A 287,461-nucleotide genomic window follows, 5' to 3' on the forward strand; every position below is an offset into this window, starting at 1 on the left:
CTCTCCAATCCTAGTTTTCCCAGGTTTGCCTAGCTTGCCTCTGATCAGAGGGATGTGCCTTTCCTCCTCCACTTTGGCTGCTGAAGGTAAAAACAAGATCTGCAGTTCTCCTTAAGGCTGCTACTCAGCTGGAGGGCTTGTGGCAGATCCTTGAGGAGCGACAAAGCACTGTGTACCCCACCACACAGCGCTTCTGGGCTGAAATCCTTAAAAACCTGGCAGTAAACCTACATCCAAATACCATATATATTCCATCTGTTCTCACTTCCCAAAGGATCTAATGGCTATTTTCAGACAGCCTGGTGAGATTGTGGAGATCCAGAGTTTACAGCTGTGTATTAATGAAGAATGGAATCAGCCCTGGTTTTTTGTTACTGCACCAGGCTATGAAGAGCAGAAGAGACTCAGGAGCAGCTACACTTGCGTGGGAAGGACATAACTGCTGATCCATTTAGGTCACTCTGAACGTGAGTGGGAGTCCCAAGGCTCCCGCACTGGGGGACATGGCAGCCACCAGTGTCACCACCCCTGCAGCTCAGCCAGTGCCCAGAAGGTTCTCATTAGACACTGGATGTCAGATCCTCCTCCAGATGTGCCCTTGAACTCACCACATTATTGTGGTTCTGAACACATGTGCCCAGGCCCCCTCTCAGGGCATGGCAGGCTACAGCCCACTCTGGAGTGCCCAGCAGTGTCAGTGCAGGCAGCAAGGGAACACTTTGCACACCCTTCCTGCACACTCAGACTGGGAACACTTTCTGGAGAGCCCAGAAAGGATGGCTTTTCAGACAGACTTTCTGGAGGCAGCCAGCATCAGCCTCCAGCTTAACCTTGCTCTTGTCCTAGAAGTGCCTCGAAACCTCTGCCCAAGCTGGAGTTCTATTCTGCTGGCACAGATGTGGCTGTCCCAGCCCCAAAGTACCACCTGCTGGGGATACACCTCCTGAAGGATCTGCACTCCCTCAGTGGTGCTGGTCTGGACCAGAGAGCATTTGCCTCACAAGATGTGGTGAGGGTACAGCAAACAATATATGAGCAACCCCAGGCTCCAAATAAATACTGAGCTTGAGAAAAACAGATCAAATGCTGAAGCGATCCCAGCTGAGGAACACCTAGGCACATGTTCCTGAATTGAGGGAGCTCATCCTCAGACGAAGGCTGAGGGTCCCCTCCAGCATTTCAGATGCTGTCATTCTCTTCTTCATCGTGCCAGTGACCACACTAACAGCCAAATAAAGTGACCTCGTTTCTCTCCCTTATTGCACACCACTTCCTGCAATTTAGTGTTTGCCAAGTGAGGAGAAATGTAAGAAATAAGTAAACACAAGAAAGGAGCAACCTAAAGCACTTTTAAGGTCAAGTGCTTTGAAAAAAGCAGGGCTGTATAACTCTTCAGGGATTTTAAATCTCTTTTTAATGCATATCCTCATACTGATGACCCTACACAAGCAAGCCTGACATCAAAACAATCCTATTAAATTAATATATAGATAATACATCATTACTAACATTATATATACTCTAATTAAAGAGATAAGGAACATATAATTTCTGTTAGATGTGAATGACACTCCTTGTGAGCTAATTGCTCTAGGTAAGCCTCCTTTAGAAGCGAGTGGTGCTGAAAAAACTGCCAACACCCAGCTGATGCAAAGCCCACTAAAGTTAGTTGAAAGCCTCACGTGTCACAGACAGCCTTGCACTGGCCACTAATTTCTCCCACTAGAGGTGAATGGAAACCTCCACAAACTTGAGAAAACTATTATTAATCCCAGATGTTAATATCATTAAATAAACTTTAAAAGCTCACTGAATTGATTTTTAATGAGAGAGAATTTCAGTTGATAGAATTTGGCATGTCTTATGTGCCTTCTGGTTCTGAAGCTTTTCTGATTTTTTCATGACATTTTTCTGATTTTAACAAACACAACAACTCAAAGCATCATCCCAAGAGAAATTTACGGTATTAATTTGCCTGCTTCCAACCAGTGAGACTTCTGATAAAACTGGGAGCAGGCACTCATAAATCTGAAGGCAAGCTGCTCCTGTGAGCATCCAAAAAGGACTTCAGTGGAGCAGGACAGGTTTGGGAACAGACAAGAGGCTGGGGTCAGCCCAGCACCTCATGGGATTGCTCTTCAGCCAGGCTTGTACTTTACAGTCTTTAAAAACCCTTTAAATAGAGTATATGGTCATCATTAGGGATGTATACTCATTGCAAAATGTTCCATAACTGAATCAGAGCAGTTTGGACCATACCAGCTGTACTCTGCAAGAGAAGCTGCTAAAATGTCTGGTGCACGTCCAACCCCTTTTCTGAACTTGCTGGCAGAGCCATGGCTGTGATTACAGCCCATCCCTTGCATCTTCCACTTGTGAATCACCACCTATTTGAGCTGTTCCCAGAGGGGTGGCTGCCCTAGCTGCACTCCTGGCTTGGCAGAGCCATCTCCTCCATGCAGCCCCTTGCCTTCCTGGAAGAAGTAGGCATCGAACTGGGAAGTAAGACTGGGAATCCAACATGTAGCTGCCTTCCAAGTGGGGGCCTGGCTCCCACACAGCTCCCAGCACCCCAGCATGCTTATCACCTTCACTGAGAAATTGCTTTAAATTTAGTAATCTCCAGCCTGGCTGCAAGGGGCAGACAGGAGCCTGGCACTTGTATACCTTTTCCCATTGCCAAGGGCCTGATCCTCAGCTTGGCATGGGAGCTCCTCCACATGCACAGAGACCCAACTCATTCTGCAGTCATTCTGCCTAACTCCATGAATCAGGCCCCAGTGTCTCATTTCTCCTCTCAATATTTGTGCCTTCCCCATGTTGCCTTTCCTGCTTCTATCTCCATCATTACCTGCACCTCCTCATCTGCACGTTCCTATTCAAAATGAACATGCTAAGTTTCCTTGCAGCTTCACAAAGCACAGGGGTGAGGACTGCACAGAAAGGAAAAATGATGGCTTTTCCTTCTTGTGTAAAGGAACACTTTCAGCCACATTTTCCCCTTTGGGCTTTCATTCAGAATATTCTCTAAACAGATTTCTTGTCTCGTTTACTCACTCTGGGACTCCACTGATCCAGACAAGCTGGGTAACTGGCAAAGTGAATCATGCTGGTAACTGCACACTGCCTTACCACAGCATGTAATCCTCCAAGGACATGAGGACAGATCACCAGAAACCACTTGTAGGTCAGGCAATCCAAGCCTGACTGTTAACAGAGGTCCTGAAGAATATCCCAGGGTGTAATGACCAGAGGATGAACCACAAGTTTGGAGTGATGATTCTCTACAGTTTTCATTGTGACACTAAAATAACACATGTGCGTTATTTGGGGGCCATGCTTTTCTGCAAAAATCTATTTGCTTTTACTCTCTATATCCACCCCTTAACAGGAGTGCCTGGGCCCCACAGCTCAGGAGTGTGCTGGGCAGAGCAGCACAGACACATCTGCCAAGAGTTGCTCCCAAGCACCTCGAGCCCTCACCAGCAGAGCATCTGTGTGTGCCCCAGGGTGCCTGCCCACTCCCAGCACTGCCAGGTTCCACTGGGAGTTGGCCCTTTCCAGGCTGCTGAGCTCAGCAGTGGAAATGGTTGGTGTTTTCCAATGCAAATCACAACAGCTCATTTTCTATTTTCAGTGATTGCTAAGAATATGATAAATTTTCTCTCTTATTCCTACAAATCCAGCAACCACATAGTCTTTCACTACCATAAACAGTAAAAAAAAAAATCCAGTCCAGGATTTAAATTAGATCCAGGAAACCTCTGATGTCTTTTCCTGTATAAGAGAGGGGTTTAAAATAAAAAGCAGTTTGAATGTGGCTTTACAGTCCCAAACTGCAGCCCTAGATCTGTCATTATGAGAAGTGTCAAATTTCACAGAGGTTTTTTTAAAAGGGAAATTACTGAAGTTATCTGTATTTTTAGTAATATACTTACATGGAGCCAGGGTTTCTCCAGATGGGTGGGAGTGGGAGAGTTGCAGTGAGCAGGATGGCTGTGGGCTGCAGGCAGAGCTCTGAGGGACCAGCAGGGAGAACCAACCTCAGCAGCAGCAAGACTTGAAAACCACTTGTGGGCACAGCCCTGTGTGGTGTCCAGTCGTGTCATCTGGGAAGGAGATGGCTGTGGGGCACCAAGTCAGTTCTGCTGGCTGGCTGCTACTACATCAACCTCCTTTTTGTATTTAATTTTTTTCCTTGGTGATGTACAAATATTTTTCTCAGATGAAATCAGGATATGGTCAGCAAGCTGGGGAACCTTCAAGACTTCTCTCTCCCAGTACACTGGCAAACTCCTTCACAGTTCACTTGGCAAAAAAAAAACCTGCTTTGCCTAAATAGTTGATACTTCAGCTTCAAAAACCGTGAACTTCTGCAAACTTACCCTTGCTAAACCTGAGCCTGAAATAACACTGTAGCGTGTTCTGCCTGCTTTTGTGTTCCTGCAAACAATTTAATGTTTTGCCAACACAGCAAATCAGAAAACCTTCCTATTGTGCATGTTCATCCAAACTGGTGCTCACCTGACAGCAGCACTTGTTCTCATTCTTAGACCTTTGCAAACCAATGATTTGCTTGTAACATTTTTCCAATACACTCTTAGGTATTTTAATTACTTTATTTGATACTAAATCTGTTTTACAAGCGATTGGGAAAGAAGAATTAAGCAACAGTATCTAAAATCCATATTAAAATTGCAAACTCCCTTGTAATCTCTAAAGCACTTGGAGACAACCGAAGGTTTTCAGAGTCTGCATAGCAGCATGTGCTTGTTCCTACATGGAATTTCCCTAATTCCTCAATCAATTACCTGGAAAAAGCAGCCATTTTAATCAAAACCCTAAGGGTAGATGAAATCATGAGAAAACACGAGCTTTATTGCAATGGATATTGACTGTAACTCATTAAGATGTTAAAGTATTGACATCCCGTTTGATGAGAAAAATGTCTGATAGCGAGTGTACATAACTGTGTTACAGAGAATGCCAGCATCAACACATCATAATGAGTAACTAATGATGTCTGTGGCCTAACGAGGTGATTAAAGCAGTATCCTTTGATCTATGTCACTGACTTGATTTAATGCCGTGCCGAGATTGAATCTCCGTGCACCACTGGGGAGATTCAAGTAATTTGAGTAATTCACTCACCTTGTCCCCGCATCACCAGGGATATTTGTGATGAACACAGTTGCTTCTACGGCTAAGTCACCCCAGGCAGCACACATTGTCAGGGGAGAGGCCACTGCTCCCTGCCTGCTGGTGGCCCCTTGCAGGACTCTCTCGCTGCTGCAGAGCAGGGGCCTCACACAGCCTCCTGTCATGGCCACACACCCTCCTTTTGCCTCACAGTGCCCTCACTGTGAGGGCAAATATTGGAAGAAAATTTGCACCACTGGCAAATTTAGGAAGCATCCTTCACCAAGAGAAGCTCATAGTAAGATGCTCAGTTACCTTTCACCCAACCCTGTTGTGCCAAGCACAACAGGGGAGAGTCACACTACACAGAAACACAGGGCTTTGTGCCTGCCACGTGCTAAGCATCCTCTTCAAACCACTGTGCTTGTCCAGCAGGAGAAAAGCTTAAGCATCAGTTCTTTGGGACAACAACCAGAGTGCCAGGACCCCAAACCTGCAGGTGACACCAGGGGTGTAAAAGCTCTGAGCATGTTCACAAAGTGACGTAGCCTGGCCACCAGGACCAGCTTAAAGCCTGCTTCCACTTTCAAACAGTGGAAAATCTTCACGCCCTTGTTGGGGAAAGGAGGGGAAAGGACTTGTTAACCCTGTCATTTGCACCACAACAGCCCTTTCAAGCAGCCCTGCCTACCTGTGCAGACAGACTTTGGCTGAGCAGTGTTGTCTTGGGGAGACAGTTGCTGAGTCTGGGGTTGTATTTTCCTCATGAGGCTACCAAAACAAAAGTGTGGCCACCCTCAGTCAGATCAGAAGTGTGTTTGTGTGACAGAGGGGACAACTGGGTACCCAGGGCAGAGCACACAGGCTGGGTGGGCTTGTGGCTACAGCACTACGTGGTGCTCTTCCCACTGCCAACCATTTTCAGAGATGTTCTGAGCTCTGCATGGTTTATGTATTAGAAGCCACTGTGGATTCACTTACATTAAGTGTCTATACTTTGCATTGCAGTACTTCTTCCTAATGAAGCTGATAACAAGGATTAATTTTCCCTCCCAATCGTCTCTAACCTTAAGCAATAATTAGTACCAAAAGCATAACTAAAACTCAAATTCTGGGCACCTCCCTTGGGCAGGAAATTATTTTGCTTGATGAATAGACCATTTTTAACAAAGGGCTTTTTCCTGTACATAAATAACTGTGCTGGCTGCCAGATGTGTGGGTGTGATACTGCCATCCCCCTCCAAGCAGCAATTGTCACCCAGGGAGAAAAATGGCTCCACAGCCCCAGCACAGGGGCTGGGCAGTGCACAGCTCCCTCTTCCCCCAGCTGTGCCCTAAAAGGAAGAAGATTTCTCAGGTTTCATCCAGATACTGTCCCAGATTTCAGGCAGCCCCAGCACAGCCACCCCTCCATGCTTGCTGGGGGCCTCCCTGCCCCTGCCACAGAGACATGCCCTGCTGCAGGCCCCAGCCCTACAGGCAGCACATCCTTCCAGCTCTGTCCCCTGCCTCATTACCCACCTCCCCTCCCTGACCCTGCTTTAGGCTTTTAGTGCTTATTGGTAATTTATAACGTTGACAGCAGCACTGCCCCATCCCACACAGGGCACCTGAGCCACCCCCACCTAAACACAAAACCCTAAGAAGCTCAAATCTGAGCACAAATCAGCCCATATTTACCCCCAAACATACCAGGCCCCCTTACCACATGCAGCTCCTCCTGGTTAGGAAGTAGGGCCCAGCTCAGACAGCCTTTATTGCCCTGGGACCATTACATACAAAGGGGTTGCAGCTGCTGCATCACCTGTGCTGCCAGTGCTGCCACCAAGAGTGGCCTCATGCCATGGTGGGTGAAAGCAGCCCCCAGCTGCTGTTGTTGTCTTTGTCCTTGGGAAGATCTGGGTGCAACTGAGGCAAGAGCAACTCCTCTCCCAGTTCTGGGGAGCTGGTTTCCTCTGCTTTGCTCACTGGCTGTGTTCCTTGCTTTCTGCCAGTGCTCAGGAAATAAAGTTTGTGAAGCTCATTTTGGTGTTTGGGTTGTGGGCACCTGTGGTAAGCCCAGCTGGCTTCCCTGAGTATGCTGACAGAAATGGTGTACACATCAGAGTTAAATATATCTCAAATATAAAAATAAAGTTCTGATATGATGAAGTCACTGGAAAACTGTGCACCAGGGGCACCCCAGCCGTCCCTCCCTGCAACTGGCCTGTTCCTACAGCACAGACTGGGTGGCCAGGGGTGCCCAAGGACATGGGGAAGTGAGCTGCTGTGTGGGATGGGTCATCCCAGGGGCACCCTCCCATGCCTGGAGTCAGGGAGATTAGTGACCAAAATGATTCACATGAGAAGGAAATAAGGGACAGGAGGTACAGAGAGAGGTCACAGCAAGGGGACCTGATGTGGCCGTGCCAGGCTTTGTCCTTAAGCTGCCCATCATCCTTTCCTCACCCATGGGATGAGAATCTGGGAAACAGCAGCTGCCTGATGTGCTTCAACCCCTGTGGCACGTCCTGATTATTTTTTCCAGAAAAAGCATTTTGCTGTGTCCCTTTGTCTGCCGGGTAACACAACAGAGTTTGCTGGAGCCCTCACTTTGCACTGTGGCCCTGCCCAGCACCATCCCATGGAGTTACTGACCTGAGCCAGTACTGAGTTATCCCAGGCCTGGCCAGTACGATGCTGTGGATGAGCAAATCCCAGAGGCTTTGCTCTGGGGATGGGGACATTTCAGGCTTCCCATCTCCCTTTGCCTTTGTGCTTGCCCTGGAAATTGGTTCCTGGTGATGCTTTGGCTTCTGCCATTGTCTTGGGACACCAAGCCCAAGGGGAGCCCTCCAAAGGGGTGTGCTCACTACCTCTCTCAGCTTAGCAGTAAAAAGAAATTGCACATCAGGGCACAGGCTGCAGGCACTTCCAGAGATAAAATATTGTCAGCAGAGTCCAGACTATCCATCAAAAAAAATGTAGCTGATGCCATGATTTATGGGACAAAGATGAAGGTTTAATCCTCCTCTCAGCAGTGCAACCTGATTTGCTACAAAACCCTGTTAAATTTTGTGGCACACGCTTCATCACTTCATTAGGAGATAGAGAGAAAACGGTTCAATGCATTGCTGAATCTTTTATGGCTGGGACTCTCCTCCCACCACTCCCGAGTGATGGGTAATCTCTCTGATCAGATCCCCAGGAAAAGACCCCGTGGGATTACAGAGCGCAGAGGCATTAACAACAGTGACAGGAAAGGAATACAATATCCCTTTAAACAATTAAATATTGATCCTGCCGGCCTGGGGTGGACTCCATCACACAGAAGGAAACACCTCTGCGAATTAGTTTGGTGACGTCCATACCCTTAGATGATATAAAGGAAACCAAGATTATTTGCTTCACCTATTTTCTTAATTTTTTTTTCCCCTCAATTAGAGAAATGCATCTGGTATGAACTGCGCTCACCCCTCAGACACTTGGTGCTCGTCTCCCTGGAGCTCCCCATGCCGGGAGGGGATGGACTGGGGAGCACAGGCAGATGGGGGGTGCTTGCTGAGGGCTGCGGACCTGAGCACAGGTGGAGGGAAGAAGACACAGTGCTGTGAAGCCTGAAGAGCCCTTTAGTGTTCCCCCTCCATGGACGTCCCTCCCATGACTCCACCGAACGCTGCCCGTCCCATGGGAGAGCTGGGGCTGCCCTTGTCTCAGCCCAGTGCCTGGTGGCTGCACACACAGAAACAAAAGAAGGCAAGAAATGTCTAAATTTAAAGTGCTGGAAAATCCAACCTTTTATTTACTACATTTTTGTGACTACATAAACGCTGAAACATTGTAACGCTGAAACATTGTAACACTGAAAAGCATGATGACATCATCACTTGCTTTTTTATTTTTTTTTTTCTTTTTCTCTTTTTTTTTTTTTTTTTTTTCCTTTTCGCTTAGCAAACACAGCAGATGATATTGCACGGCATAAAGTGAGAACAGTAGCAAAGCTTAAAAAAAGTAACTTAAGGAAATCTTAACGCAGTACAGGAGATACTCATACCCAACCCAGGGCAATGCCTAGCGCACTGCACTTGTCATCGCTACACACAAAAATACAGAAGAAGCGCTTGACTAAGAGAGAGAGTGAGGAAATATCAGCAATCAACTGTAATTAGGTACAATAATCACTTAGTCTGAAATGCAGATGCAACGCATAAACTACTGCTGCTTCCTAATGGGCGAACTAAAGATGGCAGCAAAGGGCTTTAGCAAAATCTTCGCTTTGTTTTCGTTGCGGGTTTTTTTTTTTTTTTTTTTTTTTTTTTCCCACCATTTTTTTTTTTTTTTTTTTTTTTTGGTTTTGTTCCGTTGCTCTGGAAGAACTCCCGCTTGCTCTGGGAAGATTTCCTACCCCTACGGAGCTGGGACCTGTGATTGTCTCTGTCGCCCCCTCTGCGGCGGGAGCCGGGGGAGGGCGGGCCGGGCAGGGGTCCGGGGGGTGCCGGGGGTCCCGGGCTGCGGGCGGGGGGTGCGCAGGCCCGAGCGAGTCAAAGACAAGGCTGTACCCTACATTCCCTGTCGTCCAGTTCAGGCTGCAAAACTAACGCGGCCCCACAGTGAGGATGCAGTAAATGCAGTAAATGCAGAACATTCCGTGAAATGCCAAACTACCGGAACAGGACAGGAAACCGCGGCTCCCTAAGCACAGTTTGTCCAGGGCTCGATGGCTCATGCTGGATTCACAGACTAATACTTTGCCTCCCCCTCCACGTGAAGCGTAACTCATTGCACAGTATTAGCTCCTGTATTAAAAGCAGACACTGAGCCAATGCACAACAACAGACCATTTAATGATCCTGCATTTCAGAGCGTCTTTATTGCCCCATTTCAATACTTGAAGTATAAAAAATGTACCTAGAAAGTGTAACTTCTGACCAAAAGCTTAGACCCTGCCCTTGTCCTTCCCTCCCTCAACCCCTTCACTATCCCCTCAAAGGAAAATGAGGTACACCTGGGGCTCACCTACTGCATGGGAAAGGAAATATTTACAGCCATCACAAACTGTGTCAGCACACAACACTCAGCTGAAACAGAACCTATTCTTTATGCAAAATAAAACACAGGCGAGTGGCATCCTATTCTCTGTGCCATGATGCCATCATCAGCTTTGCAGAATTATCATTGTCATTACCCTTTTCTTTTTGCTTTTTGACTCAAAACCGCCTTGTCGTCCCTCGAGATGTGGGGGTACCGGGGCAGGGGCTGTGCCTGGGTCCCTGGGAGGGACACAGCACAGCTCCCCCCCGTGCTCACCTGCCCCTGAGGCACCACAGTTCTGCCTGGATGAAGCTGCAGCTTCTTGGGGGACTCAGCTGTGCCCCGTGGCCCCTGTCCCGTCCCCTGCAGGCCCTGGCTGGAGAGCAGGTGACCCGGTGGTGTCCCGCGGGTGGCCCCAACCCTGGAGAGCTCTCCAAACCCGCGCCATCCCATCGCCCGCCGCAAAGGCCTTCCCGTGAGCAAGGATTCCAGAGTCAAGTCAGCTTTTCTCCCAAGGCCTGCGCCCGCCGCTTGCTTGCGCTACCCGTGCGAATGGCGAAGGAAAACAAAAACTCAGCAAAATCTCTCACAAATGCCAGTGCTTTTTAAACATTAAACGACTTTTAAATTCTTTGGATGTGTGGGTCTCACCCACAAAGCAACCTTTCTAGAAAAAAGACAAATAAATTAAAGAAAAAACACACTAATAATGTCTTTCTGCTTCCTAAGTGACAAAAGTACTACCTTGAAACACTCATTTTGGCATGTACAAGTTGGGGGGAAGGGAGGCCTGGAGGGGGTAACCTGGCAGTGTTTGTAACACAGGTGGAAGTGCATGCCAAGACAAGGCTGAAGATACACCCTGCAGTCAAGAGAAGCACTCTCCTTCAGTTCATCTCAGCATCAAGAATGAAAAGATTGTAACATAAAGCTTTGGCCATTTTTGAATCTACTATATACAATTTTTTTTAAAACTACATAGTCATAAATTAAAGCAGTGATTAAATAAGTGTATACAAAAGGTAATTAAATTAAAAGTCACAGCACATTATAGAGAAAAAATAGGAACCATTTATCACAGCAGAGAATATTTTTTTTTTTACCCTGTGAAAAGAACATCAACTAGCAAACACAAAGTATCCTAGTTGAAACAAAAGTAATCAAAGCCATGTTTCCCTTTCTTGCATTCATTGCAAACAGCGATCTTTACCCACTTTGAAACATTCCCAGGAATAAGATCTTCCTTGAGTATAACAGAGAAGTTCTGCCAAAAAAAAAAAAAGGAAAAAAGAAGAAACCCAAACCAAACAATATAAAAGGAATATACAAACAAAACAACCCCTACAAAATAAATAAGAATTATAAAGCTTTTTTTTAAGTAACCTTAACAATTATCAAACTAGTAAGTTCTGCCTTATCACATAGACTCTCTATACAACATAACCCTAAAGATTTATTACTATGAGGTATTTGGAGGAATTGGTAAAAGCGATGCACGGCCTGTCTGGGCTGAGGGACTCAAGCTGCTTTGGGGGAAAGAAGAGGGAACCTTTGGTTTGTCAGCAAGAAAGTGGAAAAAAACATTTTCCTTTGGTATCAAAGAAAGTTTCATTGCATGGTTGCACGGCAAAAAGCACCACGGTGAAGAATTATTCCTTTTTTTCATTAGTGGCCTTTCTAACAGGCTGAGGTATTCAAAGAGTATAAGGTGAGAGATAAAGAGGTCAACAGCGGTTTAACACTTTGGTTCAAGCAAGGCACTCGTCCTATGAGTTTACAAAGTTTGCAACATGTTTGCCTAGAGCTTTATTATTATTATTATTATCCTTATCATCGTCAGTAGTAGCAGTTGTAGCAAGAGAAGTATTCGTAAGGTTATTAGCATTACCACTAAGAATGAAGACAAGGTTACACACTGAGTGAGGGTGAAGAAGGGGGATGAGGGGAATGGAGGTAAGAAGGAGGATGAGTTCCCTTTCCAGACCAAGGCCGTGCATGAAAAATCTTTGGTATTCTTTGGTATCATCATGTGATTAAAATCACCAATGGAAATCGAGTGAGGTAGCGTCTTTGGTTCACACTATAAATAGTAGATCTTTACACACTTTTTTTTCTTTTTTTTCTTTTTTTTTTTTTTTTAACACGTGGAAGTAGCTATTCCTTACCTTTTGCTTCTTTGTCTTTAGCAAATAGTTACCAAATGTATTGTAAAGCTAACCACACCACAATAATAAACCAGGAGGCTAAGCAAAGTCTCAAAATTAGCCCCTGGGCCTTTGAATGCACCCAAACGCAGTGAGATAGAAAAGGGTAAGTGCTTTCTCTTTGTTTGCTAAATGCATAGTTTTCATCCCTATGTACAAAGGAGGAGGAAGAGGAGGAGGATAGGAGGAAGAGTAGTAGAAAGAAGGACTGTTTTTGGGGGTAAAAATGTCTTGTTTACAACTCAGGTGAGGAGAGGTGTCCTAAGACTCTTTGGTATAAGCTCAGCAGTGTTTCCGAGCCCTCTGGGCAGCAGCAGCCCCTGGGGCAGCGCCCACCACCACCACGTCCTTATCCTGAAATCTCAGGAGAAGAGTGGTGCCCATGGGCAGCCCTGGGGCTGGTCTCATGCCAGGGCACCCCTGGCCACTCAGCTGCTTGGGAATTTGCTCCTGGCACTGGTTGTGCAGGAGCAACTTCTCAAGCGAAAGCCCCGTTGCTGGCTGGCTCGCTCTGGTTGGGTTTGCTTTACCTGAGTAAGGAGAGGAGGCTGCGGCCCTGGGAAGCCATGCAGGGCTAACAGAGTGGTGTGAGTCGGTCTGAATGGGGAATTTTTTTGTTTGGTTTTTTTTTGTTGTTTCTGTTTTTTTATTTTCCTGGAAATCTAATATAATGCCATTTACAATGGGAATGGATGCGGACAGTTCACCTCTTGGCCAGCCTCCCCTTGTGGGTCACTGCGGTCAGTTTTGGATGCAGCCTGTGAGCTGAATGCATGTTCCTAATGCCCTCTTGCCCGTGGGGTCACCTTCGACTGAAGCCTCATCTCCTGATGCTCCCAAACTGTTTCAGGTTCTGCTCCCTCTCCTAACCCTTCCTGGCAGAGTTTTAGATGCTTTTTTGTTGCATTTGAAACTAATTTCCATTTAGTCAGGAATGAAATGAACCAAAAGATTGACAGTAATAGGACAGAGACAGGTTTCTTGTGTAATGTGAAACGCAGCATTAGAAGAAGCTCCCCTTCAAGGGCGCCCTGTCGAGTAATGGCACCAGTCAGAGCCAGGGAGCACCAGGTAACCTGTCCATGCTTCAGTCGGTGCAGCTGGGCAGTCTGCTCAGAGGTAACACAGCTTTACAGGTAGAATGAGCAGTTCCATAGTTATTTGCTTCACGTTTTGAAAGCAATCAAAGAAAAGTGTGTTCTTTGCCTATTCAGAGTATGAGGCGCATATTGCTTATGGGAAGAGTGGTTTGTTCCTAATGGCTTATAGAAAACCAAAAGGTTTATATATACTTAAACAGACATGTAAAAAACCCAAAACACTTAAAAGCTATAACTTGTGCATCAGTTTTAGTGTGTGTGGACGTGTGTGTGCACATGTATACATACATACACCCCACAAAAATGTGTGTGCATGTACATATACACAGTCCTACTTAGGGGCTTGCATGTGTGTGTATCAGAGATCCTGAAATTGCATATTGGGTGCAAATTTAATGCTGGTATGAAAGTTCTCTTTGGTTTCAGCAAGTAGTCTATAAAGACAATACAATGAAAATACTAAAAAATGCGGCAATGTACTTTGAATTTCCCTGCATTTTTAAATTCTCAAGTTTTAAATAAATAAGGCTTTCTTTTCTAAACTATAGGTACGTTACAAAGCAGCGTTTGCTGGAAAAAACTAAACCGTTAGTTATCACTGTCCTTTATTAACCTTACACTAGTGAGACTGCATTCATAAGGTACTTTATATGTGAGCTTACTAAAGATGCCATGTCAGTGTCTCAGTGGGGATGGAACACTTCAAAAGAAAGCTTGCTAAAATTTAAGGTAAGCTAGAGACTCAAAAAACTCCCAGATCAGATTCCGTTTTCCTAGACAATTGCTTTGTGAGTCTTAAAGTGGGTTTAACATACTGAAATATGGAGAAATATTGAATGCCAAAAAATCTTGGTTTTATTTTACTTTATTTTAATAAAGAGATATTTCATCTGTATTCTAAACACTTAGTGGAAATTACCTTCACTAGACCCTGTCCTCTTGGGAAGTAACTGGTGCTACAAAGTTGCTCAGCTTTGGTGTCACTGGTATTTTGAGTGGGCTTCATCCCCAAACCAGTATCTGGTACAGTTGATAGTGTTTGGATTCTAGTTTACCTTGAATTTTCCTTTTTCTTTTTTTTTTTTAATTAAAAAAAAAAAAGGTTGTAATTAAGATTACCTATTTCTAGTCCTTGCATTGGGCCTATGACTGCATATTTGGTTACTTTGGAATTTAATATACCTAGCATAATTACTACAGTAATTTGAAACACCGGTTAGAAATCTAACAGGCACATGTATGGTTTTTAAAGTCTATTTTCCCCTTACACTAAAATTTAATATGCAGATGTTGCACTCTTTTGTTTTTAATTTTATCAGAGTAGGAACGGGATGATTTTTCTCCTATGGGTCTGTTAGCAACAGAGCATATAAAGCTTTTCAGCTACAAACTTTAAACTATTTCATGCATTATCCTGACTAATAGATGAGCAAGAAAGAATGCATGGGACAAAAGCTCAGCCTGCTACACACAGATACGAAGCCACAAAACATCAGGCTGTATCTCAGTGTCATGGGAATTTTGCTCTTGAATTCAGAGGGATCACAATTTCTCCTTCCAAAAGCACTACTAGAGCTTCTCTTGGAGCTCTTCCCACCAGCATTAACTGATGTTGTACCACTGTTTTCAACAGGAAAATACCACAAGCCTTCGAAGCTATTACTATTCCTTTGCCTGGTAAAGTCAATAGGTAAAAAAAAGCTCACTAATGTCAATGAGTATTGATCAGACACTGAGCCCTGTGGTTTTGCATCTCTCAATTCGTTTCGTTTTTGCATACTGAGTGCCTCAGGTCTCCTGTTCGCAGGCTAGATGGCAGAGCTGAGCCGCATTGAAATACAGCGCACGGTTCGCGCCGGGCTTCCAGCACTGCCAGCCTGGGAGAGCGCCTGGGGATGCAGCACGGCGGCTCCCACAGCCTCACACACGGCTGGAACACGTGGCTCCTTTTTTTTCGCTCCCGTTGCAGTCAGGGACCAAAAGGCCCACTGAGTTCAACGGCAGCAGCATCCCATCCTCAGTACCTGTGCTCTGCCAGGGGCTGCGATCTCCTCGGGTGACATTCTTTCTTGCCAATCATGGAAAGAAACGATAATGTGGTTTTACTAATTGCAAATAACAGTCTTGATTACAAGTTTTATGTGTTATACAGTTAGATTAGTTTATACCTATAACTCTACATAGTATTTTGTGTAAAAATAGCTTTGGAATATTAAAATCATTGCAATAAAATACCTGCAATATAATTATTAAATGTGTTCTTTGGTAGCTAGTCGATTTTTTTTTTTTATGGATGGAATAGTTTTCCTTTTTTAAATCTGAACATTCCTTAACAAACAAAGAGAATGCACTGGTTTAGGTACCATTCAAAATTTCTTTGCCTAGTTTGAACTTGTTCCCGGGCGTTGCACCGGTTTAAGTTCAAACTGTGAAACAGCAAAAATCACACTACCGTTCAAAGGAATTCAGACGACTCCACGCTCTGTCAGCTGTGCCATGGCACAACCCTCTCTGAAGACCAGCCCTGACTAAGTCCCTAACCACCGGTGTGTACGCAGTACAGATACACTATACACCTTCATGGCAATTGCTGTGGAAATGAAGAGCTGTATCCAAAGAGATGTCTGTTCAATGACAGGAAATCACTATGCTCCAAACCACTAAACAGCCAAGTACGGTGAAGATGATAATGGGCAAAGGTGTAAGACCAGTGGTCTGTTTCTCTTCTCTTTGCATTCTGTTTTGTTCCCTCCGTTTCGCTTTCTTCTTCCTCTCTGTTTTTTCACAAGTCGTCATCCTACTAAAGTGTGTGTCTTAGAACAAAGTCATAATGCAGGTGAAATAAGTCTTTGGTTTCTTTGGACTTATAAATATTTTTTTTTCAAATAGTTCTAAGTATAAACCTGCTATTTTGAGGTCCTGGTCAGTATTTATTTATTTATTTATTTATTTTTAAAGCTTTTCCACCGAGGTTTAGTTCGTGGTTATTCCTTCATGCTTTGGTACAAGTGCTTGATGAAGAAGATGAGTTGCCTGAATTGGAGCTGCCCTCGTCTTGCCACTTATCCAGACTCCTCCTCCGTGCATTCATGAAAAAGTTGCTGACGGTGCTCAGCTCCAACCCGAGCTGCTGGGAAATGGTGATTTGTAATTCTTTGGATGGACGCTTATTTTCCTTGAATATTGCATGTAGAGTTCGACGCTGGACATCAGTGAAGACCAACCGAGGCTTTTTGGGTGTATTCCCTCTATCCTTCCCGTGCTCTTGTTCTTTCCTCTTGCACGCTGCAAGAAAGGGGAGGACAGTTAGAGAGGGCTGGCAGAGGAGCACACAGGCACACAGCACAGGACAAACTAGGGAAAAAGGACCATTCGTGTCAGCTTCCAAATTTGAAGAGGATGTGTGACACTGAATTTTCTAACTCATTACAAACTATAAAAAGTATGAGGAATAAAAGTTAGAAAATACCTTTGTTGTTGTCTGTTAAAACTCAGCAAATTCTATTACTGAGAGCTTACACTTTGATAGCACCCACTAGTGCTGGGAATTTAACTATTTAATATCTCTATGAGGAAGAGGGGAAATACACTGAACTCTGAAGTAAACCTTGCCCATATTTTTTACCTTCATTAGTTGCTTTCAATCCATTTCTGTAGCTTTTTGCTGACTAAGGAATAAAGAACTGTGAGAAACCAGGGTCCTACAGGCAGATGTATTCTGAATGAAATAAACATGTTTTGACATGAAAAACAATGGTATAGTAAATTTTCTTTATAGAATTGCACCTTATTTCATCTATCATCCCTCCTTTCCATTTCAGAATGTTATTTTGCTTTACATTATTGAAGGCTGCTTGCAATTTGAAATCTGCCTCACGGATCACCTGCCAGGCAGGATCTGAGGGGATGTGAGGAAGACTCCCAGATCCCCCTGTCAGCCTTTTACTGTCTGCCAGCTCATCTTGTTAGCATTTTGCTAGATAAAGGCTTCCTTGGGAGGACAGACTCCTCTGTCTCACTTTCATAAGTGTCTGAAGTTGTCTGTTTCCCCTTTTTTTTCTCTAACAGTGCCCTTTAATAACAATTGAGAGATGTATTTCTGAAGGTGATATGAATGTTCTGTCTCTGAGTCTGTCTAGTCCTGGTTTCTGTGGAGACCAGTGCTGATCATATGAAGAACTTTGTGCAGTATCTCCACCTATTCCATGGTTATTGGAATGAAAACAGCAAACTACTTTACAAAGGTTCTTCTTATAAATCCTATTGTTACCAAGCACCAGCCTGCACTTGATAACAAAATTGCTTGAGGGAGGTGTAAAAACACCTTTTGTACTTGAGAAATAAGAACTACACAGATCAGGATCCAGGAGCTGCAAAAGCTCCTTCTGCTGGCCCAGAGAGGCCAAGGGACCAAGACACTGGTGGCTCAGCCCCCTCTGAGGAGAAGCTTTTGAAAAGCTCTCTAACAATATATATTCCAGCTACACGTTCTTTCACAAGTAATGACACATCAATCAAATAGTCTGGGATTCCAAACTCATATCTTCAAGAGTTATTTTTATCTGAAAACCTTTGAAGAATGCTTTGAAGTTACAACCTGACCTGTAAAACTGGGGAGTTTCTGGGCTGAAAAACAGGTTTCCTCATGCACACAAGCCCCTGCTGAAATCAAACTGCTGAATTCACGGTGGGGATTGGTGCCCACTGAAATAATCTGCATCCCCACTGGAAGTTAACATTGGCAAATCAAGAGTTAAAAATATTTTTTCAAGAATAGTCTGTTATTTACTGACAAATATTAAGAATGAGGAGCAAAGAAGATACCAATAGCATCTCAGCCTTTTTTACACCTCTAATTGTTCGACAATCAGAAATTCCCAGGAAAACAGCTGCAGGAGCTTGGCTCTGTAACAGCCTCAGCCTCCAGCTTTCACTGCCCCTTCTAACAAGCCTAGTGCTTAATTTCTGCTCACCCTGGTTTACACCTTCCTTTTTCCAAGACTAAACAAATTTCATCTTCCACCTAGATACTCTGTCCAGATCATAATTTGTCACAAAATCCTAACAGCACAAATAGCATGATCCGAGTCAGCGCTGTGCAATCCTTCAGACTGAATCATCACATCCCAAATGACAGTCACAGCAGTAGGTACAAAGCTAGCTCAATTAGCCATGTGAGCCCCTGGGGCTTCAATCACAAACTAGTACATGAGTTCTCTGAAATAATACAGAATAACAAAAAACCAACCATCTGTTGTGAAACCAGTTTGCATTGTCTTCCTGAACTTGTGCTTCCTGAAATGTATTATTCCTGAACAGCTATTTCCTTAGAAAATGTCCCAAGAATTACAATATACCTTGTTTCTCAACTTCAGTTGTATCAGAGACCACATGATTACTGCTAGAGACATCACAGAAGTAAGAAAAAAGTGCTTGTTGCTGAGGAGAAAAAAATAAAACCTATCCAGTCTGTGATACAAATAAGCCCATTTCAGTATTTTGTGAATAAAACTTCATTTTTCTCAAGCCCATCAGAAAGCGAGCATTGAGGTTCCTGTGGTGCTCCCCATAAAAGCTGGGAGCCATCTCTTCACTCTGCAGACCAGAGTGAGCTTTATTTTTTTAACACACTATCATGTTGGACTGTTAGTTTCCTCAGGCTTGGTTCACAGCTGGTGGGAACAGCTGGTGATACACTCTGGCTTAGCCTATGAAATAAGCCAGTTCTTGTCCTCACATCCAAGTTGGAGCAACTCTGCTTCGGATTCAGGACTCATGATGCATTGGTTCAGAGAGAGAGATTGACTCAGTTGCAATGTGGGACTGTATCTGAGACACAGAGACTCACATGGAATGGGTTCAGTCCTTGCTGGACATGACACACCCACCCCAGTGGGTGAAGTTGGGGCTGCCAAGCAGAGACCCCCAGCTTAGCCCTGATCCTCCCGTCCCCTTGGTGCCTGCTGAGCCACATGCTGGACCTGTCCCTGCCCAGCACTGCTTGCAGAGCTCTCTTCCACCTTGGGGAGACTGGGAACAGCTTTGGTATCTGGATCATTTTTAGGTAATGCAAAACTTGTTTCTTTTTCAGCTCTACTCCCATTAGCATTTGCCAGAGGTAGATTGAGGGCAAAAACTTTCCAATGTGCTCGGTTGTTCCAAGAGCCCTTGCAGATACAGCACTGCCAGGCCTTGGGTTGTGAGCAGCAGGGGTAGATACCACCTCTCATCTTCTGTCTTGTCCAGACTCAGGAATATTAATAGCACTTAAAAATAAATAATGGCGATAATGAAAAACCGTAATAGGGTTTCCTTGCGATCGTTTTCCCTGCACTGGAGCCAATCAATTTTAATAATAAATTGTAGCTTCCAGCTTGCCAGAGAACAAATGTACACCATGGGATAAAATCTGCTCCAACGTGAGAGTGTATCCAGAGCAGGCACAGAGACCAGCCAGCTCACACTGCAAGGGTGGACAGCAGCCTGAGCCAGGTCACACTCAGGCACAGCAGCTATGCCTGCTCTGCCAGGTCCTCCCCTCATGCCAGTGAGGGTGTCTGCTGAGGGTAGGCTCCAGAGACATCAACTGAAACGCTTTTTTGGAAAAGCACCAGACCCTGTCTTCACAACAGTTCATCTCACACTTCATCTCGGTTTTACTTTATGTAGGAGAAGATATTTACAGTCATTTGCACTGATGTCCTTTTCTTCCCCTTGCCCTTGAGCACTGTTAACAGACACCCTCCCACAGCGCAGACACTGAATTCGGGTGCTTTGTGGGGTGCTGAGCTCCCTAGAGGGGTGCACCTCTCCCACAGCAATGCCTGCTCACAGGCTGCCCTCGCTCCCTGCTGCAGACAGCCCTGCTTTGTCTCTGGGTTGCCCTGCCTGAGCGATGCTCCATGTGATGCCTTCTGAAAAAGCCTGTTAGGAAAATCTCATTAGGAAAAAAGCAAAGCAGAGGATAAAGAAAGAGTCGCCCTGACTCTGGCAACACACGTGCAGATATGACATTGTAATATTATCAGTGCCAGAAGGAACCTTATAAATCCACTCCTGAACTCTGGCCTGTTCCAGTCACTTCCATCTTCCTCTGCCCTGAGCAACAGATATTTTTGACACTTGCAATTCTCCTGACACAGTCCATCAATCTATTTTTGTCTCCCTTTGTTCCTTCTAAGTCACCCAAGGGATTCGGTCAAGTAAACTTGCCAAACCTTGTAAGGTCTGTACATCTGAGGCCCAGTTGCCTGTGCCTGGTACAGATTTGTGGTCTCACCTCTGCAGCTCCAGTCTATCGATGGTCTTCTGCACCACCTGGCTGTGTGCAGCACAGTGGGATCAGTCCTGCACTGCCAGAGGTGTGAGCAGGATTGTGTCCCCTGTGAAAATGCACTAATTGCATCTTTAAGTCGAGATAGTGAAGAGGATATTTTGCCCACCTGTGATGTGAACTACACTGTTTGGTCAGTCTAAAAGTCAAGATTACAGTAAGCTCAGGTGTTAACCCTGACACTTGATCTAGCCTTTCATCCCTAGAGAGTGGATTTCTTTTTAAAATCTGAGGCAAAACCCCTGATTACCATAAATCAATTTTCAGGAGCACTTGGTGTGTGCACGTGTGCCTAGCTGTTTCTGGCAAACACAAATTTTCCTTCCTGTAAACCAGAAGCAAAGAATGGAACTGGTAATGCTCTCAATAAAACTGATATCTGCTGGTTTGGTTTGAGCATGTAATAAAGTATCACCACAAATTCTGCTGGCTGCTTTTCTTGAAAAGTGGCACTGGAGTAGGGGGAACAACAAAAGAAAATTCTACTTGGGCAAACCCTGCCCCAAGCCCTGTGGCTAGTTTTGATGGCAGAGGGCAACTCTCCCTGTGAGAGGCATTGCTCAGCTGGTGGCCCACTGTGGTGCAATCACTGAATGAGCGAACACTGAGGAAGAAGGTGGATTTGGGTGGTTTCAGACCTGGCACTGGTAGAGCTGTGCCCTTACAAGCACACCAACAGGCACTCCCAGGGTCACAGTGCTCACCAGCTGCCTGCAGCAGTTCCCACAGCTCCAGGAGAAGTGCACACAATGGCCACGGTCAGGATTTTGCCTGTACAAAGGGGCTGGAAGAGGAGTAGGGATGCAGCACAACAGGAGGGGAGTGTGCCTGCCTGAGTGCACCACATGGCATCACAGCTGCTTTTGGAAGGCAAGGGTACAGCCCCACTGGTGCCTTGGCAATGAGTCTTCTCACCCTGTGGAGGAGGAAGCCAGTTCACACAGTGGGTCTCTGCTTTCAGGGAGTCCTTTTCCCCTCTGTTTGCACACAGAGCGGGTCCAGACCAGCAAGGTCTGGACACCTGCACAACAATGTCTCCAGCCATGCTGAATTCAGAGCTTGTTGACATGGAGAGGAGATGTGTGCTGGCCACCAACAAGGGATACAGGACCTTTCACCCTGAGGTGATGGGACACATTTCCAGCTCTGGCCTAGGTCACTGCTGACCACAAGCCATTATTACTTGATGGTCATCAAGTACCCTGCATGAGATGATGCAGTGGTCTTGGTTCAGCTCCCTGTGAGCAGGTTCACACCATGCTAATTTCCACCACATTTCACACTGTTTGACACCAATTAGTGCTGGGGCTGGGAGGCTGAGCTGGACACTATGGGCAGAAGGAGCCTGTAGGAACCCATTTTGTAGCTGAAATGTTCATTTTGGGGAAAAAAGAGAATTGAGGTTCTCTCATGACTGTAGTCTCAGCTCTGTCTTGCCTGAGGATGCACTTTCTGGTTGCTTCACATCAGAAGGTAAACTCAACACTGAGCTCTGGGGTCTTCACCACCACCCTCACTTGACTGGTTTAGCTTTGAAGACTATCTCACCCTTAGTCTCCATGAGCATTATACTTGCTTCAGACAGATAGGAATAAAAAAACAACTGCTTTACCCTTTTCTCAAAGACCCCAGTGCAAGGTTCCCAGAAAACAACAGGGAGCTTACAAGCCAACAGCTTTGTTACTGCGGGTTTAGAGCAGTCGTCCTTCCTGTGAGTGGGAAAACCCCAAGAAATGGTGCAGTCTAGCTCAAAGAATTGCCAACAAAAGCTCTGCATTTCTATATGTGCCATGGGAGAAACAAGGAGGCATATTTTAGACTGACTTGAGAGAGTTCTCAGAAGTTTGTGATGATCATCTGTTCACCCTCCTCTCGCAAAGCCTAGTTTTTTAGTTATCCCAACTTCATGTGTACAGGACTGTCTTAAAGACATAAAAAGCCCTTCCAGAGGTCTCTCTATATGTGTATTTTCTAATATCTCCAGTATCAGGTTATATTTTCTAATTTCTCATGTAAAGGCTGAGATGTGACTCAGCTACGGTCTGAACTGTGTCCACACGGGAATCTCTAAATCATCTGCTTCCAGTTTTGAAACATCACACAATATCCAATAACATTTTTAGAGAGTCAAAATTCTTCACTGGTACAGACTAGAGGGTATCATGGAGGATATTCTTCTGAAAGAGTTCTACCTTCAGATGGAAAAGGCTTCAGTATTTCTGCAGGAGACTGAAACTGCTTAAGGACTTTGACTGCCAAAGATAGTCCTAATCACACTGGCTACAACAGCTCAGTGGAAACAAGTAGTCAAAAGTTTATGGTAAATTCATGGTGGCAATAATATATAATCAAGTGTGCTAAGTTCCATCCTTATCATGTGAATAACACCTCTGGAGTGTGCAGAGAGACACACAGATGACAGATCTTTCCCAATTATCAAAAACTTTACACAAGGAAATATGAAAACAAGAAAAGAGGTATATAAGACACACGCTACCTGAGGGTAGATGTCACCACATGAACTAAATCCAAGCAAATCTGTTTGACCCGAATGAATAACCGCAGCTGCTGGGTGACATTCACTCTGATACGTCATGATTTGGTGGTCCCCTGCACTGCCCCATCCTTCTTCTCACTGCCCCGGGGTCTTCAAAGATGTCTGGGAAATGGAATCCCTCTGGAAAGGTGCTGCTTGAGACAGTCTCCACATGTGGGGGCAACTTGTGGCCGTATACTCCTGCTGTAGCAGGTAGTTGACAGCTTTGATGCTTCAAAGAGCATTCCCAAAAACTTCAGCCCACCACGGGATAAGGCCTTTCCCACCTTTTTAGTGATGAAAGCCCACATGGGTGACACAGGTCATTGGTTGCTGCCCAATTGGTTGCTTTCCCCTTTCAACAATATCCAACAATATTCAACAATATTCAACAAGAGAATATTGTCTACTCTGAAATGTCTGAGCCCACATTAAATTATTTCTTTTTACCCTGGCATCATTCAGCATTTTGCACTTTTTTCTCTGGTGAGTTGTATTTATGCCTATTAAGAGTGCAGGTGTTTCCATATACTCAGAGATCTTTTGATTTGTGCCTCATTTCTCTGCCATCAAATCTAGGGAATACTCTTTTGTTGTTTCATAACATAAAGAGAGATGAACACGCGTTCCTATATGGGAAGCTCACAGAATGACATCAGCCTGCCAACACACAGATCCCAGCTGAGCCGGAATGGCAAACACCTCACTCCTGTGCACTGTATTAAAATGAGTGACCTTAATTTGCTGCCCCTGGAATAATGAAGTGAATCTGACTGAGGAGCGCTGACTCAGCATTGGGGGATAGGGGGGTTTACACAAACTTGGTGTTGATGGATCTGTAACCACTTCAGCGAGTTGACATCACCGTTATAGAATATGTTGCTAAGTGGATCAATCACGGGAAAGCACCCGATTTTCCTGCGGTATCATTTGAAGTAAATGCTAAATTTCTTTAGCTGGGTCTTTAGTTAACCATATTACTGTGACAAATATTTCTTTGTCTAACATAAGTAATTAGAATTTAATCACTTAAACTGCATCTTAATTACCTCAAATGAATTGAAAGGACATTTAATAGCAAAGATTAAATTGCCTTAATGAACGATTTTTGCGACTACATCAATATTTTAATCGCGTCAGCCGGGTCCGGCTTCCCCCCCGCAACGCCGCAGCGGCACAGGCAGCCCCCGGCCGCTGGATGGCCCTCGCTCCCCGCTCCCCGCCGCCCGCGCTGTGCGCTCTGCACCGCATCGAGCCGCTCCGCACTACACCGCATCCCATCGCACCGCTCCGTGCGCTCCGCACCTCTCAGCACCTCCCCGTCCCATGCTGGATATCCGCACCTAACCGCTCCGCATTGCACCGCACCGCTCCCATGGAGCTGGATACCCGCACCTAACCGCTCCGCATTGCACCGCACCGCTCCGCACCTCACCGCTCCACTCCGCGCCGTGGGCTGCGCACTGCACCTCATCGCACCGCGCCATGGGCTCCGCACCTCGTCTCACCGCACCGTGGGCTCCGGATCGCATCGAACCGCACCGCATTGTGTCGCATCGCACTGTGCGCTCCGCACCGCGCTGTAGGCTCCGCACCACGGGCTCCCACACCGCTCCGCACCGCGCCGTGAGGTCCGCATCGCACCGCACCGTGCACTCCGCACCGTGCGCTTTGCAGCCGCGCTGCCTCTCCGCACCGCACCACTCCACGCCGCCCCGCCGGGGAGCGCCAGCCGCTCCGCAGCACTCTGCTCCGCACACCGCAAGCTGGAACACGCTGCCCCGCCCCGCCCCGTCCGACCTGCACCTGCCCGCTCCGCTCCTCAGCCCGCTCCGTGCCGCTTCACACCGCCCCGCGCCGCCAGGGAGCGGCTGCCCCGCCCCGCCCCGCACCTCTCCTCCCCCGGGCAGCGCCAGCAGCCCCGCCCCGCCCCGCCCATCTCCCGCCCGCGCGGGTTCGCGGGACAGACCCGGGAGCGGACGCCGGCTCGTAGCCGTGGGACTGAATTCGCCCGCGGGCGGCTCGGCGTCAAGCCGGGTTATTCTGTCCCTTCCCGCGGTCCCAGCCCGCGGCTCTGCTGCAGCCGCCGAAAATGGAGTTTCTGAGCAGCTGCAAATCTGTTGCAAAACCTTCGCTGGAACACTGAGGGTTGAACATACTGAAAAACCTGGGCAGCTTCCCTAGTTCCGTTCCCAAGGACCTGACTGCCGGCTCCCGCTTCCCCAGTTTTTAAGTTCTCGGTTAATTCCAATATATTCAAAATAACGAAATATGTCTCACATGAACGAGAAATGTGTCAGTGATGACATAAAGGAGTTCCTCCATTTTGGAGGGCATCGGAGCAGCCGTATGGCAGCCTGTGCCATGGGGAGGGGATGGAAAGGGGCTGCGGGAAACCCGCCCGCATTAACTTCACCACCTGTGGGTCCCTTCTTACCGACGAGTTTGTAATGCATGCGACAACGTGTGCATTCTTCTGTATCGCCAAAATATCCAAAGTCTGAGCGCGGGCTCACTTCAGTGGCTTCTGCACCCAAGCACTAAGGAAGAGCGCCCCATGCCATCTGATTTAATACTTTTCACTAATTGAAGCAGCAGCATTTCTAGCTCCACCAGTCAGCACCCACACACGCCAGATCCTGCTCCACATCCTGCAGCAGCTCGCGGTGCTGCCGCGGATACCGGCGGAACAGCATCCATCCATCGCGCCTTAATTGCCGTTTAGGCTGTACAGAAAATGTCACCACTGAGACTTCCTATCGCCCTAAAATGGGAAAAAATGAAAACTACTGCTGAGCTAATAAATTGTTCCTATAAATTAAGCTTTCGGCATCATAAAACTGACTTCTTCTTAAGCAAAACGGCTCAAGTCAGCTGCGTTTCCAAAGACAGTCTGCAAGTATGGGTCACTTCTCAGTCCGTGTATGATTAATCCAGATAGATTTATGTTTGAAACGTGAATCAACATTTATCGATTTGACCATGACACACTGCCATGCTGGGTCCCTCTCAGTCCTCAGGAAAAACTCCCTTCGATGCCTGCAGTCTTCAGGCGAAAGTCACCAGCAAATAAGCAACAGCTCCTGCGCTTCAGCCACCTTAGGACTCCCTCGAAACCAACTTGTTCCTTGTGTGGAGCTTATGCGAACCCTTCGGCTACACAGACAGGTGAAGGCTGTCTGAGGCAAAGCAGAACCTGTCGTTTAGTGCCGGTACAGGCAAACCCAAACACAGACTCATACCTGGCCTGCGCGTTTCCGGACGATTTTGTCTCAGTCCGACCACCGAGCTCCTTTCCGGCCCTGTAAAACGCAGACCGCACACGCCAGCACCCAGCTGCAGCGCCGGCAGCGCCCGTGGTCCCCACTGGTGGCATCTGCGGCAGGCACAGTCCTTGTGCCACGCACCTCTCCTCTCCTCCTGGGGCATCCGGACCCCTCTGTCTTGCAAATTACCATGCTGGGGGGAGCTCGCTTCTCCTCTGGCCACGTACCAGTTCGAAGGAACCCATCCCCAAACAGGTCCCCTCGAGCCGCCCCCGCCGCCGCAGCGGGGCCGCTCAGCCCGGCGCGTCCCGCGGCACTAATTGCCGGCTGCCGCTGCGTACAATCGATGCGATGCTGCTCCCCATCGGGGCCGGCAGCCGCGGGGCAGCTCACCAAGCACCTGCGCCCGGGCTGCGGGCGGCCCCGTCCATGAACCGGGAGCTGGGGCTGGCCTGGCCCCGGCCCCGCGAGGCTCGCCCGGGAGCGGGGCCGCCGGGGCGGAGGCGGGGCCGGTCCGTGCCGGAGATCGCTGTCCGCGGTGCTGAAGTCAGGCCGGGCTGCGCTCCCGGGGAATCAGCGGACGGAGCCAGCAGCGGGCCCTCCACCCGCAGGGCTCCGCGGACCCTTCGCCTCTCGGCCCGGGGAGCCACCGCCGCCGCCCGGTGCAGGAGGGGTGCCCGGTCTGGCGGGGCCGCTCCCGCCCGCCGGCGGTCAGTAGATGGCGCAGAGGCCCCGGGAACAGAGGGGCGACGAGCGAGGGCTGCGAGGGACGCGGTGGCCCCGGCCGGTCGGGGCGGGCATCGCGCCCACACCCCGGCTGTGAGACCCCCGGGGCGTCCCCGGCGGTGCCCACGGGCGGGAGCGGCCCTGCCTTGAGCCTGTTTCATCCAAACGGCAGCGAGGGTGGGAGCGGGACACGGCTCCCCGGTGCCGCCCCACCACGCGGTGGGTAATTAAAACAAACAAACAAAACGAACGAACGCACGAACGAACAAACAAGCAGGAGCCGAGCTGCGCTGCGGGGGCGGGGGCTGCGTGGGGACGGGCTCGGGGCGGGCTCGGCCCAGTGTGGAGGAACGCGGCTCGCCCGGCCCCGCTCCTCCTCCTCCCGCTGGGCAAACATTAACGAAGGGCAAACGCGGCTGTAAATCAATCCCGCCGAAGGACACGGCCGGCAAACAAGTGCGTCCCAGGCTCCCCCGAATGCGCACCGGGCGCTGCGGCGGCTGGCACGACCGCGCCGGGGGCATCACGGGGACTGTTCTCCTGCCCTCCGATCCCCCCGGGACGGGGCACCTTGCCTCGGCCCAAGCACCGCGCCACTGTCACCGCTCAAGATGCGCGGGGCCAGGCTCGGGCCGTCCCCGCGGTGGCCGGGCGGTCCGCAGGGCCGGGAGGGGCAGGGTCCGTCCCCCGGGCCCCGGCCGCGCTCGGAGTGTCGCCGGTGAAGGCCCCGGTCGATGCCCTCCGCCTCCCTGATGCAAATGCGTTTATGCAAAGTCCCCGCCGGGTAAATATTAAACAGCCCCTAATGAGGCCACAGGGGCCGGGGTGGCCCCGACCTTCCCGGAGCGCACGGGGGCGGCGGCGGGCGAGAGGTGCAAACGGCGTCATTAGATTTCATATTTAATGTGGAAAACGCTCTGATTACTCCATCGATTTCTCTACAGTTAATTTGGCGAGAATTTCTCGCCGGCTTCCCAAGGTTTCAGCTTAGCCGGGATTCACATCGGGAGGGAGAAAGGATAAGAGGAGAGGAGGAAAGGAGGTGCAGCTACGAAAAATACCAGTCAGGTCGCAGGCAAAGATCGAGCAGTTTTGGAGGGACGGGCCAGCCCCTGCCTGAGCGCCGGTCCCCCACGGCCCCTTCGCCGCTAACACCAGCCCGGGGACCCACCACGGAGGGGCTCTTCGGGACCAGCTCGCTCAGAGGGCTCATCTCAGCGAAGCGGCCACCCCTTGCAGCAGATCCTAAGGAGCCCTGGGGTCTCTTATACCCCTTTCGTCCGTTCCCGAAACGTGTCTCTGCCGCGTTTCTCCCTGGTCGCTGCTCTCCCTCCCGACCTGCGGGCAGCCCGTGCGGGACTGGTGGACAGACGCGGTTCTAACAATAAATGGCTCGAAGCAGATTATTTTTCCTGAACAAGACGAGTCGGGTTTTTTTTCCTTCTTTATCCTTTCTTGTTTCCTCTCTCATACACACACACACGAAAGTAACCTGAAATAAATTCACCCTTAAATCCCAGCAGGCTGAACAAATGATGTACTTTTTCTTTTAATTATATTTATTTTTTTTGGCGCCCCTTCGCAGCCCTTCCAAATGTCAGTGAAGGCGGGGGGAGGTAGGGAAGACTAACAGAGAAACGGTCAAATAGATAAATATTCAGTGATAGAGAGGAGAGAGAGAGTGGGACAGACAAAGGAAAAGAGAACAGAGAAGAGAAGGGAGATGGGAGGAATAAGATGGAGGCTGGAAGAGGTCAGCTTTGCAATTAGCAGTTCTGCTTACATTTCAAGAGACAGCCCAGGAAGTGTCAAGACCTCAATCCTGCTTCCATGTAACTACCAATTTTTCCTCTATTTGTCGGAGCTTCTGTAATCTGGGAGGTAGGAATCCCCCAGGGATGGCTGGAAGGGGCAAATACTCAAGATAAAGTGCTAGGCGAGACCGCGAGGCCTAAAATAAGTCGGCTCCATCCCCCTCACTGCCTGCCGGTTGTTGTCTGCAGGAAATCAGAAAGGGAAGAAATGAAGGCGGCTCTGGGTATTTATCTACCTGATAATTCTCTAAACGCCCTGGAGTGAGTTATAATTTGGACAGTGAAATTTAATTTGCGCCGGCCGCAGTAATTTATGTTATTTTGAATTGATGTTCGTACATCAATATCAATCGGGGCAGATTTTTTTTTTTTTTTTTTTTTTACCACTTAGTAAGATCATCGCACATTTAAAACCTGCACGAAAAATAAAATCGATACTTTATGCATTTACATACAGCGGGTCTCCGGCAGCGCGGGGGCGCGCAGGCTGCGCGGGGAGGGGCGGGGCGGGGGGCTTCCGGCCGCCCCCATTGGCTGGGACGCAGCGTTATGCAAATGCCCACGTGCTGCCTGCGCCCGGGTGGGCAGTGCCGGGCGAGGCCGCGGAGCCCCCGGTACGCGGGGACAGCCCTGGGGGGCCCGGCTGCGAGCGTCTTTTCCCTCCCCCCCCCGGGCTGCGAGCCCCGTTTCGCCCCGGGGAAGACGTTTCTGCAAGGTGCCAGCTTTCGGGTTTCATCGGAAAGGGAAGGCGGAATAATGAGGCTTTGTCTCCCTAACGGGATTACCGGGATCCGTTTATGCTGAGGTGGTTGGAGGAAGGGGCGGTTTGGGGGCAGAAGCGAACAATGGGACCCTCCGGACCCGGCAGCTGGGCAGAGCACGGCCACCTCCCTCCTGCCCGGCCCTGCAGCAGCTGGGGCTGGCAATGCTTCCCGGCTGGCAGCGCCAGGGAAGGGATGCCAGCAGGCTCCGAAGCGAGGGGTTGTTTCCAGTATCGATCTATGCAAATGAGATTCAGGTCGACCGTATTGTCGTAAAAATACGCTCCAAATCGAAGAAAGTTCGCCTTAGCAATCGTTACGGGGATATTGGAAACACAAACTCCATCCTCCTCTCCAGGGTAGCACCAGCAAGACGAGGGTTTTCTCCTGGTGGGGTGGCTGCTGAGGAAGGGAAGGCGGAAAGGGCATTTTCTGAGAATTCAGACCTTTGAAACTGTGTCGCAGGAGTGGAAGCCAAAGAGAGCAACGTCCTCCCACTGACGGGCACCGGGGAGGATGGTCCTGCCCCGGGCCTTTCCTAGCTCTGCTTTAGGTTTCAGGAACGGGTAGGTTAGCTGAAAATAGGCATGGAGCACGCTGGTGGCCCAGCCGCTTCCTCGCACGCTCGGGAAACGGTTCCAAATTCCCACCGTCGTGGTACTCGAAAGCACAAGACCGGTTGCGCTTTTGAAAGGAGAAAGATTTGGCCCTTCCCTTATTTTTGTCTGTGAAACGGATCAGTGACCCCGGCTCCAACTCGGATTGACTGTCTCGCGTTCTCCAGGGACAAATTAATGGAGACCTATCACTTAATTAACAAACCCTCACTCACGGTATATTAAACGCGGGCTCTGCACCGGGAGCGCAGACGGGAGGGTTTGGGGCAGCGGGGCACAGGTATGGACCGGGACGGCCATGTCCGAGCAGACAATACGGGACCCGCTCGGAACTACACCGGGCAGCAAGTGCCGAGAGCGGGGTGAAGCTCTGGAGCAGCGAAGCCGCGACACGGACGGCTCGTCTCACGCAGAGACATCCACGCGAAACTCAAACTCCGCGGCCTAATGATAATTACAACCAGTAAAAAAAAATAAAAAATTAAAAAAAAAAAATTAAAAAATCTAACGATTTTAGCCAACAGCGTTTCTCAGCCACCGCTCACCCGCCGGGCTCGGCTCATTCGTGCGAAACCCCTGTTCCAGCTCATCTAACCCGAACGGGCCGCTGGCCCCGAGCCCCACCAGCCGCTGCGACCGGAGCCCGCTGCCCCCGACACAAAGCAGACACACCGAACGACTCCTCTCGGCGGGGCATTACCGGGACTTCCCCGCACCCCGCCCGTGGGCCCCGCACCCCGTCCGTGGGCTCAGCCGCCAATTCAAGCATTTCCGCCTCACCCTCCGCGCTCCGGCAGCGCTCCCGCCGGTGCGGCTTTCGGTGGCGCCCCGTTACCGGCGGCGGGCGAGCCTGGCGGGTGCGCCCCGGCCGGGGAATGGGCAGAGCCGGGACGCCGCAGTGCGCAGCCCGAGCCCCAGCTCGGCTTTGTCTGGCAGGCGGGAGCGCGGCGTGCAGGAACCGGACAGTGCCGGTGCGCGGAGCCGGGAGAGGGAGCGGGGAGAGGACAGAAACGGAGCGGCGGAAGGGGAGGTCGGGGCTGCTCTTCAGGGCCAGGCAGGGATTGGGGCGGCCTGCCCAGGCCCGGAGCCCCGCCGCCGCCGTCGCCGTGCCCCGACCACCCCGCAGTGGGCTCACCTGCAAGCCGCAGAGCAGACATCCGCTGAAACTCCGGCTCCTGGAGCCACTTCCACATCCTGCGGAAGGTCTCCCGGCCGGATTTGAGCTTGCTCCAGGGCTTGGGGTTCCTCAGCAGGTCTGAGAGCGTCCCTTGAGAGCGGCACAGCACCCTCTGGGCGAAGATAGCCTGGGGGATGCTGTACCGTTTGAGCTCGGTGGTGATCCTCTGAGCTACTTCTTTGGTATTGATTTCTTCCATTTGCCCTGAATTACTTCCACTGTTGACCTGCGAACCAGTTACAGAAGGGTTTTGCTCCCTGGCAGAGCCCAGGATCTGCCCGTGGCTCTGGGCATTCAAGTGGGCATGGGGATGGTGTGGGATCCCGTTGATAGGCACCATGCCAGCGGAGGTGGGGGTGAGGTGTTGGTCGCCATGCCTGGCTAACATGGCAGGGTGGTGGGCTTCAAATCCATTTGGGGTGAGCATTTTCTCGGCGGGCATGGTGGCACTGGGGTGAGCGTAGTGGGGCAGCCCTTGCTGGGAGTTGTGGATGCTCCCCAGGCCCGATCCAGACAACGGAGAGAGGCTCTGCCCCATGCCGGTAACATCCTTGTGGTAGGGGGTGTAGAGATTGTTCATAGACGCCAGACCCCTCTCGTCCCGCATGAGCGTGAAGCTGCCGCTCACGTTGCCCGGTATCCGCTGGTGGGGATGGTGGTGGTGGTGATGGTGGTGGTGGTGGTGAGGAAACTTGTCCGAGACCGTCGAGATGGGAGGTAGAGGCTGCAGAGGGGTTAACGTGGTGTAGGTGCTGCTCATGCTCATGCCGGGGGGTGTCTCGCAGGCCATGGTCATGGTGGGGTGCAGGGGGCCCGTCAGCGCGTGCTCGGGCGGCCGGTGGTGGTGGTGGTAGTCGCCGCCGTCGAGGATGGACGCCATGCCCATGGAGCGCGGGTGGGCCGGCAGGTGGCTGCCGCGGTGGGCCACCGCGCTCCGGTGGTGCGGGCTGCCGCTCATCAGGTCGGCGGCGGCGGGCACCGGCTCATGGCTCACCCCGTGCAGATCGCCGATGTTCTCCATCGCCAGCTGCGCGTTCATCGTCGGCCGTGCGGGCGGTGGGACCGCACATCTATCTGGTGGGCGGCGGGGCGTCCCGGAGCTCTTGGCGGCGGCCGGTTACTCCCGCGGGCAGGCGGGCAGGCGCTGCGGGCTGGTGGCGGTGCTGCTGCTGCTGCTGCTGCTGCTGTTGCCGGGCTGGCTGGCTGGCTGGCTTTCCCTTTCCCTTTTTTTAAATTTTTTTTTATTATTATTATTATTTCGTGGCAATGTATTTATTTGGTTTTTTTGGTTTTTTGGTTGTTTTTTCCCCCCCCCTCCCCCGCTGCTGGCTGGCGCCGCCGGGCCGGTCCTAGGGCCGCCGCTCCCTCAGGCCGGGCCCCGCAGCCGCGGCCGCGGCGGGTGTGTGTCCGCGTCCCTCGCCATCCCCAGCCATGGCTCTCTGTGCGCGCCGCGCTCCCGCTCCGCTCCTGCTGCTGCAGCGCCGCCGCCGCCCGCACCGCGCCTGCGCGCCGCCCGGCACCGCCCCCGTGACGTCAGCGCCCCTTTTAAGCGCGCGGGCCGCGCGCGGCGGCGCCCAGAGTTGGGGGTGTCGCTGCCCCGCGAGGGTCGGACGGGCCCCGCAACCCCCGCAGCCCCCACAGCCCCCGCCCCGGGCACAAAGGGGCCGCCCCGCCTCCCGCCGGGCTCGCGGGGAGCGGGGACACCCGCCCCGCCCCTTCGGTGACTCCGCGTTTTTCCGTGAGCGCGGAGCCTCCTAACCTCACCCGTGAGCTTCCGGCCGCCCTGCCCCGGGGCGCCCGCGGGGGCCGTGCCCGCCGTGTCCCCCCGCGCTGTCCCGGGTGTCGTTCCTCTCAGGTGCCCCGCCGGGAAACTTCCCGCTGCCCGGCCTGGGGACGGGCGGCGGGAACCCCGTGGCGCTGCGCTCCGGGTCCGATCGGGGTCACCCGTGCGGCTCAGCTCCCGCACCCCTCCGTCCCCAGGGATCCCGCGGGGTCCGGCCAGGCGATGCGATGGGGGGGACGCCCCCTTGCAGCCCCCGCTGGGGATGCCGAGCGTGCCCGGCGGTGCAAGGCGAACATATGCCCCGAGGCGCCGAGCAGCCAGACATGCCGCTGGTTTTCTTTTATTTTTTCCCCCAAAAAGAAAGAAAAGGAGGCGGAGGAGAAAGAACAAGCGAGCCCACCCGCCGGCCCCCCTCGTTAGCTAAGGTGCCTTTATGCTGGAAGAAAGGGCAGATGTGCCTATTGTTCGCCCATTAACAATAACGAACCACGCCGGGCAGAGTGCGGCGTGTGCGCGGCGCTGAGCGGCGGGAGGGACGGGCCGAGCCGAGCCGAGCCGCGGGAGAGCCGCGGGGCCGCAGCCGGGCGGCCCCGGGCCGGCGGCGCACAAAGGCCGCTGCCGCTTCCCCCCGCTCCGCCGTCGGGGCCCGCGGTTGCTCCCGGCGCCCCGCGGAGCCGCGTGCCCCCCACATCGCCCCGCCGAGGCTCTAGGACAGCAAGCGGGTCCTCGCAGCGCTGGGACTCAGGCCGGGACCTGGGTGTCTTTTCCACGGAGAGAGGGATGGGGCTTGAGCACCTGTCCTGGCAAAGCCCCGGAGCGAGGGCAAACTGCTTCGCCCCGCGGGACCAGGTCTATGACGGGGGCTGCCACCGTCCCTGCGCTCCGCCGAAAGCTCCAAGGCCCCTTCCCTGGTGAGGGGCAGGAGTTCGCTGTCAGCGGGCCACCGGCCCCACGGGGAACGCAGGCGGCAGGAAGAGGGATGGGAGTTGTCCTAGGGCAGAGTCCCCGTGGGATGGAGCTGAAATCAAACCCCAGGGTTATTTTTTCCCGGAGCTATTGCCCTAACTTTATGAGCAAGGCCTGTGGAGATTCCCCTCAGTAAGAGGAGGAGGGCACTGCTCGGAAGACCATGGGGCCTCGCCGTTCAATGGTTCCTCGAGGCAGCGAGACCCCTCGCCCCGCACTGTGAGCCCAAAGCACCGCAGCAGCGGCCGAAACGAGGGCCTCGGCACGGAGCCCCGTCGTCCGAGCCAGGCCTGGCCCCGCTTCTGCCCTGCTGCCCCTCCACAACGCTAGCGAGACGAGGTGTGTCCCCACCGCGGGGTGCGGGCATGGGGACCGTGGCGCACCACGAAACGTCCGGCCCGTCCTCCTCGCACCCCCACCTCACAGCCCAGCACGGCGAGATCCAGAGGGGCACCCTTTGCCTCCTCGCCGCTGCCTCTCGCCCATGCACCGGGTACGTATCCTCGTGGGCTGCTCACGGGGGACCGTGCCCGAGGAGCCCGGTGTGGGGGCTGCAGCCGGGACCGACCATGTGCGTGGCTGCGTGTGCACAGTCTGCGTGTGCCCGCGGTTGGTGAGCTAAAACAAAACACCAGACACCGGGCAGGCTCGCAGGAAACTTCTAAAATCACAACTATCTTCTGTTTTATGCAAGTGTGTTGCGTGGACGGCCCTAGAAGAGAGTATACTTTTTCCTTGTACAAATTTAGAATTTCCACAGTGGGTTTATATATTTCCCCCAACTAACACACACACACACACTTGTAAGAATTCAGAGTCACTGAAGCCCGTTTCCGAAATAAATCCATTGCTCAGAGCTGTTCAGGGGCTCATCTGTATTTTATTTTTCGCTAAAAAAACTCCCCACATACAGAACCCGCACAGTTCCTACCGCTCCAGGCACCCCCATCCTAAACGCTTTCACAGTTCTCTGAATTTTTGTAACGTTAACGTTAACAGTGTCTCCATTTCTGATAGCAAGGGATAGATAAGGAAAGGTGTATCTGCGAAAGAAGAAAAAATAGACCTGAAACACAGTCAATGATGTCGGAAAATGTTTAGGATAAAATAAAATAAAATTATCGAGAGCATTTCGAGACCGAAATGAACGGCTATGATTGTTTCCCAAGCCAACGCGAGTTGATGTCACGAATCTAATCGAAACGTTGTCAGCTTCTTCATTATCAATATCTGTATACAATTTACAGTTTAATTAAAAATATTTCATCTCTGCGCCTTTAGCGATTAGTTATCAAAGCAAACATCATAGCGAATGTGTTACTCCCCCGAGTTTTTAGGAAATTGCAGCATAAAATTTTTCTTCAAGGAAGGAATACAAACCCGACCCCAAACAATTTGGAGAGTTCTGTGACGCGCCGGCCCGCCGTCGGAGTTCAATCTCTAACCTTAGAAAAGGGTGGCCGTAGAAACGCACCCATCTCTCCCCAGCCCTAAATGCATCTTTTATTTTTAAAACATTTTTTCCGGTTACTCTGGGAGGACTCCACGAAGAAGCGGCCCTGGTGCGCAAAAGCCGCAAGCGCGGAGGACAGCGCAGGAGCCCGGGCCCGACGGCGCCCGGTCCCGTCTCGGCTGCAGAGAGCCCTGGGACCTCGCGATGGGCTCGCAGGGGCCCGGGGCCGGGAAGGAGAGGCCGGCACACCGCTCCGCAGCCTCAGCTCCCCGCCGTCGGGGGTGCCCGTCCGTGGGCTCCCCTCGGCGCGGACCCCGGCACGGTTCCTCCGCGGAGCCTCCCGCCCCACTGGCGGAGGGGGAGCGCCGGAGAGAGCTCATTTCGGTGCGCTAATCAATTACTGCTTGTGCAGTCAAGTACCATATATTTAACAGAATAATCGTTACCGCCCTTAAGTCTTTATTTGATCAGCAGATACTCGGAGCGGACTTAAAACGCAACTTTGCTTGTTTGAATTGCGTGGCGTGTGTGTGCTTTTTAAATCCGAGCTAATGACACCATGAAACGGCCGTAATCTCCCGCCTGACGCCAGCAAACACCGCGCGGGCACTGGGGCCCGCTCGACGGGGCGGCCCGGCCCGGGGCAGCGACCACAGTGCGCTGCACCCGACCGGACAGAGTTGGTTTTCTTTTTAATTATTTATTTTTATTATATTTTTCCATTTAATTTTTTTTTTTTTTAATGGCGTGTGAGGGGGCTGCTGCCGCCCGCGCCCTCCCGCGCCTCCTGCGCGGTGACAGCTTGCGGCACCGGGTCCCCTCGCACGGGGAGCGTGTCAAAGGTGACGCTCGAAGGCTCCCAAAGCCAACAGCTGCCGGGGGGGATTAACTTTTCCAGACTTTCCCCTGTCGAGCTTCTTGGAAACTTGCTTGGCGACAAAAACATATACATCTGTCGGGGGCAGGCAGAGAACAGAGGGCTGCGCCGGCCGGGGCAGGCGGGGGAGGGCCCGGCTTTCAGGGGAAGCTGCGGCGCGGCGGGGGCTCGCTGCGGGTGCCCGCCCGGGGGGGGTCCTGGCTTTCCCCCTCTCGCAGCCCTCGCCCCCGGACCCGGACTTCTGCCCGAGGGGAGCTGCGTGGAGCCTGGGGGTCGGCAGCGCGGTCGCTGGACTTGCTCGGTGGTGGCCCCCACCACCTGCCCAAGGGCTCTGGGCTCCCCGCTTTTTCCCTCTGGAGCCCCCCAGGGCGGGGGTCTGGCCGGCTGGGGACGCGGGGCTGGAAGCGGGCAGCGAGCGAGCCCCGCGGGCTGCAGGGCGCTGCCCGGCCGAGTCGCCGCGGTCCCTCTGCAGCCGCGTTCTCTCGCACCCCCCGGAGCAAACCGCAGCGCTTGTTAATGAAGGAACTTATGGAAGATTGCAAAACACCGTAAATAATTTAGCATTGTATTTCAGGAAAAAAAATAGCTTTCTTAAATCATCTCCTCAATATAACTTGCAGACTTACAGTATGGCCCTGGTAAGTCTAAATTTTTAAAGTAGCAATATTCAAAGAGACAGAGATGTCTGTATTAATTATTTATCCGCTGGTGCCTTCCTTCGTTTCTAACTTATTATTAATTAGGCGCCTCTAGTCTTTCGCAGAGAGCTCCACAGAGCCAGTTGCAGCTTTAAATATGAATTAAAAGCAAATCCAAGCTACTGTAATGCGAAAATTATTCCGTGTCTTCTATGGCAGAGATGAATAGCTGCGCAGATCAATACTGTGAAGCTATGCTCCAAACGACAGGGTTATTGATAGCTTATATTAATGATGTTAATGATGGAAAAAGGAAAACAAGAACCCGACCAACTTATAAACTTTTTATCTGCTGAAACCCCGCAATCAAGCGGACAGGAGCATGAATTAAGGGGGCTGGAGATAATAAGAACATTATTTATGAAACCGGATAAATGACTTCTGATAGTTTGATGCGTTTGAACTCTACACTGCCGCCTTCTCGGAGGCAGGCTGGGACCAGCCGGGCGCTGCCCCCCGCCAGGGCGGCCCTTCGGCCCCAGGGGAGTGTGCGGTCCACGCACAATCCACGCGTGACCCACGCGAAGAGGGCCGCATGGGTCTGCAACCCCAGGGTTGCTTTAGGTCCTGGGAAACCCCCAGGAAAACACTCCCGGGGTGCGAAGGACGTGCTTCTCGCGGGCACCAGCGCCATCCCAGCCCGGCCAGGGGCCCGCGGAAACCTTCCCCGCGACAGGGATGGCCTCGCTCCTCGGCCGGGCAGAGTTTGGAGTAACGGGAGGGAGGAGAAAAGGAAAGAGCCGCATTCCTCCTCCCCGGGCAGCCGCCGCCCGCGACGTGCCTCGGACACGCGGGGCCGGGCCGAGCCTTCCCGCCCGTGGAGCGTGTGTGTGCGGGCAGTACCTGCTGCCGTCGGGGACCGAGGCCCTTCCCGCGCCAGGACGCGGCTGCCCTGGCCCTCCCTCCCCGCATCGGCTCTGCCCCGGGAGGGGTGCGGGGGGCTCCTGTCCTCTCCGCTGCCCCTCGCCCACGCGGACACGCCTTGGTACCCCGAGACAGAAGCAATCCTTGAGGTCACAGCGGCTCGGGCTGTCCAAACCCACGGACGGTAACATAACAGGGATCAAAAGCGCTTTGAGGAACACTATTCATCTGGGTTATTATTTAGGGAAAGGTGCTATTAAATCCCTGCCGAGTGCCCAGAGGTGATGCTCTGCCAGCGCCCCGGGAAGGGCACCTGCCCGCGCAGGCAGCACGTGGCCCCGAGTTAGCAATTAAGGCAGGGACACGTTTTAATCAGGCAGCGCTGCTCACAGTGCCCTGGGTTCCTCGGCTGAGGTCTTTATTAGTTACATGTATGAGTGAATATACCGGTTCACCTTTTTTTTTTTTTTTTCTTTTTCCCCCTTCTGCGGACGCCAGACCGAGGGCTCTGTAAACTGTTCCTCGCTGTAATTATTCGTATTCGACATTTAGCCATGCAATGCTCTCTCTGTGCCTGTCCTAGCGCATTTTATAAAACTCTTTGTCTAGATGCCGTCTCGGATATACCTGATCAATCTCACAGATAATTTTTTTTCATACTTTAAAAACCTGCTGCTATAAGAAGTACTTTTTTAAAAAAAAAATTTGTAATTATTATTTTAAAAAACAGCTTCCGCCAGGAGAAAGTCGCACTTGTTTCCAAAAACAATTCACAGCAGATAGTGTAGATATCACTTAATTCCTACAGAAATCAATGTGAAAATTAGATTTATTGGCTACTTACATTGTTAAAAATGACAAAGTGCTCCCTTTTATTTTCATAAAACCACAGAAGACCGAAATCATTTAATAAAGAATCCACCTAGTTTAATTTCACTGTAGGTCTCTTGCATCGAAACCAATTCTTTGAGCCTTTCCCTCATAAACCTGCCTTCCATTCTAGTATTAAGGGCAAAAATAATATTTTCAAAGAGAGTTAAAGTAGTAGCATTTGTTTGGTCTCTGAAAAACCTTTCACGCCGTTAGCCGAAAGAGATCGTGTAAATGAAACAGGATCCACGGTTTTAAACCTTTCGGTGTTCTCTATTAGCCCCAATGGTTTGATGATTTCTATTTGTATTTTTTGAAAAAACCAAAACGCCCCTTTAAAAAAATATTTATTTAGTGTATTTAAAAAAAACCCAAACAAACCGGGAGAAAGAAGAAGAGAGAGAAGGACCGCCTGGCCGCCGGCGCTGCCGGGGTAGGTGGCGGCCGAGGCAGTGCGGGGCCGGCGGCGCGGCCGCTTCTCCTCCCGCTACTTGTTGGGTTTCGCTGCGAGGGAACGAAAGCGGCGGGCAGGGCCGGCGGGCAGCCCCCCACCCGCGGGCAGCCCCCCACACCTCGGCCCGGGCCCGGGCCGGTGCGCCCCGTCGGGCGCGGGGCAAACTGGGGGTGCGCTGCCTTCCCCCCAGGGCTCACTGCCCTCCGCTCGCCAGGACCAGTGCGGGGACAGCGCTGCTGGCCCCGACAGCGGGCCGGGCAGGGGCCGGGCCGGAGGGCAGGAGCCGCGGCCAGACAGGGCCCGCGGGGCCCGGGCTGTGCCTGCCCTCCCGCCCTGCCCGCTACGCGACCGCGCAGCACCGCACCTAAAGCCGCCGGGATTTAGGATCCGCGCCCCGGCCTGGGAGAGAGCGTCGATAAAATTCTGCGTATCAAATGAGCAATCATTTGTTGTGGTTACGTGTTGGGTAATGAAAGATGTTAGCAGGATCAATAAAAATGAAAACACTTTTACTTACATCTTGAATTACTGTTTTAAGGAGTGAGCTGTGGCGATGCAACAAACCAGAGAAAGATCTACAACCATCAAATGTCCTCAAATGAAATCAAAATGAACGCGTGCCACCCTGGGCTCACCCCCGGCCCCCGCCCGAAAGCTCTCCCTACTCGCGCACCCCCCGAGAGGGCTGAGGGCCCCCCCGGCCGGCCCGGGGCCGGGCCCAGCTCCGCTCGGCGGAGTCATCCCACCACGTCGGTTTATTTCTATTTCGAAAGAAAAACTCTGCTATATTCGGGGGTGTCTAAAGGTCAAATAACAGGTCGTAGCCCGGGGCAAACGGGAATTTTAGAGGGACGAGGAGCCAGCCAGCTCCACGGCATCCTAAAAGCTTTCCCTCAGCTGCCGCTAAATAATGAAATATCTACGCATTTCCATCGTTTATTCCCGCATACAGCGACCCGGCAGGCACACGCTCGGGAATCCGTGCAGCGCCCGAACCTGCGGAGGAACCCGCTCGAAATCGATCCCCCAACCCGCCATGGCCGTCGCTCCGCTGACTTATCCCAACCGAAATAAAAGCGGGGCCCTTATCAGCAGAAAATTATCGGGGAGATCTATTTCGGGGTGAATTCACGGTGAATTTAGCAAGAAACAGCCCCAAACATGGTGGCTGGCAGAGCTCCGGGGACCGCTCCCGCGGGCAGCGGCCGCATCCCCGCGCCGGGGCTGCGCGGCGGCGGAGCGGGCGCGGGGCTGGCGGGGCGGGCGGTCAGGGCGGCTCCGCGCGGCCCCTACGCGCGGCCGCGGCCGCTGCTCCGCGGGCGCGGAGGCGCCGGACGAAGTGTCTCCCTCCCGCGCCCTGCGCGCACCCCGCTCCGCGGGCGCGGGGGAGGCCGCACGGCCCCCGCTCCCCGCCACCGCCGCCGCTCCGCGCCCCGCCCCGCCCCGCCCGCCGGCCCCTCCGCCCGCGCCGTGCCCCGCTGGGCACGCTTACCCCCGCCGTCCGCCGCACGCCGCCGGGACGGGCATCCGCTGCCTCCTAGATTTGCCCCCTAGGAGGAAAAAAACTGAAAATAATAATAGTAAAAAAAAAAAAATCATCTATCTGCATAATTTCAGATGAGAACGAGAGGAAGAAAAAGAAGAAGAAGGAAAAAAAAAAAACCAAAAAACACAAAAAGGCAACAGCCGCGGCTGCCACGCCAGTCCCGTTAAAAAAAAAAATAAAGCACCAAACCCTCATAAGGTGTAGGAGAGATCTTTTATTGGACCAACTTAAACGCAAGAATTTACAGCCAGAATTACACGATCTTCATCAGCCCAACAGGCACCAGAGGCAGAGGCACAGGCAGCAATTTGTGTATTCCCTGGGTCTGCAGGAGATGAGATGGTTTTGGTGGAGGAAGGGGGTGGGAGAGAGGACAGACCCTCTTTCCCCCCAAAGACCCTCAGTTTGTGGCTCAGGTAAAAATAAAAATAGGAAAAAGGAAAAAAAAACCACAACGAAAAATCTCTTCAGTGCCCCATTTTGCTCCATCTTTAAGTCCAGTCCAGGATCAATTCTTTCCCTTACATCCCCAGTCACAAACCAACAGCTTCCAGCTAAATCTTTTAAAGGTTAAAAGGAACAAAAATAGAAATAATAATCAAGGGTTTTTTCTTCTCCTCCTGCTTGTAGGACAGCGCATTTTGGTCAGTCTAGCCTTGCATTTAGGGATGCTACTTGCATTTGAATAGCTGCCTGGCTGGTTATGGATCGGGAGGCTATGAGAGGAATCAGTATGCAAATTGTTTCAGTTACAATCGAAGGGTTCGATCTGGAGAAGGTGCCTGAGCGGAAGTCGCTGTCAGCCAGCGGTGCATTAGGCTGCCATTGCCTCTGCCGTCTGGGCCTGCTCTCCCTTTCCCTCACCCTTTTTTATGCTTGTGTACAGGTTTCTCCGGCGGTAATTAAAACATACACACAAATCAGGGGCTGCTGCATATCACGTTGGTGCCTTTTGCAGGCTGCGGGCACAGGGAGAGGGGGAGTGGAGAGAATATATCGCCATGCTGCTGGGGTTATTATTATGCAGCAAGGGTGAGGCGATCAGTGAAATAAAACATTTATAAATGGTTTCGTGCTTACAGTAGGAGAGGTGGGCCGGGGGGGCCGCCCAGGCGCTGATCACACAGTGCAGGCTGCAAATCGATAACCCTTTCCCTGTAATCCCAGTAATTGTGGGAATCACGGCTCTCTGTTAAAGGGACAGCGGACTGCAGTGGGGGGTGTGGGGGCTGCGCTTGCAAAGGCCCTGTCCCCCAAGGGCCCACCCTGGCCTCCCCAGCTCTGCCTGGAAGGCAGCTGGCAAGGGGCAGGGGCAGGCTCTGGCCCCACCGAGCACCATTTCCACAGCCCCCTTTACAGTTACAGTAAGGCCCCTTCTGTCACCTGTGGCATCCTCCACCCAGGGCAGGACATGTCCAGCACCCCTGGCTGAAGGCAAGGAGGGGAGAGAGAGCAGCCCCCGGGGGTGCTCTGTACCTGTCAGATCCCCATGAATCCAGTGATGTTTTGTTGTGTGGCAGAGAAATGAGAAGGACTGGTGAAGTCCCGGTTGGAATCAGCCTGGTGTGAGCCACCCCTGGTCCTGGGGTGCCCTCGGGACAGCACCCCAAGCCCAGCTCTGCCCGCTGCCCCGTGTCCCCCAGGTGTGTGGCTGCGGGGCCGAGGTGCCCAGCAGCCTCCAGGGCGGCCGGTGAGGGGGGTGTATGGGCAGGAACGCCGGGGGCATGGGGCCCTGCTCCTGCCCTCTCCCTGCCGCTGACCATCTGTCATTCAATTAGGGCTGGGAGGCAGCTGAGGGGCTGGGGGGAGTGGGGCTGGGGGTCAGCGACCCCGCGCACAACGGCCTGCTGCCTCGCAGACGAGAAGAAGTTCAAATGTTAAATGCTCTCCGGCCCCGGCTTATCCAGGGCACTCGCCTTTGGAGGCAGTGCAGGGGTGAAGGGCATCAGTCATTAGCACTTAGATTTCAGCTCCGAGGCTGACCCTGCCTTCTGTTGGGGGATTTTGGCCTGAAAAGCCTTAACCCTTCCAGGGCAGCCCACACTCCTCTCCGGCCCCCACGTGGGTAGCCCCAGGCTGGCGCTGCCTGGCCAGGCTGCTCCCGCAGCCTTCCCTGTAGCCTGGGGCTGCCCCCCGGCCAGGTGGGTTTGGGCGAGAGGAGGGATCCCCGCAGCCCTGCCCACAGCCGGCCTCTTCCCTGACCCCGCCGAAGGGGTGAGCCAGGGCAACAAGTCAGTGCCAGCAGGGAGCCACGCTGTGGCCCTGTGCTGGAGGAAGCACGCACGACCTGCCCACCCACGGCTGCATTTCCTGCAGGGTGCCTGACACCCCCTCTCCTTCTTACAAACAGACCAGAACAAATTGATGAATTGAGCTTCCACTATGCTAATTTGGACATTATAAATATTTAACTATCAACCCTAGCAGCCAGCCAGAGAGGGCTCCTCTCTCCTTTACATGCCACTTAATCTAAAGTAAATGTTTGTCCCAGAAGTAGCTAGGGCAATCTGGGCATCTCATTCCCTGCCCCTTCCTCCCTCAGGGGAGCCATGTGGGTCCAAAAGGGGATCTTGTCATATTTGACTCATTTCACAGAGTCTCCCTGCTGGCCTGCCTCCTTGTTTTGGGTGTGTTAAGAAGCTAACCTGAGGCAGAGCTTGAACTGAGGCACTGTTCTGACTAGGAGGATTCTGACACTGTGCCTCAAATCAGACAGGTCTCTGACCACATCACCCAACACTGGGGCTGCTCTGCCTGGAGCAGATTTCACATGTATCCAGAGGTGGAGAGACTCCTGACTTAAGATCAAGGCAAGGAAGAATGAGTTACCTTTCTCTTTCAATAGAAACTCCTCTGTGACATGCAAACCCACAACATCTATAATTTCAGTAGGATGACACCTATCAAGAGACCCTATGGCCTTCATTTTGAGGACAGATTATATACCCCTCGTGATATCAGCATTTGATATATTTGATAGATTTTCATTTTTGATATACTTACCGTTAGCTGCTGAAGGGGAGTAATTTTCTTTTTCAAGATGGGAGCACATCACAAGTGTTTGTTAATGATTTCAGAACTTTGTTTTTCTGAAAGGCTTGAGCAGCTGTTTGAAACTCTTGGCTGTAGCAGTTTTGCAAGTTATTCACCTTAGAGGCAAAAGAAAATGTCACTCAGAGTGGTGCAGGGGTCTGTGGGGCTTCAAACAGCTCAGCTGGGGCTTGGTCTGGTATTTTTAAAGCATTTGTGTGGCAGCTGTGCCACTCACATGAAGCAGCAGGTCTTGGGAAGTTGCCTTTCTGTTTCTGAGCTCTGTCAATTTGCTAATGAGAAGCTTATGATATCTGTTACTTATGCTGACTCTGTCTCTCACCTGCTGGCAAAAAGTGAAGTTCTGCTCTAAGGAAGAGTGCCCTGGTTCTTTGGTACATCGCTGGGGTGGACACCGTGTGCCACTGCACAGCCAGAGCTCACAGTCCCTCATGACAACCCCTGACTAAGCACAGAGCATGGCATGATAAAATAAAGGCTCAAACTGTGCCAGGTGTGTCAAGAAAATACGGAAATATGGGTTTTCATTACCTGAGCACGCACAGTGACATCAACCCCTACATTAAAATACACACAAAACCAGGAAACAATACCTTGCCTGTAAATTTTTGTGGCTTCCCTCACACCCTTATCCCCCAATTATTTAGAAACACAGGGAATGTTAGTGGTTTTTTGTGCTGTCTTGCTCTCCTTTGCCTGAGACAAGCTGGCAGCAGGCTGGTAGGGTCCTGGTAGAAGGGAGGGTCCAGCCCATCAGGCTGTAAAAGCAGGCTAGGTACTGCACTGGAGATGTGAAACACTAGTTACTTTGCTATAGGGTCAGATATTGGATTATCAGCAAAAGTTGATCCCAGTCACATGGCAGATCTTACATTTGCTGTCATAAAATCTATCATTATTTAATAGGCATGGAAATCAAATTCTTCTGTGGACTATGAAGGAAGAATCTTTTAAAAATGTCTGTTTACCACAACAGACAACATATTGATCATCAGTTTTGAGATCTCTCAGACAATTCAGAGATGTGTGTACACACAAGCTGGCAGCTTGCTTTGCTGTGTTCGCTGCCCCAAATCAAATCCCAATAAATGCCATACACTCAGATTTCTGATCAGGTACATTTTAAATTCTTTAAAGACCGGTGTTTTGTTAAATACTAAGGAAATTACATAGTATCAATCTGCCTCTAGTGATGCTCACAGGTACACACAGTGAGGAGATACACTCCTGTCTTTTGCCACAAGAAAAACTGCCTTCTCTGGATGAAGCTCACCTAGTATTTACCACTGTGAACAGCCTCATCTATTTTAGCAGCAGAAAGGGGCTGATCTTATCCTGACTTGAGTCAACGCAAATTTTTTTCCCTGGTATTAGGGTCACTGGGATGGTTAGAAGGTGGAGACCAGGTTGCTTTTTTCTTTGCAAAATCTACAAGCACTGTATCCATCCCTCAGTCTCCCCATTTCTGCCTTGTGGTCCCTGGATGGGAGTTGTGGGATGAAATTGAAAGGAAAAGTTGCAATGCTGGTGTGGGGCACGTAGGAGCTCCAGCAGTTTACAGCACCATCCCAGACCTGGACTCCTCCAGCTGGTGACAGAGCTGTGCCTGTCCCTCCTCTGTGCCCTGGTGAGGTAGTTCAAGTCATGACAAAGGGCTCTCCTGGGTAAGGACTAGTAACTGCAGGTGACTTATGATTTGCACCAGATTTCCTGATAGAGACAATAACCCATTTCTCATCGATTGCAATAGAGTGTTTGTAGATGTGTTTTTCCAAGTCCTTGTTTGTGGACACCCCAGGGCACTCCACGAGCTGCCACGGCTCCACGGCCCCCAGGCTGAGCCTGCTCTGTCCCTGGCAGCCAGTGGCACCTCTGTGATACCCAGCACTGAGGAGAGAGGAGGGGGAGCGAGCACCCTAAAGCCCTCTAGCTTTAGAACTAGCACAGTCTTTAATCTGTGCATATTTTAAGGTGTGGGGATCCCATAAATCCTTCCACATCTGGGATCGCTTGTAATGGCCAGTGTCAGGAGTTTACAGAAGAGCTTTCCTAAGATCTAGTGCCCAGAATCAATAGCAGCTGCAATTCCAGGCAGGGGGATAGGTCGAATCCTGATTTGATTCTCAGGTGTTTTCAATTGTATTTCCAGCAAAAAATTATTGTTGTTAAGTGATTCCTCTGGTCTGGTTGTGCCTTTTGAAGTTGCCTTTATTTCTTTGAGCTCAGATTCCTTGAGATCCTCTAGGTGCTCTGTCCTCAAACTCGCATGTATCTAATAAACCTCACAGCTTCTCGGCAGATGTCTCCATCTTCTCCATTTTCTCCTTTATTGAGGAGACAGTCTTCACCGGAGAGTGCATCTTAGCTAGTGTGGCCAAGGCAGGCTCCTTAGAGAGCTCCCAGAGACCCAAGTCATCTACTCCAGCCATGGAGGAGCAAGGCAGGGTTTGAAACACCCTGCAGCTCACACTCCATTCTCCATTTTCTGCCTTGCCCTTCTTTTGTGCGTCTGACACCATCAGCTCCCATCTGACTGGAAGCATTCATGCTGCTCTGGGGTGAATTTTTTCAGGTTTCAGCCACTCCACCTTCCCATGGGGAACACCCCTCTTGTTACCATTGTTACCATTCCTGTTTGTGCAAGCGCTGCCTGGGAGCACCAGGAAAATGGAGTCTGGAGAAAAAGGCTCTGTTTTGCCGTGTTTGGCCTGGGTCACAGCATGCTGGCCAGGATTGCTGACTGGACTCTGTCCTCTCCATGAAGCCCTTCTGGATCTGTGCTAAATCACGAGCAAGTTTGGGCCAGACTTCCCTTGGCTGTCCCAGTTTGCTCTGAAGTGCCTACATCTGAATTCCTTGTGGGTGGAAGAAAGGAACATGGAGGTGATGGGCAGCATCTGTAATAGGAAATTGCTGTCTGCAGATGTGTGTGTGAAGGAAAGCCTATGTCAGACAATGGTATCAAGGGATAAATTCCACAAGTGAGTGAATCCATCTGAGTGTAAGACACAGGTTGTGCATTTTCCTCAAGAAGGAGCTGAACAGCTTCAAGGATATCAATCTACTTTATGAATGACGTGGTTTCCCTAGCACTGCCCATGCTTACTCAGTAGGAGAGAAGACAACAGGCAAATAAACAGATGTTTGGCTCATCTTGGACTAGGTTTTGACCTTACTCCTTTTTTGCATTTAGGTGGAGCTATGCTGGCAGTTTTGCTTAACTAAAGAGTTTGATTACATTCCTCTCTTGAAGGAGAAATGTGAGAGAGTCCAAGCTGAAACACCTTCTAGAAAACGCAACCTTTTCTCCTGGCTGGCTCTGCAGGTGCAGTGTGCAGTGGGAGATGCTCCAGCTCTTTTAAAACAAGCCTTTGCCCATTGAATACAACGGAGAGAAGCTTGTTACCACCTCTAAGTATAGAAATTTCTCCTGCCTTTTCTTTGCACAAACGGAAATCTGATTGCTCCTTCTAATCTTCCCCTGTACACCTGGTGTTGCAGTGACCAGTGACAATGTGGCCCTGATAAACACTTCAAGAGTGGACCTACTATCTATATCCCAGAAACGCTCCGATCATGTGGGAATAGTTAAAGGTAAGAAAATATATAACAGGTCATCTGTCTTTCAGCTCTAGTCAGCTCAGAGGTGGAAACAGATTGACGCAGCTGGGTGCAGCCATCCCGCTGGAGCCTGCAAATGCCGGCCAGCAGAGCTGCAGCAGGCAGGGAGCACAGCCTGTGCAGTTCCCTGGGAAGCTGTTTGTCCATGGAGGGTTGGCTGTCAGCTTTGGGGCAGCCAAAGCACTGAAGCTGCTTGCTTGCCAAGCCCACTCTGACGAGATAGCGAGACTCAAAGCTGGGTGTGGTTCTCTCTCCTGTAGGCACGTGGGGTGACTTGACCTTTTGTTGATCCAGCTGCCCCTGCAGCCCCAGCACTGCGCTGAGGCCAGTGCTTGCTGGCAGAGGCAGGGAGCTGGCTGGCACCTGGGGGCAAGGGATCTTGGGCACATGAGGCAATGCAGACCCTCCCTGCCACCCGGCCCTGATGCTGGGGAAGAAGCTGGATGCTGAGACCTGCAAGCCTGTACACTGCTCTCTGGGTATTTGCTCATACACAGTATTGTTGTGGGCAGGGTGTAACCCCTGGCCTCTAGTGCAGATGGCTGCATGAAAACAATTAATCTTTTGGAGAGCAGTGAATGGAAACATTAGTGCCTCGACCCCTAACACAGGTGAGCATCACTGCCCAACATGAAGGCCTGTGTGCATAGGGAGCTTTTGCTGACTGCAAGCTTTCAGAGGCTTGTGAATCTGCAAGAAAAGGCAGAGAAGGATGGAGAAATGGAGTCAGGGATGCAGAGAAGCACTGCACTCTCCTGGACAAGCACTGGGGCAGGAGCCTCAAGGAAAGCCAGTGAGCCCCAACGGGTGTGGGCTGGCCAAGGGACTGGGAGAGGTGGGCAGCAAATACCCCTTGCCCTTATTCGTGCCGTGGAAAAGGCAGCATGACATGGCTCTTTGCTCCTGGCAGATAACCTGGAAGCCATCTAACAAATACCCCAGCTTCACCTATTTCTTATCCCAGGGGGAATCAACCATCTGCAGTTTTGCTGGCTGTGCTGGACAGGAAGGCATAGTTCATTAGCAATTTATACGTTCAGTTTGTCTCCTAAAATGGATCTTTCCAGCAGCAGGGATGTGTCATTTCCCTGTTGAGATGCTCCTGCTTTCACAGTGGTGACTCCCAAGCCAATCACTCTCAGTTTGAGCTGGAGTTACCAGCGTATGTAAATGACATAAATAAGCTGCAGGAGTGGGGTCACGTAACTGTTTTGTTAGGTTCTGCCCTGTCAGTCCTATGTCATGGATCCTGACAGAATATTAACATGTTTGCATATGTAAATGTGTTAAAGAGAGCATCAGCTGAGGGAATACATTAAACCCAGCCGTCCTTCCAAGTTGATTTAATCTGACAGCACCTCCATTAAAAAAATAAAAAGCATCAGTTTTCCCTTTGTGACTTGATGTACAGTAATTAGCTTGTTAGAGCAGGAAACACCTCCTTTCATAATTGATTTTGCACCCCTTTTACTTGGATATCTCTGACAAGCTGTTTCTTTTTCCCCAAGGACACCATCAGTACTTCCCATGTGTTTGGAATTTCATGAATGTGAATAATGAATATGATTTATCCCTCCCACACTCCCATGCACAGATAATATATGTAGCCAATTTGTGAACTGGACCTTGCATCAGAAGGATTGGTGTCAAAGTATTAATAGTGCAGTGACCAACTGTGCACAGGAATTGGGGCCCAGCTAAGCAGTGATTTTCTGGGCTTCAGCGAGGTGGGAACAGGGTGCGCCACGTGTTTGTCACCGGGGAGGAAAAAAAAAAGAATGAAGATTTTCTGAATGGTCCTGTGTATCTAAGTTAGCATGCCAAATTGGTTGCTTATTACAGCTGGCACAGTGCCTTAGCAGGCTAATGTGTTAATAATGTGTAATGTTTCTCTTAGGCAATGGCACCACTCTTCATTAGCGCGTCTCAAGCCCTGTCACTGTTGCTTAGCTCGACATTTTGTTTCTGATGTGCGAGTGAGGGTATTTGAAATCAGGGTTTCAGATCTGCTAATACATGTCACACACTCTTTAAAAATGGATTTTAAAAGGGCCTCAATAATTTTATGGCTACTAATAACATTTGTAGCTATGTGAGCTAAGCTAATGATAAGAGTAATCAAATTTCATGTTTCACGGCATAAAATGAGCAACTGTAGGGGTCAGGAAGGTATTCACTCCCTGCCCTCCTCCCCTGGGAACCACTGTCTTTTCCGGCTGGTTCAGTAGATGAGCAGTGTTTGGGATGTGAAATAGCACAGTGCTGCAGGGAAGTTCAGGGTCTCACACTGTACAGAGCAAGGATCTTATTCATAAGCATCAAAATTCTGGTTTCCCTTAGCAAATGGAGCAAAACATTTGAATGATACATTTGTTTTGCACTAATTATATCCCATGCTGGCATCGAATGCGTGAAGTTGAGCCTCCCAATTTTTGTGGCTGTTTGCTCAAGTTCCCTGAATTTGACATATGAGCCTCATATTTCTGAGTGGCCCCAGCTTGGCCAGGTAACCCATATTCTAATTTTTCAATCAATGAGGGTGCATGTTCAGGCTTTCCTCAAATTTCTATGTTTTCACTCTCTCTATTAGCAAGTTTGTTTAGAGCATTTCTTTAGCACTGAGAATAACTGCGAGAGGCATCCAAGGGAGCCTGGAGTCACCAGCAAACACCTTCCTTGGCAGGTACCATCACAGGGCCACAGTGGGATTTGGCAAGGCAACAACTTGTTTAACTGATGTCTGGTTTTGATAAAGACTTTCAGTCCCTTGTTTAGCCAAATAGTGCCTAGAGCACTTTCCAGCACCCATACTTTTAGTGTGATGTGTTTTTTAAAACCTTTCAGTGCATTGTGCCAGTGATGCAGCAATGAGCCTAAAAGGCCTCACTTAACACAATGTGTAATAAACCAGATTGTGCTGAATAAAAAAATCCAGCACAGACAGTCAAAAAGCTCTCTGTGTTTTTTTAAGCAGAAAAACAGCTTTAATAATTAAAAAAACAAAAGAGATATTTTTCAGAAAACCTTGGCATCAGGCTTTGCCAAGAGTATTTTTTTGAGGCTTGGACTAGATTGCCATGATGAGGGGGCTTCCTGGTACATCAGGGAACACAATGGGAAAGGCTGAAGTTAAAGACTCTTTAATTGAGGCCTTCAGAATGGTAAGTATAACACTTCATTGCTCTGTTTAGGGGATTTTGAGTATCTCTACCATCAAGGCTACATTTGTCTGTAGGATTAATCACTTTTTGATCCAGAGGGTTTAAGACAGACAGCTTACTAGGAATGTGCTGCATGGCTCTCCCAGGCTGGCAATTAGCTTTGTTTTTTCATATTGTCTTGTTTATTATGCTCTTCTTCATCTCTCTTTTTTTTTTGACCGTCATGTTAATATACTAATTGATTTTTAATCCATTTTAATTCCATTTTTAGCTGTGCTTTTGGAGGATTTTTTAACAGAGGACTTTTATTAAAATCTCTGTGTCAAATACAGAATAAGAAAAACTCCTGCTGCTGAGCAGAGAACAGGTTTGTGTATAGATGACACTGCAAAGAAATCCTTGGAGAAACTCAAAGACATAATTTTGCTCTATTTTAGGGCTTTATCTCAAGACTTTCTGAGGTTCTCCTGCTTGCTGGAAAATCATTAAGTATCTGAATGATGCCCGGTACCACTTAACTTCAACACAAACAGGCTTCTTTGGGACATCGTTTGTACCTCACATGAAAGAAAAAAATATGTCACTGGAGCTGTGTGTGTGTCCACTCAGGAAGCTGTCCCCTGCTCTCAACAGGCTGTTTTCTCCTACATATCACTGGCCCTGAATGGCAGAGAAAACACATAAGCCTGTGCCCATATTCCTAGTCCTTTATGGGCTAGCACAGAAGATGGAGGATGTCTTTATTTCTTCCTCACGTGTGCTGTTTGAATGGAGGGGTCAAGCAGGGAGGGGTTCCTGAACTGTAGACCAAAAATGTCCATCAAGACTGTGGCTAGGAGGCATCCATGTGCAGTTCTCACATGGGATTACACATGTATGGGACCTGTGAGCTGTCAGCAAATAACACAGCACTTGGCAAAGCCCCCCAGACCTGGCAGCTTGCTTTGTGGCTGGAACCAACCCAAATGTCCTTGAACACTACCTAAGGGCTCGGATCTTTTCTGTTTCCAGATGAGGCTTTACCCTGAATCTGCTGGGTGGCCTTGGTTAAGCAAGTTCACTGCTCTGCATCCATTTCCTGCTTGGGAACCTACAGGAATGATGCTGACCAGTTTTATACAGCATTTTTTTTTACCCTGAGGACAAGCACAATCTCAGGACTGCACATTGTTGTGTAGAACAGCGCTCGGTTGATGTAACTACAGCATACCAAGCTAAAGCTTATTGAAATACATGGGACTGCAATGAAATGACTTTGGTCAGTTTTGGATCAGATGCTCAAAGCTGTAAAATTTTTTTTGACCTTCTGACATCCCCAGTGTGAAGTTACTAGCACAGTCAGAGCTGGATGCAGCACGAGCCACGCTTTTCTGTCACAGGCAGTTTGTCTTCCTTTTTCCTGGCTCTTCTTTTAATAAATGTAACTTTTTCTCCTATGGCTCAGGCATTGTGTTGAACCACCCCGACAAATGTTCTCAGGTTTTTAAAATATTCGGTATTAAAGAGATCAGGCCAGATGTGTTCTGCTGCCTTCATCACTCTAGGTTGTGTACTCTGTGTTGAAATGATTATTGTCATCACCCGGTGAAAGGCAGCTGATGAAAGACTCTCTCTCCCTCTGATGAGCTATCTATCCACCCCTGCCCAGTGCAGAGTGCACAGGTTTTGTTTTTGAATGATATATTGCTGTGTCAAAGTGGCTTATGTGCTGCTTAAACTTATGCTGGTGAATGATAGAGGGTATGTATTAAACAATCTCACTGCAATGGGAGCTGTATTTTCTCGTCTCCATCTTTGGGAGCACCAAAGCCACCCCCCCCCTCCATGAGCCCGGCAGGGACTCCTGGACAGTATGTCTGGGTACATCTGCCTTCACACTGGACGTTTTCAAAGGAATACAATTGGATATCAACCATTTTAAGTCTTTCTAGAAGATACAGTTGTCCTTTTTCCCCCACCCTATTCTGTTGCTGAAGGAAACTGTTCTACATAACACATTTTGAAATGTTTTGGGTTTGGGTACCTTTCCCATAAAACCTTTTCTCTTCTCAAGTAGTGTAGCTTTTGTTTTCCCACTTGTCCCCCTTTTACTCCACTTTAATCCTATTTTTTCCAAATCTTTGCAAGGTTCAGCAACAATAGCTAAGAAGGGATAGAAGAAGAGGAAGCTGTAATATTTCCATTTTGGGTCTATTGCCAAACTCTCAAATCATCTCCCAAGGAAAGGTTTGATGAACAAAACATATTAAAAACACCATTTTGCCTTGAAAATGTTCTGAACGGAAAACTCAATTCTCAAAGCCTTCCACACTTCCACAGTCCTCCAGTGTATCTGATGAATTCCAGCATTGCTGAGCAGAGCCCATAACATGAATAAGACCTTTCCAAACAACTGAGAATAATTAAAAAACCCAGGGTGCAGACATTTTCCCCGTGTAGTGACACAATCAAATACTTAACCAAAAATAATGTAATGAAAAGTCTAGGTCACAAAATAGAGTACTTCAGCCTGAAAAAACAGTTTTCTGACCTTCTGGATTTCCTCTATCAGAGCACTACCATGCAGTGAGCAAACCCTATTTCTTACAACAAAGAAATTTAGCAATCTGCGAGGCTGTGTCACCTTGCTGGCAGAAACACTGAGCGGCAATAGTGCTGAAAGTCAACACTAATAGCTGACACCAAATTAAACTGCCAGAGTTTGTGTGATGTAGTTCTGTCACCCTTTGACACATTTGATGTGAATTCAGAGGCTTCTGCTGTAAACTCATCAGCAGAGCTCATGACGCATCATCTTTACATATCTGTCCATCCACATTTGTCAGCAAACCGTGAGCCTCAAATGACTCCAGCCATTGGGATATAGATTGCTTTACCTTCAAGTATAGTAAATAGAGTGTTTTAACACTTGTGATACCCTCAGCTCCAGCTTTTAACTGACAGAGCCTTGTTAGCTGCACTTCAGCCTTTCTGTGTCCACGCTGAACATGGTGATTGATGAGGGCTGATTATGGCAGTGGGGTGGCCCATCCCTTCTTAACCTGTGGCTCAAATCATCTCCAGTTTGCCCATGCAGAAGAGCAGCAGGCACACTCTTAAGTGTCTTCATGAAGTGCCTGATTGAAAGGCCACAGCCAATTAGGTTGAGCTGAAATGGACACTTGCAGGATGTCTTTGCCTCTCAATTTGCCGTGTGGTGCCTGCAGAGAGCAGGCACTAAAGAAGTGCTGATAGCCCTCGCGTCTGCTTCACCCAACAGCTCTCAAACCTGGGGCTGGTGTTTCAGCCCAGGAAATGTGGCAGGGTGGCTGTGCCCTTGCTTCACAGCCTTGGTCTAGGAATGGCCCCAGCCATCTGGGGGTCAGATCCTGGTGCAGCACACAGTGCTCACGAATGCACCTCGTGCTGTTGAGGCAGTTGTTCACTAATGACAAATAGAAAACCTCCCCCCCAAATAACATGGCATTTCAAAACACAAACAACCCCCCATGTGTATTTCTCCCTGGGCAATCTGGAAGGGATTTCTAATGTTTATTTTTCTGTAAACCATTTAGTATTTCTGCAGTTTCAGACTGATGTCTTTTGGTTAAGAGTTCCTAGTTTTCCAACTAATTTTGGACTTACTGGGGTGTCCTCAGAAGACAGCAGGGGTCTCCTCAGATGCTGGTGTGTGTGTGAGCGCTGGACTTGATATGATGGTCTGAGCAAATGCTGAAGAGACTCACCAGATCTGTGCCATGCTTGTGTCTCCCCTATGGACAAGAAAGGAAAAGGGATTGCACTTTCTGTTTATGTCTCCATGGTATTTAACCTATGTGTAAACTTCAACAGCATCTTATTTGCCACATATTGCCCCAGCAGGTTTAATATCATGAGTAATTTTCTTCCACTGACTAGCTTTGCTATAAGTGTAAATTACCATGGTGAGAAAACTGTATTTAGGCTCACAGGAGGAAAAAACAGACCAAGAACAATAAATCTGATTTTTTTTATAAGTCTATTTTAACATACAGTTTAAAATACTAGCTTCATAAGGTAGTATGCATGCAACCATTCTTATTCAAGTGTGAGCTATAACAGAGTGGGAATAGAAACATGATACCCTACAAGAAAAACCACTCTGTTTTCACCCTGTGTCTCTAAATCTCCTGCTTATATAGTACTGGTGTAAAAACATTGCATGGTGTCCCATGTTCCAATAACCCTTTGCACCACTAAAATTGTTTCCAAAATATGGTAATAGAAGATTACACTTGCTCTGGAAAATTCTAAACTCCATAAATTTGTAAAAAAATTGGGAAACAAGTATAAGCTTTAAAAATATTTCCCATCAACTGCCATTGCTGCTTTGTGACCTGCTTCATTTGGAAACTGCCGTGGAGTGCCATGGTGGAAGCAGTTCGAGACCTCAGACCCAGCACCTGGGATTTAATTTGACACCCTGAACATCACACTCTTGTCCTCTGGAAATGTCTTTCTTTGTTAGGATTTGTCTGCAAGAACTGAGTACAGCATTAAAACACAATTTGGAAACAGACAATTATTTCCTTAGCATGGAGCTGCTCCCATTCCAGGTGCCTCAGGAACACCTGAGTGACCAGGAAGGGCCTGAGTGGCCAAACTGATGCAGCTGAGAGATGGAGCCACAACCAGCACCAACCTTCAGCCCACTGTGTCGTGGGGCATCTGGGGCTCACTCCGCGTGCAAAGGGGATTGCAATGGAAATGCTGGCAGCTCTTCATAATTATATCACCTAGACACCTCTGTAATTACTGTAGAGGCTTCTGGCATGCAAACAATATTAGGGTGCATCTTGTGCCTGACTTCTTTGATCTGCCTCTGTGGCAAAGCTCCTGAGGAAAGGGAATCATCGCTTCTCCTCACGTGTTTTAAAACAACTAGTTGTGCTCTCAGCAGTTTGCAGTTACTTACTAACAGCAGTGCCAATTGGATTAATTCAATGCTTACTTCAATTTCCAGATTTCCTGTTAATAGACTGTAGAGTCCTGATGCCCAATGCAAGGTGCTCTATGGACTAGAGCTGTCTCTGCAGTGTCCCAGGGAGGAGAAACATTAAACCTGCACCTACAGAAACTATTTATAAATGCACCTGACTTTGGCTTTTGTGTCATGTCATCACTGGGACCAGGGCTGTTTGTCCTTTCTTGCACCTTCCAGGTTGCCAGCAGGGAAATGTAATTCCCTGTCTGCAAAGGGGCTTGTCCCACCTCCTGGATTTGGCACCTTCTGAAGTAACGAACAGTGTAAGTCTGAGTACATTTTATGGCACTCTTGATCAGGTGAAGGTTTAAATCAGATGAGTTAAAATGGATCATGAGATGCAAAGCAGCCATCTCTGACATTACCTGGACTATGGCCAGTACACCATGGCATTCCTGCAAATGCACTGCTTGTATGAGCAATAACTACCTGGAGATAACACTACACGACAAGCAAAAACACAGCAACTAAAAACCATGGGTGCAGTAAAGGGTACAACTCATGTTAGGCAGGTAGTGGTGACCAGGGAAGTGATGAGGCCCAGGGAGGTGTTCTCCACTCAGCCTACAGCTCTCAGTGTGGTAACTTTATGCTGCATTTTCTTCTCTTTGGATGCAGTCTCCTACCCAGACTGCATCAGCCCAGTAGCATATCTCACACCAAGGCGTGAGGTAACTGAATTCAGGGTGGTGCCCAGCCAGGACCAGTTGGGTTGTGTGCATGACAGATGGAGGGCTTCACAGCCTTGTCAGAGAAATATTTAAACAAAGTAATTTAAATAAGTTCTCTGGATGATTAGATATCGTAGCACCCTCTTCTGGCTTTCTGCATTCCCTGGATTGTGACCACCTCTCTCCTTTGAGACCATTTGGCTCACATGGATTTGCTGTTCACGATTTTGGGGTTGCATTGGTCCCAATCCTCTCCCAGTTTCTAGAACCACATGACTTTCTAGGAGAACCTTCAAACCTGTGTTTCTCACACTAAGTCCCTTCACAATTAACCTTTTTGTGCAACTTTTTTAGAGCAAAATCTCCTTTCTTATTTTTTCAGTTGGTGACCACGGGGAAAAAAACCCCTGACTTTGCACATTTTGTACAGTTCTGACTGTACTGCTATGGAGAGAGTTACTGCAAACCCATGAAACCAGAGGGGGAGATCCTGTGTGAGGAACAGGGACTGTCAAAGCCGGCAGAGTGGCCTCAGGGAGCAGCAGAATGGGGAGGGCCCTGCCACCCTCAGTACTGCCACTAAGGCAGTTGGGGGCCAGTTTTGGGGGGTGCTGCTCCCTCTCCTATGTCCTCACTGTGAACCTAGAAACAAGCAATTATAATTCATGATATGGGTGTGCAAAATTTTCTCTAAGAGCTAATTAACCGTGAGGGCTAATATTTCTGATTTAGGGTCCGCGAATGTCATTATACCATTATAAAATAAACTCTAGAAAAATAATGCACTTTTAAAATAAAACATTGCTTTCCTTTTACCCAGTAGGTTAAAGTACTTTGTTCCATGGTACCAGCGTTACATTTTTCATGTAATGGTGAAAAGGAATTTTTTAATTATAATTTTAATGCATTTGACCATATTTCGTTATGATACATTTTGAACCCAACTTGTAAAGGTGTCAGAAGAAAATATGTCTATTCCATAGAAATATCTGAACCATAAGAACACAGTTGAAATAACACAGTGCTTTTAAAAGAGTCAATTATTTATTTCAACTGTGATATTACATGTCATTAGCACGTGTGAAATATTTGTTGTGTTATTAGGAAAGTTTCAAATTCAACAGTTTCAAAGCTCTCAGAATTTACAGGAACACAAGGTACCAGGTTATGGCTCCTCTGAAGCAGTTCTGGTGGCAAAAATCATCCTTAAATCCATTTTAACTACTTTCCCTTGCTTTCCTCCTCCAGGTGACAAAGCCACCCCCCCATGCCCTGCACCACCCCACATCCTTCACTTTATTCCCTCGGGGCACTGGGCAGGTCAAACACTGTGTAAGTGGAAAGGGGATTATCTTTGCTTTGCAGGCTTAGCAGCTGAAGAGCAGAAATCATCACCACATCCCACTAGCAACCAGCTGGGAGAGGGGCTGGGAGGTGCAGGAGGAAGGTGCTATCAGCACCCCAGGTAGCAGAGGGGCTCGTTGAGGGTCCCTGCTTGCATGGGGGCATTGTGGCCTCCCTGGGACACACATGGCAGCTGTTTGCCTGGGTGCTGCTGCTGTGGCTTTGTGTGCTTTGAGCCCAACCAGGTCACAGACACTGGGCCTTGGGTTCATGGACTGTCATTTGACTCGTTTTTAGTGCCAAGACTGTGTGTGGGCAGAGAACACAGCAGCCAGCCTGAGCAGTTTTCCAAAGACCACTGAGGTGACTGGCTGCTCTGCAGCATTGCCCCTGCCAGCATGCACCTCTCATGATCATGGGTTGGGCTGCCTACTTGGAGCTGAAAACACTTGGCAGATGTTACCTGTACTAAACTCTGTGGATTTGTTGAAGCTGCACCTTTGCTTTGTCTGTCTTGGCCTCACTCCTATAGAATGACCCATGTCTCTCCTCACTCTCCTTGCAAAGGCAGCAAAACTGCTGAAGTTATTTTTTTCCATTTTGGCTGCCTGGCTCAATCTATGGGGCTTAAAAACCCACTTAAATCACAGCATACTCATAGATCAGTGATAGCAGCACCACTGCTCTGACAGCAGCAGGAGATCACAGTGAGTGTACCGAGGGGACACGCATGCAGCACCCAAGAAAAATGTTTTTCTATCAGGGGGATGCTCTGAAGCTGTGAATGAAAACACAGCTTCATCACGCTCCTGAGCACAGAGTTAGTGGGAAAAACTGCTTAGGTGCTTGGCAGTCAGACAGGAGTGCCTCTTGGAGAGCAAAAGAGGAAAGGATTGGGATGGATGTGATGAGGTTTTGATCAGCACAAGTAAAGAATTATCAGTAGCTTCTTCAGCTGTGAGAAAAAAGAGGATTGCAGAGGATATTACAGATTTAGATCTTCCTTTGTTATTTATACCATGAAACAACTTGGATCTCCCTCAACTCTAAGCTAAATAAGAAGTCTCTGATACTTTGTATTTCCTTAACACTTTCTGTGCCAAGCTCCTCAAGACTCCTAAAAAGCATCTCTTGGAAGCAGGACTCAGAGGTAGTACCTACTCAGACCTTTGGCTTAGTACTAGTGCTCACTCAGCCCAAATCACTCCTCAGCCCTTTTTGGTGGCTGTTTTTTGGCATATCTTGCTGATAACTCAGTATAGCTTATACACCTAATGTTTCTAATCGGGGTGCTTTTCTCAAATGTCTCCCTCAAAATGGTTTAGTGCAGGCATGTTTTGATATTTCTGCCTCAAATTTCCCCCTCCACCTTTATACCACTCAGTTTATACCTCCCTGCTGGGTGTGTGAGCCCCAGAAGCCAGCGCTGGAGGAGCACAGCTGATGGGAGGCTGCTGCCTCAATAAAAGCAGCAACAGTCTCCAGAAGCCCGACACTTTCTCCCTTTCAAGCAAACATCTCTTTCCCCATTTATGGTGGACCAAAGGTCGACGATAGCAGCTCTGCTGCTTCCAGGGCTGAAATTTTATGCCCTGGAATTGCTGTCAAGTTTAATGTTCGCATTTTATATAATGAAATAGCAATTGTTCCAGCTCTGCAACCTGCATGAATTCACACTGAAAAGATCAAAAATTTCAGGTGAATTTTCACAAACTGCTGAAACCTTCAGCTAGTGGCCTTACCTTGGATTAAAAGCAGAGGTAAGCAGTATTTACTCGGGAAACTGAGCACCAGACATACCTGGAGAATTCTTTCTGAACCTAATATCAATGTATTTGAGAGGAAACCATCAGAATATTTATCCTTTTGTACAGCTTCATCGACCTTTTCTTACAACCTCTTGTTAGTTTTTCCCTTTACAGGTTTTGGTATAGATCCTTGGGTTATAAGTCTGTGGTTCTCTGACACGTTAGTGCTTTGTAGAAAGGAAGGTCTCTCTATTTTACACTTTTAAAATACAAAACCTCAAAATGATTGCCTCTTCAGTAGTATTTTTACATAAGCGTGGTCTCATCGGTGAAACTCCCATTGACTGTGATGGTTACAAAAACCATGTTTGAACTTGAAGGAGAAAACATTATGCTTAAAGGTGACAGTCTGGTGTTCCCAGTACCTTCAAATCTGGTAGAGCCAGTGGTTTACCTAAATGCCAAACATATGTCCCTTTTGGTAAATGAGTCATAACTTGGGGCTGCCTGGAGGCCCCTCTGAAATACCTGAGGACAATTTCCAGCATTTACAAAGCCAACTCAGAGCTGATGGGTTTCTTCACAGTTCTTATGCATAGTTCATTTTATAATTGCTGTGAGCAGTCCCAGAGAAGCCTGCTCTTCACTCCGGTGGGGGAAGCTGCACCCTAAGGTCTAGCTACATTTGCAAATCTTAACATTTTAATTCATTCCCCTCCTGGCAAGTGGAAACTGGGATAAGCATAAAGGCACAGGGTGTAGCTGTGATGCTGAAGCAGAGATGATGAGCAGAAGATGCAGAGCCCCAGAGTTACCTTTGGTCCCTCTGAATTCACTTGCATGCCCACAGCAGTGCTGGGGGTCACAGGTTCACCAAACCCACTGCAGAGCTGTGCCTAAGCCTGTCCCTGGGGTGTCAAAGTAGCTTATGCTGCACTAGGAAGGGAGGAAGAAAAATGTCTCCGTGACTAGTAAGTCTAAAATGTGTATTATTGTCAAAGAAACAATAGCAGCATCAGCTGCTGCTGCTGCCCAGGAGCAGAGCAGTGTCATTAGTGGTGCAGGGCAGGGCACCTCCGGGGCAGGCAGTGCTGCTGCAGGCACCACATCCCTTCTCCTTCACAGCTCTGGGAGGCAGTGGCAGCAGCAGCTGAGCTTGGGAGCAGAGGCATGGGAGAAATTTGCCAGTGGGAAATGCTTTTCTTCTCCAAAGGACACTATGAGCTAACCTGTAACTGGCGACTCTGGAAAACACAGAGGGTTGTGCTGCTCCTCTAGTTCTTATTTAGCTGGCAATTTGCCTTATGCTTTTCAAAGGACTGTTAGTGGCCATATTTCCAAGTGGCCCTGTGCTGCTGATTGCTGCTGCCATGCTTCAAACATGTTTGAAATGTCCTTATTTGAATTATGACTTGCAACAGCTGTATTTAAAATCGTATACTTCACCTTCACTTTCCACAATCAATATTGTTAACAGGGATAAAGCTGTGGAGGGATAATAGAAAATATTTACTCATGTCTCTCTGTGCAGTCTTCCCCAGCCCTCCATTACTACATCCCTGATCTCACTCACTCTCCACCAAGGGGTGCATCTCATTGCTGGATGTGGGCACCATGTTGGTGCTGCCTCTGGCACCATGAGCACAGCAGCAGGGAGATGTGCTTTCAAAGCAGCTGGGAGAGGTGTTTCCAAAGGACTGGGATCTTCCCCACGCGTGCAGCCCCTGGCCATGGGGCCCCAGAGGGTCCTTTACACCGTACGGGGGATCTCGCCAGACAGAACCACCGATCTTCCTGCACATCTGGGTGCCAGTGGACGTTGCTGCAGGGGCCAAGGGGTGGGCAGGGGCTCACTCATGGAGAGGTGCTGCTCACCAGGCTGATGCTTGGTGTCACCTTCTCTTCCAGGTGCCAGGGACCACTCTGCCCACTGCATTTCTGGCTGCACCAGGGACCACTCTGCCCGCTTCATATCCAGCTGCATCGCCCCGTAAAACTATGCTGTGTAAAGGCCATTTGAGTCCTTTCCAGATATTCTGGTAAGGCTTTTAATACCAGACTTATCTGATGTAAACTGATGCAGTTCCATCAAGTCAATGGAGTGATGTTGTTGTATAGTAGCTAAAACCTTCATTTGTTAGTTTTTATAATTGAATATACAACTCTTCCAATTTCAGGTAACAGACACCTTCATTTCCACATTGGCAAGGGGTTGATTTACTCCAATAAATATTGACCTGCTGTGATGAAGCGTTCTTATTATCAGGATGTATTGGTATAGCACAGATATATTGATAGATTTTCAGGTCAATGTTGTATAAACATTTTACAATGACATATTTTGAACTTATGCTGACATGCTTCTGAAAATATTTGTGCTGGGGAGGAAGCTGTGAGCTCACTCAGTTATCTCTGACATGGTGAGGGCTGGGAGGATGACCAAAGATTTACTCGTTTCGGGCTCTTATCAGTTGTTTTGCATGTACAAGCCCAAGCACAGGTCAGGAGTCTGTTTGCAGTGGGGACCCACTTTCAAAATTTGCCCCATAAATCATCCTTTGTTCTATCCATCAATAAATAAAGAATTACCGAAGTCCAACATTTTCACACTGATTTGTACAGAAAGGTTGTTAATTTGCTTTTCAAAAATTTCCGTATTTGCATTTTGCTCCTCCCAAGGGCTGTGTGGTGGAGCTGAGGACCCACACCCCCTGCCCACGAGCAGTCTGGTAATTCAGTTCCAAAGCACACTGCTAAGATAGCCTTCTTCCCCTGGTATTTGTGAAACAAAATCCATGAAGCTGCAGTGCAAAAGCACTCTGAGATGACAAGCAGAATGGTGTGCGGAGTAAAATATGGCATCTAAATTGTTTTAAGCATTTTTTTCCCCTAGAGCAAGAGACACTTCTTTTTCTTTAAATGACCAACCGAGTAGGGGCATTTCCACAAGAGTCCCCGGCCTGGGCAAGGTTGAACCTCTTGCTCTGTCTGTCCCACTATGCAAGTGCAATGAGCACTGGAGGAGGAACAGCCTATTTTTAATCGCTGTAATGGGTGAATTTTAGCTGCTCATTGGTGAGAGGCAGTCCTCTAATCCCAGAAGAACCGGTATCATTTGAGCTGTCAGCAACTGGCAGGGGGGATGGATTGTGCCTCTGGCTGTCAGGCAGCACTGCAAACCTCGAGGTGGACTTTGCTCCGTGACGGCGCGTTGGCATGCAGGATCCCCAAACTTTTCCGAACTTGTTTGGTTTATCTTGATTAATAAGCTCAAGTATTCGTAAAGCTGAGGCCTGCCATTAAGGAGGTGATAAGCCATAATTTGTAATAAAAGAGCTACCTTTTCCAATTGTCTTCAGCTGAAGCGGAGAGTCCCCCGTAATGATTTATTGCCTTACTGCCAGGCTCTTGATAAGTGGACACCAAATGGCTCCTCATTACTCAAAAGCTCCTCTGATTTCTTGAACCAAAGTCCTTTCCAAGCTCTGCTTAGTCCACTTTCTTTCTGAAGAAAATGAATCAAGGCCCTTCCCTCAGTAGCCTACAAACTATTTTAGCATAAAAAAATATCATAAATGAGAAAGGAGAAAATCTTGTTTGCTAAAGGGCTGCTGGATGAACTGCCTCTTGCCCTTTTGATAGCATCTTTGAAATGGAAATGGCCAGCTGCCTGACCTTCTGTTCAATGACCCTTTTTGTACAAAGTCAAATTGCAGTGGCTTCACAGCAGCAATTCACCTATGGACATAAACTAGATTTCAGGGGGGCATGGAGGAGGAGGCTTCTATCTGCAGTTTCTTTAGAATATTTCTTCCGTGTTAGTATTTCCTCTGTACACATCAAGAACCAAGCTTATTAAAAAAATTACTGGTCATAAAAGGTATTTAGAATTATATGCCAGTAGCTTACATCTCTCTACTTTTTTTACACTATGGATGTATCAAGCCTTCTTTAAAAATCATTTATCAAAAAGATTTAGTATGTGAACAGTGCTACATGTAATTTTGAAAAAATTCTATAATCAGTTATTGGATTGTGGCATTAATTATTTAACTCATTTTATTAGAACTCAAGGAAAAATATAATTCTAAGTAGAATGAAAGATCAGCAAAAAAAAAAGAGAAAAAATATAATATTTTTAAATGTGGTCAGACTTAGGTGCTCAAATTTAGAAACTGGAGGCCAATGTGAGATGTCTAAGTACTGTAAGAACCACATTCACTGTCCAACTGATGCCCTCACAGCTTAGTTTATCATGTGATACAATTGCTTTTTAAGAGCAGTCATTCGTTGTTAAATATATTTGCCAAATTCAAACCCATTCTTCCAGCTGGGGTAAATCACTCATGTTCTATTATACCAGCTGAGAAGTTGTCCAAGGAGGTTTCCCAGATATTCACATAAACATCAGAGTCAGGGTGCAGGTTGGCAGGAGCCAGGACTGGTGTGGGACACAGCGGGGTTTCCCTGGCTGGAGATCCGGTCTTTGCCTTGCACCACTGCCACAGCAACGTATCCTTTATCTCCCAGCACCACGTCTGTCTCTCTGCCAACTACCAAACATCATCCAGCCAAAAAGAAAAAGAGTGGGATGTGTTTGTGTTTTTTTAAGCAGTACATTTAACAGCATTTCAATTTCATCTAAAATTATGCCTGGATCATGTAAGCATAAGAAATCACTCATAGCTGTCAAAAAAAATTAGACCCTTAAGGTAGCTAGTACATTTTCTGATTAAAGAGCAACCCTGATTGTTGTTTTAAAGCTAACAGCTGGTATGTTAAAGCTAAAATCTGAGTGTCAATTAATTCTGTATCAGATCAGCTGAGAAAGACAACTGTGTGCAAGCATATGGTCATTGCGGGAATAAGGCTGCTGAAAGCTGAGGGTGTTTGATGGTTTCAGCCTGTCGCTCTTCACTTATGATATTGTAAATGAGGATAAAACAGTTTAATTCGTGTAACTGGCAGTCAGAAGGAGTGTTTAATTGAGGGAGAGGGGAGGGCTGGCAGCACTGTCAGGTTCTCCTGCGGTTGCTTGATGCACAGCGGATTGTGCCCAGTGGCAAGCTGCCCAGTCCTGTAGCACACACAAAAACAGTTCATAATTACACCATAATTCAATCTGAAGTCTTGTTTCCAATAAATCCCTCATGAAAGTAGTATTCTACCCGGCGTCAGAGCAGGCAGCAGCCAGCCCTGCCACCCTGGGATGTAGCATGGAGGGACCCTCCAGCCTGAAGGAGTACCCATCACTCCTGGCAAGGGCATGGTAGTTGCCAAGGTTCCTGTTGGCCACTGACTGGGACCCTGATATGTTGCCACTGTGCCCTCTCCTTCTGCTCCTTGGCAATGTGTAGACATGGCTTTCCTATTTAGGATACACTAATGGCTTGGAAATTTTCTAGTTGATTGGACACAGTGCAACCTCAAAGGAGTAGGAAAACAACACTCAAAATTAATAGAGAGAATACAACATAAGAGATGACCCTTCTTCTGTTCCTGCTGGCACAGGTCAAGTCAGAGGAAGTTTCAAGACATACTCATGGGCCCCCAGGTTTAAAGGAGCACTTGTGCATTTGCTCAAGTTTTAAACATGTACTTGTGTCCATTCCTACACAACAGTGTTCTCAAGTAGTGTGGAAACTCTGTCAAATCATAAAGAATTAATTTTTTACACAATGTTTTGTAGAAACTGTCAAAGACTTGATCCAAAAAGAGGTTTATGTGAAATTCAGGTTCCTGATTTTAGAAATACCATCCTCAGAAATACCACCTTGATTTTGATTTCTGAGGTACTTAAACATTATTTTCAAAGCTGAAAGTTCAAGTGTGCACAGGTCCATGTTGTCAGAAGATCCTCCAGCATGACCAGGCTCAGTGGGTTGGTGCCTCTTGAGGTCCAAGAAAGGGACAATCTTCCATCTGCTGTGCTTTTCTTCATATCCCCCAGCCTTTCGTGTGCTGTCTGGCCTCTCCTTTTCACACAGCTGGGGGAAGAGGTGCTGTTGTTCTCTTGTTTTTTGGTTTTTGTTTTTGTTTGTTTGTTTGTTTTTGGTTTTTTTTTGTTTTTGTTTTTGTTTTTTTCCCCAGAGAAACCCCATGGTTAAGGCAGTAGGAGTCCTGGATTTCTCTGCTTCTGCCTGAGAGGTTTGTGTACAGGGTGTTGTGGCTACTGAACTGTACTCTTCTATGGGAAAAGCTTGTGAGGAGACCGGGAGGGAAATTGCTCTTCACCCCTCCTGTTGAGAAATGCAATTTGGAAAGGTCCCCGGAGGCAGTGAGAGCAGCCACGAGCCTGACCATCTCTCTGAGAGAGTAGGGCACTCACCTAGCAGGCAGGACGGGCCCCGCTGGCCGAGCACTTCATTCAAGGACTGATGTAATTAAAAAAGACACAAGCAAATAGTCATCTGATGTTACTCCTTGTATAAAAGCATCTGAAATACTACTGACAGGGAAGGAAGTGTCTTTTCAAGTCCCATATGTGAAGGACTCTAAAACGGCCAAGAAGTATTTCACAGATGTTTAGAGGAAAATAAAAATCCCTCTCTGATCTGAGAACAAGGATGAAACATTTAGACCAAAGGTTAGTGTCTTCCCATATATATAAACCTCCTGGGTCACTGGCTGTTAAGATAAAAATGGTTCCTTGGTATTGGAGCCCCACGAAACTGTAGGACCGCTGCTTTTACAGGAGAAATAGCAAAGTGTTACTGAATGAGTCAAAGCACAGACCCAGAGATATGTGGAGAGCAGAACATGAACCCAGGCTCAGGTGTGTGTGCATGGTGTGGCCGGCTCGGAGTGGCCCCAGGAAGGGGCCCATTGTTCCAAGTCAAAAAGAATGTTTAGAAATTTTTCCAGAGAAAGAGAGTGATTTTTTTCCCCACTGTCTGGAATTTGTCCTTATAACCACTGCACGTGAGCAGCAACAAGGAAATGCCCAGTGCCTCACCTTATGTGACCTACACAGATGTGGGGAGCTCCCCCGAAGGGACACTCCCCCCTCGAGCTGTCCCCATGATCCAGAATCCAAGGACAGGCTTGCCAGGAGCTACCAACCATTATCTCTATAGCTACAAAACAAAATCCTTATGCTTCCTTTTCATCCATACTGTACCAGTGAACATGAAACTAAAATAACCACAGCAGTGCCTTGTTTGAAATGAAAATGGCAGCACTTTTTCATCGGGAAAGTCTTTTATCATCTCCCTTTTCACCAGTGGCACTGTGACAGTGAGAATCAGTTAATGCAATCCTCACAAATCAGCACTAACCCCACAGATGCTGGGAACCTTTGACAGAAGAACTTCATACCCTGGAGGAAGTTACCTAATTCCTAAAGGTCTTTGCAAGTTCGGCACTCCCTGTTGTTTCTGCACAGTAGCGGAGCAGGATTAGGGGCATGACACAGACACCACTGCAGATAGAAGTGCTGTGCTAATACCCCTCTGAAAATTATCTGTTTGGCTCTGCTTAAAATCCAGGGCTCCCAAGTTAAGGAGCAAATGCTGTTGTACACAGATTAAATATCTTTATCTCCCAAAAAGAAATAATTATGGAATAACAGATTAATTAAATTATTTTACTTAAAATAACAAGTTGAATCCTGCAGTGCAGCTTAACCACACTAATGAGCACAACAGTGAGGCTGAGCAGAACACTTGCTAGGAGAAGGGAAAAAGTGGTTCAAAAACCAGTGTGAGAACATGCAAATAAAACACCTCCCAGGTTTTATGCCTTGCCCTTATAATCACTGCGTCTGCTTTGAAGGACTCTGCAAAACATCGTTGCTTATGTACCCTTATTTCCTCCTAAATAGCAGATTGTTTATTTTTAATGACAGAAGTATCATGCAGACCATAGCATATGAATTTGAGATGCTATATCTATATCTCCTTGTTGCTAATATTTCTGGTTTGTGAATATTTTAAAGCACATGCCAACTCTTTGCCTCTGAAAATCAATGGGATTTTGGCCGTTGACTTTAACAGAGCTGGATCAGAACTGAAGGTCTGTACTCCCACCCCCTTTTTAAATAAGTGGGCATTTTATAGGATAATGGTCCTGGAGCGTATTGATTGGCCTCAGCCAGGCTGTACATCGCCCTCACTGGAAACTGTAAAACCCGTGATGTGCTGCACACAATGGGGATGTGACTGATGTGTGCCGAGGGCATTTTGGGGCTCAGGGCTGCACTCTGCTCAGGGTGCTGCAGTGGGGGGGTGTCATAGGAGCCACCTGACAGGCCTGGCACGACAGCACTGCACGGAGCACAAACATCCACAAACCTGCACCTGCTCTGCGGGGATGGAACCTCAATGCCACGGGCTTTTGTGCCGCTCTGCGAGGGCAGCACGCGAGGCTGCCTGTCCCTGCCCGCACTGAGGGCACGCTGCCTGCACCAGGGGGACAAACAGTGCACTGCACAAACTGCTGCAGGATGCAGCAAAGTGGTGATGTGGAAAAATGTCAGCACCGTTTTGTCTTACTACCTTCTTTATGTATCGGTAGCATAGAATAAGGTAAGTATAGAGAGACCTTTGGGGTTATGGAGAGATGGTGTGAGCCCTAGGAAGTGCTGATGGACATGTCAGCCATGTGCCAGCCTCATCACCACCTTAAATGAGCCCCTGCCTCATCTGGTGGCTGGGTATCTGTATTTGTAGCTCTGTGCAAAGAACATTCAAATCAGAATCACTGTCCTGGAAAAAAAATCTTTCCGATATAACAACTGATGATGTGAGCCCACGTCAGCAGTAGCCTCTTATTGACCAGTGGGGGTTTTGGATCAGGCCCTCCCCGTGGTCATTTCCAGAGGCAATTATTCTGATAGCTCCTGCTTTGCCTTCTGTCACGTACTGCGATTGCTCTGGGGCTGGCCAGGCTACTGTGCTCTCCTGGAAGCCATTTCCCTTCACTGAACTTTGATTGTGAGGAATAGGTTATTGTCTGGGGTTTGAAAAGGAGACTGTGCAGAACCCTTGCCGGACCGAGGCACCCACTCTTTTCATAGTCAAGATCAAAACAAATTGCAGTTTTCTCCCAACAGCCACATATGATTGCAAAACAATCTACATGTGTGCCCGTTCTTCTGAATATGGGAATATCCTATGCAAGACTATTTGCTGAAAAACATTATGCGTTGTCTGCCGCTTCCAAGATTTCCGGGTGCACACAGAGAAAACAAAATCTTAGTTTTGCGGAAATCAGAGGATCTTTACTTTTTTTTTAACCTGACTTCACCCCACTTAAAATAGTGTTTGAGGTACAGTATTAATGAAAAGCTACTGTCATATAAAAGCAGGAACATGGGTGTCAGCCAGTGTAATAAAGGTAATGTAAAAATCATCGAAAGTTGATGTGGGACATGTACTAGCCCTATTACACAGGCTGTGCACGCACGTGCATGATATTCAGGACACCCTCTTATCAGGTTTAATTATATTAGTACCCGCTGCTCATCTATATCCTGTGTAAAAGCAGCAAGGCAATCATTAGAAATAAGCATTGCAAGGTAGAACAGAGAATGGAGCACAGCGGCAGCGTCTCTCTTGCGGTTTGATTTGACATGCTTGCATAAACACGTATAGGATGACTCCTTATTGTTTTATTCTCGGTAACAAACAAACGAAAAAACCCCAAACCTGAAATAATTTGATGACAGTTTTCCATAAAGGAGGAAGCTGAACTACTTATGGCTACAAAGACAGAGGAGATTGTATTAAAGGACTGTGAATCTAGACCTCTTTGTTGTGTTCGCAGGGATTTTCAGGGTGATTTAGTGTGGATTGATTTGCAGTTTATTCTGCAGCCATTGTTTGTAATGTGCTTTGCAAGCTCATGTACTCTGAACCTTAATTGTTCTAAATTAAACTATGGGGACCAGACAGAACACATTTCAATCAGAATTACAAAATATTGCACCAAATTCCTTTGGGATACATAATCTCTCTCTGTGTCTGCAGCGCTTGTATACATGAAGGAGGAGTGAGAAAGCATATTTAGGAAGACATTTTACTATAATTTAATTTACCCCTTTCCATTGGTAAGGCAAACAAGGACAGAGATATTGGCAGAAACAAGAAAGAGAAGTCCTCCTAAAGCTTCCTCACGGTGGTATTTTTCACACCCTGTGTCAGCAGCTGCTTGTGCACAATGCTCTGTACTGGGCATGGCAGAGAGGAAAACGCTGCCAGCAGTGAGCAGCTGGGCACTGGCTGGAGTCACAGAGATTTTGGCAGGGTATAGAAGGTAATACAAGCTTACTGGGGCTGGCATGGGAGAACGGAGCGATAAAACTTGCACTGATTTGAGCGATTCTGGGTGAAAGAAGCTCAGAAATCAGTAGGGTTGGAGGGAGCCCTTTTAAGCCAATATGCCTTTACTGAAAGAGCTCTGTAATATTTGCTTGAAAAATGCCTTTGTGTATACTTGCTAGGACTGATCTGGCTCCTGGAAATTTGGCAGACAAGGAAAACCCCTTTTTTTTCCCCTCTTACTTTTCTTCAGATGATTGCTTCTACAGCTGAAGCTTTTCTGATAAAGAAGTTATACAAGAAGATATAATTTGCGAGGAAAACACTTGGTGATAATGAGAAAGAGTGTGAGAACGCAGGAGGAGTGGCAACAGCCAGAATGAATTTGGGGGAAGAGTAAGTGGTGCCAGTGTAAAACCCATGATCACAGGGAAATGAGGGGTCAGGACTGCTCTGCCACCCAGAATCAGATGTCTGGCCTGCACAAAACTCTTCTGCTCAGAGTATCAAAGTTCTAACAGAAGTTTCTTTTCCTATTCAGCAATAGAGTGGGTTAAAATTATAAAAGAACATTATTTTTGGAGTTTACTATAATAAAATTCTTTCTATGCCCCTGTCCCAGCAAGGCAAAGAGTGACTGCTTTGGAGCCCCATAGGTACCTCAGCATCCCATGCCTGGAATGGGATCATCATAATTTTAGGCTGTATTCTGTGTTGCTATTTGGGTGATTTGAGCTGAGACCTCCCAGAAGTGGTCTGTCTCAGCAGCTTTGGGGCAGAAATGGGTCAGGATGCTAATCTGCCAGAGGCTGCACTCCAAGGAGACCACCTGAGCCTCCCTGGGGTGGGCAGAGGGGGGAAGAGTCTCCCCAGCTCATGGGCCACCTGGTGTCAGGTTTGCTGAGATGGTCCCTGAACAACAGCGAGCTTTTGTGGCAGAAGTAAGGAAGGAGATGTGATGAGGGACAGAGACCAACAAGCCTTGGCCTCAGCCCAGGGGTCAGGAGCTGTTTACATGTCCAGCCCTTGGAAGGTACCGTGATTTTGGGACAGGAATTGAAGTCTTTTTCAAGCTCACAAGTATCAGTGCCTCCTCCTGTCACTTCCAGTCTAGAGAAATACGGATCAACTGAACAGCAGCTCGACCAGCTCTGGAAAGTCACAAGTGATTTGTCAGAGCTTTTTTGCTGGGAGGTCACAACAAGAGAGAGAGTATTTAGGCACCGTATGTGTCCCTATTTATCGACTGCACCTGTGCTTCCATGCCGAGCCTGAAACAAACCCGCTCATACTCAATTTAGCATAGCAGTCTGAATTAGTTAATTTTAGTCAGTCGGTGATTGTTATTGCCAAGATCCACCACTGTTCTGCATTGCACCAGCATTAAAATTAGTGTGGAGATTGACAGCCTTTTTCCAGAAAGAATAAAAGTATCTGCACATTCATGATGAATATAAACAGAAAGGTCAAGACTCAAAACCCAGCATTCACCTATATAGTCTCCAAACAGTAGACTGTCTCATAAGGTCACAACTCATTTAAGCTCAATGCTTCCTATGAATGCTCTGGCAGATGTATGTAAGTGAATGGCTCATCAAAGACTGAGCTCAAATGTAACTTTATTGAAAATACTAAATTTTTACTCCTGTTTTAATTTAGACTACCAAATGAAATTCAATAGTATTAGAAGAATAGACTGAGATAATAATGACTGGATATACTGTTCTCAGTGCCTGTAGTGGTCTGACTGCCTCTGTGTGTTAGCGATTTGCAATCTCTTTGATGTTTATGCACCTAAAATCTTCTGCTGCAGGTAGGGACCCTTATACTGAAAATTTAAGCCAACTGATGAGGGACTTGCTAGCCTGGGTTATTTTTATAGTACTCTCATTCACAGCCCATGGACGCCAGCTAAAAAAAAACACTGACTGAGGTGTTTACATAGCCCTCCTTCCCTCGGCACCTGAATACCCACCTCACCATGGATTTGTTTTTACTGCAACAATGTGAATTAGTAGAATGCTATTTTTCTCATTCCACCTACACAAATAGCAGACATCAACAAAAAGATTTTAAAACCACACAGAAATCAAAGATTAGCTGCCCAGATCTATCCTTATGAACCTACTTAATGTAGAGAAATCGAGCAATGATTTTTTTCACAATATTCATGGGCTGGTCAGGACTCTCAGCCCCATTTATCCTTTCCACCAGTGATTAGATCTGCTAGATCCTTATTTACACGTTATTATTTGGTCAGGTTTGAGATTTGGTTTCTCAGCATTTCAGAGTGCAAATGAAGACAAACAAGAAGCAAATTGTAGGGACAAAAATGAGGTAAGAGCCGTCATTCATAGCAGCAATAAGGTTATCTCATCCAGAGATTTTAGGTTTGGCACTAAGTTAAAAAAATAAAACTATATATTTAAAAGTCTTTGCTTACAACTGTTGAATGAGTGTTTAGGATATATTATTTTGAGCACAGTGTTAGTTACTGCTTTTTATAAAAGGTAATATGGTTCCAAGATTTCAATGTTCACTTGCAACTAAAGACACCCTATGCATCCACCAAATGCTTCAAAAAGGTTAACTCCTTTTTGTTACCACTGGCTTATTTAGAGGGAGACATGAATAAAGCCAACTGCACTGAGAGACCTGCTGTGTGCCCTGCTGGTAACCAAATGAGGTGGTGATTTGGTGACTTAAAAAAAAGATTTCAGTGGGTCCATACCAGTGTACCGCCTATGCAAAAAAACCCCAGAATCACAACTGGCAGCCTTGGCACAAGGGGAAAGGCCTGGTAAGCACAGACATGGATTTACCCATTCTAAATGCTGCTGAAATCCCACTTTCAAAGGACATTCCTTGTGTTCAGAGTGTCAATCCCACCCCCACTGCAAGATGCACAGGACAATCCATGGGTAAATGAAATATATGCTGATTACAGAACTGCTTCCTTTTCTTTCCTCTAGTATGGCCATTAGGACAAAAAGTGAAAAATATTTTTGTGGAGAGCAACACAGCAGCTACAGTGTCTAAGTAAAGCTTATTATTTGTACAGCAAAAATCAAAACAACCTTTTATTTGTCACTGCAGGGAGAAGAAGAAATATGATTCCTGTCTCCTGGCTCTGTAATGTCCTCTTCTTCGGCTGCGCATTTTGTCCAGTTGTGCCTTATCATGTTAGTGAAAGGAAGGTTTCTGCTTCTTTCTTTCTTTCTTCCTTCCCTTTCCCCAATCTTTCTTTCTTTCTCTCTCTACCTCTTTTTTTTTTAATACCTCCCTGTTCTTGACCTGACCTCTTGCTCACGTAACATCTCAGTTTTTAAATGGTCATTCACTATCACCATTTCTTTTGGGAAACACGTTTCTAAGCCTAAGCATACAAGATTATAGCAGATTTCTTAGCTTACTGTGTAGTGTGTTTCCCATGTGATAGCTTCTCCTCAGGAAAGCTATTCTTTCATGCAGCCATAGCACCAGCATTGATCAGTGGAAAAGTTCAAGGCAGCAACTCATCAAGCACAGCTTCAATACTAGATTCCAGACAAGGTCTGCAATAAATAAGACCAGTAACAAAGCATCATATTTCCTCCTTACACAGAAAACCAACAGTGACACAGTTCTAAATTTCAGAATATAAGGACAATTCCTTCTCTGCATTGGAGCAAGATGAAAGCTGGAGGTATACTCCCTTATAATATAAACTATCTTTAAGTAATCATGAATTTTTAGGATGTTAGTCTTTGATGTGTGCTAGCATATCATTTTAAATGCAGGTTCTTACTGTAGGAGATTTTTCAGTGCCTTCATTGACTAGGACTTTGCTGTCTGAACACTGTGATGTTATTGAATATAGGTGTTTAGAATATATTATTTTGACCCCAGTATTCATTACTGCTTTTTAGAAAATATAATAATGGCTCCAAGATTTCAATGTTAGCTAACAAAAAAAGAACAATCTAGTGCTGTAAGCAGATAGGAAAAAAATTCCAAATAGCAGTGCGATAAAAAAATATACACCCTATGAGGCCCTCACAGATTATTGCTATTGATTTCTTTCCTGGAGACGTGGAAATGTTACCAGATGGGGTGTTAGGCAGTAAGTGTGTGGGTGCAAACGCAGTTTATTGCTTGCTGTCTAGAAATCACTGAAAACCTTCACAATTCTGTTTGGCTGTGTCACATAAAAAGGTAAATTTTTTGCCCTACACCAGTCCTTACAAAAAGCTACATGACATGCTATAACAATGAGTATACAGTAAATTTGTCTCCAAGGAAAGAAAGATCAACAAGGGAATTAAACACACTCAGATACACGCACACGCTTCCCAGGGACCGTAAAATACCTTGCACATATTTGAGTATTTCTCCTCATCTTGGTCATATCCTTGCACTATGTTGATTTAAATTCATCTGAAAGACTAAATTGACTTATTTCATGCTTTTTCTCTTTTACTTCTGCCTGGAACATTGGACTCTGTCCTGTATTTTATGCTTATGGAAGTGCTAATAAGATTTGCTGTAGGTTTCTAAGGCAGGTACTGGAGCTGGAGTATAATGCACAACTGTGTCTGACCCCCTCGGGGATGCACCCATTAAAAAAAAAAAGGCTGACCTTCTGTCACTTTCTTCCTCCTCCCTTTTAATGATTCCTTCTATATCCTTTTGAGAAGATCTTTACAGCCCTTTGACCCCTGTTAGAACAGGAAGACTTAAACAGCTAAAAGTACCCTCAATATCAGCGGTTGCCAACAGGAGCTCAAGAGGCTTTTTAGGAAATGCCAGAAGACAATAACCTACGTTTTCAATGCATTTAGAGACAGGCCCACATTCAATATCGTATAATTCCCCTTTCGTTTGCTTTAGCGCAGCACACGCTTGCGCTGAGCCGAGGCCTGACAGCACAAACAGACATTCCCTGGCAGCAAAGCTGCTGTTTTGGCAGCAAACCTGCTTTTAATGACAAAGCAGCAAATCTGTGCTAATTCTACATGTTATGTCCCTTCTTACTTAGTCTTCGGAAAAACTAGATTGTGTGCTTTGGTAGGATCAGGTGGTTGTGGCTTTGCTCTGGCAGCGATGCCCACCTCCAGCTCCCCTCCTCCAAAACTCATGCCTTGCGGTTTACTGGTAAAATCCTCCAGCACCCCTGAGCCCAGCCCAGGTCACTGCATACTGCGAAGGGAAGCAGCTCAAGAGAACTAGGTTATACCAAACTAAAACCAGGCTTTGCCTGCTCTTTGTGGATATTTCTCAGGTGGTGGGGAACAATCTGGCAATGTGCAGCAAAGCAGATCAGTGCTCACAGCTGGAGAACAGCTTGTTACTGAGCTCAGGCACCACGAGCATCCGGTGGGAGGAAGCCTGTACGGGCTGGCTAAAACAAGAGCAAGATGAACCCAAGAGGTGACAGTGCCTTTGCAAACCACTGCTTAAGGAGGCTGGATCAGAGGATGCAAAGGAGTCTTTGCACCTTTCTGCATTATTGTAGGTTTTTCTCTCCTTCTGGAAGAGCATCCTCTGATTCTGCTCCGAGCCTCTGCTCAGATTGAGTCAAGCAGGAGGACTCGTCTGAGCAGGGCAGGGAGTGGCCAGTGCTGAGCTGAAGGGTCCTGAAGAGCAATGAAATGGTGATGGAATGAAAACCACTTGGGAAGTTACATGGACTATTGCAATGGTATGATATGATATCATAGGAACATCTCATGTGTGTCATCAAATAAAATATCATCAAAACACCAATTAAACAGCTGATGTAGCCATCAGCTTTGAAATTCAGGGAAGAGTGTTTTGGGCTAACATAATGTAACAGAAAACAATCCAAATACACTCAAGTTTCCCATTCTTATGTGCATCTGTTCTTTGGGGACATCAACCATAGGAGAAGAGCTGGAGCTGTGCTAAAATCAACATGAGCCATCTCACTAAGGGTCTGTAAAATGTTCCTTGATACAACCAAGCCCCCGGGCTGCCAATGCATTGAAAGGAAGAAAGTCAAACCTGAGTTAAACTGAGCAAATTAAGTGAGCAATGGGAATGTGTCATAAAAAGGTATTTCAGGAAGGACAATTAAACACAGACTCTGAGGTTTCTTTCAGTATCTCCCAAGACTCTGGCTAATGTTCACTGCTCGCAGTGCATACTAACTTTGATAGCTTGAGCAGTTTTCCGCTGAAGTGACTTGAAAGAATTTATCTTGATGCAAGTGTGCCTGTGTACTATAGTAGAGTTCAGCCCCCTTTGCTGCAGAGAATGAAGATACTCTTTTAAGCATACAAAACAACTGCCCATGGTCTGTTAGGGTGTTTACAATATGGACACTGAACTGCCATGAATGACCTTATTGGGTCATTTGGAGACCTGTAGGCTTGGAAAATTGATGAAACCAGTCTTTGTGGTAGAGATTTCAAAGACAGTAACAAGGAGATCCCCATATGAGTGATGTTCAAGCCCTACAAAATGAATGGCCATGAATATAATTGGGCAATATCCCACATAAAGTGTGATCCTCCAGACAATGAGACATTTTGTGTACAATTCACTCTAAAGGGAAGAAAGCCTACTGTTACATGTTTGCGTGGCCTAGTGGACAACACAATAATAACCAGGCGGCCTTGGAGTCACACTGACAAAGGATGAAACTTAGTCTAATATTTTTCGTAAGGGTAATGATTTTATAATTTCCAGTGAAAAAAGGGGTAGCCCCAAAGAAGTAGGAAAAAGAAAACAGGTAAATTTTTCCTGCAAGCTTCTTGCTGCAGATGAAAAATGATTCACAACATCGGTCTGATAAGCCTCGTAGGCCAAAACAAAGCACAGCCGAGTGCCCAGCTCTTGTTTTGTCCTCTCTGAGGCACTGTGTCCCTTGGGGACCAATTGTGCAGCTCAGAGAGTCCTTTTGCCTGGTGGCCTGTCATGGAGTCTGTTAGACTATAACTCACAACTGCTCTTTCAGAAACATTTATTTTTGTTTGTTTTAATTCATTTCATACACACACATGTGTGTGTGCACATGTACATACAAAAGCCTGACCCTGCTTTTTGAAGAGGCCTGGAGTGCCCAGGCATTTCATTGTTTTTCATGCATTAGCTTCAGAGGACTCCAGGAGTAGAGGAGTATTTATTTACGGATTAGATTGACAGAGTGCTCCCTACAAGTGCTCCAGATTCAGCTCTGTTGAACTTGGTGCACTTACTCCGAGGTCCTGATCCTGCAGAGCAAAGGGAACCCACCCCAGCGATGTTCTCAGTCCAGATGTTAAAGCTAAGAATATGTTTAAAGTGTTTGGGGACTGGAGCTCCAACCTCTAAATATCACATGAAAATAAATGGCCTATGATTCTCACCAGCTCCTGAAGCTGTAAATCTTTTAAGTTTATCATGAAATATTAAATAAGTAAGTCCAACACTACAGTCAAGAATGAATCTGACACTCAAGTCAGACCTTACAGCTGGCAATCTTCATGGGGTGCATATTTACATAACTGTTATTAGAAATTCTTAGAATTTAGGCATATTATAAAGCCCTTGATAGCACAAAAGGGCAAGAATGTTCTCTCCATTTGCATCAGTACTTAACTAAGAGCCACCAAATCTTAAATTTCTACTAAGTACATAAATTTTACCTGTCAGAGAAAACAGGCCACATGTTAGCAAAATGCCCCCAGTAGAAGCAGTTGGTACCATGTAATAGCACTCACTTGTTAATGAAATCCATCCTTTGAAGGAGTGGTTTTAGAATTCTGCAATAGCCAATGAAAGTTACATGCAAACATTATGGTCATTTGTTATCATTATAAATTGTGATAATGTCATGGCTGACTTACAAAGATGATGACCTGAAAGGCCATGACATTATGACATTACATTTTATCAATAATGAAAAATTGCTTCTTTTGCATGATTGTACCGGAGGTGAGCCAGGACCACGGAAGGCTGCTGGCTCCTGCTGACCAGCCTCAGCTCCAGAGAGGAAAACAGACCAATAAAGAAATATTTGGGGAAAACAAACCAACCAACCAACTATAGCAAGACTAGAGAATATATTTACCTCACAGTACTTAATTTGAATTTCTGAAGGCCTGCATGATCTATGTCTTCAAGACAGCACAGAGGAGACTCGCCCAATGCAAGAAGCTTACAAAAGGCTCTTTCTAGTACTTGGTTGGCACACTGAAAGCCTTGGGGACCAATGAAGCCCTTAAAGAGGAATTTAATGTTTTCAATGGCATTAACTGACTGTTCTGATTTAGTTGTTTTCTAATCCAGCTTCTCTCTCCAGTGCCTAGAGTGCCCCTCTGCTCTGACAATCAGCTTTAAGCTGGATCCTAGTGATACTCAGGACCCTGAACTGTCTGCCAGGAAGAGCTGGGCTGAGCAGGGAGAATGGCTCAGCTCAGCTCAACTATCACCACTGGTACAGGTGCTGTAATTTAACAGCTACTCCAACAGCTGAAAAACTGGAGTCCTGCAGGACATGCAGTTCTGCCCTGCACAGACGTGAAATTTCTCTTAACGGTACAGAATCCTCAACTCTCAGGTGCCTGAGCCTGGGTGGGTATTTACACCTGAAAGAATGTGTGAAGTCAAACCTCCAGTCTCATCATTGCTGGGGTATGACAGAGCTAGACCCCCTGAAGAATTGCAGGAGATGTAGTGACTTCCCCTTACCTTCCAGCACACTGGGAGGCCCAAACCACTCATGGGTACAGCATGATCCCTTCTGCATATTTCCCACACCATTTCCTGCCTCCACTCCTGCAGCACGATAAATATCTGTGCAGCACGATACAGAGTCCCTCTCCTCAGATGCACCCAGCCTTGACACACTCTGAAGTGGGACAGTGCTGTGCAGCCTCAGCACAGCCACGTGCTCCTTTCCAGGACCAGAGAACAAATTAGCGACTCTCACATACTCACTAAGCTGCTAAAATCCTGTGTGCAACTGGCTCCTGCACTCCTGCCTGCTGTTGCTTCACTGTAAGAGCACTCAGTCCACAGCAGGATCTCCCCACTAGCTACTCCATGTCCCACCACTGCCACCCCAGGCAAAGCCCTGAGCAAACAGATGGGCTTTGCCCTGTGCCTGGTGCTCCCACTGGTGTGGGTCCCGCAACCAACAAAGGCAGAGGCTGCACGCTCCTCAGTTTGAAGTGAATAGGGGCTATAACCTGAGTTTAGACCTAGCCCTAAATTCCTCAAGCTCCTGGAGTGACAGCAGGCAGCACACTTAACAAGCTGGGCTCCCTGCCTCACAGCATCCCCTCTGCCAGTCCCACAGTGCCTACCAGGGGACAGGGGGGTGCTCCACTGTAAGGGGGGTACATTAATGTCGCAGCGATGCTTGTGTGTAAAAATGTGTGCTCACTGTAATTGTTTTCAGAACGTCAGCCAAAAAGCCATTGTGTATTTGTAGTAATATTTATGAGGACAGTTTTATGGGGAGTATCAAAAGAAATGCCCACAGTGGTTCTCCTACATGCTATGATATGAAAATCAAAGAAAGGAAAGTTGATCATTTTAACTGCTGGTTTGCCAGGGTTGTAGTGTTTCCAGCAGCTCTATGTAGGGATAGTTTCTCAGTAAATCAACACAGTATTTTTTTTCTTTTGTAGAGCTTGAAAAATATAATTTAAATAAGTTGGAAGCATGGTGTACCTTGCTTGTTCTCAGCTGCGCTCATTCTCTCAGATGGCAGTAGAGAGGCAAATACTGTCCTATAGGTATTTACCACAGGCTAAAATCCCTAAAATAGAGACTAGAAGATATCTAAAATCTTGACATTTGGCACACAAAGTACATTTTGTTTTGTTTTATCTTTTATGAGGGTATTTTATGGCAGAAATGTAAAAGACCTATTTATTTGATGCCATTACCTCTCAGTAAGGGCTCCTCTTTTCTCAATGACACCTTTTTGAGTGATCTATGTAGAAATTAAAAACAGTAGCACCTTATACCTGAAAATTACAGAATCTGCCTTAATTCTAGCGGAAAGGATGGTGGCAGCAGCAGTGCAGGACAGCTGCTTGCCAGCACACGGTGCAGAAACAGAGAAAGGCTTGACCAGTTTTCACCTAAGAGATTCACTTTTTGTGTGCTTATGGGCTTCTGCTGGTGGTGTGAAAGCCCAGGGCATCTGCCAAGATGTATTGCTTAATGTTCTCTGCTTTTCAAAGGTTCAGTAAGCAAAAGGGGTTATTCTGAGCAAGCTGCTATGACCATGACAGGAGCAAAACACCTCTGTGTATAAATTTGAAACCTTTAACCTCCTAACTGTCAAATTTCAATATTTCTGGTCACAGTGTTAAATGCACCCTAGCATTTTTATTGAAAGAGTTTTCAGTGTATCCGGATGGAAAAATCAAAGTTTCCTTTTATATTTACACACTGTTAGTAAGTTGTTAAAAGAAGAATAAAACAAGGTGACTGCCAGCAATATTTTGTATTAGTGTAAGCTTTATAGCCTCAGCATAATAAAATAGCATCCCTATTTTCTTTGTAACCTGTGACGTACACTCTAAATGACTTACTGTTATTGCTGCTCTAATATACACCACATCTTACTAATGATAAACAGACTGCTCTGTGTCGAGGCTGCAGCACAAACTGGACAGAAAGGAATACAAGAAAAAATGAGATGGGATAAAAAAACCCCGCAACTTTAATCAAATCTAGTTTCCAAGTCCTTCAAATATCAGTGCTTATCTTACCTGTTTATTTTTAGTTGGTATTTTTTGCCTTTGCATATACAAAGAGAGTGGCTACCACCGTGATCTTACATTGCCCTACCTAGAGATGGCCTTATCATTTCCTGCTCTGTCTATTTCTGTGGACGAATCCTCTATCATTCCATCACAAAGACCTTTATGACAGCAGATGGGAGAAAGAAATAATGGCCTCAGAAAGCCATTTTCCTTTCAAACAGTAAGTAAATATTTTCAGAGGTATGTGTGACAGTGATGGAGAAACCCAAGATGGGGCCATCCCTTCCAGGGGAATCACTTGGCTCCAACTCCCCTCAGCGTAGTCACCGCCAGGACGTGGTCGAGGATGACATTTATGAAGCCTCTACAAGGTAAAAACCTGAAATGTCACCACTGGCAGCAGTTTTGACTGCAGGGGTTGCTCCCTGTGAGCTCCTGGCAGCAGCCCAGCCTGGTCCCTGTGCGGCCCTGAGGATGGTCCCTGCCTGGACAGCCATGGAATGCAGAGCAGCCCTCCCAGGGCTGCCCATCTCATGCTCCTAAGCTGCGTATGAGGCAGGATCGAACACTTATCGTTAAGCTCTGCCTGCCAAGAAGAAAATTTATTTTGGGGCAAGGAGAGGATTACAACCCAGTTTCTGACCTACCACGATCCTGTTTTACACTGAGGTGGCTGTTGGCTTGAGTTAAGTTACTGTGCTTTATGTTGGAGTAGATGTAATCAGAACAAGGCTTTAAGCACCTATTTCTTCTGCAGAAGTATCTCTGGCTTACAAGGACGGCAGGGTGGCAGTACCAGCATCTCTCTTGGGATAGGAGGGCACAGACCTATTGCTAAATAGCCTAGATTTTTCAGAGCTGGAAGCAGCAGCACTCAGCACTTTTGGAGGGGAATGTTTTCTTGGGTTGACGACTGATATTTTGTGGGTAGTGGGTGCAGAGAGAGTCCTGAGGGCCACAGTGATTTGCTGAGCCGCATACGCAGCTTTGAACACAAGTTCCTCCTCTCGTCCTGACTAAGCCATTGTGGGTACTTCTGCCTACAAGCTGTGAGAAGATCACCTGTATGCTTTGCATGTCTAAAGCTTGGTCCTCTCCTCAGCTCTGTATGGATACAGCACTGGTATGAGCAATCAGGGTCTTCCTGCAGCCTCACATCAAAACTTATTCCCAGGAGTCAGACTTTTAAGTACAAGGGTAGCAGAGGGCAGGAAAGCAGCCAACTGTCCTCTGCTAAACAGAGAGGAAGATGTTACTCAGAGTGGGTCAGTGCTCCCTTCCTCCTTGGTTGGGTGCAGATGGAGGCTTCATCACCTCCATCTGCTCTCCTCTGTGTTCCCCAGGATACTGTGGTCCTCCCTGAGACACACTGATCCAAGCTGGAGGAGCCTCTAAATGCACAGGGTGTGTTTAGCTGTATGCATTTCTCAGGGCTGTCTCCCATGACTGGAAGCTCAGCCCCGGCCAGGGGCCATGGCATGGGAAGTCAGGCTTGGCACAGTGATCTCTCATGATGAACAGAAGCCCTGCAAGGGCACAGCCAAGCCATCCTGCCCACACAGACACACAAAAAAAGCCCCCACCTGCTTCTCTGGGGACAGGAGTTTTGATTTATTTCAAGGAGGCACATCACTGGCAGCTGGGGAAAGGTGTCTTACTGCCCTTTGACCTGTGACTCTGCTTGAAGAAAATGGGATGTCAAAGTGCTCCTGGCTCTGAAGATGCAGTCAGCAGCAACTACTGGAGTGAAGATGTTTAGATTTACTTGTTAAACTGATGGTGATTTCCACAGCATTGATAAAAAAAGGTAAAAACGTGGCAGTTGCACCTACATTCACTTCATTTACAAGGAGTTATTAACAACTCAGGTAGCTCCTGCCTGCTGGGGTGGGACCTCCTGCTTCACTTCTCTACCTGTCCCTGCTGGTGCCCACAGTTTTGCTAGGAAATACTTGTAGCCTTACTGGATTTCACAAAGCTCAAAATGTCAACACAACCTGAAAATCAACAATTCTACCATTCTGATCAGAAAAGAAAGGATGGTGAGTTATGCCCTTTGTTTCATAAAATACAGAGAGGTCTCATAATAAAAAAAAATAAAACAGTGCAAAGAAAAGGTGATTCTATTCACATGATGCACTAGGACCATTTAGTCCTAACAGTCCTTTGAAATACCGTATTCAAAAAGATATTTGGAGTTCTTATCACATTTAGGAATTTGCTTAAAACGTTTCTGGATTTATCTAAAATCCATTGCTAATTGTGATTGGTTTAGTCTGTTGAAAAGCAGGAACCAGAGGGTGCAGAAAGTCCTTGGGTTTAGCAACATTTTCTAAATATATTTTGACAATGAAAAATAAACGTCATAAATGGTTGTCCAGTACCTACGTATTTACTCTGAGTTATAATGAAATCCAGGCTTTTGGTCCTAAAAGTGTCTTCACCACAAAACACGTCCCCTGACTACAAGAAACGTTGCCAACAGGAACGAGCATTTCCCAGATAGGAAAATGGGTGCCAGTAGTGAGGGCACTGGCTGGGAGGAAGGACACTTGAAATCTATCCCACTCTTTGCCATGATACATGGGGTGACATTGGAAAGGTCACTGAAGCTCTGTGTGCCTTCTGCTTGCTGTCTGGAAAGGGGTAGCACTGAGAAGGGCTTCTGCAGAGCACTGCAGCATCACAGGAGAAGTCAGGCTGTTTAGCAGTTCCTAATTTTGTACTTTTCTAGGGACACGACTTCTACTGTTGCTGCTCTTGTTTTCAAAACATACAATAATCTCAGTTTGGTCAAATAACAATCAAATACTATAATTTTAACCATGAAATCAATAGTCATGAAAATGGCCCTGGCTCATTATAGCTCTCTTGGGAAGTTTTCAAATAGATAAAGATAACAACAGAACACTGAAGTGGATCAAACACTAATTGCAAAAATGATAGAGGACATTTTTTGCATCTAAATTTAGGCATATTGCTCAGTTATTACTCTAAAGCTACAATCTCTGTTTGCAAGTATTTAGGCAGATTCTTGTGTATTTCTCAAACTGTTTCTTTATTTCAAACCAGGATCCTCAGTTTCAGCCCAAATGATTGCTTGATGTTCATCTGCTGTGTTGTGGCTAAAATCTTTTTTGTACAGTGTGAAGCAGGGAACAAAACCACATTTGTGTTGTGTAACAAACACAGCCCAAGCCAAACCCCCATATCCAGCGGGCATTGGGTCAAAGCCATAACCAATAAAAGAACAGCTGGAACAAGCAACCCAGGGACAAGCTGTGGCTGAAATTTATATAAACCATTAAGAAAACATTTAGAAATAATCACTCCCAATTTGTATATTTACAAAGATGCTGGGCAGCTCACAGTTTCTATAGCAAGGAAACACTACGTTAAAGAACATTACATGTTCTATACCATTAAAACCACCTGAACTTTGAAGAGGAAGAGCGCCTGTCTTTGCAGAGGCCTCGTGACTGCTGGGAGTTCCTTCAGCATTCCCTTAAATTGCTGGCATTTGGCTCATTTGTGATGCTTCTATTCAATTGTTGACCGTGTGATTCAATTTACCATTTAGAGCCATTACCGTGTGTCATGAACTTTCTTAATCTGAAATGCGAGAATCTTCTCTTAAATACAGGGCTGCTGAGAGGGAGGTGTCATGGGGGCAGGTCCCACAGGACCCAGTGAGGGGAAGGAGGTGGAGAAACCTGAGGAGCTCTCTCAGCATCACTTCCTTCTCTTCCTTCTTCCCGCCTCACTGTTGCCTTCCCTCTCTGCTGCCCCACTTTGTGTCATTCCTCTCCTGTCCACATATGGAGCTCAGTGACATCCAGTATAGAGATAGAGACTTACAGGGTGTACAAGTAGTTTTCCATACAAGGATGGATAAAAATTGTGTCTATCATCAGCTAGAGTATTCTGGCTTGAAGCTGGAATGTGGAAAAATGAATATTATTTCACTCCTTCCATGATCTGTTTCCCTGCTCTGTAGCAACATTAGCGATAACCAACAAGAAAAACATATCTGCAGAGGAAATTTCTGGGCTTGATTAATGCTGTTTGTCAGTTCAGCTGGGCAGAGCAGGGCTGTGTGGCAGCAAGTCTCGGAGCACAATCCTTCAGGCAAGGCTGAAGGGGCTGTAAACAAGCTATGAAAGTTTAATGACATTCAAATATCTGAATGACTCCTCAAATGGTATAATGGTTAGGAATTGTCCTGTATGGCTTTTGTAAAGAATTCACAGGGTTAATGACTAAAGAATGGAGTTCTGGTAATCAATATAGTCCTCTGGCTCTATTGATTGGAATCGCCTGCTTATTTTGCAGCTAAGATTTTTTAGCCCATTCAGAACAAAGACACCCTAGGGGACTGTTAAGTAAATAGGCATTTAAGACTTTTTCGTTGCTAAGAAAGTAGTTAATTATTATTAGTGCTTAAAAGTCTCAATTTGGACAGAACATCTCAATGAACATCATAATTTCAGTAGTTTTCTGTGTGTTTTATGCAAATTCATGTGTATTGGCAGCTGTTTAGAAGTGTGCACCTTTTGGGCTGGACAAGGTGCTGAGGAAAGTTTCAAACCAGGAAGGGTTGAAGGTACTGAATAGCTTTGAAGGGACCTTTACACAGGAAAGGATCAGGTTCCCCAGGCAGTTTCAGTGTTTGTAGGGTGAGGACCATTAGACATGAATATGTCAGAGAATCCTTGTTGATCTTCTGCTGAAAGATGACTTTCACAGAGGTTGAGGAAGATGAGTACCTCAAAAGGGAGCTGGGCTTTATATATACAATGTTCTTCTAAGGAGAAAGTGCTTCACAAAACAAACAAACAGCTTTCCATTTTGCCATACACATAAAGAATTTCTGCTGCTGCCATGGGTTTTGTGGGCCAGATTTGCAGAGGATCATCAAATCACCGAAGGCAGCTGCCAGTACAGAGGACACTGTGGCAGAGATGGGCAAAACACAAGTGAATGCTCCTTACTTGGTGAGCGGTGATTCCACAGCTTCTGAAAGCAGCTGGGACCTGACTGCATTCCCCTCAGCAGATTTCAAAGAATAGGGGAAATGGAAGATACATTCTAATGAAGGATGTGAACTGTACAGACAAACTGAGCATACCCTGGGTTACAGCACTGCCCTGGCCCTGTACACCAGCTCAGGTGCCTCCTGCAGAACCAGCTGCAAACTCAGCCACACACTTGGCCCCTCAACCAACCAAAGCTGACAGCTCCTGCCAGATCTCCACTATTTTTACAGTAGAGCTGCAATCATCATTACTAACATTCTTTTCTTACAGCCACACAAATCTTAAATTATTTTTGACTTTTTACCATTTTAAACCAGAAACTGCTCTTGCTGAGAGCAGAATGGTGCTTCCCCACTCAACAGCAGATTATGATGGAGCTGCTTTGCATTTTGATGCCACTCTAGTTTCCCTTGCTCTTTGCTTGTTCAAGCATTTTTGCTTGTTACACTTAAAGCTGTGAACCCAGTGGATCAGAGAAAAGACAACCATTTGGGACTCAAGCATAGCTGATCTTTTTCATCCCCCTTAAAAATTAATTATCATAGCTGCTTGCTAGCATGGGCATTTGAAAAAAACCCAGAGATCAGGCACCAGTCAACAAGCACTTATGCACCAGCTGAGACATTAAGAAAACATTACGTTTCGTATATGATCCAATTAACAGCTTTTCCCCCGACAATTATTTCCTACAAACTTAGGCTATTATATACAATTTGGTAATATGTGGAAGTATTCATCACGCTTGCATTCCCTGACACTAATCCTGTTTGTAGATTCTCCTCGCTTTCCCCTTCCTAGAGTTTAGAGTGGGGATTCCTGACTGCAGCCTGTACAGAGCAATGGCTGGATTTTAGCCATAAGTGATGTCACAAATCCATAAAGTGACAGATAGAGGCAGAAGGGCAGCTGTGTTCCTAGTTTTACACACATCTTAATTTTGTTCCTACCTTGTACAACTGTACCCCCAGTACCTTTGCAAGTATGATTCTCCATCCATGGTCACCTGCTTACTAACACTTGGAAACCTCCACTCCTTATCTCATCCAGCTTCTAATGGAGATATTGCCCAAAATAGAGGCCCTGAATCTGAATTTAAATATCCATGTAAATCTGCTGTCAAAAATCCTGGCAAGTGAATTTTGAAGGTTTCAACACACCCAAATAGCAGTCCCTCATCCTGGGATGTATCCTTCACCTGCACCAGGAACACCAGCAAGGAAGAGATTTGAGTTAATTTGTCTGGAAAAGGTTTAGTTAAAAAGAAACAGTTAGGGTAGCTGTATAATAATATTCACAATGGGTGCAAGATCTGAAAATCATTGCAGGTCTAATACAGAGGATCCTTAGACAGATCAACACTTTCCAGGACTTGAGCTGGTTTGCAGCTGATTTCAAATCAGGTTGCAGAGCCTTCTTAGGTATAGTTTTACATATTACTGAACACCATGAGGCTGAGGTGGGACAAAATAGGAGGCTTTGGAACCTTATGGGAGAATCAACTTGGGAAGACAAATGGTAGGGAGATGGCCCTGATTTTGTTTCCACTGTGGAGCATTCTTAAAAGCTACAAATGAAAGTCACATAGCACTTAGTCACATAGCACAACACAGTCTTTTACAGTGAGTAACACAGATTCAGTCCCACTGTAACCTTTTGAGAAATTTTGTAGAGAAAATTACTGCACAATTTGGGATAGAGAAAGGAATTCTTAGTAGTCTTTTGATCTTAAAAAAAAAAAAATTTCAGAAAGATTTATGGCTGAATAAGACACTGAATTCAAACCCCCCCCCCCTTTTTTTTTTTTTTTTTTTTTAGAATTTTTTTGGATCATCAGTGAAGAAAAATAGTCTGATTTGTTTTGCAGTGTAAAGATCTATTGTGCACTGCCAGGAATGTGATGGTGAAGAAAGAGCTGTAAACCAGTGCATATTGATATCGAATGTGTAGTCATTAAGAAAGGAGAAAAAGGAAGGCCCAAAGCTAGGGAATTAATGCAATGTTGCCTAAGGGCTATGTGCAAATATATTTTTTTTTTTGAATTTGTAGTTTTAACTTTGCTGAATCCATCTGTTATTTTCACTTATAAATGCCCCTCTCCTCCACTCTTTCTATCCTCTGGGTACCCTTTCCTTCTCTCTCTCTCTCGTGGTTTTTTGGTTTGTTGGTTCCCCCCAACAAACTTCTCAGTGAAACGTTTGGGATCTCCCTGAAATGTGGAGTCAGAGAACATTTTAGATTGCCAGGTAAGGTGACATTTACCCTGGGACCCTGTCGAAGTTGGGACTTTACCTTTGCAGGGAACTGCAAAGAGGGAACTGTCCTGTGGAGGAGAGGACACAAGGATCCTCTGCTCAGTCTTTCTGCCCAACTTATTAGGAACTTATGAAAATCTGAGGGATGTTTTCTGGACTGCATGAAATACATGACACCTATAATTATCTAACCCGGCAAAACAAATAACCCCTCTCACCACCACACTTAAAGAGCATCTTTGTTTTTTCAAGGATGAATGTATTGATGTCCTCGATGGTGAGTTGGGTTAAATTTGTAACAGCCACATACATCAGATGTTGTCATGAGCCTTGATAATACAGAAAAACAAAGAAAAAGAAAACCCCAAAATATCAGGAAATCCGTAATACTTGATTCTGTCTTCTGTTTTCCTAGATGACAGGTTTGGGTTCCTTAACTGACTCTATGTTATGGGAAATGATATTTGCCTAAAAATTAATCAAGGTTTTCCCTTTCTATGGAAAGCTGAAGTTCTGTGCCAGCACAGCCAGCCACGCAGACTGGGGCCACCTCTGGTTTTTGACAGCCTGTGCTGGGAAGACTGTCACAGGGAATGACCCTTTCCCACAGATGTCATGAAAATGATGGCTATTTTTATTTTGTGTTAAAAATGGTTTTAAGCTTTTGAGGCTCAAAGTTCTCTTCCAGGCCCTGCCAGATATTCATTGTGTGACTTTACTCTGTCCCCACAGACTCTTTTTACTTCTAGATCTCCATCTGTATAACAGGAACAATGACACCAGTCTATCTAAAAAGACCCCAAACCTTTAACGACCCTTCCAAAAAAGCAAAAATACTCATTATTGCGATATAGGTGACATAGGGTGATTTTTTTTTATTAGAAATATCTCCCTCCAGTAGATATGCAAAATGTATCTTTATGATTTGGTTATTTACCACGTTGTGTGTGAGTTATAGAGAAGTCATCTTATACCTTTGTATTCAGAGTAATGCAACATACTTACTAGAAATCCACCTAAGCAATTACTTTTCTGATCTATTGCCAGATTCCTTTCATATCATCTGCAGCAGCTTGCAAAACCTAACAAACAACATTTTACATAGGTTTGTAGTCTATATTCAGTTTTATCTGATTATTTTTAGCACAGTGATTCGAGAATTCAAATTACAGCTAAGAAAATGGAAAATTCATTTTCCAACAATGCCTTAAGCTTCACTAGCATTTTAGAGTAGAACATTTCTGTGATGGCCTTTGATTCAATCCAGGCTGAACGAAAGACATTTCATCACCACAGAATGCATTTCTTTATTTGCCTTGGATCTATGATTCTGTCAGTATTGAGAGAAAAGAAAAATCAATGCTGCACTATAAACCTCGGGCAGCCCCTGGCCAACGTGGTCAGCATGGTGTGAGCAAAGGAAATGGCAGGGGAAAAAAATTGACCGCTCAGCAATAGTGTGGCACAGTAACGGACAAAGCTCTGGGCTAATAACAGCTTGCAATTACACATGGAAAGCCAAAGCTTGTAGGGCATTCAGTACGAAGGGGATGTAATACAATTTATTGAACCACCGGTTAGAGTTCTGCAGCTTCTCAATAAAAAAAAAAAAAAGGGGGCTGTGGACCTGTACTGCTTAAAAGACAGACTTATATGGTGCCAGCAGGGGAAGGAGACTCAAAGAAAGCAGAAAGCCCTTCCTTTTTATGTCTCCGATAGTGAGCAAGTGGCAGAATGCAGCCTATTTATGCTTTCTAAAAATACACCAGCCAGGTTTAAAGGGACAACCCGCTCTGCCAGAGCCCCAGCCTGCTGCCACAGCCACCTGCACACACCCATGTACCCCGTGCAAAGGAGTGGCCACACGGACCCAGGCACTGCATTTTAATTCCTTACACATACTGCATCTATGCTGACGGCACACTGTACGTCCTGCTGCTCTGGAAAAGCAGCATGACAAAAATTTGCTTGGATACAGTTATTTATCTTAGAAAAGCGAGGTGCTCCTGCAGGAGAGGGCATAACAGTAAAATACGAGCTAACTAGGAGTAAAAATCTTGAACTAGAAGGAGAAAACCTTGATAAGCAGGTTCTTGAACAGACAGAAATAAAACCTTTCAACTAAAAGCCTGTGTTTTATAGTGGTCAGAGGCTGCAGCATGTTTGGGGAGGTCTGACTGCAGTAGTGAAGCTCAACACTGCACACTGAGGCCAACTCCCTCCTGCCCATCCACGGTGCCCTTTGCCAGGTGGGACAGCTGGGGACACTGAGGCCAAAGGAAAGACACAGACTCAGTCCCAGCCACCCTCTCCAGTGGGGTTTGTGTACCTGCCAAGAAGGAGCAGGGTTTGTTGGGGTAAGGGGTTATGGAGTGGTCTTGGGGAAATACTGCAACCTGCACACCATGTGTTCGTATTTATTTGTGCTTTCAGGGATAAATTATGCCCTGCAGATGGTGATGAAAAGTTTTGTCACTTGATGCATGAAGACAGGATTAATTCTACAGCAGAGGTGCCAAAGCCCTGGTGCTCAGCAGAGAACTTGCCTTGGGAAAACCTCTGCACTGTCCCAGACTTGGATCTCTTTCTGCCCATGTTTACATGCACATTTAAGAGAACAGACTGTCTCTTACCATCAGTTTTTGGCATTTGATGTAAGTGCTGCCAAACCAAGAGCAGGCTGCTCAAAGTCCTGCTTTAGAGTTAGGATCCATATTTCCCCCAGAGTTAGCATGATACACCATGGTTTTTAATACCCAATGTCAGATCTTACACTTCCTGGGGGACCCTGATCTTTGCAGGGCCACGTGGGTCTTACAATTGCCTGACCTCATTTGCATGTATTGCTAAGAAACATAGTTTCTTAAATTTTTGGCAGATGTTGAATTCTTAAGTACTACAGTGATGTGGTGAAGTGTGCACTAAAAACGACTGAAACAACAGTCACAATGTGTCTAGTTATTTTGTGTTCTTAATTGAAGACATCAAACTCTCCTCACAATGCAATACAGCTACAAGATTCCTTATCCTCAGTAGTAAGTAAGAGCCAGATTTTCCTTTATTGTATTATTTCCTTATTGACCAGAGGAACCAGACAACCTGTACAACTGTGGGATGATATCTCAGCGAGAATCTGGCCTAGAGATACTTCTGTTTAATCTGAAATGTAATTTCTAGAATCCCAACCTAAATATTTCACCCCTTCATATTTCCATACCAGTCTGTTCTCACAGGGCAATTTATGGCTGCGATGCCACACCATGGGTCACTCCTCTAGGCTTTCCCTGCACAGGAGGCAGGTTACTGCCTGCACATCACCTTCAACAACAAAACTCAAGAATTACTGCATGAGAGGATACAGTGCATCTCTTGTGACAATCATGGCAGGGTCCCCGGTAACTCCATTCCCTGTGCAATAAAAGCAGCCCCGCGCCGAGCACTGCAGTCACTCAGCAAATCCCTCGCCCCTTATTGTAATTAAGTCCTTCTACATGACACGGTGCAAGAGATAAGGGATTAGTATTTGAGACGTGAGGAACTCGCCGGAGTGAGGCGATGCCGGGCGCGGGGGCTGCGGTGCAGGACCGGCATCCCCGACACAGAGGGAGCCCCTCGTCAGGGACTTCTCTTTGCAGTCGCAGGGATGGGGGAGGAGGATGCGACTGTTGACCATTCCCAATGTCACCTGCAGAGAGCCATTAGCCCGCTCAGCCCTCTATTCCTACATGCTGAATCAAATTAATCTAACAAAAACAGATGACCTGTGAGCTCAGCCTGCCTTACAGCAAAGTCAAACGGGAGCGAGGGGCAGCGGCAGCGAGAGAGGCAGGGAGGGACCGCGCTGTCCCTGCAGCCCCTCGCTGTGGCCTCCCGCAGATCTCCCTCCATCGCCGGCTGTCACGTCCCCGCACCTCAGCACCTCTCCCTCTGCAGCCGCACTCACCCTCTCTTGTCTACCTTGGTCTGGCTCTGTGCTACCCCCTCCATTACACACGTCCACACACACACACAGAGCTGCTGACCTAGAGGTGTTAGCCACTCCGCAGCTGCCGTTCTTCTCACATTAATCTATAGGAATCAATGGACATTTCATTAGAGTAATCAAGTGTGGATGCATCCCGCATTTATATCCCGCACCTCCCTCCTCCCCCCAGCTGCTTTCACAGGCTAATTGGTCCTACAGCAAAGACTATGTGGATATTTTCCCCTGCAGATGAGTGTCAAGAGCAGTTTTTTACTGCTGGTTGAAATACCTATCAATAGAGAGGTAGTATAAAAGCCTTCACCCCATCAGGCTCTGTTGCTGTTGCTAATACATTATGCACTCTCTATTCTCACACAGTCAACTCCCTCCTTTACACCTTCTTCCCACACAACTGATTCATTTATGTTGACTTTCATAAGAGAATTAATCCATTACACTTTCCTTAAAAAAAAATAAAATTCAAGAACTAATAATTTTCTATCAGTTCACAATAAATTGAGGGGATTTCTCACATATTCGTATTTCACCAGCATGCTTTTTAGTTTCAGTCAAACCTCTTCATCTTGCTTACTATATCTTATTTTTTCTCCAGGTATTTTGTGATTTATATGCATATTGGTGTACAATGACCCCTCGTGAAAGGTACCAGCAACAGCACTGTGTTCAGCACACTTTGCTGCCTGGGAGGGGATGCTCTCCTCTCTGCTCACCTCTGCAAAGACAGCAGAGCTTTAGCAGGGCTTAGGGGGTGCTGAGAAAGGTCACAGGAGTTGCTGTCCCTAAAATGTGTATGTGACAGAAGGCTGGTGACCAAGTGGTGTCCTTGCAGTTGGGGGACCAATGGCTCCATTCAGATCATCTTTTGGCAGTCATGAGAAAAATACAATGATTCAAACTTTCTATCAAAATAAGTAAGTGAATTTTTTCATAAGATCACACACTTTTCATTCAAAAATAATTTCAAAAGCTTTTATAGGAAGGTAGGCACCTTAGAGCTCATATTTAAAAATGTACAAAAGCTTGAGAAATGCCAGTGTGGAGAGGGAGGCAGCCCAGGGAAGGCAGAAGTGGCTCAGAGAGGCCATGCCCAGGGCTGAGGTGCCTCTGAAGGAGGGCTCCTGGGGCATGGGGGGCAAGAGCATCTTTGTGGGCACCGTCCTTTAGGGCAAACCTGCAGAAGGGCAGGGCCACCTGACAGCCCTTCACCAGAACACACTGAGAGCTGGCTGCAGGGCAAGGTCAAAGAGCACACTTTGATAAGGGGATAAGTCAGTTTATTTCAGCCATTTTGTTTGTTGTGGAAGAATGCAGACTGAAAAAACTAGAAACCACTCACTGATGCTCACAAAAATGCTGCAGCAAAGACGAGGGTTATAGGGAAATTCATCATGCTGCACTATCACCCTACACAATGCTTGGCCTGGGGAACCTCCAAGGAGGAGGACAGGAGCTCAGAAAGCAATAGGGATGGGGGCTTTGGCTTCCCTTGCAGTTGCAACTAATTTTTTTCTCTCTTGGTAATAGTATTTGACCATTAGAAAGATGAGTGGGGTTAAAAGAAATCACTGACTTTGCAATAAAGTTGATAGTTCTTGTATGTTATTATTCATCTTTCAAGTCGTGTCAGACCTGAAAAAAACCCCCACATTTTCTAGGCAGAAAGGCACTTGGGCACAAGAGTTTCAAGTAAAAGTCTTTCTTTGTTTTTAGAACTACTAGCATGAGTTACATGAGTTTACCCCAGGTGAAAGCATGGCCCCATTAGATGCTGGTGCTACAGTACACTGATTGCAATATGTTGGATATATTGCAAGGATGTGGAATTTCTTCTACCTTCCTGACTTTTCCAATATGGCATGCAATTCTCAGTTTTGTTTAATGAATACTATATAGGGATTTTTATTTTTTTTTAACTAAACCCTGCTTTTTGCTTATGGCCAAATTCATGAAACTGCAATGAAGAAAGATGAACCCGCTGAAGGGGATTGACCCCAAATGCTCAAGACCAGGTCTTTTCAAGACTAACGAGAGAGTTTGCATCTGCTTTTTCTGCCAGATCTCTTTCCTGAGGGCACACTGCATAATGCAAAAAGAGCTATGTGAAGTTTGGCTCAGAGGATGAAAATAGGACCATTCGGCTGTTTTAGAGAGATGAGGTTCTCTTCCCCTTCCCCCTCCACACGTTTTTCACTGTAAGCGAAAATGAAACTTGTGCTTTTCAGAGGAAATGGCTGCTAAAGGTTAAAGGGTAAGTCTTCCTTGCTGCAAGCATACATTTTTGCAAGCTGAATCTTATCCATGTGGCCAGCAGCACTCTCATTGCAGAGAGCTTGGAAGAAGAGTAGAGAAACAGAGGGCAAGAGCATCAAAAGAATACCCCCAAATCGATTCATCTGCTCTTTTTTATTCCTTCATTTGAGTTCTGGCCACCTCCTTTCCCCTATTACACATTCCACTTTAGAAACAAGATCATTATTCGGAGGTGGAGGGCATGCAGCTGCACCAAGAAAGGGCAGTTGTTGTGCAAGGAACTAAGAGCATCTCTCCAGGGCTGCCATGTGGGCTTACCTACCACAAAGGCAGGTGAATTCAGGGCAACAGGTAACTGAATCCTTGATTCCTTGCCCTGCCACGCCAACCAATGATCATATTTGTGCAGCTGATGTACCCATAAAGAAATATATGTCACACATCACAAGCCACTGGGAAAAGAGCAGAGGGAGGAAGGAGGCAGCTGTTGCCCACTTCAGCTCACCTCTCTGCTTGCTTTTGTGGTGAGAGTGCCCATCATTTGGCTCTTGGCCTTTTTTCTGGTGAAGGAAGCCACAGTGACACAGCATCTGAATGGTCCTGAAAGTAAGTTCTTGGGCATTTAGATATATTCTGTTTAGTGCAATGCTCCTAGGAAATATTTGACCCCAAGAAAATACACCCATTAGTATTCATGTGGAATTGAGAATATTCCTGGTAACAGTCTGTTAAATACAAAATAGGATGAACAGAAGTCCAATCAAAAACACACCTTCCAGCAGCATATAGTTTGCAGAATGAAAATGTGGGCAAGATTGACTGTATTGACACAGGACATAAATGGAGAGCAATAGAGCACAAATGTATACATAAAAAAAGTTACAACAATTTAGCTTTAAGTGAAGACATTTAAAGTCGTTATAAGATAGCAAATCCAGACTTGAGAGGGAGCCAGCATTTTCTTTTTATTCCTTCTCTCCTACTTATCCTTTATAACCAAATATTGAATAAACACCTGGGGAGGTGGTAATGGGGATTGGTATCTTCAGCCATGGAAAGCTAAAGTCTCAGTGAAACACTTCTCTGAAGGATACAGGGTGGGGTGGAGAGAGGGATGGCTGGGAAATGGCTATGGCCAAGCTCAGTTTACAGAAGGCTGCAGGTGCCCCAGCAACCCCAGGGCAGACTGTCCAGCAGCTGCACCTGCTCCTTTGGGGCTGGAGACCTGCCTCCCTGAGCAGCCCCAATGCCTCAAAAACAATGCAACAAAAGTGAAACACCACAAGATTGGTTGTTGCTGGTTTGAAGTTACTCCTACCCAGGAAGGATTATTTTAATTTCCTTCTAAGAAAGCTGAAATGGCCCAAGCTTAAGAAGCTCCCTGTGCTTGTTCTGTGAAGCAACTCTTTTTGACTACATTTTGGTTTTGAGGTATATCAGTAAGCTCAAGTCAGGGAAAGAAAAGAAACTAGTGGGTTTTTCTGAGTCTGGACTTTCTGTTACCCAAGTCAGTTAATGGACTACATGGGCCCAGGTTCAGCTTTCACTGACACCTCTGTGCCTTTTTGCCTTTGACCTTGGTGGAGCTTGCTTTGATTTACCAGCCACTGACAGGTGAGAATGAACCCCCAGACACACACCTCAGCATTTCTCCACTTTGCTGGCCACAGGTGCACATCCGCTTTCTCTTGGCACTTTAACATAAGCTTTGAATCTGCTGTGTGAATTTTCACTGAACTTTACAAAAATGTGATTTCAAGGATTACTGAAAAAGGATCTGCACAGATTTTAACCTCTGGATGATATACAAAGAAACCTCCCCCCCCCAGTAGGAATATCAAGAACTTAAATTCTAAATTATCCCGTGCAGCCAAGATATTTCTGATAAAAACAGAAGCACGTCTGAGTTAGTCTACATTAAATATGAAGTTGTGTTTGATACTTGACATTCTTAACATGCATTATCTTGATGTAGCCTCCTGAATGTTTTGGATAAGTTTCTTGGGTATACTGAGATATCTGAAGGGCACATTAAAATCAGCCCAAAGTCCCTGGATGATGTGCACTAAAGGGCCAGAAAGAGGATTTTTTTTTCTCCATGACAAAAGAAAGCATTGCATAGCCTTTTTTGATACTACAGATTCCCTTTCTTCCTACAAAGGCGTAATGAAGGCCAGTCATTTGCATTCAGTCTGCTGCATAAAAACTGTGTGTGGGATAAACAGCTTTTCCACTTAAAGTGACCAAACCACCAGTCAAAAGATGAGGACATAGAGAAATGTGTTCTGTTTGCTGCACTAAGAAGTTTTGAAGACAGTGATACTCATGTGCTATGTGTGTGCAGTGTGTAGGGCACAGAAGTCCCAACCTGTCCCTCTGGTTTCTGAGTGCAAGTGGAAAGCAACAGCAAACAGGTGAATGAAATGTGATCTCAGCCAGGGTCTTCCTGAGCTCTTGTTTTGGAAGGAAATTTGAAGATGGCATACCAGCCTTTGCCCTGACTGTACTGATGGGTGTCTGGGTATTAGTGGCATCAATCACCAGTGGGACACCAAAATGTCCACGTTTCATCTGAAATTTCCCTCCGTGACAAATCTGCCTTTTTTGCTGCATATTTGAGTTTCTTCAATTTTTCTCAGAACAGAGGTTCTAGCAAGTCAGTCCTAGGCAGTATGCAGCCAGCTAGGTGGCTGAAGGCTGCCCAGACTTCTTACTCCTCTCTACTTGTTTCTGGTTGTTTAGACTCAGTCTTATCTCTCCACATACTTCTTGTTTCTGTGCAAGTTAAATTGAGTGGCCTATCTTACAATTGCCCAGATTCAGTTTTGCCCTTTTTTAACAGAGTTTCCCTGCTTGATGTAGCCTCTGCTCACAGAAGTACCTTTTTCCAGAGCCCCTTTCCCACAGAGTAACTCTAAGGGGCAGTGTACATACTGCAACTGGAATAAATAAACAGATTTCCAAGAATATATACACTCCAAGAAAACCATGAAGTGGTTGACAAAAATTTCATATACAGTATTAGAAAATATATATCAAGGTCTACTTCTATAAAGAAAAATAAATGCACTATGAGAACCACACTGAGATCTCTACTGAGATCTCTAGCAATCCCCCTTTTTTTCCTTTCCCTGCAAAGACAGATGAAGAGGTAGTCCAGTAAAAAGACATTCTAAGAAAAAACAGTTATGTCCAAAGGCCGGGGCTGTACATTATTTATAATGTGTAAAAAGCCTATAAACTGGGTTATCACTAGAACCTGTCTGTTTGGAGATGGGGATTAGACAGCATCATCATCTATGGCTTTATAAACTAACTGATGGTCTTCCTTGCATTTTAATAGCTGCAGCTGATGTGTAACTGAAGGGATCACAAATGTCTTCATTCTCTGCTCTGTGAATCACCAGTACAGAGGAATAACAAAAAATACCATGATGTGGTAGTCACAGACACCATAGTTACCAATGTAAAGGCTTGAAAGTAAGTATAAAGTTTCTGCTAAGTTATATGCCACTCTTTACTTACAGAACACATATCACAATGCATTGTTTTTCAAAACCAAGAGCATAAAGCTCTATGTTACTCTTGCAGATCTTTTGTGGCTGAAAAATGTAATCCTCTGGGAAAGAGTGAAGCTGTTCAGAACCGGTACGGGAAATAAGGGGGTCAGGCTGACAGCAGAGGATGGGAGCAGATAAGACTCCTTCCAGGAGAGGTTCTAGATGGGGCAGGGGAAGGGATTACATTAATCCTTGTCCCACTTACAGGCCCCACTGGCCTTCAAAAGGTATTCTTGAACTGAAGAGATGAAAATATGCCTAGTGTTGGATCTGTTAAGATGCTCTTCATAAAATGTCACAGAGCCGGTTTAGAGAAAATGGATCCACTTCCTTTCATCTGCCTTGAGGGTTTTGGCAGTTGTTGGGGCTTGAGAGTTTGCAAGTGGCAAGAAGAAAGGCTCTAAAGTGGTAGAAGTGGGAAACAAATCCTGCTGATGCTGCTATGCCTGCAGCCAGCCCTGCGCTAAGGTTTCATTTCTGTGACAGAAGTCTTGCAAAGGCCAGCTACTGAAAAGGAACACAAAACCCAAGACATTCCACTAGCTGCTCTCCTCAGTATCACAGACATCTTTAACAATAAACTAAAACCTTTTGCTATGATGAGCATCCACTGTGCAGAGCAATTTCCTTGTCTTCCCTTTCGCCCACGAGTGACAGAATGATCCCTTGGTACGACATCTTGGTCAAACTAAACTTTGGCATTTCTAACCCCACTTCCTTTAAAAAACCCTAAAGATTTCAAAGTACAAATGTGGGTAACCATTTATTTAAGGGGCCAGATTTTAAGGCAGATCACCTTAAAAAAAACCCCAACAAAACCAACAAACAAAACTTCAGAACTTGCAGTGTGGTTATTGCTTTACAAAGTGTTGCTGGCACTAGTTGTTTTAATATGCAGCAATAAAGGAGGAGGTGTGAGAACTATTGCACTATGATTTGCAGATGGCTGCTTGGCCACAGGCTGCTGCAGGGAAAGTGTTCTGTGAACAGCCTCCCCCTGGTTATTTGAAGCTGGGGCTGAGGGCAGTGCTTTGCCAGGCAGGCCCTGAGTTACAACAGAGCTCTGGGCCACATGGTATCATCTCTATTTACAGAAGTTGGTGGACTTTCCTCCACAGCTAAATAGGTTGACAGCCTCAGAGATTGGCTTTGAGTTTTTGGTTTGAACAAATCAATGAACTACAAGGAAAACTACAAAACCAACAACAAAAGAAATGGTTTCTGAATGTTACCTGAAAAACCACACAGTTTCAAAAGAAAGATCTCTAACAAAAAGGATACCAAGAGCAAGACAAGGGAAGAAGTTCTCCTGCAGTACACAGATCAGTGCAAACCCACAAAACACTCTGATAGTGAGTTGCTGTTTATTGCATACTGGCATACATCTACTCTGGACAAAAAGACAGACTTGTTGAGAGTCATTTTTAGGTTGTTTCAGTCCCTCAATAGGGCTGCCAAATAATTTCAAATGAAACTCAGAAAGACTATGGTTTTTAAAGCTGATTTGTGACCCACACGTGTGCTAGCCCCAAATGGAGAGGATGGCCTGAGCACTTCCTGAGCAAAGTAAAACGTGAGTAGGAAGATGCAGAGGGAATTTCAGTTTTCACCATCAACCTTTCAGCCTAATTACACTTAATTCACATGTGACCAACCCTGCCCCATGGAGGGCTACTATAGAGAGAGGCAGAAGAGAAATACACAAAGGTGACTAAACATCAACAAACAAATGTTAATTACTAATGATAATGATTCACACTTCTTAAGCAATACTGAAAATAGAGAGTACTGTACAAGCATTAACTCATCAATGATCTAATTAATGATTTAAGATCCCAAATCAGCACCACTATAAGGCAAGGACCCCATTGGAGCCTTGCTGCTGCAGAGGGGCCCCATGAGCCCATAGGGCATTGCCCCCCACACAGAGGCTTGGGGAGCAGCATCAAAACCTGTCCTGCCTACCAGCACCAGGCATTGCATGTGAACAGTGCCATCACATCCTTTGATAACATTTGGGTGGCAAGTTGATGAGACAGAACAGGTTCTGAGAAGCACCTCTGGTGGGCTTTCAAAAGGCAAAAGCGGCAAGTGGCAAAACCAACAAACAAAACAACTCTTATCTTAAGGATGCTAAATACATGTGTAAGACATTTGTTTAATAAGATAAATTCTCATTTATCTGGAAAGCTACTTAATGCTACATTGGCATTGCTGCTCAGTGAACACTAGAGGTTCACAAACCAAGTAGACAGATGGAGTATAAACATCAGATGCTCAGTCATGTGTGCTGGGAGAAAGTTCCATCAGGTCCCTGAGAGAGCATTTCTCTACTTATCCCTGCCCAGCACTGCTACCTGGAGCTGAGTCAGGTGCTACCCCAGTGAGGGGGCCAGAGGTAATCAATGCAAAGGGAATTAGCTTGCTGAGCTGATTACAGATACTGCAACAGGTTTCTGAGGATCCTGGCCTATATCCAGTCCTGTGAGAAATGCTTTGCCTAGTTTCACTTGGGTACAGCAGGTTTGAATCCAGGCTGAGCTTTAGCCACTGCAGAAGGGGCTGTGAGACACAGAGCCATAAAGCAGCTGCTGGTGGACTTGGTTCTCTATTGCCACAGCTGCAGGGAGGAAGGAGGTCAGCACAGCACTGCCATGTGCAGCCCTGACACCCTCCTGCTTCCACCTTGTGCCCAGGGCAGCTCCTTGCCCTGCAGCTGGCTGAGCCTGGCTCGTGGCTAAGCTTCCCAACTGCAAAGTGTTTGGCTGGTACAAAAGATGATCCTGGATCATTTTGTTCGGGGCTCACTATAACAGAAGGGTCATCAGTTTGACTGATTGACAGAGTATACAAGTTTGAGCTACGCAAGAATAGTTTATTTATTTTACAATAATTGGAAAGGTTATGGTGTTATATATTCTAATGCTGGGCACCTTGACAAGTTAACGCTTCCTACAGTAATATTATTTTAAAACATTTTCACGTATTTTGAAGTTAAGTCTGGTTTGCATGGAAGTGCAGATGCTTCAGGTTTTTTGAAGGGTTTGCCATGCATTTTCACAAACTTAGCCTATTTTTTAATGTGTGTGTCAAAATGAAGTCATATACATCAAAGAGTATTTTGAGTTTTCAAGTCTGAGGTCCAAATTCATTATTAGTATAACTGCTGTAGAGGTAACCAATAATCTGACCCAGATTCTGGACTTTAGACAAAGTTTATCATCCCTGAGGATTATGTAGAGTTTACTTATCAGGAGGAAAACCCAATCACCTTTCTCTGCCCCTTGTCTAAGGAGTGGACTTTGCAGCCACATTTAGCAGTGGATACCTTGCCTGGGAAATGTCTCAGCATGATGTATAATAAATGGGACTTGCTAGATCTAAGTGCTGGAAAGCAATTGTGCTGCTTTGCTTCTGTGTGTAGAGGCACATGTGAACAGGCTAAGTGACACCAAGATTTGTAAAAAACCAAAAGCTTGAAACTTTATGGTTTATAGTTTACTGATGCGAGTTCCTGCTTTTCATTGATCTTCAGTCACTAAATCTGGACATTTGACTACTAGAAAGAACCAAATAGCTTTTAACCCCATCTCTCTCCAGTGCCTATGAAATACATTGTTTTGTTTTAAAGAAGTGATGAAATGGAAGGAGAACTCCTACTTTAGCCATCTATTTGGGGAATTTAAAACCCAGGCTGAACTTGGGTTACATTTGTATCTTGGGCTATAGGGAAGTAATTGTTGCATATAAAGTACTTCTATAGCATACTGAGAATGGCAACATGTAGTGCCTCAACATTTCATATGAACAATTCCTGTTTTTAATGTTCTATTCATGTCAACCTGAACCATCACATGTTCCTGTCTCATTGCTTAGCTGCCGTTGCTTCTGTGTAGAGCAGCTTCGGAAGAGAGATGGAGTACAGGGTGGTTATTGTCCAAAATACAACTGACTTTCATAATGGAATCCTCTGAGTTTAGTTTCACATCTGAGAATTTAAATTGTTGATATGGCTGTCAGATGCCAATCACCCCTAAGCGAAGCCCACACTCCAGCTGTTGATTCCATCACACAAAGCATCTGTGTGATTTAGGCAGGATTATCTGATGCTTCTCAGGGTCCAAAGCAGGACTGATATTATTATTTCCAAATAGGAGGAAAGAGAAATAAAATATCTTCATTTGAATGTTAAGGAAAAATATGCTTCTTGGGTTCAAGAGATTTAGACCTTCTTTCAAGCTTAGACCTTCTTTCTTCATACAGACAGTTCAAGATATGAGATGAAAATAGCTTGTCTCTGCTGTGTTTCTATGAAAGGATCCAGTCAATCTGCAATGGCATTTTTCTCTTATATTCAGGTATTTTAATGTACATTACTCTATTTTTGGCTTAACAACTTTCCTGCTTAAAGCACTGAAACACAACAGCTAAGCAAAACTGCATTTTGCAGATCCATGACCAAGTGTTAACATATTGTGGTTGCAGAAAGCATAAAAAGACAGACTAGAGGAAAGGGAAGAATTTTCATTAAGGGATTAATTAGACAAAACAAGGCAATAAAAGAGACTCCAAAAGGCTTGCTCTTTAGAGATTTCCATAATTGTGCTCTTTACAAATGAGTTTAATCACCCAAAGGAGGAACCAACGGGCAGATGAGGAAGTGGTCAATAAGTAACAATAACTGACCACTGCATTACTGGAGTATCTCAAACACATCAGGCACAATATCCGGACTGCTAAAGTAATGCAATAATGAATCCTGACCCATGTTTGTGTCCTGTGGTGAGTTCCTGAGATCTTGTTCTATTCTGGGGAAAAAACCAGATCCGGTTAGATTTTTCCCTGCCATCTAGGGGCTGCTAACATATATATAGGATGTATATTTTGGAGGTCAAATAAATCAATAAAAATCAAAACAAATCAGAGATATGGTAAACAAACAGTCTAATGTTATTAACTGAGTGATTTTCCTTTTTTTCTTCAGTGCTTGTTGTTCAAAAGCTTTAGTGGCATAAACATTAGAAGAAAAGAAAATGAATATGTAAAGTATCTGATCTCTTCCCACATGTAATAAAATGAAAACAAATGTTCTCACTTCTACAAACTCTACCACATCAAATTAATAATGGAAAACATCGCATCAAAGCACTCTTTGTGCTCAATAGCCTGTGGCACATTTGGACTCATCAATAGATGTTCAACAATATTACAACTTGTTTAAATCTTGGTAAAGTAGTGTTATGTACTATTGTTATTGACTTTCTTTTTCTAATTATCACCCAAAGGTGACAGATGATACAGCACTAATGATCAGACTGTTTAAGAGCTGAATCAGCTTAGAATCCCAACTCATTAAACCTCAGCAGGACTAAAAGATTCCTTGTACTTTAAGGCTAAAACCTTCACACTGTTGACAACATTTGGTCAGCTATAAAAGGGACACAAACAGGGAATTTAAAGCATTTTTCACTGAGAGCATCTTTGGAGCTTTTAAGGATTCTAGTACACATAAGTGCCTAAACACTTAGAAGTATCTAAAATGTATATAGCTGCCTTGATAATGCAAATATTTGCAGAATCTCTTTTGTTATGCTAAACTTCCCCTTGAATCTGTTTAAGCTAATAGTAAAACTCTACTTGATTTTAATAGAAGCTGAAGCCAACAGGAGTTGCAGAGCCATGGGTTTTATTTGAACTCGTTTCTCTCAGTCTGCTCAGAAGCAGAGACCCCAGTGGTATCTCTGCCATGTACCAGTTTACCTAAACCTTGCACCAAATTCATTACTTTTTTAGTCAGTTTGACAAAAAAATCACCTGTGGTATTCTGACATCTGTTTTAGAAATATACTAATTTGAACAAGTCTTCTTTCTGTTGCTTCACTGGATATGGGTTGAAAGTGATGTTCCTGATGTTATCCTTAAGTATAAGAAACGATGGCTGTGTCACTGGGAGGTGAAGGAGATGCAGTGTGACACCCATCTGCCTGTTTGCTCTGGCTTGTCTCAAGTAACCAGACTCTTCCAAGACCCATGGATATTTTTAACAGGCCCTGAGTACAGTAACATCTTCAATCTCTTACTGGTCTTCTACTCCACATTGCATTTGCTCTATTAGATTTGTGCTACTATTGATATACCTGGACTAAAAGCTCAAAGGTCCACAAAATCTGACCCAACTTTCTCACAAACTGATCACCTAAGACAGCAATGAGCATCACTGTCAAAAAAAGCTTGTTTGCAGTTTAAGAATGGTTTGGGTGGAAGAACACTAGCAGAAAACCATAAATGAGAATTAGTAAAAATCTGATGCCAGGACAGTAGCCAAGTCTGTTTGCCACAAATGCTGTGGTACTTCTTGCTCAACAATTATCTCTGCTGGAGGTTTCAGGATGTTTGTGAGATCTTTATTCTCACTCTCACATGTTTTTATAGCCCGTTTGGGACCTTTGTAGACTTATGCTCATTAATCCCCTCATAAAAGGCTCGGGTATCAGGTGCCTCCATGACCAGCATTCAGACCATTTGCACAATTAGAGAGAAACACCACAGATTACTTTTATTCTCTGACAGCCTGTTCCAATAGTGAAGCCACAGTACAAGCACTCCACCCTACAAGTTTTCTACCAGGTATTGCAAAATTGAAGTCCAGCAGAACTTCAGTCCCAAGTGTTTCCATGGGAAAATACCACCCATTTGTCTACAAGGAGACTTTGTCTCAGTTACACTGATTCAGAAACCACTTTGCAGTACAGGTTCCTCATATGAAAATACTCTCATGCAACTGAAAAATGAAAAAACCCGCATTTTTCAAAACTTAAAGCATTTTGAATTGCTTTAAGTTAACTTGGTAAGAAATAAACTAAAGCAAAATGAGTGAGGAACTAACACCAGAAACAGAGCATCCAAATGAGGAATTCACACAAGCTTCCGTCATAACAGAGCTACCTTTTTCTCGAGAAGATGATCTAACAGTTCAAATGTTTCCACTCCACAAATATTTATTGTGGTCTCTAACAAGAAGAGTTGAATCAGATTTCTGAAGCTAAAAGTAAAGTTGACAAAGGTTAAACTAAGAGATGGGGACACACTCTAAACTCACATCTTTTGTTACTGCATTGAGGAATGAGCTGTAACACTCCCTGAGTGCTAGTTTGATACTGCTATCTAATCTGCAGATGCTTGTCCAGAGCAAGTAAATCCTCATCTGGACAAACTTCCATTTACTTGGCAGTGACCAGAACTGGAATCACTGGCCTCCATACCTTGCACTAAAAGCCCAAACATTTTAGCTCAGCGTGCTATCCCTCAATGCAGAGCTCAGATGACACATTTCCCAGTGAGCTGTGTTACTTCTGCATGCAGAGCTACAGGAATTAACTTTTAGAATAGGGCAGTAGTCACTCTGACCTCTGTATCTAATTTGTCCCATTCAATCCTTGTGTTATAAGTCAGGTTATTAGTTACCCAATTTGCCAGGTCGCATTCCTTATGAACAAAGTAAATGAAACTATTAGGTGTTACTATAAGGGCAGGATTAGCAACTGAAAGCTTCCCCACAAACTGCTATCTAATAATTTATGACAGTTTTGATGTTTCCTGGCAACTGAACAGATTAATAAGTCCATAGTCCGCCTCTGATATTCTCTTTTTCCCTATCACAAACTTTTGGACCTTGCAATGTTTATTTTCAGTTGGCAAATTCACTGTGTTGGAGAGTCAGTGCTGGACTGGCAGTGGTGCACCAGTTATAGCCCAGGAAAGATTTTACCCTAGAATTAGATGAACCCCATGTGTCAGAGTGACAGAGCAGTGAGGTGCAGGGAGAGTTCTCTGCCTGCTGTGCAGATAGAGTGAATACAGAAGTTCACATTTGGAAAGAATATTCTCATATTAACTGCTTTTGTGGCATGAGCTTCCACTCCTGTACTCTGAAGATGTCTTGAATCAATAAATGATGCCTTGTTAATTTTTCTACTTCCTCTTAGGACTACCCACATGATCATCTGGTGACAGACACACCACACTGCAAGACATTGTGCATTTTGATGAATGTTGTAAATCCCAAATTACACAGGATTACATTTTGGGAAATGGCTTCTTCCTTTTTTCTCAGAGCTGATCAAGGCTGAACCTTCTGTTCATTTTGATTGGGCTTGAGTCTAAGTCCAAATGATACATCTAGCTTTAGCTTTGATAAGGGCAAAATTAAACCCCCGGCTGGATCCTCCAAATCCTGGCCATGCAGTCCCCAGAGGATGCCTGGTACACAGCTTCTAGACCTCTTGAGCAACCAGAGATATTTACTTTGCAATCACAAAATATAAGGACTAAGGATTCTTTTTCGATACTGACATTCAATGGAAAGGTTACTTATTTCTGACAGTCCTTCAAAACAGATTCCCAACGATTCCCCCATTTCTCCTTCTCTATGTGTCTCACCCCTGAAGCCTCCGGCTGCAAGCACCATTCCTCTTTGCTGCCTGTCAACATGAGCAATTAATGGCTCCAAAGGGTTGCTTTGAATGACCTGTGTAGTCCCACCCACAGGAACTGGCTCCAAGATAGCAGTGCCAAGTAGTTTCATGGGAATCCATTGCAGAGCAATAGTTTTGCCCAGAGGTCGTAATGTTTTGGATAAAATTGTGAATCAGTTTTTAGCTGTGCGTTATGAGCTTCAGGCTACTTTTTAAATTCTCCCCCAAAGCTTACTGTTTTTTACATGAAGAGGCCATATGTCATAATAAACATCAGGCTTAGGAACGGCTCACACTCTAAATGTCAGGCTACAAAGCTACCTTTAAAGATTAAATCTCTGCCCTCTTCAAAAGGGAGGTTGAAGGGAGGGATGAAGAAATCCCAAATACAGAGAACCTTACAAATAAAGCTAAGTTTACTACTAACAAAACGTATCTTGCAAAAACACACTTGGTGCTTTTCTGTTGGAGCTGCCCTCGATAAAATGTGGGTGTCATTTGAAAAGGACATCATTTCCAATGAATTCTGAAAGTGTCACACAGAGTATTGATCGATCGAGTCTTGCCGTCAGCGTGACCAGGGCTGGCAAAGAGCTATCCCTGTGATCCAATTTTCAGAGCTCACAGACACCTCCAGTCCCAGGCAAATGGCGTCAGCAAGTGGCAGGAGGGGTCTGGGGGAGGGGAGGTGGAGGGAAACGTGGAGGGGAGAGGCACTGCACTGCCGTCTGCTTGTCTAAGCATTAAATGTTATTAGCCACAAGCATGGCACCCCCATTGTGTGGGGAGCCTGCTGTATTTCTGGCTTTTGTGTTACCAGCAATGTTGAACCATTCGTACATCAAAAGTAGGTCCTTATCAGCAAGCTATACCCTGATAAGATCACGGGTTTTTTTTATGAGTACATCAGTGTTCAGCCAGTTTCCTGTTTTTGCACAGAGCTGGGCAAGGACGACGCAGGATCCGAAGCCATTGCTGGCCAAACACAGCTCGAGCAGCCACAAGCCCCCAGGCAGAGGTGGGCACTGCCTGCTTGCCCATGGACCACCCCATCAGGGGCTGTGGGAAGCAGGTTTGCCCTGTGCACGACACAGAGCCAGTCTTGGGCTCCACTTTGGGCCCACTGCTTACAGGGGCTCAGGTACCAAACTGATTAATCCTGTAGGAGAGCCTGGAGAGGGAAATTATTGACATCCATTATGAAGCTGAGCAACCTCAAAAGGAAACTGTTGTCTCAGCCTGAATGACTCCTGGCTTAAATCTGAAAGCACTGGCAAGGTGTGCATGGAGGATGCCTCCTGCCACTGAACAATTAAGGATGTGCCTTGGTTTTTCTCACGTTAAGCAGGGAAAAATACTGTGTGGGATCCTAGCACAACAAATCCTTTGCTGAACTTCCAGACACCACACACGAGTAAAATAGCAGGAAAGATAAAAACACGAAGCACAACAATAAAAGGAGAGCTGCCAGGTAAGAGAAATAGGGTGATTTGCTGCTTGTATGAAGCTGGTGTGGAACCGCAGCGGGTGAGGAAAGAAAGATTAAGTGGGATGAGTGAATTACAAACACCTTCTTATTATACACCCGATAACTGTATGCTGACTCATTGTTACTCAATATGTGAAATATTTGCTCCTTCTGTATTGTTTCCTCTTTGTACTAAGGGACACAAAATCCCTTTCATTACTTTTGCAAGGAAATTGCTTCCTTTCCTAAGAATTATTTATATATATTTATATATTAAAATAAAACCATCAACTGAAATGCTATATTAGTACTTTCTGGTGTTGAAAAGAGCATTATTTTGAAAACAAAATGTAAGCATTTGACAGAAACTGAGTTTTACTGAGTATGTGGATAACATTTTAAAATAGAAGCTCCAAAGCGTAAACAGTAATTTAAAATAACCTACATGGTGTTCATTTTAATTAAAAAAAAAAAAAAAGCATATCTAATGAGACTTTGCAGGTGGACTCCAACTCTGACACAGAACAATTTACTCTCAGTAGCACTCTACATTTCGGGCTTATTTCCAAATCAGTGTTCAAATCTACAAATATTTCTGATAAATCCAAGGAACTCTCACATCTGAGTGAGTACAGCAAAGAAAAACAAGGTACTGCAACTAATAATGCAAATAATTTAATGCTGAGGTTTTTTTTGTTCTTGTTTCCTATAAATTTTTATTTTAAATAGCACCTATGGAACTGAAATTCTTGCAAATCACCCACGCTCTATGGTTTGCACTGCAAATTCACCACACGAAATTAATACCAAGGACAGCAGATACAGTGAAGATACATAGTAAAGCCTGCTACAGGATAAACTGTGTTTGCACAGAGAACATAGCACCTCTTCAAGCCACAAACAAATCAATCAAAGTCAACATCTATTTCCAAGTGATTTGAAAACAGAAAAAAAGTAACTAATTTAATGAATTTTTCATTACAAGTCCTCCTCTTTACTACAGATGAACTAAAAAAAAAAAAATCTACAAAACAATCACATAGTATTTGAAAGAGGCCAAATTCTCCTTACCTTAGAAACAGCTCCTGCCACCTCCTCAGAAGTAGGTTAAACCCAGACAATGTGCTGAGGCTGAAAGACCCCCCTTTTAAACCTCTGATTATTTTATGCTGCCTGTGCAGGTGTGTGTGTGTTTCCTAACAGCTGCACCTGAACTTTCAGGTGCCTGCCATTTCCCTAACAAGAGCCTTTCCCCCCATGATTTATATCTTTGACAAGACATTTAATCTCAGAGGTCTGAATTTCTCTTTCTGTTATATGGATTCTCATAAACAAATGCAGCTGAATTTTGTTTCCAAAAAGTCCTGATGGGAGTGTGCATATTTGAAAAAAGCCCCAAACTGATATCAGGGCTTAGCAATACACACAAAATCTGTCATGGTTGACTTCATCAAATACATTTTTTTTGAACAAAACCTTTTCCATTTCTCAATATACTATCCAAGTGCTCAGTGGAAGAGCTCATGTAAAGTGAAGGACTCTGAAGTTCAGTGCTTGACTAAGGTATCACTAATTGCTGATGTTGCTCCAGATGGAAGGGATCAGTACTGAAGTGTCTGTGTGGATTGCACTGGCAGTAGCAAAAGGAGAATGCTCAGATGGAAAATTCTGACTTTTCTCATCAGCGACTTACGTAGTCTAGAAGTATAAAATATATTTATAATAAAATGCACCTGTTGTTCTGGGTGCTAATATGTGAGTAGTAAAAAAGAACAATCCTGGAATTTGATTCTGAAGATACCAAGTCAAAGTCCATTCATGGCTAAAGCTCCCATTAACTTCAGCGGGGTTCAATTATGAGCCAAATAGTGCAAATGATTTCTACAGAGGTTCATCTGGCCACCTACTCTGCTGCAACTGCAGCACTGGGCCATCCAACAGAGATTAAGCAGGTTTTCCCCCTTGATTCAAGATGTTTTCTCATTTCCTACACCAAGTGGGTATTTTACAGTGAATCACACAGCCTAAATCTGAGAACTAACAGGAAATTAAAGGAGAGCAAACCTCCTTCCCTTTCACCACTGTAAGCACTATATATTAACTAACTTACTTTATTCTATTTTATTTTAGCTATTTTTAATTATTACTAGCAAGATGAGGTTTTTTATTTTCATGGTTCTCTAATAAAACCCTAACTAGTGCATCTAGATCTGCCTTTTCGGATCCCAAATTTCAAGCTCTGCTGGAAGAGGCATACATGCACCTTCCCATAAACACTCCTGGAATAAACCACAGCATTTGTGGAGCCAGCTAGTCTGCCTGTAAACATAACCTATAGAGCAGAGGGTAGTGCCAGCACTTGTTTGTTCAGAGTCTTTCCCATTTCTTTAGTCCCATGTTGGGATGCTCCCAGTCTCTCCTCGAAAGCAAGGCTCTGCGATGAAAACTTTACTGGTCAATGCAGCCTAAGATGACGGATATTTAAGTCCAGAGTCATGACACTGATTTTCCAGAATTCCTTGTTTTTCACTGTGTAGGCAAGTAGACAAAATCAATTTGCAGTCAGTTTCTGTTGTGCGAAACAGGCCCCATTTTGGGCTCTGCCTAACTCCCCAAACAGCATCTCTCTGATCTTCCTATCCAGAATCATTCCCTAGACTTTTTCTTGCACTCTGAGTGCCCAATTTCAGACTTGCAGAGACCAGGTCAGGTTTGCCAATAGGAGTTTCACCGTAGGCCTTATTAACTCTGAATGAAATAAAGATTCAGAAAACAGTCCAGGAAACTGAGTTCTTGATTACCTGACTGGCATTGCAAAAAATGTGGCTATGTGTAACTTCATGGGAGCATTTAAAGAATATACCAGGTCCCATTTCACCAGATTAGAGATTTTTATTCTATTGTAGTGTATATAGAACCCCTTGATATTTTCTTGCCTAAATTCTGCTTAAAAGAGAGCAGAGTCTCGGCCTACCTGAGTGAACAAAAGAAAAAACTCATAAAATAAATGACAGCCTTGCAAAGTGTCTTATTTGTGAAAGCAAGAAGCTGGCCCCAAATCTACTGCTTCTGAGGACTATGAGAGAGACAGTCTCGGTTACAAGAGGTTAAAAAGGTCCATCTATTCTCAAAGAGCAGAGTAAGAAGCAGTTCATGGAGACTGAAAGAAATGTAAGTCCCGGAGAGGAGTCTGTGGAAGTGAGGAAGCCTGAAGTCAGATTGCTTGTCTGGCTCTGCAGTAGCTGTATCACAGTGAAGATCATCTCTGCATTTGAAAAGTACTGATTGAAGAGTAGCCACTCTCTGAACCTGAGTGGGCACATAGAGACACACAGCGAGGCTTCTGAAAGTCCATCTGTTCCACCCCCTGCAAATACTTTGCCTTTAAAAGAAAAGAAGGATGCCAGCTTTCCCTAAGCATCTTTGGCACTGCTTCCTGTCCCTGTGCTTGTCTCATTAAGGGAAGAATGAAGGTGCGATGCTCTGAATAAGAATCTCTGCCCACAATATGTCAAATCCTTCATAGAAAGGAAAAAAAATCCAACTGTGGGGTAGAAAACCCCTGCCCATCTTCAATCAATCCTCACTACCACCAGGCATCTAGTCAATTTTTATTCAGTCTTCTGTAGCCTCAACTTCAATGAAGTGGCACAGCAGGGCCATTGCCAGCAGCTGCTCGTCCCCGGCTGCCAGCGCACCGGTGCCGCCGAGGAGGAGAGCCAGCCAGGCCCAGGGAGGGCTCTGCAGGGGACACAGGAGTATTTCAATCTGTGCCCCAGCCCTTAATCATAAACTCGAGGTTCAAAGCCTTGCTGGGCTGCTGGCCGCTGATCCCATCTCAAGGTGATAGTCACCTCTAGCCTTTCTGCAAACTGCAAACCTACTGTCCATCCATCTTAGAGCAGCTTGACACTGGCTTCTCTACCCATTTTACAGCCAGCGAACATTTCCTATTGATTTATTGATTTCTGTCTGCCTGTGGAAGGAGCTCAGAACAGACTCTATGTGCTCTTGCAGCCTCCCGAATAGATTTTTTTCTCCCTTTTTCCCCTTTTATCCAAGCTGTGTTAGCAGTCTGTGGTGAAGCAGGAATTAGACCATGCGGGAGCCCAATTTGCTACTGGCAAATGTGCCAGGCTTTTCTTCCTCTCCCTACCCGGTATGCACACCTCCACTCCCACTTTCTGCCTCCTGTCTCCTCTCTAGGAAAGCTGGCAGATCCCTGCCTATTCAACCAGTTTATCTCAGCTAAAAACCTCTGCTGCTTGCCTTCAGATCTTTTCCCTATCATTAGGAGGTGTTTGATGTGCATGTAAACACTGCTTGTAACTGCAATGCCTTGATTTCTACTGGGTCAGAGAAATTTCTTCTTTTCTGAGTCAATCAAAGAAAGGGCACACTTCCCAGCTGCACATGTATCTACCTGAGTGCAAACCTCTGCATGTTTTAGTAGACATGTGTTTTATGAACTTCAAAGTCTCATGAGGGTCTGGATGGCTCCAAAGATTTGAATCAAGGAAGGGGCATGGCAGGTTTTCCACCTCCAAGTTGCCAGACCAAATGCAGCCCAGGTCAGCAGTGATTGAAAGTTATTCCTGGCTGATGGTGGATCAGAGCCTTACATGAAATTAGTATGGTTGCAAGATAGCTCCCAGTGGACAGATGTCCACATCACAAAAAGCAATCTGGCTTATTGTTCTTCACAGAGAGGCAAGCACCGAGTGAGAGAGGGGCTGTTCCATCTCCCCGGTCTTCAAGATGGTGCCTTTAAGTTCCATTTCAGCTGTGATGGTGGGAAACTTTTGTTCCTGGTGGCCACAGTCTTCCTCAGCTGGGGAGTGATGTCCCATGGACTGCCTCAGCCTGGCTCCAGGGCCAGCCCCAATGGGGAGCAATGCTCATGCTTTGCCCTGGTTCAGCCCCTTTGCCCGTACTTTAGGTAAGTTTGGGTTCACCACCTCACTTTTCTTCATTCCCTTCATTCTCCTCTCACCTCAGGCTGCCAGAGCAGCAGTGGCACTCAGTCAGAGAGCAAACACAATGGCACGACAGGTGAAGAAAGGATTTTAGCAGGTACAGAACTGATGTCCATAAATACCATCTCACTTTCTCGTGCATAAGACTGACTGAGGTTTGACTGCAGGCAACTTTTGTGGAAAACACCCTCATAAGTTATTTGATACCTGCTTCTCAGCCTCCCCTCAAGGTGCACACACTTGAGCAGGAGAGACAAAATCAAAGAGCAGTCTACAAAGCGGGCAAGCAAAACATGCAGCCTTACTGTCCTTTCAAGAGATCACAACATCTCAAATCCCTATCTCTGCACTCACGTGTGCAAACCTCCCCTTTGCCCCTCCCTGAGGGAATACATACAGGCAAATTCCCACTCAGACAAAAAGGGAGGAGGAGGAGCCCACTGGAAATCACTCCTCTCTGCCCTCAGAAGATCTGTGGGGGTTAATCATGTTTCCAGGCTGTGGGGGCTGCGGGGGCTGACTCAGGCACAGGGACTGAACGCTTACCAGCTCTGCTTCTACTGAGAAACTGCAATTTGTTTATATTCTCCTTATCCTCCTTTTACAACAGTCCTTTGGCTGAACTTGGATTCACAGGAATTTTTACTCCTTTATCTCCTTAGAGACTGGCCTGCTTTGTGGGAAAATGCCTTTTGCAGGCCCTAACCTGACTCTCTGAGTACCCAGAGGATGGGTGAACTCAGCACTCCTGACTGGCCTCAAGTGAAAGTCTTCCTACACATCTCCTTTCCACAGAGCACCCTTCACAGCCATTCCAGTTTGGTTACCATCCATTAGCATTTGCTGTCTTGACTAGAATTTATTTCATCATAGAAATTGCTATATTATTCTCTGATATTATGAGGTTATATAGAGCATGATGGACATACTTTAGAGAGATGGTGAGAGGTGTCTGCACTGAAGCTGTACATGCCTTCCTTTGAAGAAGATACCTTTGTGGGTAGGGAGGTGGTATTTTCTCCAGGATAACTATGAATGCTTTATAAGAGACCTTGCGGACATGGGAGTTGAAAAATATATGAATGTTTGAAAACCATCTCCCACATTTGTATTGCCTATTCTAATCTGTCAGAAATGCAGCCCTAATGAGCTACTGGGGACTCAAAAGTGTAGATTTTTTTCCAAGCCTGAATTAGGCAAGTGTGAAAAGGGAAAGCTACAGGCAGGGTGAAAGGTTTTGTGGCCAGCAGGAATCAGTGGCGGGAGCCCACTCTTGTTTAAACTAATATATTTCCAGTGGTGTCAGTGAATGATGCAGATTTACAGCAGCACAGAATCTTGTCTCAAGTCCACTCTCTGCCCCACACACGGGAGAAAGTGTTTACAGTGCTGTTCTTTTAGGAAACTACATCTGCTCATTTTTACATTGGGCCTATCCATATGTAACTACATGCATTTCAATGGGTTACTTCTGATTTACACTGCAGGCATCATGCATTTCCCTAGACCAACATTAACTATTTATTGATCTTCCCAGTACCCCTGTGAGGAAGGCTATTATTCCCATCATATAGACAAACAAGGATTACATTTTGGAGAGTGTCTGGATCTGGTGCACACATTTGGTCCTCTTTTGCCATCAATTACAGTTCTTACAGCTCTTATTCCCCCCCCTCCTTCTCTTTCCTGTCGCCACCATATGCGTTCAGGAGAATGGAGAGGAAAAACAGCACAAACCATAGTCCAGGTCTAAATGTAAGGTAAGTCTCTCAGGCTTATTTCACTCCATTTCTCTTTTTTTCAAACAACAACAACAACAACAACAACAAATACCTCAGACCTCTTAAATTTACAGAAAGCTATTTCTAAGCCTTGCTGGTTTACTGGTTGATCAGCTGCTCTTTCAAAACTGCATTCAGACAGGGTGAATTTTTCTGGGAGTAATGGGCTGCACCTGCAGCAGTGAGCTTGGAGGGGCAGCAGGGGCAGCAGGTTCTTGCAGGAAATATGGGCTGATGTTGGTGTGTATTTGTTGTGGAAAAGGAATGTGATAGATCTGAAATAGTGAGCAGGATGTTAAAACTTGAACCAAAGTACACTGAGTGCAACATTATGTCTCCCCTGGACCTCAGTGTACCTTGTATCAGGTCTTTAATAACATGATTCATCAGTAGAAGGTGAAGAAATCTCTCAACAGCACAGTTCTTATTTCTGGATATGTTCTGAGATGCCTAGATCTCCTGCTCTGCCATGTGCCAACCAAAAGTACCAACACTGCACTGTCAGTAATAGCTTCAGAGTTTCAGATCACTGAGCAGACCTAACCAACAGCTCCAGGAGACCCCCAGCCTGAGACCCTGTCCTTTTTCCTTGGGCACTAGGCCATGACTTATTTGTCCCTGGTAAGCAGCACCCTGCACCCTGCTTTGGAGTTTCATGGACCCCTGCATCCCACATGCAGGATTTCCCACTGTTGCTTTCATTCCAAGTTCCCCTCTCCCTCTGGAAGAAGGTGATGGAGCTGAAGTTCTCTGAGCTGCCAAACAGCAAACTCTAACTCAGGACTGGGAATGTGAGAGGTGCAACAAAGACACCACCAGCCCTCGGCACTGGCCCGGGCACTCCAGAGTGGAGGGAGTACAAGTTGACATATTGAATAAATAAAATTGGCACATGATTTATCGATTACACCCCTTCTGAAGACAGATTCTCTACTGAGATGAGATTCTCAGCACATCTCATCACTTAATTGAGCCCTGAAGCATGTCCTTCACCATGTTTTCACCGCTGGTGTTTTCACAAGGCTCCAACATTTTAGGTTTCCTATGCATGAGATCCAGCATACTGTGATTCGTGTCCACTTCGTTGGGACTGTCTGACAACTCAGGGTCTCAGAGCTGAGGTCTACTTTGTGACAAGCTCTAGTAAAGTGTTCAGCTTGCTTTGACCACTCTTCTTCACCCCAGACTGGAAGACGCAACACAAATCTTAGGAAAGCAATGAAAATCAAAGTTTGAATCTCCAGTGCCAGATGTTTTAGGAATATTCACTAGATAGGCAGAATTTTACCACTGTCACTTTGAAAACACTCATGATTGGGATAAACTTCAGTTGCAAAGAATGTCAGTCAGATTCTTTTATGAATAAAGTGATCTGCTACATAGAATTTTTGTCAAATGAATTCAGCTAATTTACTGAGTCACTCTCTTTTACCCATCTTGCTTTGAGAAGGCATTACCTTGATTTGGTTTTGTTGCCAATGATATATCTTCTTTTCCTTCTAGTTTTGCTGATCTTTCTCCCATCACTCTTGTTCTGTCACCTGCAGTGCCTCTCTTTACCGCTCAGTTACTCTCCCTGCAACCTATTTCATCCTATGAGGTGGACAGCTACAATTGGTGATGTGGCCCAGACAGATTTTCTTGTTTCTGATAATAAATGGAGTGTTCAGTTGTGTAACTCTGACCTTGTGTATAATTTTCAGAGATAAGTTTTGGGGAAAGAAATGGGTTACTTGTTATAGAAATATCGTAAGGCTTGACAGAAAATAACATGGCAGAAAATTATGACAGAAATAGCAGAAAGCCACTATGAGGCTCTACAGTATCTAAATTATCTTTTTATATCCCAGGATTGATAGTTCTACAATTATTCTCTAAGTTTCAAAACTTCATCTCCCTTGGGTCTCCCACTGCTATTGTATTTCCTATCTGCCTGCAAGGACTCCACTTAGGTCTATAGCTCTTTTAATAGTTTTTTTAAAAACTTGCAAAATGCAAGGACTCCACTTAGGTCTATAGCTCTTTTAATAGTTTTTTTAAAAACTTGCAAAATGTTTAGTCAATTTCTTATGCTATTTCCTACTAAAAATATATATTTTGCTCTAAGAAATTTTTCAGTGTTTTCCAATCTCATCTCATTGTGGATAGTAATGGTCAGGAGGGATCCAAGAGAGTAGCGTGATCTGCTCCAGATAATGAAGTACAGACCTGTGAGCAATTGCAATAGGTAGTGGGAAGAAAGAGGCAGAAGATAGAGGTGCTGAGGACCATGAAGGAGGCAGGTGAGGACAGATAGTCCTGAAATGCAGACCAGTCTACTTGGCCTGGTCCTAGTCTCCTGTTGTCCTGTTAGAGCAGCAACAGCCCCATAGCAAAGGCTGATACACACTCCAGCATGCTGGTGGGGAAAAAGCACAGTGCTCAGGGAAAAATTACAGGGCAGTGCCTCTCAAAGCAAAGCTAGAAACATACGCCATCACCAGCATTGATGTTTGTCAGAAACCAAATGCTAACAAGAGAATAAGCAAATGTATTAAGGAAACCTGATTTTGTCCTGTCCTACGCAGCACTGACTGCAATGGTACATAACCATCCAATCCTACTTACCCCCTGTTGCTGACTCTTGAATGTCTAGGGACACTTTGGGGTATTTGAGATACATTCCTACTGATAGGAGTGCTTGTTGACTGTGCAGAGATAATGAGAATTTTTCCATATTGAAGGTAAGGGCCACTGAAATTCTGTGTGCAAATTTTGGGAGTTTTTTTGCCTCTCTTGCTGTTTTGAGCAAGGCATCTTGGCCATCTTATGACCACTGTCTGCAGTGCGCTGGCCTTGTCTTGCCTCAGCAGCACCTGGTACTGTAGGATGTCTCCTACCTGTGTTATTGCCATGCTCAGTCTACCTTGTTGCAGCACCTGAACACCTTCAGGTCATTGTGGCTTGACTGCTTGCCTGCTGTTTATGAACTGCACTTATTTGTGTGTTGCATTAGGAGAACAACCCTGTAGCTCGTGTGAACTGCTGAAACTCTCTGAATGCAGCTGATTCTGCTGAGGTTGCTAAAAAGGGAAACAGAGTTTGCTCTGTTGGGGCGCCTAGGGGTGGATTTGTGCACAATAGGGAGTAAAATGGTTTTGACCCCAGGAGCCTTCCTGATAGCCCTGTGGTTATTCTCTTGATGGCTACTGTCATAGTCTTTTTCTCTCTCCATTCCTTCCCTTCCTGAATCCTTACATGCTACTGGATTTTTTCTGGGATTTGCAGTAAATTCAGAATTTATATATTTAAATTCTGTTATGTAGCACCGTGAATGTCATATAAATTAGACTTGTTTTACAAGGAGTTCTGTGTGTAGTAGTGTTTTTGTTGTGCTATGTATTTTGTTCTCTGGATGTAACTGTCTCCAAAGACACGTGGCATATCTGTAGATCTGAGAGGGGGCTGTTTCCCCTGCCCACTTCGGGCTTTGTGTCTGATTCTGAGTGAGAATCATCAAGCATTTTGCTGGTATGGCAGAGGAACTTGATATCCCTGACAACTTCATCATGTCAACACAAGAGATGAGTCTTTGCTCAGTGCAGCCCTATTGAGAAGACAACTTTGCTCAGCTTTACCTGAAAGAATGAAAGCTCACGATATGCTTAACAGAAGAAAGTGTCTCTCCTGGCTTTCTCCCAGGGGGCAGGATGACCCCAGGACACTGCACAGGGAAGCTGCCAGTGGCCCTTTAGAAATGATTGCTGAACACGGAGACAGCACCTTTTCTGCTGACACCAAGGACAGCGGCGAAGGGTGGGACAGCTGCTGGAAGAGGTAACCCTTCAGCAACAGGGCAGAGGCTCACCAGCATTTCCATTGCCATCTCTGGCTTTTTATCTCACTTTCTGTCTGTCCTTGAAAAAGTTGCGCAGGGACACGTTACCAACAGAGCATCCTTGGGAGGTGAGGGAAGATTGTGTTACGCTGGAAAGTATTAACAGTTGCATCAATCACAAGCCTGGTCAAAGCAAATAGATGTCCTACTCACCCTTTATCCAGGCTGAATAGCAGATGCAATTAAATGGCTCTCATATAGTGATAGTGGGAACAGCAAAAGCCATTATCCAAAGCCTGATCAGAAAAGTGTGGGCTGAAGCACCATAATCCTCAGCAGAAGAGGGACAGGCAGAGAGGTGAGAGGGGACTGGCCAGAGGGACTGGCTTAGAAAGGCAGCAGGTGAGAGCATGGAGAGCAGTGGGGAGAAAGGGAGACATGGAGCCTCCAGGTGTGGGCAGAGGTAGTGCTCCCTGTGTCCCAGGGCTGCTGGGCAGGCTGCCCTGAAAAATTGCCTCTATCTGTGTCAGGAAAACAGGTTTAGACCGAAGAAATAATCTTTTAATATAAGTGATTTAACTCTTTGGGAAGGTGAAAAGCTCCCTTTTGTGAGCTTGCTGACACCCTTTTGGGAAAAGATGTCCAAATGCTACATAAACCTTATTAACTGCAGGTAATTGGAAATTCTCCTCATGCATCATGTGTTGAACCACACCAGTCACCTGGCAGCCATAAGCCCCTGGTTCCCCCAGTCCCCCATCACCCCCAGCAGGGTGAGACAGCGAGGGGTTGCATCCTGAGGTCTGTGTAGGGGGAGCAGGGAGGAATTTGGGTAATTTGGGTCTAAAAAGGTCTCATTAAGCTGATCCAAATGTGGAAAAAATATTATCAAATGTGCTAGGGGGGTGGGATTCACCACAGGTAGATAGCACAATGTACAGCTCTGTACCCGATTGAATGGCCTAAATTGTCCTTAAGACACTACAGAGAAATGGGCAGTTTTAGGAAAGCTTCGTCTTTTCCTGAAGAAGGTGTCTAAAATAGGTCAGATGAATTAGGCTTAGAACTGCCTGCTTCTCTCTATTGACATTCACAAGAGTCTAGACATCAAGCTGAGATAGAGATATCCACACTATATATGTCTAAAGTTAGGAAAGATGAATCCCATCCAATAAGTCTCCGTGCCTCTACCTGCAGGCAAGGAAAGGAATGTGAATAGTGATGGATGAGAGGAGCATTGAATTTCCTGCAAACATTCATCCACTTTTTCTGTGACTGGGCTTCGGCTGCATTCTCATGTATTTGTGCTTTCCATTAACGCTGTATGACAGTACAAATGCTGGTGGAAGGTGAGTTTCATGCTTGCACACACAAAACTTGTGGGAAGAAGATTGTCAATTTTGTCTCGCAGGCTTTTTGCACCAAAACTGATGGCCATATTTACATTCAGCCAGGCTATCTACACAAACTGCTCTGAACTTCTGACCTCTTTAGGCACAATGAAAGATAACAAAGATGAAGGCTGTATATTTTCTTTGACAGAATTATGAAGGCCAGGACATAAGTCATTTAAGCAGAAAGGATTGAACAGGCCACGGGGTGTATTGGCTGCTGCAGAGAGAAGAGAATTCAAACTCATTCTGTCACAGAGACACTGGATGCTGATGATGGTAACACAGGTATAATCTGCATAGGAGCAGGAGCAAGATATTTTCTTGTTGGAGCTGGTGTGTGAGCCAGGGCCAAGTCACCCTCCTAATTCTTCCTGTCGTTTCTGAAAGATTCATTTCCTGATGCCTCTGCTGGAGAAATGGGCTCCGTATCCCAGGTCTCACCTTGTCCATGAATGTATCAGGAGCCGTCCCAGGGGTCAAATTCTTCTCCTGCTCACAATTCAGGCAAGCCCATCATCTTTAAGGGTCTCATAGAAACATTAATAGTAAGAAAAATGTGGCCACCATTGTGTTATTCTGCTTTTATTTTTATGGGTGACCAAAGTGTTCTTTTTGATGTATTTTAGGTATACTTACTTCTCAGCTGCTAGTAACATTTCAAACCCACCATCAACTACCTGTACATAATGGATTTTCCTTAAATAACTCTCGGCAACTGCTTGACATCTGTTTTCTCTAATTAATTCTAGCAGTCATCATACTTCACTGCATATGTTGAAAGCTTTCAAGGATGAAAAGGGCTACCTACAGCATTTCAATCATGGGGTTTGTGTTGTAAACACTACTTCATGAAAGCTTCAGGATAGTTCATTCTGAAATGTCAGTGAGAGAAAACCGAGATGAAATACCTGCTGAATGTGAATATAATTACCACATGAATTAGGGAGAAGTATTTTGGAATGCTTGTTTTTGATTTTCTTGCAATCATTTTCTTGATTAAAATGAATAGTTAGGAATAAGGGGCCTAGCAAGCACTCTTTCCTGTGAAACTGTGAAACAAAAAAGTTCTGCCCTAGAGGAAGTTCAAAGCAAAAGGTAGTTACTGATGGAAGAGCACAAGGAAATTAGAAGGAAATAATCTCATCCCTATGTATTCCTGGGCCCGATCTCCACTGCCATTCCCCAAAATGCACTATGGCCATCATACTCTGAGATGACAAACTGCTCCAGAAGAACAAATGTCAAAGAGTGTGCCTGTGTCAGTGCTGATCAGACCCATCTCTGCTCCTATTTCTGCACAGTGGATTCAGTTGTTGTCCCCTTATTTCCACCCACATGCCTGTCTGCCATTTGCCATTGTGCTCTTGCAGCCTGGAGGTTCCCAGTGACCTGGGATTGACAGCAAACTGTGGGCTCTGCCAGAGGCAACAATAATCACTCTGACAAAACAACATAAAAATCAGCATTCATAAAAAAATCTGGTGCTGTTCTCTGAAGAGGAGCATACCCTTCAACATCACCTTTCACTTGCCTGTAATCACCCTTTGTGTGTTTTGTAAACAGAACAACAGAGACTACTTAGATAATATGTTAATGAGTAAAAGAGCTTGCTGACACCCTTTTGGGAAAAAATGTCCAAATGTTGCATAAACCTTATTAACTGCAGGTAATTGGAAATTCTCCTCATGTATCATGTGTTGAACCACACCAGTCACCTGGCAACCATAAGCCCCTGGTTCCCCCAGTCCCCCATCACCCCCAGCAGGGTGAGACAGCGAGGGGCTGCATCCTGAGGTCTGTGTAGGGGGAGCAGGGAGGAAAGTCCCAGTTCCCCACTTTGTCCCCGTGTGTCAGCTGGTGGCACAGCACTGCCTCACTGCCAGGTGGGTTTCTGGGGTGGCATTCAGTGCACTGCACACCATGGCATTTACAGCTGCTGAGCTGTTGAGCAAAAACACTCCACAAACCTCTGTTAGTCTTTAAGACCATCATGTCTGTGTTAGTGAGTTGTAACTCACCTTCACTAACTCTACAACGCTCTGCAAGTGGTGTACCACAGGCTTTGTGCTTTGTTTTGGGGTTTCTGGTATTTCTATATAGGTTAGGTACACTGAATTCAAAGCTGAAAAGCAAAGTGAGGGAAAGACATAAGTTGTTAGTATTTGTTGGGTTTTTTTCTCACAAAATGCTTATAGTGCCCATTTCCATGTTAACACATTCCAAAGTGTCTTTCCAATGTTAAGTGTCTGATAATGGCAACAAAACCCAGCAAAGATAACAAGTTACAAGGATACACAGTAAATCAGAAGATTTAATGAATTCATAACCTTTCATTTTATTTCCTTCCTGTGAGATAATTTTAGCCAGTGTCAATGGGATTTGTAGGAAGGGGGAATGAATAGTGGTCCTACCTCAACCAATAAAACAAAATCCTAATTTTCTGTCTTTTATCTTTTCCCATTCTTTTGTGCGCCTCTTTGGCCTTGTCAAAACATATCGTTCAGTTAGAGACTAAAAATATTTTCCCATCGATTGGGGTTATTGATTTTTTTTAATCTGTACTTTGGCTTAGAGAGCTGGGGTGAAGGGTGAAAGTTCACCGGCTTAGTCCGCTGTTTTATCTGGACAGCAGAAGAATGTATTGGCAGCAGATTTGATTTACCTTGTTGGTCAGCTGTAGTCACTCCAAGCACTGCAGACAAGCAGCAAGCATATTTTGCTGTCTATTTTATTGTACACTGAACTTCTTGAAGGTCCAGCCTCTCGATTGATTTACCTCTCAATTTCCAGTGGCCTGTGTTTCCATTCTTATTAACATAAATGTATCAGAAATCAGATTCCTCTCGAAGATATATTGATCATTTATGAGCTTTGAAAAAAGACTGACATGTGAAGCCACACATTTCAATCATTCGCTAGAGTCCACAAGACTTATATAAACTGATTAATAAACAAATTGAGAGAAAGCTACAATAGAAAGGTATATCTCCTGAAGCTATTATGGAACATACATGCCCATATGGATAGGTGTGGTGTTAATATTGAAAATTTTTTTTCATATTAAAAAAATTGGTTGTTGTGGACTAGCATTTGCCTAAATATTCAAGAGTCCTGGTAGAATTGCTGCTAACCTATTTTTGAACAATTTTAAAATAAACTATTACAAAATTATGAATTTATTGTGAAATATATATTGTACCATATAGTGCAAAATATTTATTTTTTTTTCTATTCTTCTAGGAGGATGAATTGAACATGATAAGCCCTTTTCTGACAAAACTTGCTTGAAGCTTTCATATAATACCTATTACACGGGGAGGAGATATATAAATATATAAAAGGGAAAGTTCTTGTCCCAGAAAATGATTTTTGGAAGATGTCATTAGACAAGTTCTTGTACCTACCCAGTATTTCTAAGTCACAGTAAGTCCTGATACTTCAGATTCTGGGGAACCCTTGCTAGCAGAGCCAGTGAGAGAGCAAAGAGGTTCATCTGATGAATGAGTGCTGCAAACAGGTGCATAGATTCAAAGATAACTTTGATGATTTCTAGATTTCTTGGACAAATTCAAATTCATTAGGTATGTAAAATATTCATAAGATAACTCTAAAGAAGGTCTAAGTTACAGCAATGCCTATTGCTCCTTGCAACTTACTGGGTTTGGTGCCCCTTCAAACACTTGTTTTTAAAGGAAGAAACAATCCCTTGACCCCAAGTCTTTTGGTCCAGGGTTGACTCGACCACGATTACCTAAAGCAACCTGTGGTTATCATTGTTCAGCAGCTGTGGACAACGTTTCTGCAGATACCTACTTTTATAGAGGGTTTCATTCTCCGTTTGAAGTGAATCTCAGTAACAAGCATGAAGTCAGAATTCTTAGGACTTCTGGGCCAAATTCTTTAAGAGCCAAATGGTCTTTGCTGTTTTTTCAACAGCAGTCTCCTCTTTCAGCTTGCCAGGGGCTTTTAACCTCCCTGCCAGGTGAGGGATAGGGAAGAAAAAAGGGAGCTTCCCTTTGCTGTAGGCACCATGTATGTGCAGGTTTAGGGCTAATTCAAGTGAAAACTTATTTTGCTACAGCCTGTCCTGGAGGCAGGGAGAAGTGAGGAGGGGTATTTTCCTCTCCCTGGCCATTACTTTCTCAGAGGCAGTGAAGTAAAAGGAGCTTTCCAGGAAGGACTTGAATAGAGTACTGTGACCTTGTGGATGACAAGTAAATGCCCATGCAGTGAGCAATGTCAGTTCCCCATCTTTGTGGCTGGATACATCCTGCAGAGCTCTCTCAGACAAAATGCATTTCCCATTGCAAACCAGCTTCCTGCATTCTGGATGGTTTCTAGCTCTGGCAGCAAATGCTCCAAATCTGTGGTGTCAGTTTTATTTTAGGATTTACTTTTGCCAACAGGGCTATGTTCTTGAATTTGACTTTGCTCCACACTCCAAACAGATATGCAGACTGCCTTTTCCCACTCTCTGTCTCCCCTTGGACTCACAAGAACAGAGGGATGCCTGGATATTGTCCTGTCCCATTCCCCACAGGCTTCTCCACACGACACATCACACGACAGTTGGAAGCACAGACTGGACTTCCTTCTCTACCACTTGCCTTCATTCCTTACTATGTGCTTACTTTCACACTGGTTGTTTTCTGGTGGGTTGTTTTTTGTTTTGTTTTTTCTTTTCTTCTTTCATGCAAAGGGAACAGCTGGAGAAGGTATTTTTTTCTATGAGTGGAGGAATCGTATCAATATTGCATAATCTATCTCCATTTTCAGTAAGTCTTCATTAGATAGCCATACAGGGATCCCCAGGTGACATATAATAAAGCCCCTTTCCATGACAGAAACATACCCATTAACAAATTTTACATTCTCCTTTCTTCCGCTGCTCACCACAGAAGCAATTTCAATAAGTAAGAACCTGATTAAATCTTTGCAGGACTGGAACATACACTGTCAAAGGAAGTACTGTCCAGACTAAAGGAATGAGTTACCGGGCATTTTCTGGCTCTGAAAATTAATTTTAAAAAGTCAAGTAACTAAACACAATGGACACTGTTCTCTTTAGCAGTTGTGACCACGGTCCTGCTAGGTGCCCCTAAATTTGAATCTCTTTGTTACCTGGAGTAGATAAGATACAGCAATGATTGTTCAAACATACTGTATCAGAGACCTTTGCACAGAGTACTGCCACTGCAAAAACAATCAGTACCTGCAAAAGCTGTTTGCTTTGCCTAGGAAACAGCAGGAGCTGGACATGACGACTCACACCAGGCCAGACAATGCGACTGCCTGGTATCTCAGAAGATAGAGTATTCCATTATTGTACTATATGATCCTAAATACTGTCATAAACTGCTAATATACTAATGTGTTCATAGTCTATTGATTGATACTGGGAATACTGTTCTGGGTTAGCTTAACTCATTTGTAATACTGCATATAAGCAGAATTTCTTGGAGCACACGGTATGTAGGAAAAGGGATTCCACACATGCTTTATCTTATCATTGCAGTATTAATGTTACAGTTTCTTTTATAGTGCAATAAAAATAATTTTATTTAAAAATCTCCTTATTCTCATCAAGCATTTGGGACACCACGCAAAATTCCAGAAATGATTTAAAATGCATTAAAAATTATATTAAAGGACCACAGCCTGAAAGTTTTAATAAAAACCTGATCAAGGGTGTCAAGGGGCGAGAGATGTTATTCATATAGGGTCAATAAAAATGAAACCGAAAACACAGTTAAAATGCTTTGAATATTTTTGAGATAAGGAGGCAGAGGTTGAGGGGGACTTGAAAAGGAAGAGGCATTATGGGCCCCCCTAATGAAGTGGCTTTGGCTGGAAGAGGGGCAGCAGGGACAGATGCAGCTGCATCTGCACAGGAGCAAGGGGTCCTCACTGTTGCCATGGTAGGGTGCAATGTTCACCGGGGGGGTGCTATTAGGGGCCCTAATTTTCCTCTTTCCACCCAGGCTGCTGCAAGGGCATGTGTGCTGCTTCCACAGGGCTGGGGCTCGCCAGGGCCCAGTGCCACTGGCTTTTCACCTGGTCAGTGTCCCACTGGCAGTCAAGGACAGCCTAGGACACAAGGCAGACCTTAAGTAGGAGTGCCCTATCCTGGAGCTATCTCGTTTACCACTGAGGAAGAGTCTGGATTCAGGCAGAGTTCATGCTGGTCCAGGGCTGAGAAGTGCAGGGATTAGACTGTTTTAGTCTATTAGTGGGTCAGCCTCAGGTTAGACCAGGCACTGCCTCAGGGAGCTGGGCTTGCTGCAGCTGGGAGCCTGTGCACAAACCATTTGTTGTGCTCTGCACAACCTGTGAGGAGCAGAGAAAGCTGCCTGAAAAGTGCCCTAAATGGAAACCACAGCAACTGAACCTCATGACTGTGAGAGTGCACACTGCTCCTGTGCTGCCCAGCCAACTGGTCAGGATGCAGCCTGCAGAAACCACACACGAGGCATAGCTTTTGGAAAGCTGTGCCTTCCTAAGCAGGGTTGCTGTACTGAGACATTACTAAACTAAACACTGCTCCTCTGGAGACATTAGATTGGACTTGATGATCCGGAAGGTCTTTTCCAACCTAAATGATTCTAAGATTGGAAGGCAAAATCTGTTGGTTTTTGATTGACTGAAGCTGCTTTCGGGGCTACCAGCACCAGCTGCATTCTGACTTAGGGACAGCCTTCAGTCTGGTCCTCATTATCAGAGTCTGTGAATGCCTCAGCCACATATCTAACACACATTCATATACAAATGCTTTGTGAAAAAAAAGCATTCTGTCCACACAGTAAAGCATGAGCAGTGTTCACAGTACATGGTATCAGCACTCACACTCAGATATTATTGATACATACTCTTAATTTGTAGATTGAGGGTAGCTTTTATACCCTCGATAAAATACACCACCAAAAGGGTAACTGGTTACACAAGAACTGCAAATGTCCCTCCAGATTGCCTTTGATAAGTGTAATTAGATATTGCTGGGTTTACCTTGTATTTTAGCATCTAAGATAGTCTACAGGCAGTAGCATAAGAACATTGTTAAAGAGAAAAGGTTTTTCCTAGGAGAATGGGCATGTGCAGCAGGGGCTTGCAGTGTTGTGTGCTGTCAGTCAAAATTTGCTAGCAATGTCAGTGAAGGTCACAGTCCCAATATCTCTGCAATCAAAGCTGACAATGACACATTCACTAGATAGATATAAGGAAAGCACTTTTCCACTTACTGTCCCTACAGTAATAAGTGAAAAATTAAAACTTTTCTTTAAATATACTGCACATAGTAGGTTTGGATTTTCTTCACTGAAAGAAAATAGCAATGATAAAATGGAAAATGAAGAAGTAGCACCTGTCATTTTAACCAATTATGGCATTTTTCCAGTGTTTTCCAAAGGTTCACAGTTGTGGAATCAGACCAGCAGAAAAGCAATACTGACTGGAATTGCAGAAGAGAAGCTAAACTAACAGGGGTAACCTATGCATGTCAGGCAGCAAAAGAGGCTCCAAAAAAAATAATGTAAGTTCTGATTTAATCTATTGATACAAGAACAGAGCTACTATTTTTTTTCTTCAGTTCACTATGTTTGCCTTTATGCTAAGATTTTAGCGGGGAGCTAAACCAGAAGGGTTTCTGGAGAAGTGCAAGACCAGCTCCAGGCACTGCTGGCCATTAAGTCCACAGGACTAAATTGGACCAAATCAGACATAAATCCCCTGAAAAGCAAAGAGTGAGTGTGTCAGGTCCTCAATCTGTTCCCAATTCACTGCATTACTTCCTGATGGAAATCATACATACTGCAGCTTCCATGAGGCTGTCAGGACCCAAATCTGGAAGGAGAAGCTTTCATAAAGTCCAAAGTCAGACACAACTGATTTCTTGTTCCTGACACAGAGCAATCTTCCTATGTGTGCAAATATCAAGGGGGTGACAGAACCTATATAGGTAAAACAGGAAAAGAATCATAGAACAGTTTGGGTTGGAAGGGACCTTTGAAAGTGATCTAGTCCAACCACCCTGCAATGAGCAGGGACATCTTCAACTAGATCAGGCTGATCTAGCTGAATGAATAATGTTCATCCTGGAGAATGAACAAAAGCAGAGATTGACTTCAGTCAAAAAGAGAGTAAGTAAGAATGAGAGAGAAATGGAGAGAAGAGGACCTAACTACAAGTAAAAGGAAAAGATGAGAGAGAAAGACTGAGAGTGAGCACTCTGAAAAGCATTAACACACCAAAGCAAATCTTGTGGCTAAGTTACTAGACTGGATTTCTTTACTCCATCTGCATTCCTTTCCCAACCCTATGCTTACACAGCTACATGACTGTGGGACAGTTTCATGCATTCAGTTTCTGACTGCACGTAGATATGAAATGAGGATGAAAACAAGTGACTGTAGCACATGTCCAACCAGACATCCTGAATGAAAATCTGAAATGTTTGCCTCCAAGAAAATACTTCTTGAAAAAACACAATTTCCCCTCAAAACCCAGTCCCAATTGGAACACCTTCCATCAGTTGAAATAGTGTTGGACTGTCAGACAGACAGCAAGAGAAAACAATGGACAAACAATTCAGTATTATGGGATGGCTGTTTCATTACAAGGGATATAGAAACCAGGGTTATTCCAAAAAACGGACTCATTTAGTGTTCTCATAGCTGTGAAACCAGTACCTGCCTAAGAACCTTCTCTACTAGGTTTCTAGTAGATAGCAGGACCCTGATGTTGTCTTAGACTTCATGGGCTGTTTTTTCCCTCTTGAAACTTAGGACACGTCTGCTAAATTACCCTGCCAGCTAAGGCTGCCTCTCCCAGGAATCATCTCCCAGGAATCCCAGGAACTCCCAGGAATAACTTGAACACTGGAAGTTCAAGTTGTTTCTCTAGCCTGTCACATTTCATGGCTCTCTTCTCCAGCTCTTAGCTGATGCATCCTTCCTAAGAATACATGGTTGGGTTTGATGGTTTCCAACTATGTGCCTTGACTCTTCAAGACCTTTAGGTGCACTTGTTTTGGATAGAGGTCAAGAGGGTTTTTTTCCACTTCCCATTCCTTGACATCTTTTCTCTAAATCCCTCCCAAAAATGTCAGCCCAGCTCATTTTTAATTTTTTTTCTCCCAGTTATTGCAATGATGACATGCAGCATTTGGGTTTAAATTCTGCTGCTCAGAAATATAATATTCATTTTTCATCCAGACGAAATAGGAACCTTGTTGAATAATTAGTTGTTTCATAAGCACAGGAATCTCACAACTGATTTAATAAAATCAAATTCCTGATAGAGGAGAGAAACATCCACAAGGGAAGAAAGAAAATAGAGTAAGATCTTGCAATGGTGAGTTTCACACATCCTGCCTCGGAGTTTGGCAACCAAAGAGAGGTTTAGAAGAGCTAAATGGTTACATGAATCACCTGGCAATTTATTATCAAGTGATTATATATATTTCAGTAGTTGTCACACAATATAACTGCATTAATTAAAATGGAATTAATATAGGGCCTCTTGCCACATCTAGCAATATATCAAAGGATAATTTGCAATATGAGTTCTGTCCTGACTGTAGGGCTCCCAGGGTACTCCCTACTTCAGAAACAGCTGTTTGCTTAAGCCTTTCTTGGTTTATGTTTTAACTTCAGTTAATTTTGAAAGAACCATTATGTTTTTAAAAAAAGACAAGAAACCAATAAACACTGAGAGCAGTACACTAAAAAAGCATTTTGATTTGTGTTCAGAAGGCTACTACTACTACAGTGTGGATTTAGTTTTGCAGCCCAGGTCAGGTATTAGGAGGAAGTGCTACTTATGGGACACTGAATACCGTATGCAATTTGTTTTATTTCAAGTAAAAGTTGTCTTCCAACCACCAACAGAGTGGGTGGAGGTTGTAACTACCTTCTAACTTTCAGTACTGTTAACATTCAGAAGAAAGGAGTGTCCTAAAAAAATAATGAGCTGGGTTAAAAGACCATGAGATTCTTAAAATGAATTTGTGTGGGGAATCTTTTAATGTGCTTTCTAATTTCTAACCCCCTTAGGGTTGAAGTCCTGCAGTTCTCCATCTTCAGCAAAAGGGAAGGGACAGGGAAGAGGAGAAAAAAGGATGCATCAAATAACCAAACACTAAAATAGCAAAACAGAATTGCACCAATTTTTCTATTTGGATGAAACCTTGTGGCGGCACCGCTGGACCTGTGACAGCAGGAAGGATCATGGGAAAAGTAACTTTTCATCATCAACAAAGAAGTTCATTAGAACAAGGAAAACAGTGTGATGCTTTGTCTCTCTCTCTAACTCACTATGAAATTCTGCTATAACTCTTTGATGGTGAGAAGTTAAGCACTCTGCGCTTCACCTGCTGATGAGTATTCAGGATCAACTTTTGAAATCACAGCAGTGTGAGCACTCATATTTCCAGTGATGCCTGCTTTTATAAATACCATTTTTGTTGTTGCCCTTAAACATTCTGCCAGGCTTCTGGAACAGAAAAATCCTGTCCTTCGATGAACACAGACATTTCTGCTTAGGAAAATGGGAGCTGCATTCACATGCATCTGATGGCTCTGTTTGGCTTTTAGCCCAGGAGTGAATTTATTCAAAGATGATTTTTAGAAATCAGTTCCACTGTCTGAATCTGATTCTCTTTACAGCAAAGACAACAAAACCCCCTAAACCAAGAAACTTAATTAGGATTCTGTGTAACTGCTGTAATAATCAGCACAGCTTCTATGTACTTATAAAATGAATGTTTGCATTGCTATATAGGATTTGGAGAGAGGTAGTGTGTGAATAGTCTCCCTCTGTGCCTGGCACTGTAAAATTGCACTTTTAAAAGAGGGAGCTTCTCCCCAAGAATTTAAGGCTGCAGCAGGTGACTTGTTCACTTTCTGTTTTGTGACCTAAGCCTTCAAGGCCTGGCCTATACACAAAGATATGCAGAGTGTTGTTGGATACTGATCTAATTAAATTGGAGCAACTTTTGCATGAGAGTGTTCATACATTGGTTTAATTTGTGTTGATGAATTTACAAGCATGAACTAAATTTGCATAATCAGTCTTAGTCTGACATAAAAAAGAAGAAGCACAAAAATTGCACCAGCTAGCTAAATGGATATAAATTAACCCTGAAGCCCCCTCTGGACATAAGGAAGCCTCAGAAATACTGTACAGCTGCAGAGAAAAGCATCCAACCAGAGCAATTCTATTTACTACTTAAGGATTAACAATATAAGATTAAAAAGATGCAAAGCCAATTCAAAAGTATTCCAAAACTACTCTGTGTTGGAAATTACCCATTTAGATAGGCACACTTTCAACTGCAGGTTTTGGAGCTGCAAGTCAGCTCAGACTAACCCTGTGGCAAGAGTTCCAGAGGGGCTGGTAAAGGCTGTGCTTCCTGCAGCACCTCCTGTTCATCCCAGGAGAGCTGGACCCACAGCACACCACCACCCCCTCAGGGCCTTCCCAGGACAGAGGGATGCAAAGAGTGAGAGTATTCTCTATCCTGGACATGGCCATGAAAGAATTCATCTCAGAATTAATACAGCAACAGAGCTCGGAACAGGTTCGTGCCCAAATGTTTGAACTTTGCATTTAGTAGAGACTCATCCCTGCCACACAGCTTTTATAGTAATTAAAAACCCGAATCAAATCATACTAATTTCACCAGCAAGACCCAAAGGGACAGTACAAAGCAACAGCAGGACAAAAACTGAGAGAGGGACTATTAGAGTATTTAGACTTTAGGGGAAGATGTAAATTACAAATAATGAAGGAGAAGTGTTGCAGAGATCTATAATCTCTGTATGAAGATCAACAACAGGCTTTTTAAATGCTAAAAAAATTACACCCATGACAAGGCAATGTCACAGTGGGAGAGGAAAAATAGTGACAAGTAGTTTGTCAGAAAGGTAAGAAGTACTGATCATCTCTTCAGATGGGGTAATAGTATTCTTTTTGTTATTGTGGTTTACAAGGCTCTGGATGGAGCTGGTCAATTGCTACAAAAAGTAGCAATTGAAAAGAGTTGTTCAAATTGAAAAAGAAGTTCATTTTGGCTGCAACATGCATTTTATCTTGTGTGGTCATCTGAATTGCTCAAGGGATATTTTTTTTCAGTGTTAAGGGAAATAGTTTTTGATGATCACGTGGATGCACTTGGTTTGAACTTCAAGATAAAAGTGTTTGTACACCCATCTTGAACTTGAACACCACTCACTCTCCCACTCCCCCTTCCATAAAGGAAGAACAATACCTTCTTTCCATCCATGTGCCTTACATTTCACTTTTCATACCTGGTTTACTTTTTCCTCTTACTTTGCATTCTTTCCCTTTCTGCCAGTGCATACTCTTGTGTGAGATGGATTATTGCCTCCTTTTCAGGTGACATAACATATTCTGCCATCAACGTCTTAGAGAACTACCTGTGTCCATGTATGACAATCATTTACTCCATTTGTTGGCTGGATCTCTCATCTCTGTTGGGTTTTGTCTTTCCTTCATCTGTCACAATATCTTGGAAAACATTGCTAGCCAGGCAGTCAGACTGAAGATATGAAGTTTATTTTACAATCGAACTTGCTTTTGCTGAATATTCTGAGCACTTTCTTCCATTTGAGAGAGTTCATGATCTCTGTTCCCTAAGTGTTGACATTTACCTGCCCTTTCTTTCATTCCCAGCTCTCTTTCTGTCATTATGATTCTGATTCCAGAATGACCTATTACCATTTGTCTTTTATTCCTGCACACTTTGGGAATGATACCTTTTGTGTTGATGTCCTCATTCCCCTACCTTTTACATTGCTCTCAAACCTTATTCAACTTAGCCAATTCTTTATGTGGAGTAGCAACTCAGCAGTGCAGCTGTCCCTGCCTCCACACACAGCTTCCTCAATATCCAAGGCCATGCACTCCTCTGCTTGTTCCTGGGCCTGTCAAAGGAGGGCATTGATCAGATGTCAATTTTGCAGCAGGTTGAGGTCACATCTCTCTCTGTGGGCTGTGGGCAAAGCTTGGCCCCATGGAGCTGTACATAGGAGCATTCAGCAGTGTTAAAAGCTGGGACCATCATTTTTGCTATAGACAGTGTCAAAGTGATGACTTCTGCCTTTTCTGCTCTCTCAGAAAAGGGACCAGGGAAAATCTGTCTGCTTCTTCTGACATTCCTGTCTCCACAAAAATATCTAAGGTGGTTTTAAAGAGAGCTGTGGAACTGAGGTGAATACCACCCAAAGCTGCAGACTATGGAGTCACCAGTGGAGAAGGAAGAGTCCTTTTATTTAAGTACAAATTTTAAACTATGGCTGGAGCAAACGGAGGGTGAAAATGCATTAGGTAAGGTTAACAAGTTTGCTTGACTCAGCTAATCAATAACTAAGTAAAGAAGATTCTCTAACCATGGAGAAAACATATTTATTCACTTGCAAAGGAATTGGGAGGTGCTTCCAATGATGCTCTGTATACCAAAGTCTTTGGACCTTGTTCATACTAAGCTTATATTATATATATTATGTATAAGCTTATATTAAGCTGCCCACTGATAATCTCAGTATGGTAACTGATGACATCCTTGTCAGTGCTTAGTTAAAACAGAGCATACATGTCTAAGAGCAAATGAGCTAAACTACACAGAGAATACTTCTACTCTTCTCAGGCTGTTTTTTTTTCTGCACAGCTCATTAGCTATCCAGCACTGCAAAATGCAGGTATTCTTCACTCCCATTACAGTTTTAATTGAGAGCTTATGATGCAGCAAAGAATTCAACAGCCTTTTCCTCATGGCTGCAGGATAGTGGAATGATTTTTTGCCCTTACAAAATCTATTTCTTGGTACTTTTCTTTTTTTTTTTTTTTGTACTTTTGATACACGACTCTCCGAGAGCTTAATATCTTAATGTGCCTTTTACAGAGGAGGAGAATCAGTCAAAGACTAAGTAATCTGCCTAAGATCATAGAGGAAGGCTCTGGCAGCATCACACTGAGACCTGAGGTCTCCAGAATCCTATTACTATGCTCTAACCCCAAGACCATCCTGTCTTTCTTAAAAGCTTTACTATTGCATTCAAGTATACAGAGACTCAGAAGGAAACAAAACCAGAAGGCATAAACAAACTCAGCATGCCACTGGCTGCAGATACTCTGACACAATAGAAAAACAAACATAAAGCAATTTCAGTTTGAACTGCATTTGGACAGGACATTCTAACATAATGAATTTGTATCTATTTTACAACTACTGGTTCATTAGGCAGGGGACTAAAACATTCCTGAAAACATAGGCAAGTGTTCTTTACTACCCAGTGCTGCATGATTCTCTTTTGTGAGCATTTGCTATTTTGAATGTGATCTATGTCCATGATCTTATAGGTAAAATCTGCTGGAAATAAGAATAACTTTTTCCCTTAAAGATATTCCCTCTTTCCTGCGATAAGTCTGTCCATCATCAAAGACCTGGTAAAAGGGCAAAAGCAAAGGTCACTGACATCAGGAGTTACATAGTCATGCAGCAGAAATGATTCTGGAAACACATGAAGTTATTCTTGACCTTGTCATCAGTATCAAGGAAAGACACTGTAAAACCTAACCACAAGGACTGTTCACAAGGGCTCTGGCAACACAAGAGCAGAGCTCCTGCACATTGGGGAACTCTCCTATTCATTTTATGGATAGATAAAAACACATATGTGAGCTGTTTTGGTATTTTGCAGACACTATTTTAATTCTGTGCCTTTCCAAATTATGCTTTCAGGCCATTTTTTCTGTTCATCAGTCAAAGTCAGTCTATGGAAGTGACTTTATGTCACCTGAAATCCCCTCTTTGAATGGAAGTAGGATGATGAGCGCAGGACGGCGTGAAGTTAGGTAAAAACCAGCTAGAGATAAAGAAGCATAAATAGGAGATAGAAGAGAGCCTTTGGGGAAGGTCACAACACCACTGGAAAACTTCCTTCCACTTCCAAATGTCCAGAATAGTGGACAAAGTCCAGCCAAGGGATTTCACAGTGTAATCAAATAGGGACCTCAGAATATAATCAGTTAAGAGATTGTTTTATATACACCTGCTCTACTGCATTATTTATCACACCCGGAAGGCTCTGCATGACTTGCCATCTTTCATCATAATTCATCCTCTGTGGCAGGTGACTATCATGAAAAAAAGAACAGAAGATTCTCAGAATAACTCAACCAGTCACCAGCTACTTGATCTGGAACTGCACTCACAGGAGCAGGGTTTGTTACAGTCCTGTTGTTCTGCACACTAAAAGCAGCAAGCACAGTTCATGCCTTAAATGTTTCATATTTGAGGCTATTCTTTCAGCTAGGGATGTAAGGGAAATTGAAGTTTGAGATTCTTCAGATGATAGTATGAAAGATATTTTATTTCAGGGAATTATCTTTTTGTGTGACTAATGTTTGTTCATTTGACCGTTCTCTGGAATGGAAGGTAGGGCATTTTGAGATGTTATTGTACTGCTAAGTGCAATAAAAGCTGCAGAGAAAGTAGCTAAACACCCTGAGGAAAGCAAACACACAGCTAATGACACACAGCCGCTGCTCTATTTTGAGGATTTACTGGGACAAACAGTTGAAACCAGAAGCAGAGTTCATGATATTGAGGAGCCTGATCAGCCTCAAATGCATCTTATTCTGTCACATTTACCTAAAACAGCATTTCCGACTCATGAAAGGTGCCTCATCGACTTAACTGAGAACATGGAGGTAAATAAGAAATACTGTCTTGAATGAGGTTTTTTTTCTGGGAGTCTGTGACATGGTGTCTGTGAAAAGACCGAAGCAAAGGGTAAATAGTGTGCCAGTCTTTTATTTTTACATTGTAGTTTACCACTTTGCATTTGTTTCAAGGTTTACCAGGGGTTTGAATTAAATCCATCCAAAGGAAGACTTGATATTCAAGGCTGCCCCTCAGCAAAGAGGAGTTTTGCATTCATTAATATTGCCTTGGGATGAAGGAAGGAACAGGAGAGCCCTGATTGACCTTAGACATTTATAAAGGTAATCTAATTTGTGCTTGTTTGCTACTTTTTCATTAAAGCCACTCCTGGAATGTTTCTTATCATGAGTTGCCCTTCCCTTGAGAAAAGTTTTAACAAATAGACCAAATCCAGCACCAAGTTGGCCCAGCAGCTGACTCCTTAACTGATGTGGAAGTGCAGCCTTGAAGAAATCAACTAGATTCTGACCTGCAAAATTGGGAAGGTAAAATCAGAACCAGGAAAGTCTACAGTCAGACAAGTCAACCTGTATATGGCTCATATTGCATTCACATGCAGGTGGCTACAGTTTATCAGGGACCGAATGAATAAATGTTGTTCACTCAGGTCACAAGCCCATTTCACAGCAGGAACATATTAAGAGCCACTGTCCATTTGTATACACACAGTTTGAAGAGAAGGAAACCAGGTCCTCAGTACTAAAGCTTTCTCACAGGCACACAGTTGAAGACATAATTTCAGAAAGCCCAAGGAAGAGGTGAAGCCAACGACGAAAGGAAGCGTTGCAGCTCTCAGAAACATTACTGCTACTTGACAGGAACTTTCTTTTTTCCCTGATTTCAAGTATGTTTGTTATAGCACAGATTAACTGCATCCATTTAGGGAAGAAATGATCTTGAATCATTGTTTCATCTTAGGAACCACAGGTGATGTTGTACACAGTCTGTTTACAACCTCAGGGGTTAGTGAAAATGAAACCAAACTAAGAAAACGCAGACCATTGACCAGAACGAGACCTGCCAACATTTCCTTCTTTAATCTCTTAACCAAACAATACGACACATGACAGCACAACGGTGAGGATGAGGTTTCACAGCCTGCTGAGAATGCCAATTTTTGGTTAAAAAGAAAAAAATATAATATTTTGCTAATCTGATTTACATATTGCACATTAAATAAGCCCTGCGAGGTACCATGCTACAAAATGGACTTATTTTTAAAGAAATGTAGATTAATAATCCTCCTTGCTTAAAAAATGAGCTTCAATATTTGTGCGAATCGTAGAGTGAAAAAAATCAATGTGCTATCGACTGCTGGGGATGATCACATTCATTTTGCCCTTTGTGGTTGGTGAAATCCATGCTGCAATTACAGAGACAGGCTGGCAGCAAAGAGCCTCAGTTGGGCTTTCAGCTCCACATTAATCCAAAACTCACCATTTTAATGCAGATATAGATTGCCACGAGTCAATAGCTGACTACTTGAATTGTGAAGTAGCAGTTCCATGCTATATTGGCAGCACTGGCTGTTACAGTATCTTCAAGTATTTTGAAATTTCAAAGTGTTACTCCACCAAAGTGAAGAGCGTAACTGACACCACATCAGAAGGGGCTGCAGTTTTACTGCTGTTATCATAAACCCTGGAATCTGGAATAAAGACATAACACTAAAAAAAAAATCTTAAAGTAGATCAAAAGTAGACTTTTCTTAGAATAAAATACCTACATATGCTCACTCATGTTTTAATGTCCTAATGCATTATCTCACAAAGTATCCCAAGTGTGGAATTTTTATAATGTAGTTCCCAATTCTCTCTCATTTACACTGTTCCAAGCACAGATGACTTCATCAAAGTCAGAGAGATCACTCTGCATTTATAATCCTGCAAGTGAGGTCAGAATTTGGCTTTGAGTAGCTATTTCCTTTTCAGCAATCTGTCTGTAACTAAGAAGTGAATTCTGCCACTAAATTTGTGTGAAGAATCGAGGAATCTACTAAGTGGTCAATGTCTCTTCTGCAGCACATTAGGTGCAGGGTGAACTTAGAACTCTATTTTATGTACAGTAACTAAATTCTTGTGTACTTTCATGACACTGACCTCTTTCTACCCCATCCTCATGCAATGGTGAAACGTGCACTGACAGATCCACACACCCAGGGCTGCAGCTGTCATTTATGGTGCACGAGGCAAACTCAATTCGAAACCTACTGAGCCTCATGGAAATGCTTCCATTGATTTTACTGAACTATGCATGTGTGGCTGCAGACAACTTCACTGTACAGGCAAACACCAAAGCTGGGCTTGGGAGGAGCTGGCTGGTGGTGGGCCAGGGGTAGATCTCAGAGCACGGAGGATGTGTGTGCTGTGCCCTAACCCTGAGCAGTCAGGCTCTGCCTCCCTGGGCTGCAGCCTCTCTGCAGCTCAGAGTCCCTGTGCAGTTTCTGGCTATTTTTTTCTGTTAATTTCAGAACTGATCAAATATATACAAATTTCCCAGCTACTGAGTGATGGTGGCATTTAGGGATGTAATCTTTTAGGTCTGACGTTGATCACCTTTTCCTCATCCACACATATAACCATTTTCTGTGCTACAGGTAGGAACAAGAGACGAGTATCCTGATGCTGAGCAACAAAGTCAACTTTGCCAGATGCAGAGAAATGTACATAGTCATTTTTGTTACCAGGGTAACCTGTGAACTCAGTAAGATCTTTTAGCACTCATAATACTATCAATAATAAAACAATTTAATAGGTAATATATAGGGGGTAGGCCTAGATCTTTTGCTGCAAGCTCAGATGTGTGTGCAATCCAAAGCAGCCATTTTCCTTTGTTCATGTCTGAAACACATGATCATTTGATGTTGGTAAGCCTTCATGTGGTTTAGACCCTTAACAATGAGTCATGAGCAGAGCACACACCTGTAAGGCTTTGTGGAGGATTTAAAAAGAAAGAGGATTCACCCTGGTGTTACATTTTGGTATTCTGTGTAGCTTTTCATAGCATACCTAATGCACCTTAACAGTTTGCTTTAAAAACATTATGAGATTTGAGAAGGATCTTAACTTTGCCTGCAGAAAAAAATACTGGTTCTTTCCACTGACCTGTAGCTGAGGGGCTCTTGCACCTGGAAGTCTCATTAAGTTCAAAATTTGATATAGTGTGGAAATAAAGATATATTTACTTCTCAGTTAAAAACAGACTCGCATTATGTTTTGAAACAAACAACTGCAATTTTTCAGGTTTTTCGTTGCTTAGAAAGATAGAAATGAGCTTTCAAATATTTTTCTTCTGATTTCCTGGATCAAACATAAGGTTTCCAAAATGATTAGAGTTTATCTTGTAATAGACAACATAACAGAAATTTTATTAGCAGCAAGAATCAGTATAACTGTGACACAGGTTTCACTGAACATGATGAGAAGAGAGAAGGACATGCATTTGCATGTTGAGACTACAGGTCTTCCACAGGAAGACTTTCATTAGCTGGGACTGCACAAATTATTAAAATTTTCAGAATCAGGTCCTCTCCTTGTGAAATTGTTGTGATCTAAAATGCCAGATGGAAAGAGCTCTCGGCCACAACAATTCAACATCAGTTAGAATATTAATAAGTAAATGGAAAAAGTGCTTCAAACCAACAGGAAGAATTTTTCACCTTGACCTTGCTACCTGAGTAGTTTTAATTAATTATGAGGAATTAGACTTATAGTAGAGTGCATAATGACAGCCATTATGTGGACACCCTAAAATTAGACCCTGTTTTTACAGCCTGTAAAAACAAACTACAAAGTCTGCCTCAAGCAGTCAATAATCTGAATAGAAGGCACAGACATTAGGAATGAGGTGCTGAATGCACAACCCAACCAGGTCCCAGCCCCAAACAGTGGTTCCCTGTACAGGTTTTGGAGGAGGTGGGAGGTTGTTGTGAGGGTGTAGGTTAGGTGGGGACCAGACCTGACTCACGACTCATGTAGTGGCAAAGCTGTGGTCAGTGAAGAGGGCAGAGAATTCCTGAACTGAGCTGAACCCAGGGCACTGCTGCTCCAGCTCCTTCGTGCCTCTGGCTAGATTGTCTCTACATTTTCTTCTTTTCTTTCTGAGGACTATTTTCCAGATATTGGTTCAGTTTTCCCCAATGCAGCTGAGCCTCTTCCCTTCTTTGGAGGTGTTAATTCCCCTGGCAGAGCACCAGCCTCCCAGTGCCTGCCAAGGCAGGTTTCCCCTCCTACTGATTTCCCCCTAATTTTCACTCTGCTTGTATTGCTCCAGTGATCACTTTTTCAGGCCATCCAGTCTGAGGTTCATTTTAAGACATTTAGGGAAACTTTGTACTCCAGGAAAGTTAATTTTGAACAGTTCAGGAGAAATAAATCTGCCTTTAACAATCTCCACCTGGAATAAGAAAAACGTAATAAATTCTTCATGTTTACTGCATTTACACAAGGCCCCAGACTATGGATTACCTTTTTATTACTCCTTGTTGTAAGTTTTTTTTCTCTATTATTAGTTTTTGTTTGGTTTTTTTTTTTTTTAACAAAACAGTGGCAAGAGGAGAAAATTGTTATCTTCCCTGCGGACATTTACAGGCTTTTGAATGAAAGTTTGGTTACAGATTTGTACTCTGCACAAGCATGAAATAGTTTTCCCTTTCATAGATGGTGTGCCCTATATCTCAATACAAAAAATTTCCCAATGATCTGGCAAAAGCCATTCAACAGAATTAGGGAAATGTCTGAGAGTTTGGAGTATCTGCTTCACTGCTGAAGAAATACCAAAGAATGAATGCACACACAAACGCAAATACACGTTCCTAAATAGGAAATCCCATGTGCACTTTTTCACAAACAACCCATAGACAGTGGCTTTTTATTCATTCTTTTTAGCTGCAGTTCTCTCTCTAGCAGTGAGTGGAATTTTCCAGTACTGCTTAATGTTGAAATAATGAACTTTGGCAAATCTAAATCAGCTGAGAGCAAACTCCAAATATGAGACTCTGTAGCTTAGGTGGCAGTTTGTGTCATTGCATCATTGGAGCTGAGCTGTCCTTAGACCACTGGGTACAGAGAGAGAAATCCTGCTGGACTCAAGGGCCATAATTTAGTTTCTCTATTGCTTCCTCCTTTATCCTGTTTTGATAACTTGGTGCTATCATTTTGTGCTCTGCCTCTCTCCATACATTGTTCCATGACTCACTATAACATTGCAGGCAGTGGTTCTTCTCCAGGGGAAAGATTTGATATTTTCTAAACCAGACATAATTCCTTATCAGTATGTAGTGTCTGCATTTCAAGAATACATGGAATTAAGGAATGGTCCAGCACAGACCAATCACAAAAGAGAATGAATTTTCTTTTTGATGTGTCTTTGTGATCACTATGAAATGTGCAGAAAGAGACAGTACAATGCAGTTTGGGCCCACAGAAATATCCAGAAATACACAGCTCTTCTCAGGGAGAAGTCAACTGACATGCAACCAACCAAGCATTTCAAAGAAGACAGAAATAACATCAGCTAAGAAAAACAGAGCTAAAGGAGGAAAACTATGGCAATTCTTATCCACTCTTTTAGAATCAAAAGAGTAGTGAGCTGCTGAATTCACAGAGCTTGTAAGAGGAGGTACAAAAGGACATCCTGTTATGAACTGAAAAGTCAGTTCCTCTCTATGCCACAAAAGAAGCTCTGAAAGCTGATAATCTAGGTATTAATCTTCCTATACTGTTTCTCTATTCCAGTGGTTTTTTCCATCAGAGCATATGCATCAGCAAAATTAGGCCACCAAAAGTACAGGAAAAAACCTCCTTCCCTTAAATGCCTCAAGAGCAGTTGCCTGAGGTTTTACACAGAGTGGACTTGTAACAGGTGTCAAACTTTATCCCCGAACTGAAAAAAAGCCAACCCCAAAATTAATCATCAGACTTGATGGTTCACATCAAAAGAGATAGCACCTTGCTCAGCAACACTTTAGTCCACAAGAGTGATGGAATATCTTCTAGGGGAATATAGTAACAGCAAGAGTAGAGGAATCATTACCTATATCATCCTTTCTCTCATTGTGCTAGATTCTTTTTTAACCCTGTGATCCAGCCCTGTTATTCAACAAGTGTCACAACATGTCCAGGTTGAGTTCTGACACCCAAACCATGGGGCCAGTTTTCTTGTCTCACTGACACAAGATGATCACACAGATGAAAGACAAAAGATGGGAAAAGCAACTGAAAGGGCTGCAGAAAGGCCTCTCAAATGGGAGTGAATTGCTAATTAACAAAGCAAATTAACCCAGCCTTGTAATTTAAACTTAAGTATGGGCAGTGTAAAACATGGAATGGTACAAAGTGCACAGCATCAACCTCAGAGGTTAATCCTCATCTGACTAATACATGTATTTTAATCCAGGTATTTCCTATTATTTTGTCTAAAATTAATATTTTCAGAGCCAACGGACTGCAGTTTTATAAGTACCTGTCATCCAGTTATTCAAACACATCACTGCAGCATTAGAATACATTCCATACACTGACTACTCATAAAATTCCCATGTTTAATTTGAAGTTTTATTATTCCCTTAAAAGCACTTAATGGCTCCAGCCCTGCACACTTGACAGAACTCCTGCCACCCGCAACCATTCTCCAGGTTCAGAATTGGCAGCCTGCTGGAGGCCATTTCCAAGCAGGGGAGAAAGCTTGGTGTAGTGAATTCCTGTGTTTATGACTGTTCATAAGTCTCTGACTAAGCATTTAGGGCTAAAAATATGGGTATTTACCACTGCCTCTTGTTAATGTGTGATGCAATTGATCTGGGCAACAAAGTCAGGCTGAATTTCTCTGGATTCTGGAAACGTAGATTTCAAGGGCTGATTCAAGTCATCCACAAGTCAGAGTCACAAACAATGGGGAACCTTAAGAGACATGAATTCGTGCCTTACTCTCTGCTTGCGTGCAACAGGAAAAGAGGAAGAAAACACTTAAATTCCCTTCCTTCATTAAACCTTGTGCATGGAAATGGCTACTGATCTCAGCCCTGAGATCCAAAGGAAGAATGGAAACAAGGTATTTCAGCCAGCAGAAGCTGTTTCAGCACTCATCCTTGCTCCCAGGAAGCACAGAAACCCAGCAAAACCTGATGTTAAATTGTAGAGCTCCTCCTTTTGCTTCCAGCCCTGGCCCTGCCCGGCAAATTGAGTGGCACAAGGAACAAAGTCACTCCTGGATTTGTAAAAGCAACAGAAATTGAAATGACAAAAGCACATCTGTAGATGTTGCCCAAGTAGACATCAGGTCAATTCTTGAAAACCAAGCCTTGTGCTGCACAGAGCACTGCTCCTCAAATAGAACCTGCAGTGAAACCTCACTCAAACAAATTGCACCCCTCAGGTGTTTATGTGTTTCCTTGCTATGGCTTGACAATTTAGAAATTCAAAGTAGAAACTTTTTTACATATCAATTTACAAACAAACCTTTACAGAAAACTGTTAAATGTAAAAAAATTGTTTCATCACAATTGAGTAGATTCACACTTTACAGTACATTCTTTACAACTGAAAAAATTGGACTATTACAATACATGTAATTCAATTGCTCCTGATCCTCTTAATGTGATGATAAGTTGCTTCATTAAAAAATGTTTTTTGCTTCTTAAATGAGGTGTGAGGAAAGGGGAAGTACAGAGAGAAGTAATTATATTTCTAACAGAGAATACAAAACAAACTAAATATTTCTGCATTAGAACTCAATATGAATTTCTTTCCCAATATGAATTTTTTTCCCATTTTCAGTATTGCAGACTCATTTGCATCTTAAATCAGAATGAAACACTGTAAAAGCTTTTTCTGAACCAAAAACTTCAGATAAAAATTCAGCTTCTGCCAGTCAGAATATTTTGTTTTCATACGTCACCATTTTGCTTTTAGACTTTTTCTTTGACTTAATTTTGCTATAAATTAAGTTTCCAAAGAAAACATCATGAAACTGAGCCTTTAGAAAATGACCCAAAATCCTGTATGAATGGAAATGTCATTAAAGGTAGCCTGTTGCAGCAAATTATTTCCCACTCGACAAATCCACACATTTTGAAAAAAATAGATTTCATCAAGTTATTTGCAGTCAACTCTCCCTGCTATCAATATCTCAAGTCTGTGAAACACCAGATTGTGTGAAGCTATTACCAATACTGTATGGGTAAATAAGTATCTCCATCTAAATTACTTCATACTTTTTCACCCAAGAAACATAAATGCAACAAAAGATCAATCTGACTGTAAATATCCAAATATGTCCTTTAAAAGCCAAAGGAATGTCAGATACAATTTATTTTCAGCCAGTGCAAACTGAGACATTAAGTGGCAATTCTACTTCCATTAGCTAAATCTGGCAAATATGCAACTGTTTAAAGGCATTGTCAATAGCCATTGCACAATTAAGTATTTGTACTGATGCCTTATTAAATTACTCTTTTCAAGTAGGCATAATAAACTAGGAGTTCACTGTACAGATTTTCATGGTGAAAGTCCAGATCACTGGAAAATTTATTTAAAGAGAATGCAGTCCACTGAGTAATGAAGTTAAAGTCAAATGTTTCTGGGCAAATAAATCTGAGCTGTCTTAAAACTTTTTTGGCAGATATAGCTGCAGACAACACTGGTAATGAAAAGGCTTCAGGTTAACAATTTTGGTTTACAGAGTTCCCAGGTAAACTTTCAAATGCATCGCATCTCCCACGTGGTGAGGAATGTAAATCATTACTGTGGGCTGTCAAAAGTGGCCAGGCAGCCAGAGGTAATAACTTGGATCCTTCTTCAAAGTACCATTGGCCTCTCTTGGTTTGATTATATCTTAGGCTACAGTGCCCTGTGGAAAGAGCCACTGTGGCACTGCCCACCTCCAGCTGCAGGAAGAAGTGTCTGGACCTGGCTGCCATGTGCACACCCTGTTGCCTCCCACCCAGCTCAGCACACCACATGGGACAAAAAAATGTAAATTTGCCTTTCTGCAGTGAATTATTACTTCCCAGGGGCAAGGGATAACTTTGAGGATCAGTGTTTCTAAGGACGGGCCATCCTTGCAGTCTCTGGAGGTTGTTTTCCTCAGCCTTCCTCTGCCCTGCTCAGCTACACAGCTGGAGGAGAGCCAGTCCTCCTCCTTGATATGACACAGAAAGCCCCAGCATAGGGACAAATACCCCCACACCAGGCAGCTGCTGGTGACCACTTCACCCTCTGTGCCTGCCAGGCTGATGCCAACCACAGACCAGACTCTGAGGGCATTTCACTCTGTCCACTGGATGGCAATTAAGCACCTAAATTATGCCTTTTTTTTTCAAAATATTTCTCCTGCTTGCTATCCCATATAAACAGCAATGGCTATACTCAGGTGCTACATTTTCAAAGCCCCTTTGTGATCTTCCTTTTTTTTGCATCACTGTCAGGTGCTGAAAGGCACGGAGAATTACCCTCAGCCCCTCAGCTTTGTGCCAATTTGCCACTGTTGAAATGGAACAGCAATAGCCACAGACTGACAAGATGTTTCATGTTGGAAAATTGGAATTTCCAGTCCTCTTCTGGGGCTGTGCAGCTGATTTCTTTATACACAGTGCACACATCCTTCCAAGCCTCAGCTGTGTGCCTGGCTTGGACTGACCTCAAAGGAAGACAGGCATTTATATTTGCAAGCAGATTTTGGACAGTTGCAACACAAAGGTTTTATCTTAAATGTAACATCAAACCACTTACAATATTTATACTTTCCTCAGATATACCATATATTCTTAAAATATTTTTTCTCACTGCATGCACAGTGATTTTCTTCTCGTCACAACTTTTTTGAATTATTAGTTTCAGTCTAGTGTTTTTACGAATGGTAAAGTTGCAATGTCCAAAATGCTAGACAAAGGGTTGTGAATTTATTCTTTTAAATTATAGCTTAGTATATTTAGTCAGTTTGTTTTATATCAAGCATTTATTTAAGTGGTTTTCATTGTATTGACATTTTATAATGCCCTCCTAATATTCTTATTATTGATTTTAATACTGCAATGGTATTATTCATGGTGACACCTATTGGAAAGCAAGCTTCAATTATATCAATAGATGCTATTATTATAACATTGATAACATTAATATTTGATAGTGGCATAAAATGTGATGCATTGGCAATTAACTCATTAATGTAGATATCATTAACCAAAAATGTCAAAGTTGTTGTAGTGATTTTTCTGTGGCTTTCTTTAACAAATTCTCTAATCACTGGCTCAGTTTTGTATTTTCAAATGTGTATTACCACAAAAGTTTTTCTGAAAACTAGATAACATCTTTCCTTTTAAATAAGAAAAGATGAGATTTTTATGGCTCAGAAAATACTGTGAATCTTGAATCAAGAGCATTAGTAAGGAGATACAGTAACTGAAACTCCAGCACAGAATATTCAAAAATAAAAGATTTACCAAAACATAACTGTGCCTTTTTGCTTGTTGCTTAGCAACCAGAATTGATCCAGCAAAAAAGTCACCTGACTGAGGGATTGCTGGTGGCAATATTACTCCATCATTTTTCTTTTTCACACTAAACTGATGAAGGTTCTATCAGAAACAGCTATTAATTGTTTCTTTCTTTTCTCTCCAGTTCCTTAATTATACAGTAAAAACATTTCTATTGCTGTTACTGACAGGAAGAGAGCACAATGTAAAGCTTAAATAATTAACAGACTTATTCAAATACATCTAGATCTAAAAGAACAAATACTGCAAGTCACAACTCACTGTCAACTCTGCCATCCCAAAATAACAAATGCAGTGAGCTGTTCATATAGCAGCAGAATAACCATTTTTACCACACCTGCACTGATGGACATTTTGCAATAATCTTTTAAAAACCACAGACTAAGAATACTTGTTGTTTTGATGACTCAGTTGGAATTCACCACCACATTTGTCTTGCTTTCATCATTTCTAAACATTAGCATTTTCATCTGTTGACTGAAAGCACTTCTGGTCCTCTATAACATATATATAAAACACTTTTGATCTTTTAAAATCCTCCTGTCAACCTGGAATCACACAGCCTCTTACATTACCTTGTTCTTGTCCTTAATGGTGACCTGCAGTGAACTCCACACTCCCTACTTTCAGATGTTCAACATCCTTCCTTTGTTAAAAGCTGCTGATCAAAAAGGAACATTGTGTTCACTGTGTTTCCCTCTATAGCCTCTCACAATCATTTACAGGAATTACACTAAAGCACAGGGTATGGACAGCAGCAATTTCATTTGACCGCATACTGTATTTTTGTTTTGCTTTCTGCAATATCTGATTCCTTAAGCAAACAAGAAAAGGGAATGCATCTTGGTACTTATACACTTGGCCCATCAGGAGCAGTCAAATATAAAGTGGAGTCCAGGAGTGGCAAAAGATTATTCTTTTTACCTGCTTATTCTTTGAAATGAATGCTCTATAAAGCTCAGATGACATTTGTCCTTTTAAGAACTGAAGAAATGTTACCAAGATGGAGCATATATCCACTTTCACTTTTCCTCTGTATCATATTCAGATCTGGTAGATGGGATTTGATGCTGTTTCCCATAATGCCTCCATGGCTTTTTCTGTAAAAGCTTAACAAGGACACAGCATCAGAGAGTCTTTAGTGGCTAATACCCGACCCCTTTCTCTCACATTACAGCTCCAAGTGACCATTTTCATGCCAAAAGGTCACCAACATCCCCATCCCCATGGAACCAATGTGCATCAACCTTCTAACCTTTGCCACCGAGAGATGATAGCTATTTGGGCTGCAATCCCTTCATTACAGATGGTCCATATTTTATATTTAGTGTGGGAGGTCAAATTTAGGAAAGCAATTTCTCTTAAAGCTAAGAGTCCCAATAATCCAAGATCTTCTATTGGCTTATGGGTTAGTGGACAGTAATGGGTTTATGGGCAGCTCTAGGTTTTTTTCTCTTCACTGGGGAGGGAATTCCGTCAATCTAAATTTTTAGGATTGGGTGGCTACCATTGTTTATTATTCAATGAGCTCTTATTAGATTGTATCTAAGCACACTACAGCAGGCAGAGAGTATCCTTATAAGCAGGCTCCCAGGCTGAATCAATATCTCAAGGCATTTACAGTCTTCTTGAAACAGATTAAACAATGCTATTTTTTAATTCTGTTTTTAAGGCTTCTATGTGGTCATGCAGTTTTTTAGTGACAAAAGCATTCATCCATTATCATCATTAATCACAATGCTTAATCAACTGTTAAAGCAGCTCGCATCTTAATGCAGAGACCACCTTTAGTGGAAATAACATTTCACAGCATATCAGAGAAAGATTGAGCTAATCCCACAACCAACAATAAAATTCAAAAGATCAAACTCCAAAATGGTAGTGGAAGGATATCTGCTCTACATTAAGGGGGAACACTTTGATCCAATTTTGTATTGATCTTTGTAAAAGAGAACAATTATTATAGTCCCAATACTGCAAAGATTTAGACACATCCTTAAATTCATACAGTAAGGCCCAAGCCAGTGAAGCATTTGAGGGCATCGTTACCTTCAGTGCTGCCCAGGACAGCACTCAGGCACGTGCTTTACTTGCTGGCAAATGACAGATCCATACAGAGAGTTTGGAGTGCAAGGTTTATAACCCATGACACTGTTGAACAATTTTAGTTCTTAGTGCAGTCTATGGCTAAAAATCTCTCAGTCCTGCAAAACTATTTCAAGACACAAAAACAGTTTTGAGGCTTTCTGTGAATAAGCAATTTAAATGCAATTTGCTACTGTCTGTAGGATCAGGTTCTCCATTAGCCACAAATATTCAAACTACTCTTGGGGAAACCTGAATTTGTCCAAGATAGCACTGACCAAAGCTCCTTGTTAAGAAATAAAGTTTGCTACAATCAGAGAGCAGAAACAACATAGGGTCATTGCTTTGGGAAGAACTAGTGACACGCTCTTCCTATGGCTTCTTGCTGCTGGGCAAAGCATCCTTAGCTAAATCCATATCCTTTAAAAGGTTTACACTAGCAGTTTTTAGGTTTCCAGCTTTCTCCTTTAACAGCAGCTCAACAGAGTTTTGAAAGTAAGTTTCTCAAATATTTATTTGCACCTACATTAGTCTTTTCTGCTTACTGAAACCTACATATAAAATTTCAACGAGCCTGACTGATTCACTGGGGAGCTGCCCTTGGCCACCTGCCCACCAGGTGCTCTGCTGGGAACACAGCCCATCCTGCCTGGAAACACAGCCCCTCCTGCCGTGGTGTGCCCCCTCCTCATCTCATGAATACAGTGCAGCTGGGTGTGCACAGATGATTTGGTGAGAAGGAAGAACTGGACTTCTAGACACACTTAAGTGTCAGAAGATGCAGCTTTAATGCCAGTGAGGTTTTAAAATAGCACCTAGCCTTCAGTGCCAGGCAGCTGGGCCGTGGGGAGTATCTGCAGACTTACTGGACTCCTCTGTGTATCAGAGAGGGGGTAAATGGGAAGCATATGTTAAATACCTTCTTAAGACCATCTTGATCCATTAAAGGAAAAGATGCAAGGAGCTGCTGCCACATGTTTGCCTGAAGAGTGCCTGGAAACACCTGTGGGTTCAAACTGGACATTTGGAGAGCATGGGATGGAAACTGTTGGTGATAATGGCAATTCTGGAAATAACACTGGGCTGATCTGACCCCTGATATAATCCCACTCTGATCAATAGGGTTATCAGAATTTTTTAAAAAGTGAGTCTGGTCAGCTTCACACTGCATTTCTGTAGCAGTGCAAAGGGGGTCAGTCTCTTTAATCTCTTTTAAAACATCTTCCATCACCCTTTCTCCCTGGTAAAGCTGTGCCTGCACAAAGCCACCACGGATAAAGGGACCAGAATTGCCTTGCTGTTGTTAACATGTCCCTGATGTTGCTTTTCCTTTCTTTCTTAGGCTCAAATATTACAATTTTGGTAATATTTTCGTACAACACTTCCGTAATTTAAAGGAAACATCATAAAGGAAATTTCTATTCATTTTGCCTTTAATATTCTGTTATCCAAAAACTAAAATGGTGTTCTTCAAAGCCATGTAACCCCAAAGTCAATGAACACAGGCAGGCCTTCACCAAACATAATTAAGCCAGTTATCCAGGTTTTAGGGCTCCTAATCATATTTCAGATTTCAGCAGCAGTTTAAGACCAGATACTTCCTCAGCAGAACGTGTTATGGGGCCCTGGACACACGGCACAGACGCAGCCTGAGCTGCACGACAGGCTGGAGGCTGTTCCTGCTGTCACAGAGAAGAGCTTTTCATTTTCTTTAACTACTTTACAATATCTTCTATGCTAATGACGGAGAGTAATTTACAATTTTTTTAACATATTTGCTGAACTAAAAATTTATTTCTATAGTATTTGTGCTATGCTGTCCTTGGAACACAGGCTGTTGCTGTGTTTGCCTGTGTGCAGGATCTCACACAGCAGTGTCCCAGTCCCTGCCAGGGTATCCCAGCTGCTGTCACAACTCACCTTTTCTGACACATTATGGCAATTCCTTTTATTTTTGGTCTGTTACTCTCACGTTCAGTGAATGATCTCTGCAAAAGCTGTACTGTGCAACCTAAACCATCTGCCCTGCTCTGTACTTACAGACACATTCCTGCTTCAAGGTCTACAACACAAGCTATCATAGCTCAAAGTGGTTAATATTAAAATGATGCCCTGTGAAGGTACGATGGGTGTGGACAGAACCAATTTGTTTATACAATTGTGTTTTGCCACAGGGTAAATTAAGTTACAGGGTATTCATCAAAATTGAATTACCACAGTGCGAGCTAACAATTTTCCAAAGACACTGTGACATGAGCACAAAGCCGCCCGTCAGCCACGAGGAATCGCTGTCGTCTCACGGGCTGCAGCTGAATTACTTACCAGAACAATTAGACAAAAGCAACCCTCAGAAAGGTGGAAGTTGCCAACCAGTGCAAAACAGTGACAGGTCTAAAACTGTGTTTACTGCTTATTTAGAGAAGCCAGGAGAAAGGAGAGAGGGAGAGAGAGGGAGACCTTCCATGGGTGGGACTGTCCATGGGAATGAGCAATGGAGAGACATCTCAAGGTGAGGAGAGTTACTGTTCTGGTGGGACAGGCAGGACTTCTCTCCTGAAACATTTCTGGAAAATCAGATTTTCAGTTTATTTTTCTTTTCAACACTTGAATGAGAGGGAGCAAGAAACCCTCTCTCTGACCTCACATTTCTCTACTGATGTGGAGATAAAAGTGAGGAAATTATTGTGTTTGAGTATAGGAAAATTTAGGAGGGCAAATAGGGACAGGTGAAGATTTTAGCCCTCATTTTCACTCAACTCATGGTGTAAAATAGAGAAGATGATTCTGGAAAATAAATAAGGGCATGTGAGTGTGGAGACCACATTCTAATTTATCTTTAGGGGTTTTTTTAATAAGAAACTTTGTTTTGCTAATCATCCTTACTCGAGAGAAAAACTGAGGCATAAACTCCCCATTTAAATGGCATTTTGTAACTAAAAAACATGTTTAAAGTGTAAAATAATTTCAAGAGCATTGAAATATTGTTCTTGGAAAAGACATAAAAGTTGAGAGCCTAATTTCTTTCCTCCTTAACTTTTTTTTTTTAAAAAATATATATCTGTCACTCCACTTTTCTTAAGGAAACAGAAAATGAAAAGATTTTTCAAAAGGAGAGGTGTTCTCTTATGCTTTCAAAACAATAAAAAATTCAAAAATGTTTGTCAAAAAACATTCTCTTTTTAAAAAAATAGAAGATTACATTTTATAATTTAATCTTGGTAACAATCATATTTCCACCTGCAAAAAGTACCTTGCTCAAAAATATTGTAAGCCCAGCTCTCATTAGAGAGTTTGATCCGCTCAGGCTTGGAGAAGAGCAGAGTGGTTAAATCAAACCTCTCCTGAGCTGTGCTTCAGCCCTGAATGAGTTCCCAGGAACAGACTGGAGCTGCTCACCATAACCCCTGAGATGTGCTGGGTGTCCCCTCCTTGACACTAAGCACGGTGCATCCTTGCACTGCCTGCTGGAGTGCAGTGCTCCTGCTGGAGTGCAGTGCTCCTGTTGGAGAGCAGTGCTCCTGCTGGAGTGCAGTGTTCCTGCTGGAGTGCAGTGTTCCTGCTGGAGTGCAGCAGGGAGCCACATGGGTGGCTGCAGGGAGTGGAGCTCTTCAGGGAAAGCCTGTAGATCAGACAGCCTCACTGGCCATTCCTCAGAAGGGAAACCACCTGGGCCAGGGCAGGCAGGATCCAGCCTCCCCAACAGGATGACCAGGGGTGCTCAGACACCATCCCTCAACACAGGACCTGGGCAGCCCTTCCCTGAGCTGCACTGCTTGGGATAACAGCCACCACCTAGTCATTTGCTGGCTTCCTGAATCGTTGCAAACTAAAGAGGTTTCATAAGACTCTCCAGTACAACAAATCTCCCATCAGAAAAACCTATTTAGAAAACTGCATTACTGGGGCTTGATAGGATAGATTTTGTTTTTAAAGGATAATCATGTGTCATTTCCTTGGCAGGTAGGACATTAGATCTAGAACTAAAAAAGAAAATCAAACATATATCTACCCCAATCCAAAATTTACATCAGCAAATCTAAGCAGTCCAGGAAGGGAGTCCAGGCTACAGGGGCACACCTTTCTGTGTGAACAAGTTCTGCTCAGCCTGGAGCTTATGGCTGCTCTCCCCTGGGGCTGGCACAGAGGTGGCCCTGCAGAGCTCACACCCAGTGCCCTCCCACTGCCTGCCAGGGGGGAGCCTGGGCCAGGCCCTGCACTATGTCCCGAGGCCATTTTCCTTCTGCTGGGGCTCCTGGCTTTCCTGCTGAGGGTTTCTGATGGAAAGGCTGGAGTGTGCTGTGGAGCAGGGGCAGCAGAAGAGCTGATGTGCTGCCAGGCTGGCTGGGGCACTGAGCAAACACCGCTGGGTCACTGAACCTGGCACAGCTGTGTCACACCAGCTTCTGTGACCCTGAAACACAAATTCCTCCCAGGTATTGTGCTGACTCTGCTCCCGGCACAGTGGGAGTGCTGCAAATTGTTACCTGCTTTGTCAAGGGTTCCCTCAGGGAATTTAGCAGTATTTGGTTTTTTGGGATGAGCAGGATTGCTGCTCCTTTGCTCTGATGGAAATGGACCTATGCTACTCTGTATATATTACTGATGCCATACTGGCGCCTCAAGAGATGTTGACTGTGCACATTTACATAAATCTAAAAATAAATAAATATACTCACAAGCCTCCTCAATCAAAATATGCCACAGACAACTAAAAGATCTTGAATCAAATATTAATGTTGGAGATTTCTCCAGCCATTTTGTAATGCTTCCAGCTATCTTTATTACACAGTGTGTAATGCACTACCTTATTTTAGTCCTGAGCTATCAGGAGTATCATCTTTTTGATGGCCTCAAACTGGCTTAATAAAACTGGTCCTCCTTTGAGTGCTCAGGAGCAAGAACTTAAGATGGAGATGTGATAGTCAGCACCTGCAGGCTGTGGCAGTCCTGATCAGGACAGTGCTTGCTGAGCCACAAGAAGGAATTGTTACTCATTAAAGGTCTGTTACTCTGGCACAGCAAGTCTCATGTCTTATCCTGAGACAGGTGAGAGGACTGTGAATGTTTTCCCACATATCTAAAATTTATCCTCAAGTTACACTGGTACATATCACGTCTGTCAAGTTTTTTGCCTCAAACCATTCTTGTTCTTTTTACCTTCTGCAGTTTCCCCACTATTAATTGTACTGAGTAGTTCCTTTGCTGCATTGTGTCCTTTTCCTTACATTGCTATAAAGTTCCATATCTTATGAAAAGGTCTCAGACTCACATTTTCTAAATAAAAGAGAATGTGATATTATACGCAGTGTCTGCAACCACAAGAGATAATGAATCTGTTTAAAAAGAATCCCATGCAATTCCCTTGCAAATATGAGATTTGCAACATCACTATGGGAACAAACCCAAGTCACTGGGCTTTCTAAATTTAATGAGGTTCAAATGTCCAAGGGCACCAGCTTTCAGGGGAAGAAGCAATGCCAGAGCATGCAGAGAAACAGATAGTGTTTCTTAAGCAAAGCAAGAAAAATATCTTGAAAGAGGTTTCCCCCTTGAAGTGAATCAGGTGAAGTTACTGGTAAGGAGGCAGCTGTGAATGTTCAAAGGGGATTAGATTCTTCCACAGATCGTGACTTTTAAGTTCAATCCCTGTAATATTATTTATGACAGTTATAGACCTATATGGCAATATCTCAAGAAGGGGAATGATTCATCAATTCTAACACTGCTTCTTCCGGAGACCAAACTGCAATGCAGCACATCACAAGACACACTATTAGGTAGGAAGCAAGAAATCTTCAAAACAGGAATGATGCAGAGTCCATTCAATCAGCTTAAAGATTTCTATTGCCTCCAGTGATCTTTGGAGAAAGGCAGCTTTGAAAACAGAAAAATCTTATTTGTTAGAAATTCCTTTTTCTGAAGATGGCATTCTATGGTGGATTACTTAAACTGAAGCAACCAATACTTACACCCTGGCGTATTTCAGTGCTTTCTCTGCAGAGCTGAGTCCCTGGGGCCCAGAGAGGAGCGTTTCCTTATCACCCTGTGGCCACCAGGCAGGCTGAAAGTAAAGCTTCCTCAAAACTAACTGACCTCACTTCAGATCAAATATTTGCAGCTATGCCAGCTGCTTCCATGGTGGTATGCAAATACCAACCTAGGCTACTGCCTGTCCCATGGGATTGCTGGGCAACATTGTTTCCTTCAGCAGATATCCCAGCTCTCCTCTGCGCTTGCCTGTGCCTTTCCCACCCTGGGCAAGATAGAAGTGGGCTCTTTACAAGCTGCTCGTGAATGGGAGTGGGATTTGTCATAAAGCTGTAGCCTGGGTCAAGTCTGAAAGTCATTCAGTGCGCTACCCACGCATCAATTAGGATTTCTAAAATGCAAGACACTGGGGGAAGTCACATGGTATCCTCTGAGAAAGGTACATTGCTGCTTCAAATGCAGCTTTAAATGTGTTCTTTGTTCAGGTAAGTCCATGTCTTCAGTTTTATAGTCAAAGCAAGTCCACAGTCATCTACCATTTCTTCTCCAAATATTTACACTTTTTTTCTCTGTTTGATATATAATGCACTAACACTGTAAAGCAAACACACACAAGTGGCGCACCTTGTTTCAGTACCACATCTATCTTCTGCTAGATAGCAGCAGATGATCAGGCTTCTACAGGCAATTTGTCAGTGAAGAAGATGCAGTGAGGTGTTTCCAGGAGACATTACAATGTCTCCTGTTTTATTTATACATATTCATATTAATTCCAGAACAGAGATGCTACAACAGTACTTGAGGCAATTCTCCCTAGCAGGAACCTCAGCCCAGTGGCTCTCACTGTTACCAGTGATAAATGATGTGCATGACACCAGCCCAGAGAAGAGAGCAAGTTCTCCTGCACTTGTGGAGCCTTTTCTACCTACATTGATGGCTCTATATCAAATGCTTAAGCATGAACTAATAATACAATATTATTTCCCCCAAACTGGCCGTTTGCTCACACAGAAAGAAAAGAGCCCACGTAATAGTGACACCTGGTGACACCTATTGTTTTGCTTACACACACACCTCTTTTTCCAAATATACCAGGTTTCACTGAAAACTCCCAACCTAGGCTAAGTGATCGGGGTAGAACTATAAAACAACACTCAGGTATAAAGAATTTGGATTGATGTCTTATTCTTTGCTTTTTCTTTTCTTTTTGACACTGCTAACCTTCATCAAATGGTTTACCCACTTTACTACCACGTTCAAGGGGATGTGCAAGAGACCACATGGTCCACCTGGAAACTAAATTTGTAGGCACTAATATCAAATGAAAAATGAATTGCACTGCCATCAGTTAAGTCTTTCTGTAGTCCACATTCCCTGAACTGAGGACAGCATGTTCTTTGGAAGGGATTCTGCAGACTTCATGGTTAAATGATAGAAAGTTATTCTGGTATAAAAACTCAAGCATCTAAGCCTCCAAGTTTTCTTGTAAAGTTTCTCTGCCAATATATTCTCAAAGTGACCTCATTTTTGTAGTAAAGAAGATGAAAAAAACCTGGATGTGTCGGGAGGATACTAATAATAACTGATACTATTAGACATTGATCTCCACTTTTTCAAAGTGTTTGCTGGGAAGTGCAGGGATTATTGTCATATACTCTGATGTTCTGGTACTGTAAGTTATCATTTGTGTCCATTATTAAATTAGCTCACCACTGCGGTGGAAATCACTGCTTCTATTCTTTGGTAACTACACTATGAGTCATCTAGGCCGTGGATAGTGTAAAGTCCTATTGGAAAATCCTGTAAAAATTATGTGGTGAAAGATACACATCTTTCTGCCTCAAAGGGAACTACAGTGGAAGGGGAATTAGTTTTTACCTTTTATTTAGATATGTTCACAAAAGTGTGTGGGGAGGTCAGCAAAATGTCAGTGCAAATACAGTAGCAGAAACCACATTTCCAAGCTTTGACCACTTAACTGTTTCCCCAAGGGATGTTTTTACTGGTATTTTGTTGAACTCAGTCATTATGCTTCCTGTTATGAACTGGTAAAAGAAAAGATTATAATATGGTTATGTGAAAGGAGAAAATAATGAAGTGCATCTCAGCACAAAGAAAAAAGAGAGAATGGTAGGTGTGAAAAGATCTTTTTCTTTTCTTAATTCCTCCAACCTTTTTTTTTTTTTTTTTTTTTTTTTTTTGTAATTCCCTTATTTCCTTGTTCTTGCACCTCAGATCCTACCAGTCATTTCAGGCATATTAAGACTAACAAATGTGTCGTGTTGTCCATGCTCCAGTCTCTAAGCAGAATGTTTCTACCCTCTACTCAGCACATTACTGTGCACAACCTACCTCAGCTGGAAGGTCCCTGCTTGCGTGCAGGGGACTGCCCAGGTAATGACTCCTGTGCTCTCAGAGCATGGGGACATAATAAAGATGGACCTGGAGACAGGCTTCTTATTGAAGAATAATGGAGAGGTCACCCTGAATGCCTGTTGCCAAGAAGGGCTGAGCTAGGGTCATTAATGATAATTAATCATTAATTAAACTGGGCATGATACACTGGAAATAGTATGTTAGCTACTCCATTCTCTGGGAAACCTCCTCCTTTAAGTTAAACTGGCTCACACAGCAGTTGTGCTTCCTGTGTGAAAGACATGTCACTTATATACGATCCCAAGCCACTCAGTGAAGTTGTGGAAGCAACAATCTTCTTGTTGATTGAATTTTCACTTAATTTAATTTCATTGGAAATCACAGATGGTGTCACCCAGCAGCTAGAGGCTAAAAAGGGGCACTTTACAAACTGAATAAAAAACTTATTAAGTTATAATAAGCACCAAAAGCAAATGGAGGTGAAAACTTTACTGTAAACAACATATTTACTCTACACACACAGTGATACTAAAATTAAATTTCTTTTTGTTTCAGACTTTAATCACGCTCTTGGCAAAGCAAATAATTCTAATATGATTCAAACCCCTGGTTTCTTATGAATGAGACTGGAAATGGAGTAAAGGAGCACAACAATGTTAAAATATAGAGAAGGGGGAATGGCTCGAATGCAAAAAGTTTAGTTACAAAATTTATTTTTACATGTGAGAGAAAAGTAAAGATAAAATATTCTTGTCTGGTGCAGGCCACTAAACTTTCTTCCCCAAATGAGCAGAGAGAGTGTGGTCAGTGGAATAGACTGCTTTCAAGATAGAAAACTGCAATGTGTGAACTTGCACTTCCATTTCTCACCAGTCCTTCCCCATCTCTTGGTGAAGTGAGCGGCAAATTCCCAAGGTGTGGGACGTGTTCCCCAAATCAAAACAGCCCTCTTGGAAATTCCTGACTAGTGTGCAGGACACATTCTGTCCGTCTGCAGCCCAGGTAATGTGCAGCTTTTCTGTGGTTTTAATACCCACCTATCACTCCTTCTCAAAAGGACACACTAGTTACTCGATGGCACTGTGTACTAAGAGCTGTTAATATTAGCTGGGATAGAACGTGTCTGGGAGAGAAACTTCAAAGAGACAGATAAAGGCTTACTTTTCCCTCTGTGTAGACTGGGAAATCAACATCTGCCATTATTGGAAATGAAGCAAATCTTTCTGCCATCAAATGGAACACTATGGTCCCTCCTCTGATTTTCTACATGATCATTTTTGAAGAAAGGCATAATAAATTTTAAGATAAACCCTGCTCACAAGTTGTGTTATTTATTCACCCAGTTAACAGCCATTTCCTGTAATCAGTATAAACTGATCAATCTGCCATAATGAGAATGGAGCCAGCAGCTTCCTGGCCAGGAATGAGCCTGTGCCTCTTCTAATCTGCAGACATAACATATTGGAAGAGAAGATCACTAAATTCCCACATGCTAAGCAGCGAAAACACGGCAGCTTTCCCCTCTGCAGGTAGATGGTTAAAATAATGTATGAAGGCAATAATTCTTGGGTCTTGTATAATTAGCGATATAAGAAAAAAAGTGTTTTCTAACATAGGCTTGAATTATTAATTAATTAATCCTGACACTAAAAAAAAGTACTTTTCAGTTTCCACTGGAATATAACTGCTATGACTAATGGATGATGCTTAAAAACAGATCCACAAAAGTATTAAGAGCAGTGATTTTTGACCCTTCATAGAAAAATGCTTTTATTAGTGCTGTAAATACCTCTACTGAACACATGGACGGGGGTAAACTACTGAGCAAATGAGATTTAGTGGAAAAAAAAAGGGGGATCAAACAGTGCTTTGTTCCTACGGAAGAGTAAATCAGTAAATAACGCAACAAAAAATCCTGCTCCTTGATTCCAGGAGGCCCCATGGGCTGCCCTCCTGTAGTGGTACATTTGTTGGTGAGCACAGAGAATATGTTCTTTTTTATGACTGTTATGTGATTCAAAATAGGCAAGAAGTGACTGAAATATGTGTTGAAAAGACAACACTATCATAAAAATATTTTGAAATCTGTCATCTTTACATTTCTAATGTGGACTTTGGTTTACAAATAAAGACCAGTAAACACCCAGAAATTGTTTTGGGCCACTGCATCAACATCTCTGTTATTTGCTTGTAAAATAAACCTAGATTTCTCTCTGTCTTCTTTCTTGAGGTCACTGTGTGGGCTGTGAAAAATATGACATGTTCAGAGAGTTCCTAGACTCAAAATATATATTTCTTATTTCAAAACATTCATTGCACATCGATAGGAAATATTCCCCCAGCCCCAACGATTTTAGAAGCTTTTACATTAAAGTTGCTTCACTGCTCAGTGTTCGCTTCTTACAGAGTTTCCTGTCTGTTACCAAGAGACATCATGCTGCAAAATGAAAAGCATCTCCACACAAACAGTGACTCAATGTCCACCTTCAACCAATTAAGGTGTGAATTTCAATTAATTCCTTTTCAACCTTAAGGGTCTGATACCATATAAATGTCTGCAGGCATTTATGCTTAATATTGGGACTAATTCTGCTGCAGTCAATCAGCTTTGGTGGGTAAGTTATACGATGTGTATTTGTACGTATTTGCCAGAACAAACTTTTGGGAAAGCAAATTTCAGCAGTAAGTGAATAAAATTCAATATCAATTAAGCTTCTTCATATTTGCTAATTGTAGGTTTCATCCAGACCAATGCATGCATTCTGATTTATTTACCCCTTAAAGCTAAAGCTGCGCTACCCAATGCTGCAAGACAGAAAAAAAACATTGTTTGCTGAAATGTATATTAAAATTGTGCCAGAAGTTATTTTACTGATTTTTTTACTGAAAAACAGACAGCACTCAGTGTCAAAAATACTGTGTTGAATTAGTGTTTACAACCCGTGATCGCTGAATGTGTGTTGCTGAATGTGTGAAGGACCAGGCTGTTTCTAGGACTCTGTACACATCCAATTGATTCCTCAGATCAGATACAAATCTTCCTTGTCTCTGCATTCCCATCCACAGCTGCACACACCCAAACAAGAGCAAAATCCTGTAAGTGTTTAAAAAAACCCCCAGATCCTGAACGCAATGCTTTGGGACCAAAACAGAAAGGAACAGTCTTTAATTATATGATCTGACAGGATTTTTTGTCTCCAGGGAATATTCCCTGGTTACTAAGAGTGAAGGGCCCTTGTTAGATACCTGAAAATTGAGAGCTACCAAGAACTGGAGGATTGCTGACAGCCCTACCACTGAGGAGGCGCTGAGAGCTGATAGTGTTTTAGCCTCCTACGACCAGGCAGCATAGCAGGATGCTGCCTCTGCCTGTAATCATCCCCTTCCAAGGGACATCAGCTGTGGCTTCACCTTGCTAAACAGCAGCTGGCCTCCAAGGAACAAACACTTCCTTACAAACACCAGCTCACCCTCACATACATTTCTATGCACAGTGGGACATTGAGTTTCTAGGTTGAAAAGTGCTGTTAGAATGCAAAGAATTCTTAATATTGAAATTATGAGTCTAATAATTTATATACTGCTTTCTTATCATCTTGCAAAATGTCCTCAGCAGCAAATGTTAGAAGTCATGACATTAAATGTTCTTTAGAGGAGCGCACTTTTTTTTAACAAATAAGACTCCCCCCCCAAAAAGTCACTGGCAAAAACTGCAGCATGCCCAAAAGGGGTAGGATCTGCCTGTTAGCAGCTTTGAGAATATGCAGCTCATTTCAGCTGTGCTACCCTTGATGAAATCTCCTGTGATAAATCATACAACTCAGACGTGTTTCACTTGTTTGCCAATGAATTTGAAAAAGGGCTTATAGCAGTTAGGAGTGTAAATACAATTAGATTTTAAAATTATTCAAGAATCATTTTAAAGGTCCCCTGAGATTTCCATGTTAACGCAAATGGATTTTGCTTTCTGTCAGGATTCAGCTGCTTCTAGGAAAGCAGGCAGGTAATATGACACCTACTCCTACGTGAGAATTTGTGGACAGATCTAAATTACTTAATTACAGATCACCACTGTAAACATTTAGCAATGTGCTTTTAAGATAATGAAAAGCGTATTCATCTTAGTTTTTAAAATCTCAAACACGGTTACATTTACAAGTTCACTTTAGCACACTATAAATATCCTTTGTCTTTACACCAACAGCCCTGGTCTAATTCTGCATGTGTGCATCTGATCCCTGCTCTGTGGCTCTTCCCCTGCTTTGCATCCCCTGTTGTGTCAACACTGCTTGATGTTGCTGGGGGGAGAGGGCAAGGGTCAATTCTTTTACTGATGAGATGTAGCTGTTGGCTCCTCGAGATTAGGTTAGACTAAAGTTGGAAGCATGCAGGAAGGTAAAAAAAGACTTCCCACCTCTAACCAGTACACACCTTCTCATCCTGTGGGGATGAGTGTGTCCAAACTGAAGAAATCAGCACTGCAACACAACTGGCTTCACTGGTGTGTTGGAAAAGACAAACAGGGATGGGGACATTTGAAAATGTTGCCTCTTGCAGAGGTCCAGCACCTGCTTACCCACCCTAGGCTCATCTGCCCAAAAGCCTATTTTGGGAAAGAGTGTCACCTCCTCACTTCTTCCACTTCACTCTTATATCCAGCAGCATTTTAAATGTGTCAGGAATTGTACAAAGAAACTATTTGCCATTGATTAGCAGTGCACATGTTTTTAATAAAGTTTTTTTTTTCCTGTGTGGCTTTTTTTTTTTTTTTGGTAATCATGTTTGGAGAAATTTCCCCACACAGAACCACTATTTCCTAGTAATGAATAAGATCAGCACTTGTGAGTTCAAGCTGGCAAATTGCCATTATCTCTGAACTGCTGCACGAAGAGTCCAAGCATAGAGCTAAGCCAGGGACAAAGAAAAAAACAAACATTCAAGAAGGAAACATGGGTACCATGTTTTGAACTTCTGAAAAAAGAAAATAAGCTTTTGAAGGACCTTTCATTTGCAGAGATTATTTGACTTGGGGTTCTTAGCTCTTTCTGGGGTTTAGGTTGAAGTTCTCAATCTACACGGGCTGGTCCTATAAACTGGGACATTGCCATTGCCTTAATAAACCTATAGCAGTGCTCCCTGTCACTTTGGTGGTGGACATGCCTGCTGGCTACACCATCCCTTTCTGATATGCCCAACTGAGCTCTAAGGGAGAAAAGTTAGAACTTGGCAGCACAAAGTGCCGGTAACTCAACCAGCACCAAACACCATCAGTTCCTGGGAGTCATTCTGCAATGAGCAGAAACACCAGCAAAACCCGAGGAATTAGTGAAGAAAAAAAACCCTGCCTTTTTTAATGGAGTGCAAAAGCTGGTTTTGATGGAGCTCTCCTCCCTTTTTTGCCCTCCACAAATTTGCAATTGCTTATTCCAAATCTCAATCTAAATAAAGATGTAAGGGAGCACTTGCTTTCTGCAATTCTGTTTTTAATCTGCAATTCTAAGTAATTCCAGTTTTGGCCCATCTCTAAGGAAAAGAAAATAGAATACTACCCTTTACATTAATCCACAGATAAAGAAGAATCTGTGTAAGAATAGTTTGATCACAAGCTATTGATGCAGCAATCATTTTTTGCTCTGGGTTTGGGCAGCACCTGTCAGTGAAGAGTCCTGATTCAGGACTGAGGCCTCCAGATAATATGGATGAGTGCTGGCTGGCTTCCTGCAGCAACAGAGCAGCTTTTCAGAAGATAAAGAGAATAGGAAAAAGGCTTCTCAGAAACTAACTGCTAGAGGATTGTTTTTGAGTAGCTAGAGATGAGCAGTCCAGATATCAGCTGACAAATATTTATTGCAGAAGTTCCAAGAGTTAAAAGCTCACTCCTCTTAAGTAGCTGGACATGATATTTCTTCTGATTTTTTCTCATATGCTATTTCTTCACCTCCATATGAGATATCATGGGAATTTTACCAGCCTTAACCTCTTGTCTCCCCACAGCTCTACCCCAGGTAGGAGTTGACCTTTGCTAAGTGTTCGAGCTGCCTTTAATGAGGGAGGATGTGTGTTGTATATAGATCTTTCTGAAAATCCATGAAAAAACGCTGTTGCCCAGTAACAAATGGTCCAGTTTAGCTTCTTTTGCTCATGATGAGAAATGTCCATCCTTTCAGGTGGTCCTGTTGCTTCCCTTCTCTTACCTGAGCAAATAAACATGACACAAAGTGGATGAAGGTATAAGGCAGGGCAGGAGGCTCTGTGGATGGTTTCTCCAAAGCAGAACAACCACAGGGCTCTCCAGCAGACCTGGTTTAACTGAGTAGCTGATTTTCCTGGGATTTTCCTGCATTCATCTTTGCTGTACAGTGACATATGAGGCAGACACTTGACCTACGCCTGCTATTTAATTAAATGCACTTGTCCACCTTTTTTCTTTGTGTCCGTGTCACGATCCATGTAAGGATAGACAAAACACAGTGTTGTTAATAGGCAAAACTTATGAAGCTTAAATGGAAGATTTGGCTGGGTGTCTTTAATTAAACGGGCATTAATACTATGCAACATCCTAACTCTGAATGTGAAGGCATTAAAATAATTAACTGGTCTAATCTAGGTTTAAGAGGCTTGAAAAACAGGTTGAAAATAGGTGCCAGTGTGACAGTATATCCCTGTGAAGGTGACCTTAGTTCTAGACAGTGGAGCAGCCTGCAAGCGTCCCTGCACATGCTGTGGACACAAGAGCACATAGCTGTGGCACCAGGATGGTGAGTGCTGACACAGAAGAAAGCAGTAACTGTTTAATCACCCACTTGATTAATCTAACTAGCAAATATGGTGAAATTTATTCAAATCACTAGAATATTGTTCACGTTTCATAAGACTGATTACAGATTTAGAACTCTCTTTAGGGCTGGTCTTTAGTCATAAATGTAGGAAGACATTTTGCCAAAATGATATTTTGTTCTGACCTTGTAAATAAGGCAAAAAGGCTGACAAACAACTGATCTTTGCTTACTGACAATCACACGATGTGGGTGAGGGCTCCAAGAACCTCATATCTGTGTCACTTAGGAAACTACCACTGCTTTTTCTGTGTGTTGGCTCCTGACAGCAAACCCCAATTCCATGAAGAAAACAAACAATCCAGCTGTAAACAGACTCTTGCCACGGAAGCACCATGTTCAGTATGAAACATCTCATTTATGTTTGTTTGGCAAAGTTGTTGTGTAAAAAGTAGGGCTGCTACAAAACTGAACATGGAAAATGATAATTAAAGGCATTTTTTTTCTTTTTTTGCCAATTTGTTCAAGAAATCTTAGGATCTGCCAATATTACCAGGTAGTGCAGCATAACAGAAGTAGCTCTGAAGAGTAAAACAGTTGGTTCAATGATGTCCACTCCACACAGCTGTGTGATGAGTCAATTTTCTACCAGCTCTAGTCTGACCCTGTGATTTGCATTGCATGCATGTGTGCCTGAAGAACATCTTTTGGCCAGCTAAAGTTATTTCTTCCGAGATCACAAATGAAAGGAAGAAAGAAGAAAGCTGCTCAGGTATTCCCCCAAAGCTCTGAGCACTCTCAAAGAAATTCTTTGACTCCATTAAAATCAGCAATTTCCACTAAGGACAAGTAAACTGCTGTTACTGGACTTCAGTGTTAACACCCACTGAGCACATGCATTCTAGACCTTCTGGACAAAACTGACCCTTTGTTTATCAATCTAAATAGAGCAACAAGAAGAACAAACAGAGCCATTTGATTTTACCTCACTCCCTGAAGAGGACTGTCAGTATCACAAATCTGTTCAGACTGGAAGGTCATCAGTGAACAGTCAGATCTAGTAATATGTTTTTGCATGGGAGCTTAAATTCTGAGTAAATTAAACTGTGACCATGCAAATCCCACTGCTCTTAAACAACACATCCTAAATTATAGTACATAACAACAGTCATTAATGCCTAGAAGATTTGATCACCCTGTTAACTCTGGGATGCAAAAAATTCAAACCACTATAGTTAAAGCAGAAAGGAGAGGAAAGTGCACCTCTAAACCCTGTGGTGATCTCAGTTGCCCAGAGTACAGTGGCAATCTGCAGGATTTTTGTCTTTATTTATCGGACTGCATAATCTAATTATCTCTCATTAGTCCAAAGCTGATTATTTCATTTATCTTTGTATATGTGACAACAAAAGGCTCTCTTTAATTAAGCAGATCAGCAATTAGCTGTTGTTTTATAGGCAGTTTTAAACATCCCTGTACAAATAGCATGCAGCATGATTGTAATCAGATGCTCAGGGAAGAGTTGTAGATGAGGACATTTTGATTTACAGCCCCATTTAGTTTAAAGCTGCCTTGGCAAGTCTAACTCCAAAAGCAAAGGCTTATGAGATATGGCCAAGTTGCCAAGCACCCCTGATGGAACAAAGAATAACTGAGACAAGATCTGCCAGTGAAATTCAGTGAGATCTGCAGAGGAACCTTTGTGGGCTCACCCTGAAGAACACAGGAACTCTGCTTCAACCAGGATTGTTCTACCATTTATAGTCAAGGAGACTCATATTCAAACTCCTCAGTGAAACAGCAGCAGACAGGTTTCAATGTACAGGTGTGTGTCCAGCCAGAGCAATCAGGACTGTCTGTGGTTAAATAAATTAAGAAAATTACTTTCTATTAGAGATGATGCTGTTGACACCAGTGGATACTGCAGAAAATATAGAACAACTTAATTTGGCTTGTGGATTATCAAAAAGTTAGAGCAGCAAAAAACACAAGAGTCCGGGTATCCTTCCAAGAATCTTTGGATGAATTCCCAACCCCAGCATTTCCTTTATTTCCTCTTAAAAAGTCCCGTCCCATGTTGGGGCTGGTACTGGAGGAGAAGTCATTTTTAATCCCTACTTTCAAGTCCTGCATTGCAGATATCACATCTGAGAGAAAATATCAAAGCAATTTTTTTGTTAAACCTTCCCAAATTTCTGCAACAGTTTCATCAGCAAAAAAAATCTTGGATCCAACTCTGTATATGTGTCCATATGGCTTGGGGGTATGACAGAAAAAATAATGCAGAAAAGAGTAAAGCAGGAAAAAAAATAATTCCTTAGAATAATTTATGAACACATAATAAGTTTTAATTTTAGGATGCAAGTGCTGAGATAAGCACAAAGAAATTAGGTTGGATGTCTCTGGTAGCACAAAAAGAACAATGGATTGGAATGCAAATCTCCACACAAACTCATATTTGTAAGCGTGGGTATTGTCCATTACTTGAGAGTAGCTCAATTTAAATAATCAATTTGCAAGAGAAAACTGCTGGTGCATTTAATATACTGAACTTCCCCCACTGGACTGTGCTTGTGACCTGCTCTGCTTAAAATATGGAGAAATGGGATTAAATAAACCAGAACAAAACAGCTGCCCCTTTTTTTTTTTACTTCATTTTGCATATGCAACTTCTTATTTTTCAAAAATGAACCGGAAAATCACGTTTGCTTGTGCTGATAAAATTTTCAAAATACATTTGTCTTATTTTGTGAGCGACAATTCTTTACATGCTTTTTGTCCTCATTTTTGGACGGCTACACGAGTTTTTTTTTAACAGGAATATTCCAGCTAAATACATGAGGAGCTCTCAAAGCTACAAGATGCTACTGGAAACTTTGGCAGAAAGGGGGACATCTTTCAGTGGCTTTGAGCCCTCCTTCTGCAGAGATCTCTCTGCACAGGACTCCTTTGCAAAGCAAAGTAGGTTTGGAGCAACACACTGTTATGAGGCTGTTCACCCACTGGTAATTGGCAATTAAGCCTGGTATAAAAGGCTAATGGCAATTCTCTTCTGCTTGGAGAGTCAGAGGTAGAAATCTTGCCTGAACAAACTGAAGGCATCTGTGAAACTCCCTGAAGTGAGTCATGAAAAGGACATAACCTCTCAAGTGCCTGCCATGAATTTTCAAACATACATGAAAATCATGAAAAATCTAGGGCATCTTGTGCAGAGGGAACTAATGTTGATTTGAATGAAGCAGGATGTAGTAGTCTGCAGCTAAATATGCAAAACCAGGTAAGCTGGGTGCAGAAAGCTCCTGGAGTCCTGGTACAATCCCACCCCTGTCTGTGAATGTCACTGGCAGACTTGGATGGCCCTTTCTGTACACAGTTTATAAGAAATAAAAAACACCCAATAGCACTAGTCTCAACATGAACAATGGGGACAGAAAAGGCTGACAAAAGACTGGCAAAACCAGTGCTAGAATTAATTACTGAGTGTCTACTGAATAAACAGCCTAGTGAATAGGTAAAGACCTTTTACTGGATATTTTTTTTTTTATATTCTGACAAAAATACATCTGTAGATACAGTAGTTGAGCCAAACCTATTCTTTCTCTTATCTAATACGGTCTTAAAATGAGAAAAAAATATTCTTCCTCTAGGCTTATTCTGAGAATATCTAGTAGGCAAATTGAGAAGTAGGAAAATAAGATTAGAAAGTGAACATCACAGGTAGTTAATGGAATATTCTCCAGGAGAGACTAGTGGAGCATCAGGCAGGCTGAACTATCTGTAGTTGCAAACTTCCAGGAATGGCAAAACCGTGTAGGACCACTGCTGTGTCACTTCAGAGTCATGGAGCCCACAGTGACAGCTTCATTAAAACCAAGGTCAAACTGATAGTCCTGTCTCAGAGAGTTTGTGATGGGACCAACTGCCAGAGAGAGCAAAAGAGACGTGACCTGAACTCTGGACCCCGACATAAGAAGGTGCAAGAGACCATTGTAAGTAAGAGCTGTTACCCCCTTACACAGTGTTTTCCTTTTTAGCACTGTAAAATATTGGTCAATACTCTCACAAAAACCTCCAGCCAACTGAAATATGAAGTCAATATGATCTTGAACTCATCAACCACAATAACTGCTTTAAATTATAGTAGAAGCAGAGACAGTAGGTTGAACCAAGTGTCCTAACAGCTGAAATCCATCCTGTGCAGCAAGAGCAACAAAGGCAGCATTTACTCCGATCACAAAGCTAGAACAAAAAAGCTCCGAATTATGTCAGATCTCAGTGTCTAGTGTACACCTTTTCACTCCTCTGGTTTTGGCTTCTAAGTCGTGGAGGTGGAAGGAAAATCAGGAGTCAACCTACTGGTCTGGGATTACCAAGGACAGATGCTGCCTTGCCTGGAGTTGCTCCTCAGCTGATCTGGAAGGCAGCACTTGGTCCATACCCAGCCACTCCACAAGCCCTTGACTCCTTCACTTTGCTAGAGGAGAGGGCAAACTGCATTGAAAACAAATATCAGTGCCGGCACCGACTAAGAACAGAGATACTCATCTGAAGGGAGATGGTCTGTCTATAGATTTCTCGAGGTAAATTATTTTATTCATAGAATGGCATCACCAGTTAACTAGTTTTTCTGAAGCCTGGCTACCCCTCACTTTTAACTTCTGACCATTTGCTGCTTTTATGCCTTTGATGCACTGCCATCTCATAAATTGCAAATGAGGAACCTTTTTTGAAGTATGTGAATTTCACTTAATGTTATTCTAGTCCACTGGGAATGTGAACATGAACCAAACTTTGGCTCCCAACAGAGGGTTGCTACAGTTGGAGATAGCCCCATGTTTCTTACTGCATCATTTACATTTTCTAATTCATACAGGCTCTCAGCAATAATTAAACAAACAATTGAAGCGGCCAACAGACCTTGGATAATTTAATGTTTGGGGATTTTTGTGTTTGTATCTGGTTTTTTGTTTTGTTTTGTTTTGTTTTTCTGAAAAAAGATCAAAGCTTTAGGTAAATTGGCCTTTTTTTTCTTCTGATAAAGGTATTTTTGCTGCATACAATTTAGGCCCTGAAAAACCTCTTGCAATATACAGAAGAAGTTTGAGGGCTATGGCTTTACATTTGTACATTTGCAATATCACAGGCCACTCCTCTGCATTTCATTTTGCAGATAAGAGACAGATCTTACTTGTAAGCTGAAGTCAAATATTGGCAGAATTGAAAAAGAACTCAGACTTCTTTCTTTGCATTCCTTTCCCTCTTTCCTTCAACCTTCAGGTTCCAATTTCATCATAAAAATAAAATATCTTTCAGAAACCATGGACACATGGCGCTGACATGTTTTGGCCTTTCCTCTGTCACATGAATCCATTTGGAGCCACTCTTATGGAATGACAGCTCAGTGTGGGAGTATGGTCAGGTCCCACCTCCTTCTGCTCTCCTGACAAATCTGGATAAGTTAACAGAGAAGTTTGGGAGAGTCTAATGGCTATTTCATCCTCAGTAACAGGCCTAGGCAGATGAGGCACTTGCAGGTCACAATAAGTGGTCAGGGACTAATTTTTGCCATCATCAGTTTGCCTAAATTTGTGCCATCAACTTTTAAGAGTTCTGCTTTAATTGAAAATACCTTCTTTACCCAACACTGCATCCATGTTTAACTCTGGATTTCACGTAAGTCTTGTTTGCAATTTAAGGGTATTTGAAAAGCAGCTAGTTTCCACAAAGAGCTATTTTTAGGTAGCATATGGGACCTCAAAACACATAAGAATTACACTGTCTCTGTTTTTTCCTTTTGCTGTTTGTGCCCTCCTTACTCCAAAATCACAAGCGTCTGTACACGAAAAACACAAACCTCTTACAAAACTGCTACTTCAGAGAAAAACCTATCAGCTTAACACTGTAGGAAGAAAAAAAACCATTTGCTATGAACTGGAAAGGAAGAGAAAAACCATGACTTAAAAACCCCCATCCTTTAAAAAGCATGCCTTACTTTGCATTTTTGGGACAAGCCCCAAAACACATGATGAACCACTGTTACTCAGATTTTTCTAAGGCTTTCCTATCTTTCTTTTTCACAGAGGTTAACCACTGTACGTAGGAACTATTTTTTCTGATGGCTAATTCTTTGAACTGGGGAAGGGGGAAACAGGAAAGTGCAACATACTGTAGAAACCTACTGTCATGCAAAGCAAAGGTGAATCTTTAAAATCCTGTATTTCTATTTCACAAAACATTTTTCTTGGTAGAAGTGAGATGAGCTCCGTCTTGCAGCTGATACTGCCTGTAATGATTTCTAGCTCTCATATGTGTAAGCTGAGCAACATGTTCTGCCCTGTGATAGCTCTTTCTGCCAAAAACCACACACCAAAACAGCTGTCTCTCCAGTTAATCATTATTCATAGCAACAGCAGACCTGGAGTAAAATGCCTGGATAACTATGATGTGGCCCAAATGAGCTGAAATATTTTTTCATTCATTGCTGTAAAGGCAGGATTGGTAACAGTGAACTGCCAAAACCAGCTCTGATTTCCGTACTTCAAGTGCCTTTCAAGAAGAGTAGGATTTTTTTTTCAACAGGGCAGAGTCTTCTGACAATATCTCAGTGAAGTCACAAAAACATATGCAGACAGACACCCACATCAGAGTAGGAAAAGACCTTGAAATGAGACCTATTAGCCAAAGAGCAAAGACATAAAATGCTTTATACCTCTACAAAACTATTAAAGCAAACTTCATTTAGTTTCATTACTGATGCATACTAGGTGAATTGGAACTTTCAAGAACACTATGGGTCTCTAAAAAACCAGGTCCTGCTTACAATGGGACTGAGCTTCTGAGTCACACAGGCCTGGTTTTTCCACTGTACTTAAATATCTGGAGAAGAAGATATCAAAAAGCTCCTGAGCAGATCTGAACAATTTACCTATACATTGCCTCCAACAGATTCTCAGAAATGTGTTTTCACTGAAACGGTGAGGAAGAATTAGCACCTACTCTCTTTTTGGATGCTGTTTCCTAAATACATTGTCCTGCTGAATGAATCAACAATGTTCCTTTTGCAGGTCTTTTGAGCCCTGGAGTAATCATCGAATGGGAAAGCAAAGATTCAAATGTTTCCTATCACCATTGCCTACATCAAACTTATTCACTTGGCTTGAATAATGCACTGTTGCCCAGAAGTTGGTTTTTTTCCCAAGGAGAAAGGGCAGAAGTAAGTGCTTTTGAGAGGGATGGGACTTGACAGCATGTTAATATGAGGACCCTCAAGTGGCTGAATACATTGGCCAGATATCACACAGATTAATTCTGATTCTTCCAGCTCTATTTTGTAAGCTCAGACTTGGAAAAGCCACCTTTTTCTGTGGTGAGAAGGTAATTAAAGCTCCACTCTGTCAACCTTGCTGTCTCTTGAAAGCTAAGGAAACAAAGGGCAGGGAGTGGCTGTGTGATACAAACTTGTACTAAATCTGAGTTATAGCAAACCCCTACAAATTAATGTAAATAAAAACTCGCAGGTTTCAGGTGGGGTGCTCCAAGGAAAGAAAACATGAACCCACTTGTATTTATTTTTACTAAGAATACAGCAAACTTCCTCTCCTTCAGACACGAAAAATATATGCAAAATTTAAATGTAAAAATCACCTTAGGTCTTAGGAGACAGTACTACAGGATCTTAAGTACACACATACCTTCTTTTTGTTTAATTTAAAACTTTAGATTTGCTGAATTAAAATAGTTTTAAATTATTTCCCTCTACAGAGAAAACCCTGTACTGTGTTTAATGGCAATCAGAGCCTATGAGTTCTAAACCTAAAAATCTGAGATTTTATTATGGGAAGTGCTATATAGCAATACCAAAAAATTCAACCACCTTAATTTATAATGCATTTCATATAGTCTGTCTGTTCCTCTATTGTATCTCCCAAAAGGCAGCTGTAACTATACAGAGCTGGAGAATTCACTTGAACGATGTATTTTGCAGCCATGTATTTCTTTAGAAATGGTATATTTTGTATTATTGTGAAGTGCATCCTCATAGCAACTCCGTAGTTTATTGATTCAATTGAATTGTGCAAGACTGAAATTCTAAACCGCGCTTTCTGCATTGATCCTTAAATCGTATCATTAAAATAGAACTCAATGATGCTTTGAATACAATGATCCTAATAATTTTATTGCCTGTGAAGTTGCATTGCAGCACCGATGGCTAACAGCTCCCGAAGAAAAAAAAAAAAAAAATCTTCCTGAAACGCGATTGTGTCCAAATCGTTTGAAAGGTACAGAAACCAATTACAGTAAAATTCACTGTTCTCAATCAAGCTCCACAAAAAACACTCCAGCACGGAGAGATGCTGGGTTATATATCGTGGGAAGTTACTGAACGCTTAACTATGCAGATGAAATTCTCCTCATTCTTTTATACAAGGCAGTAAAATAAATAACTTAACAGCTCACAGTTCCCAAGGTAGGCTTGTTAATCGGTCCAATATTGTTCTAATTCTCCTCGTCGCTAACTGAATTGGAGCATGTAACTGGATAAAATGTGTCTTTAGATACCATGTACTTATTCCGATTACTATTTGCTTGATTGATGACTTTCTGATTTTTTGAAACAATGCCAGCACAGTGGCCTCTTGGTAGCTGAACACATGACTGCTGTTTGTTGTGCTTTGGGGGGACTGCAATGCGAGGTCTGGCTCAGTCATTTTTAAAATCAATACTTGCTCTCTGAGCACGGGATAATTTAGAGAACATAATTCAGAATTCTACCTTTCAGCATGTATCCTCCATCAAAGGAGGATTTTTGTCCAGAGTCAGCACAAAGGCTACATGACCCAAGAATGCACAGATAAGGTTAAAAAAGAGAGGGAAAGTACATATTTTTTTTTCAAACCAAAGCATCACTAGCCACAAGCGTAGATAAATGTGTCTTTTATGTGTGTGCACACATGCACACGTGTACCTCCATGAACTGGAACTGGAGGCTTTGAATAAATTTCAATTTTTGCTTATGCACTCTTATGCACTTTATTTTTTCCCTCCTGTCATGACCATTTGTGTATTATCTCACAGTTTGTGAAGAAAGGTCCTACTGCAAAGAGAGAAGTGGCTGAAAATGGGACCTGCAAAGTCTCTGATCAGCTGGTGTTCAGCCTTCCTAATGCTGGAGTTCTGGAAAGCTGAATAATTTCCTACACAGACCAGACCCACTGTTGTTTGGGTATTGCCTGAAGTCCGGTGTTATGCCTTTTGATCTCTTTGGATTCATCTTCACGTTTACACATTCTGGTTTAATGTTTTGCCTCCATTTCACCTTTCATATCCCCTCCATTGATGAAAAACTCCAACCATCCAGCTTCTTTGAACCTCAGTCTTCTGAATCCTATCTCTGCCATTAAAATATAAACTCCTCCTTTAATTTTCTCTTCCTGCTCTCCTCATTCTCCTCCGAGCTGGGCAACCCCAGAGCTTCCTATTCCCCATGCAGAACTCCATTTCCTGCAAGATTTCCCTCTCTCCTCCCGTATCAAAAACTTTCACCCCTCTTCTGTTTTGACAGAAGCTGCTGAAGTCAATGGAGTCTTGTTCATACTTAAAATGTGCTTAATTTGCCTTTAAATTCTGAAAGTATTTTAACTTCTCAATACAGAAAAGCTCTGCCACAATCCTTCTGCCCAGTTTATCCCAGCTTAAAACACTGTGAGTCCCTCTAGAAGTTCCTATTTTCATTCCAATTTTGCTTCTACCTCCTTCAAATGGGAAAACTTCCAGGTATACCTGAACAAAATTACAGCTTCCCTTTATTTTCTCAGCATCCTGAGAAAGCAAAGAAGGATCTGCCACAAAAAGTACAAAGCCATCTAATTTTTAGCCAATGACAGTATCATGAGGAGTAGTACACAAAATGTCTGGAGGTCTGAGGAAAAAATGTAAGGTCTGATGCTTCAGTTAAAGATATTAAATATTTTCAAACATCTCGTCCTCATCCAGATTTCTTACAAGAAAAAAGTTTGTCTTAATTCTTTGCAACACATTTGAGTTCCACTTGAAAATCCATAGATGGCAGCAAATTAGCTTTAGCAAGTCAAGTTTTCTAATAATTCTCTTGTTTTGTATGCTTCTTTTCATAGAAACTGAATTAAATATGACACAAAATAGCAGACAATAGTGACAACAACAGATAAATAATTTCAACCATCTAAAGACTAATGAAAAACTAATTTCTCTTACTTCCTTACTTATTATTCTCAGTCATTTAATGATTCCTCAGTCAGTTATTCCAGTGTGGACCAAACAAATAAAATCCACTCAGGATAGAAAAGTTTCAAACCCTGCATGCATTCTAAATTTTTTATGAGGATTATCAGTGCTGTTTCATTCTATACACTTCATTGGATGCCCATAACAGCAGCTGCAGCACTGGAGATGTGTAAAGCACTTTCCCTTTAACTTTTTCCACAGATTTCTCAAAAGGTCATCCTTTGGGGCTGAAGTTTCTAGGGTCTGTAAATAAATTTTAAATAGGAGACTGAAATCTTGTTTCTTTTTTTTTGTGTGTGTGTTATTGTTGTTGTTTTTCCTTTGAATTAGGAGCTAAACCCTACTTCTTCTGTTTTTAAGGAAAATACTTGTTATTCTCTCCCACAGAATATGAACATCCAGGTACTTCCTAAAAAATTGTGTTTTCCCAATCATCACATCCAAGATTTTTATTCTAGGGTAAACAACTTTCCAGGTTTGCTTAATATTTTCTGCAACAAGACAGAGGCTTAATCTGCAGATTTCTACCCAGCCAAACCTCAAAATAAAACACTGTGAACTGGAGGAACAAAAGGAAGGTACCTGATTTAACCCAGAGAAAAGAGTTTCAAGCCCACATTCTGATATCACTGAGGCTTCGTTCTCATTCCTGCTCTGTAGTTTGGGTGCCCCTGGTGTCACCTCTCGGGTGAGGTTTGCTCTCTTTCACCACAGAAGAAAAGGTGTTGTACACTTGGCTCTTGCAAGGTTTGGGAGCTTTTACAAATGCAATGTGTGGGGGGAAATTCCATGGCTTTTTTTTTACAGGTAACCACCAGGATACACATATTTTAAAATCAAGTTGACAGAATTTGCTGCACTTCATTTGACTTAGAGAAAACAACAGCAACGAGGAAGTCTTCAGGCTCGTTCCTCATTATCACTTGTCTCTCATAAGGTACGATACAAGAACTACATTTAAATCACAGCAGCTTGAAAAAATTACTGAAGGTTTCCCTCTGCTCAGTATGTACATTGACAAAACAAGCCAATAAAGCACAGGAGGGAAGAGTGGAGGATCAGGAAGAAGCCCATGCTCTCAGCTTTGCAGCTGAGGATACCTGGGCGGTTACGGGATAGGAATGGAGGCCAAGAGAGATCCTGTGTCAGCCCCAACGGGAAAGGAAACAGGAGCATGCACTGGAAATCTCTGACAGTGCTTCCTGGTCTTGAGGAGAAAGAAATAGGAAAAAAAATTGCTCATAGATATGCTACAGCCATTACAGTACTTTTTTCCCCAAGTGCAAATAAAACAGAAGCTGGAACAATTACTTCAGAAACAAATGGCAGGGATAAAAATAATTTGACATAAAAGATTTCCTTAATAAAATTTGATTATAGTTTTGTTCTACAGTATATCATTTCAGATGTATGAAAGGTATGGTGGCACTTTTCACTTTACTTGCCCTGGATTTTCAGTTCTTGCCCTTCATTTACAGGTACAAATCTAGACACCTTCACATCCAAATTCTCAGCAAAGGAAAAAATAGTCAGACATGCATCTGCAGAATAATTTTCTGTCTTCAAGCTGCAAGTGTAAATTATATGACAGGAAGATGGGGAAACTGCACATTTTTGACAATATTTTATTTAGAATATATATGATTATGCACAGATAATTCTGAGTCAGAAATTATCTCATTTGAGAGAAATAACACCTCTGGCTTCACTGAACATAAAACAAAAGGTTTGTCACAGGGGCTTCACCAAAAGTCATCTTTAGGAGACACAGTATCCCTAATGGCAGGGTTACTGCAAATACTCTAATATTTAATTTTAAGATATTATTTAAAACCTTCACAATTACAATACCCATATCATAATTCTATAATTCCTACACAACTACTTTTGCACTGTTTATGCTGGCAAATCAATAATTACAAGAACAAAGACTGTAAAAGCTGGCATTTCTTCATCCTCCTTCACATGGTTTATTTTCTCCATTTTTAACCCATTCCATTTATTTTCTGTGGCATGGGCTGCTGGACTCCTTACCCAGCTTATTCAGCGAGCCTGGACAGAATGTTTATTTATGCTTATTCAATGAGCCTGCAAGCAAACCTTCCTTTGCCAAACTGTTCTTACCTCCTCTACCTTGAAATCTCTCAACCTGCAGATAGACCCACCAAATTTTAAAAGCCTGAGTGCCAACTCCAGGACCCCAGCTGTCCTAAGCTGTGTCTGTGGTCAGCTCTCGCTCCCCTGGACACAGCCCCAGTGATGGCAGCTGACCTGCTGGAATGCCAAATGCCTGCAGATTCAAATAGAGTCTGGGGGTTCTATTTACACCCCCCCCCCCCCTTGCTGAAAGGTCAAAGATATTGTCCTCTCATGAATTTGTGTTTCTATTTTACACAACTATTCTAAAACTTCAAAGGACATCACCTTGGGTTACCACAGTGTTCCAGCACAGCTGTTCTCACACTCCTGGTGGTTGTTCCCAGAAGGATCTGGGAGCAGAGTGTGTCCTGTGACTCTCTTGACAGTGGAGCAAGTATTTTCCAGAATAACCACTGGATAAAACAGTTTGATTGTTTTTATCTTGAGGTAATGCCAGCCCAATTACTGTCAGATTCCTTGGAATTAGAGACAGGAAGGACACTGAACGTTTTGCTTTCAGAGAATAGTTCTAGTAGTTCTAGCTAGTTCTGGCAAAAGCAAAAGGAGTCTCATAGTTTCCCAGTGGTCTGCAGCACATGAAAAAGCAGCAGTGATATAGTCCAGCACTAATGCAGTCAGCTTGGTATTTTCTGACACATTTCAGGAACAGCAAAATCCCAGTTAAACACAAAATACTGTAGCAAAATTTAGTTTTGGCCTGGGTCCCTACTTCGAAATGTTTTGGCAGAATTAACTCCTCTAGAATGCACAGGACAGGATTCTGCAGATCACTCAGTGAGTGCTCATGACATTGAGCCTGGGCACAAGTCACTGCTCGCTCTGGTGTGAGAATAGGAGCAGGTCTAAGAAGGTTTTAAGAAGGAGAAGAGCAGACTGTTAATGTGTAAATGGATATTATTCCAGGAGTGTCTTTGGACTTGCTGTGCTCCAGATTTTGGATCTGGAACGCAGACAGTCCTCGGGAGAGTATTGGTGTCTGCACATCCATGAAATTGGAGAATTCAGTCCTAGCTTTTAAAAGAGCCAGTGATAATACGGCCCTGACATCCTTGAGTTTATCTTCAATGTCAAGAAACAGAAGGGGATTCAAACTTTGCTTATGTGATTTTCCTTTAGTGCTGTGGGTTAAACTATACCAGCTTCTGGACCAAAATATTTCTGAGCTTTGATTATTATAAATCTGGGTTTGAATCTTGTGTCTTTGGACCTCTCTTAAGAGCAGAATCACAATCTAAACACGCGTTACTCATGAAAGGAATGCATGTGTTAGAGTAATTTTTTCAGTTTTTCCTATTCAGATTGTTGAATAACACTGGCTTCCCTGACAAATTTCCTGATGAAATTCCTTCACAAAAATAAAATCTGCAGGAATTCTAATACTTCTATAAAAAGTCATGACCCCTTTAAGGAATTGATTTCTATAGCACTCCATTTTTCATTAGAGTTGTTTTCCTTTAAGCAATTTCATAATTCTCTGTTAATGAGCAAGTGAAGAGTGTTTTGGACCAGATAGCGTGTGATGTCGAAACCACCAATCACTTCCCTAGACCTCCTATCTCTCAAACCACCTGCTAATCATAACAATTGCTAATTTGAGACCTTTTAGCCATTTCTGGTGTCAGTGACAACGCCACGTAGCCTGCAATGGCCATTTGGCCAGTCTTCCCACCCACCTCAGCGCCTGCCGCTGCCCATTTTGGGCTCTATTGTTCTCCCGCCTCTTCTGACCACAAGCAATTCCTTCTTGCCTAATCTCGGGGGAATCTCTGCCTTCACAATGGGGGCAGGGCCGTTCGCTTTGTGTGCAAGATAATCTTTTATAGAATTGTTCTCGCACACACACACAAACACACGCACACCCCCCCATCCTGTTCACATTCTTTCTGCTTCTGAAAGGCTGATGATCAGCAATGGGAAGGTTTAAAAAGCAGATAAGGAGTGTTGAATATCTCTGGTTACTTCTCCCCTTGTTGATATGCACTGGAAAAATGCATATAGATGTGGCTAAATGTGGAAATAAGTGCAATCATCGTTATTGTCACATTCTCACATTAAATCCAGAGGTGCTTTGAATATACCTTACAGCTGCAATCTGCCAACAGAGAGACAGTTCACTGGGTTTGGATTTTATAATACCTATGTGTAAAAACCACACAGAGATGGAGCAAGTGCTTCCCACAGTATTTCAAAACAGAATGGAAAATCCAAGGTGATCAGTTAAAGGAAGCAGAACTGACAGCCCCTGTGCTCAGCGTGGTACCTCCCTGCTTTATGGATGCCCCTTTCCCCCAGCTCACTCTGAATAAATAACAAAATTTACTTGATTTCCCAGTCGGAACTGCTGAAGTATGACTTTGTGCTAGGCTTTACCTTTAAGTCCTCCACTCTGAAGGATTTAAAGCTAGGCATTATATTACAAAGCAGGTTGCAGAAGACAAAAAAAAAAAAGGTATAGTGCACTGACCAACAGCTTTAACCGAGGCAGAAAAAAATCTGTAAATATTATTGTACCCTACACTACAGCGAATAAAGAAAGTATCTTGTTGCCTGTGACATGGATTACAATTTTAGATATTTCTTTCACCTTCCGAAATTGTTTTTCTGATTTATTTCCAATCCTTTGCTTGAGCAGAGTATAAAACTATCCGCAAAATCTGCATCGCGCAGGCGTTTCTTCTTGAAAATATTCCCACTTGACGCTACCAAAAAAAAAAAGCAAAGGTAAGGCTCAGAAAAACCCCGGCTCTGTCACTACGCTTCGTCCTGCTGGAAGCCGCTCTCCTGCTGCTGCTGCCGCTCCCGCCGCTCCCGGCGCGCAGCCCGCGCAGAGGGCTCCCTCTAGTCCCGGCTCCCCAGCACAGCAGGGGGAGGCGCCGGGGATCGATATCCCGAGCCTACAGCTGCCCCTGCCCAAAGCTCAGAGCAGCACCACCCCGCCAGGGCCAGCCGTGGGGAAGCTCCTGCCTCTTGGCGGGGGCTGCAGTGTCGAACAAAGACGGCAGGCTCGCTGCTGTGCGAAACGGGGATGCTGCAAAGGTTTTTTGGAATATCTTCCGACAAAAGTGCTGAGCGCGGAGGACGTGAGAAACAAACCTAACGTGTCTGTCTGTCCCCTGGGACTGAGCCTACTTGCCCCAGTAGGCGCTGGACTCGTGCTCGGCAGCCAGGGCTGTAGTCACTTAGTGCTTTGTTGTACTGCTGCCTTTCATTACTCTCTGCTTTAGCCAGGTGGTGAGGGCCACGCTCTGAAAAGCTCCCTGGGGTCCATGTTGTCTAATAAGTATGGATGTTGCCTGAGGCAGTTGGTGAGGTCCCTGTATCTAAGGCCCAACAAACTCAGCTTTATAATGATTGGCAGATTCGGGGTTGAAGCGTGGCTTCTGACATGACATCGTAATTCATTACCCAGGGCTCTTTAACGTGTAAATTACCTGAGATATTAGGGACTATTTTACTTTTAACCCTCGTCTGCTTGTACCTAATTTTGTTTTACAGCTGCGTGGGTGGACTTTGGTGACGTTTTCCTGAGGCAGGACAAATGCAGTGGAAGCCCTAAACTGCATGTTTTGTTACGTATTCTTTCTGTAAAACACAGTGCAGTAAAGAATTTCAGCAGCTGCAGTCAAGTTCAACAAAATGTTACAGCTATGACATGAATGTCAGACCTCAAACCCGGTATTTAATCACTTAGTTCAAAAGTAGCAATTTTGCAGTGGTTTCTACGGAGGAACAAGCTGCAAGCACCTCACAGTCACAAAAATCTCCTTTTCAGCACAATTGTCAGTCCATTCACGCTCCTTTGTATGGCTTCCTCTGCCCATCTCTGTTCAGCTATGGAGTTGCAGATATCACTGTGTACATAACTATGTACATAAACATAACTATGCACACAGACTGATTGTGCTGCCCCTCACTCAGTGCCACAACTTTCATTTGGAATTAGCAATAAAGCAAAATTAAGTCTATCGAATATTAGCTGATGTAAAGTAAGTGACAGGTGTGATTAATTTAATGCTGGGAAAACAGCTGAGATATTTTGTATGAATACTTGAGTTTGATTGGAACATGGTATGTTTTGCATAAATTAACATCCCCAAACCCCTTCGAGCTTTGTCCTGGCTGAGTTACAAAGGTTGTCCTTAAAACATAGCATCTGATTTTGAAAATATGCTTTAAAGTAGTGTTTGAAATAGTGATTTTGCCAAGTATGTTCACGTAGATGAGATGGAAAAAGAAAGGCTTGCAGTATGTGCAAGGCAGGCTCCTGACCTCTCTCCCTGGTTGAGAGCTCCTGGGCCCTGGAGCCTCTGTCTACACCATGGGTTTTTAAGACCTGTTTTTTTCAAAAATTATTAGTTGATATTTATAACTTGTAGCTGCAGATAGATTTTTCAAGACACTCAATATTAGCCAGCCTGGCAACCATTTAATTCAATGCTGAGTGCTTTGAAAAAATATATCCTGAGAGTGTTGACTGTCCTTGAGTTTCTCTGATGCCAACAGAATCTGGAAGGATTTATACTCCTGTAGGAGGTGGCTAACAAACTCAGAATCCAAAGAAAAATAACCGGGCCCTGTTTCTGGCACTTCTAGAAATCTGCATCATGGCAAACATTTCTTGGCCACCTCATGATGGTGTAGTATCACTGCCAGTTTACACAAACACTTTTATCTCAGGCTTCAGCAGGAAGGTTTTGGCCTGGATATTACTGAGTTAGCTCTTAGTTTTTTCTCTTTTCCCTGCATCACAGATGCCTTAATCCCCTGGTCATGTGCACTATTCCCAGATTTACTTTTACTCCTTCTCAGTTCTTGTGAAAGTTTTCTATTTGTAATGGAAGCCAAAATGAATGCAAACTGTATTCAGACTTTTTTTACAAAACCTTTACATGGTCCTAGCTGAAAACAACATGCATAGAGTAAATTACCAACCCCCTTCTCCCCTAAAGCAGTGATGCTTTTGGGATTGCTGCTGTTCATCACAAACATCCTTTGGAACAGTTCCAGCACTGGGCAGCTTGAGGAACTCCAAAAATAGTAATACTCCTGAAGATCCCATTTTAATTTGGATACAGTGAACCTTCTACACGTTCCAAGTATCCCATGCATTTCACTGTAATATGTCAATACAGGATAAAAAAGGTAAATGAAGGCTTACCCTGGAACCCAGATGTGGTTAGTATTTTTCTGGCACATTTGTTTTGTCTTTATTTTAGATTTTAGATTCTATACATCCTTTGTTTTGTCAATACTAAATATTAGACTGACTTAATTTCTTTTTTATTTCTGTTACATCTGAACTGATTGCACCAGCAGTTCACTTCGCTATGATTTAAAAATAACACACAGTATCTCTTTTTACTGCACTTCGTGCCATATCAAGGTAAAGTAGCTTTCCATAGCCACACACAGGTTACTACAGAAGATACCCCTCTTGTCCATTTTAAATGGAAAAACAGCTTTAAGGGTGCTTATAAGATGACAGCCCAGTTGCTACAGAAGCCTATTTCCCCTTCATCCCTGACCCTTCAACACAAGTTAAACCTTGCAAGACACTGAGCTCATTGAGCTCTGACCACGTCAGGCATTGCAAATGTTCAGGTCACAGGAATGATGCCCAGCATCACCCTGTTGGGAGGGTGAGGGGGGATATTCCCCTGCCAACAGCTGACATTCCGTGACACCTCATTTTTGTATGCGTTTTCTTGCATAGAAAACAAAATATTTTTTAGTTACCCAAAGCAAAGTGTTTCATTTTAACAAGCCACATTCTTTATTGCTGTGAGGCCAAGGAAGACACCGAGGCTGCAACGGCTCAATACCTGGTGGTAAGAAACAGAGTTAATCAGTGCTGAACCAATATTTTGATATAATGTTAGTGGGCTTGGTGCTATTTTTAGCCCCTCTGCCAGCTGTACTTACTGCAGCTCCTGTGACTGTTTCTGACAGAAGAGGAATATTATCTCTAGTTACCCGGCCAAATTCTTATCCTGGCAATTTCATCCTCCCTGCTGAAATGACCTGTGTAATGTCTGTGGAATAAACATGTTTCTGTTCCTCCTGCAGTAGCACACAGCAATACTACACTTCATGAAAACGTGATGAACCTTCCTTCCACAGGTCTGTGCTGCCTACGGTGGTGATTCCACTCGACACCTTCTGCCAGCAGGACCCACCCAGGTGGGGGTCCTGCCACGTGCTGCAGCACTTCTGTACTCCAAAAGCCCTCCTGCCCTGTGAGGTTACTGAGAACACATCCCAAGAAGCATCCTGCTGGTCCCCTCTGCCTGTTTAGATTGTGAACTCCTCGAGACAGCAATCACATTTCCTCATGCACCAGTTCCACTGCTGGACACATTGCCACTGCCTGGAAAAGGACAATATACTCCTTCCAGCTCTTTGCCTTTGCTGGGTGCCCTCTGCCCAAACATGGGAACTCTCTCCTGTGTTTATGAGGATTTTTGTTTCACCTCACACAGACCTGAACCCTCAAAGTTAAATACACCGTGGATGTTTGAGTCAGCAATCACATTAGAAGTGGAAACTTACCACGTTTTTGTGGTTATAAGGAGACAAAGTAAGTGTCCCATGGCATTTTAAGATAAAATTTTGAGCCTGCAATCTTAGACATTGCTGGTTTAATAAGATTTGAGCATTGGCTCCAATATAATCTTGCTACCAAATGGCTTTAAGCACAAAGACATTCAAATTTTGCTCTTATGTCAGACTATCCCCACAAAAGAGAGGAAACTACCTGACTGTGAAGCATTGCTCTCTTTCCCTTGCTTTCTCCATTTTCCTTTCATGACACAATACAGGCATACAACAGAAGATGCTGTACATCCTCTGCCTCCTTCCCTTTTAGTGCTAGAACCACTTCTTTTATCTGAAAGATCAGCCACCTAAGGCTCCTTTTCTGCACGTGAGTATGTGTGGTTTTCTCTCTGTACTTTGAAGGATGCCAGTGAATGCTGTGTTCACAGGTACACTGAGTGCAAAGGTACCTATTTGAGGGTAAAATGCTCTGTAAATCTGTCAGTCCTCTAAACAAAAAGGAAAGGATTTAATTGCAATTTAACTGCAGAGACATTTCATGTATTTTAACTGTTACAATAAAGAGGAAAACTTTCATTATCAGGTTCTGGGATTCAGCTGTGCATCTTTCCCTAATGCTAATAGGAGACTGCTGTTTCTGCCCACCTAACACTGAAAAATTACTCAATAAAAATTACTTGTCTGGTGCAATTACACCCTCATCTTTTAATTAGCATTCTCTCTAGTAGTTAGGGTGGGCTTTAGAAGCCCAGTAAAGAGATATTTCTTGGCTGAACAAAGTCATCTTCTTACCAAGTAGATTGGTTTAGCTTCAGCCTTTCAATGAGCACAGGTTCCCAAAAGCATTTCATCCTCATTACTGAATCACAATGCTGCTGCTGAAGTGTGAATGTGGATGCTTTGGTCTTCTGGGAAGGGAGAGCTTAATATTGAATAAACAACTATCTGGGGAGAGGGAAAAGAGACTGAAAGAAGGTTCTGGGGCAGAAGAGGGCTAAAGCCAAATATTTTTATTGGTATAATTTTTCTTTTAAAAGGGAATGAGCCACTGAAGTGTTTTCTTTGGTTTGTATTTGGCTGACTGAATGATTGTCAGAGAGAGGGAAATGCCTGCAATGCAATCTTGAGTAGTGAAGTACACAGCACACATAAAAAAATACCTGGATCCTTAGAAAGGGTAATGAGCCCAGAGTAGTGCCTGCATATGTGGATCCCTATCTGACACTAAGTTGGATCATCTAGCAAAGTAGCATCAAGATTCTACTTACATTGTTGTTTGGGTTTTTTTCTTACACTTTCAAAAATTTCAGGCTGAGCAAAACTTTTCTTTCATTCCCTGACATTTTGAAGAAAAAGTACTTTGCAAAAAAGGTCTGTCCTCAGCAGCAAGGAAGGTGTGATGGCAACACAGAGGCAGCTCCATAGGGAGCTGGCTGAAGGCAGCACCACAGGGACCAGTCCCTGGGGCTGCTCCAGGGCAAGGACAAGGACTTGTTCCTCTCAATTCCCAGGTGAGTGACTCACCCTGTTTACACAGGACTGTTTGAAGTGAGGTTGCTATGATCTCACCTTTCAAAACCTTTTCCTCTCATATAAATAATCACACATTAAGCCAGGCAGAGGAATTCCTGTCCCCTAACCCAACTGACCATCCTACTTATCAGGCTCCAAATATTTTCTCCTCTCTTCTAGACAGACACACTTTTACAAGGCAGTGCCCAGCAGCGCCATCAGAGTTTTGAAACACACGGGAGCACTTCCATCCTTTACAAACTATTTATTATTGAGAAAAAGCATTTATGGGATGAAGAAGACACAGTATAAGCCTCCATTTACGGTGCAGTTAGGAACACTTCTAAAACTTTTCATCAATTACAGAACTGTTTTTTTTAAAACATTGTTAATTAACAGCAAATAAAGAGAGTGGCGGAAAAACAGAATATTTCAGTAAATCTTGATGTAACAAAGAACTTTACAAGGGCCTTGCTAGATTTTCTAATTTTTCAATTATAAACAAAGAAATATGTCCAAAATCATATTCATAGAATCATAGAATTAGCTGGGTTGGAAAGGACCTCTGAGATCATCAAGTCCAACCCTTGATCCACTACCACCATGGTTGCTAGACCATGGCACTAAGTGCCACATCCAGTCTCATCTTAAAAACCTCCAGGGATGGAGATTAAAACAGAGCTGTCATTTTACCGTTCTAGACCTAAAATGTGCCCCACAAGGCCCTGCTCTGAGTGAGAATCTCCTTCACCAATAGCTGAAGTTGGTCGTTGATGGAAGGGTAAAGTGCTGGATCAGCCCAACAGGGGGCAATGGGAGACATCGTGAGAAGCTGCTCCATACCCCAAGCAAAGTGGCAAAGCTGGTCACAGCCCACCCTCTTGGGAACACCCCTGCTGTTGCCAGGGACATGCCTCTTTTACACACGGTGTTAGAGAAGGAAGGGAAGAAGCAGGGCAGAGTGAGAAGAGTGCGACTAGAAGGCTTCGAGGATACTCCCATGGTGGAACTGCCAATGTTGGCTTCAGTGTTTTGGGTTTATTTTGTTTGGTTGGTTTTGGATTACCTGCATTTGTTTTTAGATCTGTTAACTAAGAGTCTTGAGAAAGGCCAGTCGGCCAAACACATCTGACATGAGAGGTCAGAAGTTGTGGCAGTAGCACAGGGGCTGCTTATTTGGGTAGTCAGGAGGTTACACACTGGCAATGGTACCTCCTAGTCTGCTCTGCCTGGGAGCATGTCCAGCTTGTGCAGGCTAAGATGAGCTCTGCAGAGCTCACGCTCTTTTTAAGAGCTGTATGAATTATAATAAGCATTTGTGTGCAGAATAAACATAATTTTGTTGCTTCTCATTTTATCTTTGGTCTGTTTCAGAAGTCTGAGAGCAAGAGGACCAAAAGAAGGTTAGAATAGGATATTCTGGAAACAATTCACATCAAGATGGAATGAAGAATCTGGGAACTATCTGCCAAGACCTATTCTTGGAAATTCAGCACGCCAGCTCATTTCCCAGGCATGCTCAGACGTGATTTCTATAACCAAAAAACTTCCCAGTATTTGTCTAAACAGAGCATCCAAATGCTACAACACTCACATCACTAATACATTGTGGTCTTGTCCCTGGGTAAGCATATTAACAAACTGGATTATTTAAAAAATTACACTGCATTCCTGCATAGTGAAATAGAATGGCAGAAAAGCTCAAAATTCACAATACACTTATTGAAATGCATGATGCTTTGTTCAATTGGAGGTAGGTAATTTCACAGATTTTAACTTTCCTTTTGTGGTATGCTTCTCTCAAAATCAGTATCTGGGAAAATGTGCATTAACAAGCATCTGTACAGTGGGAGGATGACCACACAGTGATTTCAAAATCATGCTCTCATTACTGCTAAAAATATAGTTTGTTATCCCAAGAAGGGATGTAACACCTCTGTAATTAGGGACTGCTCTGGCCTCAGGGGAATCCTAATAAAGCAAATTTCATACATTGATGTGCTTCCCATTGCTTCATTTCTTTGTTCTATCACCCTGTTGTTAATAACACCCTGCAGCAAAAAATGTTCATGAAGCCAAGAGCTGTCCAGATAAGAGAAAAGGTCATGATCCCCCTAGTGCGCGTTCATCAGTGAATGGACACCAATCTGAAAATAAGAGGATGCCTGTCAATATGGAATGGAAGGCAGCAGCATAACATCAAATTAAAGCCAACGAATGCTCATACAGTTGTACTGGGCTCCAACCTTAACCAAAAATCAATAGTCAACAAAGTATTACAATATGAAGTGACTGAATCACTGGGGAAGGAGGTAGCAGAGGGAGGAAGTGCACGAAAGCTTTGCAAACATTATTGTACTTATATACACATATGCACACAGATGATGAGGATGATGATGCTCTGTTGCCTCTAAATTTCAGCAGGAAGTGGAGCCTGAGTCACCAGGTGTAGGAAATACAGCACAAGATTCTAGTCATGCCAGGATTGTTAATGGGGGGTGCAGCAGGTACACCCTCTCATGCAAGGTCCTGAAACCAATAAAACTTATTACACCCAGCTTTCATGTCTGATCACAGCCCCAAATACTAAGGGTGACTGCCGACCATAATTCATGTATATTTTACGGCAATTTCTTTGAATAATCACAGTAGCAGTAAAAAATTCACAGGACAAGCAATGTCAGATGGCATTATGGGAAGCAGGGATTTTTGCCAAGGAAGGGGTCTAATAAAAATATTGGTTTGCCTTTGACCTTTTTTGATAGGTTATGTTTGTGAGGAAAAACACCATGCAATTACTTTACAGGTAAGGCATCACCCATATTCCAAAGAGTTTGCCTTAAAACTTTCTGCATTTATCAGTAAATTTGTGAACTACAGTCAAACTGTAAATTTCTATCCCAAAGTGTAACTTTTGGCTAAGAAATTCTGTGCTTTCATTTTAGGCTGCTGATAGCTTATTCCAAAACCATTCACGAGAAGTTAAGAAACACCCAAAAGCTTCAGTGGAATTTGATTCAGGCCCCAGAGACATGGGGGCTCACTCCATCCCTGACTACATGCAAAACTCAAATTAAAAAGTCTTTATTTTCCCCCATCATTTTCAAACAAGAATTCCAAGCAACAAAATGGCTAAAGAAATTCCAAACATATAGCTATCCATACAGCAGGCTTGTCTGATAACTATTTTTAGTCTGAGCATCTGGAAGGAAGAGTGAACCAGGGAATTTCCTATTTGTATGTTATTTTGTGGTGAAACAAATAATTTAAGCAGGGACATGGCCCTCTGGTTTGGAGCTCTTCGTTTTGCCCCACTGAGTGTACAAGATTAATTTTGCTGCCTGAAGGCCATCCTGCACATAATTAGGCCTGATGTTGGAAAATGACCTTAATTTTATCCATCAGTTTTGTACCCAGAGTAAGTACAGGAGCACTTTATAGCCCTTAGACATCTGATGACCAGATTAAACATGCAAATCAGATAGCTGGACATCTAAGCATGATTAAATTAATCATCGCTTGCTTGAATCTGTAAACCTGCACAAATAGTTCTTTTTGAAGTTTACCATTATTTTTAAAGATAAAATGCATCAACAAATGCAGAGACCGCTTTTGGGCTCTTCTAAAATTCCCAGAATATATGTTTATAGTTTATCAAAGAAACTTGAGATTTCTCTGGGTTTTTCAGGATGAGTTGATGAAAAAACCATGAAGAAGACATTACCTGGGATAGGGTCCAGCTCTTTTAGGCACTGCACAAAGCATTCAATGATCACTTAGATGAGATCATGAACTAAAAGGAAAGACCTAGGCAAATAAAGGACAGGAAAAAGGGAGATTGCAAGGGAGACACCCCAAAAAGGGATAACTGGGTGCAAAGAAATTCAGATCCACTGAATTGTGTTATTACAGGTGTTTCTTTCCCTTCCCTTCAAAAGTGCCTTGTATTAAGTATTTTATAGAGGCAACAATTAAGACTTCATGTTTACTCATCTGCTTAATTGCAAGGTGGAATAAAGCAAATAGGATAAGTCAGTCTTATTTCCAGAACAGTTTGGATATGAACTTCGTTACCTGGGTCTCCACATTTGCTCGATGCATTACACGAGAACTATGTTGTAGCCTTTTTTTTATTACTCAAGTCATAAATTTACAGGACAATTATGGTCTGCAACCTACAATACAGTGTCAGTTCCAGTAACCCAGGGTCTCTCATCAACCAATTTTTTGTTTGTTTGTTTTTTTCTTCCAGGAAACTTGGGCTCCTCCTCATTTTAAGAGAAAACTCAACCTGGACCATATGGGGTCTCAACAGCTGCACCATAAGCAAATCTTCAGGTTTATTACCCTGTTAATTAGGGTCACTGCCCACTAATAATTTAACCAATAATAGGATATTTTTTAATCAGCCAGTCATTGCATTTATTATTTCCTTTGGCTGAAACTGTACTAAACACTATGAAATAATTTATGATACTTCTACCCACCATAAAAGCATTTAACCTGGCCCTAAATTTTCTTTAATGGTAGCTTTCATTTCTATTATTTTAGATCTTTTAAGGCTCTATAATACATGTTCTGGTAGGTGGACTTCACTGTCATTTAGTGCATTAGCCTTGCTAACTAAATCCGCTCCTGCATAAATGTGTCATTCTCTTATTAGGGAAGGATACACATGGCCAACAGAGAGTACTTCAGACCAAACAGACTGTCCTGAGTCCTAGAAGTCACTAGTTCAGAAAAGAGAGCAGGTTTGCAACCATGGGAAATATTCAGAAGCCTGGCTCCATGGCTGGTGCCCAGTCACCCGGAGATGGCAGCAGCATTTGTGGGGCTGATTGGAGGCACGTGATCCTCAAGAACCTCCAGGAAAGAGCTTGAAATCTCAGCTTCAGGAGCTTCAGGGATTCTGCTCTGAAAAAACCAGATGAGCTCAATGCTGATCTTTTTGCTATTTTCATTTTGCTGTTAGAGGAAAGATCTAAAGGTATAAACCTAGTGAAGATGATCAGGGAAAGGAGACGGGAAGGAGCTGGAGTGCTGTGCCACATTAATGAAAGATGTTGCAGACAATGCTTAGAACTGTGAAGAGGTGTTTGCACTTCTCCAAAAAGCAAACCTCTAAAGGTGGACACATACAGCAGAAGAAAATGCCAGGACTAAGGGTTTCTTTGGGTGTAAGAACTAAGCAATGGTGTATGCAGGATATAATGCCAGCAGCTCATCCTGACAAGCAGAGATAGGCAGAAAACCAGAGTAATGTTCCTTTCATGGGGGAGGAGTATTAACTATGAAGATGTTTTTCCACACCAGCAGGATTGAATGCATTAGGATTAGAAGCAGAGATGGGCAAAGCAAATCCTGAGAGGTAAGGAGCTTGTCAGCATGATATTGATGTCACAAGTCATGCTGATGCCCAGGTAGTAATAGCAGTATTTTTGTAGCTGTTATTTGTATTAAAGTAGCTGAGATTAGGATCTCTTTGTGTTAAGCCTTTAAACAAGGGAAAGTCTACCCCCAAAGAGAATGCAGTCATCAATAATAAGACAAGTAAAAGCAGGGAACAAGGCCCCATTATTATTTCTATTTTATAGCTGGAGAACTGAGACGCTGAGATCAAATGATTTGTCACAAAAAACCTCAAACCAAAACAAATCAAAACTTTAGCAGAGTTGTGACATGGAGCCACATGTCCTGATTCTACTGGTTCTGCTTCAAACACCAGACCAGCCCTCCTCCTTATAGAAATGGTAACGGGAGGTAAATAACATACTACTAGAAACATATTAATCACCAAAAAACCCACAAACCTCAAACCACTTAATATACTCCGTGAGCCTAATAGTGATTTGAAAAGAACAGTAGGTATCCTCTTATGTCTTCTCTTGGTCTAGAAGGCTTTGCCTTCCCTTGTTCCAGTATTACACATCATATCAAGGATGCCAGATTGTCATCCTGACATTGAAATTCACACTCAGGATGTAGGAGAGGAAAAATAGCATGACATATGAATGAATGTCTGTAAAACTATTAAGTACACCATCACTTTTACTGGATCAGAAGGCTGCTTGTGGAGTAGAGCCACAACATATATCTTGACTCAGAATCCTGAGCAACAGAGGAATACTGTCAAAGTTTGCCTAAACCAGCAGCAGCAGGAAAAGAATGACAAAGCTCAAGGGACCCTTCAGAGCTGTGGGTCTTATAGCCCTTGATACCTCTTGGCAAGCAGCTCCTGCTGTGCCCACAGCAATGGGGAGAGCTGCAAGGCTGGACATTAGTAGGGTCTGTCCAAGGCAGCTGCTGAGATGGCATCTCAAGCTGATTTTTCTTTCTTAGGCTAGGCTAGGTGTCTTGTTATAACTAAAATTGTACCTTAATTTATGGCTTTATTTGTGTGGGCCATACAGGGTTAATGTCCTGCATGAGGAAAAGTAATATTTCCTTTACTGGCAGAGTCTCTGAATCTGTGGCATTAACAGCAGGCTCTGGAGGAGCAGAGCACAGTGAACCACAGTTTCAACAGAAGATCAGCTCCAGATGCTCATGTGGTGGCTTGATGAGCTACTGCAGCAAGACTTTCCATGGGCTGATATTGGTAGAGTCTGTGAAATCAAAGCTGCAGAAATAGTTATTCAGCAGCTCAGTTGCTGAGTACTAACAATGCAGTGTAGTACCTAGGGAATACTGGAAATTGCTATGAACTAAAGACCCTTCTGCACATATATGATAAACAGAAATGCAGATTTACACAATTACAAATGATCAATGTATAATGTGCCATAACAGGCCAACAATGCTGATCACAATAAGGCAGTTAAATAAAACTTAAAAAATGGAATAGAAGGTTCTATAACTATACTTGACAACTTTGAGAAAAAACTTAGTTGTCATAATATTAAAGAAGCAGCCAAGAGTATCCTCCAACAAAACTAGTATTTATATTTCTGCCCAAAAGAGAAGAATTGAATGTTTGTCCAAACAGACTGTTATTTCTGGAGATGTTAAATGCACAGAAAAAAACCTGTGAAACTTGATATCATAACAAAATTTATGAGCTTTTAAAATACTAATTCTGTTTGACAAGTACTTCGGAGAGTCATGCACGGCCCTAATTACCCAAACTATGTGCTTTATGAAGAGTTATCACACGCTACCTCCCTACGTGTGTTACTCAGAGCTAGACTGTCACCATCTGTGCGTTGTGAAGACAGCAAGAACTCATTTCATAATTAGCATTGGTGGAAAGCCTGTACCACACAAGCACAGTGTTCTACATAACAACAACGTAGCTCGATAACAAGCTTAGCATGTTTAAGCATAATTGGCTGGAGAAATCAATCCTCTTCTGTGGTGTAATTGTTGTGCATGCAAGTGAGAAATAGGACCGAACCTGAGAGCTCTGCGAGGTGGCTCCTTTTGCTGCAGGTTCATATTTCAGTGCAAGTACCAAGGAATGTACTCAGAAATCAGGTAAGGAGGGTAACTCACAATGTTTCTTCACCTCTTTCTGGGCAGATCACAAAGAGTAATTGCAGCAAAAGGCGATTTCTCCCATCATGCCTTGTGCTCTATTGAGTTCACTCAAGATGTAATTGGAAAACAAATACAGCAACACCATCATCAGGACAGACACAAGTGCTTGTCTTGGGTACAAGCTGTTGTATAATGTGATAGGTCTTATTTCCACTGACACTCTTTATTCTTATCTAATAAAATACATTGCCACAGCCTTTATAACCCTGTAGTAATAATTAAACCTCATACATATATATTGGATCTCTGTACACATTCAAAAGGATATTTTAATAACTATTAAATGTTAAGAATCGGCCTATGTCCAGAAAATAGAATCTAGTTCATTACCAAATTATTTTGTAAATATAACATTCTCCTCCCCTCACACACTTACATAGCACAGGAGGATGTTCTAAGTAGCTGCTAATAAAAGTGGGTCTTAGTAAAAAGAAATGTTTTTGCTAAAAATAGTGCATTGCATTACATAGTCACACTGATTTTTAATCTTTCTATTTATACACATTTCCAGTGCACTCGGTGTAGTATCCGAGTGACTTGCTAGATTAAAGATGCATCAAAACCTTTACTATGAAGTCCATAATCTATACAAAGAAAATAAAGAAAAAGCAACTACTGGTGAGAAATGCCACACCTGTTAAAAATACCATCCAAAGCTTAAGAAGCTAACAGGTACAGGTACATTGTTAAACCCGAAAGAATAATTTCAAAACAAAGGTATAGCTATTAGTTGCTGGACACCACAAAAATCATACCAGAATAGCATTACAAAGTCAAACAAAATAAAGTATTTTGAGAGACACAGTGATACTGCCAGTGACTGCAGCCAAAAAGATTTTATCTGCATAGGGTGGACTAAGATTTTAGACTCGAAAGCATCTCTTGGCTACCTCAAATCCACCTAATTTTTTTAAGCCTGCAGGTCTGTAGGCACAATGTGTAACATGCATCTGCACAGGTACCCACTGCAATTCAGTGTTATTCACAGCCACCTATCCAATATGACAGTGCTGTTAATTATGTCACACCCAAAAGGTAACAGGGAACCACAGAGCTGCTTCATGTACATGCATTTAAAACTGTGCAGTGGCTTTAAATGAATAAACCATATTCAATACAGATACTGCTAGCAGTGCACCTCCTTTAGAAGTGTTCGTGTCACAAAGGCTCCCCCTTCACACCCCCACCCCTCTGCTGATAAACAGAAATCTCAATATTTACTGCAGATAATGCAAACATACAGAACTTGTGAAGCAGCCTTTAGCCCTGCATACACTACCACAATTATTTGGTTACCTTTTCCTGTTTGCTTCCTGTCTGCTAAATGTGATGCTTTTTTTCTGCCTAATATCCTGTGAAGGTGCCAATTACCCTGCTGCTTATCAGCTGAAAACTATGCTTTGTGCAAAGGGAGCATCAATTATTTGTGAGCAGAGAGCAAAGCCTGTTTGAATCATAATGATAGGATGCTGGGGCTTCCAGCAAATAGAACATATCAAAAGGTAACATAAATCTAATAAAGTGTAGGTCATAAGGGATCATCTCAGAAGTCCACACTTCAATCTTTAATTGTTAAAATTATGTTAGTTTTGCAGAAGGCAAGTCTGTGAGTGCACCTGGGTCTGCTATAGCTTAATAATGGAAAAAACCCACAGCAGAAAATAAATTTTCTTCAAGCAACATTGTCTTTAAGATGCATCATTTCTTCCACTCAATTCCTTTGAATCGTTAGGCTTTCTACTTCGGTGCTGTTGTTTATGCTTTGATTCTACACTGATAACCATTTTGCAGCAAAACCTCCTTGGTCTCAGCCAGACATAAACATGCTGCAAACCTGTAATCCTCTGCAGATTGCAGAGAGAGGCTGTAAATGATTTTGTGGGGACACTGGTCTCTTTATTTGGTATCAACATCGCCTTTACAAGCTTCCCCCCCCCGCTTTCAATTTCAGGCGAGCTTTTGTACATGGGGGGATATGGGACAGAAAGATTAGGTTATTCCTTGAACTACCTCTGTAAGGTCAACTCTTTATATGCTTTTGAAACCCAATTTGAAGGGCTTGTCCCTACTTTTTCCTCAAGGATTGTGATTCACAAGGGTTACTACAAGCGACCATTATCTTATCGTAACACCTGCTCCAAGTGGTGGGACTGCAGGGTAGCTCCTGCAAACCAGCTCCTTTTCTATTACAAAACTGCTTACCTGCTGACTGACACAGTCTCATTCAAATGATGTACAAGTGTGTCCCAACCATTTATAGGATTATCGTGCTCTCCTTTCATGAGGCTGCTCCCCACCCCCAACCACGACTTGGGTCAGAAATCCAGAGATGGTGCTTCTGTGGCAGATCTGACTACTCACAGTCACAACATGTAAGAAATAAATATCACACTAGTTTCCATACTTACAGTGGCACGAGAGTCTTATTTTGGATTATTACTCTGTTACTAGGAGAACAGCAATGCTGCTTCTTAGAAACCTGTTGAAATATATTAAACTATTCAGTGCAGAATATTACTTTTAGGCCACCGAGTCTTAGGCAAAAAGCTTCCTAATGGTTAAAAAATTCCTGCTTCTTAATGAGTGCCTAGAATATTTTATTGGTACTGTAAGAGAAAACAGCAGTGCCAGAGACTCAAAGGACTTATCTAAAACGCTACAGTATTAACAAAATGCACGTGCACACAGATATAAAGGTGAGCCTCTAGTGATGGTCATCACCTGGCAATAGCTGCCACTTGATGGTCAGAGGTGTGGGAGATGCTTGAAAAACCCAAGGCACAAACAGCATGATGGAGACAAAAGCAGAATGGGGCAGCTGAGGAATAGCACCTTTTTCTGCCTCATCTGTTCACATCTCAGACCAGCCTGCAATGTTCTGTGATCAATTATTATACCTGCAGGTCTGCTTAGGGATCTAGAGAAATTCAATATTTTCAGCTGCAGCATTCTTCCCAGCAATTGCTCTAGCCTCTAGCTTCCAGAAAATCCACCCCACACACCAGTTTGTAACCCTGTGCCCCTCGCAGCTAAGAGCATGCTGGCACTCTTTGTGCTAGGAGAAATTTCTAGTGCCGACACCCTTTAATCACTGGTGTTCTTAAAAGGAACTGATGAAACAGTCTCTTTCCTACATTACTCACTTCTGTGAGTAGCCACTGTTTTCCATTTCCAGCAGTTATGAGAGGGGCACCTGCTTCCCTCAGAGCCCTGTGATCTCCCATCATTTGCCCAGTATAGTCAATTATTCCTCTGCTCTGGCACAGCACTTGGAGCACAGCCACGCTTTTGCCTCTACTCCTCAATGCTGCCTTTGGAGGAATTTACCAGAACATGGAATTAGCCCCTGCTGAGGTTCTCAAGTTACATCTTGCAATGTAAACAAAACGGCCCCTAAAGTCAAAGCACAACCTGTGCTATAAACCTATTCAGGAGAGTAAATCGTGTTGCTCTGGCCTCCCGTACCTGCTCCTCACAACATATAATCCTCATGTGGCCCCAGAGACCCTCAGCTCTCTCATTTGGGAGGGATTTGAGCGGCTTGGGCAGAGCCAGGCTATCAAGCTCACAGGATGGGCTGTTATTTCCTAGAAGTGAGCATCTATAGAGCCACAGATTTTTTCTGCTGCCAAGTGGATAAAAGATGGGAGGAATTGCATTTCTCTGAGCCACAACCCTCCCTTTGATATCCCTGGAGGATAGCTCAATTCCTTGGTTTGCAGCCTAGTTGGGACAGGAGGCTGCAAAACAACAACCTGTGTCACAGGGAAATCCAGTTTAAGACAAGCTATTGAAGCCAAGGGCTCCAAGGGTGCAGTACCTACAATGATATCCAAGCCATTTCTGAGGGGCAGACAAATGGTCTATGGACAGCTGACAGCTTTCTCCTGGCATTTATGCAGCTTGGCCCAGGGCCAGGACTAGCAGTTATTGCTGCTGCAAGAAGGGATAGCCAAGAAAGCTAGTTAATATAAATAATAAAGATACAAGTTAATACCAACAGTGAAAAACCACAATCTTATCAGAGAAACAATTCTTCAACTTACACAGCCTTATTCAATTCACAGTTTCTGGGAAAGGACAGAAGATTAGACAGACCTTGCTGTGACCGTGAAAGTCAGCAAATCTGAGTAAAAGGGGGACTTTTAAGACACAGGGGATCACGGCCATTACATACAGCAGATGTATAGACAAACACCATCGGGCAGCTGGTAGAGTTCAAACTACCACCTGACCCATACTAAAAAAACCTTGTAAACAGAGCATCAGAATTTGAACAGCCTCTCTGATCATGGAGTGCGTGTTCTGTTACACAACCAGTTGTGTCCCACTGCCTCCAGTTTGATACTCTTCTTGCCAAAGCTGCATCTAGCTCTACCTTTAACTAGAAAGCAGGGCAGTAAAACCACAGCTCCTGGGGCCAATGAAATGGAAGATCCAAATACAAACAGTGCCATAATATCCACATCTCAACTAAAATGCGTGTTGATTACAACTGCTTTGAAGGAGTCAATGTTTGTGATATGTTCACTCCAATACGACATTTTCAAAACGGTAAGTTCACTTTGTACACAGGGATCATTGTGGGCTCCTCCATCCACTGTGACAACAAGGCTCCTTTCACACCCTGCTCAGGCCCTTCTTCGCTGCTGAAGGCTGAAACTCGGTTGCTTTGGGGACTCCAGTGATCTAACAGCAACCAACGAGCAAACATTATGTGACTCTCCCTGGATGCACAGAGGAAAATCTCTCTTGACTGACAGCAAGTATTTATCATGTTTGAAATATTCTGGTTCTGCTATTTCTGAGGTACAGAAATGAAAAGTTTAATACAATTTTGCTTTATCTGAAAGTTCATCTAAAGAGAAAGAATATAAAAGGAAAGCAGAATTAACCATTTTCTAGCTGTATCTCAGAGTGTAAACCTTCCTGGCTACCTGTAAAGATTATAAATCCTTCTCACTGGGCTTACACACCTTACATTCTGCTGATACTCCTTGAGGCAGCTCTGTGGCCCTTGTAGTAGTCCCTTTTTTTCCTTCCACCACCAGCAAAAGTGGATATACCCTTCCTCATATCTACTGGACAGGATAGGAAGGGGAATGCACACTCTTGGTTGCATTTCAGTCCTTGGTTGGTTGGAAACAATGACAGACACCAGAAAGGAAGAGTTGCTTTTGTTGTTCATCTGAGCTGCCTTAAGGTCTGTGCTTTTACTGACAATCTTTGATCAGGTAGTGAGAGGACAGAGAAGTTATTCAAGGAATTGACTCAGGTCAGATAAATGAGACATTTTCTCAGACTTGTGCTCTGCAGGAGCCCATCTCTTCCTCTGTACAAATCTTGGGAGACTAGCCTCAAAACTTAGGCATTTAATATAAGTCTCTATGAGGGCTTTTATGAAAATCCAAGTAATTTTCCCTTATTACATGACCCCTTTCAATTATGACTAATATTTAGTATTTCAGAAGTCTAATGACAAAAAATACCAGGGAAAATACTTACATTATTGCAGCAGCTGCTAAGTTGAAAGGTAACATGAAGGAGGGATATATACAAACAAGTGAACAAGAAGTCAACTCTATGAGCAAGCCAGCAGTGTTCACCCCAAATCCTGGGGCTGCAAGAAACCTTGTTGTTCTGTGAAGGGGGAGGAGAAGGTTTGAGCACTCCCTATCTGCTGAAGACATGACAGCTGGCAAGAGACACTATTTATCCTGTTTTCCCTCTGCAGCACTTAATTGGAGTAAATCTGGTGTTTCTGAAGAGGGAAGAGCCATCATTTGCTCCCTTCTGCCCAGAGGTTTATATTTCAGGAGAGATTTGGAGGTACTCCTATCAGCTGAGAGCTGACACTTTTGAATTCACACACTGTGGTTCCTGTAAACTCCAGAAAATTTGGGATCCCAGATATCCTGCTCGTGCAAGATGATCAACGAGGAAAAATCTCAATTGAAACCACAATGGCTCAACTTCAGTTAGCAAAAGAGGAGAGGAAACTGCAACAAGCATTATCAGTGCTGAAATCAAAGCTTGGGCATAATTCCTTAAAAAAAGATATATCAGGGTGTGTAGGTAGGTTTTTTATTTCACCTGCACTGATTTCTCCATCTCAAGCATTCTGTATGGTGTTTTAAAAAAACAAAAGTTCACCACATCATTACAGAAATTTGGGGTTGCTTACACTGTCAAGCACTTCTGTTATAACTGTTTACTCTCTCATGAGGTGACATTTAATTAGAGCGGATTAATAAAGAAATATATGACGAGTATGGGTGCTTCAAAATACAATTTATTGTATTGTCTTGTTACTGCAGGTGCAAGTCTTAATGTAGTGATCCATAGTGCTAATATTTACGTCTCAAGTATTAAACGTTTTAACCAGCCTAAATGTGCTAAGATTTGCTTATGTTTAGGAACTCAAAAGCAGGTCAAGGTAATATGCCTGGGTTGAGAAAAGTTATTTCCCCCAGGTACTGTTCTGTCTTTCTCATGGATCCTGGTGACCCTAAGCTAATCACTACTTATAGTAAGAGCAGTGTATTTGCTTAACCACTGAAAATAGAAACTTTCAAGTTTATAGAGTTTGCAGACAGTCCCTGGAGTGTTACAGGACACTAACGATGAATGCCAAACAAGAATTTTTTATCTCTCCTTCTTCCCTTCTTCCACTCTGAAACAATCATCAATTACCCTTATCCACTAGCACCATCTCATCTAAGTTCATTTTCAAGATGAAGTTTCCTCGTTGGATGGTGGCTGTCCAATCCTCTTTCTGTCCATCATGGACTGCTTTAGCGCTGTCCCCAGATTGACAGTCTGAGAGCGAATCAATAATAATTATCAGACTGCAACCACAGCGAGCTGTGTAATTCTGTGATGGGATAGCACTGAACAAACAGCCCCACATCTACTGCCACAGCTTTAAATATGTGCCTGTCCATTTAACTACTCTGATCATGTGGTTACCAGTAAGCTCTTGGCCTTTTTTCCATTCCAAACATAAAATCTTTAAAAATTGCCTGCTACTCTAACACAACCATGCCATCTTCTGCCTTTTGCTATGTAAAAGCTATTTGCCAGCAGATGTTAAATAAGACCAAGAAACAGAACAATTCATAACTGAAAAGGAGGAATAAGCCAGTTTTCCTGGATGTGAGCTATGCACTACAAGAAAAGTGGTAGGCATTTTACACACTGTGTGAATGTCAAAGGTCTGAGGGCTTTTCCATCTGCCAACAATGTTCCTGGCTCAGCCAGGATGCTGCAGGCATCTCAGTCTCACTGGATATACATAAGCACAGCAGATGTTGTTCAACTGCCCTGGCAAAGAAGCAGCTGGACTAACGGAGAAAGGGGCTCGTATTTTCCTGGGGAAAAGATCCCAAGGTTCTACAAGGTAAGGAAAGGCATATGCATTTTCTGCCATATACTCTAGGAAAAAAGAAATGAGCATATATACAGGCAAATTTGTACTGAAATAGTTTCCAGGTCAGTTCTGGAAACTAATGTTCTTAAAGCACTTGAAGGTATGAAACTCTGGTGTAGGAGAAGGCACAATGTGAAAAAGGCACTGGTCTAAAATGAATAATTTTAACACAGTCCAGAGGTTTAATAGAAGTATAAAGTAGCACATATAAGCATCATTTGGAGCAGAGGTTGGTAGGCTTTTTAGACTGAAGCCCAGGAACTGAAGACCGGAGAATGAAATGGGCACAATAAGTAAACACCATAAGAGGCACCATCTTTTCACCAACTGTAAGAAATGGGAAATTAAGATTTCTTTGCAGATAACAAGACTAATTTCTTGACACAAGGAACAAGAAAATTTAAAAATACACAAATACATACATAATCACTATATCATACTGTTACTAGAATGAAATGAGAGATCCTTGATGCAATACATTTACTATGGTGTTTATAGAAATATATGGTAAAGTAACTGCAAGCTGATTTTAGGCTGCATTTCTTCAATTCCAGATGTTTCTTGCAGCCTCAACAATGAACCAAGCCAAGGCTTCATGACAGACCAGTGTGAGGACATCTGAAAGGGCCAAGTGCCAAGACCAATCTATATTATTGACCCCACAAATGTTAACATATAGCTGGGTAGAAGTGGAGATCTGCTAAAACATTAGGCAGGAAAGAAGATGTCTTCTAAAATTTATGCAGTTATAAAAGATATTGGATGTTAAATGGAGAGACTTCATCGCAAAATAAGAAATTCAATACACCTTAACCAACAACTTGTCTTCCCCAGAATTAGGAGGGCATGTTGAATGTGATTAAGATCTGGTCACTGGATGCTGGTCAAAGGGGTTATAGGTAAGAAAAGGCAAACCTACAGCTGTGAGGCAAAGAGGTCTTTCCAGAGATACCTTAGAAGCAACTTCAACACAGCAGTGCAATCCATATCAACAGCACAAGACAGACCAAGGTAAGTAGTCTCAGTAGATGAAAGTAGATTATAATATATTTACAGACTATACTAGAAAATTATTCATCAGTATATTCTTGATCTAGGACATATTAAAATGTGTGCTAAAGCTTGCAGTACTTTAATTCTTACAAGACCAAGGATACACTGACATAAAGTAGAAACAACATTTTACTTCGAGTATAAAGGAGAAGGTGACAAAAAACAAATTCTGCACTTTGAAGTATTTATGATGATTATTATGAACTTATCAAATGGATTACAAAGAGCACCAGCACGTGGGGGTCAACAAATAGTTTAACACAAATAAAACAGAATTCAAACTATAGTTCAAATCCCCCTCTGGTTGCATTTCTGGCTTTATGCCTGGCTCAAGTTCCCTGATTCTATGACCAAGTAAAAAGCTAGCAGAAATATTGCCTGGTTAGCAATCAGAATAAAAACAAAGGCTGAGAAAAAGCTTAGTGCTTCACAAGGACGCAAGGACAGTGAAAAAATGGCCTAGTCAGTCATAGAGCTGAAGGTCAGGATGCAGTCTTGAGTGTTATCTACCATTGCTAGATATTGGAAATCCTTATAAAGAGTCAGAAAGGTGTTGCATATTATGTGAGAGGTTTAACAGCAGTAAAGCTATTATTGCAGGAGCAATTTCTGAAAGCCTAACAGAAAATCTAACCCTCCAGTTCCAAACACAAAACAAGCTTATCATGCTTATCATTGAATTCCCACTGGAAGCTCCCCAAATTCTACCTTCTCTTGTGTGTTTTTTCCTCTTTTTTTTCCCAGTACCTTTTTTTTTTCCAGAGAAGTGCTTACTGCCTTCAAACACACAAAGCTGCTTATGTTCTACTGGCAAGGAAGAAATTAAATGAAACAAGCCAGAGGCAGGATATTAATGCAGAGTGCATTAAAAGAAAAAAATGATGGTATGAACAGGGTAGTGACTGATTTATAAAATCAGTCACATACTTTTGGCTGGATGTCATGTTATAAAAAGAACAATAACCCTGTTTACATGAACAGGATGATTAATCACTGTTTTCCTACTATTTAAGATAGGCAATTTTTATTTCCTTTTTTCTTTCATATTTGTAGGCAGTAACATAGTTGTTTCATAATATAAATCTAATAATAGTATTCTGAATATAGTGAATTTAATACACTTCTGTAGTTAAAAGGTCTGTCAGCAGCAATTCTGAAACAAACTTTCAGGCATTTCTAAGTAGACATAAAAATTCAGTATCAGATGAAACTTGAATTTTATCAAGTTTTATCAAAGAATGAAATATTACAAACTTGGACATAATATCTGTAGATCATATTGTATAGCACTAGATATCAAGGCAAGCATTTGAGCCTGGATTGTTCTGTGGTAACCATTTTCCTTCTCACATGCACAGAAACAAACTGGCAAATTTTCAAGCCATTTAAAGTGTGACTGCCCAAGGTGCATCTGTTAATTGCAAATTTGCCAAAGTTTATTACTAGTGTAAAAGAGTTTTCTTTTTATACTTTCCCAGCTCTGATAATTGCAAGATAACACTTGTTATTGATATTTCAAATCAAAACTTTAAGCCAGTTTACATTTTGGAAGCATTTGGATGAAACTCTTGGGCACATGGTGTGGCTTGGGGATGGTCCTGTGCAGGGCTGAGGGTTGGACTCGATGATCCTTGTGGGTCCCTTCTAACTCAGCATAATCTGTGATTCTGTGAATAAATCTGTACTAATTATCATTACTAACCTTTACTTCCAAACACATCTATTTTCTGGGATACACACAAGAGAGAAATTAGGAAAGGAAATACAGAAATGTACTGTGAAAGGTAGTGGCACTGAAAATTTTAACAAGACGCCCACACAAAAAGTTTTCGATTTTATAGGTCCTGCTATATTATTGCCACAATTGATAGGCAATAATAGACATACTCCTCATGCTGGTCTGCAAATCCACCTGTGTGGAAGTGCAAATGTGCAGTACAGCTCCCTCACATAGAGATTTTTGTCAAAACCTTCAAAGGATTATAAACTTCATCTCTTGCTTGAACAAGAGACAGTAGAAATGCAAGAAAATTCACAAATCCTTGGAAGGAATAACTTCTAAGGAAACCTATCAAAACCTCAAAATTAGGTTCTGTTGTGTCTTCTTGGGTTTCTTCTTGCCTGCTCCCATACCACAAAACTGAGATTAAACACAATTGTTTCTCACTGTATAACCTTATCACCCCTGGTGTTGCTAAATGCCAGCTCTGTACTCAGCTCTGAGCATTCTTTCACAGTAGGTTTTGTTCTAAGGCATTCACTCTTTGAAATACTGCAGGAGAGTGACTCTTATAGTGAACAGAATTCAGTTATCCAGTGCATCCTAGTTTGATTTTTTGAAATAAATAAAAAAAAAAGTTACATGAGGATCTTATAGATATCCAAGATAAGGCCAAGCTCCATGAAACCCATTTTGGCAGGCAACAAAAACCACTGAAGATGCTTCTGTAGTTGGTCTAGATAAGAGAGAGAGCATCCAAAGGATTAAGACTTGACTGAAAAAGACTTAGAGACTGGACTGCAGGGAATTATTCAGAGACATGAGGGAGTCTGAGAAGTGAGACTTTCCTTTCCTTTCCTGGAGAATTCCCAGATGACAATCAAGAACCACACGAGAACATCTTCGAGCATGGGGAAGAACAAGACTTCAGACCTGCACCTGCAGTGAAGATCCAGAGTGACACCCCTGCAGATCATGTCTGTTTTGTAAACCACAAAGCAGGAAGCATTGAGGACTTCGATGAAGCTCCCCAGAGATCCTTGTGCGACTGAGAGGGTGAGAAAGTCAGGGATACACAGAGAGATGAGAGCACATGGATAGAGCCTGAACTGCCCCTTCTGGGGTGGGATGCATGGAGGAAGTTCAGAATTGGAAAATGGGCTGAGGAACAGCTGCATTGTCTTGGTTTAATGTATGCAATGTGAAAATACACCTAGAGAGAAATTGTCTACAACTGATTTTGACTCTTTTGCTGCATTTTCCAGCATTTCTTCACTACTTATAGTGTAAACTTTCAGATTTACTTGTACAGAAGTGCTCGTTCCAAAGATAATATTATAAAAGCATTTTAAAATTATTTCACACAATCTGGGAAAGGGTGCTGACATAAGTGTTGTTGGTAGAAATTATTTATTTTTCGAAGGAGAATAATTAAAATTTAAGAAAATAATCAAGTGGCATGATATTGTAATGAAGAGCATTATTTACATGGTGCCATCAAAGAAATTCTAGCAATCTAGAAACTGCTGTCAATCAACAACTAGTATATAGTATTTGAACTTCTTGATGGGGTTTATATTGGCAGATATTCTGAGACAAAAGCTGTTTTAGAATCATACACAATTCATTCAGGTGGTAGGACAACAAAGGATTACTTCTTAGCAATGAAGAATATAAAAAGTTAATTAAATTCTTGTCAGCAGTGAAAGCATTTCTTTCAAATTAAAGTCCATTGACTACCAGCCTATAGTTGCATACTTAAAATTAGAGTATATTAAAATAATTTATCAAAATAAGCACACAAATACAATCAGAATTAACTGATTAAAAGTCCATTGATTAAACACATGCAAAATGTTCTTAATATAATAAAAAAGAAACAGCACCACTTATAGAAAACCTGTATGTTGCTATTTAGGTCATGTGAGCTTTTGCTGGTAGAGCATTTATACCTTCTATTGTCTACTGTTGCCTTTGAAAGCCAGCTTCATGCTATAGCTGTAGAAAAACCTTATCACCCAGACTTATTTTTATTCTTCCACTTCCTTTCATTTTAAATTTTCAGAGCACATAAAGTTTCAGACTCTATAACGTTACCTCCCTTCCTGTTGTTGTTAGAATCATGTTATTAAATGAAAATTATTTTCTGTTTCTATTAGAAATATTTTTCACTTATACTGTCACTTAGTGTTATCTTTGTATACTGTCAATATAAGTGTTGTCAAAAATAGAGGGGGTGATACAAAGCAAACCTGATGTCTGAAAAAATGATAAATATGTAGTTGTGAGCAAACCCCATTTTTGTTTGAATATTGCAGATTCCTGGCAGTCTCAGCTCAGTGGGCAGAACTGTAGCTAAAGAAACATGAATGTCTCTCATAACTTTCACCTGACATAAACAAGCTTTGAGGACCTAAACAACTCCAACAGGTTCCTTTTGATAGCATTGACCATGACTTCTGTGGTCAACACGAGGCATTGGATAATGTGGTTTCAAAAGGTTTTCTTTCTGTCTCAGGCAAGTCTAAAGGGATACCAATCCTCAGTTACTCCCAATGAGATTTGGAGTCCTCAGTCAAACACAAGCTCTGCATTCATCAGTCCACCAACTATGAAGTTAAAAAGTCTGTGCTCAAACTTATTCATTTTTCTAAACTGGGAATCTGAAGTCAGATATTGTCGTGGAACATCACTAAATACTTATATTGCTTATACTCTTCTTTCTTATTTCTGGCAATGTTCTACACCTGGAATAACCTTTGGGGCAAGAACAGCTTTGTCATTTCATGTGATCAAGCATCACCCTGAAGGGCAAGTGCATGAGCTGCATTTTTGTTGCATTTCTGCAGATTTCATTTTTAAAGAAACAGTCTATATATGGTTACAGCTTTGCAGTGACATTTAACTGAGTCGTGTATGAATAATTTCTCACAATAACAGTAAAAAATTGCTCATGGCAAGTACTTCACAGTGTTGCTTAGGACTCAATAAAACTGCAAATTATCCTTTTAAAATTCAGGGAAATATCCTAGATTTAACCTGAACTAGAATGTCCTATCAAGAGCAAGTTGGAAAATCCTATGCAAAGACTTATAAAAATGAGAAGCTGCTTAGAACTTTCAGGTTGAAGCTGCAGCACAAGACCTGATGCCCACACCATTGTTTCTCTTTCAAAACATGACATTTTATGTATTGTTTCATTTGTTGACTTGTCTGAATTATTTTATATACTCATACCAACTGACAAAGAGAAAACGTGGAGAAAAACTAGATTAAATTGTTTAGATAGAAAGAATTCCATTTAAGCGTAATTCCCCCGATAGCATTAATTTGGTAAAAGCCCTGGTACATGACCCAATCCTAACCTTATATTGAGCAGTCAAAGATAGCAAAAAAATTCATTGTCAATTCCAAGCTGCAATTGCACTTGTTTGCCACCAACAAAGGCACCTTATATCGCGAGCGCAAAGTAACTAATAAGTGCCTGATTGAAGTTTTGACTTCTATTAGTCCAGCCAAGGCCAGAGCAATTTTCTGGGTTTGAATGTCCAGGGTTTAGTTGGATTCCCCTGAGGATGAGCAGGAAATACTGCTAGACAAAAGATGCTCTGTGCCTGAACTGCTTCTTCTGCATTCAGTGCCATTGCACTGCTCCAGCTGCTCCAGCCGAGCTACTAATAATGTTCTTGTATGTCAGCCCTGGCTCCCAATAAAGACAAAGACATTATTCTTAAATGACACATGAAGGTGTGATAATCAAAACACTGCATTCAGTCCTCGTGAGGGTTTTGATAGTGCCACCTCTCCACATTATACCACAATCTCTTGTTCAGGTGCCGCAGTAATACTTGGAGCGTAATTTGCAAACAGGCAGATGAGAACTAACAGTCAACACCTGTGATGCTACATTTTTAATGTAGTTGGGAATCAGTGAAATTATAACCACATTAACACACAGAATGACTGATGATTCTAGAAACGCTATGCTGATCAGTGAAGGCATAAACCACTCATCTGATTCAAAGTCTGTGTAACAAGCACTGACTTCAAAGGGATTTGAATCAGACATGTTAACTATGAATTGCCTGCACTTCGCTGGCATTGAAGTGTACGGTCATTTTACACCAACCTCCCCTCTCCTTATACCTTGCAGGGTTTACAGTGTATTGCGGGTTATTACTTGTTTTTATTAAATCCACTTTGAAGCCTGGGGCTAAATCCTAAAGTCCTTGCCCAGCCCTTTCCTTCTTCCCTCAGACAAATGCCCCCGGTGCCTGCAACGGGAGCCTGAAATCAGAGATGGTAGAAATGACAGAATCTGCTTAAATTTAACATCAGCTTTTTGTTAACTGGTTTATCATGCAGTACCTTTATTCACCAGATAAAGATACTTTATAGCAGTGTTATCCTTTATGAGCACTAATAAGAAGGGAGGGATTATACACAGAACTTTTTTACTTGTTCTGTAAATTTGACCATGAAGTGTTTCCACCAGAGGAGGTTTTATTGAAGCTATTACTTATTTTGTGATTCAGTCAGTGCAGACCTATAAGACCTGCACAGTTTACAAGGTGCTAAACAAAACCTAAACCAACCAGATTAACTGGGATAGATTTCAGGGTAATTATAGGCAATAATGTCATCTACAAAGTATGAGTCCCAAGTGTTCAGAATGGAAGACAATGTTTTACATTTAAAGGATCAGATAAAATAAGATATTGTTCTTCCTTCTTGGAATCAGAATTGAATAGGAATTGTTATTAAGTTTTGAAACCCTGCATTAAATGTAATTTCTCTAAACCCACTGGAAATCACTGTTATTAGACCATTAACATGTACAGTTCTCCACTAAGAGCAGTGTAAGGAGTGCTGGAGAAGCAGCTGTTGTCTGTCCCATGCAGGTGTCAGAACCAAATGAGCCAGAACCTCCACATTTTCAACATGTATTATTCTAAAATTGTTTCCATTAATAAACTCCTTTGTTTAGTACTTCAAACCCTTCTTATCCACTGGGGCCTTGTCTCCACTTCATCAGTAGCTCCCAGTGTGTGAAGTGTCTGAGGACTTCAAAGAGCAGTATCTGTGCACCCCAAATCTGATTACTCTGCATTTCCTCACCACTGATGCTGGTGCAAAGAAATTCTGTAGCTGTCCCACCATGCACAAAAAGCCCCTGTTGGTGCAAAGGGCTGCATGGGGATTTCCCAGGCCTTTTTTTACTAGGGAAACCATTTTCCTTTTGTGGGACCAACGAAAATGAGGGACTCATGCTGCAGTTTTTACAGAACTTCTTCCACACCTATTGTGCATTGGACTCCCTTGGTGGTCCCAAAGTTTCTGTGTGCTACCATGTGTAGTGTAAGGAGACAGACTACTATTCTCAGTGGATGATTTCCCCTGCAAATGGGGCTGATGACACTGAAGGAGGCTGATTTTCACTGGAGAAAATGTTTCCTCTTATGCTGAACATAGTGACCATTTAACAAGCGACAAGACTAGGATAAGGAAATTGGCACAGTTCTGCTTTGCCTGAAATAACACTCAGCTGGAACATTTACAGAAAATAAATACGTAAATAAATGAATGCACCCAACAAACAATAATCCCAACCTTTCCCACATTTCAAAAAAAAAATTCTTAGGTTTCCTTAAGCCTACAAAAAGACTGTTCATATTATCTATTACAGATTTGCTCCTGGGTATATGGGAAAGGTAGGACCCTTCATGGCTACAGTCCATGCTAAATGGAGGGGGAATGAGGAGATTATTGCATGACCCCCCCATATCTGCTGCAATTATACCCAAGCTGTAACAAGAGAACGGACACATATAGACTCACAATTACCTACACACTGTTTGATGAATGCTAACACCTTCAGGGAAAATCAGAATATTTTAATAGACAAAATCCTTTCAGTCCAGGGTAGTTGCTATAGAAGTTCATCACTTTGCATGTCTATCTCAATGTTGGCAAGCTTTTTAAAGAAGCAATGATAAGCAAAACCGTGAATAGAATTGGTTAAAATTGAACCTCGTCAATCAGCTGATGGAACAGAAACATGCCAGTTAATTTCCAGAAGCCTTTAGGCATGTATTTATTACTTGATTTCTAATCAAAATTATATACAGAACAGGAAAAAGTGCAATTACAGGTCTGTTGTGATACAAAACAAGTCCAAAAAGCTATGGATACTTATAGCTGCACATTTCTAAGCTAATATACTTACATGCTGCCAAGACTAATACACTTTATTTGATTTCTGGCTGCAAAAACCAATGATATATGTTAACCTGGTATCTGATTTTCAGCAAGGATACCTAAGTACTATTTAACACTGACAGTTATAGATAGCTTAGCATTTAACTGGAGTCTCCCTTGACCTCAATTACCACATTAAAATATTGTTAACAAATTTAGAGTCAAATTGGCATTTATTATACAAGATTAGGTTCACTCTGAGTAATTTACATATTGTCACCAGGTCTGCCAACAGCTTACATCTTCATGTAGTTTGGGGAAAGCAGCCAACATTGATATTATCAGGGCAGATGCAATGACAACTAATAAAGTTTTGTTCCCATGACAAAGTGAAATTTTCCCTTTGACAGGCAATGGACAAGGATTCCACCAATGAAAGCTACTATCCTACACACCGCCTGCATCCTTTGTACCACAATTTAAAGAGTTCATATATACAAAGAGGAAAATTTCCATAGTTTTTGGCCCATGGGAACTGGTTTTGCATAGTTTGAAGTGGTGTATGTGACGCTTTTTGCCTGATGCTTTTGTGGCAGTGATTGTTTTGTTCTGTATTTCAGTATCAACAACAGCATTGCAGGTAACATAATACTATTTTCTATATTTTCTCATGCCTGTGTTCAAGGTGACACATGAAATATGAGAGGGAAAATGTGTGCACACCTGTGTATGAAATACATGAAAATAAAATACATATGCATGTGTTTTACTTGTGCCTCTTAGATTAACAGGTTTTCCAATATTTAGAATTGATGACTGTCTCCTGTTTCAACCTATTTTTGTGCCCTTTAAATGTTAGTCATAAGGGAATGAGCCACACAGCATTAGTAATCTCACTTTGATCAGCCTCTGAAGTCCCATGAGGAAAAATCATGAAGCCTCTGGTCAGTTTACAGTCGATCCCTAATCAGACAAAATGCCTAATAATTTCAGTAATGATTTTATAAGGACTCTGGGATTTGTTCTACTGTTACTAAGCAATGTAGAAGAGGGATCACAGGGTACTTCCAGTTTGCCCTCAATCTAAAAGGATATTTAGTGCATCAGGGAAGATCTCATAAGAAACGCTTTCTTAAAGGCAGATTCGGCAGTCCAGGAGATTTCCAAGGTATGTAATCCCTTTAGCAGAAACATCAATTTATCTCAGCATGCTGTAAAAACCATAATAGCAAACAAAACTACAAATCCAGAGATCAGTTTCTGCCTGATATTCAGCCTTAAGTGTTTTCTGAGGCCTGCAGACACTGACATTCTGCGCAATTATTTGGTTGCATCTAAAAATTATTTAGCTTCCTTCCATTGTAAATCTTTGGAATTGCATGCAACTGTATGGCTAGACTGCTCAAACTGCTTATATTATGGGTTGCATATTTGCAGTGCTTTCATTCTAGCTTGCCTGGCTCTGTAGATCTGCCATTCCTTCATCTTGCCTCTATGTCTTTTTTTTTATTATTATTTTATTTTTTTAAAAGAGAAAAAAGGTTTTAGAGTAAACTAAAGGGAGAAACTTTGTACTGAAGTTTGTAGAGATTCTCGAAGAACTTAATCTGCCTGAAGACATTTTCTACATGAATCAGTCAGAATCTGAAGGTCTTTTTGAAGAAGAGTTATCACGGAATTCCCTGAAGATGTTTCTTCTACTTGCAAAAAACCAAGACGCTCCTCCTACTCTTGAACTACCAAAAGACAAAATAAGGCACATTTCAACTCCAAGTAAGGTTCTGACCCTAAAAGAGACTCTGTAAACTTAAGTGATGATCTTGGGTTTAGAACTGGAGTTGCGGAGGAGTTTTTCTAGAAAACACTAACACTGGTCACACCCAAAATACTTCTTGCACGTAGATATAGGTCAAAATAACTGTTGTTGATTGTCTGCCTTGTTTTCTTTTTTTTAATAAGGAAAACTAACACATTTTGAAATAGTTATTCCCATTAGATGCTTAAAATTAGCAAGTTTACACAAAAGAAAGATCACATGAGTGAAATTAGAAAATTATGTGAAGTTATTACAAAATGTGAGAAACTCCTTTTTATTTTAACAGCATATTCTGTTTATGAAGAGTCAGAACTCTCCAACAACCTCATCTCAAGGGGCTCTCTTCAAAGGTATGCTGAGGGAAAAAAATCCAGAAAACATTCTAAGTAGTGAAAATTTTTGAGCAATATTTGACTCTTATAACGGACTTGAGGCATTTCTAGCCCATAAACCCAAAGAATTTCAGATTCAGAATGTGTGGGAATGTCAGACTGGCCTTACAACTATTTTTTTGTTGCTCCCTGAGGACAAGACTGAAAGCCTGCAGGTTTTTCACAACTACATTTACAGCCAAGCAGGATGGCACTGAGTTAATGGCTTATTCCAGTTAGGAATTCCTGGTCTTCTGGAGCCTGGGAAACTTTGATAATTTTGGATAATATGATGTAAGTAGTGGCATCTGTGCAAATAGTGGCCAAGGGCACATACCAGCTATACTTTTGTTTTGGTTAACTGCAATGAGGTGAACTGATGTACTGTTCAGACCATGGCTTAACTAAGGAGCATTAGGAGTCAAATAGCACAGTAGCTTCTGTCCTGGAAACATTATACACTGACTAATCACTGGTGACTAGATTGACATGGTAAATTTAGCAAAATATAGATCCATACACATTAAATGTATTCTTCTACTATAATCCACTTAATAGACTCTAAAGCCAGATTCACCTGGACTACCAGTGCATTGTGAAGCCTATTACTGGCCTCAGTACTGAGGCTGCAAATGTGACTTGGCAGAAAAATTGCTTCCTGTGAGCTGAAATAGCTGCTACAGCTCATTGTGAGGATGTGGTACTCTAGAATTGGATGGATCCCCAACAGAATGCACAAGACCTCTCTGATGTTTTCAAAAATTACCATCTTCTTTGTGAACAGAGAACTGACTGAGTTCACAAGCTGCAGGTTTCTCTCCTTACAGCCCCATGATTTAGATTCTATACAAGTGAGCTCCCTTCAGTTTGGCACAGGACTCAAGTAAAACCAGCTTACAGCGTGGTTTGCCAGTGAATTAGTATTCAGTCACATTATTCTGGGCTCCCCGTTTCAACCACACATTTTTCACAGATTTTTGATCTTTCTGGTCCTCAGGAAAGCTGGTGTCCTTATATATGTCTGGAGATTTTCAGTGGAATTTAATGTGCTTGCTGAAAATCCTTATAATACAGAGCATGAGTGCCAAGTCACTACAACAATGGCTGCTGTAGCATTGCAGTAAGATTTATTGCTTGGCTTTTGAAACGTGAATGTGTGCCTCCACACAATCTCTGAGGGACCAGGCAGTTCTTACACAATTATGGTGCCACCTTTATATACCTCAGAGTCAGCCCTCCTGTAGATCAACAACTCTTACTGTAAAATGCCAGTAACCTAATAACAGTACATTAGGCAGTTTGTGAAACTCCTCTCACTCTTTAAATGCATCCTGCAAAAGAAAAAGAGTCCTAAAACACACCCTATAACTTGACCATTTCAAGCCAGGGCTAGATGTCATTCCGGGGCCCAAGAACTCTCACAGAGAAAGCTATTGCAGCAATCTATGGACTGAAAGGAAGACAACTGTTTTTTCTTACCTTTCTGTATAAAAGACTTCTCTGTGCATCACAGAAGCTTTTCAATTTTATTATAAAACCTCATTACTTCTTTTTATTGCAGACTTAGTGGAGCCTTCTTGTAGAAATTAATCATATGATTAACTATGAGATGGTCTTTTAATACTGTATAAACCATATATTGCTAAATGTCCTTCTTGACCCTTTATTTGCAACTTGGGTATTCTCATAGGACAGAAAATAAGAGACAAATCAATGCAATAAGATATTTCATCCAGGGCTTCCTGCCCTACCTTAAACTCACATTATTTTAAATCTTATTATTCAAGGAAGGTATGGGATCAAATTCACAGCTGTCAGAAGCCATTAGAGTCAGTAGAACTCTACCTGCTTATCCTAACAGGGAATCTGGCCAACATCATACATTTTATTCTTGATTACCTTAATGCCTTAAAGAGGGGAAATTTTGCAATACAGTGGTGATAGAGAATCTCCAAATGAAAGACAATGTCCAGCACAAGATGCACAAACTTTCTAGGCAATGAGTCTACACAAAAGGCTCAAGGTAGAGGTTATCAAGAACAGAGATATTCAGAACAGATAAAATGGAAAAAAAAAAAGCCCAATCCAAACATAAACTCTATCATCCCTGGAACTCCTATGGCTATGTGTGAGTCTGCAGCTGCACAGAAACAGTTCTTTTCATTCATGTGATGGAGATGCTGTTGCCACTTTTGCAGGAAATTCAATCCTCAACTTTAAAATGGATTTAAGTCTATCCCTTGGAGGAGTCTCACTGAAGGAGCCAATCCCCACCCCACATTACAGCAGCTGTCCCAAGACCCTCCTTCTCTCTCAGTCCTGATCATTATCAGGAGCCAGAGCACCTGTCAGCCTACAAAGTGCAGCAAATGTCAGCCAAGATATCTGCAGCACCTGAGGGCTTTTTTCACAGCTTGAAGTCACAGCACATGAACCTTGCTGTGGAGGCTCTAGAGGCTCTTTTGTTCTGTGCTTGCACTGCATCCTGCATCCCAGGCAGTGACACTGCAGCCCTGCCACTGTGCATCTTCTCTATGCTCAAGGCAGGCAGGTCTCACCCGAGCACCTGGGCCCTGTGGGAGCTGATATTCCCTTTGAACTGGAGAAATGTTTTCACCCAAGGTGAAACCAGCTCCACTAACCCACACAGGCTCTGAGGTTACTTTTTGCTATTTCAGAGATTCTACAAGATTCTACTTGCTTTAATCAGCAGCTCTATCTAATGGCCAAAGCAGTCCTCTAAGGGGAAGAAATGAAAGAGTTCTGATAACTATTGGATAGTTCTCAGGCTTTTCCAGTGAGTCAGCACAAGAAATTTTAGCTTTTTAGTTTTCCATTGTAGACACTTAAAATATATTTATTTAAATACATGTAAACTTTATGCTGCCATCTTAAAAATAATAATAAAATATTGTATACAGCATATTCAATTGGGGATTTCTACAGACATATCTGAGATATGATTCTTAAATCAGCTGACATACTTGTAGACTGGTCACGCTAATCAAAGTTATGCAAGTGTCAATGAAGACAGTTTGTGTGTTTAGAGATTTGTGCCAATCTACCATGGATTTTCCATGACAACAACCCAAAATGCTTTCATTCTTTTGTAAACCTGACCTGGAGAGTGGAGCTCATACCTGATCAGCATTGATTGTGCCTGAGAAAAGTATTTATAGAAGTCCTTAATCTTTTAAGTTAGCTATCTGCTGTTGATGTGATGTTGTAATAGAATCTCTTACGATATTTAGGAGTTTCGTAACAGTGTAAGGAAAAGTTAGCAACATTATTTCTTTACTTTAGAACCAAGAAGAATACAAATTGCTGACTTAAAATACTGCCTGATAATCTTCAACCACCTTCATAGGACTACAGGATGCAACTGGGCTGAAATGCAGAATTCATAGCAGGTTGGGTACTGCAGGGAGAGCTGAGACATCCCTAGAGGAGTTCAGCACCTCCAGGAACAACAATAATGTTCAGCATGTGGATAATGGGGAAAAAAATTTCAGTCTCAGGAGTGGGATTCTCATCTCACCACAAGCATAAAACAGGAATAACTCTTCTGAAATTAAGCAAGGTCAATCACAGAGAGAGGAAAATCAGAGTTTGATGTATCTAAATATAAACCCTACTCGGATTATATTTACAGAAACCTAGCTACCATTACTTTTCACCTGATGGAGGTTGCATCCAAATCTGCCACTCACCCTAATGTGTGTTATATAGAGATGTGAAAGCTGATGCAAGTGAATATGCATAGTCCTGGCAATCTTCTCTAGTTTATTTTAGTGCATTGCAAACCAGTCCAATATTATCCACTTCAGTATAAACTTGTCTTTTCAGCTATTTCTGCAGTGAATGAAGTGTGTGCCTTCTACTGCAGTTCTACTCAACTCCATCTATCATTTTATTGACCTGCTGAGAAAAAAAAAGTCTCTTTTCCTAGCTCACAGATACGAGTTCTTCATGACCACAGAGCAGAGACACTGCTAAAGATATCTAAAAGGCTGCAGGTGTTTTCCCATTGTATAAATGTACAATGCAAAAGAAAAAAAAAAACAACAAAAATGAAGGACAGATAAGTGTCCTTACAGGAGTTGTGTCTTGCAGAAAGCAGGGACTTGGTTAAGGATGAAAACCTTGCTATAGATTAAAAAAACCAAAAAACAACAGAAGGAACCCAGCACTGACATAGAGCCCAGAATAGGAGCTAAGCATCACACAGGATTTGCCAATCCTTTATTCTAGGGCAGCTGAGCCTGGTTTATCCTTGGCACAAGGTACCATGTGAAGAGCTGCCTCACTCTGCCTGGTTTATCCACAGCCACAGATCCCTGAACCTCAGGTTGATCCCACCTCTTTTCTGGATGCTCCTACTTCATCCCAAATCAGATCAGAGCTGCCTGGAAGGGGCTTTATGGCCAGGGATTCTCCAGGACAGTGCAGGGTTTTCTTACAGTGGGAGGAAACCCCTCCTCTGTGGGTGGGAGGGCAGAGGTAGAAGTCCCATAACTCAAACTGCAGCGAGAAGTCCACAGGCACCTGCAGCTCATGGAGCTCTGCAGTGCAGAAGTGAGTGATCAGGGCCAGTTTGTGGCTTCAGGAGATTTAGAGAGAGATTAGGAGAGTATATTATCCTAAACCATTATACTAATGCAGTGTAAGGAATATCAGTTGAATACGGAAGACAAAACACTACTTTAATATAGGCCAGTTCATTGGCAAAACCTGACACGATGCTGCACTTTGTCACAGAATTTCCAGTTGCATCTTGCAGCCCAAATGCATTCAGCTGCCTGCTCATGGTTACAAATCCTGCACGCCTCAGCTGCTGAAGCATTTTGAAGTTAGAGGTGCCATGAACTCTTTCAGTGTCTGCCATGGTGACGTATGTTAAGTATCTTGCCTATAAAGCCAGTTGTTGGTGTTCCTCACCCATTTGGTTTGTTACATGGGTAAGAACACATGACAGGAAACAGTTCTTTAATGTTATCAGTATTAGACCTGTACCTGTGCTTTAGCAGTCATGAAATCCCCAGCCCAAAATGGTAAATCAGCATTTTTCATAGAATTATGGTGAAGGGAGACAGAATGTTAGTCTGAGTAAGCTGTACAATTTGTCACATTTTTTTTTGTCTGATCGTGGTCACACCATTTCATTTTTCCATCTACTTTTCCAGACAGTAAAAAAGGGAAAACAGCATATCAATACTTTCCAGAGCTAAATATTCATGTTTGTAGAATATTCAAATATTATTTGAATGGGACCATTTTATTCCTTAGATAGATGAATTTCAAATCAAGAAAATGGCAGATATCCAGATTGTCTATCCTGATTTCGTTCCTTGGGTGAATGTAAGCCTCCTTGTAAAGTCCTGAAATTCCAGTTTCTTATGTGGCATGAAAATGCTGTTTGTCCTTTCAAAACAGTGATCTTTTAGCAGCAATCCTTACATTTTAATTAAAGATCTTTTATACCTTTTGTTTGATCTCTTCCTGTTTTCATTCCCAGTACCTGCCTACATGATTTTTTCTAGCAACATTTCTCATTTCTGACAGAGGTATCATATGGCTGGGTGAGAAATTCATCTCCACCCAGCAGTTCCTTGTACAGTGGGGAAACCTGAGCTGTCTTCTTACAGAAAAACCTCAGTTCTGGGTTATGTCCCTATCACTGTCTTTGCTATATTTGTAGTTGAAAGAAAGGTACAATTTGGAACTTAAAAATCAATGGTAATTGGTCTTTGTACAAATTATCTTTAAGTGAAAGACACAGTTTCATCTGATATCATACTGATTGGAAATCCATTTTTACCTGGAAGAAGTATTTTTAGGTGTCTCACAAACTCATTCTTAAAGACCTGGATCACAACCATGTTACAGCACAGGAGCATTTGCCTCCATGTACATAAAGATTCAGATCTTAAAACTTCAGAAAAATCAAAAGTGAAATGTTGATCGAAATCTTAAATAAACTTTAAATGACTGCACATCTATCCTGTTGTAGATTTGTGAAAATAGTGAAAAAGAAGTCATGAATGGAATTGCTTCCAAATCTCTCCCATTACAGACAGTGTACAGTGCAATGCACTGAGAGGAGCAATGACATCACACACATATCTTTTGAGATACAAAGTGTGTATCTAGCTGGTGCACTCACCTATTATCCCCTGCTGCACCAATCTTTGCAATTGCACAAGAAATTAGGGAGCTGAACATACAAACCCCACAATTCAGACTACCCTCCTTTCCCTTTAGCTGGAGTACAAATTAATTGCTTTGAACTCTTAGATTCTTAGGCAGCATTATGCTGCTTTGCAGCAGCCCTCAATGCCATACTTTCTAACTGTGCATCTTTGGGACCCTACTTCAAGATAATTTTCCACATTCTCTGACCTTCTTTAACACTCTTGCTTTGGCTTCACCTTCTCTGAATAACAAAACAAAAAACTCACACTTTTTCCTTTCTTATTTTCCCTACACCTGCTGACTCTCACTGTCAGACATAAGTTCTTGCCTCTCTTAATCTCACACACCACTTTTTTTATAAAGAGCACTGACATCCTCTCCTTAGTTGTCCTTCTTAGTTTGAGCTTTCCAGGAACATCTGGAAAGCTACAGAGGAATTTTCACCTAAAAATCAGTTTAAAAGTCCTATTCCCTATGATGCCAGCCAAGCCCTTCATAAAATGAGCTCAGGCCTGTACTGAGCTGCTACCTGATGTTCTGGCCCAAGGCACCTTCCAGGCCCCCAGTCTCCTGCCTGCTCCCTGGCTGGACACAGCACCAAGCACAGGGTCTTGGATCAGCAGTCATCTGTCTTATGATAAGACAGTTAATAGTGGTCTAAATTAGCCTCAGACATGCCATTGATTTGATGATGGTATATGATCTGTGTGGCACTAGAACATAGATCTATCTCCAGATGACTTCAGTATTTTTTGCCCATTCCAGGATTCCTCACTCCTTCAAATCTTTTTTCTCTAACTTATAGAATACAGGTCAGTTCAATCCTTCTTTATAAGTCATATTTTCAAAACCTTAAATCATGCATTTGTTTGCCTTCCGCTACACTTTTACAAGCTCAGTCAGCAATGTCCTTCCTATAATACATTGCAGAATTGCAGATACTCCAAACAGAGCCTGACTAGCGATTTTCGAAGCGCCAGAGTAACTGTAGTAGTAACAACACACATTTGCTTGCATTTGTACTTCTGCCAAAGTTTTCTGTTCAAGATTGCATTTGAATCTCTGGTTTCCCAGAGCTAGAAACGAACTGGTGCATCTCTGAATGCAAAAGCAAATGGCCTAAGCCATAATGGTAGAGGTTCCTCCCAAACATATTTCTCCCAAGTTGGCAAAAACCCTTTCAGAGTGATTCACATGTCTAATCCTCTACAAGCAAGCTTAACATACTGAATATATCCACAGCAGTGATTTTAGGTGGTGTAAGAAGCATCAATATTAAATCAGTAACATTCATACACAGTTAATCAAGTAAATCCAGAGCCAAAACCTCAGAGTGACTCTAAGGGCTTCCACCCTCTTTGATTTCCTATTCTTTGGATGAGATGCATGCTACAATCTCTTTAGTAAAAATCCCTTGGAGAACTTTGCAACAACCCTTCAGTACAATAATCTGGCTCAAATCCATCTCCTACAATTATATTTCACTATCAATAGCCTCTCCTTCACAGTCTTACCCTACCATTTTGAAATGTGGTCTAATATACAATGCCCCAGAGCTGCTACATTATACTTTGGACCAGGCATCATTTTGATACTGAGGTTATTAATTCCAATTTAAATTTTGTTTAAATTGATGCTTTAGGACAAAGGATACCACATAGAACTGCTAATGATCATCATCTCTCCCCCAAGATTATATCTGTGGATGAGTTAACTGCTTGGATCTGTCAGAGATTTCTTACTCCCTATAACTCCCAAACTTGATAAAGCTAAGGGTTCTTCAGAGGCTGTGTGTGTTTACCTGTTGAGATGGCATGACGCCTGGCTGCTCACAAGTTGGTCAGACACTTCCCCTAAGACAGAAGTTTCCAGGGAATATGAAAGCTCAGACAGGAGGCCTAGATAACATTTAAGTGCCATCACTTTTACAGGAAATCCTTTCCACTGTGACAGCTCTGCCACACTGGTGTCACATCCCTCTTTACACTTCATCACGCCTGTTCACACTTTGGTGCATTGATGAATCAATTAAAGCATTTTCTTGGCTTTTCCTCTCTCCCTTTTGCATCAATATGGGACAGTTGGCTCACAGCATGACAAACTTTCACATCTAGATTTTCAAACTTTTCCAGGAAGCTAAGGGGAATGCAGGTTCCACATGTAAATTAACCGGTATAGCAGGATGACAGTGGAGTATTTACCTGCCTCTATTTTGTTTTCTTGCAAATTTTACAAAATGGTGGCTATGATCTTCCAGGACTGATAGACTGAAAAGGAGTATCTGGTTTACTTTTAGTCAGTATGGGTCTTGCAACAACTATTCAAAGCTGTTATGGTTAGATTGTGTGCTAAAAATACTGTATTCTTGGTGTCTGGCCAAGATTTGGAAATCTTAATGAATACACATTAAACTCTGAACCTAATTTGGGTTCCTGATAGAATTGACTTGAATTTCAGGAGTGATACATGCCCATAAATCCCAATGCAATTAGAGTACACTTCAGGCACTTGACAGCTTGGGAAACATAGCTTTTTCTACCTAGATGTAGGAGCATGGGATAGAATCTACGTTTGGGTAACCATGTTCAAAAATGCTTATTTTACTGAAATTACCATGCACATACCAGTGTAATCCTTTTAGTACCAAGTCCATCGAATGCCCAGTTTTCACAGTTACCAAGATGTATTGGCATATCTCCTTGAAAATTAGACTAGAAAAATAATCACATTCTAAAGGTCTTCAAAGTTGCTTAAAGAGAGTAACACCATTGGAAGAGTGTTCTCTGAACTCTCCCTCTACCTGAAAATTTGCTCACTTTTCAAACTGTGGGATGGAATCTCCCCCAGAGGGAAACAAATTAGTTTCAGACTTGCTGCTCTAGTCTGGCCTCACACGCTTTCATTGCAGAACCAACTCTGGAACTGGCAGGACACACACAGATGATTATACCTATATAAGTACACAGCATGTGTCTTCAAATATGTACACACAAATCAGAAAACCAGAGTGAAAAAGACATTTTTCACGTAAGTGTAATTGAAGAAAATCCACCCGAGTTTAGGGTCATGGAGGTCCACTCAAAATTATATAAACCTTGCCCAAAGATTTACCAGCGTGACTTGAAGCTAAAAGAACCTGCACTGCTGAGACCATGGCATTACCTTTTGAAAAATATGTAAAGTAAACCACTAATGATTATTTGACTGTGAAATCCTCTACTAAGTAAGAAGCAAACTAGCACATGCTCTTTGAACAAAGCTACATTATCCTTTAAATAAGAGGATTTTCAATCTATACTTCTCACCCTATGTGAGTATATGACCCTCATAAAGATAAAATGTTTAATACTATAGTTTTTCTTACGAAAGTTGACACTACTATCTACTAGTAATTTTTCTAGAAAGTGTTTTTATGATGGGTCCAACCTACAACATGCAGCTTTGTACCATGGATTTTAAGATACAGATTTTATCCTAAGAATGAATAAAACCATGTTACCCATAAAGTGTTTCTTAACCTGTTGCAGCTGCAAAGAGGCATTCTGAGTCTTTCCCACAACACTTTTCCAAGAAGATAAGGTAAAAGAAATCTGTGTTAAAGCTTCTGCAGCCTTTAATTCATGAAATTAGATATTTCCCAATTAGGAAAGAAAGCACTTCCAGGAGAAGTGACATGCTAGTATTTACTTTCTGTTTAAAGACTTTTTTGATTAAAAGATATTGAAACAGATAACACAACAAAATTAGTTTTTGCTGTGATGGTCAGGTTAAGGTTTCTGCTGTTGCTAGGATATACTGCCCTATCACAGCCAATCTTGACGGTGGAAATTGGTGCCTTAATTTCCCAGTGGTCCATGCTACTTCTGACTTAGGCCTCAGTCTGGTTAATCATGCTGTCATTCTCACTACAGATTGCCTTTTGACATCTTCATCTGCAAAAAGATTCTGTAGTCAAGTCTGACTGTGGTGAGTCAATTCAGTGATTCACTGATGGCCAAGACTGAAGTCATGGCCAAGTTTCTTGTGAAAAGAGATTCACTAAAGGATGAGGAACACAGTAATTGAAGAGTTATTTTGCTTGGCAGAGGCAGGCATGCATCATGCCTGAGCAAAATGTGACTAGAGCAGTGAGCACATGTGGGTCCTGGTACTGCAGTGTCAGGAACCCTTTACACTTTAGCAGAGGAGCCAGAGACAGAGTATACCCCTACTTGAGCTCATTTAAACAGCAAACCATAACAGAGCTGCTTCTGATTTACACTTGAGAATTGAAGCATGCCTTGCATTTGACATTAACTTGTCTCAAATGACAGATCCTGCTGAAGATGTGTGTTTAGACAGTTTAGGCAGCTTTCTTCCCTAAAAGTTAATTTCTCAGATTTTGCTGTGATTTCTATTACGCTGTTCATAATGTGTGATCCATTGGGAACATGGATCATCTGTATTAATTCCTTCACAAAGTAGCAATTCACACCCTCAGCTACCTACACATTTGCCCCCTGTAAGGCAGTTTTATGGTGTAGTGAGATATAATATATACCCAAAAGAGCACATCCTGCAAAGACAGGCCTGCTGTCAAATGCTGCTCAAAAGCCTTTCTGAGGATGAGTGACAGGTGTCTCTACTGAAGAGAAACAGAAAAAAACTGTAAGATCCAAACAAGGTGACTTCTAGTGGGCTGAAAACCTGGCATTTGTCTGAAAAAAAACTAACCCGTGTGCTAAATAAGGTAAGAAATTAATTCACTTAGAAAATCAAAACAGAGACTGCAACTTACACATAATTATATCCAAAACACATTTTTTCTAAACGTGTTATTGCTTTTACTGCCATATAAGTTTAATGTGTCCACAAATTACATTAGATCCCAGTTTCCACCAGAGAATATGAGCAGATGTCAAAGTTATACCAGTGGAGAAATGCAACAAAACACTATGCTGTTTTGCTATAGGTAGGAATGAACAGGAAGCATTCTAGTATTTTGAATAATTTATTGATGCTTTTGAAAAGCAGATGTGCTCTAATTAACACTGTCTCTCTGCCCTTACTAGCAAGATTTCTTCTGGTGCCAGTCATCTACTATTTTTTCCCCACAATTGTAAAAGCAGACCACTTACTACAGAAAACTACAAAGAAACAGTACAGTCAATCTTGCATAAGATTTCTCAACAATTACTATTATTTTGTTAGACAAGAGCAGAAAGATCATCTGATGCTCTTAGCACCTTCTTTGATACCTGGCAGGTATCTTTGCTGTGAAGGTATCAACTGAACTAATGGGGAAAAAAAATTCCTTATTTATAGTAAATCCAATGAGCCAAACTCTGCTACTCTTGCTTTCAGTGGCTAATACTTCGGTAAGGGCATCTAAATTTAAAACAATTTCTTTGAGAAAGAGTAAGGAACCCTCGACATAACATAGCATAAGAACTTGAAGTTTCTAGAAGACAGCATAGCCCAAATGAATCTGACTAAATCAGCAGCTAAATGGAAGGCATATAGTTACAGGACACTAGAACAGGGAAGCAAGCAAGGAATTGATTGAAAGTGTGGCTAATGAAATGACTCAAATTATTCAGAATATATACCCCAAACTCAGAATGGACCCCAAATCTCAATGGAAAGATTCTGCTTTGCAAATACACAAAATTGCAAATAAAAGCACGTATTTTTAACAAAGCAGAGGGATCTGCTTGGTCAAAGAGTTTCCAGAAAGGGTTTCCAGTTAATATCATTACAATTGCTCTGCTAATTCATAACTTACTAGTAAAGACATTGCTTCTGTTTACAGCAAGGCTAAAACCAGTATTATCCCTCATATATAATAATTACACACACCACATATGCAGCAGTGACGTACATGTACTAAACTCCGAACCCAAGTGATAAATTGCAATTCTCCAGCACCTCTGATCATCTCACCTGCACTCTGCCCACTAATCCATCTTTGCCAGGACTACCTCTAACCTTCCAAACCTATCAGCTGCTTGCAGACAACCATCATTTTTTTCAGATAATAACCTGCTAAAAAAAAAATGTTTTCTTCCTTCCTACAAATGAGGAATTTGCCCCCAAAATGTATTGGTCTGAGGTTCAGGGCATTCTTAGAGCGCTGACAAGTTTAAAGTCCAATATCTCAGAACACTTGGAGGTTAGAAATGAATACTTTTTATAAATGGGGAAGAGGTACAAATTCACTCCCCTAATTGCTCAATACAGACTTGACTAGATGTAAAAGTTTCTATTTTAGCCATGGTAGATCATAATTTTTTTCAAATTGCAATGCTGCGACAATTCCATGCAGTTATTTGGTCTTGCATAGAGTTAATTAAAACTATTGTAAATCTCCAAAGCATGTGAAGCTGTTAGTTGATATGGTCCCCTTCAAAAGACCTGGATGTGGACCTAAATTCTACACTCCCCTGCCTCTGATAAAAAAAATTTCCCTTCAATTTTAGAGAGAGTTACATTTTCATAGGACATAGATTTCCCTAAGACACTGCACACAGACCTTATTTTATTTATCTTGTAAGAGAGAGCAGTTAACAGAGCTGGGATTCACACCCTGGGATCAAAGGACCATAGGTATTTGAAACCTGATGCTTATTCCATTAAAATATATGCTCTGGGACACACTCCACACATTTTTCCTCTCTCCTCTCACAAGTTACATTCTGTAATAAAACCTTTATATTTGCAGTCTTTCTGAATATTATAAATTTACCAGAAAACTCTACTTTAAAAAAACCCAAACAGTATGATGAACTTTGGATGACATAGACTGACTTTTAACAGCCTTCCCTGGGCCTCCATGTGGTAACAGCATTAGGCTTAGTCACAAGGACAAAGATATATTTAGGTTCTAAAAAAATGACTAAGTTCTTGTTGACAGACCTTAAACCAGACAGAAGGAAGGGATACAAAAATCAGTGACAAATAAATGTCTTATTTGTTAATTGTTTAAGCAGGAGTCGCTTGTAATTACCTAAGTTTTAATGGTTTACTAAAGGAAACAACAATTCTTAGCTAACACTTTGCTTTATTAGAAGTGAAGAGGGTTGTAAATGCACTGTACTATTATCTGTGCCTTCCTTCATATGTTGTGATTATGTGTTCAGTAAATAGCACCCAGACTAAAAAGACCTTGTTGTGAAATCAAGCAACATTAACTCATTAAGTCAATAATTCATGGATTCTTTTATCTAAAGTGGCAACATCACACCATCAATTCACAAAACAGCCACTTCTCCGAAGTGTATGTGATGATAATAATGGATTTTCTAACAATACACTCTCAGAGCAAGGTCACTGCGCACAGATGCGGTGGACGCCATGATCTGACCTAGGTCAGCAAAACAAGCTTTATTATTGAACCTAATTATGAACTATCAAGATAATGGCCTAGACTAAACTGTTTCCTAAGGGATTATTTAGAAACTAGTCAGCCATTTTAGGTTCAAATCTACTGTACAGCACCACCTTCGAACGCAGAGCAAATGCTAAGTACAGGGTATATACACACATACTACACATCCATTTTTAAATATTCCCATGGTTGCCAAAGACAACTCACATGTGCAAAGCACACATCCAAATCAAACCAGGCTGCATTTTTGATGAGGACAGTCTAGTCAAGTGAAAACACAAAGAAAAAGAATGTGTACAAATCTAGACGGACCTCCACCAAGGGGTAACAATCCAAACTTTGCTTTTGGCTTTGCTTAGGTCTAGAGATAAAAGCCTTTTAATACAGTCTAATAATAATACAATGCTTATAAGCAAAGAGAAATCAAGAAAAAAAATGTTTGGGATACCACTGGCTGTTTTCAGACCAACCACAGTAATACTTATGATGTTTATAATGTATTTCAACTTTATTCTGTAAGAAAGCTCATGTAGGGAAGGTATTTCATGGTTCTTACATTTCCCTGATAAGTTAAAATTAATGCATGGGATCAAAGCTGCCTTGTGTCATTTTTGCTCAGCTGAGGGTATTTTTCCTTTTTTTCCTCCCCCTAGGAAGAAAAAACATTTCAGTTGAGTTCATCTCTCCAGCCAGAAAAGCCATTAAAATGTTTCCTTCCCTTGTGTGCTTCACACTGTAATTCTCCCAGGTATATAGAACTGACTCATTATTATTTTATATTTCAGCTCATGTAATTATATCCAAGTTTCAGAAAGGAATAGTTCCTTGAGATCAGAGTTCTTCTTGTGTTAGAAGTAAAGCCAACCTCTGAGTACCCTGGCAGGGGAAGATTGATTCCTGGTATGATTCCCTCAATTATTTAAAATTATCTTGTTTTTATTTAAGCTTTTGATTCAGGTGATAATCAGAGACTGATTTTAGAGATGTTTGTTTTTCTAAGATCAGAGTTCTGTTATTGTAATAAACTTCTCACCTTTAATCCAGCTTCCAGTCCCAGTGAACCAGTCAACCTGTATGAATTAACATGATGTGATTGACCCTGTACCTTGCCTGTGGGTTTGTAATGAGATCCAACCCATGGGAAAACAACGTAGGGAGAAGGGAGGGGGCGGCTCAGCCTGAAACCTTCCCTTTAACTGGTTGGCCTGTGAACCCACATGAACTGGATCTCCCACAGAAGTTATGATTTGAAAGTAACCCTTTCAAATCACACTTGGAAAGGTTTGCAGAGCTCCAGTGCTGATACACTGGGGCAATTCGCAGAAAATTTGGTATTCCTTCACTCCATGCTGACAAAGATTGAAGGTTCACAAGCTCTAGGCCAAAGGAATCCATAAGGGAAAAGAAGTTTTTCACAAAAATCAAGATAAAAGAATGACTTAGTCATACTTTGATGGACAGAGTCTTTAGGAATAAATGTAAGAGGGAAGAAGGGGAGAAAAAGCCTACTTTTGCAGGGGCACTGCTAAAAAATTTCATTTTCTTTAAGAAGTAGATTTTCCTCTGTTTCATGTCTGAATTAGCCAAGCTATGTTTATTCTGTATTACATTGACTTCTACAGCAAGGCTTCTGATTTTTTGCAAAATCATTTAATACAGTCTGGAGCAAACTGAAAGTTGGGTTAGCAGTAGCTGCTTAGGAGAGCATTTCTAATCATGAGAGTTAAAGCCCCTGAAACATGAAGGAATTTGGAAACACAAAATGCTCAACAACTGAGAACATGAAAGGGCAGAGAACTTTAGTGAGGAAACAAAAGGACTGTTGCACAGGGCTACAGTACTGTAAAGAAATTATGATGAAGCCAGTTCTTTCAAAAGAAATTTTGAAAAAATACCTAAATTTTAAATACATATTTAGAAAAAAACCCCTAAATATATGAAAAGATACCTAAATATAAGGACCAATTGCTCCTCATCTGAAATAAATGTAACTACACCACTTTCCAACAGAAAAAGGTCTGGTTCTCAAGTTAAAACCATCTGCCAGCTAAAAGTACATTGTTGTGTTTTAATAACTCAAAGAGAATAAACACTCCTGTTGTGGTACAGTCCTGTTTCTTCCTTTGCAATAGGAGCTCAGATATCTTTCAATGAGAGCTTGATCATCATCAATAAATTTGGAACTCAAGTCTGTCTAGACCTCCAACATTAATTCTGTGTGTGCTGTACTTTTACAATTCTCATGGATCATGAACACATGGAGCTAGCAGATGATGTCCACATAGACATCAAACTAAAATTTTAGATGTCTAGCAGTAGGTAAATGAAATTTGAAAGCAAAGTCTTTCTGCAGTTCAATGTTTTGGAGCAATCTTGTGAACAGTCCCACCCCTTACACTCCTGTCTCTGCCCCTTTGCTCCTCACCTTGCCATGGCTGCACCTGCTGCTCTGTGACTGCAGCAAACAGCACTTGGAAAGGCAGACAGCTGAAAGCTGAGGAGTGGCACAGCAGGGACCCAAACAGTCAGTGCTTAAGAAAGTTTTGGGGCACAAAACATGCTTTCCATCTACAGGAAATAGAATACCTAGGTTCTGCATCCTTGCTCCAGCAAGCCACCTCAATACCTTAAATTATATGTTTAACACAAGATGATGATGTTCATTCTTATGCAGTGCCCTCCTTGCAGCGGGCTGTACACTGCTTCCCTGCCACCAGCTGCAGGGAACAGGTGCTCCCAGCAAACATCACAGGAATTTGCAAGAATCTTCTCATTCATTCAAATAGACTTCAGTGCATGTTTGTGGAGCAACATGAAAACACAGGGTGTGAAAGGCACTGCATTGCTAGTTAACATTTCTGGAACCTTTCTACAAAGGTAGTGCAATGTAAAATTGAGACAGCTCCAAAAAGCATTTGGTACAGTGAATTTCTGAGATATAAACAACAGTGGGAAACACTGAACAGTCTTGTGTAATTTGTAGGCATTTTAGTCAATCTAATTTTCTCTTGTTTTGTGCGTGCACACACCACCCTGGTTTCACACACCCCCACCTTTGGTAAGTAGACCAAGCCTCTTCCATAACCTCACAGTACACATGTGCTGAATCAGGCAAACACATTCCTTCATACATAAGTGCATGCAACAAAATCAATTGTGTGGAGCATTATCTGATGTAGTCAGCCAGTGGAAGGCACTTTACATTTTGTTTATGCCTATTCCTGTTCACTGTTTTAAAATAAAGCATCTCTAAATGGTGATAGCTTTTCACTATAATTCTGCTACACTTCTAGATTCCAGATAAGGAAGGAAATGCTGAACAGACACGATTACAAAATTGTAACAGGCATAATACTTTAAAACATTAAAAGTTAGGTGTCATTTGATTGAATTTCAAGTAATATATATATTCTTTCTCTCCTATCTTGTCTGGATTACAATATTAAAAATAGAGGTAACATTGAAAGACATCAGGCCAGTCTTTCAACAACAGTAAAGAGAAACTTCTTGACAAACTGGATTATACTTCTAACACTGTGTTCTTCCTCCTTCCTACAGTCCTTAGTTATTCCCCAGATCCTGGTTGCAATCAACAGTTTTTATCTGATTGTGACTGTAGATAAGTATCAGGATAGCACAGTTACTAGCTACAATAAGAGGATACACAGCTTTTGTGCTAATAAGCACTTCTTTTTAAATGCTAAGAGCAATTAGTCCTTTTGTGTCAACTATTGATTATTCAGACTGATAGACAAAAATCCCACACAGCCTCATTCTTCTTTCTCCTAGATTTCTAAAGAGCAAAACTGGCTTAAAGCAATTGCAAAGCAGAGTGATACTCCATCTTTGGAATCAAGAGCAGCTTAACAGTTTGAAAGAGCAACAGTGATGGTTCGGCTATGAATGAGAAAAGCAATTTCTGATACATTTCTTTTTCAGCACTATTTAATGAAAATATCCAATTTTGATACCAGCTTTCTAGACCAAGTGTGAGAAGGTTCTTTCATAAAGTTTTAACTATGAATAATTTTAGTGTTTTTAATTAAACAGCTTTTGGCACAGTTAATATACATGCATCCAATTTAAAATTTGCTTTCCAAAGAATAAACACAATTCAAAGTTTGTGGATTTAGAATCATTTTCGGATTTAATTATGCAGCTCTAGCATGACACAATCTTCAACTGCTACCATTCATTACCACATTTATGGAGTCTACTATGTGTTAAACTGCTTATTTTATTTATAAAGTATGTACCTTCAGTGAAATGATTTTAGAGCACCTTTTATAAAAAAGTTTAACAAAGAAATAACTGGTATACTGCAATAGCACAAATGTACATTTTTTTCTAAAATGTAAAAAATTCTCCTTATAAAAAGATAATAAAAGGATATAGAGATAACAATAAAATAAAGATGAAAACATAAAAGATAAACTTCATAAAAAAGATGCTCTTTCAAAACAACATTTAGATTTTATTATGACATTTAACTTACATGGACATTGCTGAATCAGTACCAGGTTTTTAAGGCATTTAAGCTGGATATACAAAAACACTGAAAGAGTAATTACCTGATATGAGTCACATAATTCTCATTGGTGGCAACAACATATAGTCAACAGTTAGAGCAGGTGTTAAAAGTCTCTTACTGTATTAACTGACTCCGAGTGTTTACTTGTCCTACATTTATTCCTTTAGACATATTTTCATCAAAACAGGGAATCCTTGAAATCCCAGAGCAAGAGAAAAGTGGAATTCAGTATCTCCAAATTTTCAGCAATTTGTCAAAGATTCCTTTTCAAGACAGAAATACAATGTAGATTAAAAGAAAAGCATAGTCTTTTATAATTTCATGTGAAAAGCAGCAAGGCATTTAATTTTGTGTGCAAGTTCTTTTCCTTAGTTTTTATCTTGCTGTACTGCTGCTTCACACAGAAGTGACTGTGAAGCTATTTCTTGAACTACTCATTGATCTCTATGAATTTATTACAAACACTCTGGACCTTATTATAACAGCATCCTTGAAAGACAAGCATTTTGAATGTCACAAGGAGATGTTGCTGTAATAAAGGAGAATGTAATAGGCCTTCATGCACAGTATTTGTGAGCCAGAACATTTTCAAAGAGAATAATGTAAGTAAGTTCCTTATAAGGAAGGTGGATCCTATACATATTGCAGTTTGAAGATTTCTTGATATAGCACATTAAATCTATAGAAGGATTCTGTCTTCAGAAATACACAGGAACACACTAGCCTCTATCATATTCATGCTTTGAAGAGAGTACACAATTTGCCAAGAAAATTAATATACTTTTATTGCTATTTTCCCTGCACCAAGACAAATACAGAGTACTAACATTTCATGGACATCACCAAAACTGATGGGAGCATTTAGTTCCTGTGACGGTATTAAAAAAATTTGTACAAATCAATCATAATTTAGATTTCAGGGGGTGATGTTTTGGTACTTCTAATGCTTGACCTGTTCAGGATCTCTGTTCTAAATACAATATTGGGTGCCTAAAATCCCTGAGTGTTCTATCCAGTCTCTGGGCCCATATCACAAGCATCCACACAAAGGAACTACAAATAAAAGTGCTAAACTTCTCTTCAGATAATGCCTGAGTGTCTTCAGGGTAATGGGTATTTCCCACATACAAAAAGATTGCAATGTATTTTGGTAAGTACCTATTAGCACATTCATTTATGATGTTTGAATGTTTAATACTGAGTTAGTCATGTCTGCATTTTAAAACTAAGTAATCTAATTTCATGAATCTGCCTTATCTGATTAATGCTTTATTTTGCTGCGATTTCTTCAGCTTGAAAATACCTTCCCTGTTGTTTTGCTTTCCATGAGCACTGTTGATCCCATTACTGAAGCTCTACTCAACCATTAGGTTACTTTTTCTAAGTGCATGCATTGCTTTTGAAAGCTGTTGAACTTCCAGATTTACGACGCTGAAAATCTAAGCCATTGATCCACCAGGCAAATACATTACGGACAGCCCTTGCAGTGTACAGTAGCTACTTTACTGAAGAGCTATTTGAACATGCTTCAGCCCTGACCTGGGGCCCATCTCTAGGAGGGAAAAGACCTGAGTCTTCTTGAGTCATTGAACTTCGCAGCCAGAGGCAGAAAATGCACAAAGACTATATATTGCTATGGGGAGATCAAGTTCTCACAACAGCAGCAGTGTACACAGCTCATTATTTAGAAGCCTGGTTAGATCCTGGCATCATTTGATGCAGCCAGGGCGTGTAGGACTGCATTTGCAAGATGCAGACATTCAAAACACGGGACATGAACTAAAAATATGGCAGATCTTTTCTTGAAGATACATCACAAGGTCAGAAACTCGAGCAAGCTCTTAAATAATGCACCACTGAGAGACAACTCTGAAATCTCACCATTTCTGCAACCTGATGCTGAATGGGATTGCCTGACACAAGTACTAATCTTTCAAGGACCACAGACAGATATGGTAGCTATTGAAAAAGCTTGATTTCAGAATTAATGACATAATACAGGACAAGTCAGTGTTGGCCCTACTGTCACTTTTCAGGGACATTTTTCCTGCTCAAATGAACAGTAATCTGAAATGCAAGAGCTAGCTAAACAGCAAACACTCATTAACTGAAATAGGAAGGTTTCTGAACAGATCCTAAAAAACACAGAGAAAATTATATACAACTCAAACTGTAATAGCCCTTCAGAATTTACCTAATGCATAATGGTTCATAGAAAATACTTGCCTGTCAAACTTATTCAGCCGTAACTCAGTGTTCAGAAAGGTACACATTCATGTCTAATGGAAAGATTCCCTCCCAAGAATAAGCAAAAGATATTGTAAATGTGTTATACAACAGAAAAAAATATACTTAATTGAATATACCTTGGATATAGGAATGACAGTTGTCAAGCAACTTGCTTGAAAACTCACATCAAGCTTTTTTGTTGGCAATATCAGTTACATTTGAAATAGTGAAATAATTTCTGCTGGTGCAGGATTGTCTTGATATTTGGTTGCATGAGCATATCCCACATGAAGAGGCTGTAGCCAAGGAATTACTGGAAGTCAAAGATACAAGAAAAAAGGCGGAAACTTTACTCCTAAAATATTCAACTTCTCCAAACAACTACACAACTGAGAAAAACACATACACCTCCAGCTTTCTATTTCAGCAAATCCAGTTTGAAAGGGCTGGGACAATGGATAGAGACATGATATATATTTCTGATCCTCTGACAAAGGTCCAATTTACCAGTGGGTTCAGGAAAAAGTATAAGCAGATGACTGCTAGGAGCGGATTTACGATAAATAAGAAAGTAAGAATATTCATGTGGCGAATTTGGAAGAGAAATGTCATGGAATATCTGTTTCTCGGGATAGTGGTTCTTCAAGAAGAGGAAAACTTGAAACTTCAGAGAATTAAAGACTTCCTTCCCCTTCCCACCAATACTCCTGATTTTTTTAAAATGGAATTTAACAAAAAACTATTTCCAGTTAGTTCTTGCATTATTTTCATGCCCTAACTATCAGAAGGTGGCCAGAAAGAGGTAAAATATAACATTTAAGTTTGTCACTTGAAAGAGATGTGTATGAACATTTACAAAAGAAATACACAGTTATTAAATATTGGATAGGAATACACTAACAATTTCCTGTAAAGTCAGCAATTACAATGAATAACCACCTGTTGTGGGAAACAGATAATTATATAGCCAGTATTAGACCACTCTAAGATTAGGGAATTTTTTCCTTGTGAACTTTAAATACCTAGAATTAGTTCAACTTTTTTTCCCCCTTCGTTTAATGCAAGTGTTCTCTCTTGGTTTATGCAATTGGTTTACCAAAGACAAATACTAGCTTCTGTATAATGCAATTTAGGACAAATTAGAAACTTTGATATATGTTTTTCTGTTGTGCAAATGATCTTAATCAAGGTTTACCGCTAATATATTGACAATAATAATGCCTGAAATGTTTTCCTGGAATCAAAGAGAAAAATTCTCATTTCGAGAATGCATCATGTGACAAAAGATTTAATTGCACTACTCCTTCTGACCATTACAGTTGTAGGGACTTCTGGAGAAAGTCTTCTGCATTCATCAGGTTTCTACAGCCCCCCCATCCCTGATCCCAGTGGTGATCTCAGTGTTGTTGCTGTGAGAAGGCTGATTCCAGGTTGTTGTGGGACTCACCCAGAAACCATCAGGCCCCTTCCCTGTCCTGCCAGCACGGGCAGATCTGCCTGCACACTCCAAGGTTATGAGCACACGCTTTCAGAAACCCCTCCTTCAACTTTTCAAATCAGTAGAATTTATAAAAGTCTCTACTCAAGGGCAGAAGGAGCTGAGTAGCTGTCCAGCAAACAAGATCTAAGCTCAATTTTCAAGAGTAACTTTTTTTTCCCCTAAGAATTAATTAATTTAAAACATTGTTCCTGCAGCCAAAACTTGCTACACTGATGCAGAAAGATTAATACATCTAAGCATCACAGAGATGAATTTCCTTCTAATTAAAACTTTCTGGCAAGATAACTGAATTGCCCTCATATTAAAGATTAATGCTTTTGATAGCTTTGATGGCTCAATATCCCCTGTAAATCATAACAGAAAGATGCTTAAAAAATTGATTCAAGCTTATTAATTGCAAAAATAAATAAATATCACAGCATCTGCAGCAGCTATAAAAAGTTGAGCAGCAATCATCAGAAAGTTAACTTTTATTTCTTTTTAACACACTGTGCTAGTGGAGTAACTAAAGCATTGCTGTCTCAAGGCTGCATTTTTCAGCTTCCCCTTATGTATTAGACAAACATTCACTGACCCATATGGTTTTATGGAAACTGCTGTGTTTACAAGAATAAACTCATTTTCCCTTGAGCAGCTCCACAGCTGGGCATTAACCTGTCCTTACCCAGCACAGCTCTTAGGGGGTATATGCCAACTGGAAAATCAGCTTCCAGCAGGTGGTAAACACAGAACCTCTCCAAGGTTAAGCCCAGAGGATTTTTCTTTTTTTGCCTTATTGCAAATTCTACTCCTTGACCCTATTTATTTGGAACTTAGGGATCTTTCTGCCAGTTAACCAATAAAAACAACCCTTACTTCCCATAAAGGTATCTTCATTTGAATACGAGGAATATAATTTATTTCAGCATTAATTCAGACACTACAAGCTTTATATACTGCTCTGCTAGAAGGCCTATATTAGAAGTATTTGAGTTTGAGTTTTCAGCAATATTGGCCTTGGACTATAAGGGACTGTTTGGGGAAAATATTAATGCATTCTAGAGATTTTTGATTTTTATTTATTCTTCAAGAGATTAATGACAAATCAACTGAAAATCAGAATACAATAAAATTCAAGCTAGAACTTGTTTAAAATAGTGTATTGATCCTTCCTAATTACCTGCCTTTGGACAGACTTGGTTAAAGAAAAATAGAAGGTGTAGAGGTATCATCATCCTAGATGATATTTCCAGTTAACAGCCACCGAGAAACTTTCTAGAAACTATTACAACAAAACAGGTGGAAGCTTTGTCCTCCTGAGGCAGATTTCTTTTGTGAGTGCCACTGGTTAACAATTTTTAGAAACTGAAATTCAACAGGAATATTATTTGTGTTCCCTCATGCCTCTCATATTTATTAAGTCTGCTCATGGAAAACTTACAAAAGCAATGCCATGAGTAAAAAAAACAGTTCACTTTTTAGATGTTATCATATATTTCATTATACAAACACATTGCCTGGAGATATAACTTTTTAACCAACATGTTTTCTGTTTATTCAGATCCATTTTAGTACTCATTATATTCATATAATATTAAGTGTTGTATGCTTGTAATATTTTATATTACTAGGCATTAGAAGTAAAAGAGCATACTTTAATTACATAAGTTGAACAGTACAGAAGACACGGCAAAGTTCATTTTCTCCTGCAGGTTTTGGATAGAGATTGCAGCTTATGTGCATCCAGCCAAATGTTGATTCCATGACTCAAAAGTAAAATGAAGTTGATTGCATGTACAAGAACTAGCCCATCGTTTTTACTTCTAGAAAACTTCTTATTAGCTTTTGTTACTCTTTCTCCAGTTAAAACAACACAAAATATCTCATTTTTTTTTGTCTGAAGGACTAGTTGCTGTATTTTGAAACTAATCAGTAGTATAGAAGTATTCTTTGGAGTCAAGTTGCTGGTTTCTTGTTAAGAGACCTGGGGGCCTGAGATAAAGAAAACCAATGAAAGTCTTCGAAGTTGAACCCTGTAACAGGCACTGATATTTATTTGTGCTCTTATTTGAGCATTTCATGTTCACAACCATTTCCACATCAGCTGTTATAAGGTTGAATTTGAAGGCTGTCTGTATTTAATTGCAGAAAGAACAATAACCTATAGCCTGATCCAATACAGGTGACATTTGCCCTGTTCACTAGGGAGCATCTTTTTAGTGTTTGAAGGAGCAAGTGCCTACTGCACTAATTTAATGGCTGCTCTGGAATGAATTGGCAGATACAGTTCTGTCCACCCTGCCCTGGTGCAGGAAAGAAAAAAAAAAAATCGAAAGGGATTAACACTAAACACCGAGTACAGGGAATAACACAAACATCTGGGGTTTTGTGAAGCTCTTGTGAATGGGTCTGGTTCCCTAAAAACTGTGCTATAATGCTGCCTCTGCAAATGGCTGTAAATAGGTAAGCACAAAAAAAAAATTGCCTTCAATTTTCAATTTTAACTTAAAAAAAAGAGACTCCAAGTAATTTAGACTGAAAAAACAACCTAATCTTTTTTTTTAAAAATTTCAATACTTGCTTTCACATACAGGCACTTCAAAGGTCCTGGAGCAACAGACTACATAATTTAACTTAAAGCAAGTTAAAAACAGTTGAAAGAACCCCCAGTACTGCCTTCCCTTTTGAAGTCCAGGAATACTTTCTCTAGCTTTTTAAATTTATAGCTGGCTTACTACAGTCCTTGGGGATTCAGACTCTACACTCCTTGAATTGCTTGAAAAAGACTATTTCCTCAGTGGGGGCTGTGTACACTTAAAATGGTGGCAAACACTACCCCAAGAGTCCACCTTGCAAGATAGCTCTAATTCTAATCAGAATTTCATCATCCTATTGCGTATTTTAAACCAGATTTTTTCCCCATTTCAGGTGTGGTCATACAACTACTACAGAACAACACCTGAAAGCACATTAAAAGTCAATGGAGTAACTCCTACTAAATTCACCAGGCTTTGAAATCAATTTCTTCACATTGATTTCAAATGGAGCTGAAAAAGAACTTGTGTGGGCTTATGAAGTTGGAACTGAGGGCAAAAAATACTGCATTTGCCCTTTTTATGATAAATAAGGTCAACAAAATGAAAACTACTTCATTTTTACAGCCAATAGCTCAGACAGGATAGTGTCAGCAGAGATTTCCTGATTTGAAATTGAGGTCAACAATGAACATGCTTAGATGCCTGAAATTCTATGTCCCCCAAAAATACATGCAAAGACGACATGGAGGTGAACTTCCCTGTTCAGCTTTTCATCAGTACAGTATCTGAATACATTGCAAAAGGTGCAGATTGTGATTATGAAGCAGGGCTTCTTGAGAACAAACTTGGTAGGGCCCTGCAGCATGAGTGGGGCTATGCTCCTTGGAAAATCCTATCTCCTGGAAAGTGTTACGTGGATACACAGCATCCACTGAGAAGCAGGGAGATCACTGGAGTCAGACATACAAGGTACCAGGTCTGCCCAGGCAGCTGTCTGAATTTCTGCTTCCCTCCAAGTGTATTCTTCAACAGCAGCCCCCCAAGAGCTCTTAACTGAGTGGCTCCAAACTCCTTTTTGGGCTCCCTGTTTTCCAGACATTGCCACCCTTACCTCTCTACAAACTCTCCCTTTGCAGTGGAGTGCCATTGCATGGAACTACCAGATTAAACAAGCAGCTAAGTAACGACTGCATTTCCTGATTGACAGGGGTTTGTCACTGTTGAGGAAGATGATAAAAACAGATGGAGCCCTACCCTGAAAACCAAGACAGTTAAAATATCTCATCTGTCTTATAGTAATGTTATCACTAAAGAGGAAAACACTCTTTGCTTACTGCTTTGAATCATGCAGAAGGTATCCTCTGCCTATCCCCCTCACACCCATGAGGCTGGAGATTACGACAGGGAGGATGGGAGCTCAGCCAGGGTGCAGAGCTCAAACAGCAGGCACTGTGAAGGATGGCATTCCCCATTATTCTGTCTTTTGAGGGATGGAAAACTTTTTGGAGAAGAGATCCATTTCTGTCAGCAACTAGGCATGTTTCTCAAGACCTCAGGAAAGGTAGAAAAGCAGGGGGTTTTTTTTAACAAAGTGAAATAACCAAGGAATCTCACATTTCTTTATAATTCACAATTAGGATGTTAAACAAAGTGTTTTCATCAATGTGTTCTCAGCTGTAGGAGTAGCACAGTACAATAAGAACTGGAAAATCAGAAAAGTTAGCATTTCTGCCTTCTCTAGAAATACCATGGAATGGTAAAGATTCAAGTGAAGCTAATATGCTGGACTGACAACCTGTTTTCTTTTAAAAAATAGCCTGTTCAGTCTGTAAGAATAATCCCCAGAAACTATATTCTTTTGTGACAGAAAGATTATTATTGTTTCATCTTTATTTCTTTCTAGGAAGAGGCAATTCATCTACAGCCAAAATTAGAGTGGTGATGAAAAGCAATATGTGTCTAAAGTAGTAAGCCAAGTAAGGCAAACAGTGATTCTTAAAATAAAAGTGAACTTTCACAGAGTGTTGACCTTCAATGTCTTCAGTCAGACAGAACCCTAAAGACAAGTGGTTTTGATGCTATGGGGAAGGTGGGGAGCTCTGGGGAAGTAACCAGCCTTGGAGAGTGACAGCAGAGCTCTGGGGAAGCATCGCTCTCCTCAGACAAGGAACTGGACCTGAGGCAGTCAGCAAGATTCTACAAAGGCATAAACTTCTGTAGGCAGCCAAAAAAATCATGGGGTGTGTGCAATGATCACACACATAACAAATTTAGTCTGTATAAGGGACTCATTAAAAAATAGTACTAGTCAACATCTTTGAAACAGGATCTTAGGTGCTTAAAAACTTTTCCCGGGGTTCTCTTTCCTGTGCTTTCCTTGGAAGCAGGTTTTTCCTTAGAAACAATTAATTCAAGAATACTTCCTCTAGTTTGTATTATATTAAAGTTTCCCCAGAATAAAGAGCATTATAGATTCAAAAAGTTCTATGTCTTCTAATTATGGTGCCCCATCCCCCCCATGCTTTGCTAGTATTCAATTGCACACAAAAATATAAGGTTTATTTACCCAATTAGAAATTGTTCAGTAGTTAGGCACACATAGCCCTCTCCCCAGTGCTGGAAAAAGTTCAGTGGCAGATAGTATTAGGATACAGTTCAGTTGTTTTTTAAGAAATTAAACAAACAAACAAACAAAAAACCTCAAACAACAAACAAACAAACAAAACCCTCACAAACACCAAACAAAAACCAACACATGTTCAGGCAGACTCATTGTAATGATTATAAAGCAGCCTTCACCTGGATTGAACACAGATTAAGAAATTCTGATTCTTAGCTACACACAGGCTCAGAAATGCAACAAGGCAAATTCATGGAAGGAAAATTCACTGAGAGTTACTGAACAGAAATAGTACCATGTGAGCCTTTCTGAGCTACAAATCACAGCAGAATAGAAGTATCACTACATGCTTGCCCTGTTCTGCTACTATTTCTTAGGTGTCTCCTTTAGGTTCCTCTCAGAGGCCAGATAATAGTCAGAATCACCTCAAGGCCATCTTGGTATGGCCATTCTTATATTTCACCATTTCTCATGTAATGCAAATTAAATACATGAAAGTAGTATGTTCTTCATTTCTAAATTGAAAAGAACCATTTCATCAGCAGATAGTTGTGCAAATTAATCAGTTTTGCTGGTAAAGCACTAACAAGCTCTTTGGTATTATTCACATGACTACCACCTAAGGTGAATAATTGTGGAATTGGGCCATCTGCCAGCTGAGAAATTCTGTCACTTTTACTTTCACTGACTATTACTTTACTTTGCAAGTTGACCTGTAATGAGATTCTGATGGGGATAGATAGAAGCTTTGCAGCCAACATAATTCAATGATGAAAAATGATGGGTATGAAATCTTTTTCATCTTGTTCTCCTGCTTTTTCTACTGCATCCCCATAGTTTCATTTAAGCTATAGATAAGGATTATAATATAGGGTGATAACAAGAAAAAAACATTACCATCTGAGCAGTAAGACTTGAGGCACTCATTAACATGGGAAGATTCTCTTCCAAGCTTTCCCCAAAATGCATTTTCTGAAAGGGTGTTGTATTCCATTGCCCAGAGTGTCACACAATTCCCTCAACATATCCCCAAGTCCTACTTCCCATCACTGGCCCAGTGCACAGAGAAGAGGCAAACACAGCAAAACTCAGGGACTTTGCAGAAGATCATTTGTTGGTTGCTGCCCCCTCTGTTTCTGCTCAGGGTCTGGTGGATCTCGATGTACCCCAGCACCTGGCACGGAGCAGGATGAGCAGTGTTGGATGAGCAATGTCAGCTCAGCACGTACTTCATGTTAGCAGGGAGCCACCTGGGAAGCAGCCTGACACCACCATTGCTTTCCTAAGGCACAGCTGACAAAGGTCAGCTCCATATTTATTGTCAAGGTGGTTTAGAACTAGGGAAGGAGATTAGTTTTCAGTCCTACCAAAATGTTAAATAATTCAGAGGACAAGTGTGATTATCAGCAAGAGGCCACTTTCTAAATCATTACCAAGCTATAGAAGAAGTTGGCTTTGAGATGAACTGAGGTGAAAATGTTTGCCAGGTAATTTATTTCCAGTTCTCTTCCAAAGCCTAAAATAACTGTACATACAAATCAGAAAATTCTATTTCCATGGATCTGAAAACCACAAATTCTATCCTTCTCATTGTGTGAGAAGAGATGCTCCACAGATCATAACACGTAGCAGGAGATGATCCATCAGTTCTCAGAAAGCCCCTTCCACAATTAGTGCCCTTTACTGCTTTGCTGGGGTATTGGCCTGGGCACCGTTTTTCCTGGGCAATATTCTCACTACAAGAAGGTGTCTAGCATAAGGAATTATATAGCATTTTGCTTAGAAATTAGATTCCAAAAAGCACAATAAAAATAAGTGCAAGAAATGAACAGAGCTGGTAAGAGGAAACAAGAAAGATATTATGGAAACCAACTTACTCAGGTACAGTTTTCTGAAAATACGAATACAGGCAGTAGACCAGTGAAGGTGTGAATATTTCCATTAATAATTGTGCAAACAAGAACTACAACTGCCTGGTTGACAACTGGGTCATTATTAGCTTTTTCCTTCCAAGCAAAGTGAGATCTCCAGAAAAGAAACAAACAACAGAGTATGATGGCAGCATGGCCTTTCATAGGAGGGGAAAAGCATAAGAAGGGTTTGGGGAGAAGACCAATTTTTATTTTTTTAGATAGAGAGATAAATCAATCATTTGGTCTCTTGTTTATTTCAGGGTAGCTCTCATATTCCATTCTTTGTCCAAAAGGAATCTTTGGGCTTGCTGCCTCTATGTCTGTTCATCCCCAGCTCTGCCAAAAGTTAGTTTTGAGCTGCAAGCAATTGACCACAGAGGAATAGGCTATCAAATAATTGATTTCTCAGAGCTTGTATGGCCTCAAACAGGTTTAGAGAGTGCTGAAGCAAGACAGAGTTTAAGGCTGTCTCTAATTCTGCAGCTCGTCAAGATGAGAGACAGCTTTATGGGCATTTCCAAACGTGTGGCTCTGCAAGCAGCCAGACGTGGGGGGACTCAGAGCTGAGGCCTTGAAGATTGTGCTCAGTGCAGTCATTCTCCACCCCTGCTGGCACAGCTTTTGTTGTCTGGGAATTTCCTACTTCCTTTCAAAATGGAATAAGCAGCAGGATTTACCTACAATCTCATTGCGTTAATAACAAAGGTCCGATTTTTGTAAACACCAATACAAAACACATTATCATTCTGTCTCCAAAACCAATTAGTTCCGTGACCAATTTCCACTATTTGCAGGAAAATGTGACAGAGACAGTTCTAAAAATTTCTCAGTGAAGGAAAAAATTATAGATTTCCTGACAAAGTGACTGTTTCAAAATTTACCAGTTGATTTAGCAAAGTCCTTCAAGTTGCTTAATTAAAACTCTGTGGCTTAGTTTTCTTAAAACAAAACAAAGCAAACACAAGAAAAGAAAAAAAAAAACAAAACCAAAAAGAACCCCCCCAAGCAAACCAAAAAAAACCCTCAATAAAAATCCCACTACCAGAATGATGCTGCAAGTGTTATTACACTTGGTAGCAACATTGTTAGAGGATGCTTTGCCAGTACTGGCACCAATGACCTAAAGGTACATTTGGTCTGAAGTTTGCTATTCTGCACACCAGAAGAATGCTAAAGATTGACCTAAGGAAGTATTTCTTTGTCTATTGCTCAGGGGCATTTCAGAATATCTCAGTATCTCTAGGCTCTTTTTCAGCTATTAATGATTTCAGTAAAATGTGAAAAAATCTGCAAAAGCTCAAGGCTCTTGTGATTGATAGAAATTTTGTTAATGTATGAATTAACTATACATGTGGTTTTTAAATTCAATTTAAGCCTGAAAATCTAACCTCGGGGGTTTGAAATAATGGGACATTAACTTCACTGCCTTTTACAAACTACCATGAAACATAAGTAAATGACAAAGATGAATAAAATCAGAATGATAAATGTTTTATAGTCGGTATTTTTTTTAAAATAATGTTATTGCCATTGAAAACCTAAGTGAAATGAATTCGGTCATTTCAGCTCAGTCCCTGGTGGACAATAGTCCACATTTCAAAAGCATCACACATAATTTGGCAAAATTGGCAGCTTTGGCTCAGATGTGGCTTAGGGCTGAGTAAGCATGCAATTCCCCTAGTGAGAGTGCCCCTTTCCTTCAGGGTTAAGGTCAATGGCTAGTCACTGTGGGGTAGAAAGGTTGATATTGTCTGCTTGTATTCATCTCAACTACAGAATTTCAGCTGCTGGTGATGCACAGCCTTCCAGTGCCAGCAAATATATTATACTCTTCCCTTAAATATACATGCACCTTCCCTCTCTTCCACTCTCCCAGATAAAACACACACTTTCCCTTTCCAGGACAGACAGCCCCTCAGTCAGTTTTATAATCCTTGTCTTCCCCCTCCTCCCCTTCCCATCCCACAGTAATATTTCACCTTATACTAGATTTAAAAGATTGCCCATTCTTGACCCAGAATACAGCTGGGCAATATACTAGTTTAATGGCAGGAAAACAGGGGCATCAATGGAAATTATAGAAAATCAAATTGAACAGATGTCAGGAAGCACATCAGGCATTGTAAATGTGAGGGATGCCCATCAGACAAGGTTATGGAGGTGAAAAAACAGAACACGTAAAAAAAGCAGAGCAAGAACAAGAACACCAGCCCTCCCCCAGCTGCCAGTGACACGCTTTAACTGATGCATTGGGAAGGATATTCTGTGCCACCCTTCAGAGTGACAATGGAATCTACTGGATTGTGTGATTATGAAATATGACAAACAAGTGTTGCAATAACAGACTAATGTTACATAAAATAATTTCAAAATAGCCTTAGTCTCATTAAAAAGTTAGTGGAGACTTAAATTCAGCCCTGAAAGTACTGAGGCATCCTTTGATTTCACAGCCATTTTGTACTGATTTTAACCTATAAAAGGACAGATTTTTTTTTTTTTAAGTTATTCAGACGTTTAATGGAGTAGATTGTGCCCACTGAGATTTTTAAGAAAGCTTAGACATGTAATTCTTATTAGTGACAGAGTTTTGAAATGCCCGCTGTCATGTCATCAACATTCTTGGCATTTAAATAACTTTACAGACTTGGCTCAAACTGAACATTTTTCTGCCTTCATTGCTGCATTTAAGGAAAATTGTAGAATCAGATTCAGATACTGGCAGGACACATGAACTCCTGCTTTCCTTCCAGGGAGGTAACTCCATTCACTGAAATGGTAGAACACCAGGACAAGTTTTGCTTTTTTATCTTACTCAGTCAAATTTACTGGAATAGTAATCAGTTTAGATTTTGAAAAAAACCAAGTAGATCTTACCCTGTATCTTGAGAAAAAAAAATGTCTCACTGAAAGTAATGTTTAAGTCACAAGGTATTTTTTTCATAGGGTTGCCAAATCACATATTATTGCATAGATTTTTCTATAAATACTTTTTATGCTTTTAAAAAAATGTGATGCACACAAGAATATTTTGTTCAGCCTGTGTTAAGAACTGTATTAACGCACATATATGACAGACAAATGATTTAAAAGCTGCTTTAACAAGAAACAATACCTTGGCCAAGCGGCTTTTAAAACATTATTCTGTTTATTCAGATATTTATTTTAAAATAAATAAATAACATTTGTAAGATGTCCTTACTTTGTCCAGCTATTAAAACCTGAGCAAGCTGTTCCCCCAACAGCAGGCCACTAGGGAATAGGAGAGACAGCATTCCACCCCACACTTGAGCCTCAGGGTGCTCAGCTGGAAGGCAGGTAGGCACTGAGGACTGGTGGCCCTGACAAGCTGAGAGCAACCACAGCCAGGCCAAGCCTCTGCCTGCACAGGCCATGGTTGTCTAAATAGATCACAAAAATCTGTGCTTATTTTAGACCATAAATTTGTGCCTGAAGTCCCTGGTGTACAACTACCTGTTGCTTGCAGTGAAATACAGGCATGGGAGTTTAGAAAGGTCCTGTGGAACCAGGCGCAGAATCAGACAGACTGAAAGCAACACTACTTATCTGTCTGCCCTTAAAACCACGTAAATTATACTTCTGCCTGAAAAAGTGTCACCTATTATCACCAGATATTCAGACTACTCTTGTGAAAAGGCATTTTAGTTTCTTCTCATACTGAGCAGCACTGTGTCCATGCTACTCATTCTCACTGCTCATGCTCAGCTGCCCTTGGCTGTGACTCGGACAGTTTTAACTGGCAACAGTTCAACAAAATATGAACTTGGCTAGTTTCAGGGGTTTCAGAGTAATGAGACACAGAAAACTAAAGACAAAATAACACACGAAAATTTGGCCAGCAGGATCCAAATCCAACAGTTTTCAACCTTTCTTTGGAATAACTAATGAAGGTTTCCCTTAATTGAAGATGTAAAGTCAAGTAATGTACAACTCAACCTCAGTAGGAAGTGATGGTGCAGAGAAGATTAAGTGCACTAAGTTATCTCAGAACATTTCCCTTTCCACCTGCTTGCAGCCAAAACTAGCTTCTTGCTAGAAATGAGAGTTGCCAAAATCAGAATGCCTGGCAGATGTCATCTCAGAGACCAGCATGAAGAAGTGTTCTCAAGAACCCAACTTTTTCTCCCCATCAAGTTAAAAAATCTGCAAAAATATCTCTTTAGTGTCACAAGGTTGAATGTTGCTATGAAACCACCTTGCCCATCATTTTGTTCATTACTTCCAGTTCTTAATTGTTTGGACCAAGTCAGGCCAGCTCATCTTTAATTGGAATAAAGAGTTAATCTTTTATACAAAGGACCCAGCTGAGTCTTTGTATGTGTTTGAATGTGTAAAGGGCTTTTGGCAGTTTAGAGTGTGTGTGGTGTTAGCAGGATTTAGCTCATTAGCAAACCACAAAGGCTCTGCTGACACTGTACTCTGGATAAAATACATGAGGCCAACCTACACCCTGTGGACATGTAAAGCATAACTACATAATAAACAGGCATTTATTAATAATTTTATCTGTCACACATGTAGAAGGAGAGGGTGAGAAGTCAAAAGCTGTCATATGTTGCAACTAAGGAGGCATAATTAAAATGATAAGTGTCATGTGATTATAACCCTTGAAGAATTAATCTAGCATGAAACAACAATGGTATAAATACAACAGCATATGTTCCAAAAATTAATTTCACATAATAGGCAGCTGATGTAAGCACTTAGACCCAATTATGTATGGTCATACAATAGCAGCTGATGCATGGAAAATCCCTTCTATAGTGTATACTAGAATAATCCCATTAGAAATGAATGAATGGAAAGACTCCTTCAAAGTCTTTGCACCAGTGTGTATTTACAGATAAAGCAGAATTTATGGAAATATTACATAGCTTAAACTTCTCCTCTAATTTGTTTTCAAGATTGAATTTTTCAAACCAGACATTTCTTCCCAGTATCTCAGACCATTAGCTGTTCTGCAGAAGCAGGGTTTGTGGTGACAGCATTTACAACCTACAGATTTGTTTAACCTAAATTTTAAATAATTTAAGCTAATTATTTAATTTCATGATTGTGCTTTACTCAAATTAGACTTGATTCTTAATATTGTTCTACCCAATTCTCACTCTGAAGTTAAACATAACATAATATTGTAAACTGTAGAGGTCAGAATTGAAGAGATTAACAACCAATGAGTGTTATGGGATAAATCTTGAATGTTTTGGCTGTACTTATATTAGCATTTGCTTTAATACTCTGATTAAATTTTTTCTCATAGTGAAAGTGTGAATAGTTTATACATAAATTAAGCATGTTTGTGTTTCAATTTACTCTGATCATGTGCACATGAGCTCTGCTCTGGCTGTCTATTGACCTCACCTCTGGTTGCGTGCAATGCAATGTCGCATCCCAAGTTTCAGCTTGAGAGCACAATGTGCATCCAAAGTTTTAAACCTGGAAGCACTGATAAGAGTTCAGATGCACACAGATTACCTCCTGACAATGACAGAAATAAACTTATTCTAGAAAGAAACTGAATTTATCAATTAAGTTTTGGCCCGGAAATCACTTTGGCTGCTTGTAAGGTCAATCAGAATGACCCACCATATGTTTCAATAGCCCTCTGCTCTCTTCCAAATTGCACAACTTTTAGTTATGAAGCTGTGAACGTATCTACTTCTACCACTGACCAATGACACTTCATATGTTTCTGCTTAGAAAAGCTAGGAGCAAATTACATTCACTGTGTCTCTAGAGTCATATATTAAACAAGAGAAAAAAACATTGGAAGTATTAGAGCACTGTGACAAGTAAACGATGTTATCTGCTCCCTGGAATTAATGTTGAACTGTAAAGAAACAGTATTCTGGTTGCCATGCTAGGCAAAAACCCCAAAAACTCAGATGTAAAAACTGACATGGAATTATCTATTCAACTGATCACGTAGAACTATATCTGACAAATAATAAAAAAAAGAACATTTAATGAACAAAGTCTTCAGCAGAGAGAAAAAATGTACAGTGTGTCTCCAAAACTTCATTTGCAGTGTATGCTTGTAGTTGTTTTTACTTGGGTACATATTTTATTCTTTCACTCTGCTGAAGGATGAGAATGACTGCATACAGCTCATTAAGCTGATTATTAACACAGTTCTTATGGACTAAAGACACATCTGGACTTTAAATAGAAACAGCAAGAGGTAGACAAAATTAACAGCAAACTATTTTTTTAATGGACAAACTCAATGACAGAACCACAGATCCTTTTTGGGAAAGTAAATAAGGTGTTATCTCTCTGGAGAACACAATGTTTTGTTGGCATCTAATGAATTTCCAGGTGGAAGCTACAGCCAGGACCCAGATGTGCTTTCACCTGTTACTTAAGTAGAGCAAACCCTAAAAGTTTCACAAGAAGGAAGCAACAGACTTTGCATTCAGGGGGAGCACTGCACCACAGGGGAGTGACTTACCAACTTAGGAACTGGTGCATTGAGAGTGAAATGAACAAAAAAGGAAAAAAACCCAAACAAAATACCACATCTTTTTTGTTTATTTTTCCAAAACATGATATATTTTCCTGTAAGTCAGGAAAAGAAAAAATATTAAGGGGAAATAAAAACTCCTGAAAGAAAAACAAAATTAGAGAAGGCCAAACACTAATTGTTTACCTCGTATAGGAAAGGAGAGCTTCTGTTTAAAGTTAATGCATTTAACCAGATTTTGAAATTTCACTTGACATTTAATTCCAGCCACTTGTAAACTATTGATTAAATTAAGGTTCTGAAAACACTGACATGGACAAATGACAAAATACTACTTTAAGAGACTACTAGTCACAAAACCAACCTTGCTTCCTGAAGGCAACCATTAGCACTACATTCTCTTGGGAAAACACCCTACAAACAACACTTGCCTCTGTTACACAAGTGTTCCAACATATGGCTTCTGACAAACCCTGCGAGTTACTCCAAGGCAAAAAGCCACACAAGGTCTGTACCCCAGGACAAGGTGTTCACAAGAATAGCCATTTAAGACTTCACTTCTGTGCAGGGCAGGCTGGACAACCCTTCACCCCACACACCCAGTAGATTGCTGGGCTCTGCAACCTCCTGAGAGATGAGATGAGCCAGTGGATATACACCAACTAGACTGGCCCCATGGGGACCCATTCTGACAGGAAGGGACTATTGGACTTTGCTTAGTCCTTTCTACTCCTGGACACACCTTAAAAGAGCAAACCTCTACAAGGCCTCACATACCAATACAGATTTGGGTCCATGAAGTTCTCTTTACAGAGGAATAGGAAGTCCCCATGAATGGGTCAAGAAAATTCACTTCAGTCAAGGATCCATCTGAATTCCTTCAATTTTCAGCTAATTTTATTTCAATAGACACAAAAGAGCTCGTTACAAAAGGGCAAAGGGGGTTTTCCCTCTTCTCCCCTGCCCTGCTCAGGATTTGATGCATCTGATGGCACAGTGTGTGGCTGTGTGTGCGAGGTGGGTACAAGTGACCTGGCAACGGGTTTGATCATTTAGTGCTTCAGCTACAGAGTTAAGGAGAAGCTGCATACAAGTATTCCTGAATGAAATCTTATCTTTATCAAACAAGGCCACACATTTGGGCACGGAACTCGTACCAGCTGTACCTAAGCAAATGTTATTAAGAAAGGAAATAACGAATTGGGAAGTATTTGAAGTTCTGACCTTTCACCCCCAGCACCATGATTCAAGCTAACCCTGAAGACCTGACTATGATCTATCAATGATTTCTGGTTTAGATCCACAATAGTTAATTTGTTTCACGCTGGGAGAAGTTGCTTGATATGGTTTAAAAACTAGACTATTAGTAACGGCACATTAGCTATTTGTGCAAAATCATGCACACAAGCTCATGTTAAGCACTGAATAAAACAGCAGGATATACAAGATTCTGCAAACACTGAGTTAAAAAACAGCTATGAATTTGGAGAATAGGAGTTAGGTTAAATTTTTTCTCTCAGTAGAGAAGTCCTGAGTGAATGAGCAACAAAGCATTACTGGACTTCATGCCATTAAAATTAAAGTACTATCTGATGAATTTACAAGTAGTGGACACTTCAAAGGCCACTTTATTACATCTTTCAAAAATATTGCTCTATTAGAGATGGATTTCATGAGTTAGAAGGGTGACATTACTCAGTATTAATGAAATATAGCAGAACACCTGAGGATGTACATATCTAATTTTAAATGAAATAATTTTTTATGTTTTCATAGATAATAAAGAACATTCCCTCTGAGTGAAGAAAAACGCTAAGAAGCCAGAGGTTATGGGAGGATCATTTAGTGATGTTATAAAATCCTGGCAACACCAAAGTGGCAATAAGTAATACATGTTCCCCTCTTAATAATTGTGGGAAGGCTACACGCCAGAGCTTTACTCATGCAGTTCACTTGATCTCCATTTAAAAGGAACGGATTTTCTTCCTTGCTTTTCCTCCAATTTTGGTGCTAAGTAAATATTTAAATTTTTTTTGTCTATGCCATACAAACTCCACAAATTATCTAAATAAGTAGCCAAGACGGGATAGTGTTTTATCAGCAGCTTCCCCCCTCTTAACTCTTGTTTAAGAAGAATCCTGAGATAAAGAGGAAAGGTTATTACACTTGGACAACCTTAATTCTTCAGGGAAAGATGCACAGTTTAATAAAAGCAGTCAACCATCTGCTGCTCCTGAGGTCTGCATGCAGATGGAGCAGCTCTGCAATTGTGTCAGCCCAGAGACAGCAGATATCCCTTCTAGGGCTGTGAAAAAAACCCTGCCAGCACATAATCCCTTCTCACCAGCAGCACAGGCTCAAGGAGCAGTGGGACTCTGGGTGCCACTGCTGTGAACCCCTAATGTTCACTTCACCAGTGTGGCTGCATCCAGGCTGTAATCTCACATTTTAAAGGATAGAATAAGTTGGATTTTATTTTAAATGCCATGAATTTAAAGAAAAGTTGACAGATTAAGGGTTCTTATTACACTCTTAAGTTTAGCAAGTAACTGTCCACATGGCTGAGTACACAGCACAGAGCATGACAGTTGGGGAAGGAATGTTATAGGAGACACATACCAGTTTTCCTACAATTTTGTGGGTTGTTACAAGGAAAGGAGGTGGCAGGTTAGAAACCCAAACATGGATGTCCAGGCACAGATCTTTACACAGTGAAGAGATATGGACATATTTGAGACAGTCCAACAAAGGGTCATGAAGATGACTGAGGGATTGAGATGATAGGATCTTTTCTATAAGGAAGGGCTGAGACATCTGGGGTTGTTTAGCCTAGAGGAGAGGAGGTTCAGGGGGGATCTTAGCAATGTATATAAATACCTGAAGGGACCGTGCAAACAACACTGATCCAGGTTATTTCCAGTGGTGCTCAGTGATGGGACAAGAGGCAATGGATACAAATGGAAATACAGGAGGTTCTGTATGAACATCAGAAAACACTTTTACTGCAAGGGTGACCAAACACTGGCACAGATTGCCCAGGGAGGTTATGGAATCTCCATTCATGGAGATATCCCAAAGCCATCTGGACACTGTCCTGGGAAACTGGCTCTAGGTGGCCCTGCCTGAGCAGCATGATTGGACAAGACGACCTCCAGAGGTCTCTTCCAACCTGAACCATTCCGTGATTCCAAGAGTAATAAAGCCTGCTTAACAATTTGATATAAGTTTATATTCATTAGGAATTGAGTTCTCAGGAATGGAATCTTACGCACGGGATCACAGATTAAGAAATTGGAACAACCTACTGCATTCTCACTCACTGTGTGAAACAAAAAGACATAAGTGAACCTCCCATTTCAAAGTACAGATGCCAACACGAAATGTCACACTTACATTGCAACAGATTAAAACCCAATTGCTGCATACAACACCAAACAGAAACAGTTATCTTTCAATATTTGGACAGAAACTGTGAGCTTAAGCACTTAAGGAATAACAAGCACAGGGTTCCTGGAGTAACGGAGGCTAGTGAAAGAGCTGCAAGTCAGTGTTTCCCTAAACCCTTGGCAAAGCGCTGAAGAGCATCTTCCTTAAGGAAGATGAGTAAATAAAGGAGTAAATAAAATCTCTATTCATTTTGCACTGTTGCTCTATGAAGTGCAGATGATTGCCATTGCCTCCTGTAGACCGGAGCGATATGAACTTCATCTGACATTCTGAGATGGTTTAAGTCAATATTATCATTGAATGGGACCCATTGATCAACCAAGTGAAGAAGCAAAATAATGGATTCCAGCTTGAGGAAAAATTCATTTGGGAAACTGCAGGCCTGGCTTGACAAAGCTGAATTCTTTGTGCATTGACAGAGTTAAAACTGCAGCCTGCACAGCCAACTCCAGGCAATTACAGCCTAGATTTAGAAGCAGCCTGCAGTTAAAATAGCTTCCTGACCAAGATTTCACTTAGTGAGGTCAGTAGTTGAAGCCTGACCTGGTTTGAGTGGACAGAGCCAATAATATGGTTTGATATAGTTATGTGGTCAGCCAAAACACTACTTAATTACAGCCTTGCCAGAAGCTGGACTTTGTAATGAGAGGTTGGTTGTAGCATTACTGTTTCCTTAATCTCTCTTACTTTTTGGTTTGTCACACTTTAACAGAGAAGAAAAAGAGATTAGAAGTAAGGAGGGGAAAGGGAGTGAAGCAAAGGATGGAACTGCATCCCAGCTAGTCCAGAGAGCTCACAGTGGTAGAAGTATCTTCTAAACCAAGAGCTGCTCTTTGTACTGACTGCCTAGATCTGCCTCACAGGCAGCACTGTAAAGCTTTTTATAATACCTTTCTGGTACACAGATGGTTTGTTCCTTGAAGCAGCAGGGAAACAGGTCTATAATAAATCATCACACATGGCTCCTTAAGGTGAGTATGTTATAAGTATGGTGAACTAGGACTGTATTCTGGATAATGGTAGTGAGCCAGGAAACAGAAATAATGGTTACATAGCTTGAATTAATGCATCCCTTTCTGTAATCAAAAGTGCACTATGATAATTCATCAGAAACATGGATATTTCTTTTTATTGCTTTCCTGCTGCAACTATAAAGATGACTACTAATGTTCAAGGGCTTTTCTCAGGTGAAGCTATTTATTCATATCCCACCGAAAAACACTGTAGGTCATTTATTATGAGTTAATCAAATGAGCTTTTGTAAGCCTCCTGTAATTTTATCCCCAACTAAAAAAACAAGTGTTCTATTTTCAGCTTTCATTTGACTTCACTAAACAGCAGAGGGAGATTTCAAGCATTATCAATACTGTAGGTCCCTGGCTATAAAAAATTACAACCAAGAAAACTATTTTTATACAACAGGCACTGGACTAGAGGTGTTTTTTCCATTTTGTATAGGTTATATACTGCTTTCATTACCATAGCATCTAGGCAGCTTTCATTAATACATTAAGTAACATTACTAACTTGCCACATGCAGTTGACTCCTCTGAGCATCTCCCAGGAGAAAATTTTGTATTCAACATGTGCATGCAACATGAGTTTTTTCTTTGTTCATTATTGACTCCCTTTACCAAGATGGTAACAATAATTTATTAGCCTGAATTCTTAAATATTCACAATAAAGGGTTTTTTCAAGTTTACATCACATTATAATCTTAGGTTTAGAAACAGACAGAAAATCCAATCACATTTTCTAATTGTGCCCACTGTTTAAAGGAATTCCCCAAAAATGTAACTTGCTCCTCAGAGTCAGCTGACACATCTTAGACTCATCCTTAGATGTTTCTTGTACTGCAGTAATTGCAGTAACAATCTCTACAGAGAGGAGAGCCCATTATTCACATTTACAGGCTATTTAAACATTGTCAGCATTAGATAAATGACAGCCTGTGCTCGCTGCTGTACATGAGCCCCAACCCTGCACAAGGGGCCCAAGTCTCAGCGTCCTACTCGGCTTCAAGTCAAAGCACTGCTGCCCTGACTTAATCCAGAAAAATATTCAAAACATACATTTCAATTTTGGGGACTTTATTCAAATCTGAAGGCAACTAGTGACAGAAACACCCTAGAAGATTGATACGGTTTGAAGCATGTTATGTATGGCTTTGCTGTTCAACTTGCAAGTAATTTGTAAAGCGGGTCTGTCCTGACTATGAAACATTGTATCAGTGTGATTGGAATCAATAGTTCCTGCACTGTCATTTGTCACATATTTACAAGCCTGAAAAATAGTTCATTTTGTCCTGATCCTATAACTCAAAAGATTGAATCAGAACCCTGGAGGGATCTTCGAGTGCGACACATTCATTACTGGTCACTAGTGACGCTACGATCACCGAGGCACCAGGAAGGGAACGCGACAGGATTAAAACAGGGAGGCTTCCTGTATGTGTTATCTGCTCCAGTATATTAAAAACTTGTTGTTAAATTACATCTGCACTGTTTTGTTGTAGTTAACTTAGAAACCCAAACTTATTTGTATTGTAATTTGCTTTTCAGTTTTAATTGCCCTTTTTGGAGGAGCTTTCAGAATTTTTGCCTCAGCTTTTTGGCGTATTCCAGGTACTGCAGTGGTTTTAAGGAACAAACCTGAGCCATGGAATAGTCAAACTCATTTACATTTTCTCTTTAAGCTTCCTTTGCACCCTTCAAATCAGCTTTTATGAAAAAAATTAATTTAAAACTTTCTTTCTTGAAAGATTTTTACTGCACACTATACATCTCCCCCTAATGCTGTACTCTCAAAACTTGGCCCAGCATCTGAACTTCCCCTTAAGTCTCAAAGGCTAAAAGTCATTTATAGCCTTAAAGCAGTCTGTGGTCCTAGTTCATTGCCATGAGGTAACACCTTCCCATAGGAAGAACCTCAGACTCACTTTCATGTTCCATCTCCATGTTCTATGAACTGCCAGGATCTCTACACTAACTCTGAACAGACAGCAGAGACATTCTGTACCAACCTTAGATTAAAAACTAAAGCGCGATAGCTTCTGGGATGTCTTCTCCATCTCCTGATTCTCAGCCTGGAAGTCACACTGCCCTCTTCCAGCCCCCAGAACAGGAGAGATCAGTAAATGGTGCCCCTTAGAGAAGGCACTGCTTCCCACTATTATACAGCTAAACCAGTATCCAGGGAGCAGGACTCCATCCCCCCACTTCTCACTCTATGTATTTGGCAAAGTATTGCTTATTAGGCAAAAATGTCCTTAACATGGTCAATAATGTGAATATCAAGGTTATGAAAGTAAGAAAGGCAATACTGAGAGCCTGTGCTTAATCACTGGATACATGTATGGTCTACAAATACACATATGGCCTAGGGTCAAAACACTTCACTGTTATGTAGTTTTCTGGTAAATCATATTTTCTGATAAAATGGTGATTTTAAAACATTCAATCAGATTTAGTGACTTGAGTATAAGGCAGCAAGCCAAAGTGTCACCTCTACCTAGAAAAAATGCAGAGTATTACCTCTTGGATCAGATCTAAAATAAGAGTTCAATTCTTTGTATCAACAAAGAACTCAGTCACCATTTCAGGAAGAAATTCCCTCGAAACTACTATCTCCGCAAATTAACAGAACCATCAGAGTCACTTTTCAGGGTACGTAGCTTAAGACTGTATAAGAACCTCAGTTACAGTAATTCTGTTTCTCAGAGTGTGAGAGGCATGAGAAGAGGCAATATCTGAAGAGGGTAGATTAACAGAACATAAAATACAATTTCAGTAGCAAAAGGAAAGATTAACCAAAAATACAATTCCAGGAAAACATTGCTTCACTTTTCACTCATAACTGACCATCTTCAAAAATGAAGCAACATTTCCAACGGCATCTCAGGAGAAAAAAACCCCTCTGATCAGAACTGTGAGCCAGGACTCCCTGGGCAGACATTGCTGTGGCCCTGCTCAAATTAGGTTACACTTGGGCAAAAAACAACCCTTTATTTTTCTGGCTCTAACTGTCAAAATACATTTAAACATTACCTGAAAAAGGTTTGCGAATTCAGTTGTAACAGTCACCTTGGTTTTCAACCTTTATTTGTTGTAATCAAAGGGTACATAAGGCTGTATGACATTTTTTACAGTATTCTATATCCCTGCAGAAGTATTTTGAGTGCAAAAAGGAAGAAAAGTAAGCAGAAGTTTACACATGAAAGCTACAAGTGGACACCACCTTTGACTGCTCCCACAAATTTTATTCACTTTGCATTTTCACACATATAAAAAGACTCTTTAGGGATGGTGGGGGCACTGAATAAAAATAAAGGTGTCAGAAGTCATGCTTAAGACTAAGAAAAGAGCAGGAAAAAGCCAGTGCAAAAACCGGACCCTTACCTTGCACCTTTGCTTTATTTCAGGCTTTTTATCTCCAAGCACATGTTCTCACCCCTCTCCCTCCCCCAAAGGTTCTGCAACTCTTTTTCTTACAGTCCCTTCTATTTTTTGTTGGATTTCAGACATACTTCTCTTAGCATTGCCCCCACCCCCCAAGGCCATCTGTATAGTTTAGCCTTCTGCTTTTGCTTTCTCCAGAAGTGATAGACCAGGTCCCAGAAAAAAGACAAGATGACTGTTACCAAATATTGTAAGAGTTCTTAGGTGCTAAGATGCTTCTTAGGTAAAAGTGCCATTTTCAAACATAGAAATCCTTGTATTTCTGCTAATTCTGTAAAACTTCTGCCAAACTTTTATATTTTGTACTGACAACAATGATTTCCTCAAAACCCCATTATATCTACATTATAAATTCTTTCTCTTACAGCTGTAGTAAGAATGGAGTGCCAGGATAAGGTCTCTTTTTATGTATAAACCAGAATGATCCAGGTTTCCCTTTCAAGTCTGACTTAGGCAGCCTTAGGTAAACAGGTAATAACCTGCAGACCTCAGAGTGCTTCTTAATACTGTGCAACCAGTTCCAGACATATAATGAACAAATTCAGAGCTAATAGGTCACAATAAGACAAGAGGGTAAATTAAAGGTATCTGAAGAGCTGGGAGTTTGTCAAAGTTAATTTTATTCTTGCAATGATGTTCAGGGCCCAAAATCAAACCAAGCAGTTATTGCTCTGCCTGTTTCCAAGAGGCAGAGCTCTGCCTGTTTCCAGGGTCTTCCTCACCCCTTCAAACCACATTTATGCATATCCTTCTTGTATCACTTGTCATTTGTCAGAAATACTGATAGGGTTTAGAGCCTTTAAGCTTTTCTTAATCATCACTCGTGTTAATCTGCACACTTCAACTTCATCAGATGTTTAAGGCTAACAGATGAAGAATTAGGAAGTAAATCTCTGCCATCTTCATTTGCAAAACAGTTAATAACTCTGCTGTTTAATATCTTATCCTTTAATCTGTACTACAGCATCAACCACTAAGAAGATCAGGGTTTTTTTAATATTTGTCTCCTGACTTTACAGTGAACAGGAACTCTAGCAACAGGTAAAATGCATGTCGTTAATTATACCCCCCCACCACTGCATCTCCTGGCCTTTGCTTTTCATTAGAAACATCCAAGAAAGTAAAACAAAGAAACCAAAGCACAAGAATGATACTGCAGCTAGGGATGTGGTAAGGAAGTCCTGCTCTCTATATTTCCACTACATTCCCTGTATTCTTAAATATTTTTCATCATCAATTTCCTCACTGTTTTTCATCATGGAGCTGCGCACTCCTTCAGTCCAGGAGGATTCAATTATACAAAACAAAGCAAGGGTGAGCACCCACATGATCTCTTACCTGTGCCTCAACTGCTCTCCTCAGACAGCCCGGCAGGTACCGCACACCACTCCGGCTTTCAAGAGTCCTTATGTAGTCGGCCATGGAAAGGCACAAGATGCCTTTTATCCATCCTCTTTTGTCAGTGCAGCTCCTTGAAGTATTTCTTTTTCTGTCCCAGAGTCATTATGGTCACTGAGCTCATAAGTTACACAGAGAGAGCTCTGTCTGGAGGACCATGAGAGGCTGCTGCTCAATTCTGTCATGATGGCAGGAGCAAGCAGGGAAAGGTGGGCTTGCACAACTCTCCATAGCAAGCCCTTTGGCTCCTACATGCAAGGGCACTGGGAACCAGGGAGGCAGGACCCACACAGTGGCAGCAGCCCTGTGTCATGAGGTGGCTGAGTGCTGCACACACAAGCCATTTTTCCAGAGCACAAGCCAGCTCCCCAAGGCCATACTCAGCCATACTCAAGCAGTACAGCAGTACCTCTACCCTCATGGGTTTTGGCAGCCTTAGAGGTACACAGGTTCCCTCAGCCCACTGCCAGGTCTCAGCCTCCTCCCCCTACCAGGGCTCCTCCTTGTAGCCTCCCCCAGGTGCTCAGGGCGGGGGAACTCATTAGCTCATTGGCACTTCCTAACAAGGTCTGCAGGAGTGGGATGTTACACCAGAGCCACTTGAGGGGAAGGAGAGGTTCCCAAGGTCACTGAGATGTTTGGAGTTTTCTGTCACAGTTCAGACAGGATTCGATACTGTGGTTACAAAATCTTCCTTAAAATCAGCATCCAAAACAAGCCCACATGGCTAATCTGGTGTTTGGATTTTGAGTGCCTCCTATCTCTCTTCCACACCTGAGGTGATTTGAGCCGTGGCAGCCACCCCAGCCACGCAGGTGTGAGACCCTCGATCCAAATCTCACTGAGTTATTGGTATGGGCCAGAACCAACTCACCGTGAGTTGTGTGTGTGCATGTGGGGAAGGGCTGTGCCCGGACCTGCAGGTCCGGCCTGTGCTGAGGGCACGGGGCAGAGCTGAAGACAAGGCCTGCAGGTCCACACAGAGCACATGGCAGAGATGGAGGTCTGTAGCTGGGCTGTCAGTCGAGACAGACCAACCACACCACACCTCTGCGTCCTACGACTGGCTATGGCACAACCCACCCTGGCCTGGAAGGCACTGCCCGGACATCCTGTCTGGGAGCAAAAACTGAACTCTATAACCCAGCAGCAAACGCTGGCTGTCCCGGCAAGGCACACGCTTTATCCTGTACATAGCTTTCATGAGGCAAAATTTTCTGTTCCACCTTCCTTGAGAATGCAAACTTTTTAAGGCACCATTTGTCATCATGATGGGACCATAAGAGCAGCTATTGCAAAACCATCCCAAAAATTTCTGAAGATGGCTGCTATTCAGAAATAATTTCGTTTTCCAGAGTCTGTTGTCTCTTAGTTGTTATGACTCAACAGTAAACTAAGCAAGCAGAAAAGAACATTGGTTTTGTGTGAAACTGGCAAGAAACATGGAGATTTTCTACATGAGAAGTAGTCTAATAGAGATACACATACACATACACACATTCCCCCATAGAAAAAAGTTGTCAATTCTTGATACATGAATGGAAATATTAATACTGTTAGTTATAAATAGCTTCTCAGAGTTATTGAAGACATAGAAATCACTTACTAATTTTTTTTTTCCAACTGAAAATTTGTTTGCAGTAACACCTGATCTGATATTTCAGACAGGAGTTGCTTGCACTAGAGGAAAAACCTAGAAATTATCTCCCATGGTACTGATATATCTGCATAAAACTTCATTTTATGGAGAAGTAGAGCACTCACATAATTCATCAAATCATAAATAGTTGACAGGTCTTAACAATGGCAATCACATAGCCAGACAGCCAGAAATTCAACACCCCCAAGCAAGCTAACACCAACCTGTGAGTAAGATGTATTACTTACATCAGTGCTTTCTCTCAGTGTGAACCATTTTCTTTTACTAGCTTTAACCATGATTTCCCGTTCTTCACATCTGTGGAAGATTTTACAGAATATTTAATGAAATCAGAAGCAGGGGCACTGCTGCCCCCTGCCCACACTAAGTCTGGGTGGAGAGGGTGTTTTGACTAGCCTGGGATGACGAGAAGAGGCTGTGACCACACCATCAGTCCACTGCAGTCCTTCCCGACTTTAGATTCTGGTCACAAGCAGCCCCTCAAGGGTGCCAGCAAGGGGTATTTTGCTTGCACTTACTGAACCTCCATTATTTTCTCGTGACCACAGTGATAAAGCTGTGATCACTGTCATCATGGCATAGTTACAAATGGCATGATACATGTTATGGGATGTCTAGTATTTGCAGAAGTAAAGAAAGGGTTTTCTTGAGATGACCACATAGGCTAAAACCAGCCAAGTATTTTTTCTTTCTTTGTAACATCAATAAAAACAGAGCCAATGGCATTCAAAAGGTAAATTTTGTAATGTGTCCTAATTGAATTAGGAAAGGTCATTTTCAGTAACAAAGGCCAATGTGACTGAGTGACCTATGGCCACCTGGGCAGATAAAAAGCTGTGATCAAGGGCTATGGCAACAGTGCTAAATGTTAGGGTAAACCTTGAGGTTTGGGAAAAGGAATGGGCAGCTTCAAGATTGGATCTACCCGTGGACAGAAAATGCTACAAAGCTCTCGGTTCAACCAGCCTCCAGAGGAGTAGTACCTGCTGAACTATGAGCAGCATTTTCTGCATGTGTCTGATGTCCAGACAAGGCCAAGCATCGTGGCAAAGCCTCTCACTATATGTTGCATTTGACAAATTCCCAAACACTGTTTCCAAACTGTGGATTCAGATAGAAAATTCAACAAGTCCAATGGAGGGGGCATTATCTCTCAGGTTTTGGTAGCAGGAGAGAAGATGACTGGGTGTTTGAATGTCAGGGCTCAGAAAGAAATTTTTTTTCATATGTAATAAACCAGAGGGGAAAAAACCCCAGAGAACAAAGCAAGGAGCAGTTTACTCCAGAGCAGGACCACGTTTTATGATGGAGTCCACAACACCTTGGAAAGCAACCTTCTTGGAAAGCAGCCTATGCCACCTTCTGATCATCACTCAGTCACACAAATACACCACGTAGGACAGGTGATATTCTTGAACCAACAGGACAGTGAGCACTAACAGAGAAGGGGATAGAAGAGCCAACCACAGAGAGGGCACTGCAGAGAATTTCACAGTTTGTTTTTGAGACCAGTGTGTATATAATACCATCCAGCTTCCATTTAGCTATTAGTAAAACAGAGGCTTCCAGAGCTTAAACAGCATTTTTTCAGAAAGGTGGTTTTTCTTTTTTGTTTTTCTTTTTTTTTTTTTTTAAATTGTAAGCGCTTTAAATGAAGTAAACAGAAGAGAGAAGAAGATATGCAGAAACAGGGGTTCATGCCAAGCTCCATTACAGGTGCTGAATGAAAGCTGGATAAAGCTTTGTCAACTAAAACAATTATTGCTCCTCTTGTGGCCATTACCTCTGTACTATCTAAGCATTGCTTGCTTCATTTTGAGTTAGAGAAAAGTAACTCCCTGTGGTAGCTACATTTATTAACTCCAAGACCTCAGGAGTAAGTTGTGACAGAGCCAGCATTCACACCAGGGCTTGCATAGCTCCCAGGCAATGACTTTTTCTTAAGATTATGTTTCTAGTGCCAGCGAAGGAAGCAAACCTGATACTCATCTTCCTGCTTCCCTCTGCTTTGCAGCCTTCTTTGGGAGTTTGCATTTCTCATGTACTCATATCAGTTGCACAGTAGCTTGCATTTTGTACAGCAAGAAGAGATTCAAACTTTTTCCAGTGCTGGCAGTCTGTTAGTCAAACTGCCTTTTTGAGTCAGAACTTTTGAAAATGGTATGTCTGATGGTATTTCCTTGTGACTAGATCAGTGATGAAGGTGAGAGAGATCCCTGGATTGTAAACTGAGTAATGTGAAAGAAGCCTTAGATGCAGGATTTCATGGATTAATTTTTATGTAGAGCTCATGCATCTGCAATAATGAGGTGTTTATTAATAACACACATTATTAGGTCTCTCCTGAGCAAATAACATAGGGGAGAGATGAGGTATATCTTCCCCTCCATGAGGTATATCTTCCCCCTACACTCCATTTAACATTCTCCAAACACATTCAAAGGGGCTTAGCACTCCTGTTTATACATGGTTCCCCACTTTAATATTTGTCACTTGACTATTCACAGTGGGGATTTTGATACAAATAGTGATGCTAAACAACACACGTGTTTTAAATAGAGAGGTGCTCCCAACAGAGTTGCAGCTAGGAAACTGCAGAGAGCATGTTAACTGAATTTTTATAAGCACATATCTCAGCTGAACAAAAATACAAGGTCAGTTATCTACTGTTTCTGAATGTCCTCAGGCTTCAAGTTAACCACTTACTGCTCAGATCACAAATGCAGTTTCAGCATCTGTATGCACCATAGCTCTCTCTCTCCTCATGTGTATCAGACCTCAGCACACTGTTATTCAGCCAACTATATTTTTCCACTTCAAAGCAGACTAAACATTCCAATAAAAACATTCTTTCTCCCAAAAATATGGGAAGTATTTAACGAATTTAAAATAATTATAGCAAATAATTGGAAAGAAATAGGTTTTGTAAAAACGAAAATGCTAAATAAACCCTGAAAGCCAAATACTTGAGCTTATATCAATACAGAAATCTTCAACATGCAGAAAAGTGGCAAAAGCCTGCAAATCTCTACAAAAGTGCTTCCACATTTTCACTGAAAAAAGCGATGTCCAAACTGGTACATCTTTTTCATCCCAATTCTTGTTTTGTTGTCTCCTCTCTGCAATGATGTAACGCTTCAGTGTCCTGGCTCAGTCCTGGGCCTCTCCTAATAGGAACTGCCAAATATGCCAAATAGTGGCAATTACATGATGGCTTTGTGATGTGGACCATTGCCCATTTGGGACTCATCTTTGACAACCAAACTGATTTAACTTAGGATCTCAGGATGGTTTATACAGACCTTCCCAATACAAAGGTCTCTGCTGTTACCGCAGTTTAATTGCTGCTATAAACATAAATACAGGTTTAAAATTGATTATATCTTCTTACGGTTGATATACAGGATGCAAAATATCTGGATATCATGACTATTGTCTTAAACTTGCAAAAACCTCCAACTGACATTGAATGTTAAAATTTTTATTATCTTTAGTATCCAGTGGAAAATTGATTAAAAAATATATTAAATAAGCAAGATATTTACTACTTTCTCTCTTTATTCAATATGTTATTTAGACTATAGGCATATTATCTCCTCACTTTCAGAATGCCTGAACATCCCAGCACTCAGCCATGGACTGCTAGACCAACATTCCTCACAGAATGCACCCTGGGTTTTCTAGTTGTCGCATATGTTTAATTTAATTACAATTAATGAGTTACAATTTGCCCTAAGGGAAAACTAGCTTTTGTTGACAAAGAGGTGTTTAGTGAATGGCATTCAAATTCTTGACCTAGACCTCAAATTAACAGGCTGTCCATTAAGAATGCATGAGTAGCTTAAAAGACTGCATTTATCTGTCATAGTCCTTTAAGTCCTCTGTGATGTCTTAAAAAAGACAATCCTAACTCTGCAATACTATTAAAAAAGATTCAAACATTACTTTTGATGGCATTTTTTTCACTGCAAAACATTATTGAGTTCTACTGGACTACAGTCCATAAAGAGACCAAAATGAATTTTTCAACTTTTCACCCTGTTTTCCACTTTTCAACCCTGTTCTGCTTCTATTGCTGCACGCCTAAATACTGATGCCACTTTCTTTCATGCAAGAAATAAAATACCAGGACTCCAATGAAGCAAATTATCAGACACTCTCTTCCTTATTACCTAGCAGTAGGGAACTACACTGATGTATTTTGAAGAGGAAGTGTGAACTCAAGTGCAATAAAAAGGCGTGTCAAATTTCACAGCTAAGTTAAGCAAACAACTAAAATAACATCCTTGGGGATTCTTATTCTAACTATTGTGCCACAAAATTGTTTCTTCAAATCTATTTTTTCAGATGTTAACAGGGTATAAAAGTTAAGAATACCAATTCCAAATGAAATGGGAAAATGTTTTTTTATGGCATTTCAGATATCTATATGGTCAAATAACAATGTCCAAGCATCTTTATGTGATGCAGTAAAAGATACAGTCTAGTTCAGCCTACATTTAGCTAAACAATTCCTGTGTCATTCACATATTATTTTCTTATTTCAGGACTTGGTGAAACAACTTGTAGGCTCACGTTCAGTCTACGGAAAGCAAGCACAGCTGGAGGTACCCTAGGACTGCAAAGATAACTTTGCAAAATCTTTTGGATTAAACTGTAATAAACACTAGATTAAGGCATTAATATGTAGATTTATATAGTTTAACAGTAACTGCTAAATCAGTACAAAATGGCCCCCCATGTGCCATTGTTGTTTTTCTCTCTCTAACCTATATCTAGGGCTGCCAAATAACATCAAGTTTCTCAGAAACATGTGTTTCTGATTTTTTAAAAAGTTCTAGTTTTTTGGCTCATGATATTAAGTGGATTCTCAGAGACACAATTTCTGACACGTTTCCCCTTCATTCTGTATCTTATTGCTCAGTCAAATACACTAGAAATACAGAAAAATAAAATCATTAATGCAACGCAAGCATCTATGTAGATTCAAGCTGCTAATGTGCTGTGGAAAATTAATACTTTAAAGTGTTGCTGTATTGTCCAAATTTGCCCAAATTTCCCTGAGACAGTAGATGACAGCCTGGTGGGGTTTTATATTGTCCGATTATTAGGAAATGAGGAAGTTGAATACTGTCATGAGCAAAGACTTGGAGGGAACAGCCATGGAGCATTTTCAGTACAATTGGAAAGTACTCCTTTCCTACAGCATGCCACAAAACTGCCACAAGAACAGTTCCTACATGGCTGAATTGAGAAAGGCTTTGCATTTTGTTTTTAGTCTTTGTTAGGATTCAAGTGTGTCTGATGCCGGGTACCTGTGTGTTCCTGCTGGCCAGGACACGTGTGAGCACAGCGAGGACAGTGGGCATCACAAGGAGGGCTGTGCTGGGGTCACCTCTCTGAAAGTGGGGTTTTGGATGGGTTCATCTTATCATCTGGACAGAGATTATCACAGAGTAATGACATGCAAGTTATTTATTCAACCTGGATCAGGGGTGTTTCTGCAATTCCCTGACAGCAGATGTACATGTGGCACAATGTGCTTGGTTGTGTCAGGTCTAAAGTTGATTCTATATTTTCAAAAAAGAAAAAAAGCACTTCAGGAAGCAGTTGGATCTTTTCACTAGTATTGAAGTTCCTTCAACTTGAATAATCTTAAAGGGATTTACAACTTAGAAAGTGATCATGAAACTCAGATATATTCAAGTCAAATTTTCCAAATAAGGAAATCTGAGATGTTTCTATATCAAGTGTTCAACATACAGTATTTTTCCCCAATATTTATTTATAATATCCACAATTTTCCTTTACTTTGAAATTACTGTAAGTGAATGGTATTAACTGTATAGTGGTATAACTGGTTTTAGTGGTATAAATCAGGCTAATGATGGATGAAAGTAAGAATCCAAAAACTGAGACACTTTTGAAAAATACAGCAAAGTGTAAAACTTTAACAATGGAATATAGATCTTCTATCAGTATGTAGACTGACAAGTACTCTGTTAAACCTGTGTGAATGGCAAGTAATAATAATGCAGGAAAATGAAATTATAATCACCCTGGGCTAACTGAAAAGAGAGCCAGACAAGAAAACAGAGCAAATTGTGATGCACAGCATGCAGGAATTTATGTTCAGCAAACTCCTATGCCTAAAATATGTCAAATCTTTCCCATGTTTGTTAACTGGAAATTGCCTCATTTTTCACTGGCTTGTTAAAATACATTATCTCATTTGGATATTGCAGAGTATTTGATAAAAGAGAGAGAGGGAAGAAAATTCTGTCAGTTCACACCTATTTTCTACGTATTCTTGCTTAGAGAACTATAAATTAGAAAGGAAGTTCAGAAATTGTTCAGTGTGAATTTAACAATCTGTAAGAGTGCATTTGGTTTCAAGCTCACACATGTACAAAGCTGCTCTCTCTATTGGGGAACCATTCCAAGGAAGCTCAGGTTGACTGTTCTCCCAAGATATCCACTAAGGATCTGTAAGTGTCTGAATGGGAGCCCTTTGCTATTTAGATAGTGAGAGATAAGATTTTTTTCTTTAAATATTAGCTGTCAAACTGTGTTATGTCTTATTATGTTCCATCAGATTGGCATTCAGCATGATGAGGTTTAACAGCACGTGCTGATAACGCACAAATAGTGTAACATAACTTAGGAATAAAATTAAAGGGCAGAAGACTATTTTCAGCTCAGATACCTGCTTATCAATGTTTTGAGGGAGAACACAATTCAACCACAACAAGAAATTTAATTCATGCTCACAAAAGTGGCAACTTCTTCTTTCTCACCAGCCAGCTAAATTCAAACAGCACCTGCACAGACTGTAGTGGAGTTTGTGAATATTTTCAGTCACCACATTTGCACAGTACTGTCATGGTATGTATGTTCTGTTGTTCCCAGAAGAAAAAACTGCCATTTGAGAAGGATTATTTAGGTTATATATTTTGGATGAGTACATAAGGAACATGTAGTTTTTGTCCAGTACAAATAACAACAGTTAAAGAAGAAGCAAAAGAGCTGTTTCTAAACTGTTCAACCAGCCTAGAGAATCTCTCTTTTATTCTCCATTCTATGCATCACAGATTTTACATCCATAAGTGCTTTTCATCAAAAAGAAAGGTTAACAGTCCACAGAGGTAACTTTTGAAAGTGAAAGAGACTGACTGCTGATTTTAATAGATTACTCAAGTCTGTAGTCAAATTCTCTCCCCTAAACCTGGGGTCCAGTGTTGTAAGGACTCAGTTGGACTCAATTTTTAGTACACTACTTCCATGCTAAATTTTATTTCCTCCTAGTTTTGACTGCTAATTTATGAATGTCAGGTATTTTTTTTATCACCCTCCCTTTCTCCGCTAAACCTCAATTACAGGTTGCATTCCAAAAGATGAATATTTGTGCATGGTTGGGAATTAAAACGCTGACCTTCGCTATACTTTTTTTCCCCCAGTGTTTTTCCGACTATCTGCTCTGTACCTGACAAATGAGGCAGTGAGGACCCTCCATATTCTGTTTGGGGTCTATTGGCTGAGGAACTCTTGGTCATCCTACCTGCCTGACGTCTAGGATCATGATGAATTGTCTCCAACTCTAGCCTCAGATTGTTTTTTAACATTTAATTTAGTTTCTTCCTGTGCTTGGATGAACATGGCCATGTTATGGATTTCTGCTCTAATGTACACCAGCAGGTTGGAAGAACAAGCCTCAGCAAGCTGTGGAAATAAGAGAGGCTGGATCAATAGTCAAGGTCACGACCCTGGCTCTGATTCTGTACACTGTCCTGAGATTTTCTCCCCTTAAAAGCCTCCGACTGCTTCTAATGTGGATCCAAGTGCATATTGAGAAATTCTTAAAAATCAAGCCCCCAAAAGGGTAGGTGTAGCAGAATCCTCTTACCTTTTGCATCTTACATACAGAGCTGACAAGGAGTCATTTGATCTAAAAATAATGACTCATTTTAAACAGCATCCCATGCAACCTTTCTGATAAAGAGATAGGTCATGGCAAATTTTGTCATCTGGTGCTGTAAAAACATTCATTCATTCATTCATAGAGTGATTCTGACACTACTAAAAAAATTTCAGCTGATTATTAACCACAATATGCCATTTCAATGAAGATGCGTAATCATTATATAAGCTAAAGATTAAAAAAATACTCATTTCACAAGTATATCTTGATTATAACAAATAGAAGGTGCTGCCATAAAGTGTTGTGATAAAGGAACAAAGATGCTAAGTCATTTGTTGAGCCTGCCTTTGTGCTGCAGATAGAGCTTTGAGTCTTCAAATATACAACTGTAATGCAACAAGGCACATTTCTGTATGAGTAGTAATTTTCCACTGCAGGATACAGTCATGCTGAGATTTAGTGCTTAAAAAAAGAGAGAGAGAGAGAAAGAAAGAAAAAAAATCATTGCAAAGGTATTTAATGTATCAAAACAGCAAGCCTCCCCCAATCCTTGATACAGATAAATTGTCATATCTGTTAAAACCCAGCCCACAATGATGTGCAGTCAATACAATAAACAATTCAGTCTCCAGTAGAGATGAGCAAAAGAATTTCTCACATAAAGAAGCAACCTTTTTGTTGTTTCTGCAAAACAGTGAAAAGAATTGCTCTTCACTTGGCCCTGTTTCTGACTTTCACTTAGCAGAACAGAAAGCTGTATATTGTCACGGAGGGAGAAAGCTGAAGGTCAGTCAAGAAATTCAGCTTGTTGCATCACACTGCCTTGGTCTGAATCTGATCCGCAGGCTCAGCTGCAGGGGGACTGCAGAGAACTACAACAAATATTAAAAAAAGAAAGGCGGGGGGAAAGAGTTGCTTACAAAGGTTTCCCATAGTAGCTGAAAATTATTTACATGTCACTAGGCCTCCTAATCGAGGGAATGGAAATTTGTAGTGTTTCACATGGTAAAAATTAGGGGTTTGCTCAATGTGAGAAAGAGGAAGATAAGCGAGTTTTATGAATTGACATAGTAAGGTTGTCCAGAGGTATTTAGTTGTCTCGTGGGATCTTCAGTCAATGTAAATTAGATGTGTAATGGTTTTGAAAAATCTCACTCTATGCCTATTGCATGTTGAAGTGCCAAATGACTTCTAATAATAGTCAGTGAGGTCTTTACCCATTAAAAAGGAAAGGTGGAGGACTCTGCTTTAGCTTTGGAATTGTCCTTTTGGTTCCAACCTCCAACTTTGAATTTAGGAATTTCTCCTATAGGCTGAGGACTAAGCAATAAGACTGGTCTCTTGTATAAGATTTTCTACCTACATCCCTAATGGTAGGACCACCACTCTTATTGCTCCTTAAGCAATAATTTAACATTTTACTTGCCTCACATGCACCATCTCTATCTGCAGTCTGTAGTAGAAATATGCAATAATATTTCACCAAATCTGATGTTATAGAATTGTGAGATATGTGTGGATGAGACGACTGAGGAGAAAAAGAGAAATCCATTAAAAATCATGAAAGAAATAAAGCCTTATTCTTATAAAAGGTACAAAATTCTGCACTGTTTAAAACAGATAAACAAGAAACAGTATAGAGTCTGCAATACCACAGCAGGATACAGAGGCATAGGTATAGCATTATTACTGCTGTGGGGTTAAAGTTTCTCTTCCATTATGCCCCATTTATGCTGCTCCATTGGCAGACAGGGCTTAGTAACCTCACAGATATGACAGGAAATAATTTACACGGATTTACATGGATGTGCAATGCAATCTACTGCACTGGAGCTGTGTCACAGATGGAGGACATTACTGCAGTAAAGGACATCACTGAAAAAGAGCTGGAAAAAGCTTTGCTCTTGTCTTTGGAATGTTTTCTGAGGTTTTCTCTTGATTTACCTTGGCTGTGCCACCCAATTGCCCACCATTGCTCAGGGCAGCTGTTGTCTGCCTGGTGGTTTGTCTCTCATCTACCAGTGTATTTTGTTTCGGTGACTCACTTGGCTGCTAAGAGAAATAATATTTTCTAGTAACATTATTCCATGCTGGCAAACTACCCACCAAGAAATACGTCTGGAAGAACTGAGTATAAGATAGGAGCAGTTTTGTTCCTTGATTCTTGCTTGGATAATCTATGTTTTAGTCAGACACGAATTTTCAGAAGCAACCTTGTTGGGTGGGTCTTTTGCATATGCTGTGTCTGACTTTCAGGACTTAATTTCCTAAAGGAGTGAGTGCCTTGGCAACAGCCATGGTTGTGTATCTGGAAATGATACACTGCACTCTTTCTCTAAATATACTTTTTCTCATTATATCGGTTTCATTTAGGGAAGTAAGCCTTCCAAACAAAAAGACTTTGGAAAAAGAATTCTATCATAACAGCTGCAATTTTTATTTTAATTTTGTCCCTGAAAATCTATACTATTTGCAAAACAGTGCAAAGTTCAAACAGAACAGAAAACTTTCATGTTATCAAATTTGTATGATAAAAGAGTGGTTTTTACTAATCTCTTTGGTTGTGGTTAACCCTCACTTCTCAAAAATTTCAGTGTAAAATCCATATCTGTAAGGAGAACTACAAGGGCCTAAGAATTACCTGCACCTCAAACAGATTTTTTTTCTATTTGAAGTGCAGTCTAGCCGGGCTTTTAGTGAAAAGCAGTTAAGATCTGCCATTTTCTACCATTCTTGAAAGTTTGAAAATATCTGCAGATGTTGGTAAGGCAACATTATCTCTGTCTCATAGGATTCTCAAACTATCATCATGTAGGTGTGGATTCGATCCTTAATAAATAGCAATTTGATGATGGAAATATATCTGCCAGAAAAAGTGGTATCTGACAAATTCTAAATCGGCGGAGATCCAAGGAAATACAAGGGAAAGGAAAAATAACCTTAGCCTAGTAGAAACAATCCAGGATTAAAGAATGCAGATTCCCTGAGGAAAATAACAGGCAAATGTTAAGGATGGAAATGGCAAATATTTTTACTTTCCTTTATGGACACAGTACAGGATGTGAACTGGAGCATTGTAAAGCAGCACTTTCACAGGTATTCTTTGCATGAGTATGTACCAAAATGGTTTTTGTTTTTCCAGAATGTCAGTTTCTTACCCTTTCAATTCAGACTTTGTTCTCAATGCAGTTGTCCCATTTTGACTATAAATACCAGTTATTTGTATCTCAGTTATATTCAAAGAAACAACGCCTTTTGTAAAATATCTGCCAGTTGAAATTTTCCTCCTGTAAGGGCTGTTGGAATTAGCTTAGAGAAATCTGGGATCTAGGTGACTTAGGGTGGTAAATTTGAGCTGAATTAGGTAGTAGTGTTGTTATTATTTGATAAGGTACATATTGATCAGGTTTTTTTTAAAATTTTAAATCTGCCTGTTTGGTGAAACCGGGTAGCCTCCAATGCTCCAAGGAACGCTGAAGAGTTGCACTTTGACAACTGCATTTTGGAAAAATCCCTAGGAAATTGTTTCATGTAGAAACGTTCTGTTAAAGAGCCAGAGTCCAACTGGATCACAAACATGTTTATTGATTTGCACACACAAGCTGGTCCAGATTCCTTTCTCAGTTACATATCAGAGAGTTCACTGAAGTGAACAGGATTGTTCAGATGGTGGAACCTGCCCTACTCAGAGCTGGAAACAGCTGCACAATCCTAACCCTGTCCCAGAATGGCTTTGCATTTACACAACCAGAAAAGATGCTGCAGGAGTCTCCCTCAAGCAGCCTGGCAAAGAGGAGGGTAGGGAGGGTGTACTATGCACAGCCATGGACCCCAAGACTTCCAAGCACACGTAGCTCTCATGAACTCTTTTTCTTGCCATTTCAGCATTCCAGCAGACACTGCTCCACTTTGCCATCTCGTTTCCCATCATCCACTCTCAGCTGTAATGGATGATCCCAATGTACCATAAACTACAAGTCACATTTCCCAACAGTCAAAAAAGAGTGGCAAAACATAGCCCATGCAAAACATGGTTGTCAGTCTCCAAGATCAAATTAGGCTGCTGTTGGCTGTCCAGAAACATTTCGGTGTGTTTGTATTCTTCCTGTCTCTGAGGGAGAACAGCAGAAGGCACCAATAATGTCACTGCTGGTATTAATGTCACCTCAGAGACAAACTGTTTCATTCTTATACTACTTTCTGAAGTAGTAGTTAAGAGGAGAGCTCAAGAGTGGGCCTGTTCTAGGAAGAAAAGCAAAGGCCTCGTTCTAGCATTTGTTTCTGCCTCTAAAGTGCCTTCTATTTATGCTACAGATCTTGCTCTACCTGGTGAGACACAATGTCATATTAAACAAGTCTACCTCTCTCTTGCTCACTCCACCAGAAAGTGGTTCTTGCTTTTGATTGCACATGTTCTTTCCAATTTTATTGACGACTCTTTCCCAACACTTTTAAACATAATGCAGAATTCCTTTTGTCCTTAAGATGCACTTCCTTTGACACTAGTTCTGCATGTGAATATCATACACAGGGGAATCTGGGTGCTGTACCTCAATAAAAGTCAAAAATAAGCAGAAACCTCAGAACACTGGTCCTGTCTATTCTCTCATATACCGTGCAGAGAACACAAAATGCAGAAGTCCTCTTATAACTAAGCCTTCCTAACACCAGGTGTGTAAAAGGCATGGCCTTGCTTCTTTTTGCTGCAATCTAATCCACTGAAGTTAAAAAAAAATAAACATGAGAACTATGGTTTTATTAATACGACATTAATGAAAAAATACTTTCCAATCAAAAGGAAAGAATTACTTTTCTTGGTTTTGTGAGAATTACTGTCTCAAAAAAAGCTCTTGTGATTTTACTTCCACATTATCCTTGTTTTATAACTTACTGCCTCCGGTTTATGTCCCTGGCGAAACAATCACATCTGAACTGACCTCCATCTCTCTCCTCTCTTGAGTATGGATGAAATAGGTAAAGATCACAAGATTAACTCTCCTGTCAAATGCACATCTTCTGGATGTTGTGAACAACACATATACAACATGCAAGGACTGACCAGACTTCTAAATCACTATTCTCTTTAGATGTTAACATCATCTCAGCATCTTAATTAAACTTTGCACTTATGTGTTCCTTACATGCTGAGCTCTTACATATATTTCTTTATTTATAAGCAATGGAAAGTCTGAAAAAAAAGTCTGATTTAAAGGATAGCAGTAAGTTTTATCAACCAGTTTCCACCAGCTTTTGAAAACATGGAGAGTATCATAAATGTATGAAGGAATACAGCCAAGTAAAAACCATAAAGCCATCAAACTGAGTAAACTCTGTCTCACTTCTATGAAAGCAAGAGAAAACTTCTTATTTACCTGATACTGTGTTTTCATCAAGATAAAAGCTATTCTTTATATCTGTCTTCAGGTACTAGACTTAGATCAGACACATAGGGAAAAGAATGTTCATGCTTTGTCTCTAGTTCCTTGTCTCCTTCCCTGTAAATTCTGGAAACACAACTGTGATTGGGCACAATTCCCCTGCCACTCCACAAACCAAACTGAGATGAGGCCAATTAGGGGAATCTTTCATCTTACAGAATGAGATATCAAAGAGTGTAGTTTTAGAGAGGCAAAAAAACTTCTAGTGAGACATTATCACATGTGTTACGCTCACACCCGGGACTGTGGACATAAAAGATCAATGCAGAAGAGCACCAAAAGGTCAGTTTTCAAGATTTCCTGAATATTCAAGGATTCAGCATAGATTTCCTTCTGACTATTGAACAAAACCAATTTAAATAAAACCCCCTGTTTGTGGACAGGCTGGTCAACTCCCCAGACCTCTACCTGCTACTCAGAACACCAGAGAAGAAACAAACATTAAAAAAATGCCTATTATATATTTAAGTAATTTTTAGACAGGAGAATAGCCCTAAGTGGCTTTTAGTCTCATCAGCCAATAGCTCCTGTATTTTCTTTGAAATGGTAATTTAATAAAAAAAGCTGTGGGATTGTTTAAGGATAGAAGAGATCCTCCCTCAGAAAGAAAAAAAAAAGTTGTGGGGGTTTTTTTTGTGTACTGTGATTATAGTCTCTTAAGAATTTTTTTATTTTATTTATACAAATAATTTTCCATAATTTCTTTAAGATCATACCATAAAGTTAAACAATCCCTCCTAAAACAGGTGATTGAGAAGTATGCTTTTAACTAGATTAATTTTTGAAAAGGAGAAGCTTGACTGAAAGCTACCAAGAGTCCTAAGTTTTCCTCAAAAAAACAATGTGTCCAGGAAAAATTTGTAGATTTGCAGAACTTCTTAAAGCAACTTCAGTCCTTCCAAAAGCTGTTTTTTGCTTTCTTTCTCTCTCCTTTTCTCACTCCTGTAACACACACCGAGAACAGACAGCAGAGATGTTTGTGAAAACTGCAGTTTCCACAATCAAAAGTACAACATTTACTATGGCTTTTATCAAAGATTTCAATTCCCTCATCTTAAGGAAAATGACCCTTTTATTTTGTTGTGGACATAAAATTATGGCTCATGGAAAATTGGAAGCATTTCTGTTGAGGGAAATCAATTTTCTCACTGCCATATATGATCAACATGTCACAGCCATCACCTAGATAATAATAGTAAAGTACAAGTAAAATGGCTGGTAATACTGGCTTCAGGGAAAAAAAAAAAGGAAGAAAAAAAAAGAGCAAGATAACACCTTTTTTCCTGCAACATGTTTGCAATAAAAACAAAACAAAACAAAACAAAACAAAAAAAGAGGAAAGAATGCAAAGGTTTCTCCTGTGATTGCAGCCTTTCAGAACAAGAGTGGTTTATTTTGTGTATTGATAGTCTGAAGTGTTGATGAAGCTGATGAGAAATTTGGTCTTCCTGGAAAATAGTCAGTGCTTTGTGCGAGTGGTGCTGGGTCCTTTTCAATCAGCTTGTTAATGGGTGGCTGATAGTGAGGAGAAGTGACCAGCCCGGGATACCCAGGAGTATGTTTATGTAGAGGCAACACTCAGAGCAGAGAAGCATCTTCTTAATTTGGATACTACAAACAAAGGAAACATCAAATTTGACCTTGCTGGGGAAATGTTAATGGCTTCTGCACATCCTCCTTCTGCCACTTAGCATCTCTGATGCCCCACCTTGGGAAGCTTCCCGGCAGAAGTGTGCATTAGCAGAGCTCTACCTTCACAAAACCCCGGCCCGGACAAGGGAAAAACATTACAAGTGATTAAATGGTCTTTTGATGTTCACTTCGACAGATGTAACGGGTCACCACAGTTAAGCACATCTCCAGTGATGCCATAGTAGGATATACAAGGTAAATCAGAACTCTGAAAACAAAGGGACATCATTTAGTGTTTCAGGTTAAATTTTAAATGGCGTCAAGTAAAATTCAAGAAGCTACATCTGCGAATGCTGAGGACTGCAACACTGGAAATGAGAACAGATATCAATGCTAATTTAATTCATTAAAGAGATACAAATGGGACAGAATCTTTCAAATCCTGGTGGTTACTGATAGTAAATTATTTCTAGGACATAAAACAATAATCTTCTCCGCTCTTCTATCTCTCTTGTACTTTGAACTTTGCAAAAATTTAAAGAGGAGATGATGTCATTCATATCTTGCTGCAAGAATGGCAGTGGGCTTACAGAACAAGGTGAAAAAATAGTATAGTAAGGTTTGTCTTAAGACAGAAAGGGAACAAAAATAAAATTAGGGCTAATCCATCTCCCGTAGTTTTTGTGGATGATTTTGGACTTTGCTTCTGTTCCTACCACTAAATCCTGAAAGATTATTCTTATTAACCAGTTGTTTTAACATCTATAACTGGATATAACTTTTTTTACCTTTGGAAATCTAGTAGGTTGTGCACTCCTATGAACTTAAGTGGGATCCAAGAGCAAAATCAGTGATATCAGATCAGCAAATGAGTTTGGCTCTTTGAAGGAAGATATCATCAAACTGGCCTCCAGGTTTTCAGAACCAGTTAAGCACTGTTTGGTAGAGTGCACAGATGAAAAATAAGGTGAGAAGATTTTCCTTGGTTGTGGCTGACCCCTGCCCTCAAACCACCCCCTCCAAATATGTCTCAAGTAGCATGACTATGTAAGGTGGTGTAAACTGGCATGATTGTATATAACAGCATATGAAAAAGAAATGACAGCACCAGATTGTGGTCACTTGAAAGTACAGCTTTTCCTGACATGTCTGTGTCGATAACTTCTTTGGAGAAGCCTCCATTCACAAACACTCAACACAAGTCAACTTGTGCTTTGACCGTCAGGTTCCCATGAGAATTCCTATGAGTCATAATCAGAGAAAGGACCTCATCTGTATTCCTATTAATGACAAAAGTGAAGAAGAGATTTTCTGCTTAGGTTTTCAGGCAGCAAAGGCATCATATTTAAATACTCTAGTAGCTACATTCTTTACTAAACTGCATAAAACAAAGCATATATCTCTATTTTTTGCAGGATTTAGTATGATTTTATTGAAAGTCCACTATGTCCTCAGGTTGACAAAGTGTTTGAGAATAAAACTAGTGTGACTCCTAAAATGCTTGAAATCAAGCATCTACTCACTTAGATGAAGAGCTCTGTGTAATAATTGATGAAGGTTAAACATTAAATCTTCCAAGCCTATCTAATCATTCTAAGAATATGCAATGTCATGACACGCTTCAAATTTAAATACAGTCTGGAAGAGTGCTTTTGAGGAGTAAAAAGTATAACTGAAATGTGCTAAAAATACAGTGAAGACCTTTCAAATCCTTTTTTAGCCTTTAATCCATTATTTAGCACTTCATTCTTTAAAAGAAACCTGCAGGGCTATATCCTCTGAAGCACAACCTTGAAACAAAGTGTTTTTAGACATGCACAGAAAGCATTAGCAGCTTTCATTGCAAAATGACACCTGTGTGCCCATATGTCCTGATCCCTGAAGTCATACTTCAGAGTATAGACTTATTCATTCAAAAACACTTCATCTGATTTATATCAAAGTACCTGCTCCTGTCTACACAGACTAAGTAAATGTCCAGCTCAGACAGCAAACACTGTTGTCTTGAAATCTTTCATTCTGGTGAATTATCATACATTTATCATTATGGTGTTTCATACCCACATACCCATAAATATTTGGTTTTGGTTGTAGGCAGACATGAGTGTCATGGAAAGCTGACCTGCAAGTAAGTAAGAGGAAAATCTTATCTGTGGCCTTGGAGAAAAAGAGATAAAAATGAAGGGAAAGTTTGAGTAGTGTGAGCAAAAGTTTTTTTAAAGCTAAATTAAGTAAATGTCCTGTAGTCAGTTATTAACTTCACATGGTTAATGTGGCTGTTTGGTCTAGAAAGGTTATCTGCTGCAACATTTCTTAACATTTTCATAATGTTATCAAGAATTAAAAAGGTAACATTTATCAAACATTCACAGTGTCTGTGAGTAAGAACAAAGAGCAGCCACACAGTTGTGATAACGTCCAGGCTGTCAGTTAGAAGCAAGTCCAAATACCTTGGAGATATTTGCTTTTGGATGATGCATTCTTTGTCATGTAAAAATGTAACTTTTCAAAGTACACATGTTACTGATTAAGTTAAAGTCAGAAAATCTTATTTCCTTCTAATTATCTCTAAAGCCATATGCAAAAGATGGAGAAGGATAATCAAAGGGATGATCCAGATAAAAAAGAGCCTTAACATGAAGAGAAATCAAAGGGCCCAATCCTCCAAATCCTTCTATGATTAGTCCTTAATCTGCAGTGAGATTGCTCATGAGAAACAGAATTTACAGGACCAGATCTTAAATCTCCCAACTGCATTTTCCTAAGAAAAGAGGTGGATTAAAATCCAGGCCTAATGTCTCATTGTGTCTGGCGATGTCAGAGAAACAATGGCAGCAGCCATTCAGTCTAAAAGACTTGTCCCATTCCAGTAGGCTCTAATTTGGGCAGAGAGGACCAATGCCCTGGGCAGTGAAGGGGAATTTTGATTACAGCACTTTGTGTTAAAATTCTTACCCACAAAGCAACGGAATCAGTGCAAGTGGTCATGCTAAAGGCAGCCAAAAAGCAAGGATTCCCAAACCTTTCCTTTACACCATGTAGCACAATGTCAGATTGAAAAGCTTACTATCATTTCAAAATAAGAGAAGGAATTAAAAATGCTGGTTGCTCTGCATTTTCTTCCCAACCTTTCCATCAGTGGCTATCAGTACTGCCAGAGTGGCTTGGGCCTAAGGCTTAGACATTGTGTTCTGATTTATGTTTCACATTACATTACATTTTACATTTACATTAACAATTATCCTTATGTGGAGGCTGTTCCAAGAAACAGCAATGTGAAAGTTAGAAAATGGAGAGGCTTGCAAAACATGGAACTAAAATAGCCTTGACCTGATCTGCCTTAGGTTCACCTCCAACCATTCATTCCCCCATTCAGGTCTGGGCAGTGCCTGGCATGTCTGTATTAACACCTCTCATCCACACCTATTTCTGGTCAAAAATAAACAACTTGGGAAGAGTAAAAAGGTGAATAGAATTGCTAGTTACAATCTCTAACAAATTAAAAGGCATCAAATCAATATTATGTTTCAGTGGGACTCCACACTTTCCAATTCACTCAATACTTCCTAAAATTATAATTTCGCTAGTTAATCAGGGATTATTTAAATTATGTGTTAACGGTGGCTTTACTGTCAGTGTATCTTCCAGTAAGTCCAGTAAATCCTGCATCAGGAAGATGGACCAGAGGATGAGAGGCATCTCCTCACATTCCTTGGTGTGTAGGTACATACAAGCAGTGGATTCTGCACGTCTCTGCCTGGCTTGTAGCCCCTCTTATAGGAGGAGTGAGCAAACAGCTTGGTTTTGCTTCTGCATCAGTAGGACAGGAGGCATGGGCAAAGGGAGCAGCATATGAGAGCTCCTCTGACTTCTGGCTGCAGAGTTCCCTAGGACTCACAAAAGCCCCCATTTCTCAGGAAGCAGTAAAAACTTCTGCTCTGCATTTTTCTTCTTTCCCAGACTTGTTGATATTTTAATGTAAAATACATCAAAACTATAGATGGCTCATCATTTTATTTCTGCTCTGGAGACCCTGTTACTTTGCTTTCTGATGTCCTGACTCCTCTGCAGACTATAGCAGGTCTTGGAATAAACCTGTTAATCAGACTTGTACACATTATCAGTTCTAGTTCCCTTCCTGATAAGCACAACACAAAATCCCTTCTCAAAATACATCGTGGGTTTTGTAGAAAAATGCAAAAGTAGCGAAAAAACATTGTAGGTTCATTGGGTTCTCTAATTATGCAACAGAAAATATTTGCTATTTTATGTAATAATTGATATTAGTTGCAGCCATTTTTATTCTCCTTTGAGAGGGGCTAGTCCAGGATGAGTAACCAATTCCATGCCAAATTCTGATCCAGCTTATAACCAGCAAGTTCAGGATGATATTTTGATTTCAGTGACATTGCTCTAAATTTACTCTAGTCTAGTCAAGATCATTAACAGGCTTTCTTTAAAGATATTGCTCTCTCAGATGCCTTTCCAGATTAATTGGCACAATTACATCCTTCTTTCTCTCTTTCCCCTCAGATTGTTCTGTGTGTCAGAGGGTTACAAGCTCTGTTGATTCAAAGCTGAGTGAGTGCTGTAGGGAAACGGGTTACAGTGATCCCCCTCGTCTCTAAAGGGCCCAACTCTTTTGGTTTTGATGCAGCAGTCACAAAAATACTCTAATCTTTCATTCCCTCAGACCTCCTTTGCTTCATCTGAGACACTTTCAGAATGCAATAGGCTGTCCCTCTTCACCTGTGAAGCACTTCATGAAACCCTTACATGCACTTACTACTTCAGCTTCCAGAGTCAAAAGACTATTGGCATTCACAGTGAGAAAGTAATCTTTTACCTGGAGGATTTCTAGGCCAGAGGGGATGGCTTAGTGATCTGAACATCCAGGATCAAATGCAGCCTTGGTGCAAGAGGAAGAACTTGTCTGACTTCATTGGAACTGAGCAGGTTTACATCGAAGGTGAATCTGTCCTGTAAATCTGCATGGAAGCACAGATTCAAATCCCAGCAGCCAGAGACAAGTGGATTGTCAATTCAGGAGTATCAGAGAAGATTTCTTATGAATGCTAGCTTAGAAAGGGCTATTGTGGATAAAAGTGGAATTCTTATTTTTGTGAAAGATATTGCACACCCAGAAATGAAAAAGGCTTGGCTTGGAAATGTTTACAAATATATGGCGTATCATACAGAAAAAAATACATCCCTCCCCCTTTCCTTGCTTATTTTCTCTAAGTATTACGTGAAGACACTGGTTTTCAAAAATGCTTATCAAGACATCTTATCAAAGTATGTACAAACAGTGTTTTCCTTAAATAGTTATTTTATCTAGTAAAAAACCCTCAAAAACTAAACAACATCAAGTATAAAGTGAACTGTATAGTTTGCCATGTTTACTTGTTAACTTTTCCTGAAATCTGTTAGCAATGTGTTGGTGATAATAGTGTTTTGTCCTGTTCTATTTTATCATTCAAACTCATTTGCTCAATAGCTGACAAAATTTTCACCAGAACAGAAAATGCTGCTATTTCAATATCCCAGATGGACTATGAATAATGTCACTTAAAAATCCATTAAATAAAAATTTATGCATTTTCTCCACTTTTCTGCACTATTTATTTGGTTTTGTTTCCATTATGTTAAAAAATAAAATCTTTCTTCTTTTAGACCATGGGAGAGCTATTAATACTATTTTTTTCCCACTGCACTTTGACTATGTCTTTTCATTATTTCATCAAGGCTAAGTCATCAATATTTTCATTTAAAAATAAAGATAAAAATATTAGTATTAACAACATAAATGTCATTTTCAGACCTGCTGTATGACACTTTCTCAGGGAAAGGGGTAGGAAAAATCAACAGCAGCTCCTATTCTCTCCTCTGCTGTTTAAACTTCCAGGGGAAAAGGCACTGGGTTAGTAGCATGCAAAGACAATGTTCCAATATTAGAAATCTCCCAACCAGAAAGTTGTATTTTGGGCTTGTGTTTCCCAGACCTGTGCAGCAGCAAAGTCCCTCAGTGCTGTTGGATGGCAATTACACCTTAAGCAAAAAGCTATTGCAGATCATTGATTCCTGCAAATCTCCTCTCCCTTGAAGTAGCAGCACTTGCTTATGAATGAAGACACACACACTTTCACCTTGAAATCACATCAACCTATTTTCTCTCTTTAGTCCTGGAAGCACATGAATTAGAGGTTCCAAATTGGATGCATCTCATCTGAAGGAAAGTGGTTTGGTCCTGAGAGCCTCCCTTTAAGCAGAGAAGATACCTGTGTGAGGAGTCTTGGCAACGTGACCAGGACTGTTTGTGGGGGTGAGAACGAAGGATGTGAAGTTTGCAGAATGCAGTTCCTGTTTGTCTCAGATGTGAACACTCCCAGCTCCACTCAGGTGAGTAAGACTCAAGTCATGCTGATGCTTCCTGTCTGAATGTTTGTGTGTGCAAAGATTCCTTGAGGGGGGAAGGCTGCAGAACTCCGTGGTGTGAAAGTACACAGTTGATTGACAGAGAAAAAAAAAGTTGAATTAAGCTCTTCTTTGATTTTATGGAACATTGACTTCTGCAAATGTGACCTTAAATTCAAATTGATTTGATCTTAAATGCAGGAGATTTCATCTACCTTCCAGGCAAATATGCTCCATATGTTAAATACCAGTAAATATAGTTAAGTTCTCCATTGTCTATGAATGGAATACAGAACAGCTTTTCTGTAAAGACCAGATTCTCCCTTAGCAGCAGAAGATTTAAAAGGTCAGAACTGGTAATGATCAGCTGAAAACAAGGGCTTGCCTAAAAGCTGTTGAAGTTTGTATTTCCAGTAGGTCCTAAAGCCCAGGGCTTTTACAAAAAAACTCAGGTGAAGCATCATTCTGATGATGAACAAGAAAGCTCGAGTTATTTTTGGGAAATATGATAAAAATTCAGGTATTTCCTCAGAGTTATCCTCTGGAAACAGTCACAGGTTCAGTATATAAACTGACCACTGCTGCAAGGGGTAAGGAAATAATTTTTTATTAATGATCTCATAATGCTCACTGTAAGCTTTTGTATTTTTTCACTGTTAGGGTATTGTACTGCTCACCACCTGAAGAAGATTTCTTTAACAATTTTGGCTACGAATTTATTATGCAGCCTTCTGATAAGTGTTCTGGATATCCTCTATTTTTAGTTCTTGGATCATACATCCTGGGGAAGGAAAGCGATTCTATTCTCTCTCCCAAAGATAGATTGCCCCTGAATGCCAAAAGCTGGCAATGGAAAAAAAACCCAACAAACAAAAACAGCAGCAAAGTGCTCATGGCAGAAGGGTTGATGGAAGCTTTAGGGGACTAATTCTGATATGTTTACTTTATTTTCCTTTTAATGGGTTGTCAGCTGAGGAGAACAAACAGCTCTTCCTGCATCCAGAAGCATAAGCATTTATTGGTCCGGATAAAGCACAGAGAAGAAATATTGTTCAGGGTGTACTATAAGTCATCACCATGTCTCTGCAGGTAAAATGCTAAAAAATTTCTGTTGTACAGTTTTCACTGTGCTGCTCTGTGCAACACAGTTTGGTAGCATTGGAACAATTCAGAGCTTAATACTGATCATATCCTCTGAATCTTACCCCGTAACAGCCTCTCAGGTAAAAGCACTGCTGCTGTCATTAACAGAAAAAGCAGTTCCCTTGGGAATGAGATGTGTGTACCTTCAGTAGGAGGGGACAGACTCATATGCATGTTCTGAACCCTCCAGAATCTAGGAGGGGTTTGGGAACGTTTGAAGAGCCAAGGGTTGCAGTGTCCCTCTGATAAACATACCCTGGGAAGCCCTACTGTCCCTATGCTGCTTAATCAGTCCTTCTTCCAGCACAAAAGGAACTTGCTATATTTTTCTCTTTGCAATTCATATCACAAGTAAAGCCTTGATTTTACACTGGCATTGGATTAAGCAAATGGTACGTGTGGAAGTTTCTTTCCCAACTTTTCAGGACATAAACCTTAGAATAAACATAGGGAATTATTTTCAAAATGTCTGGGAAGGGAAAACACATAGATATTGTTTAGCTGTGTTTCATAATGTTGTCAGTAAAAGCACAAAATTACATTTCCCATGCCCACACTGAAGTTGTCTGGTAAATGTACTGCTGAGCTGACATTCAGTGTCCTTGTAATGAATCAAGTCTATGTCTTTACAGAACCTGGGGTTTACAGCAGTGCTCTGAGTTTATAGCTGAAAGTAGTCTTACAGATCCGTGTTTCCTTTATGTATTTCAAATTGATTTAAACAATAAGCCTTTCTTTGCAAAGAATTCTCTGGAAAGTAAACCTCCTAATCACCTTGTAAGTTCTGGACTAGCTCCTCAGCTCCTGCAGAAGGTTTCATTACAACTGCATCTGTGTCACTGTGTGAAACTGCCCAGAGACCAGAATGGCAAATAAATCTCATTTCCCAAAATGACCATTCTTCTGCTCAGCTTTTGTGGGACTCTGTTGAACTGGGCAGGGAGAAAACTTGTGGGTCTTTTTATGACCCCCAGTACCTATTTGTTTGGTACGTCAGTGGGTCAAACACTCTGAGCAGCCTTTGGTTATCGGATGTGCCTTCATGATGACAATGACATTACCCTCAATGGTAACCCAAGGACATTCTCAGATTGTCACTAGTTGAGCAAGTAGGTTTTGATGACAGCTTAAACCTGTGGTGGTGCCAGGTTCTCACAAGGAGCAATAGAGATGCCAGGTGTGAGCATACAGGGAATACAGGGAACTGCTGGAACTCTGTCAGACACAATGAGAATACAGCCAACAGGGATCAGTGAAACCAAAAACCAGCTGGGTAACTCTTGCATTCCACTGTTTCATGGATGTGAGGAGGGTAAGGCTGCCATTTTATCAACAACATGTCCAATAATTCCAATGCAAGATTCTGCTCAGGCATAATCATTCATCTATATCTGTTAACGACAATTTAATTGCATATCCTTATCTCATAAATACTGAAATATTTGTATATAGTAATATGTGCTAAAGAACACATTGAATTTCAGTTTGCTATCAATTTCAGTTTGCTATTTATACACAGCATATGGATTTCAAATTTTCCCTTGACACTGGCATTGTTGAAACAACCACTTGATCTATTAAACTTTTTGAGTAGCTCTTTAAATTATAAATAGTGCTCAGTTGTTTATTTCAAGTGCTTTCAGTACTCCAAATGTGGTTTAATTGTATTTGAAAACTGCCAAATATCAATGGAGATCAATCCCGTCCCATTGATCTGTTTATGCAGTTAAACATGTAGAATATCAGATTCAGGCTCTAACATATTTAAATACTCCTCTATTGATCAGCTGCTGCCATGATCCAGCACAGATGATGGCATAGATGATTACAGGAAACTGCCTGCCCTGGTTTGCTCTACTGATACCTCTGTCTTTCTAAAGGCATCATGGAAAAACTGATCCACAGCTCAAAACCAGAGAGTGAGTCAGAGGGACACACAAGCTTGCCATACAAAAATGTTCAATCCATGATTTTAGCATCTGATGTGGGAAACCACAAAAATGCATACTGAAAAGCACGGGGAAGTACATTAAAATCCTGCATCCTACTGCTTGAATGGGACAAGAGATGAGTAGGGAACCCAGACAATCTTTGTTCCTTCACAAAAGCAGTCAGCTGTCCTCCAGGGCTGTTTGTTCAGCTAAGGGATAAAGGTCTAAACTCATGACACAGAACTGTCTTCTGTAGAAAATATGGGAGCAAGATGCAGTAATGCCAGATCTTGCAATGATCTTACTTCAGTGTTTTGGATTACTGTGTGATCCTGATTAGAGAGCTCTACAAGCAAGTAAAAATTACTTTACTTCAACCCAAAATACTTATGAACAGATTTTCTAGAGCTAAATAAATGTCCCTTTTATTTGTTAGATATTTTGAATATCCACAAAAAAGCTGACCAGGAAACACTGACCTCTTGTATTGACCAAGGAAGTGTCAAGAGTGTGGTTCTCCCACACCTAAGCACAGGGACTCAGAAAATAAACAGCACTGCTGGGGATGAATGAGCATAATTCAGGCAGCTCAGTAACTCCTTCTGAGAGCTGAAGGCTTTGTTTCTTGGGCTTCTTTGGAAACCCCAGCTAGCTGTGTACTACTGTGGAGAAAGTAAAAAACAAACAAACATAAATTACTCTGTGGTGTTTCAGGTGAGTGAAATGCTTGGAATGCAACAACTCATCATTATTATTATTGTTCTTTGTCAGCTACTAAAGGTGAGTAAGAAATTGTCCTTGTCAAGTTTTCTTCAAAACTGACCCTTGCTTCAGGCCTTAAGTAAACAGCCTTCTCTGGGAACAGGTGCACGTGGTGCTGTCCTTATCAGATATGTACATTTTCCTGAACTATACACAAGACAGTGTTTGAACAAAATCTAAATGTTTTTCAACTTCTCTTCATATGCCAAAATAAGACTTAAACTATAGTTTAAGGTAGCATTCATTCACATTCTGAGGTCATATTAACTGCTTCTCGAATTAGTTCATATGGTCCCAGACATGAAGTAACATACTTTTTCATTATTAGTGATAATTATGGTATTTTTTACAATAATTTTTGAAGAGAATACTGCATCTGCTTTAGACTCAGGACTATATAGCCGATGACAGTCTTTGGCAGGATTTAAATATTTCAGAAGCTGCTGAAAATGAATTTTGACAGGGGTATAACAACAACAGCATTTTGCACATCAAAAAATATGAAATAAGGAAAAGTAAGATCGTTTTGAGTATAGAAGACTTCCTTCTTACAGGAGTCAAGCATTGCAAGTAATACACTGCTGGTAGCAGCAACTTGAACTAGCACTCATCAATATTTCTAAATTACTAAGAAGAATCTAGTTAATCATTAGTTTCCTTACGCCTTCTGGCAACCTTGCAAAGACTGCTATGAGTTAATATAAATCCCATGAAGTTCACAGACTGTCCTATGACTACTGGAACTTTGTGGGAAACACTAATAACCAGCCTAGAGGTTATGATACAAAAGGTTTGTTGAGGGTACCTTGGTATCTGAGTGTGACTGACAGCGTGATGAATGATGATTGCTGGGCCAGCTTTGAACACACGTTCTTCCTCCAGCAAAGTCAAACAGACCTTGCAGAGGAAGTCATGGAATTTGCTTTCTGTTAAGGCAACTCAGAGATTACAGTCCATATGCCAAAGCTTTAAAACTCGGAATCCAGTCCCAGGAGTGGATGATTCTTCTCAAAAGAATCTCCCTGGAGCCCTCATGACATTCTCTCATACTGGCTGAAGACTGACACCCCCGTGCTCACAAGCAGAGATGTCACCAGCACAGCCCAGTGCAGCATTCAGGGACAACCTGCCCTATCCTATCTGCCAGGCAAATGCAAAATATCTCTCCAGGATTGGTATAAAGAATATTTGAGTGTGTGTGCTCAGCAGATTCTTTGCAAAGAGCTTCAAAGCAAGCAGAGAGAGCAGTAAATGTCTTTGTGTGTGTGAATTTGAAAGCCTCAGTTAAAACTTCACCATCTATGTTTAAAGGCTTAACATTCACATGATCTCTCTTCTTATCCCAGACAATACACATCACAGCATTCATCCACAAATGCAAGCAGTCTCTCATATAAACTGGAAAAAAAAAGGCGGAAGGGGGTAAAATATGCAGGAAGCCATCCTATCCCCATATGGCCTGAAATTTGCTCAGGGTATTATACATGTGATTAGCAACTGTCTGTCAACTAAAAGAAAAAAACCTCAGAAAATTTAAGGAGGATACAGCTTTTACTGAAAATGCAGTTGTGAAATAATAATTAAACATAAAAAGCATCATTATAAATTTCAGCCTAAAAGATCAAGTCTTTGAAGACGGGAAAAATAAGGGATAAGATTCTCCTATTTTTCTGTGTTGGTATATTTGCTAAGACCTGCCTTGTAATGGGTCAACATTTCAAATGTGAAGCCAAAGCTATCAATTGCATTTTTGTGGTCTGATTGTCAGAACCAAAATTAGACACATTTATCTTTAAGATACCTCTAAGAGTGCTAAACATACATGTATATAAAAGTATAGAAGAGTTTGATGAGGTAGTATTACTGATTATGAATGGACATGGGCTAATACACACAGAGATTGGTGTGCAATGCACTCATGCAGTGGGAAGAATTAAGCATTGCCACAACCATCCTTTTTGCACTCCTCCAGCTGGCATTTCCTAATATAACTGCAATCTTCACATTCACTTTTAAAATAGGACTCGATATGGAATTTACAGTAGTGGATATAAATAAATATTTATACATATGCACATTATACATACATACAAGACTTGACTCAAATTACTTTAGAATCAGTAAGGCTGTTTCAGTGGGGTCCCAGCAAATAAACGTGTTTTCCGTATAAATTTACAACTCTAAATTTTAATGCCTTTTGAAAACCTAGTAAATATTTTAATTTAACATCTTTATTTTACACCTTCACATACAAGTTCCTGGAACCAAATGTTCATCATAAGCATATATAATTTTGTTTCTCTGGCAGTAGAATTTTCCACATTTATGTTCAAGAGAAACTCTGATGGTCTATTCACACCCTGCATCCTTAAGATGCCATTCAAAATATCTCGTGGCAGATTCACAGTTACTGCTGTTTCTTTAGGCTCCATTCTATAGTTTAACACTATTTGAAAAGTACAATGAAGCTTCTTAGGAGAAGAAAAATTACCTTTAAGCTCTTAATATAATAACGACTTATATGAATTGGTCCTATTAAAGAAATGTAACAACAAAGATATATAACTGCTTAGTTTAAAAAGGTCAGTAACTTCTGAAACACTTGTGATTCTCTTTCTCTTCTGTAGCTGTGGAAGAGCAGAGACCACTATATTCTCAGCAGTAAAGTGGTTCTGTCTACTTAGCTAATTTCCTCACACATTCTATAGTTCAGTGGTGACTTATGTCTAATATTTCCCCAGGTTTGAAAGAAAGCAAACTCACATTCTGCCAAAGAAGAGCCAAGACCACAGAGGAGATGACATATAAGATAAAATAATAACACTGCAGTGGAATAGACCCATATGGGATCTTGATTTTTTTTCAAAGTGACATATTACAGACATAAACCTGAGTTGGAGAGATCAAATCTGTATCAGCAGCAAGAGCTAAGCTCTCCAAAATTCAGCAGAGTTCACATCTCCTGGCTGGGCTTGCTCCTATACTTCTGTGAGATGAAAATGTAACAGGAAACTCTAGCAAGAACATGTATTTTCAGCTCCGTGATTTGATTAATATTGGTAGAGCACTTTCAAGATTACTCATATTGCATACTATGCATTTCCCTTGAAGAGGATCCAATCCACTTTTATGTTGACTTTTAGCACATCCAGGAATGTACAAATACAAATGCTATGCTTAACATATACTCCATCATTCTGTGCATACCATTTGCATAGAGATTGTTCCATTGTTTTGTCAATATATGTAATTTCCCATACTTGAGAATGTTACCTTACTCTATTTTACCAGTACAGATCTGTTTTTGTGGTCACCTCACATTGAGGGCCCAGTCATATCTGCTCATTTAAATACATAGGTGCAGTAGTAAGACCAAAAAAAAATAAATACCTCATAAGAAAACACAGATTAGTACTCAGTGTCGGGCTCAATAGACCAAGGTTGTCAGAGATGTGCAGTTGTACAGCGGTTACCCCCACTTTTGTCCTATAAAATGTTAAGCATTTTGTTTTCATTTCTCAGGATAACTTGAGACACCCAGGTTTACTACTACAATGTCATTAGTAGAATTTGATTCATTGATAATATTTCAACCAACAGTTCTGAGAACAGAAAGAGAACAGCAGTGTGCTTGCTGGGAAGGAAGTGTCCGAGGGCAGAGGAGGATGAAGTGTCTGCCGTTTTTTGTTCTAGATGCCACTGCAAAGCTTTCCCCATGGGCTGTCACAGAGGACCCCATGATAGCTTTCACAAGAACAGTTCAATGCATTTCACTTCGTTGTCACTTTTTTCAAAAACACCGTTGTGCAATGGCACCGGTGTGGAATAGAAGCTGAATTTCACCATAGAGATAGCTACATTTCTGTGGTGGGTGAAGTGATCCCAGCAGACTTTGTAAAGCACTTTGGGATTCTTACAGATGAAAGGTGCTACATAAATGTCAGGTATTGTTATACCCCACTTAGGAAAAATGTTTCCATTTATTCCTTTGGATTTACTGTTGAGCATTTAGAGATAATCGTCACTGCTGATAATAACAGTAAGAATAGTATCTTGAGCACTGCAGACTGTGGAGATTGCTCTGCATTCTGCTTGTCTGTAGCAGGAGGTCGCATACTGATAAGAAGGAGGAATTTTTTGACAATGTGATTATAGAGAAGTAGCTATTTTTCATATTATATGGTCAAAGTGCAACTGTCAGAGTTATTTACATGGGTGCATCATTTACAGCCCAGGATTATTGAAAAGGCTCAGCTGAAAGGTAAGCTGCTTTCTTGATGATATTCCAAACAGCACAGTACAACAGCTTCCTGTAGTAGGGCCATTTGTTTTACTGTATTACCTCTCTATACTTGTCTAAGTTCTACTCATTCTTTTTATTAATAGATTTTATTTAAATGCATGACAGATGTTTCTAACAATGCTTACCCAAGCACTGCTTAGAATTTGTTAGAGAGATTCCAGGGTTTATTCTAAGATGGGTGCCTTTGGAATTTGGTGTTTTGATTGGGTTTTGGGGAGGGGGGGACCATTTCTTATTAGCATAACAGAGTTCTGAATGTAGTTCAGTATTGATTTTAACAGGAGTGTAAAAGGCAGAGGCTTTTGCCAGGTAGATGAGTAATTTCAGCTGTGCTCTAACAGATCAAATGGTCTTTATAGTACTGGAAAACAGTCCTGCCCCAGCAATTCTCTCAACTGAGTAACACCTAAATATAAAGACCCTCCAACTTCCCCTTCCTCTTCTACTTCCCAAGTCTCTCCTCTCAGATTTCTGTCTTCCAGTTGGGATATCTCATTAACCTGCAGTCTCTATCCCTGCCTCATTATCTTCTCCTGAACATCTGAGAGAGGCAGAAGCCAGGCTGTATTAACCCACTGACTGCTGCTGACCGAGTGATGCCCCTGAGCCCTTCTGGAAGCAGCTTTGGCTGAGTAAAAGCTGCTGGAGGATGTGGTCTGGAACTGGGTAAATAAATAGGAGTAATCTACTGTGGGGATTGAATTTGTTAAAACCCTGGCAAAACCTTTGTATGGAAGGGAGCTGAGTCTGTCCATAAGGAAGGTGTACAAGTTTCCCTCCTATTCCTGGTGTCTTAGTATAGAAGCTATAAAAACATTAAAATGTACAGAACTACTTCATCCCCTTTCTGCTCACCAGCAAGGGCACTTCCCTGCCTAATCCAGAAAAATTACCCCCAGAAAAAGGTTAAATACTTAAGAAAACTTAATGTTGCTGAGATTCTTTTTCTAGTGCCATAACCCATTCAAAAATACCCCATGTGAGCTCAGTGCAGGGGGTACTGTACCCAACAACTGCAAGATTGTAGTTATGACTATATGTATCCTATAGAAATTCCCAGAAATTCCCAGTCTTCCTAGTGTATTGACTTTTACTTCTATACCATCAGAGCACTGTTCAGAATTAACATAAAAGTCCAGAGTGCAGCTTGGAGGTCAGTGTGATCATAATTTGACCATGCTGGTATATTTACTCTAGCTAATAGAGTTTATTTCTTCTTATTTTTCCCTATTACTGCTTTTATCTTGTTCTGTCCCTGTGGAATTTTAACCACTGGTTAAAAATTCTGGAAAAAGTGTGATAGATTTTTCCCACACAGGAGACAAAAACCAAACAGCCAAATAGCAGAAACAGAGATGAGCCTCTACAGATTTAGGCATTGCAAAAAAGTGGAGTAACATGAGTGTTACATGCTCCATGGGCTGTGCAAAACATTAATAACAATAGTATCTGCTTAAAGGACTTAAATAAGAGAAGTTATTTTGAAATGAAAAATCTAGAGTGAAACCTGTGAAGTGTTCATGCAGTCAGAGCTGTGGCTTAAGACACGAGGAGAAACATTTCTAAAATCTCCTACAAAAAACGTATAAAGGTTTACCCCAACAATATCATCAATTCTCCTCATGCACAGTGTTAGTACAGGAGAAACCAAAGCATGGAATGTTTTTCTCAAGTAACATAATATTCTTAAGTATTTATTGGAATAAACATGTATGCATAGTAAGACACTTGCTCGTCATATGATAGATGGTAGATCCATCTAACTCTTCCCAGAGATTTCTTTATGGAA

At 42.2% G+C, this 287,461-nt stretch overlaps 1 protein-coding gene and 1 long non-coding RNA gene across 6 annotated transcripts; both read right to left on the minus strand.

Moving 5' to 3' along the window:
• Nucleotides 1-9,058: 9,058 nt before the first annotated feature.
• ONECUT1 (one cut homeobox 1) lies at nucleotides 9,059-32,947 on the minus strand. Of its 4 annotated transcripts, XR_004359334.1 has the most exons (3): nucleotides 31,642-32,947; nucleotides 30,722-30,950; nucleotides 30,209-30,291 (listed from the first exon to the last, which is right to left on the minus strand). XR_004359334.1 is itself a non-coding variant. In XM_032700499.1 (2 exons), exons 1-2 carry the CDS (start codon nucleotides 32,720-32,722, stop codon nucleotides 16,446-16,448), a joined length of 1,374 nt encoding a protein of 457 aa, XP_032556390.1. In that variant the 5' UTR covers nucleotides 32,723-32,940; the 3' UTR covers nucleotides 9,059-16,445. The 4 variants fall into 4 exon arrangements, 3 of the variants coding, with proteins under 3 accessions (XP_032556390.1, XP_032556392.1, XP_032556391.1); XM_032700499.1 differs by lacking the exons at nucleotides 30,209-30,291; nucleotides 30,722-30,950 and adding an exon at nucleotides 9,059-16,738 and having other exon boundaries at nucleotides 31,642-32,940; XM_032700501.1 differs by lacking the exon at nucleotides 30,722-30,950 and having other exon boundaries at nucleotides 29,771-30,288.
• A 2,355-nt stretch (nucleotides 32,948-35,302) lies between these two features.
• Nucleotides 35,303-154,138, minus strand: LOC116792845. Of its 2 annotated transcripts, XR_004359281.1 has the most exons (5): nucleotides 154,036-154,138; nucleotides 54,652-54,779; nucleotides 44,198-44,343; nucleotides 41,141-41,198; nucleotides 35,303-35,475 (listed from the first exon to the last, which is right to left on the minus strand). It is a non-coding gene; the product is annotated as an uncharacterized LOC116792845 (long non-coding RNA). The 2 variants fall into 2 exon arrangements; XR_004359280.1 differs by lacking the exons at nucleotides 35,303-35,475; nucleotides 41,141-41,198 and adding an exon at nucleotides 41,407-41,519.
• Nucleotides 154,139-287,461: the final 133,323 nt, after the last annotated feature.

The sequence above is a fragment of the Chiroxiphia lanceolata genome, chromosome 12 (genome assembly GCF_009829145.1).
Source record: "Chiroxiphia lanceolata isolate bChiLan1 chromosome 12, bChiLan1.pri, whole genome shotgun sequence".
Taxonomy (NCBI): domain Eukaryota; kingdom Metazoa; phylum Chordata; class Aves; order Passeriformes; family Pipridae; genus Chiroxiphia; species Chiroxiphia lanceolata.

What these genes read in the sequence shown, in the direction of transcription:
- ONECUT1 (XM_032700499.1), bottom strand. Translation starts at nt 32,722, where the DNA reads ATGAACGCGCAGCTGGCGATGGAGAACATCGGCGATCTGCACGGGGTG. An exon ending in GTCTGCTCTGCGGCTTGCAG is followed by an intron (nt 16,739 to 31,641) that starts GTGAGCCCACTG and finishes CCTTTCTTGCAG; the next exon opens with CGTGCAAGAGGAAAGAACAA.